Source organism: Neofelis nebulosa, chromosome 5, assembly GCF_028018385.1.
Source record: "Neofelis nebulosa isolate mNeoNeb1 chromosome 5, mNeoNeb1.pri, whole genome shotgun sequence".
Lineage (NCBI taxonomy): Eukaryota > Metazoa > Chordata > Mammalia > Carnivora > Felidae > Neofelis > Neofelis nebulosa.
The window spans coordinates 46,995,754-47,284,111 of record NC_080786.1 but is presented as its reverse complement, the minus strand read 5'-3'; the positions used below and the strand labels follow the sequence as shown (position 1 = coordinate 47,284,111).

Below are 288,358 nucleotides of genomic sequence, written 5' to 3'. Positions count from 1 at the left end.
TTAACTCAGGACAAGAATAAAAAGGATGACCAAAGATGCAATTTTCCCACGTGGCAGAAAGTAATGTTTTATTTACAACAGCCCAAAGATAAGGGTCAGAACCTAAGACTCACTGCTACCTCTTGACGGATACAGAAATGATTATCTCTGGTTTACCCTGTCAGACATCTTCTTGGATTCTAAATTGAGGAATCGGTGAGTACTGATCACTCATTAGGATTGTAGGACTCAAGGTCACGATTGCTCCTTTATTCCTTCATTTATTCAACAAATGTGGGAATAAATATTTGTTGGGCATCTACCATACGGTAGTTCTAAATTAGCTAAACAATATATACAAGCCTTATATAATTCTCAGAGTAATTCTATGGCATGGAAAATGGGGGCCCAATGAAATTAAGCAATTTATCCAAAGCCATACACAGAAGAGCCAGGACAGACAGTCCCTGCAGACCATAAGGATATTTGTTTTCTACTTTGCTGATTTCTTTAAAGACATTCTTTTAATCACAACATAGCTTATATATTTAAAAATAAAAATAACTTGGCATCCAACAACCAGATTTAAGAGAAGTTAACACTTCATGCTTTCGCTTCAGATTTTGTGTGTATGTGTGTGTGTGTGTGTGTGTGTGTGTGTGTGTGTGTGTGAGACAGATCCAGGCATAACTCTAACTCCATTCCTTCCCTTCCTGATTGCCTAGGAATATCCACTACCCTAAAGATGCTTTATGTCACTGCTATGCATGTTATGGTATCTAGTGTCTATGTATTTACATGCAGTAATGCTTTATAGATTTAAACTTAAATAAATGCTATTATTCTACGCATCTGCAAGTTCCTTTGTCATTTGGTAGTGTATCTATTAGACTATTTTGATATATGAATATTTATTCTTTAACCAATACATTAATATGCATTTTTAAATTTCCAAATGCCTATACTCTGTGGATATCTCATTGTACCACCACTACTTATGCCTAATTTTGTTGACAGTTTGTGGTCCATGCATTTTCATTTTTAAAAGTATTGCATGCGCTTGAAAAAAATGTGTTCTCTAATTTTTTTAATGCACATTCCATGTACAGCTATTATGTCAAGCTTATAAACTGTACTGTTCAAATCCTCTATATTGGTACTAAGTTTTTGTTAGCTCAAGCAACTCACTTTTTAAAAATTATATTAAGTAAAATTATAAATCTTTAAAATTGCCTATTTGTAAGTTTCTATTTCTAATTTTTCCTTCATGTATATTAAAGACATGTTAAATACATTATCAAAATCACAGTAACTTCTTATGATGTAATGCCCTATTTTTCATTATAATGTATTTAACTCAAAATCTATTTTGTTTGATAATCATCTTTCTGGAACACTTATTAGTGTGTTTCTTATAAACAAGGTATTGCTCAATGTTGGAGTTTGTGTAGAAAAGAGAAAATTTCTATCTTTAACCCTGTGATTTCTGTGTGTGTATTGTGGTTCCTTATGTTAGATGTATTACCTTAAGGTACATGTATTCCTATCATATTATTATGTGCTGTTAACATTTTTCCTTTCCTTATCATTTTCCTTTTTTCCTTGATTCTATTAAATGGATGAATATCCTTATTTCTATTTTTTTAAGTTTTAAAAAAATATGCATACTTGACCAAGCTCTAAATTAATAATTGCACACATCTACTGAATAATAAGGACTTCTGATTGCTTTAATTCTGATTATACTCTTTTCCCATTGCTCAGATTGACCACAAACCATCATTTGGACTCTAAGTCAATACTCTAAGTGAAAAGAAATGTAAAATAGTTCTGCAAAGATCCAATGAAGACAGAATCCAGACGGTGTTCTAGTCTACAGTTCTATTAATTCCTGAGTTCCTCAGATGCAATGAATTCTCTTCTTTGACTCCATAAAAATTACTATCTTATGATAAATTCTGCTCCTTGACTAGATAGAGCAGGATATGGGTCACCTGGAACTAAAGGAGGTTTCTTTCAACTTGAAAACTAAAACAGAGTAAAACAAAACCAAGAAATACAAAATTAAAACTTTGATGCCACGCACAATTCCTGAAGATCTTCCAAAATTTAGCTCTATTGTTTCTTGGTGCTGGAATAAAGAAGAAAGCTAGATCATTTTAAATATGTATTAAGGCCTACAACATAAAACATAGTAGTTACTCGGGAAAAAGAATGCAGGTTCTCTTGTTACTAAGCCCTGGAAGAAAATTTTCTGTAGATCACAAACCAAGTGCCATGTGATGTGGTGAACTTTATAAACAACAACCTCTCTACAAATACCTCTGAGTTGTTACTTTGATCATTTGTGTGAAGTTAATGTGGTAATGTCTTAATGTGATCTGCATCAAGTGAAGTTAAGACTTAGAGGAAGCCGTCAACTGTTCTCATACTGGAGTCTGCTACCTTTGAAAAGACATTTGAGGTTATAATCGTAAAAAATATAAAGGCATATTTATGAGGTTGATGAACAAACAACATTGGAAAGTTTGAGTTCTGTCAGTAAAAAGTGAAATGCTTCATCAGGACACACTGCTTAATAAAAGAAAGCTAATTTTTATTTTCTTTTTTTTTTTTAGAAACAATTTTTTGGTCATACTAATACGCAGACAAAATGTGTGATTAGGGTTCCTAGCTTCTATTCCAATGAGCGAGTTCTCACAGGATTTAAAAACATGGAAATCTCTAACAAATCTGTCACCGGGGTGCCTGGGTGGCTCAGTTGGTTGAGCGTCTGACTTCGGCTCAGGTCATGATCTCGCGGTCTATGAGTTCAAGCCCCACGTCTGACAGCTCAGAGCCTGGAGCCTGTTTCGGATTCTGTGTCTCCTTCTCTTTCTGACCCTCCCCTATTCATGCTCTGTCTCTCTGTCTCAAAAATAAACAAACGTTAAAAAAATTAAAAAACACACACACAAATCTGTCACCTATCTACCTACCTATCATCAATCTGTATACGGCACAAGACCGTGTAGAGAAAAAAACAGAGGGGAAATAATTTTAAAGTTTAAACACAAGTACTCATTTAAGATTCTAAGAAAAATATTAGAATCTGTGTGAAAAGGCTAAAACAATGTTATGAGGAGAATCCATAGCCTTAAATGATACTAATACATATTAGGAAAGAATGAGATTAGTTATGACTTCAACATTATTAAAACTGCTTCCAGGCACAGAAAAGGAATGAAAAAATTTAGATTCTTTACTAAAAGCTAGTGGAACATTTATTTCAAACTCCAATAAAAATAGTACTTAAATAGGAAAAGTGCAGACCAATCTCAAATATTAAATCAAATAATGCACTAATTTATTAAAAATATATATCACATATATCAAGTTTATTCTATCAGTGTAAAGATGATTAATTTCTAAGAAATCTATTGCTATAACTTTATACTAAATAAAATTTAGAATGACAATATCCAAAAATATTGAAATTTGACAAAATTCTATGTATTTGGAAGTTAATTGTTCAACAGAGGATATGGGGATATAGGTATCCCTTATGCATATATTCATAGGAATATACATTTGTATATAAATGTATATATGGAGAGAAATGAACACATATTCATCACTCTCCCATATGTACACAATTACCAACAGAAAAGCAACTACCTCTCAATCTGAAATGGGAAATTGTGCCATTCAGGTGCCCAAACATAATTAAGAACATTGGCATAAAGAGTGAAAATTCTCAAAGATTACCATAATATAACTGGATCTAAATAGATCATCTGAACCTGGCAGAAAGTGCATTATTGCAGAAACAAATCCAATTTAACTTGTGTTATGGCTAAATGTCTGCCTCCCTCACCCACCCACCCAGCCTCCATCAAATTCATATGCTGAAATCCAAATCCTCAATGTTTTGGCATTAGGAGGTGGAGCCTTTGGAAGGTAATTAGGGTTAGAGGAGTTCAGGAGGATGGAGCCCCATGATGGCATTAGTGTCCTTCTGTAAAGAGGCCAGAGAACTAGCACTTTGCCATGTGTGGATGCAGTGAGAAAATAGCAGTCGGTAAACCAGGAAGAGGTCCCTTACCAAGAAACTAGTCTGCCAATATGTTGATCTTGGACTTCCCAGCCTCCAGAACTGTGAGAAATGCTGTTGAAGGCACCAAGTCTATGGTAATTTACTATAGCAACCTGGGCAGACCAAATCAGAAATGAAGTAAAAGATTCTAACCATAGATTCCAGGGAACTCAAAGTTTTTGTCATCAATAACTTTTTTGTGTCCCTTTCCCTCAGTAACTCAGACACTTAACCCAGACCAGCTGGTAGAATTCTGGATGGCCAGCCCACCAGCCCACCCTTATATTTGCCAAAATGTTTCCTTTTAGACCTGGAGAAGAGAATAGTTATAAAATTACAAAGAAGTCAGTGTTTAAGCCCTGATGTCTTCTTTCGCCATGGGAAGCCCATTACTTTGATCACTAGTGTCACTGGGTTTTCATTTTCTCTAATCAAGGATGAGATCTCCCCTATCCACTTATTTATTCTAATAAAAGTTTTCTTTCCCTTTTTTAATAGATCTTCCATCCATGATGGAACAGACAAGAAATTGTGAAATATTTGCTAAATACTTTGTTCTGACCCTAAAATACTGCACTAGTCAGAGTAATTAACACTAACTGCCAAAGCAAACAAACAAAAATCAACACCTCGAGGACTTAAAGATTTATTTCTCTCCTGTGTCACAGTCATGGTCCAATGTCTATCAGGTAGTCTTTCTCGTTAGATAATTTATATAAAAATATAATAGCCATACTATCTGTATTCATTATGATTATAAATTATATAAAAGGTATCAACTATATAAAATATAAGTACATATTATATGCATTATATATTGTTATGTATAATATATTTATATTAATTATATTACATTATATTTATATTAGCCTTATTATACCACTGGGAATACAAAGTCCCTATGACAAGGGAGGAGAAAAATGTTGGAATCACACTGGCTCTTAATTTCCTTTGTCTGGAAGAATACATGTCACTTACAGATCCATCACTGAAGAGCCAGTCATGTGGACACACCCCAACTGAACGTTGGGGGGTAGCTATTGAGGATATAATGGGTGTTTGGTGAACACTACTAAAGTCTCAGTCTCCTACAGATCTACTCTTGGTTTAAAAGATGAAACTCTGACTTTGAGTGCCTTTCCAGCTTGTTATTTATCAGCTAAGTTGTCCTCAGAAGTCAGTGTTGACTTCTGTGGAGTAAATGGCAGTGTCCTCCTCTCGTCAGTAGTCTTCTCAACATTTAAACGTGAAAGTTTCTACCTTAAAAAAAATTAAACTCTCTCTCTCCAACCACTTAATTCTCCAGTTATTGTCCCACCAACACCAGCGGGATATAATTAGCTAAGACATTTAATCTCATTATCAACTAAGGGGAAGGATTGCCTATTATGTGAGTTTTCAATTGTGCGTTCAAATATTTTTATATCCATTTTATAAATAAAGGCTTAGAATTTTAATCAATAACCCAGATGGACTACAGAACCAACACATGGAGGTCTTTTGACTTCAATTCCTAGCCTTCTACCATCAACATAGCATAGTAGGTAAATGGTCTATGCTATTTTATTTTTAACATTTATTTATTTTTGACAGAGAGCGCAATCAAGCGAGGGGCAGAGAGAGGGAGACAGAATCCAAAGCAGGCTCCAGGCTCTGAGCTGTCAGCACAGAGCCCAACACAGGGCTCAAACTCATGAACTGTGAGATCATGACTCGAGCCGAAGTCACCTGGCCACCCAGGTGTCCCCATCTCTCTATGCTCTTAATGCGTTCAAATTTTCCCCTTTCACCTGGGTTCCTCTAGGGGTTCAATACTAGAGAAAGAGGTGCCTCACACTGGGCACTTCCTTTCATACCTGCCCTACCCTATAGTGCCCCATGGTCAGGAATAGCTATCTACTCTGACTAATCAAAATTTTCTGTCCATGTTCCTCTTCTAAAGAGCACTGATGTGAATAAGATACAACAAATACAAGTGCACTAACAAAAGCGTAATACAGTCAGTCATTTTCAAGAGCAAATTTCACTTTAAGAAACACTGACTCGACATTCTTACAGAGTAGAATTTGGCCTTATAACAGTGTGATAATTTGAGCAACCTACAAATCCTACTAGGTAAGCAGTTATCGGTGCTCTCTCTTTAGAGGGCATACCCTGAATATTAATGATTATCATATTCCCATTAAATAATTATACTACCTAACCCTCATATTACAGTAATTATTCTTAGATTATATAATGAACATGAGTATTAACATTTTAAATATTTTTCCTATGAGGAAATTAAATTCGTGAAACATTTAAATGTACAAAAATTAATTACAAAGCTATCAAATATTTAGATTTTTAATTCATGGTAAACTCAAATTAACTAACCTGTGTATTTAGATTTTTCCAACGTAATTTAAAAACATGGTTGAAGTTATAAAAAATAATTTTCTCATGTTAATAATTTTTTCAAGTTTATTTATTTATTTTGAGTGAGAGAGAGAGAAGTGCACACCTGCTGAAGGAGCAGAGAGAGAGAGAGGATCCCAAGCAGGCTCTGCACTGATGCGGGACTCAAACTCACAAACCATTAGATCATTACCTGAGCACAAATCAAGAGTCGGTGGCTTAATCGACTGAGCCACCCAGGTGCCCCAATTTTATGTTAAATTATGCTTTTATTATAACAGAAGTAGCATCACGAAAAATTCATTAGAACTGTTATTAACGGCAGGTATTAACGTGAGGTATAAAATTTTTCCAAGTCCTGTAATTATATAATAATGCATTCCTGATGTTAATACATGTTTCCATATTTATCACTGACAAATTTTTAAATTTGTCATATTAAACTGATTTAATTTGCATATTAAACAGATACTATTTTTACATAGTCTAATGGGCTGCCAAAGTCCAGATGCAGGAAATAAAAACCCACTGCAGTTTGCATTGCCACCATTAGATGGCAATAGTTGTTTCTCCATTATCCACAAAAGAGTTTGTTTACTTGGAATACTTTCGCTTCTGTAGTGTGGAAAGGATATGCACCAATTCCCTTCAAAAGTCATTCTGTTTTAATGGCAGCTTGCAAAAAGAAAAGCAAAGGTGTTAAGTAGTTGATTCCAACCAAGATCGACTGGATTAGGGTTTTTAGAAACCCCAAGTCACTGAAAACATTGTGGTGCGCTCAGTTTTCTGCCCATACAAAATACAAAGTCACAACAGTTAAATAAGACTTAGATGCACAGAGATAGTAAAACTTTCTTAGATTGTGTTTTCCAAATTCTGGTAAATTCTCTGATGCTAAATCAATCTCAATCTCTCCTATTAATCTATTTATTTGTGTCCCCCCCCTCCCAAGTTTTAAATTCCAGCAAATTATCATACAATGCAACATTAGTTTCAGAATTTAGTGACTCATCACTTATCAAACACTCGGTGCTCATCACAAGTGTCTGCTTTAGTCCCTATCACCCATTTAACCCATCCCCCTGCCTACCTCTCCTCTCATAACCATCAGTTTGTTCTCTCTAGTTAAGAGTCTGTTTCTTGGGATTTGTTTATATCTTAGTGTTCCCTCTTTGTTCATGCCCAGAGCACATACTCAATCTGACAACTGGGTAACTCTGTTCCAACCTAAAGAGACACACTATGGAAGGATAAGACAACTTAGTAATTCAAGGCTTACTCGTTTTTAATTCTTTCGTGGTTAATGTTACTCTTTAACCAAAGACATTTTTTTTTCTCAACGCTAAGCATGTGCATCACACACACAATTTCTTATTCCTTTTTAAATAGTAACTGCAAATAAAAATGTCATAGTACTTGATTATAGTTAGCAAAAAATTATTTTGATTCACTGACTACATCCCAAAACACATCATATGCAATGTAGAACAGTATTACTAATGTTACTAACTAGTATTGATCACACTAATAACATAGATAAGAACTTTATTTGATAGAAGAAAAAAAAACATACGATCTCAGACTCTGGCAGAAACTTGAGCTCTTATTCTGAAGGGTAGAGATGATGTCCGCCTTGTTCACCATTATATCCCCTATGGTTAACACTGTGCCTGGCACACAGTAGGCCCCCAATATGGGACTATCTGAATGGGAATCTATCAGGCTCTTGGTTTCTAGAACAGTGTGGAATTTAGTGAATATAGTCTCCGAACTCAAATGGAATTAGATTTGAAACCCTAGCTTGAGACTAGCTGTATTAAACAATAAACTGACAACAGTTAGTATTTACATTTTAAAATTTATTCCTATTAGCATTAATTTAACTTAAATTTCCTCGTAGGGAAAACTGGAAAAGGGTGTGTATAGAGCCCCTGATATAAAGGGCATTCAACAGGTGACTATTATTATTTCTTACCTACACCATAATTTTTTTCTGAATCCTGATAAAAAGAATTCATTTAGACAACTTTTTTTTCCCCCTTGAAAGGCAGCATACTAGGACCCTTCAGCATTATTTTAACCCCCAGGTAAATTCACTGTATCCCTCAATTCTGATTCTACAAATCCAAGTTTAAAGTCCTGTTTTAACCACCACGAAGGCCCAAATTGCGGTAGGAAAACCTTGGGGATAATAGCAGCTGGACACATCAGAATCTGGGCTGATATTATACTTCAGTGCATTCACAGCTCAAGTTAAATACACCTTCTGCAACCCCTACTCTCATAATAGCCAGTAAATGGCGTGGCAGGCAGAATTCTAAAATGGCACCAACACTCCCACATCAGTGTGTACAGCCCTGTATAATCCTTATCCTTCGAGTGTGGGCAGGACCTATGAATGTGAAGGGTAGCCAGGCCTTTGTTTAGATTAAGTTACACAAGACTCTGTTGTGACAGACGGGAGAGAGCTATTCCAAGCAGCAGCAGATGCTGCTTGAAGAAACAAAGTACCATCTTGTGGAAAGAGCCACATGGCAGGGAATGGTAGGCAGGCTTTAGGAGCCCGGGCCTTGGTCCTACATGCCTAAGGGACCAGACTCTGCAACAACCAGTGAGCTATGAAGAGGATCCCCTAAGCTTCCGAGGAGACACCTTGATTTCAACATAGTGATCTGAGCCTAAGTCCTTACTCCACCATACCTGGCTTCCGGCAAAACAGAGACTGCAAGATGGTAAATTTGGGCTGTTTTAACCACTTCAGTTGTTATGCAGTAATAGTCAACTAGCACAGATACATAAACAAAAAGTAGTTATCCATCTAGAAATTCAGGGTAATGGTAGAAAATACATGACAGCATTAACAAGTTTAACCTGGACAAAGTATCATTAACATGCAAAAGAAACCATGTTTAGCTAAGACCAAATGGTAAAACAACAATAAAAACCCTACACTTAAACTTGATGCGTTGGCTTCCAATGCTGATGAATAGTTAAGAAAAGTCTTGGTATATTCTCTACCGCGGACAAGGAAGGTAGTGACGTGGCTGAACATCACCCAACTTACTGGGTTCAGAAGAAGTACTTTGCAAACTGAACACTCTGTTAGAATTTGGCTTCAGTATACATCAGTGTTCTGGGAAGAAATTATGGTCAAGTCTGGTATTTTGGTCTATTTGATAATTAGTCATATTTTTCATTATAAAAGAATAAATTAGAATTCTCTGAAAGCCAAGCCTTCTCTCTGCAGTTATTACCAAAGGATTTCATTCAGTTGCAATTTTAAATAAAGTCACAATGTGGTTTAAGAAACAAAGCACACATTTTATTTTCTTGTCCAGGATATGCACTTCCCCAATACTAATATACAATATTTGGCAAACTGTGCAATGTAATTTTTCTAAGCAGGTTTTTATCAGGTGATATGTAGGCCAAGGGCCAAACACTTCCATAAGGCAACAATATTGATCTTTTTGTTCTGATATTTCAGCATAGTTTGAGCAAAGTATGCCTGACAAGCCAATGTTTTGCAAGTCAATGTGTAATAATTGTCAAACAGTAGTATCTTCTGGCAATATATTAGAACCTTCTGTCCTCTTGGTGATTAGGTTTTGGGCTTTAAGTCCATAAATGGACTTAAGTGTTTGAAATATAAGAACTGAAAAATGATCAGCAAGATTAAAATCTCAACCTAAGATAACACGGACTGATTTTTCCATGTGTCAGGTGCTATGGAAAGCATTTTCTATGGAATTGTTTGCTTACTCCCCCAAACAACTTTATGATCTTAGCCATTAAATGGAAGAGGAAACCAAGGAATAGAGAGATTCACTACCTGCCCAAATTTGTAGAGTTAAAAAACCATGGAGCCAGGAGTCAAATCTAAGCAAATATATCCCAGCTACCAGTAACACACCAGACATGCTAGATATTGTATTGATTAAATGTATGATACATAATGTATAATCAATAAGTAAGGTGGTATCTATTGTCTAATGAAGGAATTTGACTATTTTTTTAAGTTTATTTTGATAGAGAGAGAGAGAGCAAGAGAGAGAGAACACAAGCAGGGGAGGGGCAAAGAGGAGAGAGAAAATCCCAAGAAGGCTCTGCACGGTCAGCATGGAGCCTGATGTGGGGCTCGATCTCACAAACCCTTGAAATCATGACCAAGAGTTGGATGCTCAACTGACTGAGCCACCCAGGTGCCCCAGGAATTAGCCTATTTTTTAATGAACCAGGTTTATAAAATTGAACTAACATATTCACATGACTGAAAATAGCAGGCTGTACTCCAGCTCCCCCAAATTCATTGCTTCCTCCCTATCATGTGTATTCCCACATGAATATTCTGTGCACATATAAACAAGGATGTGTTATATATATTCCTTTACACAATGGGGCATTTACACACTGTCTGCATCTTGAGTTTTCTTACTTACCAGTGTGTCTGAAAGAGTGCTTCATATCAGCACAATAGATCGAGGTTTATCTGTCTTTACTTACAAACTTATTAACTTATCACCATGAGAACCAGCAGAATTCTTAGAAGTAGCAGCCCCTTCTTTTCAGACTGCCAAAGAAAATAAGAGGAGGAAAAAATTTTCTCCCTTTCCCACAGTATGAGTTTTAAATTTTCATTTTTCAGAGAGAATGATGAGGCCAGGAAACCCATGAGACTAGGTAGAAGTCTGCTATTTCTTACACTGAAATTATTTCTGAGGGATAATATTCCAATTTTTAAAGACTTCCATTTGTTTTATGAACATGTTGCTTTTTTATCCTTCACTTATGACATTAAAAAGGCACATTCCAATCAGTCACCAGAAGGGTAAATACCAAATATTCCCTTTATCCTGTCGGCAACAAATCAAAAAGTGGAGGGGACCTGGATTGCTCAGTCTGTTAACTTTCTGACTTTGGCTCAGGTCATGATCTTGCAGTTCATGAGTTTGAGCCCCTGGTCGGGCTCTGGGCTGACAGCTCAGAGCCGAGAGCCTGCTTCGGATTCTGTGTCTCCCCCTCTCTCTTCCCCTCCCCTGTTCATGCTCCCTTTCTCTCAAAAATAAATAAATGCTAAAAAATTTTTTGAAAATTGGAATGCCAAGCTCAGCACCAATCTTCCGGAAATCTTAAACACAATGTATTATTTTGTATCCAATAAGTGTGTGTGTGTGTGTGTGTGTGTGTGTGTGTGTGTGTGTGTGTGAGAGAGAGAGAGAGAGAGAGAGAGAGAGAGAGAGAGAGAGATAGAGAGAGAGAGAGAGGCAGGCAGAGAGAGAGAGAGAGATTGATTCTATACCCCAAAATTTAAATAACTAAGGCCATGTGGGAACAAATTAGACTGTTTCTTGGTTTCACTGGCTCTTGCTTGTTAGAAACTATTTCTCATACATTTTGTAATTTTTGGATCATGGACTCATGTTGAATGACCAGGCTTTATAAGTGTAATTCATTGAGACCTCTGATAACTGGGCATCTCTCCACAGGATTTGCTTTTGCTACCAATCTGGAACTACCTAACAGTTACTTGCATAATTTGGAGTTCCCTAGACCATGCAGGCAAGTGAAAAACAAATCCCAATCCCCCAATTACTTCTACCTAGAGCCTGCAATAAGACAGATGAATTTCCTTAGTTTTTTCTCTTAGCTGATAAGTGGATTTTACAAATCTATCATTCCCTGGGAATGCGGACTTTCTTGGCTTTCAGGTTTATATGGAGTTTCAATTCAATATCTGTTTTGAGTGCCCTCAGAGCTAATTTCTTGTCCCATGCATAGCTGTAAAAAGCTAAGGCTTCGGGAAACAGACATCAGACAAATTTGACAGGGATGATTTCAGCTGTTAGAGTCTTTTGCTTTCTTTTCCATTCCCTAGACTTGCACTTCTCCATCTCCTGAGCCAAGCTTTGCATTTAAAAAGAAGCATGTTATATTTTGCACCACATATGTAAGGGATTTTAGAGTGGGGAAAAATTTTAAAGTAATACAGTTATATAACATGCCTAGAAATATAAGATTCAAAAAGTCTCCAGTCTGCTTTTTGCATGAATCTGTTGAGTTCTGGGTATCAGATGAAGCTTTGAACATACCATCTTACTGTGCTCCTTGCAAGGAAGAATGATAAATAATCAATACTGTATACTAAACAATGGGCGGTAGGGAATATGAGAGTGTTCAGCAACTGAAGAAGAATTTCATGTATGGTATTGAGGAAGAATTAGAATTTGAAGTCAGAAGGCTGCCCAAGTTTGCATTCTCACTTCACCATGGCCTTCAGACCATTTAACCTTCGAATGGGGACAACAGATCTTAATCCATAACATTAAGAACTAAATGGAATATATTTTAATATTTATTTATCTTGGGGGGGGGGAGGGGCAGAGAGAGCGGGAGATGGAATCTGAAGCAGGCTCCAGGCTCTGAGCTGTCAGCACAGAGCCCAACCCAGGGCTCGAACTTACAAACTACAAGATCATGACCTGAGCCAAAGTTGGATGCTTAACTGACTGAGCCATCCAGTCACCCCTAAATTGAGTAACTTATGAAAAATTATCTGAATACAAGCTACTCACTTATATGAAACTGAGCTAATAGTTCTTCATGTGTGAGCACACTGTGATGAATCAGAGGGCTAATAGAGGGGGGAAAAACACAACCATGAGATGGCAGTGATACAGAAGTAGCTTTAGTGGGTGGTGTTTGACAGGGTGCATAAGAGGCAAAGTCTTTCACAGAAGCTGACTGTCCAAAGGACGGAGTCATCACCCAGAGGGAAGAAGGCAACGAAATCCCTGGGGAAAGGAATCACGGGGGCAGGATGGGGGGTGCTCACATGTCCAGGTGATGCCGTTCAGCCCCAAGGTGGGTGACCTCTTGGTGAGAAAGTTGCAAGGGGCAGCCAGCGCTTGCAGTCTCCTACAGCCCCAAAGTCTGTCCGTCTATGGCTAGCAGATGATGGGTGCATTTTCCCAAGGCATACAAAGCAGGCAGTCACTGAACAGCTAAAATTATCCTCCCTTGGTCTATACTGAGAACAACTGTATGTGTAAACACTGGAGTCTGATGCTGGCAGGATTTGAGCTAATGATCCTGGCTTGCCATAAAGAAATCAACAACCCAGGGGCCAATATCCAGGGGCCATTTTTAACTCATTTATGTAACACATGGGAGTGGACCTACACACATGGCCAAGAGGCGAATGGTCATCCTGATATCCCATACAGGTTATTTTTCATTTGTTACCTAGATTCGTTTTTCTCCCTTCCCAGCCTTCCTTTGTCTTCCAAGAAGTTGACCGCACACTCCCCTAGGCTTCCTGGTTCGAGCTTCTGTTTGGTACTATCAGGAGAGTAGGGTGGACAACCAGGAAGGTTGGGATATGGATTCTTCTAGTTCCTCATGGCCCCACTGTTTTTGGTAGTAGCTGCTTTGCGTGACAGCTCTTGCCCCTGCTAGGCCTTCATGACAACTTTGCCCTATCTGCCCTTCTCTTGTGACCTAGCAGTGGTTCTGTCATCCTGTGTTTGCTAGTCCCTGAGTACCTCACTCTCCTACACTGATTCCCTGAAATCAACACATCTCTACATATGCTCCCTCACTGAACTCTCCTCCCCTAAACCTTTGAGTGAGCCATCTCAAAGCTAGAACTCGGTCTCAATATCGGGTTAAATAATGTCTCTGCTGACAAAGGGCAAGCTTCTGATTCTTTAAGCACTGTATGCTGCATATACAGTTGAGTCGATTTTTTAAAAAATTTAAATAGATAGTATGTTCACATGGCTCAAAAAATGAGTAACTGTAAACATTAAAAAGTAAAGAAGTTCTTTTCCTTCCAACACTGTCCCTCATCTAGCCAGAACCTCCCTCCCTTCCACATATACATGTTTATTCTTAGATTCTATGGATCTTTCCAGAGTCATGCATATTCAAGATCTAAATTTAGATTTTTATTTTCACGTATTTTACACCAAAGGTATATTACATACACTGCTCAGATACATTTTCCCCACTATGTAATTCCTAGGAGTATTTTGTAACAGACACATAGAACACCACTATAAAAATAAGTCATAATTTATTCAGCCACTCTTTATCGGACTTTGAGTTGATTCTAACCATTTGCTAGGATATGAAAATGTTACAATGAATAAATTTGAACCTACAGCACTTAACATATGTACAAGTGTATCTGTAGAATATATTCCGGGAAGTAAAATTGCTGGGTCAAAGGCTATATGCATTTTCAAATTTGCTAAGTATTGCCAAATTGTCCTTCATAAATGTCATATTAACTCACACTCCCCTCAGCAATAAAGAGTGTCCCTACAGAACCGCCCAAGAAGTAGGGTGTGAACTGCTTTCCCCTATAGATCTCTCCGGTACCATCTCAAACTCCGGACAGTGGGGCGGGTGGTTTGCACCCAATTGTAGAGAGCAAAAGTAAAAGCACCCAAGGTGAAAATGCAAAATTAGCTTTAATAGGCCTAACTTAAATGCCAGGTGTAGAAAAGGAGTCATAAATCACCCTTTTTAATGGTCCCCACATCATCTCTTGAATTTTCTGCTCAGTGCTGCATCTTTATTCCCCCCAAAATGTCTAACTTTTTATTCCCTCCAAAGAGTGACAATCAGTGAGGCAGAATTTTTTTTTAAGTGCCTTTTTCTTTTCTGATGAGCGTTCCAGGCTCAAAGGGACATAAACAAAATTATTAGTCCTTGCAGAAACATCGAACCATTCCTTTCCTTGCTTATCTCTCCAAGAGACTGGTCACTAAAGCTTCATTTTTCTAGCTCAGAGCTGAAGTTCCTGGCTGGAGTACAGGTGGTCCCCTGACAGTTGTCACAAGGCAAGAACAGAGAAAGAGCAATTCCTTCCTTCTTCTAATGTGTTCACTAGTTAACCTTCTGGATGTGATTAAAACCTTACCAAGGCATACTGAATTTGTCCCTATCCTGATTTCTTTGCTGGCCAGCATTAATATAGCTAACTCTCAAAAATATTTTAGTTACTAAAAGGCAGAAGTGTGCTCCTAAATGTTGACAACCTACTCTCCAGACAAAAGGGCCCACATTTTAGTATTTGTCAATTACCCTCCACAACTAGTTGTAAGCCACCAATGTGACGTCACTAAATGGGAACTGAGAAGAATGTACACCAGGAACTCAATATACAAGTTTCCATCAGATGATATTTTTATCATATGGATACATTAGATGTACATAACATCAAGGGTGAGAATAATAGCAAATTATAGCAAATTAAGGACTTATCGGTTTTCATTATTTACTATTTGTTTCTAATACAATTTATTCAATTCTGTTTACATTATTTAATTTTTAGGTGTGTATATTGAATTACCAGCTTGTGAAATTCTTGAAAACTTACCAGTTGGCTCTTTGTAAACTGGTATAAGCTGCCTTCACCACATTGCTGAATGGAAACATTACAGACACACAGAGAAGCAAACTACTGGAAAAGGACTCATTTATTCGTGGACCTGCCAATAATTATGATCATCATAAGAGTGTGAAAGACAGTCGCCTATCCTAGCTTTTCCTTCCTTTCTTAAGGACAGAATTTTGATTCTATTAGGTTTGGCAATGTATCCGGTAAAAATACATTATACATCTTCCCTGAAGGAAAAGAGCAGGCATGTGACTGGGTTCAGGACGATGACATCTGAGCAAAAGTTGTTGGCTGGGACTCTGGAAAGATTTCATTGAAATGGCAGATATTTCAACTGGCCTTCACCATTCTGCAAATTCTATTTTTCTTTTCTACCTGTATGTGACAGGTAGGATTATGGCAGCCATATTGTAAGCATTAGGTGTTCTGAGGATGTAAGCTTCTGCTAAGGATAGCAAAGCAGAAAAGAAAAGTATGCTATGATACTGGTAATACGAAAGAGCCAATATGCCAGCCCCTAACAGCCTATCTCTGGACTCCATTGTACATGAGACAAAAGTTCATGTATTTTTAAGCCATTAATTTTTTTGGTCTTTGAAACTCACAATCATATACCACTTCTAAATAATATAGTTAAGATGTATTGAGTGTCTGTCACGTGTTAGATACCATTCTACGTAATAAATGTTACTCCCAAAAAGATTAACACCTTTCTGTGCATTCAACATACCTAGTTTGTGATTTTTATAGCTTTGTTTGTCCTAGGAAGGATTAAATTTATAAATATCCATACCTTCCCTTCAGCAGAAAATAGTTCTAAGAGTTAGGGTTATCTTTTCATGCAATAAGGGGTACTAACTCCATTTCTGCTCAAAGAAGTATCAACAATATAATTAGGAGTGGTATATTTGAATTTTACATGCTAAATACCCAATTCCCTATTTGCAACAGTAAATATCTATTCACAATGACAAGAAGTAAAGTGAATATAGAAGCGCCTGTGTGGCACTCGGTTGAGCATCTGATTTCAGCTCAATTCTTGATCTCACAGTTGGAGGGTTCGAGCCCCTCATCTGGCTCTCTGCTGTCAGGATGGAGCCCGCTTCGGATCTTCAGTCCCCATCTCTCTCTGCCCCTCCCCCACTCGTGACGGGCACGCTTTCTCTCTCTCTCAAAAATGAATATTTACTTAAAAACTTTTTAGTATTTATTTTGAGGCAGACAGAGGCAGACAGAGGCAGACAGAGGCAGACAGAGGCAGACAGAGGCAGACAGAGGCAGACAGAGGCAGACAGAGGCAGAGAGAGGCAGAGAGAGGCAGAGAGAGGCAGAGAGAGGCAGAGAGAGGCAGAGAGAGGCAGAGAGAGGCAGAGAGAGGCAGAGAGAGGCAGAGAGAGGCAGAGAGAGGCAGAGAGAGGCAGAGAGAGGCAGAGAGAGGCAGAGAGAGGCAGAGAGAGGCAGAGAGAGGCAGAGAGAGGCAGAGAGAGGCCAGAAAATCTGAGGCAGGCTTCTGGTTGTTAGCACAGAGCCCAACATGGGCCTCAAACTCACAAACTGTGAGATCATGACCTGAGCCGATGTCGGAGGCTTAAACGACTGATCCACCCAGGTGCCCCCAAAATAAACATTAAGAAAAAAGAGAAGTGAATTTACAAAGTACTGCTTTGATGTTTTATAGTTTCCCATGAAGATTTAGCTGAGGTGACTGTTCCATTTTTCCAGTTTCACAAACTTCTAAAAATTTTATTATTAAATTAGACATAATATTCCAACATGGAATCCCTGAAAATGTAGACATAAGAAACTTACATTTCTAGTTCTAGTTCCTTCCTAGGAGTCTATGACAGCACCTCAAAATATAACAACTCATTGAAACTGGCTCCTGGGAAGAACATTCGATAATCAGAAGAATGAAGCCCTTGGCATGCCTGTCAATCATTTCTATTGTTGCATCCTGTGAAGGAGGGTAATCAGTTCTGAATAGTACCTCCTAAGAAGAAAACCTGCTTTTATTATAATAAGGCTTTCCCCTAAATAGAAATTGTGAAAAACATCTTAATTGTTCTTTTCTGAAATACTAAGAGCGCCCTTTTTGGATTGTTCAGGCTATAGTCCATCTCTTATTTTTTTAACTCTAAAATGAAAATGGAAGGATTTTGGGGTTTGCTCAGTCTGGGTTTTTAAGTCCTCAGAATGGAGCCAATGATCGTTATTGGCACCCATCAGCCTTCCCCAAATTATTCCTGACCTCTTCACCTTCATTCAGCACCATCTCTCGATTTTATAGCGGTGATCAAAGTATCCTGAACCAAGCCAGAATTTCTACAGAAGATGTTAGGGACATGTTCCAAGACTCACACCCCACCCCACCCTTTTGTGAGGGACTACCACGAAATGTATTTTGAAGATAATCTCTCCTAAATAACATCCATTTATTCCTCAGTGTATTATAATTAAAGGGGGAAAAATCTGTGAGTTTATTGCACATTTTTCTCCTCTGTATTTCCCCCCCCTCACTGAACTGTTAGAACTTTAAGGAAATAATACCCATGTACACACAAGGATTTAGGCGATGAGGTTTTGTTGGTGGTGATAAAAATTTCCAAGTTCTAGATATGTGGGAGTTAACTACTTTTGAAACGAACTGATATTATACACAATGGAATACTATTCAGCCACTCAAAAGAATGAAATCTTGCCTTTGGAACAACACGGATGGAGCTACAGAGTATTATGCTAAGCAAATCAGTCGGATAAAGACAAACACGAGAGGAATATATGTGTACTGAAGAAACAAAACAAAGGGAAAAAAGAAATCAAAAAACAGACTCACCTATGGAGTACAAACTTATGGTTACCAGAGAGCAGGTGTGGGGAATGGATGAAATTGGTTAAGGGGATTAAGAGTGCATTTACCAAGATGAGCACTGAGTGATGCAGAGCATTGCTCAATCACTATATTGTACACCTGAAACTAACGTAATGCTATTAATCTCACTGAGCTTAAGAAAACACAAATAAAGTGAACGGCTCCATTTCTGCAATCAATGACAGATAAGGTGTATTGAGTCTTGATTCCAGGCGCTGTGCTGAGCAGTTGAACGGATGTGACTTCACGCAGACCTCACAATAAACCTAAGGGCTGGTCATCGTCATTATCCTTGTTCCGCGGGTGAAGCAACAAAATGGCAAAACCTGAGGATCAGCTTTGTCTGCCTCCAGGGTCTGTGAACTTTCACCTCGGTGCCACCATGTGAACCTCAGCAGATGCTCAGTGCAGGCATGAAGATTTCATAGTGGAGCTAACAGCCTGCCATGCACACGTCCCTTTCTAAGTACTCTGGCTCAAAATTATTTTCCCTGCTTAGTCCATTAATTGCAGCTGAACTGAATTCATCAAACCTCACGTAGCACTGCTTGAGACCTTTACCCTGAGAGTGAATTACTTTCATCTGTTGGTTTCCTACCTGCAAAAGATAAGCACTTCAAGGTCCTAGCTGTGTTGATCTTAGGGAAAAGAAGAAAGTGAGTGAAGAATGGAAGAATTTAGAGTAGCATCGGCTCTGCAATGGCAGGCCTACACGAGCTGTGAGATAGCCCAGAGGCACTGAGGGATTCAGAAGAGAAAGCCAGAAGGCATTGAAAGGATATTTATTTTACTTTGTAAACGTGCCTGAGGCCCTTTTGGCTGAAACAGACCCACAGGCCACTGTTTGTCACATCTGGCTTTTCAGCAAACACATTACTAATATTTGTTCCGGGCCTGGATGCAAAGGATTAGTTAAAATAATTAAAATGCAGTGATAACCCTGTATATGCTCAACAAGACGCAGTGCTGAAGATCCTATTTTGAAGTCGATTCAAAAAGCCCTTTCAGATATTGCTTGGAAACCAAAGTCACCATTCCAGAAATCCAGAAAGTCATTCTCGTTGCATATGCTTTTGGTTGTGTGCAGAGCCTCAAAACTGCACAACAGAAGGACAGGGAAGCAATCCCACTGCACATCTTCTGCAGGACAATGCTACTCTAGACACTGACATTTGTACATAGTGACACAAGAGCCCTTCTCGTGGGCCTCTTTCTGGCAGAGGCAAAGTCAACAGCTCCACGGATGCTGTACTGCTTTCCTGTTGCCCCCATAACACACGACCGCAAACGCAGGGGTTTAAAATGACACAAATTTATAACCAGCTCTGTAAGTCAGAAGCCTGACACGGGTTTCAGTGAGCTAAAGTCAAAATATCGGCAGGGCTGCTTTCTTTCCTAGGAGCTCTAGATGGAAACCCATTTCCTTACCTTTCCCAGCTTCTAGAGGTCCCCACATTTCTTGGCTCATGGCCCCCTTCCACTTTCTTCAAAGACTATCACGCTGCATCCCTCCAGCCTGTCTTCTGTCCCGACATTCTCTGACTGTAGTGGAGAAATGTGCTCGGCTTTTAATGACACTTGATTAGATTGGACCCACCTGGATAACCTCCCCATCTTAAGGCAGTTAACATCACACCTGAAAAGTCTCTTTTTGCCGAGTAAGGGGACATACTCGTAGATTCCATATATTAGGGCATTGGCATCTTTGGGGGCCATTATTCTTTCATAGATGGCCGAACTGGAACTATTTTGAGTAGCATTGCAATGGCCATTCCCCTTGGGGCAACCAAGGAAGGTCATCGCAGAGACAACCTGGCAGGGCCTCACCTCAGAGTGACTCAAAGATTAATCCTCTCATAACAGCCTCAGTGATATCAAGTTCAAAAACAATTAAAACTTGCCAGTAGACTCTAGCTGGGAGCAATTTTTCTAGCACTGAGAGGGATAAAATTGGACAAGGTGGCTTTGATTCAACAGGAATATCTTCCAATATAAATTTAAAACAGTCCTGACTCGAGGGGAGGGGTATATACAAATAAGCCATCAATTCCATTCCAGAATGAGAATGAGACATCACCTTTATTGTCCAATGCCGTAGTCGTCTCTGCAAAGCTTCTGACCAATGAATGATATCTAAGCATAGCAGAGGAGGGTAATTCACTGCTCATTTGAATTTTGCACAGTTGTAGTGGTTTGAAAGTTCTTCCCACCACTATGCTGAGATAAGCCCATCTGTCATGTTCACATATGGCTCTCCGTTCTCCTTTTTGGAACCACACAAGCAAAAATTTAATTCAGCTCCTACTTGCTGAATGGCTTTTGAGGGAGGCATTTAGAGCTATTCTAGACCACCATATAGAAGAGTTAAAGGAACCAATAAAATTTTCCTATTTTAAAATTAGAATCAAGAAAATGAAAAAAAACCAAAAAACAATTGAGCTGATGCAATAAGGAATCATTTGTAAGAACAGTTAGGAGAGATATGACATCATAGGTGCATTAAGTTGCTTTTAATCTATTATAATCTCCTTAGTCAGATTTGTTACAAGGGAAAATAATTCCACAGGAGACTTTCAGCCAGGGAGATTAAACTTGAAATTTATCTCCAAAATATTAAAAATCACCTCAATTGCTCACTTTCTTTATGAAATATAATTTAAAATTACAATATTTTGCCTTAGTTTTTAACTCACCTTAAAATCATCTAAATAACATTGCCTTTATTTTCTCTTAAGATATAATTTTACTCTATCAGCAAAAAGAACTTTAAGGTTGAAATTCTAAAGGACAGAAGAGATACGGTCGGCGATTCCAAGGTGGCTGTTAAACAGATGCTTCTGAATTCATAGATATGATTCTTGAAAAGCCATTAAGTAATGAGTTTTCTAGTATATCTCTCATTTTTCATCATGCTTTCCTCCTGTATTTCAAAACTTTTTTAAATCAATAAATATACACTAAAAGCTAAAAAATTTTCCTCAACAAATAGAAGTATTAAACTGGCTTTTCTGCTTCAAGATTTAAAAAGAAACATTCTTTCTGATTCTTACAGTTTACTGGTTTAAAGCAAATAAATAAAAGAGACCGTTTATTAGTGTTTAAAATAAATAATACTGAAAAACACAGGAAGTTAGAGGGAGAGATTTTTAAGTGAGGGGATGATCTTAATCACAGAAATGTCAACTTTTTGACATGATGAAAAGCAATGTGTTCAAGCATTTGATTGACAGATGATAATCTGCACAAAAGCTTTGAGAGTTAGATCCCGGTCTTTTGTGAAGTTTTTGAATTACAAAAATAATGAACATACCATGTTGTTCTGAGGTATTTTTGCAATTTAAGTCTTATTCAGTTCCATTTTTTTCCTGTTTTTGTTAAATATAATTGCTATTAGAATGTCCTAAAACATGCTCTATGGTTTAATCTAAAATTTAACTTTAAAATGGAATGCAAGGCAAATGAAATACGTATTTGCCATTAGACTCTGATTCTACCTAGATGAACAGTAGCTGAAAAAATTCTAATTAATTGAATTAATTAATTGAATGCTCTTCTTTAGTGTTGTTGGAGAGTTACATTAAGTTATGTAAATAACACCAAATTCCATTGGATCATAGTAGGTCTATTACTTTAAAAAAAATTAAATCTTTATTCATGAATATTCACTTTGGTGAGACACTTGTGGCTTAAGGTGGACTTCATAAAAAATAGATTCTGAGATGGATTTTTGGGTGTCAGGTTTATTAGGGAATGCCCTCAGGAATACTGCTAGGGAGTAATGTGATGCACATGTGCAAATTTTCTCAGATTGAGGCAAAGGATCCAGGCCTTATTACCCTTCCTTCACTGACCAGCCCACCGGATGTGAGCTGCCCACAGGGGAGAGGATGTGCAAGGCAGCCTCCTTCAAAGGAAGAGCAGTTCCCCAAGTATGATGCAACTGTGAGCTCTAACCACCCAGTGCTCCGAAGCAGTGCAGAAATGACTACCTCCCTCCTGAAGGTGGTGGGTACACAACAGTAAGTGCTACAAATTTCAAAAAAAAAAAAAAGTCTTCCAGTATACCATTGGCATTCTGACCATGATATCATTAATACTGAAATTGAGACCTGAAAAGAATATAGGTCATCATCAAGCACCAACCCTCTCGGAGCATTAAGGGGGAAACCACACAGATACACTCTACAAATCAAACAACTTTGAAAGACACTGGACTAATGCTGTTCAGCTCAATTTCAACTCCTGTTTATCCATATTCTATATATTCCTCCTCAGGTTCCTCACTTGGATGCCTAAATGGCATATTAAAATAAAAATCAACCATTTGACTTTCCCTGCATAAGTGTGCTTCTCTCCCAAGACACCTCGCTTCAGCAAGCAGTACAGTCATTCTTCCAGGTGCTCAAATTAAAATCATCTGACTCAGTATACCTCACTCCCTGTTGTGCATCCAATGCGTTAGTACATCATGTAGGCTCTTCCTACAAACACAAGTAGAATCCGAGCACGAACACAGTCACTCCTTTAGCATAAGCCTCTATCTCTGCTTGACTATTACAGCAGCTTCCTAAGAGGTCTCTCCACCTCTCCCTTGCCTTGTAATCTATTTTCCACATATCAGAGTGATTCTTTCACAACTGAGAAAGACCATGTCACTCCTTTGCGTAAAATATTCCAAACACTTCGTAATTCCCACACAGCCCCACTTACTATCTATCTTAACCACCTGCCAAATTCCCCTCATTCCCTTTGCCCTGCCTACACTAGTCGTGCTCTTCCTAGAACACACCCACCAAACTCATGTCCAACCCCAACGGCCTTTTTCACTTGGCTTGCTCTGCCTTGAACTCTGGGCAGAGAGTTAGATATCTGCATGGATGTTTCCCTCACTTCTGTGGTTCACTGGTGATCTTTTCACAGCTTTTGTGATCTTGAAATTCAACTTTGTTCTAATATGGCTGTTAGTATTGATGGTAGCTTACTTTGTTGAAATACCTAGCACATAAGCAACGAGCACAGTAGAAAAATAGAAAAGGTAAAGATGATGATGGAGAAAGTAATTTTGCAGTTTTGCTCAAAAAAAGAATGTTCTAACAACTACTGCCATATGGAGGGGACTGACACAAAGGTGGTCTCCAATGTCCAAAGGGGGTCCACAAGGTGCTAGAGAATCACCTGCTGGTGATTATATTCATGGGCTTGGATTACGGATTGGCCAAATGAATCTCAGGTTATCTTACACATCTGAGTTCATATGATTTTATTAGAATTTTAAAGACCTTTTTTTTTGTTTTTTTACTATTTTTTGAACCCCAGGATATTTTAATTCATGGTCAGATTTCACTAGACAATCTATCTCAACATGCTCATGGTTTGCCATTAAGATGACTCTTTTGTAAATAAGGTAAAAAGCAGCAGACTTTTTTGAAGCATTCATTATGCATATGAGTACTTGATTAGAAATATGGCAACGGGAAATAAATAATCTCTTGAAAGTTCATTACTGAATGATGCTATCATGTTCTAAATAAGCACAGTGTGAATTTCAGACTGGCTCATTAATCATTAGAAGACAACTCTAATCAGTGGAATGTGACTCTAACTTTACTTTGGGGCAATTGTACTTGATTGAAAATAACAGCCAATTAAGAAAAAAAAGTACAAATGATTGGCAAGAAGGAAAGAGAGAACTTTAAAATCTTAGACATAATGACTCCATTGATTGCTAAAAATTGAGTTGTTTAAAACTTTCAGTTTGTTATAGTTGCCCTGAATTGATCCTGCACTATGGAGACTAAGAGAGTAATTTCTAAATATACTATACAGCATTCATTCTCTCCTTCCTTAGTTTATAACCCCAATTATATCTGACACTACAATGCACACATGGAATGGGCCACATTTCTAGCGATCTGCCTTTATGGTTAGGTGACAAAATTCTGGAGAATGGGTTGTAACTTAAAGTGATGGGGAACTTCTGAGGAGAAGGGGCTATATTTTCTGTTTTTCAAGAATTGACTCAGCAGAGAGATATGTTGTTTTGCCTTCTCCCTTCCTCCTGCCTGAAGATCAAATTTGATGGATGATGCTACAGAAGTCATCTTAAATGTGATTCTAAAGAGGGTAGCCAGTTAATGGTGGAATGGCCCTGGACAACTACCTCTCTTATGTGAGAAGGAAATAAACTTCAATCTTGCCATTGTTTTGACTTTTCAGAAACAGACAGCCAAACTGAAGAGGATAATGCTCTGATGCATGACATTATACTGAGTCCAGTGGACTTACTCTCTAGAGCACAACAAAGAAAAAATGCAGTGAGTACCAGTTATCTGTCATAATCTTTTGCCCAGCATTGCTTCCTCTGCTATAACAGTATCTCAGCTTTTGTAGAGCCATCTCTCCATCATTGGAAATTATTCTGCTGAGACCATAGAACAAGATATCCTCTCTCCTGAGCAGGAGGTAGATCCATTAGCCAACCTTGAATGATTGGATTCCATATGCCCTAATCTTGAACCTTGAGTGACATAGAAGATGGACTTGGGAGCAGATTCTTCCACCATCATCCCAAAGGGGCAACTCTTGGTTTCTAGCCAACTAGACACTGTCCTTTATTAACTGTCCTAATATTAACTGTCCTTTATTAGTGTCCTAATCACTGTCCTTTATTAACTCTAGTTATATGTCTTTTTCTTCAATACAGTAGTCCTCCCTTATCCAAGGAGGATATATTCTAAGACCTTCAGTTGATGCCTGAAATCATGGATAGTACCAAACCCTGCATAGTATGGTTTTTTTCTATGTATACCTATGATAAAGTTTAATTTATAAATTAGGTACAGTAAGAGATTAAAAATAACTAAGAAAATAATTATAATAATGTATTATCATTAAAGTTATGTGAATGTGGTCTCTCTCAAAATATCATATTGTACTGTACTCACCCTTCTTGTCATGATGTGAGATGATAAAGTGCCTATGTGATAAAATGGAGTGAGGCCAATGACACAGGCATTGTCATAGCAGCATTAGGCTACTATTAACATTCTGACAATACATCTGAGGGAGGATCATCCTCTTCTGGACCACCATTGACACAGGTAACTGAAACTGCACATAAAGCAGGGAGAGTACTGTAAATTATGAGCTACTAATACCATTTCAACATTCTTATTTCATCTTTGCTTTCTTTCAGGGAAGGGGCTATATTTTCTTTTCTTTTTGCTTATGTAAACAAAAATGGGTTTTTTTATTCCAAATTGTACCTAACATATGACTAAAGTTGGCCCAATACTTGGTATTAATTAAACTCAGAGCTCATGCCCATTGAAGTTGTCATATTTTATACAATTTTTAGACAGTGCTGACATCAGCTAACTCCTAGGACTTCTGAGATTCAGCATTGGTTCTACACCTGAATGGGATCTTAGGTCACTACTACTTAATGCAACTGGTTACAGTAGATGTTTAATAAGATCAATATAATAAGGCCACTTACCTTTCTCTAGTTTATGACTCTGGAATGTACCGTTAGTCAAGCTAGCCATATTATAGATAATGCCACTGACCACCAGCAACATTTGGAGTGCATAAATTAATCTTCACTCCTGGAATAGCAAATCAAGGATAACATGTATGCTAACTTAGTAGAATTTGAACACATTTAGTACAACCCCAGTTGAGTACCATAGAACATGATCAACGTATACTGTACGTATTACTGTAGCAGAGACTGGTCTAGAATACTAAGCAGACTGACTCTTGTTTCTATGCTCTTTCCCCATGCATAATTGTGAGGTACAAGCTTTAGCTCTGGATTCAGGGAACTGGATTAGTGTCTACATTTTCTAATTTGATCAGCATAATTTATATAAACTAAGACTCTGTTTTCTCACTTCTCATCTGTAAAATGAAAATGATTGAATTAATGAATACATTGAGCTTGGAACAATACCTTGTACTTGGAAATGATATAATACTATAAATGTTGGGTATAATTATTAAGATTAGCAATAATTATTTTAATAATACAAAAGAATTTTATATGTTACTCATTTTATTTTCCACTGATCAATGCAGGATTTAGCATCAAAATTTATAAAGGAAAATAAACACAAAAACAAAACATAGTAGAAAGGTTTTGACTTACCTCCTTTAACTATGAAATATCAAGTGGATAAAAAAAATTGAATTTTTTTTCATCTCTCAAGTTCTTAGAATATCAAACTTTTTCTTAGAAATCAAACTTTTTTTTTTTTTTTTTTTTTTTTAATGTTTATTTATTTTTGGGACAGAGAGAGACAGAGCATGAACGGGGGAGGGGCAGAGAGAGAGGGAGACACAGAATCGGAAACAGGCTCCAGCCTCCGAGCCATCAGCCCAGAGCCTGACGCGGGGCTCGAACTCACGGACCGTGAGATCGTGACCTGGCTGAAGTCGGACGCTTAACCGACTGCGCCACCCAGGCGCCCCTGAATATCAAACTTTTAATCAAATATTTGGTTGAGAAAAGGTCACTTATTACTATGGTATACTGTCTAAAGCTGCACTCAGAGGAAGTTTCATAGTTTTAAATACGTACATAGGCCAAGATGAAAAAATAAAAATAAACTTATAGAAATGCAAGAAACTGGAAAGTTGCCAAATTCAATATAAGTAAAAAAAAATAAGAGAATTTAATAAAGACAGAAATTAATGAAGTAAGAAAATGAAAAAGTACTTGAAGTAATAACTAAGTTAAATAGCTGTTTAATTGAAAAAGTTATAACTTTTATTTAATCCAAAGGGAAGAAGAAAAAGAATGAGAAAATGAAAAATAAATATGGGGAAATAATCACAGATATTGGAAAAAATTAAAATCATCAAAATGTACCACTTGATCAAACTCCATGAAAATATAGTAATTAATTTCCTAGAAAGATATGTATTACTCAAAGTGACCTCTACAGTGGGAAGTTGTTTTTAATTGAATAACCATAGAAGTAATTTGTCAAAGAGCTATTTCCTTAAAATAATTTAGTAAGCAGAGTGGGTTTGTGTAAGTAAAACCATTCTGTTACATGGACCCTCCAGGAGAGGAAATGCTGACCAGTCACATTAGGCAACCCAGGGTGGGGGTGGGGTCCAGCAGACTGACTTGCTGTGTCATTCTTCTTCCTGACTCAGTCCTGGCCAAATGACACAGTGACACCTGCTGGGAGTTGAGCTTTCCTCTGAGACTTTCCTCAATTTCTTTACCGTGGGTCTTCAGTTTTTCACAGGGATAAAGCTCACTCTGGACCTCAGGGTTTCATTGTCCAGTTAGCTTCTGCTCTCTGTGATTTCCCATCGTCTTTCTGATGTGCAGAAACAAAGTGAAATTTCTCATAAATGATGACTTCTCCCGACCCTAATCTCCACAATTCTTTTTTTTCTTCTCTCTTTCTCTTTTAGGGAGAGAGAGTGAGCGCACAAGTGGGGGAGGGGAAGAGAGAGAGAGAATCCCAAGCACGCTCCAGGCTCAGGCTGGAGCCCCAGGTAGGGCTAAATCCCGAGACCCTGGGATCATGATCTGAGCTGAAATGCAGAGTCGGACGTTCAACTGACTGAGCTACCCAGGCACCCTCACAATTCTTTTTTCTATTATGAGTTTATGTTTATTCACACATCTTTCTTCCTTTCTTCCTTTCTTTCAGCAAAATCTTAAGGGGCAGAGGGGCAAACGCACACACCTGTTCTGTCACCTTTAACAGAAAGAATTTGTATCATTGCTCAGAAGAGGTCAGAATGTAAGTATTGAAAGTACAGCATATATTTTTGAAAAAAACAATTCCACGAAAGCATTTTACTGAGATATTTATACTTACAGAGGCAGTGAAATAGCCTCAAGCTGTAACAATATAGTCATCAGATCTATTTAATGTCAACATAGTGGGTATCAATATACTTTAGCACACTACTTGTTATTGGTAAGAGTAAAGATCAAAAATATAAAAGGTGACTTGGCTGAAATATATACACTATGTAAGTGTAGACTACATATCAGTTATATGTTTTAAAAAACAGCTACACTTTGTCACTAAAAAAATACATCTCTTTTCCTCATTTCCCACTTTATTCTGCTGTATTGAAATTCTTATCTCTTCTTTTTATCCCCACCATTAGGGGGAAAAAAAAGGATTGGATGATAGGAACTTTGAAAGACAGTCTTGGATTCTGCTTAGCTTTCAGCCTGATACTCATAACTATCAAATAGGTAAGCCATCCTTTAACAAAATTCTAACATTCTTGGGGTACCTCGATGGCTCAGTCGGTTAAGTGTCTGACTTTGGCTCAGGGAATGGTCTCACAGTTAGTGAGTTCAAGCCCACATCAGGCTCTCTACTGTCAACACAGAGCCTGCTTCAGATCCTCTGTCTGCCTCTCTCTCTGCCCCTCCGCAGATCACTCTCTCTCTCTCTCTCTGTCTCGCAATAAACAAATAAACATAAATAAATAAACTCCAACATTCTCATATTTCGTATTAAATCGAACTACAATACCTACTTATAATATCTGAGGATTTAAGTAATTTCTATAAAATTTTGTATGTGAGACTTAGCATTTATTTTGTTTTTAAATCTAGCTTCAGAAATATGGCATCTCCAAAAATCAAAGTGTTCTAGAACAAGTGCTAACAGGAAACCAACTTGTAAGATTTTTTCCAACAAGCTAATTTGAAAGACATCATTTACTTTATGAGACAGAGTAATCTGTCTAAATAAATGTTCTCAATTCTTTAATGAGTTGATCACAGATTCACACACAATGTAACTGTATATGTGAAAACTTCATGTGTATTAATTTCAATGTCTATAACAAATAAACTCAGGTGAGCAAGTTTTAAGAGACTCGGTATATCAATTTTATATTAATTGGATTAATATATTGTGGTTGTGTACTTCATAAATGACAAGAAAATGCATTATGGTGTTGACTTCCTGATAACACATTAAAACAATTAGTTTTTAACATAAGGGTGAAAGGTGACCTCAGACTTAACTCTTGTTTGAACCGTCACACTGAGAAGTATTTCTTTCATAATGTAATAGGCTTATAACAATTTCATTAGAAATAATTTGGTTAATTCAGTGGGAAAAATAGAAAAACAAATTATTTGACATTCTCTGATCTTTCCTTTCCTGCTTCATCTCCCATACTGTCACCTTTAAAAGATGCTGACACTTGAATTACCTAGTTCTGCTCTCTGCACGGTAGCTTACCGAGACTCTGAATGTGATGGCCACTGTCAACTCCAAGTACAGCTTTTCATCATCCTTCGGCTTTGGGTGGCAACAATGAACAGGGGAGACTGTTTTGTTCCCTGCTCAATGGCATATGGTAGTAATTTTAAAAATATTTGATAAATAAGTAACTGAATGAAAATATAATGAATGCAGTAAGCACAGCAGACTTAACAAGATAAACAAAAATAAAAGATAAATAAAGGTAACTAAAACTACTATTTGTAGGAGACTTTGGGGGAAGAACTCTTCCTATCCTTTGTTCACCTTGTTATTTGCAATCTCTTGCTAACATCTGACATCTTATTGACATGTTTCTTATTTTGTTGACTTTGTCATTCAGAAGAGAAAATACAGCTCAGCATCCCTCTTTTTTTTTTTTTTTTTTTTTTAATTTTTTTTTTCAACGTTTTTTATTTATTTTTGGGACAGAGAGAGAGACAGAGCATGAATGGGGGAGGGGCAGAGAGAGAGGGAGACACAGAATCGGAAACAGGCTCCAAGCCATCAGCCCAGAGCCTGACGCGGGGCTCGAACTCACGGACCGCGAGATCGTGACCTGGCTGAAGTCGGACGCTTAACCGACTGCGCCACCCAGGCGCCCCAACAGCATCCCTCTTTTGAATTGCAGAGAGTGAAAACACTCTGGGCCAAGACAACCAGGCAACTGGATATAAAAATCCTGAAAAGGAATTGGAAGTTAGACTTGAGTGACAGCAGATATACTAAGAAAGGGGGAAAAGTGACAGCAAATAGGAAGAAGAGAACAAAAGACCACTCTGGTAGGGAAATTAGAAAATGTTGCAAAATTCACCTTGAGAGTAATGTCTGTGGACTATTTTGGTATTGAAATTGAAACAGGATTTAGAAAGCCACAGAGACAATAGATAAAATGTTTCATTTAACTATCAAGAACATTCCATTTGACCAGTGGCTTATTTTCTGGGAAAATGTAAACAGAAGGAAAATAGTTTACACAATCACTATGCCTATAAATTAGTAGAGGTCTTATTTACTTTTTGACCACAGAGGGGAAACAACTTTACTGGCAGAAGTACTGTGCATCTCATTCAATTCCTTAAGTGTCCAAGGAAAAAGTGACAATGCACAGCAGAGTCAAGCCACCTGCCCAAGGTAAGTGAAACTAAAACCTGTACCTACTGACTTCTAGAGAGATGGTCTTTTCAAGGTTTATTTGATGGTGGGTTTTTTGTTTTTTTTTTTTAAAATAATTGGACTTCCAGCTTCAATACCATTATGGTAGAGAAAGGCAAGGGCGGCCAGGGAAACCTGCCCACACAGGAAGTGCAGATCAATGGACTGGGATGGGCATGGACAGATTTCTGAAATGGTGGCAAATGATGTCATATGAATCTTCCCAAAGATTCATTAAACAAACAAACAAACAAACAAACAAACATTTGAGGCACCTGAGTGACTCAGTGAGTTAAGTGTCCGGCTTCAGCTCCAGTCATGATCTCACAGTTCACGAGTTTGAGCCCCATGTCAGGCTCTGTGCTGACAGCTCAGAGCCTGGAGCCTGCTTTGGATTCTCTGTCTCCCTCTCTCTCTCTGCCCCTCCCCACTAGTGTGCATTTGCTCTTTCTGAAAATTAAATTAACATTAAAATAAAACCACAGGGGCGCCTGGGTGGCGCAGTCGGTTAAGCGTCCGACTTCAGCCAGGTCACGATCTCGTGGTCCATGAGTTCGAGCCCCGCGTCAGGCTCTGGGCTGATGGCTCGGAGCCTGGAGCCTGTTTCCGCTTCTGTGTCTCCCTCTCTCTCTGCCCCTCCCCCGTTCATGCTCTGTCTCTCTCTGTCCCAAAAATAAATAAAAAATGTTGAAAAAAAAAATTTAAAAAAAAAAATAAAATAAATAAATAAATAAAATAAAATAAAACCACAACTGTTTCTTTTAATGTCTATCTATTTTTGAGAGAGAGAGAGAGAGAGAGAGAGCGTGCAACGGGGGTTGGGCAGACAGAAAGTGAGACACAGAAACTGAAGCAGGCTCCAGGCTCTGAGTTGTCAGCAAAGAACCTGATGAGGGGCTTGAACCCAAGACCAGGAGATCATGACCTGAGCTGAAGTCAGATGCTTAACTGACTGAGCCACCAGGTGCCCCCCAAACCACAATTATTTAAAGGTACTAAGGAACTATGTAAGTGCAAACAAAAGACAAGGGAAATTGTCATCTCAAAAACTTGTCATTCCGGTTAAGAAATGCCTGAATATGCTCCAAAGAGCATCTATAGAGTAAACATTCAGCCTATCCAGCTCAGAAATGCAGAGAAAAGTGCTCAGCATTAGAGTCACAGCTAAGAATGTAAAAGGCAAATCTGTGAGAGAACTGCAGAAGTGCGAAGACCCAATATTTGCACATTAAATTGTGCAGAGGTCCCTCACCGCCCACTAAACTATAAATGTGCAAAGCAGAGCCCTGGGTATCTGGCAAAGAAAGCAGGGAGAGGCCAAATAGAAATAAAGTGCGAAAGATAGATTTATCAGGTGAGATCTGTGAGTTTGCTGCTTTCTTAACCAACTGCATTCCCCGACTCACCTGCCAATCAGGCTTACTGATTTGAAACATCAAAGAAAAGAGTCTGATGCTGGCAAAATATCAGAGTCTTCAGAAGCAGAGTAGCCATGATAGGTGAGTCTAAAAATGTGAAATATGTTTTGCCTGAGTCGGCAGCTTATCACTATGCCATCCCAGTGAAAACCTTCAGGGAATTAGGCTTTAAAAAAAAAAAAAAAAAAAAAAAGCAGCAGCTGTTTGCTGTGAGGAATAAGAAGGATTATCAGCTGCTTCATTTCCAACGTAAAGAACGAAGTTACAGTTTGAATCCAAGAAAATTAACCGACTGCTGTGAAAACAAATTCCCAGAAGAAGACAACAGAGTCCAGAGTTGCTACAACTTATTATCTACAATGTCCACTTTTCACCAAACATTATTAAATACACAAAGAAAGAGGAAAGTGTCATCGATAATCTGAAAAAAATACATAACACAAGGCAAGTGGGACCTTACTTTCAGTTGGCCAGATGATGGCTCTGTTAGACAGCTACTTCAGAGCAGCTATTATGTGTTCAAAAATTAAGAAAAAATATTTTAAAAGAATTAAAGGGAAAAAAAGGTCTAAAAGAGTGAATGGAAAAGATATCTCAACAGAGAAGTGGAAAATATATAAAAATAGAAATTCTAGACTATAAACATTGAAACGAAAAATTCACTAGATGGGACTGGGGAGCCTGAGTGGGTCAGTCTGTTGACTCTTGATTTTGGATCAGGTCATGATCTCACAGTTTGTAGGTTCGAGCTCCACATTGGGCTCTGCACTGACAACAGAGCCTGTTTTGGATTCTCTCTCTCTCTCTCTCTCCCTCTCCCCTTACCCCCTCTTTCTCTTTCTCAAAATAAATAAATAAACATTAAAAAAATTCACTAGATGGATCAACATCAGATTGAAAGTGGCAGAAGAAATAACTGGTGAGATGTATAAGAAGACGAATAGAAATTGCTCAGTCCCAAGAACAGAGAGAGAGAGAGAGAGGGAGGGAGAGAAAGTACTAAAAAAAAATAAATAGAAAAATAATAGTAAAATAACCCCTGGGATAATACCAAGCAGCCTAACACACAAGTAAGTAGAGTTCCAGAAGGAGAGGGGAGAGAGAGACAGGTATAGAAAAATATTTTAAGAAATTATGCCTAAGCACTTCACAGACTGGTAGACAATCTTAACTTTCAGATCAACAAATCAAAACAAAGACTACACATATACATAAAGGATAAATATAAAGAAAACCACACTGAGTCAAACTGCTGAAAAAATAAAGAAAAAAAAAATCTTGAAAGCACCTGGAGAGAAAGAACACAAAACATATACAAGAAAAATGATACAATTAGTAGCTGGCTTTTTACCGTAGTAAAAGGAGTCCAGAAACATATTCAAAGTGCTGAAGAATTTTTTTCCAGAAAAATTTCCTTAAAAAATAAACGGTGGATATTTTCAGATAAACCCACCATGAGGAAATTCATCTCCAGCTGATCTCCTCTATAAAAGAAAAAAAAAAAAGTGTTAAAGGAAGTTCTATAGGCTAAGGGAATTGTTCTCTGACTGCAAGATAATGAAATTACAAATGAATACAATACATCTAGAAAAGCCCCAAAGATACATAAATTAAACAAGTCAGCTCTACACAAGCTAGGGGTCAAAGAAGAAATCACAAAAGAAGTTAGAAATTCATTTGAACCAAATGATACCGAAAACTTTACAGGAGAGTGGGGTTCTTGGGCCCCACACCATGAAAGGAGTGCCAAAGGTCAAAGGCACAGGCAAAGTGTTAGATCTAGACTACAGGTCTAGCTGAAGGCAGACACAGTGTTAACAGAGTAGTTACTCAAACCCTCAAAAGAGAGCTCTGCTTGTGTGGAGAAAGCTCCAGCCCGGGTTCCCACTCTGGTCTAATATGTTAATGAGGGAAAGGGAGGACAAAAAATACTCCATCCTGATTGGTTGGAAGGGCCTCATGCTGACTGACCAATATTGGCAGGTAATTCAGGCAGCTCTTTGACACTTTTTGGAGCATGAGGCCTCTGTTTTAAGTCCTGTTTGTCTATGGGGCCACATTCTGGTTCCGCTTTGTAAGAGAAATCAGTTTAGGGGCGCCTTGGTGGCTCGGTCAGTTAAGCGTCCCACTTCGGCTCAGGTCATGATCTCACGGTTTATGAGTTCGAGCCCCGCGGGGGGCTCTGTGCTGACAGCTCAGAACCTGAAGCCTGCTTCAGATTCTGTTGTCTCCTTTTCTCTCTCTGCCCCTCCCCCACTTGTGCTCCGTGTCTCTCTCTCTCTCTTTAAAAAAAATAATAATAAATGTAAATAAAGGGGGGAAAAGGCAGTGTAATGATAACATCCAACAGAAAGTGCCCCCTTGCATAATGTTTTTTCACTTTGGGCTTGTTCCCTGTCTCAAAAACAGCAAATCAGGGGTGCCTGGGTGGCTTGGTCGGTTGAGCGTCCGACTTCAGCTCAGGTCACGATCTCACGGTCCGTGAGTTCGAGCCCCGCGTCGGGCCCTGTGCTGACAGCTCAGAGCCTGGAGCCTGTTTCGGATTCTGTGTCTCCCTCTCTCTCTGCTCCTCCCCTGTTCATGCTCTGTCTCTCTCTGTCTCAAAAATAAATAACATTAAAAAAAAATTAAAAAAAAAAAACAGCAAATCAACTATGTGGAATTCAACGGAAATAGGGAAAACAATATATGTTTCTATTACAAAAGAAAAAGGTCTAAAACCAAAAATCTAAGTGTCCACCTCAGGAGGATAGTAAATGTAGAACAGAATTAAGCAGAGGAAAGGAAAGAAGGAAGAAAGGGTGGAGGGGAAGAAGAAAGGAAGGAAGGTTGGTTATAATCGCTTTCAAGTCCAACCTCTGGTTCATCTCAGAGTTTCCATCTGTTGATCTTTTGATTATTTTCCCTTGAGGATTTCTCATGGTGTCCTGTCTCTTTGCATAGTGAATATTTGGGGATTGTATCATGGATATTTTGAAAATTACATTGTGAGACATGAGACATGGAGTCCTGTAACAATCCACTAGAGAATATTGATCGGTGGTGGTGGTGGTTTCAGAAGGCCGTTTACCTAGTTGAGTTCAAACCTGAAGTTCTAGCTTCTCTTCCATGGATAGAGTTCCAATGTCAGCTGAACTTTCAAAGCCTTTGCCATGTTGCTTTTAGTGTTTCCTACAGATGCACAGCTCCAGCGAAGCCAGGACTTGTGTCAACTGATAGGCACACTTGGAGCCTCCCCCACCTTCCCTTCTCTCCTCTCTGCAACTTGCCACATATTCTCTGACTCCCAGGCTTCCCTTTTCCTATTCCTCTGGCTTGAATGTTGTCTTGTTTGGTTTTATGTTTTGGTTTTGGTTTTGTTTTGCTTTGCTTTTGGAGTTTTAGCTACTTGCACCGGGCAGTTGTGGGCAAATGGAGCCGCCCTTGGAGCAAACAAGGGCTCCTTTTCCTGTTCCTCCGACTAGGGTTTCTCTCTGAAATTTTCTCCCTGCACCAACTGCACAGTTTCACAGTGAAGCTGCCTTTGATCAGGGCCCAAAGGTAAAAGAGGGGGAAATAATCAGGAAACTCAACGTTGTAAGGGTCATTTCTCCAGTTTGGTCTTTCTCCCCCGATTTATTTGCCATTGTTAATTTTCCGAGTTCTCAGGTAGTTGTTTGGTTTTGGCATTTTGTCCAAAGTATTTCGCTGTAATCGCTGAGAAAGATAAAGAATAGTGGGCTAACTTCATGCTGATTAGCCCCAGAAATCTAGGGGTGATCTTGTTCATCTGCCCCTTTTTCCAAATTTTCTGTGATAAGCACAAGCATTACTTATATATTTAGGAACAAACATAAAACAATACAAAAAGTCTATGCATTAAGTTTTCTACAGCTGCTTGTAATAGGAGTTGTTTTACAGAATTTCAGCCCAGCATAATTGAAAGAAATGGAATATTGCCACTTCTGTAGGATTCTGTTGTTTATATGTATTTGCCTTCTTACTAGAACATATGCCTGTTGTTAGAAACTGTCTCTTACCCATCTTTGTTTCTGTCCGCCGTGCTCAGCACTGCATATAACCCACAGTAGATTTAAATTGCTCTGGATTAGATTATCTGATATCATAGCTCAGAACTTCCTCTGTTTATGTGAAGTGAAGTCCTCTCTGGCTATCTGCTGTAAATAGCTGACGATGTGCTTTGTTTCTCCCTTCTTCCACCCGCACCCTTCACTATTTAATTCAAAATCCTATAGTGACTTACAGAGGAGCTGAGTTGAAAACAAAAGACTCTAAATATTTAATAAAAACAGCTTTAAGAAGAAAAATTACTTCTGTCAATGGTATGTCAAATGGACTTAAAAATTATTTTTGCAAGAAAATAGCAAGATTCCTATTGTTACTGACCCTTCTAAAGGACCTTTCAAAAACAAGAGATTATGTCTAGACCTTGAGAAAACAAATGACCAATGTCCATAGATATATGAAATTAAAGATATTGATCATTTGGGATAAATTTTAACATATCAAAAGACTGATACAATGATACCTTGCATATAATTAGTCCTAGATCACATATCTGACTCATTTTCAGAAAGTACTTATTTGATCAAAAATTTTTCTAAAAATAATGAGCAAAAATCAATGAAGAGATGAATTTTATTTTTTTTGTTTGTTTTATTAGTATGAAAACAGTAATAAATCAGGTTCTGAACTCAGATAATTGAATTAGAATTGCTAATATTACGTAATAATGAGAACAGTCACCATTCTACTGCATCACTCACACTGGTTTAATAAAATTATTTTTTCTAATATGCAATTAATATTGAAATTATAATTTTTTTAAATGTTTATTTTTGAGAGAGAGAGAGAGAGAGAGGCAGAGTGCAAACCAGGGAGGGGCAGAGAGAGAGGAAGACACAGAAACTGAAGCAGGCTCCAAGCTCTGAGTGATCAGCACAGACCCGGACATGGGGTTCGAACCCACGAGCTGTGAGATCATGACCTGAGCCAAAGTTGGCTGCTTAACCAACTGAACCATCCCAGGGCCCCTGAAATTATAATTCTTAAAAAGAGTATCATGATCTCAAATTCTGCCATCTTAACACAACTATGAACATTTTCAATTTTCTTGAAATCATTTTTTTTTTTTCTGGGCATCTGTTTCTCATTTAGCTTTAACGAGTCTACACAATTTATACCACACTTTCCCTTTTTCTAAGCCTTACTATGATGCCGTATTGTCTTCATCACCTTAATTTTCACTGGTACTTAATATGCTAAAAAGAGATGGCACCATGGCTGTTGCAAACAGTTTTTTGGTAGGTAATTAAGCCCATCCCACTTTTTACTTAATTAAATAATACTGTTAGAGGGGCACCTGGGTGGCTCAGTCGGGTAAGCGTCCAACTCTTGATTTTGCCTCAGGTCGTGATCTCTAAGTTTGTGAGCTCCAGCTCCAGCCCAGGGTTGGGCTCTATTAGCATGGAGCCCAACAGAGCCTGCTGGGATTCCCTCCCTCCCTCTCTCTCTGCCCCTTCCCCACATGTGCACGTGCACATGCTCTCCCTCTCTCTCAAAATAAATAAACTTTAAAAAATAATACTGTTTTAAAATTGTATCCAATGTGATTTTCTATTTTTTGATGTTTTTCTTAGTGGGAATTCTCAGAAGTAGAATTGATGTTTTAAAATTAAAATTATTTTTTTATATTTCTGAAAATTGTTATTTAATTGGTGTTCCAAAATGTTTTCTTTTATCAGCAATATATAAATTTACTTTCTTTTTACTTTAATTTTTTTAATGTTTATTTGTTTTTGAGAGAGAGAGAGAGAGACAGAGTGCAAGTGGGGAAGGGGCAGAGAGAGGGAGACACAGAATCTGAAGCAGGCTCCAGGCTCTGAGCTGTCAGCACAGAGCCCAACGCGGGGCTCAAACTCACGAACTATGAAATCATGACCTGAGCTGAAATTGGACGCTTAATGGACTGAGCCACCCAGGTATCCCTAAAATTACTCTTTTTACTGTACTTTTTAAATCATTTAGTGGTATCTTTCCTTTTATTTTTTTTTAAGTTTATTCATTTTGAGAGAGAGAGAGAGGGAGCATGAGCAGGGGAAGGACAGAGAGAGGGAGAGAGAGAATCTCAAGCAGATTCTGCACTGTCAGCCTACAGCTCAATGCAGGGCTGAAACTCACAAACCGTGAGATCAGGACCTGAGTGGAAACCAAGAGTCAGACACTTAACTGACTGAGCCACCCAGGCGCCCCAAGTGGTATCTTTTTGAGGGTGATTGACTCAACAAATAATGGCATGCTGGTGTTATTATGCACTTCTTTGATTACTAATTAGGCTTAAATGTTTTCATGTTTTTATTGTATTATCTTTTGAAGATTGTTTTTATGCCCTTTGTTTTTAGGAACGAGCTTCTTATAGATCGCTCTGATGCTAAGCAACAAGGAAATGTTTGTAATCATTTTTTAATAATCAAGGGAACAACGATTTAAAGCCTTTGTGATCTCATTTTCACCAATGCTACTTTTGGCTCATGGAAACCAGTTTTTTTTTAAATTTTTTTTAATGTTTATTTATTATCGAGAGACGGAGAGACAGAGAGTGTGAGCAGGGGAGGGGTAGAGAAAGGGGTAAACACAGAATCTGAAGTAGGCTCCAGGCTCTGAGCTGTCAGCACAGAGTCCGACGCGGGGCTCGAACTCACAAACTGCGAGATCATGACCTGAGCTGAAGTTGGTCACTTAACCAACTGAGCCACCCAGGCGCCCCTGGAAACCAGTTTTTAATACGTCTAGTTGCTGAACATGAACTGAGCATATAATAGAGACTAGACTCTTTACACTTGCTATCTCATTTAAATATTTTTTTCCATCCAGTGAGGTGGGTACTATTATTTACTGTCAGTTTAGAAGTGACTGGAGAGATTTTTAGAGAGGGTAAATTACCAACTATCACACAGCTGGCTACTGCTGAAGTCAAAACTAGACCCATACCCCACATACTTTAACCACCACAAGCCACCAAATAGAGGATGTGTTTTTGACACATCCTGTCACACAGACGCTGTCAGAGAATGATCTGATGCGTACTGTGGCATTTCTGAGCTTTCGCCTTAGCCTTGTAACCAGAAAATATGCAAGTAATGGTATATAGTTTACCCCTCAGCATGACCAAAGAGCTGGAATTGTAGAGATATTTTCATCATTATCTGTGTGAGTTGAGCAGACCAGGATGGAATAAAACCTTGGCCTTCCACTAATCCTCAGTCTTCCATTAGCCCATTGAGTGACCCCAGGAGGTTATTTAAGTTCTTGAGTCACAATGGTCTCATCTTTAAAAACATCATTCACAAAGATTTCCTTGGATTAAATGAGATTATATATGTAATGGACCTGACAGGATGCTTGGTACATGATAGGTGCTCAGTAGACAGGTTTTTGTTTTTGTTTTTGTTTTTGTTTTTTTGTGTGTGTGTGCTTAGTTTGCAAGACTTGACTTGGGTGTGCAGTGTGTCAAATGACTCCAAATGATTTTCTCAGACTCTATCTTTCCTGAGAGTTACTAAACTACTTAATTCTTGCCGAGACTTTAATCGGAAGAAACTGATCCATTTTAGAACTTCTAACAAGTACTTACGCATTGGAAACTTTCCAGCGTAGACTAACTTAGCGCATTGCTGGACAATTTCATGTCCTCCAGAATCTCTGTACCTTGACTATTCATCATGTAAATTCCTGAAATAGGTTTAAATAATTGATTGAGGGAAAGAATAAAGAACCTCATACCGTTAACAAGATTTAATTCTGACTCCCACAAGCCTAATTACCTCCCTGAAAAGTACTCTTCTGTACTCTGGCTCCTGTCTCTTAAAACAATTAGCCACAGTCTTGATTTTTGTTTCTGCTCATTACCTATAGTCTTTATCTTCAAAGTAGGTGTGGATAGTGGATCACTACTTTTTTTTGTTGTTAATATTTATTTATTTTGAGACAGAAAGAGAGAGCATGAGCAGGGGAGGGGCAGAGAGAGAGGGAGACACAGAATCCGGAGCAGGCTCCAGGCTCTGAGCTGTCAGCAGGGCTTGAACCCACCAGCCGTGAGATCATGACCTGAGCTGAAGTCGGACGCTCAACTGACTGAGCCACCCAGGCGCCCCATGATCACTACTTTTTAATCCAACACTGATATAGGCACCACTCTAAGATATCAGTACTTCTTTGGAAGCAATTTATTTTGTAGAGCCTTTTATAATATAATTGTTCCTGATTCATGATTTAGTTTAAGGAGATTCTCAGTGAAACATGCTCTATTCTTCTGTTTGCTCATATCATATTGCTTTCTGCAGGGGGATGGTAAGCTATTTGGCCTTTCTCACACGATCACAGTCTTTCTCTTGGAATAACTAGGGTTATTGGCTTTATTAAATTCAAGAGAAGTACAATTTCCAAAGTATGTCTCACTTAGGAGCTGGGGCCACTGTATCTAATTTCCTTCACTCAGTAAAGACGGTGGAAAGAATATTTGGAGTATGCAGAGAATAAATAGGTTAGCTAGATATTTAAGTCTGACTGTGAATGACACAAAGGTTTCATTGTTTTAAACTGCTTTGCAGTACCTCCTATATTATAATTATTGTCTGTTTGGGCTTTAACAATCCAGTGCTCACCTAATTAAAATGACACTGTTAACTCTTATTCAGGCTGCGTGGTATTTCTATTCCTACTATGATGGATAAATCATTTGGAGGACATAACCCTTCACAACCTTTATCAAGACCTCACACTGTAATCTGTCAGAACTAGTCCCTGAATACAGTTCTTCTTTCTTCTGCTGCTGAACATTTATATAGCAATGAAATGTTAATAACTCCTAAGAGAGTTGGCTGGATTGTACTATATTTTAAAAGGAACAATTATTTCTCAGAGGCCCCAAGATTTAAATTGGATAGTCTATCCAGGGTCTTCAACCTCAGAGACTTCTCTAGAAGTAGAATGATCCAGAAAAGCCATTTTGGATAGGCTTTGAAAATTTCTTTTCTAAAGAAATTGTATTGAGGCCAATAACATAAATATGGTTGGAATATTCCTTTCTTGACTGCCATATATTAAACGTTTGACTTCCCTGAATTTCCTCACTTACCACTTCACAAAATACATGACTCTTCTCTTGGCCATGGTATGATTAAATGCCATTCAGCACATCTGATCATAATATTTTGCACATAAAAACCTAGCTACTATGCACCAGAGTTGACAGGGGTAATCCTTACAATTTCTATGTAATAATGCCAAGTTCCCTTTCTGTGTATAGTTCACATTTGGTTTATCTATTTCTGTTCTTGATTTGATTCTGGCCAGAGCCATGCAAGTGTAAGAACTTATATTAATCTACATCTCTGCCTGCCACAGTCATCTAAGTTTCCACTTTATCCTCTGTAACTGTGGGTACGGTTTTAAAATCTCACTGACATTTAGAAGAAATTTTAGAAGAAAAATGTGTGTGCTGGGTGGTGCTTTAATAGTGATTCTCTCTCTTTTCAGAAGCTCCTTAATTCCTAAAATGACTTTTTAGTGGCTTGACTATTTACCGTTCACTCAGCATATGTTTTGAACATGGATGTTGGACAAATATTTGCATGGCTCAGTTTTATTCTTTCCTTCCGTGAGTTTTGACATTTCTTTCTGATAGTAAGTTTACAAGAAATTCAATCTCAATCTAAAATCTAATTATATGTATATCAAATGTACGTGCATATTTGTTTTGGTCACTCCACAGAAGGAGATGAACCTATACCCAGCATTTGGTTTAAATGTTAAGACTGCTGGGCCGCCTGGGTGGCTCAGTCAGTAGAGCGTCCGACCCTTGATTTCAGCTCAGGTCATGATGTCACAGTTTATGAGATCAAGCCCCACACCAGGCTCTGCACTGACAGCTCAGAGACTGCTTAGGATTCTCTCTCTCCCTCTCTCTCTGCCCCTCCCCACTTGCATGCGAACATGCTTTCTCTCCCTCAATCTCAAAATAAAGAAATAAACATTAAAAAAAAATGTTAAGACTCCTGAAGCCACACACACCAAGAGAGTAGGAAAAGGTTTGTTATATAATGAGGCTTTTGGAGAGAGCAGGCTGCCTCCTCAGCAGGTCCAAAAGTGATTTGGGAGAGCAGGGAAAGGAGACTAGCTCAGGGTTGGGGCTTTTTATTCTATTCAGGGCTGGGCTGCAGTGAGGCTCCTGCATGTGGCTTGAACTTCCTGCTTGAGCCCAAGGAGGAAGTACCAGCCTTTCTTATCAGCTTGCCCAGATGTGGGGAAAAGAAGCAGAGAGGTTTAAAACTATCAGTAAACAAGTATCAAAAACCAGAGTCAGACTCTCAATACAATACCACACCTGAATACACCCACCTACCCATGCTGCCTCCTTTATCAAATCTTCCAATAAGACTTCTGTGCAAGGACTTAGGTTCCTTGTCACCCCGGCTCCTAATTCCTGCTCCTTTGTGACTCTCACTTGCGTTTCATCTCCCTAGGGGGCTTGTGTCTTTGCACTTGGGTTGATCAACATGCAGAATTCAGTCCTGGTACGTGACTGAAAAATCAACTAAAACAAAAATATCTCACTTACACAAGACACTTGTATTTGTGGCAGGCTACTCTAAATGTTTGATCACTCAAGGGGAGAGCGCAATAGGGAGATTATTATCCCCAACGACAGGAATTTGCCACATCTCTTAGAAGGCAGAAGTGCCTACTTAAGTTTGAACTTTAAATAATTAGAAGTGGTTTTTTTTATTTATGACATAAATAAAGCCATTCCCCTGTGATTACATAAGATTTTAAATCTAAGTAATCTAGGGGCGCCTGGGTGGCGCAGTCGGTTAAGCGTCCGACTTCAGCCAGGTCATGATCTCGCGGTCTGTGAGTTCGAGCCCCGCGTCAGGCTCTGGGCTGATGGCTCGGAGCCTGGAGCCTGTTTCCGATTCTGTGTCTCCCTCTCTCTCTGCCCCTCCCCCGTTCATGCTCTGTCTCTCTCTGTCCCAAAAATAAATAAAAAACGTTGAAAAAAAAAATTAAAAAAAAAAAAATAAATAAATCTAAGTAATCTAGCAAGTGTGCATGTGTGAGCACTGACACACACACACACACACACACACACACACATACACACACCCCTATCCAATGCAAAAGAATGCTGATATGTGGTTTGTTGATCTCGGTGACTCCCTTGATACTGAATGAGGAAACTTCACACAAACTTGTCCTAGGCTCAGGAGACTCAGAAATTCTGATATTCCCTCTGGAAAATGAAACTGAAGATCACAAAAGAGCTTTTAAATCAAATTGTATCATTTGTATAAAATTCATAAAGTGGAGTTCTTACAGAAAGTATCCAAATTCATTTTTCCTCTTTTTCTTCCACTGAAAATATTCCTCAGAAAAAAAAAAGGACTAGAACCACTTCTGTTTCTTCCTAAGATATATATTCACACCTCACCTCCCCTAATTAAATGTGGGACTAGAGGTGAATTACTTTGAGGGTCAACTTGGCATCATGAGTTGAATTTGTGTGTGAACGTCAAGGCTCTTTTGCTCGCTTGTAATGACGTCACGGTATTTCCTGAGAGAGTTGGGTCTGCAAGCTACCATGGGCTGCTTCCTTCCCAATCGAACCCCCAGCAAGATTCCTCCTCGAGAGGACAATCTGACTAATGTACTGGCTTGATCTTTGTATTAGAATACGAATAATTTGGATGATTCAAATATAAATTTCAAGGTGTATTTTTCCCCAGTTCTGGGACATATAGTTTTAGAAACAGTTTATCCATCTTTTATGGAAGCAAATCAATATTTTGCATAATGAAGAGTTCCATAGGGCTACCCAATACTAGAAAATATTCAAGATTAAGAGACGCTTGCCTCACCCAAATTTGCTAAAATATTAGGAGGTGATATTATAGGGGAAAAATTACACATGTTCAGTTCTACATATGTCAAATATAAAAATCAAAACTATTATGTTAAGCTTATGATATTAGATACCTACAATTAATAATGTATCTATTTTCTCATTCAATTAATTTTTTTTGCAAGTAATTTTCTTGATTGATATAATTCAAATGACTCAAAGTGGTTTCTTATAAAATGTTCTCAAGGATCCAAATGAATCAATGAATCTTTATACTTAAACATTTCACTTGCTTTCTCTCTAAAACAGAGAAATTGGTTTTAAAACAGGTGATACATCCTGATATAGCCTTTGGCCCAAACTAATGCTGACTGAGGAAATCAGCTGTGTAATTTCTATAACCTATTTTTGGATTTAAATCTTTGTGAACAAATTTATATTAATAATCAAACAGTTTTAAATCAGGCTAATTAGAATATGAAAGTGATCAAGACCAGTGATATTTCTCTTGAAAATACCAAGGTTTTACCAAGCTCTCTGGAGCCAGAAAGGCCTCATTTGAGTTCTCAGTTAACTAATCATGTTGTTTTTGGCAAGGCACTTGTCCTCTTTGTGCCTCAGTTTCTGCATCTTCCAAATGGAGATAAAACTACCTGCCTCAATAGGCTAGTTGTGAGAACTGATGTAAATGAAATGCTTTTCAGAAAAAAAGCAGAGCCTGGGGACTTGTTCAGAGTGGCACCTAGGATTAGAGTAACTAATTTCATACTGCATATTCTGAATATTTTTTCTTCCCTTCTGAAAATATATATTCCTCTGAACTAGTATGTCAGCTCCACAGCAAGGTGACTTTTAAGTCTGTTTGGCCTGTGCATGTCTCAAGTGTATCATTTATACTTGCTCAGGTGCACATGATACAAAGAAACTGTCATACACACACACACACACAGACACACACACACACACACACACACGGAAAATTATCTCTCTTCTTCCTGTTCTGAAAATGTTTATACTGCAGGAAATACAATATTGTATGAAGACTTTCTTTTATGTATAAAATACAAAGCTTTTATCCCAAGCTTTATGCCAAATACAATTGAGCTGAAGAAAGCTTCCTTCTTACAAAAGCACCTGCAAATGTTTAACTGGCTAATGTGACAGAGGTTATTCTTACAACTTCACCAGTTTCTAGGCCCATTTTTTTTTAAAAAAAATAATGTGATGGGATAATAATTTGAGATGCTCTTTTGGGCTAAGAGATATGAGCTATCTTGCTCAGCAAAGAGGCGTCAGAGAAAGAGGAGAGATAAAAAATGGAAACTTCCTAGATTTTTTTTAAGTTTATTTATTTGTTTGAGACAGCCAGACAAAGCTTGAGTGGGGAGAGAGGCAGGGAGAGAGTGAGAGAGAGAATCCCAAGCAGGCTCCTCACTGCAAACACAGAGTCCGATGCAAGCCTCGAACCCACAAACGAGGAGATCATGACCTGAGCTAAAACCAAGAGTCAGATGCTTAACTGACTGAGCCACCCAGGTGCCCCAGAAACTTCTTAGCTTTTTGATTCAACCCACCATCGAGGTTTTAGACAGGGTAATTTAGGAGTGATCAGTTAGCCAGAACTAATTTTTCCTACTTCCACTCAGCTCCGAACCAGGTAAACCTCCTATAAATTCAGGGAGCAAACTGAGAGTATCTCGGCATTGGTTGTTCTCTGTCCTGTATCTTACCTTCACCCCACAGTGCATCTGGGTGGACTTCGGAGTAACAGTAGAACTCCTCAGAACAATTTTGAGGATGGTTCAGGAACGGAGAAGACCACCAGCCCCTCTGTATTCCAGTGATTACCAGCCTTGCTGAGGTCCTCCCACCAAATGGTGTGAAAGCTAGCCTCAAAAAGCCTGTAGGGGGTGTTAGAAACATGAATTGTAGCTTCTAGGCACCATAGAGGGCTGTGCAAGGGCAGCCAAGACTTCTCACTGTCCTAAAGAAAGGGTACAGAATTTGGATGAGAGAGGGGATGGTTAGGGCAAGCCTGGAGTTGGTTCCTTCAGCTGAGACGAGCAACAGATGTAGCAACAGATGTGCTGCTCTGTCCTTGCCCGGGGCTGGCTGTGAATGCAGTTCCTTGGTGAGACAAAATTTCTCTTTGGTAAAAACTTGGATTTCTTTGAGAGACTGATATGTTTCTCTCTCTCTCTCTCTCTCTCTAAGTTTATTTATTTTTGAGAGACAGAGAGAGTGAGCAGGGGGAGAAGCATAGAGGGAGAGAATCTCCAGCAGGCTCTACGCTGTCAGCATGGAGCCCGATGTGGGGCTTGAACCCACAAACCATGAGATCATGATCTGAGCTGAAACCAAGAGTCAGAAGCCTAACCAAGTGAGCCACCCAGGTGGCTTGATGTTTCTCTCGCTTTTTAAGACTTGAATTCTTTAGCGCAGTTGGAGGTTCACAACAAAATTGAGAGAAAGGTACAGAGATTCCCCATATGCCCTCTACCCCACACATGCCTAGCCTTCCCATTATCAACCTTATTTACCAGAGGGTGTTACATTTGTTACTATAGATTAACCCACAATGACACGTCACAATCACCAAAGTCCAGAGTTTATTTGAGGGCTCATTCTTGATGTTATATATTCTTTGGGTTTGGACAAATGTATAATGGCATGTATCCATCATTAAATGTTATGCAGAGTATTTTCGCTGCTCTAAAGAAATCTTCTGTGTTCTGCTTATCCATCCTTCCCCACAGTCCATCCCTGGAAATCACTGAACTTTTTATTATCTTCGTACTTTTGCCTTTTCCATAATGTCATGTATTGGAATAATATAGTATGTAGCCTTTTCAGATTGGCTTCTTTTACTAGTAATGGCTTCTTTGACTTTTCGTGGCTCGATAGCTCATTTATTTTTCATGTTGAATAATATTCTAATGTATGGATGTACCACAGTTTATTTACCCCTTCACCTCCTGAAGGACACCTTGGTTGCTTTGGAGTTTTGGCAATTTTGAGCAAAGCCACATACATCTGTGTGCAGGTCTTTGTGTGGATATAAGTTTTTCATTTCATTTTGGATAAATACCAAGAGACATGATCACTGGATCATATAGTAAGGGTATAGTTAGTTTTGTAAGAAACCTCCAAACCATCTTCCAAAATGTACAGATGTACCATTTTGCAGTCCCATCAGCAGTGTATGGGAGTTGCTGTTGTTCCATAGCCTCACTAGGATTTGGTGTTGTCACCGTTCTGGACTTTGGGCACTTTTTTTTTTTTTAACTTTTTAATGTTTATTTACTTTTGAGAGAGGGAGAGAGAGAGAAAGAGAGAGAGAGAGAATCCAAAATCCAAAGCAGGCTCCAGGCATCACAGAGCCTGACATGGGGTTCGAACCCACAAACTGTGAGATCATGACCTGAGCCAAAGTTAGATGCTCAACCAACTGAGCCACCCAGGTGCCCTATTTCTAGGTATTTTATGGTTTCATATCTTATATTTAGGTTTATGATCCATCTTTAGTTAATTTTTGTGGAGGGTATAAGCTCTGTGCCTAGATTCTTTTTTTTTTTTTTTTTTTGGATGTAGATGTCCAGTTTCAGTGCCACTTATTGGCGAAATTATCTTTGCTCCATTGTATTACTAAGGGCCACTTGGCTATATTTATGTGGGCCTATGTCTGGGCTCTCTATCCTCTTCCATTGGTCTATTTCTCTGTGTTGACTGTAGCTTCATGGTAAGTCTTGAAGTTGGGCAGCACCAGTCTTCCACCTTGCTCTTCTCCTCCAATCTCATGCTGGCAATTCTGGGATGTTTGTTTCTCCATAAAACTTTAAATCAGGTTGTCAATATATATTTTTCTTTTCATGTGAGAAGTTCAACTCAGTCAATGTTTTCTCACTTTGGCTCCCTGCAAAATCAGTGTGAGATGTATCTGCCCAGGCACTGGAATGCTGTTCGTGCTTATAGTTGGAAATTTTTATTTTCTTTCTCTTTTTTAAGTATTTCTTTATTTTGAGAGAGAGAAAGAGAGACAGCAAGTGAGGGAGAAGTGGAAAGAGAGGGAGAGAGAGAATCCCAGGCAGGCTCTGCCCTGTCAGGGCTCAAATTCATGAACCATGACATCATGACCTAAGCCAAAGTCAGTTGGTTAAACAACTGAGCAACCCAGGTGCCCCAAATTTGATTCTCTTTTTTAAGTCTTGTTTTCTCCACTTTTCTTTAATTTCATCTTCTGAATCATATCCCTTGGATAAAGTAAATCTAAACATGAACCATTCATAAACAGTCAATCCAAACTGAATGAGCCCACCATTCACGTGCCTCACAGAGATGGAGATCTCGTCAATAAACCTGGAAGATAAGGATATGATTCCCATTCTCTCTTCCAACTAATGCATTTCATTCTTAGTTGTGACTAATGAAACAAGTCATGATTCTTCACAGGACAAGAGGGAAAGCAGACTGCTGGGTGATCAGACTTTCACGTAGAATGTTGGCTTCCAAGATCCTATTGACAAAGTCCTCAATAACCCTGATTTTCTCTGCTTGAGCACAGTTGTTGCATTGAAGAGATTTCTCATATTCTGCTCTTTAAGCCTGTCTTTTTCTGGGTGAGCTCTTGAACCTGAGTAGGTCCTTCACTGACAGCATGTGAATATGATCCAAAACCACACAGCAAGACGTGCAGAACAGACAAATGCTTAAAGTGCCTGTCTTGATGTGATCTCTTTCTTAAAGAACAGAGCAAATTCGGCATAAATATCAAACACTGGTGAACTATTGGCTAAAAAAATGGTTGGTTCACGTATTTTCCTCATTAAAATCTGAGTACCTCTACTCAGTGTCAACTTTCATGAATGTTTCTTCATGATTCCTAATGAGATAAAATAGCTATAAATAATAGCTATCATTTTGAGTACTTACTATGCACCACACACTGTACTAAGCACTTTATATTTATTTCACTTAGTCTTCTTAACAATCTTATAAAGTCTTGATGTCGTTTCCATCTCCTTTTCAGATAACGAAACTGATGCACAAGAAAATTACTTTTTTCCCCCCATATCAGGATCTAATAATTGGAAAGCAAGAATTTGAATCTAGGTAGAATCTAAACTCTGTGTTTTTAACTACTTTGTAAATGGCCTCCAGTCTCAAACTATTAAATACTTGAATATACTTCAAGTAGCCTCCAAAGAATCAGGACTATGATCTAAAATAACTTGTATGGAAGTTATCGGCATGAACAGCATTCGTCAGGATTTTGCACATTTCATTTCTTCATTTCTGAAGCACATATTCATCCTTCAAGGCTCCAGATCCCTTCTTCAATGAAGTCTACCTCTCTCCTCTAGGCAGTATTTGTTACCCTGTCTTCTGTCCTCTCTTAATAACTTGTTCATATCTTGTGATAGAACTTACTGCCATAATTAAAAGTCTTCCTTCAAGCCAGCTAGAATGTTCTATCTCCTGGGTACCTGGTAGGTGCTAAATATATTTTTCTGAGACAAACACATTGAAATTCCTCAAGCCAAAAAATCATCATTCTGGGAAGAAATTCAGAAAGAGAAATAGATAGCAAATATCCTCTTTGGAGCAAGAGGAAGAATAAATTCATACAATTTATGTACAACTAGAACAAGCTAAGTCTGAAAGAGATGGACAAATCTGTCGAAGCTCTATTTCCCAACTCACAGCAATAGACTTCTGAAGAAAATATCCTGCAAAAGAACAGAATTCTCTATCTTTCCACACTTCACAAGAAGTGAGGATCTGCACAGAACCCTGTTCATCCTCAAGGTAGGGCCCCCGGTTTGAGGCCTTCCTAGATCACATCAAACGCCAACACTGACATCTGCTGGAAATGCACACTGGCCACATTTTCTGCACTTGGTTAAAAAGGGGAAAAAAAAAGTGCAAGATGATAAGAAACTACCTAAAAACTATTTCTGAGCCCAAACCAAGAACTAATATATCAAGGGAATGTGAGCTTGAGCAATCCGGGGCATTTCTTTCATTGAGAATATAATCTTGGCAAACAATATCATGTTTTTGGTGATAAGCATGGCCATAGATTTAGGATTCTGAATCACTAATTCTTTTGTAAGTAACCCTTAGCATGGCCCCCAAAACATATTTGATGTTTTTTAAAAGCAAAATAAGATACGTATCTCTGTATATGAGGGATTCAGTTAATCTCTACCATACATTTCATAAATAGCATGGGTTGTGCTCTCTGGTTTTTAGAAACCACTAACTCATTTTTGGGCTGCAGTTTTTACGGGTATGAAGAACAGAGTCTTGACAAATGAAATGGTGTGTTTCTGTGACTTGTATTCTCCCATTGTCCTATGTTTACCTTCTGCTGTCTCACTTGTGATACTACTTAGGTATTTGGGAAATAGTCAAACTGAAGAATATACTTTCCTCCATTTGTGTATTTATAAATGTTAAGGATAATCAGATGTAAAATATATTTTCTACATTTATTTCTCCTAGTTACTGAAACTTTTGGTAAAAGAGAAAAATTCTGTGACTCACGGAAACTATTTTATTTTTTAAAACAAATCTACCAAACTTGTATATTTAAAATTGTTATTTTTAGGGGTACTGAGTCACTTGGGTGACTCAGTCTGCTGAGCGTCTGACTTCAGCTCAGGTCATGATCTCACAGTGAGTTCCAGCCCCGCATCAGGCTCTGCACTGACAGTGAATGGCCTGCTTCAGATCCTTTGTCTCCCTCTCTCTGCTCCTCCCCTGCTTGCACTCTGTCTCTCTCTCTCAAAAATAAATAAACATTAAAAAATTAAAAATAAAATAATAGTAAAATAAAATTTTTACCTGTAAACATCAGCTCCTACCTTCCTATCGTAAGTCTTCATTTGTTAAGAGATGTTCATATTTTCTTCTACCTCATAAGTTTTCTTTCTTGAAAAAATAAGGTATTTATGGTTTTCTCTTTTTGCTTTTCAGTTTTTTATCTTTATTGGTAAACACAACAAGTAAGCAGAAAAAGTAGACATATACCTCGGAGGTTTTGTAGGTTTTGTTCGAGAACACTGAAATAAAGCATATATCACAATAAAGTGAGTCAAATGAATTCTTTGCTTTCCCAGTGCATATAAAAATTATGTTTATACAATACTGTAGGTCATGGAGTATGCAATAGCATTATATCTAAAAACACAATGTGTATATCTTAATTTTAAAGTGTTGCTAAAAAATACTCACCATCACCTGAGTTTTCAATGAGTCATAATCGCTGACCATAGATGACTGTTAACAAATGCGATAATCATGAAGAAGTTTGACATATTATGAAAATTACCCAAAAGGTGACATAAAGACACAAAGTGAGCAGATACTTTTGGAAAAATGGCATTGATTGATAAATCTGTTTCATGCAGTCTTATTACAAAAGGTCAGTTTGTTAAAAAAAATAAAAAATAAAAAGTATCCGTGAAGTACGATAAAATGTGGCATGCCTATATCTCAAACACAAATGGACAGCTTAATGTATTTTAATAACATGAGCACCATGTTACAACCGCCACTCCGTAACCATCACTCAGATCGAGAAAGAAAACATGGCAGGCGTGCTCACAAAAGCCCTCGTTGCTCATTCTCAGTGACAATCCACACCCTTGCTTTCCTTGCATTTTAACCTGTAAGTATACATATCGAAACACTATAGTGTTGTGGAATTTTAATTTTAGATCGATGGGATCATAGTGCATGTTTTCTTTTAGATTTGGCTTCATTCAGTAACCATTCTGTACGTTTTGTCTGTGTTGTTACTTGTAGCTGTGACTTATCTTCACTGATCAATATTACTCCATTTTATGAATATATCACCATTTGTTCATCTGATCTATCACTGATGGCTATTCAGGTCACTTCCAGTCTTGTGCTGTTTATAGTTCTAATGCTTCTACAAGCATTCTGTGCACGTCTTCTGGCACATTTACAGGCATTTCTGTTAGATATAAGCTCACGCTGGGCCATCGGTTATATGGGGTTTCAAGGTCACCAATCTTGTCATGACGTGGTTGTACCAATTGTACTCTCTCCAGTCCTATGTGAGTGTTTCATTTACTTCACATCCTTGCCAATATCTGGTATGGTCACACTTTTTCATTTCAGCAAATGGGGTGGATTTGTGGTAATATCTCATTGTGTTTTTAATCTTGTATTGAATATCCTCTTTTATAAGGTACCCAAGAAAGTCACTTGCTCATTTTCCTAATGGGTTGTCAGTCTTTTTCTTATTAATTTCTAAAATTTAAAAAAAATCCACGTATTTGACTTTTTTGAGCTTGCCTATTCAGTTTCTTAATATTATCTTTTGTTGAACACAATTGCTTTAATACAGTTTTATAAAGTTGCATTACATAAATGACTTCAGACTGAAAGGTTTTTTTTATTAAAAAAAATTTTTTTTAATTTTAAGAGAGAGGAGAGAGCACACAAACAGGGGAAAGGGGCAGAGGGAGAGAGAAAGAATCCCAGCAGGAGAGAGAGAGAGATTCCCAGGCAGGTTCCACGCTCAGCACAGATCCAGATGCAGCACTGGGTCCCATGACCCCAGCCAGAATCATGACCTGAGCTGAAATCAAGAGTTGGCCACTCAACAACCACCTGAGCCACTCAGACACCCCAGACTGAATGCTTGTTAAATCTGATATTCTGGGAAGCAAATAGCTTCATCTTTATGGGCATCTGTATATATAATATATACATATATATATATATATATACATGTATACATATATATGTATATGTACACACACACACACACACATATATATATATATATATATACATATATATACATAAATAGAGACAGAGACAGAGTTGAGGATGAGAATAAACATAAGGCCCATTGGGAACCCATGTGTCTTCAGATATATTTTCCCAGTTGTGTCCACATAGATATTCCATAAACACTTAAGATTCAATCTGATAAAAAAGGCGTTTATCTCCATCCCTATTAAATATCCCATTCTTTTGCCATGAATTGTATTGTTTTGCACTAGGTCGCACGGAAACTTCAGAGCCACCCTGAGTCCTTCCTCTTTTTCTTTTCCTTCCATATCCAATCACAAACCACACTTCTCCAGACTTCTATACTTTATATGTTCTGTCCTATCCCTGTAGCAGCCATGAATATGTACCTCTTAGATCTCCAGCTGTGCAGGTATCACAGTTGCCTGACAATCCTAGTTTCTTCCCCTCTCAATCCCCTGCCGCATTCATGCCAAGGCTATGTTTCCTCTGAGCTTCTTCACTTTTTTTGGGAACCAGAGACTAATGGGAAAATAAAGATCTTTTAATTTTTATTCTTTTTATCACTGTTTTTAATGGAGATATAATTGACATATAACATTAGTTTCAGATGAACAACATAATGATTCAACATTTGCATACAATGTAAAGTGATCACCATAACAAATCTAGTTACCATCCATCACCACACAGAATTATATTTTTTTCGTGTTATAAGAACTTTTAAGATCTACTCTTTAACTTTCAAAAATATGCATTAGAACTATAAACAGCACAAGACTAGAAGTGACCTCAATAGCCATCAGTGATAGATCAGATGAACAAATGGTGATATATTCATAAAACGGAATAATATTGATCAGTGAAGATAAGTCACAGCCACAAGTAACAACACGGGCAAAACTTACAGAATGGTTACTATTAACCATAGTCACTGTGTTGTACATTGTCTCCCCAGGATTTATTTTTTTTTATAAGTGGAAGTTTCTATCTTTTGACCACCTTCACTCATTTTGCTATATTGTGTGGTAGTTCTATTTTCAATTTTTTCAGGAAACTCCATACTGTTTTCTGCAGGGGTTGTGCCAATTTGTACCCTCAGCAGCAGGGCACAACGATTCCCTTTCCTCCACATCCTCACAACGTTTGTTATTCCTTCTCTTTTTGATAATAGCCATCGTAACACCTGTGTGATGTTATCTCCCCGTGGTCTTGATTTGCATTTCCCTGATGACTAGTGATGTTGGGCACCTTTTCATGTACCTGTTGGCCATCTGTGCTTTCTTTGGAAGCATGCCTATTCAGATCCTCTGCTCACTTTTTAGCTGGATTTTTTTCTGTCAAGTTGTATGGGTTCTTTATGTATTTCTGGATATGAATTAACCCCTTATCTAACGGCATCTTGACACTTGAGGACTTCAAGATGCTGAGGAGGGTGGAAGATGCAAAGTGACAGAGGGGAAGGAGGAGGAGGAAGAGAGGGATGGGAGGGGGAGGGGAAGGGGGGCACAAAGACCAGTAGGATAAGAAGACCTGAGCAAATTACCACCATTCCGGTTCCTGGGCAGCCCCCTCTGGAGGAGGCTTATCAGACCCTGGCCCCAACTGGAGAGTTCCTGGTCACCCTGGAGCCTGAGCCCAAGCCCAACTTGGCCTGGAGGAATGCCTGGACATCCTGGGGAATCTGCTATTGAGGAAGCAGACATTGGTCCCAGGCCCACCCTGCTGGAGCCACCCAGCCAAGGGCCCAGTCACTGCAACTGCAGCCCTCACTGGAGAACAGCAGGCAGGTTCAGGAGGAGCCAGAGCTGGTGTTAACCTGAGCTCTTATGATGTCATCGAGGCCCTCGACCACAGTGTACAAGTCATGGATGTGGGAGAGATGGTTATGGTCATTGCGGACTCCAAGTGGTCACTGGGACTCCAAGGCCTCAGACACCATCCTCCGCAACCGTTCCCCCCTAAGTGGCCCTGTGCCTAGAGATAATCCTGAGGATTCCATTGTCAAGCCTGACCCGGAGATGCTTACGGAGCAGCGCGTCGCCCTGGCAAACTGGAAGAAGAGGAGCGATGTCAACTACCTACAGGCCAACTTGGTGCTGGCAGCCAACTCTTATGACCCCACCATCAAGGCCATCACCTCCAGTGCCAAAGTAGATGTGACATTTGAGGAGGAAGAACAGCTCTTGCAGCTTGGGGTGAAGCATAAGAACAAACTGGCAGCTTGGCATCTGAGGGTGGTCTCAAAGCCGGAACGTTCCAACAGGACAGTGAACAGAGAGTCCTCCAGGCTGAGGAAGAAGCACATGGACCAGCAGAGCTCGGAGACTGCCCTGTGCTGGAAAATGCTGCCCCCTCCCCAGCCCAATGCCCAGTGAATGCCTTGCAGGGGTGCCCAGCCCGTCTGCTGGAAGTGGCCGTTTGGGGCCCTGCGGGTGCCCTGGGAGGTGTGGCTCTGTCTGTGGTCTTCGCTTCCAGAAACCAACTGCCCAGGTGGCTGCCACCTTCTCCACACCTTGGGTCCTACCCTGTGCTCCCTAACTTCCCTAGGCTCCCTGTCCACTGCCTTCACATGCCTAGCCCTCTCCTCTGCAACAGGGCACGAAGGTTTGGAGTCCATAAGGCCCAGGGAGCAGGCAGGATTGAGGTCCTGTAAGGGGAAAATGAGGCAGGGCCAGGGCCTCATGTCCAGCATGGAGACAGGGTGGCCCTTCATTCCTCCAGGCCCAATTCCCATCCTCACCTCTCTAGGTAGGTCTCAGTAGGGGCTGGCCTCAGTTTCTCTTCCCAACAGGCCCTGAGGCAGCCCTTCCCCTGCCCAGTCCCAGTATAAATGCCAATCCCTCCTGGGTCTCCTTCTACCTTCTGACCAGGTTCTCCTACCCGACACCACCCCCACCAAATAGTAAAATAAAGCCTCTCTCTCCCACACTCCCTGCCCCCCACACAAAATGCAGATGCATAATAGCAAAATACGGGGCTTCTTTAATAGGTCCCTTTGGTTTGGAGTCTCTTGGTTAACCTGGCTGAAACTTTCCAGTAACTGTGCTGTAGTCTGAAACTCTTCTTACCCTCTCCTCCTTCCCTCCCCTTTTTCTCCACAGGTGTCAGATAACAGAACAATCTGCGGGCCTACCCACCTTCTTTAGCTTTCTCCCCACACGTTTTTTTGCAGGTTTCATCCATCATGGCATCTGCTTTTGCAGGTTTCGTCTATCATGGCATCTGCTTCCTGGAAGGCCCTAACTGCTCTTTACCCTAATTCTGATCATCACGTTTTATAACTAAGAACTGGGTTTCCTGCTTCTAGTTTTACCTTCACAAATCCTCTGCCAGTGGCAACCAGAATATTCCATCTGTCTAGAGCTGGCCTCTGAATGTATACTGAGACCCATGAGGTCTCTATGTTCCCATTCCAGCCTATCCAGTTTTCCCATTTACTGCTCATCCAGTTGGCACTCCTCCAGGAGAGGTTCCTGAATCACCCCAAGTGAGATTTAGTGTCCGACCCCACCAATCATCCTGTCGCCTAGATGCTTCTAGGTCCTATATGTTATACCTTTGTACCTTTCTTCCCAACAGAACTATGATCTCCATCAGGGCAGGATCAGTGCCTATTTGTCTCAGCTCCATATCATTCAACAAATATTTGTTTTTAAGTTGAAAGTGTTAGATTCTAGTACTTCATTAATTTACTATTTTTAAAAACTCTCAGAGTACAAAATAATTGATTAGTTTGTTCAAGTGTTTTTGCAATTATGAGAGGACAGGCTTGTAATTCGGGAATTAACAAGGCAAAGAAGCAACTTTCCAGACTTTCCTTCATTTCAGGATTCCGAGAACCTCCATCCAGAGGGTAGACAAGAGAAGAAAAATAAGACCAACTTAGAATCAATCCATTTTCTATTGATAACAGCGTTTGAGGAAACATCAAAATGTTAATACTAGTGACTAAATTGAGGTCTAAATTTTGTGGTGATCTAGTTTACTCATTCAACCTTTAATATTCATATTTGAAATAAGACTGATAAAGAAGTCCGGTCTTTTGGGGTTTTTGTAAAAAATGCAATGAGGTAAGCATTTTAATAATTTCTTTTATTTCTATTTAAAAATATTGTGGGGCGCCTGGGTGGCGCAGTCGGTTAAGCGTCCGACTTCAGCCAGGTCACGATCTCGCGGTCCGTGAGTTTGAGCCCCGCGTCAGGCTCTGGGCTGATGGCTCGGAGCCTGGAGCCTGTTTCCGATTCTGTGTCTCCCTCTCTCTCTGCCCCTCCCCCGTTCATGCTCTGTCTCTCTCTGTCCCAAAAATAAATAAAAAATGTTGAAAAAAAAATTAAAAAAAAAAATATATTGTAACCATTTACCCGTACAGGTGGTGGGGATGTACTTCCTTTTGGCAAATCAGAGAATTTAAATAGATATCCACATGAGGCCAACACACCAATCAATTCAAGTTAAAGAAACAGTATCATCGGATTTTGTGGGGCCCAAACTCAGGTGATTGTCACATCTTTGACTTAACAAACGTAAGGCTTGGATATTGTGCAACTACAGAAGGCAAATAATACTTTCTTTATCATAGGAGCATGATAAAGATTTTAGAAAGTTGCATGACACTGAAAACCACTGGGAAACCTGTAAAGTTGAGGACGTTTGCATTGCACAGACTCATCTTCTGGCTCTTTCTTCTTCATTGCTCCCTAGGAATCAGGGATCTTTCTCTTTCTTTTCCATAGCAGTTTGCATGGTCTTCTAGGATTTCAGTTATTCATTTGAATTGCAGCTATTTGTTGACATCTATCTTTCCAACTTTTCTTTTTGTCCTTTGAGAATAAAAACTGATTCAGATTAATGATATTGTCCTCAGTGTCTATCACAGTGCATGGCACAGATTAGAATTCTCTAAATTCTTGGAAGAGAGAACAGGAAAAAGAAAAAAAAAAGAGTCAAGAAACAGTGGGAGAGAAGGATGTAGAGAGAGGAAGAAAGAAAGAAAGAAAGAGAAAAGCAAAAAGAAAGAAGGAAGGAAGGAAGAAGAAAGAAAAAGGAAGGAATGAAGGAGGGAAGGAAGGAAGGAAAGAGAAGGAAATGAATTTAAGTCATTTTCCCATGAAGTCTCCTAAAGTATTTAAATCTCATTAAGTATAAAATGAAAAATTTCATCTCTTATTCAGAGGTTGTTAATTAGCAGTGAACAGGTGGGAAAATTGTTTGTAGGGGAATGTAGTGGCGTTCCAGACCCTTTCAAGTCACATCAGATGAAATAATATTTCAATACACCTTTTCATAGGAGAGTTCTGCTGGAAGCCGAGGAGCCAAAAATAATGATCAGAGCTCAGAGCCTTGTGAAATAATATAAAGGGAACAGGATGGAAGAAAAATAAACCAACTAATTAAAACAAGATAAAGATATTAAAAGCATTCAGACTGTAGGTGTATTTTCTGCACAGATCAATTTCTGCTGCAATTCTTATAATTTGTTCACAAATAAGTGACTTATGTTCCTCTGATGCTCCGCTACTGATGCTAATTAACACAGGCTTGAGGAGCCTGGGAAAAGGAATACATAAATAAAAACAGTTCAGCAGATGATAGGGAAAGACATTTGCATGCAAGGAAACAGACTCTCACTCTCAGACTTAGAACTGTAAAGGCTTGTTCTCTCACCACAGACTCCTTATGAGAATATGTTCATGAGGTACACCACACATACTAGAATATCCCTTCCTACATTCTCCTCTCCATAGATAATGAGTTTGACAATCACGGTTTTTATTCAAGAAGGGAGGGAAGTTTTAATTAAGCACATTCTAAATTACTCTATTTAGTGATACAGTTAAAGAGGTTCAGAGTGGGTTGCGGGTTGAATACCAGTTCTTTCCTCCAGACTATTTTTCAAAACAATGGAAGACACTGAGATTCTGTCAATCTTTCTAGATTCTCAGTGGTTGCATTGTTTTCACGGCCCAAAAAGCTGAGGTGATAGAATGCTCCTGCTCTCCATTTTCGATTGAAGCTACGAGATAGACTTAATTAAAATGCAAGCAAATGAACACACTCAATCAGTGCCTCCTAAGTACAAAACGTGGTGCAATGCACTGAGTGCCCCAGTGGTAAGATTGGCTTTTCCCTCCTGGTAGAAAAGTACCCTTCTTTGGGGAGATGCAGATTTGTAAATAATAAACCTGTGATACCAGGAAGAAGGAAAGAAAGTGTTAAAATAGAGGGAAAAGCAATAAGCCCTGAGGAAATAGAGCAAGAAATAACGAATGTCCCCTTCATCGTGTCAGGAGGGGAGAAAAGAATGTTTCTGGATGCAGCGGCATTTACTGGAGCAGAAAGGATGGGTCAGCATTCACCAGGAAAGACTTCCGGGAAAGGTACGCCACCAAGGTAATGTCATGCCTCCTTAAGTCACTCAGGTCTTCTCAAATGCCACATCCTTGGAGAGCAGTACGTTGCCCTCATCTCCCCGGTTAATGTAGTTACCCTGCTAGCAGATTTCCCTAAGTAGAAGGATCCTTAAGACACTTAGCTGTCTTTTTTCAAAAAAATAATATATGTTAACCAATTTTGATGAATTAGGGTGTCTTTTGGAGAACAGAAGAGTGAGGAGGTAACTACCCAGATAGACAAATCGACTGATTTGAAACAGAAATTTGTGTTATACATAAAATGGAAATCGGGGATGATAGAATCACGGAGACTAGTTGGAGTTTTAGAGCATTGTGACCCAAGATTGTACTAACAGGGGTTTTATTAGTATTCTTTTACTACTCTTCCCTAAAACAGCATACATATTTTACTCACTTGGCAAGATATTTTATATAATTTTCAACTAACAGTGATAGGTAAAGTGCGTGTTTTGTAAGACACGTTAATATTCTGGATTTGGCAAATTGAATCACTTAAATGGGTGGATGGTTTAAAAAACAATGTAAGTGATTCAAAGTAAAAACTAAAGGAAAAATATAGGAGGTAATTTAAGTAAAAAACAAATGTTTACTAAAACAGAGATTTTTAAACCCAATTTAAAAAGCCTCCTATAATCCTCCCACTAAAATTACTTTCCCATATAATTAAATCATTTTTGAAAAATGCTTTTCATTTTATTTTTTTAAATAGACTCCAGCCCAGCACGGAGCCCAATGTGGGGCTTGAACTCACGACCCTGAGATCAAGTTCTGAGGGGAGATCAAGAGTCAGATGCTTAACCCACTGAGCCATGCAGGTGCTCTGAAAAATGCTTTTTAACTATCTAACACTCCATTATACTTCACTTAGTCATTTTCTAACTACTGAAACAAAGACTGTTCTTTGGTTTTGCCATTATAAAAAAATGCTATAATTAGCATAATCAACCATACATAATTTTTCAATATTCAGATTACTTCTTAGGGATAAAAAGAATTGGGTAATGAGGAGAGCAGTCATATTATTCAAAAAGAGTAATTTTCATTTAATTTTATTCTAAATTACTTTGTGTTACAGTTAAAGGGCTCAGGACAGTTGTGGGAGGAGAGAATAGATCAGGGTGTATTCAGTATCCTATATATCGTATTTTAGTTATTACACTGTGAACTTGTTGCCAATCAATCTAGTATCTCAGAGCCTCGCACAGTGCCTTGGCACATAGTTAGATTCTAACTATAGTGTGTGTTCACAGAGCTGAGCCAGTGCTAATGTAAGCATCTAAAATAAACCTGCAATGAAAAATGATATGGAAATACATTAGGGTCACTCAGATGTAATTGGAAATACTATTTTGATAAATATAACAAAATATTTTAAATGCATTGTTTAAAGGCACACTTTTTATGACAATTAATGCATCCATTCTGTTATTTGCTCTTGAGCACAATTTTAATACAGGGAAAATTCAAATAGTTAAGCTTAGATATGTCTAAACTGTCACTTTCAAATTGACACGATTTAGGTACAATCTATGGTCATATCATGCTGGAAAATGACATACGAATTTTCAGAATGAGTCAGAACGTACTTGATTCTAGTTTTGAAATATCCGCTGTATGTGCAGCAACAAGCAGGAGCTGTGGTGAATTAAAGGAAGATAAAGTTTCACTAAACAGGGAAGACAGAACTGTAGATAACACAAATACATACGGTGTGTGCATGGTTCCTTGAAAAAAGGGCTGTGTGACCTAAGAACTAGGACAGAAAGTGAAAGATCATGTGTAGCAATTTGCAAAATGGATACTAATAAAATAGTGATCATAGTTAACATGTATCAAGTGCTTGCTATATGTTCAGGTGCTGTTCTATGCACTTTTTGTATATTAACCCAATAATTGCCTTCACGGCAATTAAATCAGAAGGTCTAGAGGTAGGAACCAAGCCTGAATACCTTTTAAAGATCCCCCAGGAAATTCCAAACTGCAGAAAAGTCTGGGAACAACTCCATGACCCTGCAAGGTAAATATTCTTTTTATGACTTCTGTCTTATTAAGGTGATTTCTGTCTTATTATGATTTCTCTCTTATTAAGGAGTCACAGAGAGGTAAAGGAACTCGAAGGGTTAGAAAGTTGAGAGATGGATCCCTGTGGTCTTGTACCAGAGCCCTTGACCACGGCAGAGCCATCCCAGTGCTCACTGCCATTTCCAATACATAGCTTTGACTTTTATGAATTTAAGGAAATTTTCAATGCATGTCCTAAAAATAGTCATTTTAGGCGATTATAACCTATTCCTACGTGCTATGTTTCCTACTAGCATCTGTGATGCTCTTCTCCCTGGCTAGGACCTATCTTTACCATGCACAAGGATGTGCCCCAATTCCTTAAACTCCTCCCACCCTCAGATGTGACACTTCAGAGCCCACTGAAGTCCGCAGGTGGGAACTGGTTGCATGTATGAAAAGAAAGGGGCCCAGGAGTAAAACAAAGCAGGGCATACACTAAAGTTCTGCTTGTTACTAAGACCCTTTTCAGGGCCCAGATTTTGACTGTTAATTTGTTAGATGCTAATTCCTAAGGCTTCTTTTGTTCAGCCTCCGCTGCAGCCTTGAAGTTCCTCTTTCATCCTAAACCTAAAGTCATGTTATATTATGGGACTTCGGGGGTGGGGATGGGATCGAAGTTTTCTGCTTAACTTTGCTACTCTCACTATATGACTTTACGCAAGAGGCTTATGTCTTCCAGACCAGTGCACTGTGTGCCATTCTAAATGGACTTTGGAGATCCGCTTGGCTAAATTTTTGGTTCTCTGGCACTTCATGGCTCTAAATTTAAGTTCAAGTATGCTCGTCTGCGGACTGCTCACTGATTTCCAGACCTTCAGAGTCACCATGACCACTGGTTTCTATCACGAACTTGGGGTTCTCCTGTGAATAGATCCTGTCTACCCGGGCAATCTTGGTGGTAGCTATCCTGGTCCAAGCAAGTGCCTTTCAGTTACAACATGGGTGGTATAATTCAGTATTTAATACTCTCATAGTTGTGTATCTAGGGCCAGAACAGATTTAATAAACCAGGCACTTGGGCCTAAGGACTCACACCGATGTGGAACCCTCCTCCTACATTTTCTTCCATGGCTGCTTTTCTATGTCCTAGGAGATCTATTCATGACTGTGGCCCAGGCAATGGTTGCAAGAGCTAAAATCTTCCTCTAGGGAAAATGCACCCATCTCGGTGGAGTCACAGAAGCCCACCTGAAGCTGTTTGGCCCCCTTCATGGAGCTCTTCTAAGTTCCAAGGTCAGGGATTCCACCTAGAGGCAAATGGGACGGAGAGTAGTGGTTAGAATTCACACAACGACCTGGTGGCTCCCAACCACCACGAATAAACCTCCTGGATTATTCCCTGTTAAAAAATAAATTCTACACTTTGTCCTTATGAAACCCAATCAGAGAGAAAGGAACTGGTCGCTCTTGCTTCGTTTGGTAAGTCGTTTTCTGAAAGACTGTTATCAGGTCACTAATAGTAATAGGTTTTATCTGTGTTCTACACTGCCACTGTTATTTGTTCCTAAAAAGGTGAATTCCAGGGGAGGCTATATTTTGTTCTATTTCCCAACATTTCATTAGCAAAAAAATCCCCAAAAAACAAAAACAAAAATGAAACTACATGAGCACACTAAAAGCTCATGCAGCAAAAAGAAAATTGGGGGTCAGATTCCTTAAAATACACAAAGGGGTAGGCTCTGCCTTTGTTTGCCTGGGACCCTTGGCAGGGATGGGGGAAGGATGGGGTAGCTGAAGATGACAGGCATCCAGCGCAAGGGTTGACAACTCTGAGGAAGCGTGCCAGGAGGCCTTGGAAGAAGGAGAGTTCCAGAGCCCCAAGCCCAGGTCAAGCACAGCACACATCTGGATCTTGCTTTTCTGAAGGTCCTGGGAAAACCTAGAGTCTAACTCCCAAGAGGTTTGGAAGGGTAGCTGTGGCCCAGCGTGGCCTCCCACAGCCACAGTCTGAAGGAAGCTTCAGATTTACCACCCGTTCCAAGTGCTGGTGGGGCCAAGGCCCCTTCTAGGGATGGCTGGGCCCAATGCTGGCAATGGCCGAGGGTTTCTTTAAAGTCATTTCAATGAGGCCCGATGTTGTTTTGATAGATCAAGAGACAAATGTCAAAAACAAATCACTTGACATTTAAATCTCTCTGTTGCACATTTGTGGACCTCCATGATGTTAATACAGTTCAAGCAGGTATCTTCTAGGCTTTTGAAAGTTTACAAATTCTTTAATAATATCACAACACACTATTTTCTCCAGAACACAGAGGACCTCAAGTATTTTTTTTATGAAATTTATTGCCAAATTAGTTTCCATACAAGTATGAAATTGACTGCCTCAAACTCATTAGGGAGTGGAGTGAAAATAAGTTAAAAAATAACAAAATTTTGTTGCCGAGTGTCCTACAGGTTTGCTTACAATGTTAAGTGACTATTTCTTATATGAAGGAAACTACTGGTCTGAGTGTGCCTCAGTGACATTATAGATTGCTACGCATCACTTACCTCCAGAGTAATTCCCAAGTGTAAACTCTGTGAGTGTCAAGGCTCTGTAATGAAAGAATGGCTCTAGCAAATGATTTTGTTCCCCAAAAAAGAAAGAAGTAACTAATGATTTCTAAGCCAGGGTCCCATCCTGTGAGCTGAGGACCCCTAGTGGTCCTTGTCGTCAAAGATCCTTCTGAATAATAAGTTGGAAAATAACAAATATCTCAAAAACGATTTTTCTATTGTGATTAATAAAATACAGCATCACTTAAAGGGCTGAATACTGTTGTGATTAATAAAATACAGCATCACTTAAAGGGCTGAATACTGTTGTGATTAATAAAACACAGCATCACTTAAAGTACTGAAAACTTACAATGGCTGTTCATTATTGAAATTCTTTTTCAATTAAAAGATACCCAAAATACCAACACTAATTGCAGAGAGTTGGATGTTTTCACGTTACTCAAAAATATTATAAACTCCTGCTTTATATAATCATCTCCGGGACAGCTACTCTAATTTTGATTAAGTGGCACCTCGAATAGTTGGATCCACTGAGAATAACAGGAATGTTCTATAGAACTCAACCAGTGGCAGAACTGTATTAATTATAAATAATGCACTTACTTTCGTTGTAGTAAGTTCTAGAGAAAAAAGCACCGATGCACAAAGAAAAATTTGCAGGCTTTGACCCAATATGGAGTGTGGCACCGTCACATAAAGCAGCACTAAAGGAACAAATGAGTTAATTTCTTCACTTTGGAACTTTGGCTTTCACTGGCTATTTGTGGAAACTGCAAAATGGGAAGCTGTATGGGATGCCAGACCTCACTGTAGCCAAATTTTTAACTTCTCATTTACAAAATTCACACACACACACACACACACACACACACACACACACACACACACACACGAGTTATGGCATGGCCTGGCTCAGCTGTCTATGTGTAACCTCTTTTATCCCGCTGAATCAAATGTCATCATTATTTCATTACTGAAATATTCACTTAGAATGCCTGATTTCCAGGTCTAGCCTCCCGAAGAAGCCAAAGAGAATTTCTTTAATAGACAGCGCTCTAGAACTGATAAGAGATTTTTTTTTTCCTCCCTTATGGTTTTCCTCCTCTATACTCAAAATAGTATCCAACAGCAAGCACTCGAAGTGTCAAGGTAAGAGAGGGCAAGATGTTTCAGAAAATACAGGGCGATGCATCACAATTGAGATTCTCAAGCTTGGTATCAAAGGACAGTTGGTGAGAAGAACAGTGAGTGCCTTCCTTGCAATCAGTTAAAACCAGATAATGAATTTTCATATCAGTACGTTCCTTAAGACAGACAGGCATGAATACTCGAAACGCGCACAAATAATTTACTCTTCAGTCTCAGATACACAAATATACTTAAGAAAGAGAAGTTTTATTAGGGCAATTTCACTTTATTTTTCCATACAGCAAAGTCAACTACTGCAGTAATAATAAAATAAGCATAAAACAAATTGCAGCCCAAGACAAAATACATAATTTTAAGCAACTACAAGCAGAAAGTAAGTTGTGATTACATAATAGTAAAACCAAGCACATCTGTCCTTTCAGCAGATGAAAGCTGTAGGGTTGCTGATAAGTGCAGCCAGCGGGAGTGAAGGCTGGATACACGAATTCATTAAACAAGTGCCCATGATCACCTTTGCTTTTTTGAGTGCTTCTGAGTTGAAAATTAAAACCGTGAAATTTGAACTGCGTTTTATTTTTTCACCTGCTGAAAGAACAGGATCCTACGGCAATTAAAAAACAATCACATAACAACTATAGCTACGGTGTGCTGTTTGGTTTGCCTGTTTATGGTTTAAATTTTGTGAGAGTCAATACTTGTTTTGAAGATTTTTTTTGTGTGTGAACAATAAACCACTGAAATTGGCAGAAACTGATTTGTATAATATATGTCCTTAGTATAGTTCTTTCTCTTTTTTTTTTCGTTGAAGTTTTAAACATGCAGTAGTTTTGAAAAATGTAAGGAATATTTGATCCATGATTTCACCTTAATGGTTGAAGTACCTGCTATTTTTGGTAATGATCTTCAGGCAGATTTGGCCCAATGGAGTTTTTGTCAGTCATGAGATCTCGGAAGGATGGCATATCTTTCCAGCTGAAAAAATCCTGGCAAACTACAAGCTGTCCACAATAAAGCAAAGCAACATGTTTGAAGGGGTATGGAGTGCTAACTCTGTGCCACTTTTGCAAGCAATTTTGCTCAGTCTGTCATTTTATTAGCCTTAACAAAACTCCTTGTAATTATAGACGTTTTTATTCAAAATAAGATCTTACTATTATACAGGTTTCTCTCTTTTGACTATATACAGAAGTGCAAAAAGTCAACCTTCTCTCTAGACGTTCCAACATGCTAAATTGCAGCATAATCAACCCTCAAGAGTTTGCACACACGCTATAATTCTCATTACGTAAACTTTGAGTATTTGGATTATCAACAAAAAAGTCCCTTGTTCTATTTATTGATTATGCAGCTTATTTATAACAAGGCCTGATATTCAGGGATTTCAAAAATATTAAACAATACTTTAACATTTGAAATGGATACAGTAGAAAATAAATTTTATTCTAATATCTAGGATCTAGATCTTCTTATAATAACTAATTACAAACAAAATAAATCATCAAAATATTACTCAATTGTCTGCCAGGATTGTTGCGATAGCAACAACTTAACTTCTTACTTAGCAATGATTATATATTTATAAGATATCCATATAAAAGATCTTTGTTCTTTTAATGAAAACTAGACAAGAACTAACAATGACTGACATTCTTACACTTTAATATTAAATCAGTAAAATATAAATCATTTAGTTAACAATACGAATATTCGTATGACACTACATGTAATTCAAAACTGAGTATGTTATGAAGGAAAAACTACTTTAATTTTTTTTTTTGTATTTTGAAAAATTCATCGGTAAAATCTAATAAAACAAGAGTCTATAAACTGAAATGGTATTCAATTGTTAATAGAAAATGAAATCTAATAAATGTAGGAAATGAAAAACTACATTTTAACAAGAAAAATAAGTAATATTCTATAATGTAACTAACTACAATAACATGTGAAGTCACCATTACTCTCTTAACATGATTGAAATTACATTGGTATGGGTTCCAACCCGTAATGTAATAATCTAAGGCTTTAATAGATGTACAGTACAATCAGTAAAATCAACACATCAGTCTTATATTAGAAAGCATCTCTCTCAAGCATAAAAACTTGCAGTAAACTTGGAAGTATGGAAAGTTCTATAACTGAACTTTCGCTTCTCCCATTCCACACTATAACTACCAGTGACCTGGCCCCGACGTCAGCAATTTTTAGAACTGCCAATCAGAGCAAAAATATCCTTTACTAGCTGCAACATCCAAACCACAAAAAAGGAATTCCTTTGGATGAATCCATTCTTAAAAACTGAATGCACATCTATTTTTTTTTAATTTTGTAAAAGGCTTTCTAAGGCTATAAGCAGTTAATCTGAACAAAACAAAACAAAACAAATCACATATAAAATTCACCCATGTACTTAACCCACCCAATTACTAGGTTAATTAAACATTTCCCATTTTCATGTTTTGGTTTATCATGCATCTGATGACAGTGCTGCTTTCTTCTTTGTTTAGAGTCACTATTTTAAACGTGACTGTGGTGAAGCATTTAAGCAAATGTGAAACCATTTTTGCAAAGCATTTATAGTCGTTTGACTTTTGACAGAGCTATAAATAGAAGCAAAATAATTTCCTCAAACATTTTTTTTTGTTATCGTGTCTCAGAAATGGCATATCCCTTTTGAATAACATGTTACACAGTATAGTATGCATAAATATTACACTACAATGCATTAAAATAATTTTATATATATATCTATTATATATATCTCCAGTATGTGTGAGTTTATCGGTATTGAGAGAGTTTGTGTTGTGCTGTCTATTGTTACTGTAGAGTTAAATTGGCCATTTCTGAGACAGCTTTGGTTTCCAAAAAAAAAAAAAAAAAGGAAAAAAGAATGGTGCCCTTTGACTGATTAGTACTAGCAAATAAGCAACAAAATGTGGCTCTGAAAACAATAACACTGAAGAAATAATACTCTAATTTGATGTACAGTCTATGGCACTTCATGAGAATCCTTAACAACATGGTACTTAAAGCCATGATGTGCTTTAAAAGATACACAGTTGTGGTTTTGCTTGGCACATTCATCTCTGTCAGATCCCTCCCTCACCACATCTTAAAATCTATTACATTAAAAATATTACTCTTAAACAAAAATGACTGTGCATGCACGCTCTCGTCTATAATGGCGATTTTAAATACAAGGTGCACCTTTGTTATTTGTAAACCTTGAAAGAAATAAACTTATTTTTAAAAAATTATACCTTGGTCTACAGACGTACCAATACATAATAGAATCATGGTTACACCATAGTCTGTCTTTTCAAGATGGCATGAATATATAGGAAACTAATTAGGTATGCATCTTTTAATGCAGAACTCTGTGCTAGAAAAGAAAGACAATGTTGTTCTTCTTTCAGACAGGAATATCACCTCAGCACAAATATCAATTAAATGTACAAAGTGTATAGGCAACAGTGTGCAGTGGATTTCCATGTTGTCTCTTCTTCTGGTTAACATGCAATATGTGGATGTCTTGTGGCTGAGGGGTTTTTGTGTGTGTTGCTTGACGGTATTTACAATATGGCTAATGACCTCGTCCTTTACGCTAACCAAGCACACTGTCCTTTCCTCTTTAGTATGATCTACAAGGGAAAAAGAGACAATCTCGGTTAAAACAGAGAGAAAGTCTAAAAAGAGAAGATGTTGGTTAAAACAAGGCAATTTCCAATAACTACTTCATCTGAAAACCGTATTGCTTGGTTTAAAGAGTAAAATACATGTATATTGTTACATCTTCATATAGAAACAAAAATCACTCCCCAAGTACAAGTGGACCTAAATTTACAACTCTATGAGAATAAAATGACATGCACAGCCTAATAAAATTATGGGCTCTGCTGAAATATTACCCAATACTCAGCTAAAAGTATAAAATATGTTTGCAGAATCAAGGGGCATAATATAGTAGAGCTCTTTTTTAGCACTATCATTGTGGGGCAGCATTTAAGCTCACTTTAATTCCTCTCTCCTGTAGTTTAATGGGTTGCAAGAATACTGGTTTGGCCCTACAAAATTAAAATCCACGCAACAGTAAGTCCTATTAAACATGACTCACCATATATGGGTGCTTGATTAGCATAGCATATGTTTGGAAAAAATTTATACTTTAAATAACTGTTTTGGTTAATTTAAAGTTTGGGGTTTTTTTTCCCCCTAAAGCCAAGGGAAAGAAAAATCCCTTATGCTCCTGACAAATTAAGGTGGAACAGATATTACAATGTACTTGTGAATTAATAGTTTCAGTTTTTACATGAACTTTGTTCTCATCAGAGAATCTTTACATATTAAACGTATGCTTTACAGTACAACCTCGAGCATGAAAGAAGTCACCATTTTGCTCCACTCAAAAAGCAGTTTAATTATTGCAACTACGCATGAAAATGGGCAATCAGTTGTTAAACAGAACATTAAGAGCCTAAGATTCAATACACATAAGTCCACTGGTTTGCTAATTGATGAACTTACAGCCGTTTGGTATTATTTGTTTTCAACCTGGATTATCGCTCAGAAATAGAACATAGTTATATACACACCAAACATACCCAATTGACTACAAAAGCTTGAAGCAGGGTTTTAGAATCTGTCAAAAGGAGAACTTTTCATCCAAACCTACATATTAAAAGGAATGTGCTTATTAAACAATGTGACTTCTGTTCAGGAGAATTTATTACCAGATTATTGAGAAAGCTTATGAAATAGACAAAAATCACTTTCAAGAATTTAATCCGTGATTGTAGCATGTCTTTGGTACTACTTCCTGGACTGCTCTCAAATTTTGTCTATCCTCTTGTCCTGCATGGGCTCAGCCTTTGTCCAGCTCTTGCTATAGATTATTATCGCAAGGGTCTCAGAACTGGTTCTCTGCCACCGTCTCCTCACTTGACACACTCACAGTCCCTTCTGAAAGGCCCTTACTCCTCCCTTCTTTTGAGTGCAGCCCTCACTGCCCCAAGTCACTATTTTCTGACTCTGTTGGAAAAAGTTGTTCCTTCATCTTTGCTCCAAGAGGAATTTGTTCAAACCTCTCATTTTATTAGAGTGTGCTGAAATTAACATCTTTATCTCATCTGTTCATCTTTTATCTCATTGGCACAGTAACACACGGTAACACATAGCACCAAAAAATCATTTGCAAATGTGTTATTGAAAGGAAGCAGCAAGAAGGATCACCCATCTTATTTACGAGAGTCAGTTTCAAATACAGAGGCTCGTTTTAAATATAAAACTATAAACATGAAACAAATATCCTGAGCATATATGATAGCTTGAATGTGTACATACTGAATAAAGCATAGCCTCTGAGGATGAAAAATGGCCAGCTTTCCCAAGTGTCTAAGTCAAGGTGTTTGAAGGAAAATCACAAGACTTTCAAATTATTTTTCAACAATGACATTTTCAGAATTATGCAATCTTCTAAGGTTGACTACTTTGAAGTACCTAAAGTTGGATATGTGGATATATGCATATGTATGTATGTGAGTGTGTGTATACATTGATTTAAAGCGTGTGTATACATTGATTCTTTATATCTGAATAACCCTGTGTGTGGTGAATCATGAGGTGAAGGGGGTACGTGTTCTCACATATAGGATTTAGCAAAACATTAAAAAATAAAACAAATGATGACCTACACTGGAGCTCAGCAAACTACTAGCTGTGAGCCAATCAGACCTGCCACCTAATTTAAACATATATTATAAATTTTTATAATAATATTCCTTACAACCCACCTAAGATAAAAACGGGAGACCTTTCTTACCTCCTCTCAAAACCTTCAGCACTGAAGCATACTCTCGGTTATAAATGTACTCATTCGTCTAAGCTTTAATTTGCTTGTACATTCTACTTCTAGAACTGTGCCAGTCACAAGGCAGGTGTTCAATAAATATTTGATGACGTTCAATTTAAAAATAATAAAAATAAAAGTAAATATATAAATATTTTCTCTGAAATTCTGCAAAACTTCCTGAAGTACATCACACAAATGGTAGCTCAAAAAAACACTACAAGTACACACTATATATTACAGAAGGAACTTACTGTTTAGTGATGAAAATTCTACATCTGGGTAACATACTTGTGGCTAGTCAGATGTTCGGCAGATATTATGGGTATCTAGCAAATAAAAAATTATTTAATGAATGATCCATGCAAGCAAGCCAACAACCAAGAGATGAAAACATTTTAATATTAATTTTTTTTTTTTTTTAAGAAAAGTGAAATTCAGCTGTGAGGTGACAGTCCTTATCTGGCCAACATAACAGTAAGTTAATGTAAACTTAATGTCAAAGGAGCAACTCATTTTTAAAAATCTTTGTGTTAAATACTAGTCTATAAATGTTATCAGTTTTTAGGAAGTAAGAGAAGTAAAACTATCCAAAATTCATGCACAGCAGTAATTGAAAGAAGCCCTTTTTGTTGGCCTACACACACACACACACCTGTGGTTTCAGTTATTTACTAACCCATAAATCAAAGTAGAAAATGCCTATTTTTGTGCAACCAATTTCGAACATTTTCGTTCAACTTATGGTTTCTCACTTTTTTTTTCCCCCAAATTAAACGTACCAGTTAAGAATTTTAAGAGAGTATTTCAAAAGAACAAGATAAGAGCTTAAGTTTATTTCGGAACATAGTCCTGAACCCTGATTGCACATTTGACTGTATTATAAATGGGCAAGAGCTTTAAAAAACTTGAGAGACAATACAATAAGAAATCAATATCGAGGTGACTTATTTCAATGGTCCCCAAAGCTATGAACTTCCAATTTGTAGCCTGACTCTCCTCCATGCCAGAATTTTTGCTGCTAACCTGGGAGAGGCAGTGCGGTAGACTGAGCCAGTCCAAGGACTGCAAGCACAGGTTCTCACGCTAGTGCATCCATTTCCTGGTGGCGCAAATTTGAGCCAAGCACTTAATTACTCCATGGCTAAGTTTCTTCATCTATAAAATGGCACTAGTCCCACCTCAGCAAGGTTGATGGGAGAAGAGTGAAATCACATACATGAAGGCATTTTGTTGTTCTTTCAATTTAGATGTCCTAGACTAATGCAACATATTACAATCCACAGTCTGGAGTGTAAATGAATATGTCTCTATTTTATTTCCATTTCTCAGCTGACATCTTTACACAATTTTACAGCATTGGCAAATGGCACGAAAATGTGCTCCAAGCATAATGAAGCTTCTCATACCATTTTTCCTGCTGCTGCAGGACAGGATGTTGCACCCAACAGTGTAGAAGCATCAAGGATGGGGCTGTCGAAACATACCAAGGACCTTCAACACCAATCGATGCAGATGAAGGGCCAGCTATAAACTTCTGCATGCATGCAGGCTGCATTTTGTGGCATCAGCTATTTCCAGCATTGCTAATATACTGTAGGCATATACATATGTATGTATATGTAGATATAATATATGTGTGTATATATATATCCATTTCCCTTTTCTTTCTTTTGGTTGTAAAACAGTATGAAGACCCAAGATTATGCATGAAATGGTCACAGCACAATGCAAAAAGTAAAGTGTCCCCTACAACCCAGGTGGCCCAGGGCATGTTGGAATTTGCTTTGCTATAGTTCTGCTTACACCAGCAATTCTGTCATCATACATGGTACACAGAGAGCTCAGCATCATTGATTTGCCTCATAAATGGATTACGGTGAATCCATTAAGAAATTTCTGCCATAGATTACTTACTAACATGCCACATATGCACAATCTAGTATTCTTGTAAATGAGTCTGATGTGTTAGCATAAATCTGGGGCTATTTTGACAAGCTTCAGAAAAACTAATGGTTCTTTGCCAAGAAATGTTTAAAGCTTGTCTGAAACTTTAAAATACATCCATTTTGGCATGCTGCTTATGAAAGTTTTTAATGGCTACACTAATAGCTTGCAGTTCTTCAACAGTACATGATGTACTGTGGAGACAAGGGTGGTTACTTCTCACAGCAGTATCTACAAAGTCAGATGGCGCTTAACTGGCCTTCTCTTCCCAAGGGGCAATACGCTGATTCTCATCTCATAGTGATTCTTTCACTTCATTTGGCTACATTTAACCTCAGTCTGTGGGTTATCTGAACTTTGATTTGGCTCCAAATGTTTTCACATGCTATTAACCTTACTGAACTTTGCTTTCATAACAAACATACTTATACATTAAGGCCAAAACCCACTTTACATAAATTTGACTTTGATTCAACCATTATTTTCCAGAATATAATTTAAAATAGGATCAGAGAATGTTGGCTGAATCAATGTCGATTTTTAAATTTTAAATATTTTAATAATCATTTTCTTTTAAATAGTCATTCTTGCATATCATAAAATTTCAAATTTCTGAAACAGATCGCATTTACTTAAGAGTAATCTGTGAAATTGTTACTCCATAAACTTCTATGGAACCCAGAATGACTCAATTTACCATATTTGCTGTCTTTTTTCCCTTCATACCTCTCTAAAATCTATGTTGGGTAACTATAGAAATATGAGCACTTAGGGTTTTTGTTTCTGTGTTTGCTTTTCATTTAAAGCAGTGAGAATCAAACCTTGGACACCAATTTATTTTTAATGTACAATCTGCTTATCAAACAAAACTATAATGAATTTATAAAAACTCTATTTACAAGAGTGGTCATTTGTGGCATCTATAACATATTTAAACATCTCGCTTTTTATTAAGAATTTAGGAAAGAACTAAGAAATTGTACATACCAAATGTTTATCATAAAAACCTTAAAATCGCCTGCAGTTTTGATTGGTCAAAACACCTGAATGATTGAGACCAAATGAGAATTGCTTGTGTAAATATCATTTTAGTAGCTTTAGAAATGGAGCCGCGACAACTTTGGAGCACTTATAAATGGCATAAAAGCATTCTGCTGCTCATCATAGAGAGAATGTGTAGGCCAACAAGAGGTATCTTTGAAACCCCATGCTATTAAAGCACCCTCTACAGCCCTCACGTACACACGATTCCCACTGACCTCAATGGGAAAGCCACGTGCGTAAGGGCTGTTGGATTGAGCCCTATTAGAGTTGGTTTTTAAGAAACAAAGCTGTAAATTAGCAAACCTGGTTGGCTGTGGCTGTTGCAGCGAAGGGAACACTTGTGGCAGATGTTGTTGCTGCGGACACAGTGGCTGGCGTAGCACCGTGCACCATGGGAACTTTCGGAGGGAAAATCATATAAGCAAACATACAGAAGAGTGTAGCAATATGGAAACCATGGCAACATGGAGGAGATAATTGGGCATGGTATTTATCACAGCAATAAGCCATGTGACGGGACATCATCACCAGCGAGTGACATGCAATCACAGCGCAAAGCAGGACAACATTCCAAGGAGAGAAGGGGAAGGGAGATGAAAGAGAAAAAAAAGGGGAAAAAAAGCTTGTTACCATCAAATCAAGAAAATTGACACAAACAGGCTTAATTTGCTACGTCAAAAACAAGAATTTTATATAGTGTTCACAGTCAGACATTCAAAATCTAAGTCAAAATACAGGTATTTACTTCATATATACAGTTATTTGTTTGAATGAAAGTATTTTTCTCTTATTTATTATTATAAAAATATACAATATATTACTTTTATGACATAGTTTTTTTTTTTTTTACACACCAGAACTCATAGTCCAATCAAAATCCACCAAAGGTGACTAAAGGAAACTTGTGTGTAAAGAAAACATTTATGTGAGTCCATGTCAATTAAATAGAAAATGGCATTTAATTGACAGGTGTTAGTAAAAGGGAAATGGACTTGCCCAATAGATACAAGTTAAACTTAGCAGTGGATTTTGAGGGGCTGTGAGGTGCACCATAGGTTTAAGATAATCAAGAAACAAAGCTGGCACCTACCAACACTTGTAGCGGGTGTCATGCACAATATTGAGCCTGCCCATCATGCATTGCAACAGGAAGGTGGATTTGAAAAGGGAAAAGAATTAAAACATCCCATCACACGTGTAATTAGGAAATTCATTTGAACAAAGAAGAAAAATTGTTATTATGGGAACAGTGGCATGTAACTGTCAGCACAATCAAATCATACAATAGCACAGTGATCAATTAGAACTAGTCTCAAGTGAAGAATAAAAGCCAGTTTAACTGTGTGCTGGTACACTTTGTTTCTCCTGATTGCTGCCTATAAGTAAAAGTATTTTGGGAAAAGTTTAAACTCGCCTAATTCTTTTAAAAATAATATTGTAATTTGTTTTGTTTTAATCTGGTTACTAGCCATCTGGCGGCTTTGCTATTTCTGACTTTAACATATGAATGTATTAACATTTTCCTTATATTGAGCACATGTTAAATAATTAGAGAAATTACTTATTATTAAAATGGTAGGTAATCCAACGCACAAAACTGGCTTAACAATGTAATAAAACCAAAACATTCATTTTCATTCCCTTGGTTTTTATTTCTCTGTTCACTGTAGCAGCAACCACACAGACATGGAAGGGGTTGTGATCATCCATCCATACAGGAATTTTATTTGGAAGGATACCAAGAAATAAATTATGCATAAAGAGAAAGTGAAACTTCTGCATTGCCTTTGTTTGGAATTTAAATGTAGGCAAACATTTAGAGACGATATACTTTTAAGTCCTGAATTGGTTTAATTAACAGGGATCTGGGGAAACAGACTGGTTTTCACTGCTGGTTTAGACCTTCAGGACTTCTTGGAATAGCAAATGTTCTCAAATATTTCACATAGAAAAAAAAAGTTAATTATACATATATGTATGTATATATTACACATGGGGTGTTGGCATTGATGTTTTCAATGTTCAACCATGATGCTAAAATATTATGTATGTAGTACCTGTTCTCTTTTACATATAAACATTGCAACATACAATTTTATGTTTTTTTCTTTTTACCGAGTACAGGGCACTTTCCCACATAAAGAACTACTGTTCTTTCTATGAGATTATTTTAGATTTCTAGGTTTTAAAATATCAAATGATTTTATATTTCTATCTAAATCTTGGCACATCCTATTTAAACACTAGCAGCATCTGGGATGAACATTTGTTAGACAAATATCTGCCAATTGAGTCTTGTCAGAGATGGCCCTACAAAACAAAGCTGCCATTGAGAAACAAGGATTACTGAACTGGCGTCCCTGGAACAGCTGCAATTAGTCTGTTATCACAATTACACTGTGGGCACAATGATCAGTGATTAAACTTGGTAATGGAGCTAGGGAGGCATCTGCCCAGGTGGCATAATATTACCCTGACAGTCATTTGTTAAGATGCTTGAAGATCTCTATCATTTGCTACTACTACAGAGTCAGACTTGAGAAAGAGAAGAACAAAAACAGACCACTAATAACAAAGACGTTAATGTGAGACAGTAGAGCAAGCGAAATTTAATCCTGGGTCTAGATCCTGTGAAATCGTTATCCTCTCAAGGTGGGGCAAGAGGACTGACTGGGAAAGAGAGGATGAAAAGATGAAGGAAAAGCAATAATGTGGTATTCAAGGAATAGGAAAGCCGGTTTAAATACTGTATGGGTAGTAGGTTTTCAATTTACCATTCATTATTATGCTGTAATTTGCCTATTATATTTCATCCCATACATAATTTAGCCTGCACATGCGGAAAATGAATTAACCATCCTATCTGTCTAAAAGCCTAAAGCTTCTATGATTGGAATTTTAGTTTGAATTATCTTCCTCATTACCATTATAACCAGTGCACACAGTTTTGAGAGGGATTTGCAGCAAATAAACATAAGGCAGCAATGAAAATACTAGCCAGGTGCAATAATTCACAAAAACAAAGACATTATGCTGTAGGACCCACTTACCGAGACCAAAAATCACTTTGAAATGACCATAATATCCATCTTTACAACAATGGGTTGATTTACTAATAATGATGCACAAATAGCCAATTGAAATTTTTTTCCTTAATTTTCAACACAAAGAAATGTTTCAGTGAATGCATTTGTCAATTTCAAATTTCCCCTATGAAGATATTTGCATAGCAGAATGAAGTGTTTCTGAGGAATGCGTTCCTATTTGAAGATGCAGGAAAAACAAGTAGGAAGGTAATTTGCAAATGCGTTGTATGCACAGTTAAAACTACTTTAAGGAGAAGGGAAAGAAGTAGAAGAGAGAGAAAGTGATAATGGATATTTGGTTGGAGGTCTGAACTTGGATGTGGTAATTCAAGCCTACTGATTAGCAGTATTAAGCTGATTTAAGATCTTCTAAAATTTGTATCACTTGGGACTAAAAGTTCACAATCAATCGAAATTATTTTTGAAATTGATATCTGAAACAGCAACAGCTTCAGTTTATTTCTATCTGATGTTTTGAATTCTATTCCATTGCACTACTGAATTTAAGAAATGACAAATAAAACCTAGTGCCTACTACATTCCAGGCTTTATCCTAAACGCTTAGACCTGCCTATGATAGTGCTTTAAGAGAATGTTTTATGAAACTATGTTTAAAACTCATTTAAATGTAACCTTATGAAATAATCACATTATCTACATTTTATAGGTGAAAAATAAAAGGGATACAGAGATTATAACTTGTGGTGGATCTGGATTTAAACTTCCAAGCCTGATTTATAATCCTATGCTAAGATGAAAGTAAACTGCATTAATTTCATTAATTATAATAAAAGTGACAAGCTGGGAATTTTTGTTTTTGTTTTTCTCTGTAAAAACACCCCCATCCCCTTGCCACCTCCCTTCTCACTCCTCCCCCTCCAGGAAAATTTCCTGGCCTTCTGTTTCTTTATGTCTGGTAAGTTGCAACACAAGCCAAAGCCAAAGTTGCTTAAAGCAAACTTATTTTTAGGTTTTTAAAAAAATCATCAGCCCACACTGAGGGCAATATGCTAGGAAGAGGGAAGAGAGGTGTGCTTCTGAGGGTAGAAAGCAGGCAAAAATGGTGAGGGAGAAGGGAGAGGAAAGAGGCAGGGAGTCTGCAGGGTCCGTGAGTAGTTGGGTATGTAGTCTATTCTTCCACCATAGCTCCATGGGCACAGGCTGCCAAGGGAGCGTATGCTGCTTATGAGGCTAAGGAGCTCAGGCAAGCATGCCTGGACCCGAGGCAGTCACAGGAACCCTGGAGGGTGTAGCTTGCTGAGACCTTGTAAGCATGGACCATGATCATACCAGCAGTGACCAGTGCTGACTGAAGAATGGAGAATGGGCATCTTATCTACCCTCCTGGACGGCACAGGCCCTCACCTTGGGTGGGGGTGGGGGGGATGGGAGGGAAGAGAAGATGTGAGTAGGGGGTCCTGAATCCCGGTAATTAGACCCCAGTAAGGGAGCCTAATCTCCCAGTGAGATTAGAGTTTAGAGTTGGACTTCATTTGAATTCAAGAAAATAAAGTGATGTAAATAAAAGTGGTACTTCTTATTCCAATGTCAAGGGTGAACTCCATACCTACAATGTAAGTAGACCCTAGATTATACATAAACTGTACGAATAATTAATTGAGTTTTAAAGGGCGAAGATTTTTTAAAAAGTAGTATATCTCTAAAATTAAAAAAAAGAAGCTTGGATATGAATTTACGCCAGTAATTGTATTTATTTTTAAACAAGATGGAGGGTACAAAAGCACCAATCATGGAGTCAGGGTATCAGTAAGGCCTAGTTCATTTTTTGGGCCAAATCATTTTTAAGGACTTGATATAAAGAGCTCACAGATTTTGAGAGACTGAGTCAAACCCACCTGACCTGATTTTAAGTTCTATCTAAACCTTACATACAAGCCATGCAACTTGGAGCAAATCATTGGACCTGACTAGGCCCCAAATTACTCATTAGTAAAATGGGACTATTAATGCCAACCTTTTGGGGTTGTTGTGAGAAAATATGAGATAATGTATATAAAGTATCCAGTGCAGTATGGCACAGAGCAAATATTCAATAAAGGCAGCTGTTTTGAACACAATGTGTGAAACAACTGGGCCTGAAACCATTAGGGAGTTGTGGGGCTTGGATTGGACAGAATGCACACCTTGTAAAGGATTTACATTTTGATTTTATTTAAACATTCTTAGACACTTCTGGATTCTAGATTTAAGCCTTGGGTCATAAATTTGCAATCTCCAATATGAATACTGGCATACCATGTGGCATACAATAGATGTGTGCTGATTCAATGAATGGATGGACATGGGTGGATGGGTGGATAGATGGATGGATGGGGAGACAGGTGGATGGATGGATCAATGAATGGGTGGATAGGTAGATGGATGGAGAGAAAACTGGGAAGGACAGAGGAAGGAAAAGAAGGAAGGGAAGGAAGATAAGAGGGAAGAAGAGATAGGTGGTTGGAAGGACAGATGGATAAATGATTGGATGAGTGCACAGATAGACGGGTGGATGCCACAGAAGCCTAATTTTGTTATTAAAAGTTATATATATATAATAATATATATAATATATATATATATATATATATATATATATATATATATATATATATAATCGTTTTTAGCTAGTTACCTGGCTTGCCACTGAACCTTGATCTTTTGCCAGCAACCCAGTCTATATACATAGTTACCTCCTCAAATGACTTAACTATGCTTCACTGTAACTTCAATGTAATAGACCCACATACATACCCCTTAAGTTATTACTGAAGCAAGAGACTACAGAGCTCTAAAACTCTAAGTTGCAAAAAATAAATAACTTCTATTTTCTTTTGAGTTCCAAAAGAGCCTTCAGAATATGCCTTCCAAACCATTATATTGTGGGCAGATGGGAGGTTCTAATCAAATAAGTCATCTGCAGAATAACACAGTCTTTAGAAAATGAACTTCCTTTTTCCCAGGTATTATATATGAGATTACACAGATGTGTGGTAGGATGGATTTCCTGTAGTTCTCAAAGGGCATTTAAAAAATTGAATTAGCTGTAAATTGTTTTTTAAATAGAGAAATTTCACATGCAACCATCCAAATGAGGTAAATATCTGGGAAAAAATCAAAAACACCTGCAATACTGGACATCAGGGCCATTACATTAGATTGTGCAGGTCTGCACAACTAACCACGGGAAGCAGAGACACAACTACCCTATAATGTAAATGGAGCCACAAAGGATGTGCAGTTTACGACAGGTACAACATGCCAGGCAGATATTTCTCTGAGGCAATAGAAGCCTAAGTCAAAACACTCACCATCCTCTTTAGATTGGGCCTGTGCTCCCCAGTGCCTTCCAGACCTCACAGCTCCTAATTTATTTCTTGCTCCATTTGTTTATATATCCTTCCTGGCCCCTAAGGCATTTTAGTTTACATTCTTTGCATCAGATTTCTTTCTTTTCTGGCTGTCTGACAAAGTGGTTTGGCAGAAGTAAAGACGGACTATCCATTTTAACCTTTTAATGTCATAGAGCCAAATTTCTGGACACAGGCACATATGACAAATAACGACAATATTTTAAAAGAATGATGAAGGTATTATCTACTTCTGATTATGTGACTCACAAAGGTTAAGCCCTTTAAAAGTGGCTTACAAATAAATGTAATTTTATATTATTGTAATAATTTCATATCATATTGACTAGAAATATCAAGAATAGAATATAGACTATCTCCGATGCAAAATTCACCATAAAAACGCAACTATTTCTTAACATTTTTAGTACATTGCAATATACTGTGACACATTTTATTTACATTAAGAACACTTCGTTTCTAGAAGAGAGAAGTATGATTTTGAATTGCAAATGTGTTTGTTTTTCCCACACTTGATCCTTACCTAGCATCTTTTGCTCTGTCTTATCCACAGACTAAAAGCCTTTCTAGGGAGAGATTACTGTCAGAAATATCAAGCAATTAATGGTTATGTTTATTTAGAAACGGCCTTAGTCATCTGAATATTGTTGGAGAAACTAACGTAAATCCCATTTAATAAGACTGAACTGTTAGGTTTTCCTAAATAATATATGGAGAGAGTTAGATGTTTTTATTTTTAGATTTTAAATAATGAAATTCACTTCTAATGACACTGTTTTACTGAATGAAATAAGCTGACAAAAATAATCTTTGGTTTCTTCAAAGAGACTATGGTAGTTACCCACAATCTCTTAAAACTTTGTTTAGTGATCTGACTATAGAAAACTTGATATATTTGCTGAAGACGGCATAAATCTAGGGGCATGGCAATTTATATAAAAGCATAAAGATTACATTCTGGAAATCTCTGAAAACCTGTATGTGTTGAGAAAAAAGTTTCAACCTTATAAAGTGTAAGAGAAATGTGATTTGCCTCAGAATGCAATAAATATGCTACAGATCAAAATGATGTAATTTGTATTCTAAAATGGACAAACTGCAAATGCACAGATACTATTTTGTAAGTACAAATACTTTATCCATGGTGCCTAAGGCGTATGCATTGTAAGTCATGTAATATTCCACATACTCCAGTCCACCGAATCTTGTTACATATTCTACATACGGATGGCCAGCTTTCAGAGATGCACTGTATAGAAGTTGTGCTTGGCATTAAAAACTAATGTGAATCTAACTTATTCTTTTGTTCGCTATTCAAAAATAAATTCTCACATTCTCTCGTGGCATTACGAACCTAACGCATTTAAGTACTGTCAATATAGCATAATATACTAATGGTGCTGGACCTCTGACATACATACCTCATCATTAATTAATTTAATTAGTGATAAAATTATTTTATTAAATAAATCTCTGAACCCATGGTAATTATCTTAGAAAGGTTAAGAGGTAAAGAGGAAAATAGGATTAGAGTCTCTGGTTAGTTGAATTCCAGACTATACGAAGTTTAACATGGATTTCCTGAAGTCAATGAAGGGTGCATAAAAATAATAAATTTTCAGGTAATAAAATGACTGATTAATGTTTCTAAATTTTATACCCTTGCAGATAGTTCTACAGTATGTTTATGTGACTAAGTTGAAATCCACTGAAACGACAAATGTATAACTCAACAGTAGATGTAAACTTGTACTTCTATTAGCTCACGAGAAAATAATGATTTTAAGCAATGTACTGATTGGCACACTTTTTAAGTGCTCTGGAACACAGAGTCAGCGTTTGTTTTTTTGTGTTTTTTTTTTTTGTTTTGTTTTTTTATTCTCCACCTCAAAAACAAAAAGGCTGAAAAATAAAAATCAAAACTGAAAGTGTCATTTCATAGAATTCAAATTTACTCTGGAATCATGAAGGCAAAGGGGTCTTACAGCAGAAGAGTGTCATAAAATAGCTTGACAGACATAAAACAGTGTTGAGGAAAGAGAAAAAAAAAAAGAGAACTACATTTCAATCCCGAATTACACACACCAAAATAAATCTATAAAATACCACAATGATCTTTGATCCATTTCTCATTACACTAAGATTCTTAGTTTTTAAGGAGAACCACATGAGATACCTCAGTTCATCTGCTACTGCTGACCACCTTACCTTCCAACTATCTATGGCTAACGGCAAACTGGGGGCCTGGCTTATCTGCTCTACCAGCGTATCTATCTGCGGCTCCCCAGATTCGTTCATGAATAAGCTCAGACCCCTTACCTGGTGGGAGAAATGCCGTATGTTGTTGCAACTGCATGTTGGCTAGAGCCTGTTGGTATTGGAAAATACCAGTGTTAAAGACTGCGGTGGCACCGTTGGTTTTTTCAAGAGCAGGCCTCTTTGGTAATGGGGGAAGTACAGCTTGAGGAATTCCCTGTTTAGTGAATGAGTATAAAAAACAAATACCAGTAAAAAGAGAAAAAGAAAAAAGAAAAATCAGTTGAAGGCTAAAATTGTTAGGAAGCATGAGCAAGCAAGCAGCAGAGCACTGAACTACCCGGGGGGTGGGGTGGGATTCCAATCAACAAAAATTAAAGGGGATCAAAAAAAAAAAAAAAAAAAAAGCAAGATAAAAGCTTTAAAGGAAGCATTATTTTTGTCCAAAACAAAACAAAACAAAACAAAACAAAAAAACAACCCACTAGGACAAGAGCACATGTTATAATGTGTTAAAGTGTTTTAAGTCCCATAATGCTTCAGGCTTTCTGTGAGAAGCCACTGATTTGGGGCAAGAAGAAAAGCTGCACTGCGAGCTCCATGAGGACTGACAAGTATAAGCAATGTTAATAGTTAATCGTACAGAGTGACCAGAACAGGTAAAATAAAAACTCATCCCACTCATCTCCTCCCCACCAGACCTACCTACACATGCAAATGTCCCAGAGCATGCAAGTTTTTTTTTTCTTAAACACTGAACTATAAATATTAAAAAAAATAAATAAATAATTCTATCACTAAAGCCATGCTAACCAAACAGGTACATAAATATACAGTCAAAAATACATTTTTAATGTCCTTAAAGTATTTCACTAGAACATTCTACAATGTAGTTAAACTGAATGTGGGCTGCTGGGCTTTCGGAATCTTTCATTGTATGATATCCGTCCAGGTACTCACAGTAGAGTCTTTCCACTAATTTTGTCAGGAAACCACACTCAGTTTTTCATTGTACTTTACAATTTTATAACAGAAAAAGGAATATATATTTTTAAATTGATAAAAAAAAAAAACTTGTATCTACAATAAAGCTACATGCCAAGCTAAAAGGTGAAAGGTCATAGTACCAGGTCAAAGGTTGCCTCGAGGGGTCGCTTCAGTGATTTGACAGCCGACTGAGTCTTAATTAGCAGGCAGCGAGCACATGATGGCAATGGGCCAGTGGGGTTCAAGCGCATTAACATAAACAGCAAGCAGAGGTGCATCATGGGGGCAGCAGTGCATTTTTGGGTAGGTGAGAAAAAACAAATAAAAAAACAAATCATCGGAATGCCATATACAACGAATAACAAGACTAAGCATGCACAATAAAGGCACTACTGAGTTGTTATTGGGAGGATAACTCCTCTTTGTAGTTAATTACAAACAAGATACTCTAACAGAAAAAAAAAAAAAAGAGTGAAAGGTAGAGAGGAGGAGAGAGTCTGCCTTCTGTATTTTTGCTCAAGTATCCATAAACAAACACAGAAAAGACCTCTCTCGTGATTATTTTACTGTGCTGTGAAAACCACACAGTGTTTTTTATGACTATTTTCATGATTAAGTCTTTTATATATTTATGTAAAAAAAAGGACAACATTAAAACAGCTAAGCAAAGAACAAAGAATGGACTCATTAAAATCAGCTATTAGATCACATTAAAATTTACCTTCAGAATATAGGTGTTTCTGTTCTAAATGATCCAATTTCTTCCTTGAGTACTGCTGTCTTTCTCCTTTCTATGTAATGGCATAGTCAAGGTTCTCTAGCGTTACAATTATATTTATGCCACAATATTATTTAAGATGATCTAGATAGCACACTGTTCAAAATCTGGTAGCTAATCCTAAAAACAATTTTGTTTCAGCAACTTTCCTAAACAGTTCTAGATTATGTTATTGTTAAAAGCAAAATATATGTAGAGAAGAGCCTTGATGTGCAAAAGAACACACCGAAGGAGAACAATGGCTGATTAGATGGCACACAGAAAAATAAGAGGACTGAAAATGGCAGTATCGTTAAATTGGAGAGGAGACAGGTGTTCTTTACAAAGCAGAAATTTTAGAAACCCTATATCCAGAATAAGACAGAGTATTAAGAGTTAGGCCAAGGGTAGGAGCAATCTGAACCATTTGAGGAGTTACCCTCACTTCTGTGAACGGTAACCTCATTATGTATTGTCTGGGATACCTGAACAAACATATCTTCAGCAAAAAAATAAAAATAAAAATAAAAAAATTTAAGGTTAATAAATGAATAGCTTGTAGTCAGATCTAGTCATTCAGTTTGCTGTACTGACTGCTAACAAAGAGAGAGCTGATGTCTCTACTCACCATGGCAGCTGCGGTGGCTGCTGCCTGAGCGGCTGCAGCCTGGTTGACCTGGTATTGGGCAGCCTTGATCTTGGCTTGCAGATGTGCAGGAGGATGAAAGTATTTGCACTTTTCCCGTGAGCATCTCCCTTTGATGTAATCCATACACACGGTCACTGTGTTGTCATTGGTGTCAATCATTGTGCTGTCAGCGGGATGAGCAAACCGGCAATCGTTTTCTCCTCTGTTGCAGTTGCCACGCTGGTACTCTCGACATACCTAGGAGGTCATTAAGTGCATGGGACTTGGTCAACAACGTGGGCAAATGCGATCTTTCTGGAGAGTTTAACTTAAAGGTGGTAGAGGGCTACACGCGAAAGGGGAAAAGACCATTTGCAAAAAAAAAAAAAAAAGCACAAAATAACTTGAAGAGTTCCTCCTTCGGTGCACAAGTTATAGCCCCATTTCAGTAAAATTTATGTGAGAAAAAAAATACTAATACTAATTTAATACTAATTATGGTAAAGCATCTAATTTATACTAGGTTGATGTATTTATTAATTACCGAGGGAAAAAGAGTAACTTTACAGTGAAGCCACCACTTTAAGCAAGTGATCAACATGAAGATCACCAGTAAGAAGACATAATGGCATTGTGTATCTACTGATTGGTAGGACACACTGGAAAAAAAGGTCACCACATCACTTTCATTGTATCGTGGCCGAGAATGCATAACCGGCATTTAATCACATATGTTTTCACTCTTATGTGGATCCTGAGAAACTTAACAGAAGACCATGGGGGAGGGGAAGGAAAAAAAAAAAAAAGTTAGAGAGGGAGGGAGCCAAACCATAAGAGACTCTTAAAAACTGAGAACAAACTGAGGGTTGATGGGGGGTTGGAGGGAGAGGAGGGTGGATGATGGGCATTGAGCACTGCTGGGATGAGCTCTGGGTGTTGTATGGAAACCAATTTGACAATCAATTTCATCTTAAGACAAAAATCATGAGGAAATATTGGACAAACTGAAATGGAAGAATGTTTTACAAAAGAACTGATCAGTCCTCTTCCGAAGTGTCAAGGCCATGAAAGGCAAATAACGATGATAAACTGTCAGAGACTGAACGATCCCGGGGTCAGAGAGAGGAGGTTTGTAGGACAACTGGTGAAATTTGATGGCGGTCTCTAAATTGGTTAAGAGCAGAATATCAGTACTAATTTGTTTTGTAAGCGAGAACATGGCCATGCAAGTTGTTAATATTTGGGTAAGAAGGATAGGCAGGAACTCATGGTTCTGTTTTTGCAACTGCTGTGAGAATCTGAAATTATTTACAAGTATAAAAAGTAAAATCTTATAGCTTTGTAGTCAAATGTTTCCAAGAATTTTTTTTTTAACCCTTAGAGATCCTTGGTAGCTATATAAAGCAGATGGAAAAAGATTCCTGTTTATTTGCTTTATACCTATTAATTTTGGATGGAGTCCCTGGGGAAAGGATGCAAATGGATTATTTCTCATGTGTTTGCTCCATTTTGACTCTTATTATTAAAGTTTGTCATGAGGGCTGCTCCAAGCAGGAGTCTGCCAGCACTGTCTTCATCTGGGATAGTGTGACCTTTTTACCACAAGAGGGCCATCTAAAACACAGAATGTCCTTTTTTTACTATTTTCATGTTCCTACTTCTTGTTTCACACAAACAGATTTTATTTTTCATGTTATCTCCTCACAAACAGAAAATACACAGATCCCAAGCATTTTATTTTGCAGTACAGCAAGGAAGTGAAACGGGAACCGTGTTATGATTTAAAAGGCACAGGTTTTCTTGGATATGTGTACATAAAATGATCCCATTTAATTCTAGGTAATTTTCTCTATTATATTCATATCCCATTACTGAGCAAAGAGCTTCTTTTAAAAAATACCACTATAATTTGTATCATGCCACATCTTAAAACAGCATTATAAATGACATCTTGCACTATTTTTAGACCTCAAGCTAGCTGAAGCTTTGTATTCCACATACACAGCAATGAGCCAACTTTATTCATCATCTCATTCACTTTCTTCAATTAAAAAAAATTACTGAATAAATGCTATAGGCCGGACACTCTGAGAGAAATTAAGACTACAAAAATGACTTAGGAGGTTACAGAAGAGCCTTTTTCTTCTTCTTTTTTTTTTTCTCATTGCATTTGTCTTCTTAAACATAAGAAAACAAGGATAACCAGGAGTTGATAATTTGAAAGTGATTAAGCCGTTATCCAGAACTATTGTCCTCCACGCTGGCTGGGCACCAGTGTCAGTGGCAAAGCTTTCTACACCACAAATCCCCAGTCCCTAACCAACACTTACTGAATTAGGCTCATCAAAATAGACTGGAATAGTGACACACTTAAATGAGGATAAAAACTTTTCACGTATGTATATGAAATTGATGCTAAATTTAGACTATCGCATGAACAAAAAGGCTGTTTTTCCACATAAGCAAATCTACGTCAGTGTAGTCTCATGCAATAGAAAACTGTATGTGACTGCACACTTCTGGGGTGAGTTCTCCGGTAATTCCTGCTTTCTCGAACGTACTTACAAAGAACCTGGCAGCAGGTGAACTAACACCTTGTCTTTCAATTTATCTTACTCTGTGCCACACCGACAAGAAAGATCCAAAGGTGAGCTTTTTCAGAACTATTAAAATCTAAGATTTGTTATTTTCCCAAAACAAGTAGGCTTAGGCATGCCTGTGCCAGAAATTTGAGCGTCATTCTCCCAAAATAACAACCTGGGTGCTGGGCTGATTTTGACTTTTTATTTCTCTTTCTGTCTCAACATTATTTTTATTTTCAGTGATATAAACTTACATTCAGATTTCATACAAATGGTCTTCATTTAATGTTTTTATTTATTTAGGAGAGAGAGAGAGAAAGAGAGAGCACAAGGTGGGGAGGGGCAGAGAAAGAACGAGACACAGAATCCGAAGCAGGCTCCAGGCTCCAAGCTGTCAGCACAGAGCCCGATGCAGGGCTCAAACTCATGAACTGAGAGATTATGACCTGAGCTGAAGTTGGAGGTCTAACCGACTGAGCCACCCACGTGCTTCTACAAATGGTCTTTCTAATACACCTTCTCATTCCTGTCCATCTGCTTTATACGTGTGTGTGGTTCCTACAGGTTAAGGAGTGGTTTCTTATCATTTTCTACTCTTTGTATCTTGCAAGATGCAATTCAGGAGAACTTTAAGTCTATCTAAGAAGAATTGATAGTTAGCATTCCACTTAGAATTTGTCCTAAAACTAACCTTTTCAAAGTTTCAAAGAATGTAGTCAACTGCTTTTGTACGATACACATTTTTTTTACTTGTTTTTATTTTTTTCTCACTTAAAGTGCTCCTGACATGAGAAACGGAACAGAAGAAATATACTGAGATAGCTGTTCTCCCATTATTTTTGCCCTTGAAAAAATAAAGAAAAAAGATGGAAAATCTCCTGTGAAAACTTGTACTGCTGAGAGCTGTATACCAGAGGGGCCAGAGGGGTTTGCCAAGTGCTGGATGTGTGTCTATATCATTGGTACCTACCTGAACAGAACAAACTTCCCAGCGCTTTGAAAACACCTTTTTCTCTAATAATCATCACCAATAAAACAGGATCCATCCCTGGACTGCTGAATTTGAGTTTGGCCTGGTTTCTCTGAGGAACTCAAGAAAACTTTAGACTATATTGATCTTCAAAAGAAATATCTTAGGTGTGGTTTCATATTAGCATATTATAACTGGCGGACAAGCTTCAATAAACTTAATCTCAGAATTCAAATCAGGATAAGAAATTGTAGGATTTACCATATGGAGAATTTAAAACACAACAGGTAAAATTAAGTTTGAAAATCCTTAACAACATTGTGGTTCTTTTTGCTTTTCCAATCCAGTCTTCTGCATGCACACATTTTTCGAATAGTTATAATTATGGTATAGCTACTACTTGGTGACCTGTTTTTGTTCAACAGTGCATGTAAGCATTTTTTTAATTTTACTAAAATATAGTGTCTAGAGTGATCATTTTTGATGGCTGCATTGAATTCCATCAAACAGATGTGCAGAATATAGGTAACTCTAGCAGAGATCATCTAGATTATTTCCAATATTCTCATATTACAGATAACATTGCAAGGGATATATTTATGAACATAGGCATTTAAAAATCATCTTCTAAAGTTACATCTGCAGAAATGGCATTAGCGAGTCAAAAAATATAAGCACTTTTTATAGTTTGGTAAATGGTTTTCAAACAGATTAAAATAATTCCAGCTATTTAGCTAAACACATAATGTGTTTCAATCAAAAAAATGTTGAATCTTTTACTCTACAAACATTAAGGCAGGATTTGTCTTATAAATCAGATAAGTTTTATACATTTTCATACGAAATAGATGAGGTTGTGTTTACATTAAAAGCCATCATTTTAATGAAGATATTCACTGAACACTTTTATTTTTTTAATTATTTTTTTAACATTTATTCATTTTTGAAACACACAGACAGAGAGAGTGTAAGTGGAGGAGGCCAGAGAAAGAGAGGGAGACACAGAATCTGAAGCAGGTTCCAGGATCTCAGCTGTCAACACAGAGCCCGACGCAGGGTTCAAACTCATGGACCGCGAGACCATGACCTGAGCTGAAGTCAGACACTTAATCAACTGAGCCACCCACGTACCCCTCACTGAATACTTATAAATATTAAAATCCATTTCCAGAACCATCTATTCCATAATTATGGAAAATTAAAAGTACTTAGAAAATCAAAAAAATCAAAAGTACTTAGAAAAATTCCCAAAGGAATATGACTTAATTCTATGTTAACTTTTTTTTTTTGTTTTGTTAATTAAACAGCAGTGGTATAATGAAAAGAAAATAGAGTTTAGAATCAGAAATTGTGGGTTCTACTTAGTTCCTACATTTACCAGCTATGGAATCATGAATACCAAGAAAGATAATGTATAGATTAGCTGAAAACACACAATACAAATCTGGTTAAAATAAATAGTTCTGTTATTTGACCTCTAAGTTTTTTTATGAATGTGACAAACCTATTTCAAAATGGTCAAAATAATAACAGGTTTTATAACTATTATTAAATTCAGCAATGTTCTGCAAGTTAAGGCATTGAGCTTCTAAAGACATTAATCCCAATGTCTGAACTTATTCAAGGTGGGACAGTCATTTGCATGTTCGTTAAAGAAAGATCTGTTTGAAGTAGTATGTTTTGTGCTCGCCATATTTAAGGCAGTCATTTTTGGAAAACAACTTTCAAAAGCAGGAACAGAGAGCTTATTACAATAGGGAACAGGGACTATTTTAATATTTTGGGAAGTCAATTTAAAACGTAATGACAAATATGAAGGAGCTTATACATATAATATCATATAACATACAACACTGTATATAAATATATATTAATACTTAAGGAGCTTCCATATATATGTACCTATTGTTCAACAATAAGCATCACAGACTTTATTTTTTACGAAGCTTGAGCTATATGAAACTTTAAAAAAGGAGGGGTGCCTTGGTGGCTCAGTCGGTTAAGCAGCTGACTTCGGCTCAGGTCATGATCTCGCAGTCCGTGAGTTCGAGCCCCGCGTCGGGCTCTGTGCTGACAGCTCAGAGCCTAGAGCCTGTTTCAGATTCTGTGTCTCCCTCTCTCTGACCCTCCCCTGTTCATACTCTGTCTCTTCCTGTCTCAAAAATAAATAAAAAACGTTAAAAAAATTTAAAAAAGGAATACTGGATAAACAATGATTTTATCAAAGTACCACAGCATTAATGGTCATGAGTATATAACCTAATGCCAAAAAATTATCCGTATTTTTACCTCAAAAAGGATTATAATCTTCACATTTTAAAATTCTGGTGATTATGGACAATGATCTCAGTAGATTGTATAATTAAATTCCCAAGAAAGAAATCTGATCATGTGATACCTACTTTCAATGTTATCTAATAATTGTACAAAGTTGGCCCATCTGAACTTCATTTTCCTCCTTCTAAAAAAAATGAAAAAAAAAAAAAAAAAAAAAAGACACCCACGTCAGCTACCTCAGAGGATTTCTGTTAAGATCAAATGGGAGATGTCTTTGAAATCTAAAGGGCAGAATCCCTCGTTATACCATTAGGGCAGAGAACACAAGCATATTTCTACAGATAATACAGCTCAGAATTTATCACTTTACCCCATGTAATTAAAAAAAAAAATCAAACTGACCAAGTAAAAAAATCCTTCCATTTTCAGGTTTTCATTTATTCATTCCTATGAGAAACACGTAAACCAACAGGACAGGAAAATACAACTCTGAAACAAGGTCATCAATATGTCAAAATGCCCAAGTCAACAGTTACTTTTACCACTGTTGCTAAATAAATGAAACCAGAGAAATGCTAGATTTAATTTGGAGGAAGCAATTAGTAGACGAACAGCAAAAGTGAGTGGTTAAGCTTAGGAGTTAACAGTATTTTAAACAACTTACAACTTCTTCATCTCCCAAACAAAACTCAAACTAGTCACAGAGAGTAACTGACAGACTAGATGTTTTAAATGGGGATATGACTACATTGTAAGGAGCCATTCTACAGCCTTAGTACAGATTAAAAAAACAAAAAAACCCAAAAAACTCCTTAGACCTGTGTGCCCAAAACTCTCAATATTTCTTAGTAATTTTCTAGAGAAGTTAAAAAGTCATACAAGCAGCAGCCAAACACCCTCCACAAAAATACAAAATTAAAAGAATCCTACCAATAAGCTTCTCTTATTAAAAAAGTATCTGCTTTTCTAATCTTATTTTGAATCGAAGGTCTTCTATATGCAATGGATCATGCCAAATCCATTAAACACCTATAAAAATCTCAATCAAGGCATCACTTCCACTAATACTTGACCTTCATGTAGCTCTAAATGCTCTTTTTTTTTTTTTTTTTTTTTACATTTTTTATTTATTTTTGGGACAGAGAGAGACAGAGCATGAACGGGGGAGGGGCAGAGAGAGAGGGAGACACAGAATCGGAAACAGGCTCCAGGCTCCGAGCCATCAGCCCAGAGCCTGACGCGGGGCTCGAACTCACGGACCGCGAGATCGTGACCTGGCTGAAGTCGGACGCTTAACCGACTGCGCCACCCAGGCGCCCCTAAATGCTCTTTTTTTATATGTAGTCAATAGGTACCATATTGTCTTATGCCTGTATGAAAAAAGTCACTGGACTCTTCTGGGTCAATAAGTAGTAGAAGCTTTCAGCATCCAGTGGCCTGAATTAGATACTCACGTCATGATTCTGTCAGTAGAATAAAACTTTCAGCACAAGAATAATCTATTTGAAAATACTTTTTGTAATGTTTATTTATTTATTTTAATTTTTTTTAACATTTATTTATTTTTGAGACAGAGAGAGACAGAGCATGAACAGGGGAGGGGCAGAGAGAGAGGGAGACACAGAATCCGAAGCAGGCTCCAGGCTCTGAGCCATCAGCCCAGAGCCTGACGTGGGGCTTGAACTCACGGACCGCGAGATCATGACCTGAGCTGAAGTCGGACGCTCAACCAACTGAGCCACCCAGGCGCCCTGTAATGTTTATTTTTGAGAGACAGAGAGAGAGAGAGAGAGAGAGAGAGAGAGAGAGAGAGAGAGAGAGAGGAAGCACGCACGTGAGCGAGCGAGCATGAATGGGGGGAGGGCAAGGGGCAGAAAGAGAGGGAGACACAGAACCTGAGGCTCCAAGCTGTCAGCAACAGAGCCTGACGCGGGGCTTTAACTCACAGACTGCAAGATCAGCTAAAGTTGGACACCCAAGCGAATGAACCACCCAGGCACCCCAAGAATAATCTATTCTAGAACAAACAAATTCCAGCTGAAAAATATCAGAAGCCAAGGGGTGTGCCCATCTTTCCTGGAATATAGACTGTTGATATAGAACTGATGCCATAACCAAATAGCAATCTAATATCTTTGTCAGCCTCTGAAATGTAAGGTCAGTGGATTAGTTTTTTGTTTGATTAATACTAGTAGGTGGTATAAACAACCTTAATCATTATCAGTTTACTTGAACTATTTCATTATGTGCACTGCGTTCTTAGCAACCTAACAAAATGTAGAATGTTAAGTGTTTTGGAGGAGGAAGGTTTTTAATTCTGAGTCACAAATAACTGTACATAAGGTAAATGATGAAAAGCTAAGCCTTAAATAACAGGTGCTGGCATCCTGTTGAGTAAGTATTTTACAGACTATTTGTGTTTAAGATCACCTGGCTGATTTGTGAAAAAGACTCCCCCAGTGAAGGAAGACCTACGGAATCAGTCTATGGGGATGAGGCCCTGCATTTTTAGCGATCATCCCATGTGACTCTAATCCCATTAAAACTTGGAAACCACGGCTCTAGGACTAAGGGCAAGAACAAGATGCCATGTTTTGTAGCTGGAATGCTCAAAATGTAAACATGTTCCCAAGGAGAATGTTAACAAATGTTAAAAATTTATCCTGTGTTATCTTCTCTGTTGGATTACATTAAACTCTGAATAAGGGCATGTATCTTTTTGTGATTAATTAATTAACTGGTTGACTGGCTCATTTATTTATTTAACAAGTTATTGGGTATCATTTGTGAGTATGGCAATATTCTGATGTGGATCTTTTCTTGCTATTGGTAGCCGTTGAAAGGTTTCAAAGGTATTCCTCACAAGTATTTTTTACTTGAAAGATGTTCAGTAGTTCTTTGGATATTGTTGAATAAACGAGGGAATGAATGCATTCATGGATCCTTTTTGTACCATAAAAACTACTGTGTTATCATGAAAATAAGTCGAACAATAATTTCTTAATTACCAACTCTTCATAATAAAGTAAGAATATGACTGAAAACCTCAGTCCTGTCTAGTAGCTATAAATTTTAACAATTTCTTTTTTTTTTAATTTTTGTTTATTTTTGAGAGAGAAAGAGAGCACGTGGAGGATGGGCAGAGAGAGAGGGAGACAGAATCCAAAGCAAGCTCCAGGCTCTGAGCTGTCAGCACAGAGTCCAACGTGGGACCTGAACCCACGAACAGTGAGATCATGACCTGAGCCAAAGTTGGATGCTTAACCAACTGAGCCACTCAGGCGTCCCAACAATTTCTTAAAACAAGCATTGAAAATAAACTGCTGCTTGCAAATTACAAAAAAGTATCCCAAAGTTAAAAATGTAATTTTAAAAGCCTCATTTCAGTGACCAATATTTAAGAGATTTGCTCCTCTTTAGAGAAAACCATGAATACCGAATTTTACAGTATAGAAAGTATACCGCTACAAAGTCTCTTAAAAGGTATCCAACAAAGATGGATAATATGGATATTGATATAAAGTTGATGTGTGTTTTACATCTATATATTTAATAAAACATGTAATATACATTTGTATATTTAAACTAATTTAATGTATTTAAATATGCTTATTTGAATGTTATATTTAAATAAAATTTTCAGTAACTTGTGGCTGGCATTAAAAACAAAAAGACAACTTAAATGTCTTCTAGAATATTCTAACTGGAGGTGATCTTACAGATTATCTGGTACAATCCCCTAATTTTATATGTGTGGAATATGAAGTTCAGAAAAGATCAGAAACTTGACCCAAGCTTACTCATCTAATTAGCAAAACTGCTAACACTAATTCTTGGATTCCTGTTGTTCGACTTAACATTTTTTGTAGTATCACAGTGAGTGTTGTAAATATGTGTCAGTTCTCCCAAACAGAAGAACCAGAAGGCTGATAATCTATGGTATTTTTAATTTCCTTATGGTCTAACAATTTGGAGCAGAAAGAGAGAAAGAAGTGGCAAGAACAGTTGGCCAATATTTAAACTGATTTAAACTTTTTTCACCTTAAAAGGAACTCAAAATTCAAACATGCACTTCAGAGTTCCAAGAGGCAAAAATAAGAGCATATAGATTTAAACCGAAATAACTACACATGTGGCAAACTGGTACATTCGCCAGTTTTGGATTGTGATATGTTGTGCAGTTAGCGTGAGAGGAAATAACCCGAAGACAGGAGTGTCTAAAATCACAGCGCCAAGCAGAACGACATGCCCCTTAGCTTCACAGTGCAATATGCTAACAGACTGTAACTGTGACAGGGCAGCAGCTCCTGTTAACCAGAATAAGACAGGACGCTGCCCTACCACTATCAAGCACTGAGATAAGAGGAATTCGGGTTAAAAGGAAATGACAGTCATGTCACAGCAGCCAACTGCTGTCACTGTAGCAGAAGACAGACAAAATACACAAAGTAGCTCCTCACAAGAAAACTCCAGAACTAATAATAAAAGTACTTATTTTATTGTTTAAAAGTGTTTATTTTTGAGACAGAGCGAGCAAGCACAAGTGGGGGAGGGGCAGAGAGAGAGGGAGACACAGAATCCGAAGCAGGCTCCAGGCTCTGAGCTATCAGCACAGAGCCCGACCATGGGGCTTGAACCCATGAACTGTGAGATCATGACCTGACCTGAAGTCAGATGCTTAACTGACTGAGCCACCCAGGTGCCCCAAAAGTACTTATTTTAAATTAAATACTAATCAAAATATAACCAATTACAGACTACCTAAAACTATGGTCGGATTAGTTTATAAGAGTTCGGACCACACAGCTCAGCCTTTAAGGAGATTTAAAGAGAGATTTTTAAGCTTCTTAAATATCATCTCCTATCAATAACTAATTCATTAAAGGTCATCCCAGACTGCCTATTTGGTTCCCATCAGTCAACAATTATGCATTATGAACCGAGGGTTTGCTTGAGAAAGATCAGGGGAGGGGGAAGGTGACTCACACGTTAAGCATCGAGTGATTTTTTAAATATTTAAAATTCCTAAATTGCCTCCTAAGTTACCTGAAAACAGCATTAGTTAAATAATGAGCAAGTGCAACTGCACAACGACCAAGCACCCACAAGTCAAAGTGTGTCTCTAGCACACAGCCGTCCTTGGTCCACAGAGGGCACGCAACTAGGTCTCCACGTCCTTTTGGAGTTGTCCTTACGGGACCGGCTTCATCAGTAGCTTTTCCCAAAATTTTCGTGAAAGGTAAACGTGCAAACAAACAATACACTCTAAAGAACATACGGGCGCCAAAATGTCTTGCTTCCTCTCTGTACTATCACTTGTATGGAATGAGAGATTTAAACAGTGTTTAAAAATGGAGCTCTGAGGGGCGCCTGGGTGGCGCAGTCGGTTAAGCGTCCGACTTCAGCCAGGTCACGATCTCGCGGTCCGTGAGTTCGAGCCCCGCGTCAGGCTCTGGGCTGATGGCTCGGAGCCTGGAGCCTGTTTCCGATTCTGTGTCTCCCTCTCTCTCTGCCCCTCCCCCGTTCATGCTCTGTCTCTCTCTGTCCCAAAAATAAATAAAAAAACGTTGAAAAAAAAATTTAAAAAAAAAAAAAAAAAAAAAATGGAGCTCTGAGCTCACACCCAACTGGAGCATCCTTTCCATGACCTTGAGGAAGTTTTGCCACAGCTTTCCCCTAAATCTCTTGCCCTATAAGATGGAGTTAACAGCATCTTCCTCAGCAGATTGTTTTGAAGGTTAACGATGCAATGCATGTGATGGGTTGATGCTGTGTTTGGTAGAGTAAATCCCCAGTAAATACCAACTACTGTTACCACCATCAAAAAAGGTGGTGGCGGTTCCCACTACCTTGAAATCTGAGATCTTTTGCAATGAATGCAGTAAAGCTCTACCAACGAGAAACTGGTGTTTATTAATAAATAAATTCCTGCTAAACTGATTTAGGGTCAATTAGGGTCACACAACAGCCTTATTTTGCCTCTTTCTTAGTAACTAGTAACACCAAAACTTCTGCCTCTTTCTTAGTAACTAGTAACTTCTTCTAGTAACCAAAACTTCTCGGCCCCAACTACCTACTGCCTCATCCTAACCAGAGGAAAAAGAAAAAGTCACTTTGTTCCTTAGTTGGACATGAATGCCAGGTTTTAGAGCTTCAATGTACAATAATGTTGCCATTTTGTTTTCTTCATCTGAAGTTTACCAAATCCATTAATTTATAGCCATGCTCCAATTCTGAAACAACCACTTCAATGTAAGATTTACTTCTTTAATTTCTTTTTCATGCAGCAACAGCAAAGCATATAGATCTGATCATCCTCGACTCTGAGACTTGGAGCATCATACGCTTTCCAATTTAAACCATTTTTATAAGAGCACATTTCACAAGCAAAGCTGCCTTGCTATTATTCCAACCAAAATACTGTGAGGCCTATGAGGAAATTCCCAATAATAAATTCTAAAATGCTTTATAGATAGTAGCTGAGCAAATCGTTATGAGAACAAAGTGTCAGGGGATGAACAGAATTGGTTGTTCTTTTTTTTCTTTAAAGATTTTTTTTAACATTTATTTATTTTTGAGACACAGAGAGAGACCAAGCACGAGCAGGAGAGAGGCAGAAAGAGGGAGACACAGAATCTAAAGCAGGCTCCAGGCTCTGAGCCATCAGCACAGAGCCTGACGTGGGGCTCCAACCTAGGAACCATGAGATCATGACCTGAGCCAAAGTCTGATGCTTAACGGACTGAGCCAGCCAGGCGCCCCTTGGTGGTTCTAACTAGCAACAACAACAACCAACATTTAGCAGGCATTTCCCGTGTGTCAGACACTCCTGGAGGTAAGGGCCATTACTATCTCCATGTTAAGGATGAGGAAACTGAGGTCCAATGAAGTAACGAGTGGTGTAACCCCAGAGTCCAAGTTCCTATCCGCTATTATACATACAGATGCTGTGGCTCTAGTAATCATTTCACTGGTCAAATATGGCATACCTAAATTCTCGCAAAATGCTCCAAACACCAAACCAAGATCTCTGCTTCAAATATTGTTTAACCTTTACGGCCGTGGAAGAAGTAAACAAGCAGCACACTTTGAAAATCAGAACGGAGTACATAAAGGAACCAGTGAAGCATTCCTACCTCAAGTCTGTCTGTCCGCATTAATTTCTGTGCAGCAGCCGCAGCAGCTGCAGGCACGGGGACCCCAGGATTCCCTGTGACCAACATTGGTGCGGTCGGCAAGATCTCTGCTGGAACCAGGCTTGGGGAAACAGGTCCCAGGTAGGGATTAAAGGCTGCTGATGCATTGGTGGCTAAGCTTGGTGCAACTGAAAACATTGGCTGAAAAATAAAATAAAAAGCAAAATTTAATATACAGGTCTTGGCTCAAATTTGATATTCTACATTATATAATCTATCCCTCATCCATCCATCCATCCATCCATCCATCCATCCATAATCCATCCTTCCTTTCCGCCCTCCCTCTTTTCATTTAATTCTATGTTTATTTACTCTCATTCAGGATAAGAATGTTTCTTGAATAAGCATTCCTCAAATCAATGCTTTTCTAGAATACAATAGGTAATTTACCCATTAAATTTTCTGCTGGGATTTTGAAACTTGGTGTCCATAATGCTTGTAATTTCTTTTTGAATAATAGATCAATTATTCAATACAGAAACTTCCTGGGGTCACCTAATCTCCATTTTTATCCTGATTAAATCCTAGAAACTTGTCTAAGAAATACATTTCATAATTGCTATGTCAGATGAACTTGAGAGATCTGTTTACAACTGTTAATGGGTTGCAAGTGTCCTATTATCTGGAATAAATAAAGCAGAACTCCCAGCGGATAACAGAGTTTCACAGTCAATATAAACTGGAAATAAATCTCATGGGACATGTGAAAGATGATGATGACACCATTTCTCTTGAACACACGAGGTAAACTATTTGGCATATTCACTTGTTGCGGGTTCTTCCAAAGAAACTGTAAATATTCCAACAGTTTATCATACTCCTGTGAAACATTTAACGAAGAATTTACCTTACTAGGAAGAAGCCATTCTGAATGTCTGAAAGTCTGAAACAGAAAACGTCTAAAGAAATGCTACACGGTTTAAAAAAAATACACATGGTATTTTGTGACAAGATAGAATTTCTGCCAGAAATGCTTTAATGGATATAGGAGGATGTGATATGAAGATATGCATATCAGAAAATATATCTGTTCTTAAGTAGAATTAAATAATTTACTTGAAATCTACTTTAGTGATTTGCTTTTCCAGTTTTTAGAGCATAATCTAGCTCAACAATTTTCTGCCCGTGGGTGGTATCTTTTAGCTTCCTAATTCAATAGATTTTCAATTCTTGAAGTTTGATACTTTGTGTAATAATAACATTTGTCTCCAAAATACAAAAACTCATGGACAAAATGGATCCTGTTTTTTAAGGGACTTTTTTTTTAACAATTAATTTTCTTTACCCTGTGGTATAAGGAACAGAATCGTGGACAAATTATTTAGAATGAAGGGGACATTAGAATGTAGCTAATTCTTCCCTCCTATAGAAATAAGAAGTTAGATGAACCCTGAGTTTACATAGTATTCAAGAGAGTTTTGGAATAAAGTCTTATATAATTAAGATGTAAGGGTAATCCCCACAGCTCAAAAGAAATGTTTAAAATACACACACACACACACACACACACACACACACACACACACCCTTATTTAGGCTGGCCCTGACTTGCCCCATATTTAGAAGGGTAAAATAGAATTCAAGAATTCTCTTTTTCTTAGGGCAGTGGTTCTCAATTACGTAGGTGATTTTGCCTTGTAGGGCACATTTGGCAATGTCTGGAGACATTTTTGATTGTCACAGCTTGGGGGCGCTGTTGCGTCTCATGCGTGGAAACGAGGGATGCTGCTAAGTGGCCTGCAACACACAGGACAGCCCTCACAACACAGAAGGATCCAGCCCCAATGTCAGTAGTGTTTAGGTTGAAAATCCCTGTCCTACGGGATGCACTTTTTTCTCGACTTCACAAATTGTTTTAGGACAGAATTTTTGCAGCTACTGTACACGTTCTTATTAAGACCATGGAAAACAGAATATATCATACATAATTTGATTCACTAGGAAGAAGAAACAATATACCATACATTCCACTCATATTTTCAAGTTGTAATTATGCTTCCAAACGTGTTGGTTTGAATGCCATGGTTAGCTGCCCTGCCAGGTCGCTGCCTCCTGCCTAATGAAGTGGCCTAAAGTAATACCTCTGATCCTCAGCCCCGTCCCTGCCCAAAGCACTGACAACAGGAAACCACCTGAGCATTCCAGATATAAACAATCAATAATCTGTCAGAAACTGGGGCCCAGAGCAATCTCTCTCCATCAACAGTTACTTGAATAGCAGCTGATTTTATACTGCTCCACTGTCTACTGGCTGCTAAGGCAGTGCCAGGACAAGGGTTGACCTGTACAGTGAGTATGTGTTGAACTTGGACTTCTACTCAGAAATATCCAGGTTAAACATACACTGTTACATATACACTGATTGTAATTTCAATGAGACCGACACTCTAATTTCTTATTAGGTATTTAAGAATTATAAGCAACCAAGCACAGAAGACCAGAAGACCTGTTTAAAGTACGGATAACAGTCTGTATCATTCCTCTTTGTATTCTATTGCTATGAATTAACGTGTATTTTTCAGCTAGAACCTTCTTAATGAATGCATACTTTGGAAAGTTACTGAGATGTTTATGTCCCTGTACACAATCTACCAGAATTATTTAGAAGCAGAGGTCAAATTTACAAAGCTATTTGGAGGCAAGAAAAATCATTTATTTTTAAGAAAAGCAGTCTTACTTGAAGAGAATAAGACCAGGGACGAATAAAATTCAGCTCTGTTAAATCTCACTGAATAAATTTATAATCCACAATGCATATAATGCAACAGTTACATATTACAGATGAAAGAATACTTCTAACTAAAAATATTGATCTTATTAACTGGCAACAATTTTCCTGCTGGATTGTTTCTATTGAGTTGTCATGTGAATGGATTTTCTGACTGAATTCGGCAGAGCAAATTCAAATCTGAAGAATTTTAGGGCACTGTCCCCTTGTGAAATCTAGGAGCTTTAAAAATCTGAAACAGGGGCGCCTGGGTGGCTCAGTTGGTTAAGCAACCGACTTCGGCTCAGGTCATGATCTCACAGCTCGTGGGTTCGAGCCCTGCGTTGGGCTCTGTGCTGACAGCTCAGAGCCTGGAGCCTGCTTTGGATTCTGTGTCTCCCTCTCTTTCTGCCCCTCCCCTGCTCATGCTCTGTCTCTGTATCAAAAATAAATATTCAAAAAATTCTTTTTAAAATTCTGAAATATCAACTATTCAGCAAGCGCTCTAATTGTTCTCTCTCCAGATAAGTAGAGCTATTTGCTAAACAGGTAGCCGATTGATGATAATAATAGCTCTATACTGTGAAACTTGATTCCAAAGGCTGCTCCCAAAAAGTGCAACATTCCTTCCGTTATTTTGAGGTTTTACACATTTGTTACATTCCTTTTTCAAAGAGCACCTTGCTGGAGGTAGGTCACTGCTTGGCCTTATCAGTGCCCTAATCAGATTAGTCAAGCTGGGGAACTGCTTCACTGCCAATTCTCCATTCCCAAAGCCATCCTGCAGACAGTTCAGCAGAGTCGAAGGGATGGATATTAATGCTATGGTATTATCAAGTGCACCCTATTTTCTCTTAAATCTCCACAGGATAACATATAACTATGTAATTGGTGTATCTGATACTGACTACATTCTTGTAATAATGATTTACAGGTATCTTTGTTCCTGGAAGGCATAAGGAAGGTTGACTTATGATTGCCTTTTGCCAGTGAACACCCTCAGCAGAGAAAAAACCAACTGCAATCTTATAACGTCGGTGCATTTATGGGCTAATCACTTGTTTGTTTTAAATGAGACATTTTGATTCCATTAAAGTAATCAGGCTTTATTATAAATTAAAATGTTATTCAATTTCACATTATGACCCTAGTTAAATGTGAGCAAACATGATTATTACTAGACTTCCCTCTATTTATTGTGTGCCAGGCATTGTGCTAAGTGCTTTACCTATGTTATTATATTTAATTCTCATAAGAGTAAAATATAAACGCCATAGGGCAAAGGAAAAAAAAAAACCTCCATTGTTTCTGTTTGGAGTTGGGGGAGGGGGGGCGCGTGGCGCAGATATCTGTAGAGTTCACTGCCAAATCCCCAGAATCTAGCTAGCTGCCTAGAACATAGTAAGTACTCAGTAAATATACACTGAATGAATGAGTGAATGAATGAATATGTGGATGAATTAAATTATAGTCTTGTCGGGGGGGGGGGGTTTCATTACTCCCTCCCATTCTGCAGACAAGGAAAAGCGCTCACACAGATTATGTGTCCATAATCATAAATGAGTGTATGTAAGACAGGATTTGGACACAGGTGTGTCTGATTTCAGGTGATTCTGAAACCTGAGGTTCTCAGTGCTGGCTGGCCATTAGAATCCTCTGGAGAGCTTCAACCCCCGAATGCCCTGGCACTCCCCACTCATCACATTCTATGCAGTACTTTTCAAATCTCTTGGGTAATTTCAATTCCATACATTATGTGGTCTTCTACCATTTAAACACAGAAATAGATTCAGATTTCTGATTCTGCCTAAGGTCTCTAGGGAGACACGTTCTCTTACGGCTTCCTTCTTAACAGGGTTTTTCCCTCTACATTGAAGGTTGCTCCTGCCCAGTCCACTTGTTTAATTCCTAATCATGCTTCAAGAATCACGACTCTTTCTCTTGAAGCTTCCCCTGATCCACCCACATCTCCAACTCTGACGAGGTTTCTCCTACCCTCTGTTACCACAGAACTCCTCGGCACTCGAATTTGGCAATGATCACCACATGTGTTTACTTAACCATCTCTTCTACCCTGCAGGCACTCAGACTGCTGCCTTATGCAATGCGCTGCCTTCATTCTGCATCCAGCCTGTGACTGCGATCTACACAGGTCCCCTACACACATTTGACTACACACAATGACTGTATTAATGGGTTTACTAACTGGTTTCTCCAGCACACAAACTAATCAGCAAATGCATTAAATGTTTTCTAGTATAGATGTTTGAACATTAAAAAAAAAGAGATTTCATGTTACTTCCTCCGCACCTGAAAATTTAATCATTAATTTATCTCATATGCTTGTCTGAAAAGTATGATTTATTTTTTTATGCTGAGCTAAGTTTTTTTCAGTAATATATTATTACCATGCTGTAATGTTGCAAATAGCATAGGGGCCCTAACTTATTTTAATACATGATGACAATCACTGTTTATTTTGCATATAATGTTTGTGACTTTTAACAAAAAGTTAGTGGAGTGCATATAATAGATAATATCTAATCAGTGTCTGTTGCAATTTACAGAAGACAAATTTTGTCAGATTTTTCTCAATTTTACTTGTGCGTGCGTGTGTGTGTGTGTGTGTCTTTGTAAAGGTTGATCCTGCAAGCAGTAAAAGAATAAACCTTTATTTTTACTCGACAGCACACAAGGTGTATGAAACCATGTTTCTGGGTATACACAATCCTATACAGGAGCTACAGAAGTCTCTGTAAACAATTGTTTTGCATATAAATGGCCAAAAGCTAATGGAAATTCTCAACAAATTCACATTGCGATGTCTTTTTTTTTTTTTTTTTTTATAAGAAGGCAACATATGACTGGAATTAAAATAACAAATACCATGTAAAGTCCGCTTCTAGACTGGCTCGCTGACTGGGCAAATCACAATGACCACCTAGCTTTACTTTTAATTTTACCTTACCCTTCAATCAGTTTTAATGAAGTAATAACACTTAAAGAAGACTGACGTCTGGCCCATCAAGTAAAAAGGTATCACCACATACTGCCTGGTCCCTAAGATTTGGGCCAATGTCAAGATGCTCCAGGAAGCACAGACTCCTTGACCGAAACAGGCACTGGAAGTGCAGGTGGAGGGAGCACGACTCAGGATGACGGCCGTGGAAAACATTTTACCAGAAACACTTGGTCATGAAGTGGCCTTATCTCAATCACTAGCTGAATACACTGGAAGGTAAAGCACTAAGAGCCAATTTAAGAACTCTAGGTGTTCCTGGACATGTAATAAATGATGACTTCAAAGCTTTCAGCACTCAACTGCCAGCTGCTGTGACAAAGAAACACCATGACAGCAAAGGTGAGGCGACGGGAACTGCAAGGAAGCTTCCAAGATTTTGGCTAAGTGCAGTAACTCTGAATTTCTTTATCCCTAGGCTACTTCAAATTCATGAAATGCACAGTAATTCAACTTGAGTTATGTACCTCAAGGCGGCTAGGTGTGTGTACCTGAAGGGAAGCTGCCATTGGAAATTATGGATGGCCAACGTTATCCCTGGAGAGCACAGAGAAAGGCAGATGAGGTCACTGCTGGTGGGACTCCAGAGCTCAGATACAGCTCTCCATAACCACTACTTATGCAGAGTTCTTCAAGGGCAATGACAGCTGGAATCAACAGAATTTCTGAAGACACCTTTCTGGGATGGACCAAAGAAATATACCAGATGCTTCCGAGTTGTGAGCCACAAGATACAGTCTATATTTGGTTAGGTTGTTTGGTTTACTTGTTGGATTATCTTTACATCAGACAGTGCATGGCAATGCAATCATTTTTTAAAGTAGTAGTTAGAAAAAAATACAAATACTTAATTTTTAAAATTTGGGTAATCAAGTACTACAGGTCTTCCATTTATCTTCAAATATCAATATAATAAGGAGAAATGTGATCTTTTGACATTTTTATTAGGGGCTTAGAAATGATAATAGAATTAATGGCAGTTATTTAATCATTTATTATGCAAATTTTAGGGAGGAGACAGAGATAAATTCAATTTGTTATTTTCAACTACTTATTTTCTCATCTTACAAAATGGGAACAATTGTGTTAGAAGATTGTTAGGAACTTGCAGAAAATATATTTTAAACGTTCACTGTATGTTGAAGAAGGCCAGAGATTTCCAATGAGTCAACCACGGACTCAGAGCTGTGGTTGGTGGATGTCTCCCACTAGTGTTTCTACAGCATGGATGCCAGAACCTGAACAGCTTGGGATAAAATCCTTGTCCTGCTACACACGAGCCATGTACCTTATGCAAATTATTTAACCTTTCAGAACCTCTGTATCTTTATTGCTGAAGTTGAGATAATAATATCTACTTTATAGGACGGTTGTGAGGATTTTTGACACAAAAAGTAGTGAGTGCAGTAAATGCCCTTAGAGTGTTGTCTTTGCTCCCAAAATGTTAAGCCCTCTTTCTGGTTCTTGGCTTGGTGCATTTCATAACAACATCATAAAGTCCACAAAAACAGGAAACTCTCCTATAAATCCCTGAATTCCCCAAGTCAGCCCAAGGTCATATTCTGAAGATCTTAAATTGAGAGACCCGGTCTCTGAAAATTTATGAAAAGAGGAAAACCCAATTGAGGGACATAGTAGCTATTGCCTGGTCTCAGTGGTACTCTCACCAAGCCCCTGGCTGCCTCTGCTAACACATATCCGACCATATGCCCCATTCCATGCCACAGTCTCCATAATTGGGCTTGTACTCTGGCTCCTGCTCATGATTCCTTTGGAATCACAGGGTCAGGTAAACTAACACAAACCTCTGCTCTCTTCCTTGTATTTGGGGAAGGAAACTCCTTACTTCATTCTTTCACTCATCAAGAAATTTTTGATCTCTGTTATATGCCAGGCATGATAGGAGATGCTTCTGGATTTGATTAGAGCTTCCCAGCTCCTTCTCTTCGTGGTCCTTCAGGCTATGGTTTGGGGGCCAAACTGGTTAGCCCTAGAAAACTAAGATGCTTCACCTACTTGACTACAAATCCTGAAACTACTCAGACATTCCTACTCCTCCTGCTATTAAGGATGTGCTCACAGTATCATCTTTGATAGAACCACTACCTGGGTTGGATCCACATTTGTGCTCTGTCTTCAAACACTAACATCTGTCCTAGCAGCCATCCTGGCTGCTTCCAACCCTGTTATAATCCCTATTTGTAGACCCAGCATTAAAGTTCCAGTAAGCAGCTGGTTATGACCATCTCGTTTATTTCTGAATCTCTGTATCATGACCCTCATCAAAACAGGGCTGACTACACAAAGAATCGCAAAGTCTCAGGTGAGGTTTTGAAGGCAAATTTCCTGGATTAAAGCCTTCTCCACAGCCATTAAAGCCCCAAATACTTTAAAATTGAATAATTAAAACGACTTCTATATTTATTACCAAAAAAGTCACCCTGAACAGAGTCTATTTTTAGACTGTGATCTCAGGATGCCTGTAGCAGAAGGGTAATTCCACATTCAAATCTAGTCATATCAGGGAAAACTAACACAAAGCCTGAATGTGCTCACAACTAATATAAATAAATGTTTTGTTGAAGTAGAGAACTTTCCACCAAAACCACCAGAAAATGTGATTTTTCTGATGGTTTCAGAAACTGTGATTTCGTGATTTCATAAACACCACGTTTGTTACTGTATTTCACAGACATGAGCATAAACATTGTTTACGGTTCGTCCCAGGATTACCCACGTGATGACCCTGGAATGGCCTTGAGGGCAGAGCTCAAGGACTAACTCAGAAGATGGGCCAAGGCTTCACAGTGAGCTGCTCACTGCCATGGCCAGCACTGGTTTCCACAGCGTGGGAATTACACTTGTTGACCTCGAGGTGCTCCCGGTCACAGAGAGGATAGAGACTGGCGCTAAGCAGGCTTTAAATGTTTAAGTGGAACAAAGTGTCTCACATCAATGAGAGATCTTCTATCAGCTAAAGTAGTAGCCACCCCAAGGATTTATCAGATCTTTGAAACTGTGCGAGAGAGCCAGTTGCAAAAGAGAGCTCTTATCCTATATTTTATGCTACCAAGAATGATCATAACTAAACTTCTTTAACCAAATCTTCATGCTATCCCAGTACAGATATAATATTAGCAGATATCACAAAAATAAATTTAAGATATCATATTTTTAACTGAGTTCCCAATAACGGAAAAAAAAATCAGGTTAAAACAGACATAGAATTATAATATTCTCTCACCTCAACTACATAGTACTGATAATTGGTATCACTGCCGATGTGATATGGAGATCCCTCCCACCTCGAAATGCAATCCCCCCCTCTTTTTTGGAATGATTGGTGCATTAAGTTCTAAGAGAGAATAATAATTACATTGAGTTCAGGTGTTAAAATGTATTTGGAAAAAAATTAGCACACATGCTTACAATTAGCATATCAGAAAACCATGGGTCTTCACATTTCCATAACCCTCTAATACTGCATAGAAGTTAGTGACATAAATTACTGACAGATATATTCTCATCATTTCAGATTTTAACATGCATTTAAATACAGAATTACTAGATCACAATTAATATCAGGACACCTTTTGCAATCTAAAATTACTTAGGATACTAACCTTACATTTTTATGAGTAAATGTGGGTAAAGGTTATTAAAGTCATTTATCATATATATATACTCCCCCGAGCCCCAAGTAAATAAATATGTGCTCAGAATCAAAAGTTATTCACATATCCTGCTCAGAAAACATTAAATCTCTATGATCACCTACAGTTTAGAATATTTAGCTCTTTGCTTAAAAGCCCTGGGAGTTTCTTTCTCTCCCGATTAGTTCTCTTTTAATGAGACTTGCAAGTGTATGATATTGTTGCACCACTATTAGAATTCTGCTAGCATTTGTAACTACAAAATAATTGCAATCTGAGTTTAAAAGAATCACAAGCTATGCAACAGATACTCTTCAAGGAAAGAAGGAAAGGAAGATTCTTCTCAAAATTAAAGATGATCTATACCAAATTTTAAAATCATTATTGCCGTTATAGTCTGCAAACGCATAGACTATATTGGTGAGTCTGATGACCATTTTAATACCTGCCAATCATAAGATTTAACGTAAAGAGAGTTTTAGGGGGAAAGCATGCTCTAATGTAAATTTCCACATGACTTGGCCACAAGATGAGTAACTTCACAGTGTGAAAACTGGTTCCGGGTTTGCTTGATAATTTTGCTAGAAAATGCTGGAGAACTGACACTGTTACCTATGTTCCCTTGATGAAGTGCAGTCTTACTTTATACTGAAATTGAACACTTGGAATTACAAACCTAATGAATGAGAACTGAAAACATGCTTACCACAGGTTGTAATGGGGCACCAGGCATCATGGCATTGGCTAGTTGCATTTGCTGGGCCAACATGGCCATGTTCTTCTGCTGAATCAAGTTATTGCGCCCATTTATCTCCAATTGCGTTTTTAAGTGTGGGGGTGGATGAAGATATTTGCAGTTCTCCCTGGAGCAACGACCCTAAAAAACAAAAGCGGAAAATACCATCTTAAAAAAAAAAGATTACAATGACACATCTTAAAAAATAAAAATTATGCAAACCTACCACTTGGATCTACCATGGGTTTCTAACACACTGCACTGTCCATATCAATTTATAGTACATCTGGAATAAGTAATGAATTCACCCAAATGTATTATCAAAATGAGGTGTTAGGACACTTGAAAAAGTTTTGAAGCTTACAGGAAATTATTTTAATATTAGCCCTGATATTTCTAGATTGGAGTTTAAAAATCTACAAACTGCCAGGGTAATATTAAAATAAAGAATATCAAATAAAGAATATTAGCTCTTTGCAAATCTTCTGGTTAACTTTAACGGACCCAAAAGAATCATGAAGTTTGAACATCTATTTTTACTCGTATTGAGTTCCAAAGAAATGAACTGGGAGGATTCAAGGCACACTGACTCTTCAGTTAAATACCTTTACAAGTATCTCATAACCAAATTAAATTACTACTAAGCTTTACAAGCCCATATATTAAGAAACTTACAGGTGAAAATAAAAAAATTCCCACATATTCTCACTGTATATACAGATGGCTAAGTACAATGAAACACTGGTGAAAATATAGCCTGTTTAACCTTTCAAAGTCTTGTCTCCACTGCCCAAGAACTAAACAACAGTAAGAAATAGACATATTTACCCTCCAAAAGATTTACAAAGTAAAATGGAGAAACAAAATAAGTTGCTATAAAGTAAGAAATGTGAAAAAACCCTTCCTTTGGGGATGATTCTTCTCATTGGAAATACGTATTAAATTGGGGCGCCTGGTTGGCTCAGTTGGTTAAGCATCTGACTTTGACTCAGGTCATGGTCTCATGGTTCATGGGTTTGAGCCCCACATCGGGCTCTCCGCTGACAGCTCAGAGCCTGGAACCTCTTCAGATTCTGTGTCTCCCTCCCTTTCTGCCCCTCTGCTGCTCCCACTCTGTCGCTTGTCTCACTCTCAAAAATAAATAGGCATTACAAAAAATTTTTAAAAAAGAAAACATATATTAAAGTCTATAATATGCAATACTGTGAGGGATTTGTTTCATATCATTTCAATACTATCCTCATTTCACTCTTTCCGTATTATTTCAATACGTTGTCAAGTCTTTATAGTAACAGGTCTCATCAATTATTACCTTGACAACTTCTCTCACCAATAAATCTAATTGGAACTGTTTGTGAGTGTCAAAGCATTATTTAACTGCAGCCATCAACCACCTTGCTGAGCCTTCTTTGATTTTTCTAAGGAAAATCCATTTACCATAATTTGATCTTCAACTATACACTGACTCAGCATGCTTATGTTTGTGATAAAAATCTGTTACAACCCTAATTTGAATGACCTATTTCTGGCTTGTTTTGATTCAGGTTTTTAGGAGTAAGTTTCTGCACAGGGCTAATGTCATAGGATACTGCTTCATGTTTTAACAAGCTTTATGGAATAAAGCATCACTAATAATACTTTTTAAACCAGAAGGCAGTAGAGGACAGTAATTGATACCAAGGAACGTACAGTTCTCAAGACTTGGGGTAGAGGCCGAGGTCTCTTACACATCAGCAGTACGAATTGCACAAAAAACTTTCTTTAAGTCTCAGGCTTTTCATCCATTTCAAAATTGCTACATAACCTACACCATGGGTTTATTATGAAGACCAGAGAAGATAACGCATACGTCATGCCCTTGGTACTGCATGGCACTCTGTGAGCTAGGTAAAGGTCAGGAGGTGCTATTGCCATCCGCACCCCCACATTTTTAACTGTATATCCAACAAAAGAAAAACAACATATTGACATGAAGGTCATTTTTATAATATCTCTTCGTTATGCACATTGATATGTTCACAAAGGAACATTTATAGATCTATGACTTATTCTGTATGAAATCATGCTTGATTGAGATCACAAGTATATTATCAGCTTGAAAGCATTTACGCAAAAAATAACTTTTACAAAAAAAAGACAAAACAAACAAAAAACTACCCAAAAACACACTGAGTCACAAGACCGACCACAGAGAATGACTGGCCAACATAAATCAGTTCATGGATAACAAACACTTAATTGATTTCGGGGCTCTCCAGGTGAGGTGTTCTAGAGAAAACCTGCTTTTTCAGGACAAAGAACAGCTTGGCTCGAGGGGAAATTCTGGTTCTCAGTATCTCCAAGTCATATTTCTTACTAATATTGGATCTTTACAAGTGAAAATAAGCAGAGTTATCTTCACCCTGAGGATTTAGTTATTGTCAATTCACTCAGATCAGTTTCTATAGCTCCATAAAAAGCACAGAGGGAGCCCTGGGCCTTGAATCAGGCCTTGCCAATACTAACACTAATCTTCATAAACTCTTCATTTTGAGCGCCTCCCTTAACACAAACCACCCAGCCCCTTCTACCTCTAAACACAGCACAGATTGAAATAATGAAGGAGAGAAATCGTATGGGCTTTATATATATTCCATGTCAGTAGAGGTCAAACCTTTTAAAAGAAGCTCAGACCTGTGGTTTGCATTTTGTTATTTACTACATTCAGGAAAAATGTCATTCTATTGCATTTCTTACATATGCTACCTTTCTATGCACAGCTTGATTCGATTGCACTAAAACCTCACTTTCAAAAAGCTATGTTCCTAAGAGTCAACTGAGGATATTTTGTGAAAAAGTATGCAGACAAGCAAGCCTCTTCCAGAGTCTGTGGCAACAGACCTGGGGGGCCTAGGGATCTGCATTTTAATAGTATTCCAAGTTATTCTGATGTAGCAAAAACAGAAACACCAAACAACAACAACAACAACAACAAAAACCACTACAAAACACAATTCTGCAAAGCCACATGAATTTTTCATTGACATGTGTGGAAAAAAAACAGAGTAGTCTCTGCAATTGACATTAGATAAACTCAGCTTCCTAGAGAGTTCAAAATGTGTTTAATGCTGACTGGGCTGCTGCATAATTGTGGTTTGACAAATAAAAAGGTCAAGAAAAAGTTAGAATAAACATCCTCTTCTAGAGGATTGCCTAAAACTCTGGAGAACATCACCAGCATTTCTGGTGAAATGAATTTTTGGAGAAAGAAATCTTTCGTTAAGATTTAAGACAGGGAAAAAAATGGGGGGGGGGTACCTGGGTGCCTCAGTCGGTTAAGTGACCAACTCTTGGTTTTGGCTCAGGTCGTGATCTTGTGGTTTGAGTTTGAGCCCTGCATCAGTCACTGTCAGCCGTCAGCACAGAGCTCACTTGGGATTCTCTTTCTCTCCCTCTCTCTCTGCCCCTCCCCTGCTTGTGCTCGCTCGCTCGCTCTCTCTCTCTCTCTCTCTCAAAATAAATAAAATAGACCTTAAAAAAATCTTTAATAAAGAGTTAAGGTAGGGGCACCTGAATGGCACAGTTGGTTAAGCATCTGACTCTTGACCTCAACTGGGGTCATGATGTCACAGTTGAAGAATTAGAGCCTCGCCTCAGGCTCTGTGCTGATAATACAAAGCCTACTTGGGATTCTGTCTCCTTCTCTCTGCCCCTCCTCAGCTTGTGCTCGCTCTCTCTCTCTCTCTCTCTCTCCCCCTAAATAAATAAACTTTAAAATATTTTTAAAAAAGAATTAAGGTAAGTACACCATGGGTACCTCTCCAGATTCATCTATCTCTGAGTTCCCAGCAACAGACCTCAATAAGCATTTACAAAAGAATGAATGAACACTTCTTAATAAATCCTTAAAGGTGAATTCTACTCTAACTCGATTCTGGGACAATGAAAATAACAGAATGAAAACTAACTCTAACACCAAACTGATTCTTAGCTGCACTAATTTAATGATGCTTTTATTCAGAGGCCAGTAATTTCAACACCCCATAAAGCTTGCCACAATAAAGGGACAAAGGTAATAGAAGGTTTATAAGTTTCACCAGAGATGAAACAAGATTTGTGTAGAGATTCCATGTATTTAGTGTCTAAAATCTATACAGTGACAATACATTCTAAAAATCTAAGAACAGAAATTTAATCCGCATCTAGCCCTCACACATGCAAATTTTTATAAAGGAACTATATTCTAAGTCATCAAGAGATTTCACCTCAAGATACATTAAATTGGGCTGCTAGGATTAATGCCAACATATAAATATAAAGTAGATTTTAGGGGCGCCTGGGTGGCGCAGTCGGTTAAGCGTCCGACTTCAGCCAGGTCACGATCTCGCGGTCCGTGAGTTCGAGCCCCGCGTCAGGCTCTGGGCTGATGGCTCGGAGCCTGGAGCCTGTTTCCGGTTCTGTGTCTCCCTCTCTCTCTGCCCCTCCCCCGTTCATGCTATGTCTCTCTCTGTCCCAAAAATAAATAAAAAAAAAAAAAAAAAAAACGTTGAAAAAAAAAAAATAAAGTAGATTTTATTCCATTTTGATTGCTCTATGCAGTTTCACCTATTGCCATATAATTGTGCATTTTATCCAACGTAGCTTGGTTCAAAGAGCAGAAGACCCGCTTTGTTAATTACGTGCTGTGTGACCCTGTGGGAGTTAAATTCTCTGAGTGGCCATACCTTTCCGGTGGAATTGCAACAATACCATTGATTTCATTGGTGATACATAAGGATCGAGCAAGACGGTGGGCCGACTTCATACGTGGTTCCTGATTTAACAGGCTGTCAATAAATGTTAATTATTTTTCTCTCTTTTTTAAAGTTCTCAAGCTAATAACAAACAGCAGTTGCTTAATTTCGCACTGTCTCCATTAAAAGTACTAAAAAATAATGCAAATAGCACAACCCAGTGACAATGCCTGTCAATCATCAATAATACAATATTAGCCTGGCCCTTAATGATCATTCTGTATTTGCCACATCCAGTACGGAAAAAAAGCCATTCTAATACATTTCTTACACTGTTACGTCCCCGTGGTTTGCTTTTGTTGACTACACGGACATTTTATTTTCAGTAAGCTGTCCAGCTGGCTAGCAGGCCACTTTATAGAGTCCATGCCATAAATACCTTAGACGCCGTTCAAAGAGGCTTTTTATAGGTTAACTAAACACAAATTTCAAAGACATCATTGTAATGCATATATGGTATATTTTAAGGGAACAGAGGAAGTTCAGTAAAATATCGATTCAGATTGAGTCCATTTTTCTCCAATAATTTTTCTACATCTTTAAATTAAAAGTAATCTTTCCAAAAAAGTTAAAAATTTCTCCTTGTAATCTTAAAAGCCTGTATGATGAGATCGATAATGATCATTCAAGAGATCAATTCCTCAAGTCTTTAATATCTGAAGTTATAAACTGTTCAATTGTGAATTTAAGGATTTTCTCACTAGCTTTTGAAATAGGCACAATTTTGTGATTAATAACAAAGAAAGCCTATGTTTAGATTAACTGTGTGAGCTTCAAAATAAGTGCCTGATTAAACATTAGAGTTTAATAATATGTGCACTTTTAAATAATTAATAGTATGAGCATATATGGTACATACCTAAAATGATATGAATGTATATATACTATATGCTGCATATAGTGAGATATAAAAATAGAATGGAAGAATAAATATAAAATTGAATGAAACTACAGATGGCAATTCAAATATGAGAAAACTATCAGCTATTTTTAATATTTAAGAAGTAGCTAACAACAAAAAAATGAAACATCTTACTTAAAAGCTGGCTAAACTTAAAACAAAAAAATCAAAATTCTATTTGAAAACTAGAACTAATTTTCTATTTTTAACTATACTTCTTCAATCTAAAATAAAAGGAATACTGTGATTTATGAGGTCAGAATGTAAAAAGACATCTTTTAAGCTGCCAAATGGTAACTATGTGGTAGAATTAAAATTATTGGGTCATATTTGGGTAGACTCTGGAAATAAAGGGGCAATGAAAAAATTATAGGAGTACCAGCTAATACACATAAGTCTTTTTCCAAATTTCACTGGAAATACTATTGGTTTCCAGGAAAAACTGTTCAAACTGTAACCATTTATTTCAATTGTTAAAACAAAATCAGTATTTCCTTTGGACAAACGATTTTTACCAATGTATCTGAAGCACTTTCCAGAGATATTCATTGTTCAGATATTGGCCAGAAACTCTGGCAAAGGAATTTGGTAGCTTCCTATTGAAAATTTTTACTGTTTTTTTTTTTCAGTTAAGATGATACAAATATCTCACAAAAATTTTGCCAAAGGAGAAAAAATTGGCAGTCAAGAAATATCATTTCATGCATTTCCAAAAATGTTTCTTATGATTCTACCATGCTAATTTGTAATTATCAATCCTAATGCAAGGTGAATAAATTTACATATATAATATTTATTTTAAAATTACAAGCCTTTGATGGTAGGAAATTTATGGCAGTTTATTTATTTTCAATGTTTATTTATTTTGGAACGAGAGAGAGAACACGCACAAGCAGGGGAGAGGCAGAGAGAGGGGGAGAATCCCAAGCAGGCTCCATGCTGTTAGCACAGAGCCCCATGTGGGGGCCTTGATCCCGCAACCATGAGATCATGACCTGATCTGAAATCAAGAGTCAGATACTTAACCAACTGAGCCACCCAAGCGCCTGTACGTCAGTTTACAACATGATTAAGTTTTGAGAGAAAATTATACGCACACACACATGCATGTACACCCATATACACTGTTTTGTTTTCATTTAGGTGAATATGCGTTTAACTCTAGAAATGAATTTACTGGCTTGAAAATATTGAAAATAAGATAACTGTACTTAACACATAGGTATGTTGTGTTGGTCTTGGATATATGTTTCCTTACAATCTACTTGCCTCCATAAAGGACTTGCTCTAGCTTACAGGAACAAATACAGAAACAAATACATCCTAAAAGGAATCTCCAGGTCTCCAAATCTCAGCGCTATTGACATTTTGGATCATATAGGCTTTGTTGTGGAGCTGTTCTGTACATTGTAGGATGCTTAGCAGCATGCCTGGCTTGCTAGATGCCTGTCACATGCCCGTCCTCAGTTATGACAATGAAAATGGTCTCTAAATACTGCCAATGTTCCTGGGGGGTGAGGGAAAGGCAAAATCATCTCCAGTAAAAAGTCAACCACTGTTTTGTACCTAATGGAATTTAATGGGGGCTATATTAGTCTGCTTTGGCTGTAACAACAAAATACCACAGATCAACTGATTTAAACAAGAGGAATTTATTTTCTCACAGTTTCTTGTAAGAGTGCTTTCTGGCTTGCAGACAGCTATCATCTTGCTATTCTAATCGTACAGCCTTTCCTTGATGCATGCACAAGAAGAGAAAGTTTGTTCCCTGGCATCTCTTACAAGGACATTAATCCTATCAGATCAGAGTCCCACTCTTCTGACTTTAACCCTAATTATTTCCTTAGAAGCCCCATCTTCAAATATAGCCACAGGGGAAATAGAGCTTCAACATAAGAATTTTAAGGGGGCACAAACATTCAGTCCAGAAAAGGAACACACATAATTAAAACTGCCAACCCAAAGCTATTTGTAATTAGCTTTAAATATCTTCATACTTACATGTAAGTGTCTGGAAGCTTTCTCAAACATAAGATAATAGATTTTTACTATAAAACTGGACTCAAAAAGAGTGGGTGGCTGACCAGTTATTCCTTCTAATTTTGCCAAATTCTAATAGCTGCAGCTTCTAAAAATTCTCAAGGTATGAATATGTGAATTTCAGTGTTTATTTGTCTTTTATTTGAAATGGAAGCAAATACAGACTGTGGTACACACAAAAAAAAGTAAATAATTATATTCCAAAATCATACTAATAGTGTCATTCACCTGTTAACTACAATACCAGATATGCTGACGTATATTTTTTAAAGTTTTACTTCCCTACAGAAAGTCCTTTCAGGATAAATGAAAGTGAGACATATACCCCTTACTTTGAAAAAGAAGCTACTGAGGAAGATAAATTAAGTAGCCAGATAACTCAGAAAAATAATTAACAATTTCTGGCCACCACCTGAATTCTGGTGGACCCAGTGCATAATGTTTTTAGTCCTATGCAAATGTATACACATGTATGTAAATCATTATATATATACACACACATATATACTCACTGCAATTATGTACCTATTTCTAAGAGCAGCATATGTATTACAAACTGGCAATTCTGCTCTTGTTGCAAATTTAAGAAACATAGAATATTAGATTTAAAATTTGTATTTCATGTTTTACTTGGAAAAACACATAAGGACTTTTAAATTTTTTTTTAAAGTTTATTTATTTTTGAGACAGGGAGAGACAGAGCATGAACAGGGGAGGGTCAGAGAGAAGGAGACACAGAATCTGAAACAGGTTCCAGGTTCTGAGCTGTCAGCACAGAGCCCGACGCGGGGCTAGAACTCAGGGACCGCGAGATCATGACCTGAGCCGAAGTCGGCCACTTAACCGACTGAGCCACCCAGGCGCCCCCACATAAGGACTTTTAGAAAGTGACAGAATAAAACCTAAAGGGACACTTAACTATCATTTGTATAAATTCCTAATGTAGTCGAAAGGATATTTTCATTGTTTTTCTTAGAATGTCTCCATGAAGATTTTTACTGATTTTATGTTATTGTTTTATTGTGTTGTATTTCATAAAGAGTATACTATACTATATTATAAACACACATAGTATATATACTCTTAATAAACCAATATTATGTTTTACTATATTTAAGTAGTATATTTTAAATAGCAAATATATAATATTCACATATTAACAGTAATTTTCCCATTCACTTTTTATTCTCAAATATTATCATGCTTTAATCCAGAAAACAAAATGGGATTTTTTTTTCACCCTGTATCTATTTCAGATTTTATCATGTGGAAAGGCAAGAAAATATTCTTAAGCCAAACACTATTTCTCCTGTTTGAATTTCCTCACTGGACTTTCAAGTAACACCAGGAACAAATGCTTAGAATTCTCAGAGAACATGAAGAAAGGAGTCAATTCTCCCTTTATTTTCCTAGGTATTTAATCAGTAGTCTTCTAAACTTAACATGAAGTAAACAGCACAACACTAATCAATATTTGAAGCTTAACTTTCTACATTCATCCAATCAACATAAGGCCAAATGCTTTGAGCTCAGGTCAACACAAGAGCTGGGAAAAATTTCTCTAATCAGTGAGAGAGAAAAGCAGAAATTTATGCATGTATTTTTACTGAAATATTCTCAATTTCTTTTAAGTTATTTTACCCCATATACAACATATTTTCAAATGAAACACAACAGAAAGCCAACTTAAATTTTTCCCTTTTTTTTTAAAATTTTTTTTTTAACATTTTATTTATTTTTGAGACAGGGAGAGACAGAGCATGAACAGTGGAGGGTCAGAGAGAGGGAGACACAGAATCTGAAACAGACTCCAGGCTCTGAGCCGTCAGCACAGAGCCCGACGCGGGGCTAGAACTCACGGACCGCGAGATCATGACCTGGGCCGAAGTCGGCCGCTTAACCGACTGAGCCACCCAGGCGCCCCAAATTTTTCCCTTTCTTGATCCCAATGAAAGCTCATGTTCACATACACACTGACTGTGGCTTAACAACGTTTGAGACTGCCAGAACAAGAAAGAAAGAAAAATACAAACACAGGTACATACACAATCTATTGAGTTTAAATCTGTCATTTTGCCATGGCCTCAAAGAACGTGAAAGAATGTTAACAGACTGTTTCACTTGTGTTAAACACCTTTTCATCAAAGTCTAATGTGAACTCAAAGCAGCAATTTTAGGTTAGACACTTCTAGCTCATGTTCATAGGGTGTGCTAGGCACTACTTCATAGAACATTCCTAAGTGTGATGCTGAAGATGCCTGGACATTAAAACCAATAGTGACATTTACAATATCCCAAAATATCCTGAATGCTGACGCAAACTCCGTGCACTCTAACTCAAACATCGGGATACTATGACTTTTTTCCCAGAGAACTTACGAGCTTTAATTGCACAACTCCCATTAATCATCTTGAAAACGGCCTAACTGAAACTCTACACATCTAGAGAAGTATTACGTAATGCCTAGGAGCCAGAGGAGGCAGAAAAGGGGAAAAAGGAAACAAAATCACACACATTCTTGTTACAGAAACACCACTCCTTTCTCCAAGCAGCTTTTGTCAGTGAGAGATCACGTATACGTACAACAGTGACAGCAACAGTATGACGAGCACACAGTGTTAGCAGATAGTCCTCTGGAGAAACTTCAGCCTCTCCAGTGAGGGCCCACAAAGATCTCATGTGAAGAAATGCTTACGACAGCATGCCAGAAGAAGAAATGGGCTCACTTCTTCATTCTACTCGGGGCCTCCTCCACCTCACAGACTCCCACAAAAGTGTGTAACTTAACTGCATGAAGTGCTATGAAGGGTTTAATTGGCACCTACTGTCTCCACCTATTCCACAGTCTTCCTGCGTTCCCAACATGGGTCTGGCCAACCTCCCTGAGTCAAACCAGAGTCTCCATGACCTTGTGAAAGCCCAGTGACATTTGGTAGGTGCCAGCATCATTAAACAGTCCAACATATCTTGGCTGCTTTTTTATGGCATCATAAAATTGGAAATGCCAGATCACTATGTTTCTATTATTTTTTCAATTGCTTCATTATTTTCTCCGTGCAGCAACTGTCAGACTTCTAAACTATTTGTAGCAGAAACACTTCTGAAGTTTTACAGCCTCCAAATCAGACACTCTCCAATCTTGGCTGATAATTAAAAACTCTAGCATTTACATAATAAAATTTAGTGCTCTATTTGTAGTGCATGCCTTTCAATTGAGAAACATAAAATGTTTTACAAATAGTACCCAATTCATCATACCATTGTTATGTGGATTACAACATGACAGTATGTATTTATTATATTTCTACGGATTTCCTGAGGGTTAAAAAAAAAGGTAAATTTCTTAGGTCAAATGCCTAGACTTTTTCCTTAACAATCTGTTGGAAAACTTGTCTGAGCAGTCCTTTATAGACCTATTCCAGTTCCTGGTACACTGGCAAAGCAGAAGTTCCCATCTTTAAATACCCCTCCAAAGGTGTGTGTGTTGGGGGGACGGTTCCTTGTCCAAGGGCACATAACTAGATGGAGGCAGTCTAACCACAGAGTTGGCACTCTTCACCACTATGCTGGAAGTATGCTTTCATACTGATGACCACTTTGACACGCTCAAGTACGTATGTATGTGCGTATGTATGTTTTTCGAATCACGCTGACACTAAAACATAGATGACTCTAACCAGAATAAGTCAGAATTGAAGGAATGCTTCAAACCCCTTTGAGTTCTACAAAGGAAAAGTTGTTTCACAGTATAAACCACTAATTTCTGAGAAGACGAATCCATGCAGTATTTCCAACGTGTAATGGAAACCAGGAGATTCCCTTATAAATTTCAGTTCATCTGTCATTCATTTTTTTTTTTTTCTCCCTCAGCAGGACTTACAGAATCAATAGTAGTAAACAACTGAACACCAAACAAGTTAAAATTTTACTTCATGCTATCCACTTCATTTAGACACCTAGAGAGGCAAGAGATTCTTGGATTATCTATGGAGTCCCCTGATGGGTCTCTGTGATTTGGATACATCGCAAATGGATATTTGGGTATATCAATGGATATACCAATGGATATCGGATATATCACAAATAAAGAAAAGGTGATTTCAATAAATTTTTAGTGTTTATTTTTTTGAGAGGAGAGAGAGAGAGAGAGAGCACATGCGAGAGCAGGGGAGGGGCAGAGAGAGAGGGAGACACAGAATCCAAAGCAGGCTCCAGGCTCTGAGCTGTCAGCACACAGCCTGACATGGGGCTCGAATTCACAGACTGCAAGATCATGACCTGAGCCAAAGTCAGACACTTTACCAACCGAGCCACCCAGGTGACCCGAAAAGGTGATTTTAAATTTATTTTTTAACCTTTATTTATTTTTGAGACAGACAGAGACAGAGCATGAACGGGGGAGGGTCAGAGAGAGGGAGACACAGAATCTGAAACAGGCTCCAGGCTCTGAGCTATCAGCACAGAGCCTGACGCGGGGCTGGAACCCACAGACCGCGAGATCACGACCTGAGCTGAAGTCGGACACTTAACCGACTGAGCCACCCAGGCGCCCCAACGAAAAGGTGATTTTATATATAGAAAAAAGGTATATATTCTTTATATACATATAAACATGTATAAATACATATTAATATAAATGCATAAATGTATATTTCTACAAACATAAATGTATAAACATGTAAATACATATTTACATAATATGCATAAATATATATGTTTATATATACACATATATACATAAATATATATTTACATATACACACATATAAATGTATATTTATATAAATATACCTTTAAATATATAAATGTATATTGAAACATATATAGCTGTACACATATATTTTTATATATATAAATTATTTACATATATCTAAAATGAAAAACATAAGTGATATTGAAAGGATGGCAGGTTTTAAGGGGCAAGTCTTCTTATTCAGCAGTATAACAGAAACTAAAGGAAAATCAAAGAGGCAAAACATTTTGGTGAAGTCAGCTCAAGAATAATAATAACAACACTACCTTGTATTTATGAGGCATTTGCTGTATTTGTACTTTCTAGATATACGTGCCTACAAATATATTTTTACATATCTAAAATAAGCTATGTAAAAATATGTAAATATATTTTTACATATCTAAAATATTTATTAGCTATGATAAACTTTAAAGAATAATATCATGCGATATTTTCAAAGTCCCATTTCAACATTTCCTTTGCAAATCTTTCATCCGTGTCCACTAGTTGGGAGAGTATATACTACGCATATGAGGAGTGCTTAGATAATTTTCTCAACTGTAACAGATGTCCAAAATTTTGTTTGTCAATTACATGCAGAAATTATTGCACTATACTGTTTTCTAATCTTTCAGAGATGTCATTGTCTTTGCCAAATATCAGACACCTTTTCTCTCCCCAGTTTTTCATTCAGACTCCTCTGTAACCTCTGGGATTCCCTAACTGAAAATAAATGCTGTCGTTTGCTGACCTCACAGATTTGGTTTCAAGTCCAGCGATTAAATGCTATTTCTTCACATAAACAACAATGACAGAGCAACGAAGAAAAGGTGAGGCGACAAAGGTCCTTACCACTGCTGACCACTGTCTCCTTCAGACAGATCAACTTTGTACTTGAACAAAATGTGCTCAATGACACTGGCTCTGTTCCTGTGGGTGAAGCACACCCCTCCCCCCACATCCCCATGACAATTTGCTAAAATTGTGCACAGCCATCAGCCCTCTCTCAGACTTCAGGCTGCAGCGAGGAGAAAGACAATTGGCTCACGAGCCCAAAACACATCTCTATTGGATGCTGACTGCAGCAGCATAGGCAGGAAGGGCGAAAAAAAATCTTGAATAAAAAAAGCAGTATCACCACACAGGTGATCTGAGCCTGTCTTCTTCTATCACCCTACTTCTACCCCCACCGAATTCCACTGGCTTTCTAAGGCAGGTCCCCAAATATCTATAAAGAAACGACACTCAACAAAAGTTCCTTAAAAATTGCCACTGGGGATAAAATGGGAGAGAATTATGAGAAAGAATTTTGAGAGGGAATTCATGTTCTAGTATCCTTCGGTAGCTTTGTGAGAACGGATCCATGTTACCAATAAACAAACAAGTGAAAAGAGATGTCTGGGAACTATGGAACTCTTACAAACGTCTATAAGATGACTCTTTAAGACAGAAGGGTACTGAAGTCATCACTTAAACGCAGGCCCTTGAAAAAGCTTAATCATCACAAGGTTGCTCTGTTTTAAAAGGCGATCGGAGGCTGCAAAGCGTATTCTTAAGTGTTTATTTAAGATGCAAAGTATGGAGATGTTGGGCCTCCCAGGAATGTCAGCCATGGCAACACTGGTTTTTAATAAGCCAGAATGTGAACCTAAGAGGGAAAAGCACAGGCTGCTGTCACATGATGTTTTTCTCTTGCTATCATATCAACAACATTTAGGCCGAAAGCCCAGATCTGCTAAACTCCAGGCTTGGGTGCAGTGGAGTGGGTAAAGCAACGAATGCACGGATTTTATGCGCTACCCCTGGCTAAAGCAAGTGGTGGTTGGTAGCAATGGCTGTTTACCTTCCTTGGCACTTCGTACATGCCTCTCTCCTAACAGTATCACACGGCTTTACTGTGCATTTTTACGCACCTTCTTCCCATGCCCACTGCCTCCAGAAGGCAATGTCCTGACTCAACCTTGTGCTCACCAGCTAGGCCAGGCCAATAAGCCCAACAACTGTTTGCCAAGTGAATGAGTCCTGCCTATATTTCAGAATAGATGATAATCTGTCCAATAACATTCTCAAAGATTTCTTCTGCATCTTCTCCAGGACCTCTCTCAACTCACAAACTACAGTCCCATTTTCTCTTCATCAATTTATATTTCCCTTTTTCCCTAGTCTCCTCCCATCTGTTCCTTTTTCAGGTAACTTCTTACTACCATTACCAAACCACATTTTTGTACTCTGCTCCCACCCAGATAAGATATTGCACTTGTTGGATTTATCTTTGTCCTTAGCTCGTTAGGCATAAGCTTCTCATCTACAGGCCTTAGAGATCTGCACACAGGAAATGTCCCAGGACTTGACATAAAAAAAGCAATTGAGCCCCGGCTCAATGGTTAACATCACATGAGCTGGAAATCACAGAGTTGTTTGTTCAAATGTCAACTTTGATATTTATTAGCAGTGAGATTTTGCATTAACTATTCAACCTCACTAAACCTCAACTTCCTCTTCTATAAAAATGAAGATAAGAATACCATCCTAGGCATGTTGTAAGTATTAAAGGAGAGAATGTACACAAGGGCCTCGACTATGTTCTGGTACTCAGGAAATAGAAGTTACTTTCTCACTCTCCTAGCACGTTCTTTACAACCTTGCAGCCCCTACTTCCTGTCATTCAGCCCATATCTCTGGACACGCTCGAAAACATCCTTTCTCTTCCCTCAACCTCCTCTTTTCCATACTCCTTCAGCTCACCATCAAGACAGAATCTCTTCTAAAGAACTCACACTAAGCCTCTCATGGCTGAAGATGGCAAATGTATAGTCCAGCCCAAAAACATCCAGGGGAGCCAGGGAGACCTGGATTCACTGGACCTCCCCACCCACTAGCTATGTGACCTCATGCAGGTACTCAACTTCCCACCCAAACAGCGCCTTCATGTGTGAAACTGTATCCAACTAACATAACTCCTGGGTGGTTATGAGAAAGCTTTCCCAATGCCCAAGGTTAAGATTCAACTACTGCTCATTTCTCTCACCATTAGGAGACTGGGCATCTGCATTTTAAAAGGAGTAGATAATAACAGCGAATCATTTTCCTAAGTTAAATTTAATTATGAGAGGTGACCCTTTCAAATGTCACTTCCTGGGGACATTTTCTCTCTCACTGTCCCTTCCTTCCTCCTCTTTACTTTCCTGCCAGATAGAATAAACTCACTGTAGTGAATTCAGCACCTGTCAAATTGTATTACAGGTAATTTCTACAAGTCTGTCTACCCTTTTAGATTAAGAACTTGTTAAAGACAGGGCTAAATCTAACTTAGCAACCTAAGCATTTTTAGTAAATGTTTGTAGAATGAATAAGCAATTTAAGACACGGGAGGGCATTTTCGATGTCCCAGCTATCATCTCACTGCGACAATACTGTAAGGCCTAGGCCATTGGTCCTCAATCATGGCTGCACGTTATAAATAATAAATTTCTATACCCAGCATCCACCCCCAGAAATTCTGACTTAATTGATCTTGGCTGGATCCCAGGCAAGCTCTCAGATGATTCTAATGATTGCTACTCTCAGGACCATTGGTTAGTCTATATATACCAATCTGCATTCTCATATACACATCAATTACAACCTTTTCCATAGTTCTTGTAAAACCGGTATTGGCCAATAACTCCAGGACAACTGCTAATGTTATCTGACTATTCCTTAATTGACATTTCTGTCTCTAGACTGTTTTCTTCACAGCTCCTTTCCTATTCAGTGGTAGAAAGGACAAGGGACTGCACCAAAGGAGCTGCTGTCTTTTGTTCCCTTGGGCATAGAGTCGTAGGACGATGCCTCAAACCAGCACCACCTGTTTCTGAACACCTTGTTCACAGGAAGCAAAGAGCTCATAAGAAAAAGAGGCTCAAAGGGATCCACATCATCAATGTATCCATGAGAGCAGCCCTTAAGTATTATTCTCAACATTGATGGTACACTAAGGAAAGAGTGTACCAAAGATATTGATTGCATGGTCCTAGACATTTCCTTTCATTCTCATCCATTGGAGGCTAGAGGTCTTAGGCGGCTCCTATGTTATCTTGACAGTATCGCTTTTGTGACTCAATTATAAGTCGCCTATGCTAAAGTTAAAGTTTTTATAGCTGCAGTAAAGGTTTATGAAGGTAAACTAGTATGTCATAAATTTTCAAATAAGAAGATAAGAGGTCTCCACAGGATTACTGCATTTTGCTTTGGAAGACCATTACAATGGATAGAATCCTTTCTCTAAGGGTGACCTCCTCTGTGTCCTATTCAGGGGTAATTCAGGGGTCTGTTGTTAACTTTCATAATAATACCCATCATTTACCCTCAAGGCAATCCCAAAAGTGATTCTTCTTAGCCTCCTATGACAAATGAGGAAACGGAAGCTCTCAGAGGTTAAACATCCCATGTAAGGCCCCACCAATGTGAAGTGGTGAAGTTAGGAAGTACTAGACACGTCAGAGTTAGCATGCATCCGCCCAATGGGTAGGCGGGATGTAGACAATCTAGGGCCTGGGGGCAACTTTAATTTGTTGTTGCTGTTTGCCTGCAGATACAACACATGATTTTACTATAATCCAGGGATAGAAACTGGAAATTAATATGTGCTGCCCCCATTAGAAATTATCAAAAGTTAAACAGAAGGGTTTATTTGTGTTTCTTGCAAACATAACAGGGCATAGAAGGTCTATGAAATTGTTCTAAAAGAACTAGATTTATATCTTGATAAGAAATATAGTTCATGTTCACAGACACACATATGTGGACACAAATGAAAGGGAAAGCAGAAAAGAAGAACTGATCATTGTCACCTAATCAAACTGAAGAGTAAGCTAGAAGATAGGAAATGAATGGAGGAAGGAAGGAAGGAAGGAAGGAAGGAAGGAAGGAAGGAAGGAAGGAAGGAAGGAAGGAAGGGCAAGCTGTTGCCTTGTCAAGTGTTATCAAAGTGTTACTTTGAATATACTTCATATTAAATCTTAATATCTTCTAGAATAACTCATTTAAACATTTATTCACCATCTATTTGCTGACAGCTCTCATATGTTCCATGCTATGGGCCAGCGGAGACAATAAATGAATCAGACATATTCCATGAAGGGACATAAGACATGTATGTAAATAACTAGGTAAGGATAGAAGGCAGAAAGGGTGATAAGGAACATGCAGATAAAGAGTTCTCATAACTTGAGGGAAAAAAAAGACAATGCTTCCATTTAGAAGAATCAGATAACAGCTTTGAAGAACAGGTGGAATTTAAACATGAAGCATTAGAAAAGATATCCAGGTAGAGGAAATAGTCTGAAGCATCAATGACAAATAATACATGCATTATTAAGTGAGAAATAAGTATGAAAAGTAGTCTGACTCTACTTTGAGGACAGTTTTTAAAACTGAGTTACAGATTGTCTACTTCCTTTTACGGGCCAAGCAGAGCCACTGATGGGCCAGGGGTATCATCAGCGCATCAGCAAAGCTGTACTTCATGAATCCATCAGACAGGAGTCCAAGGGCTCCTGAAGTGGCCGAGGAGGGGACACCAATTAAGTAATTATTTTGACAGTCCAGGCAAGACTTGACACAGAACTGACCATTCTCCAGATAATCTCCCAGACTCATTTTTTTTTCACAATCTCCCACCCCACTCCCATTCTAATGCGTGCCAACTACCCCCCCCCCCCCCCCCCGGCCACAGTAAACTGAACTGAGTTCAGTGACTGTCACAGGACATCACTTTGGCCATGCAGATTCAGCTATTAAAATACTCTGCCCTTCCAGGTTTTTTTTGGACTGGCTAACTTCTAGTTATAGAGTTAAGAGTCTCCAGTTAATGTCACTTCCTTCAGGAAGTGTTTCTTTTTTCTTTCTTTTTTTTTCTTTTTTTTTTTTTCTTTTTGCTTTTTTGTTTTTTAACTTCATCTTTGTTTAATGTTCTGGCTGATTCCACAGCATTCATTACACTTTATCACAATTAAATGTCAGCTGCCTGTTTCCTTCACCAGACCAGTCTCAATGAAGGTAAAACCAAGACTTTATCTTCCAAGTTGCATTCCCAAAATAAGAATACCTAGAATAGTGTCAGGCTCATAATAGGTGTTAAGTCAGATAGGAGTCTTACAAAGCAAAATATATATTACATAATATACATACAATACATGCTTAATAGACATAATATAAATACATGTAACATACCTTATCTATATGTCTAACTTCCAAACACAGCTAGAACAGTGCTTTTTTCAACATCTGGTAATGTTTTGAAAATTGCTTATTGACCAACTGCCAAATCAAGCTTTCTTATTTTACAATTTCTTGCAGCTTAACAGCAAATTTCTGGTTCAATCATTAGCCCATCATTCTGTTTCACTGTTTTGTTGTACCAAGATAAAAACTGGACTCCACACTACAATCACATCAGGAAAGAGTAAATAGTAATTACTCAGATTGGAAAGGTCACTTAGAAGTGTCAATTTGGTAGGTAGCTTGACAAAAATTCTGAAGCACTGCTCAAGAGATACACCAATAAAATGAAACTACATTTTTTTTCCTGTTATAGTATTTCTTGTTGGAATAACCATTTTACATTTTTCCTGATTTTGTAAAAAACAAAGCAACAAAAAACAAAGTTCACGTTTGCCTCATTTTATTCTCCCAGTAGCTGATATTGATAATTTTAATGTAGGTTTTCTGAATGTGCCATATTCATCTTTAATATTTTAAAATAACAATCATGCTACCCACCCTAAGAGAATTTTACAATATCACAAAACCAAATATGAAAGCCTTTTGAAAATTAGAAGGAATTTTTCTAAATCGGTGTAGTAAACGCACTAACATAAAAAGAATAATCAGTATATATGCCTACCTTCTACACAATTTTTCTTTTTTAATTTTTTTTTAATGTTTATTTATTTTTGAGACAGAGAGAGACAGAGCATGAACGGGGGAGGGGCAGAGAGAGAGGGAGACACAGCATCGGAAGCAGGCTCCAGGCTCTGAGCCATCAGCCCAGAGCCTGACGCGGGGCTCGAACTCACGGACCGTGAGATAGTGACCTGAGCTGAAGTCGGATGCTCAACTGACTGAGCCACCCAGGCGCCCCTTACAATTTTTCTGAAACTATTCCAGTGAGTCATAATCATGTGATTAAGTTTCAAATTATCCAAAACAAGTTTAAGTCTCTACATGCAACTATTTTTAGTTCTTTCTGAGATTATGTTTTATTTCATTTCATTGTTAGCACTTACCTAAAAGTCAAAATAATTTCAGATTTCACTTAAAAAGTTGTGGTTCCCAATTTATAATAAATTTCTCTTGTACTGTAATTAGGGCAACTGTTTTTGGTTTGTTTTGATTATATTTTAAATAAATTGTGCTCTGACAAAGACCATTTAGCAAGGGAGGTTTTGTTTTTTTTTTTTAATATTACTCTCTGGAAGAGAGTAAAATTGATAATCAAGTGGACTGATTATACAAACAAAAACTAATTCTATTTGCAATCCATATTCTACATTATAAACTGCCAGGGTTTTGCTGAAGTATACTAGCTTACATGGGGCAGGGGGTAGGTTCCCCTGCCCCCACGACCATGAGGGAGTGATGAAATTACTGGAGCCCACGCAGCACACAGCAGGAAAAGATTGATAATGTATCCGTCAATGGAGTTATTTTAAGGAAAGATTAAACAGAGCACCATGAAAGGACCAAAAAATACCTTAAAACAATTCAAGTAAAATTTTACAAATTATCAACAGTCTTATTTATGTTTACAACATTTTATCAATCATTTGAGATTGAACAGCTCTCAGAATGACAATGTTCTTTGGGCACCTGGGTGGCTCAGGAAGTTAAGCATCCGACTCTTGATTTTGGTTCAGGTCATAATCTCACGGTTAGTGAGTTTGAGCCATATGGCCATACGTCGCGCTCCATGCTGACACCACAGATCCCGCTTGGGATTCTCTCTCTCCCTTCTTCTCTGACCCTCCCCCCTCGTACTTGCTCTCCAGGTCTCTCTCTCTCTCAAAATAAATAAATTAAAAATAAATAAAAATAAAAACGAATGGCAATGTTCTTATCTGCCGGATTTTCTAAAGTTGGGGAAACTTTCAGATGAGATCATCCATTTTTAACAGTACATCACATACTATATTACATGGGCTTAACAGCACTATCTGACTGTATTTCCTCCTTGTATAGTCCTGCCAGCTCACTATTTATTGTGGGAAACTTTCTGTCATTTCTCCTTTTGTTGTCTTTCCAATGATACATTTATTAACATGTTATACCCCTCCCCATTCTCCACGCTTTTCTTCAATATATTTCTGTGTCCACTAACGCAAAAACATCTGTCAATTTACCATAATTCATTTCTTATACCTCAGTTTTCATAAATAAAACACTGCTCACACGAATGAACAGATGGTTCATTTAAATAAACAGGTAATCCCCAAACTTTCTTTCTGAGAATTTTAATCCACTTCTCTCTCTTTTACCTGACGGCCTACCCAAAAACCCAAAAATCAAATGTGAAATTCGTATGGTGAGAAAAGGTGGGGTGGGCCAGACCATAAAGCCTAACACAAGGTAAACATCAGAGAACAGATGATCAATACTATGAAGTGTCCTTCATACTGTGAAGTGAACTGAAGTGGACAACGTGCAGAGGAAAACACTCTGGGAATCATTTTCACATGCTTTTTCAATTAACTTCACAATGATCAAACGAGTAGCTAAGTACTTAAGGCTCCCAAAGAGAGGTGAAATGACTTGCCCAAGATCACAGAAGTAGCAAAAAAAGTTTAAGTCTCAAATTCAGGTCTGATACCAAGTTGGAGGATTATTTCCTCTGTAACACAGGCGGCTTCCCAGTAATCCAAACAGCCAGAGGGTCTAAGTGGTAAAATAGCACACGGGTGGGATTTCAGGCCATTCAGCAGCCAGTGGCTAAACAGCCACTCTCTCACTGGCCTAAGAGAGATGAATGCTTTATTCAGGGGAGGTATATTCACAGAGAGTTCAGGCTGTGAAAGTGAGAAAAGGAAACCTCATTTAAAATGGAGTCGGGAAGCCATTAAGGGGGAGCTCTCCTGCACTGTCACCTGGCCAGCCTGCATATTTCAGGAGGCAGAAGGAAGATTTCCTCTCAGCCTGGCAACAGTAAGCTGCCCTCACCTGCTGCCAATGAGAAGCCGTCATCATTAGGAACTCTGATTTTCCTCCAATAAACTTTTGTTCAAAACAACGCCTCCCAACTTCCTCCTTCCCTCTATAAAGGGATGCTCTCCTCCTTTTGTTCTCCAGACTTGCCAACGGTTTGCCAGAGTTTGCCTATTTTGAATTGAAATTCCTTTGCTATTTCCAAATAAACTAATTTGCTGCTCAGTAACCTTCATTGTTTAATTTTTAAGGTTGACAAAGCGAAGTAAGTGGAAGTAATCTAAACGCCTAGTTTGGAAATCTACTTTATAAGCAAGGTTAATCCATTCACTGGATGTCTTTGCTGAGGACTAGTTGAATTTCAGGAAGACACTCATGGTAAAGATGACCTAAGTCATAAGGGTATAGAAAGATCTGCACTCATTAAACAAATTCAAGAGTAATGGCGGTTCCTGTGGTTTTATGGTACCTAACAATCCAAGACAAAACAGTAGCACTAATCTGTTCAAGCGGGTTAAAGGTAAACTAGCACACCAATGTGCTCCGTGAAATGCATTATATACCAAAAGGGCAGAGAAGAAAAACAGACTTCAACAACAATCAGGACTGCCATATGATACCTGAGTTTACAATAATTCATATTACCCTGTGAAGAGATGAAAATGTACCTACTCACTCTTATTAACCCTGGAGCATTAAATATCTGCTTGGAAATCTTAGATTTATAAAACAAAATAAAAGCTACCCATCCATAGTTTTTGTTTTATAAATTACGAACACAATGGTTACAAAGAAAGTAAGAAATAAACTGTGGATGATAAAGGGAAAAGACAGTATCATTCATTATCTATGTGCTTCCAGACTGAGAAGTAGATAGAATCCACTCAGCTAAAGTCCTCCCAGAACCAGACTCCATCAGACTACTGCTCCTGTGTATTTCCCTCAGAGCACTGGTCATCCTGTTGTTATGGTGCTTATTTATATGTTTTCTTACTGACTGACTGATTCCACTAGGGATATAAGATCCATTAGGGTAAAGCCTGGTTTCCCCCAACACTGAGCCAAAAGTGTTAAATAAATACTGTTACCCTCTTCTCCCATTTGCTGACAAGAATTCTGAGAGCCTGTGAAATTAAGTAATTTGTACAAAGTCACAGAATAATTAAAACAATGGAGACTCATCAGCCTGATTTCTACGTACTGTATAAACAAACTTGGCAGGCTGTATTTAGAACAAAGATAATATCAAGTTGAAATTCAAATAGCCAGTAGTGTTTAAAATGCATCAGTTAAAAAAATAATCTCTGAGGACCCTTTTCACTATATATAAACACAGTCAGACTTCTCATAGCTGTCGCCACAATACACATTAAGTTACACTATGGATTTCACATGAATTCACTATGTCAGTTGTTGTTAATTGTATATCAATATGTCATAGTCAATTCGTGTGAAATCCATAAACAAAGTTGTCTTTGTTACCCTTTGGGAAAAAAAAAAAAACAACTCAATTTTGCCCCAAGGTATTAGTGTTGCCACTATAAAAATAAGAGCAGATGTCAATGGTTCTCGCTTTGGATGATGTTGTGAAGAAAATCTATCTGATACTCTTGATTTTAAAAGCTATATGTTCATCTTAGAAAACCATGTAGGATGAACTGGATGTTAGTAATAAAAACAGATTCATACTAAACTGGTTACTCTCAGTAACTGTTAAAGCTCTATAAATTAGGCACCATTTTTCAGAGAGGTTCTTAGGTAAAGCAATATTTGAAATCATTTTATGCCTCCTACTACGAGTGGTATTTATAAGAATTGAGGCCAAAAAAAAAAAAAAAACAAAAACAAACGATTCTTTTGAGAAAACAATTTCTACAAGTAACTGACGTTTCTTTGCAAGTAACATTCAAATTTACTGCACCAACTGTTGTACATACATAGAAAAAAGGAAACTAGACCTACAATTTTGCTAATACCTTGTTTTTGCATCTATTAATGAATATATATTCGTTGCCTATTAGCTTATCACTATGCTGGGTGACAGAAGATAGAAAAAGAAACACAAAATGCAGTTTCCACTGGTAAAGAGATCAGATGTGGGAGGCATCAGTGGCATCTCACTTCATGAGAAACTTCCTCAAAAAGAGGAAGGGATAGGGGCACATGGGTGGCTCAGTCAGTGAGCATCTGACTCTTGACTTTGACTCAGGTCACGATCCCAGGGTCATGGGATTGAGCCCCGCATCAGGCTCCACATGTGGAGCCTACTTGGGATTCTCTCTCTCCCTCTGCCCCTCTCCCTAGTCGTTCTCTCTAAATAAATAAATAAATAAATAAATAAATAAATAGGAATGGTTAAAAAATTTAAAAAAAAAGGGGGGGGGTGATGAATAAAGTTGGACTCAAATAGTTAAAGGAAATTTCTTCAGATCTGGAGAGGATTTTGTATTCCACCCAACCATTCATTCTCTTGAAAAAGGAAATAAGTCGGTGGCTTTCTTACCTAGTAGTCCAGTATGGTTCTCGAGACTTCTAGCTATTTGTTGCCATTCTGTGGTAGGTTCAACCCTAAGAAAATGAAAGGACTAGAATAATCATGCCCCTTAAAAATGTTCTGGAACCTGGGATCAGCCTTGGATCAAACAAGTCCAGCTGCAAGATAACGTGCGTTTGTGATCTATGTCACTGATTTACAAGTCATTCAATGTCCAGGAGCCCCTTCTATACCTACTTTACTGGGAATATGATGTCACTGCTTGGTAGGATCTCAGAGCTATCAAGAAAACAGGCTCACATGAAGCGGATTTGAGGAAGGAATGACACAGGACAGGGAGACAGCCCAGTAAGAGCTGGGTTGGAAGGACAGCCTCATTTATTACATACAGGACTTTGGTCACCCTCCTCTGACATCTAGGCAAGGCATCCTGGACTTCTTTTAGGAGGTACCTCAAAGAGACAAGATAACAGCACTCTAGAAACTTAGAATCTCAGGCAACAAATTGTATATCACAGTAAAATGCTGGAAAATTCAACAGGCCATCTGCACAGGCATGTTTCCTGGTAAAAGCAGACAAAGGGCCTTGGGATTTTCTACTCGGATGAATTATCAGGCATACTTTTGCCTCTTATATGAAGTTTCCTTTACGTTACTGCAAAGAGCGGGAGCAGCTAACCTTTCAGAAGAATGTGACAGTATTGGTGGAACGTTGAAATATTCTGAAAGGCTACTTTGGTAATATATGTTCCTTCTTGCTGTGTATCTTATGTAATTTTGCCAAAAACAGAAAGGGACTGGGTAAGAATAAATGTTCAAGCAAACATACATTAGTCACAAATTAAAGATTAACACTTTGAATGCTTTGTATTTCTTGCTGCTGCTTAACAAAAGCAGAAATTCTAGGGTGGTTGTTTATTCAAAGAGGCAAAGTAGGTGTAAGTCTGGTTGGTTTTCAAAAGCATTCCATTCGTTTTCTGAGTTTTGAAATAGCACAAAATGTAAATATGTACAATGGACTCAATGAGTTCAACTCTGCCCCCATTAACACCACTGCACTAGATCTATATCAAGTACGGCTCTCAATTTTTGTCTCAGAAAGAAGCTCTGAAAGGTTTAATAGAAACATTCTGCAGCAGTAAGAAGGGAACTACTTGTTAATATGGATACAGCATTACCTAAGGAGGGAACCATATCCTAAAAAATAAGGCCCATCTTTAAAGACCTCTTGTTGATATTTTTATCACACAGTGTCCCTACTTGCTATTTACAATGTAAACATACTTTCTTTTTAACCAAATGAAGGGACTTACTGATGCTCCCTATATTTGTAACCCATGCTCAGTGAAAGAAACTCTGAAGAACCATTTGCAATTCATTCAGATGATAAAAGCTAAGAGAATGCCAATCCTTTATTACCAATTCCCTGCAAATTTAGCCTTTCTACCCAAAATAGAATCAGAATTCATCAGAATTTTAAAAATATGCTTCCCTGTGAGTTGGGGATGGAAAAGGGATAGACAAACTGATTCAGCACGCCTGAGGCAATTGTATGCTACTTCTCACTGCTTCCAATTAGGATGTCAGCACTTGGCCGATCAAATCCGATTTTTCTTCCCTCAGATATACCCTGTTTTTCATCGTGAATTATGCCAAGGTGTTTTATATAGGAACACCACTGAAATAATGCCTGGTGTATGTTTAGCAGAATGCTAAACCAAACTATGTCAGGCAGGAGCTAAATGCCCGGGGAATAAAAAACATGCAAAATTACGCCCCCAAATACTATCAACTTTCCTCTCAAAAGTCTTCTAGAGCTGTAAGAAGCATTGCCAGTTCATGTGTGATTTTTGGGAAAGTTGTATGAACCAAGTTTTCAAATGCAGATGATAGATAAGGTCAGAAGGATGAAGGTTTACAGGTATGAGGATCTGGAAGGAAAAAATGGGGATGTGGCAAGGAGGTCAGGAGTTTGAAGGGTAATGTCAGAAACCTGTGAACAGAAGCTTACACCGTTACGTAACACATTTGCTCCTAGAAGTGACAACTTCGTGTTTCAAATTTGGGACCATCATTATCCATTCTAGGAAATTCTTTAATTTCTCCAAGAAAGATTTCCTGTATGTGTAAAACGCTGCAAAATTCCTCCACAGTACTTAGATAGTGGGTGCTCAAAAAGCAGAAAGATACATTCGGGTTCAAATCCCACTCTGTCACTTACCAACCCTGTGACCTCGTGAATACCTCATAAACCTCAGGGCCTCACTTTCCTCATCAATCAAATGGGAATAACTATACTATCTACCTGCTATGTGATTTATGAGGAGTTAAATGTAAGTTTGTATAAAGCCAATTCCTAGCACCTAGAAAACACCAGTAGAATATAATTGTTCTTATTATAAGTTTATCTGGATGTGTTAGGTGAAAGTTTTCCAGTCTCTCTCTTACATAAGTGCATTTTGACGGCCTTGGTTTATTGTTCTGGTAAGTGGCAGTGGGGGAGGGGGGGTGGTGGCGGGAAGGTGGTTTTCCACAGTCACAGCTCATGCACTGCTGTTCCACAGCACCAATACAAGAAAGAAGGCAAAATGCCTAATTTCCACTCAGACCAAGTTACCAGAGGACTATCACCCATTTACATCCATTTATACGTATGTGTCTGTGTGAGTGTGTCTGTGTGTGTGCAGAGAGCGAGACGTGGATGTTTGTGTACGTATGTGTACACAAAGAGATCAATTCACAGAGATAAATAAAGGGCGGAAATTAATCCCCACTCAAGGTCTATAAAATATTTCATGTGAACTCGGAAGGATAAATGAAAGTGAATTAGGCTCTAAACCACAAAAGGTTTATTATTAATCTTTATTAAGGTCTACGTTCATATTTTCCAGTAACTCAGAAACGACTCCATTATCACCAAATTTTCCTCCCTTCCCTCATTTTAGAGCATGATTCACGAAGTAAAGATACTGTTTCCATTAGTTCATTTACCTATATACCTATGTGAGTAATATACATGTAGACTGTGAGATGTGCTAAAGTGAATACCTCCCAAACACTGTCAGTGAAACGTTTCCAGATTTCCGGCTTTAACTTTTAACTGCTAGGTCTCTGAACCAGAATCACTGGCCATTTCCCACAAAATCCTACGCCCCCTTCAGCCCTACCTTTTTCTCATAGGGTGTCTAGTCATACATCTTCAAAGACATAAACTGCGGACTGGATGCAGGTGGGTAGACGTAAGACCTGAACTGGGAATCGGAAGCACCCATGACCTAGACGGATGCTCTCAGTATAGGAACTGGGGGTAGAAAGTAGATAGAAGGAACGTGGTTCCACTCAATTACAAGACTGGGACTTCTAGGATTATGAAAGCTGAATCTAAAAGCCTTAACTAATCTTTGCTAATTTTTTTTTTCATTTTTCAAATCCTGTTTGTACAGTACTGGTATGAAAAGATCCTTGATATTTTAAAATTTTATGTCCCCCAGGCCTTTGGAAGTGCCTCCTTCATCAGACTTGCTGTTTATGTGAACAGTCAACAAGCATGTACTGAGGTGGGTGGCCAATTAGGTGCCCTCCCTAGCTGAGTCACCAAGCCTACTCAGAGCACAGGGCTTTAGTTTCCTCCCAAGCAGCAACACAATCAAATACAGGGATTGTTCCTGAATATCCAAAAACTACATGAATGTATAGAGTCTAGGGAAATCCTGTTAGCCTATAAAACAATATTGAATGCCAACATCTCAGAGAATGGAGCTCAGAGAATTAGGCAGCTATAGGCCACCTAATCTCTATTCTTACTGTTAACTTCTCTCATGCATTTCGGGAATGGCCCTGGTAAGTTGATTTACCAGTCTTTAAATAGATTAATAGTAACCTTTAATCAGCTTTCTGAGGCTACGGGAGACAAATGAGCAGGTATATGCATATACCTATTACACACACAGGTAGCAAGTATTCATCATTTGTTTCCTATATATATTTAATTTTACTATTAGGAGAATCAGAATTGCACAGGAAACATATGTGGATTAGAAGGGTACAGTGGTACTTTACCAAGGTGAGGCTGAACTATTCAGACATAAATTCTTTCTGTGACTTCTGATGAAACAACACAGTCATTTGTTAATGAAAAATGCAATGAGAACACTTTCAGGAGACAAAGAGCACGTACGAGAAAGGAACACTTTTACTGAAAATCTGCAACAAGAGAATAATTAAAAGGGGGTGACTAAACATATCATAGTGCCTGACTATATGAAATCACGACTTTTGAAGGAGGAAACATACACTGTCATTTACTCTTTTCATATTTTAATTTTTTGAAGACAAATTTAATTTTAATATTGCGAGTCTTCAATGTAGACAATTCCCTTCTTTCCAAGGATCTGCTTTCTTAGCTTTCGTTTAATAACAGTTTTACATTCGACACCAACTGCAATGCTGTCTTGTGCTTGGTGCAGGGTTATGCTACTGCAGTGATATAAAAATAGCAAAGGCAAAAAAAAAAAAAAAAAAAAAAAACACACAGCAGACCGGAATAGTAGACCAGAATAGCTTAAAAATTGAAGCTTTCAGATAAAGCTCTCTGAAAGAATTATAATAGTTACAACACCTGATTCCATGCTGTAAAAATCATTCTTCTTTCATTATATAATATTAAAATTACATTGGGGATTCATATTTCTTTCTCCCCAGACCGATACACTATTAAAGTTATACTGGGTCTCAGAAGAGTTCAAAATCCAAGCTGCACTGGCCTGCTGTGTCTGTTTACTTAATCTATTTTTATAACACTGCGGTAGCTGAAACCAACATACCAAATACCTGCTTCGACATTCTGCACCGCATTGATTCAAGAGATAAAATTTATGAGAAACAGGCAGCAAACTATGTTTGTTTTTAATAAATCAATCTACTCTATAGTATTAAAGTCAGGGCCATAAGGAACCACAGCTGTACTGTTTTAAACGTCTGAAATACAGCCCGAAAAGATTTTAATTTTTTTTTTCCAACTCTGTTCCTTCTGCCAGGTGAGACAGTTGCCTACTTCACCTCTGAGAAATAACACAAGTTGCAAGTCGAGTGTCTGTATCAATCCTCCCCAGGTTTCTTGATACACAACAGGCTGTCCGGATAGATGTATCATCTCTACAGCAACCTAGCACAAGAACATACTATAACTAAATTATTAAACAAAATACACCCTTGACTGTGAACACCTTTCTTGCCAAAGAACAATGCCAAATCTAACTTGTACTTTGTGAAGCATTTCTAACAATTCAGTGTACCCAAGAAAAATAAGCTTGAGAGTAGTGACAGAATGGGATTTGCCAATTAAAAGTTGTTGCCATAGAAACAGGCTTTAATATGTTCTATGAAAAATATGAACATGTCATGCTTTCTCTTTAGTCATTTACATTTGAACATAAAATGTGAAAAACACAATTATAGAGAGGAGTGTAGCTCCCTAAGGGAGCATCAAACACATTCTCTTGTTCGTAAAAAAAGAAAAGTTCCTTTTCTCAACCAAAAATGAACACATACGCTGTTTTCTCAAAATTTTTTATAGATTATTTGAGTAATATATCACTTCAGTGTATGGTGTGATTTTTTTTTCCTAAAACTCAGCTTTTTCTCCCCCCCCAAAGTACTCTCCTAGATTTATATTTTCTGAAAGTCTTCAAACACTGTGCTCTTTGAAAAATAACTTTAAAAATAGCTTTTGAATTACTCAAGGGGAAGATCATTACAAAGGATCCTTTGACATTCTAAACACTCTAAATACCACATGTTAAAAAGTATTTTAAGTACATCATTGAATGTTCCTGACTGTTGACTCAAGGGATTAATATGGGTTAGACTCTAGCCAGATGACCATAACCAGCCACAGGATATAAAATAGTGAACTACTTTATCACTTTTATTACTGTTTTACTAACATAGCCCATGACAAGAATTCTGGACATAGTGCTATCAGTCTTCAGGTGGTGACCCAGAAGATAAATATTAATGTTTTGTAGAAATTCTATCATGCAGTTCCCAGATTGTACTCATTTCAATATCACTGCACAAAAAGCAAGTGACATATTGAAAATTTGTCTTTTGAAAGGCTCAATCTATTATGATGTGACTTGATTCATTATGTATAAAATGAAGTCATCCTATGACTGATGAAAATTAAAAATTATTTATTCCTTCATCAGTTGAGCACAGAATTACCCATTCATGGGGGAAAGGAGCTGATAGAATACTTAATTAATACATTAATATTGTATGCCATTGATTATTCAGCAATGGTATGATTATTTATAACAGATTTTAATTGAGTTTTAGATGAAAGAGAGTAGTTAGGAAAGAGGAGCTTAAGTTTTTTAATCATAGAAGATCACCTGAATTAAAATATTACAAGGTATGTGAGAGTTCCAGGCCTATAAATTCTTCTCTGTCTTCCCTTTGTGAGTATTTTCTCCCGCACCAAAGAGGGCTAGAGACGACTTTATTTCCTTAAGGCAACAACGGCTCTTGGAAGATTTAACCTAAGAAAAACCTAAATACAAGAAGAAATATTCTTGGGAAAAAAAGGCATTTATTTTAAAATACCTTACAAATTCATTTTTTAAAAAGCCTTAAGCTATTTACCTTTCCAATTAGAGTAAAGATGCAAATCACATCTTGAAACTAAGTACGCCTGCTGCGAACCAGGAAGAGTTCTCTTTCTGAGATTCTCCTAGAGATGTATAACCTCTCTTGCGTTACTTTAAAAAAGTATTAAGTAATTCTTAAAACTACACGATCGCTCTTTGGTCTTCCTTTCAGGCCTAAAGAGTAGATAACAACTAACTAAATAAGCTGTATGAGAACATGCCCACCAAAGAATCAAATCTGCAAGCGATACTCAGATAAACAATTGGGCAACTCCGGAAACAGCCTATCTACTGGTACAAAGTTCAGAATTATGAACACCGGACAGTATGGGCTTATACAATTAGACATTTCCCAAGCAACACAAAAGAATGTCTGTTTTATCGCGCAAGAAGGTCCTCCCTCTACAGATTTAGATTTCAAGTTTTAAAATGAAAAGTTGGAAAGCAAACATCATATAAAGTCTGCACCTGCCCGTGAGCGTTGAAAACAACCTGCTTCAGTGCCTGCCTGATGTGGTTCAACAACCAGCACCATGCCAGGCTGCCTGAAAGGATGTTAAACACTCAGGCTGTAATCTACTGGTTATTTAGTTTCTTTTTTCTAAGATGTGTTGCTTGTAGAGTACCGTCATTACTGTCATTCAGTTTAATGGGTTTTAAATTGACAATGAAAGGTAATTTTAAAAAAGGTAACTTCTAAAACTCATTTGAACTTAGTTCGTATGCTTTTCAAATCATATACATTTTGTCTTCGATTATTTTTCTATAACTCTCTAGCCAGGCAAAACAACAACAACAACAAACAAACAAACAAACAAACAAAAAAACCTGGGAGCAATGCTCTTTGGGGATAAAGGGTTATTTTACATATGAAAGGTAATTTTTTAAAGTTTTTACTATACCCTGATATATGGACAAAATGTACCATGACTGGTAGCTACCCCACTAAGAAGCATTTTCTCTGGACAGAGTTTGCTAGCGCGGACCTCCATCCACCGCCCCCTCTCAAGTGTAACTGTTCCTAAAATAAAACATTATAAACTTCTCTTGCACACTAAGCATATGGAGTCTATAGTAATTCAAATATAAATGACGTACGTTTTACATTTTTAAAAGTGATATGAAAATGTTTGTCACTTTGTTTCCCAAATAACTAACACAGGCTGCAAAGTCCAATTCTCATTTAATCTAACGAAATGATAAATCTTAATAAATAATAAATCTAAACCGCCCTTTAATGGCCTGGATTTACTCAGGTGCTATGAGTGCAATACACATGTGCTCGACGGCCGTCACATAAAAAGGGAATCTGAAGGAAGTGAAGGTAAAATCGCTTTCTCTTAGTCACCAATTAAAGGTACACTCTCTAAATCATTTTCGTTCATGTGACTTTTCCCAACGTGACAGCAAGAGTCTTCAAGGTAAAAGAACCCCGATGTATATCATACCACATCTGCAAACTAAAAATTTAGCATTCATCTTCCAGCCTCCGCATGAGTACAGTGCAAAACCGCCCAGAGGATTCCTCCAAAAACAACTCGGGAGTGGTCACTCGGGAATTAGTCCCGTGGCAGCTATTCCACAGGGATAACAAACCTTTGTTGATCTCGTTACAATGGATCCTTTACACCAGCTCATCTAATTTCATCTAATGTATTCTCTATTCATGAAACAGTATTCCTCTATAACCAAAAGTTTTCAGATCTATGCTATTTTCAGAATACTCTCTGGCTCTATACAGAACATGTAAACAGCTCTTAAGCTGTGGAGGGTCACAGACACCTCTCTGTGCCATGCACTCAATGTCCAGAAAACTGTGCATGTGCAATTAAAATAAAACATTGGGGCCTTTCGATATGTGCACCGAAATCAAGAACTTCTTTAGGAGTTCTGTGAACTCCAAAAGAATCCCCAGGTTAAGGAGGAATGCCACGCTGTACCCCGTTGCAGTGGGTGTTGCAGAAAGTGGGGCTTGTCTAAGCAGCCAAAAGCAAGTTGGTTTGTACAGAATCATTATTTGTGTTGTTTTGAGAAAGAGAGAGAGAGAGAGAGAGAGAGAGAGAGAGAATATGAATGAGCATGGGGGAGGGGAGAGAGAGAGGAACAGGAGATGAAAGGGAGAGACAGACAGAGACAGAATCCCAAGCAGGCTCCACACTGTCAGCGCAGAGCCCGATGCAGGACTCAGTCCCACAAACCAGGAGATCATGACCTGAACTGAAATCAGGAGTTGGACGCTCAACCTACTGAGCCACCCAGGTGCCCTACAAAATTATTATGTATAAGTAGTCTGAGGGAGAGGCTTTTAGTGGATAACAGGAAGAGATTTTAGAGAAATTTGGTAGAAACTTGCACTGAAACAGAACACTGATACCACCTGACAGGAAAGCCTTGTTACACGGGCTTCTAGAATCCAGAGGTGGCATCATGCAGGTCTTCCTTTCTGAGTGTGATCGGAAGGGTGGCCCGACTGTCTCTCAGGTGAGAACCACTCCTTGAAGGAGAGGTTACTGGGAGACTCAACACCGTGTAGAAATCGAAGAGACATAACTCACTCTGCATAACTGCCTGGGATACATATCCAGTAACGTTCACGGACAAAAGAAGTGGTATAAAAATAAAAATGAGCCTCCAGAAAAACAGTTTTCCTGTTATTTTTGGATTTTTAAAGTTCCAATTCCTCTTTCACATTTCAAATTACTTGAAGCTTCAAAGAAGGTACAGTAAAGTCTTACTTCCATCATCTCTCTAGAGATCCTCTAACACAATTTACTTTCTCCAGCTTTTGTCATCCCTGTTTTAAAATTGTATGGCAAGGGGCAAGGATTCTATCATAGATTCATAATGTGCTCTTACATTCATAAGTTCACATTATGATTTTAGGAAAGAAAAATGTTTCCTTGCCCTTAATAAATCATTGTCTTGAGTGGCATTCAGCTTAACTACTGCGTAAGACAAGCAGGGGAAGAATGGTCAGCTAGTTTTCCATTTGGCTCTTTCTACTGCCAAGTGGGTTTAAAGGCAAACTGTGTCATACTTATATTGCTTACTTGATTAAACATTACCACCTCTGCTTACTAAACAAGTCTAAATATACCTTCCTTGGGGTAACTAGGGAGTATGTTATGACTACTTCGTTACACTAAAGTGGTTTCTAAATCAACTGACAAATACACCAAATGCTTAATGTGTCCCTAGCCTCAAAAAAATATGATCCCCGTCCTGAAGCAGGTTAGGGTATCAAAGAGCAGTTGAAAACTAAAGTAGTAATAAGTCAATCAAACAATTATTTGACATCAAATAACTCAACCCTTCAAACTCTGACTGGGTTGATCACTTTGAAATAAAGTTAAGCATTTTAGAGAAACACGGATATGAGTCTTTTCTCATTCTACTAAGTTACAAAGCGAAACTAGATCACACTTTAAATCAAAGAGATGGAAACACACCTCTCACAGAAACACATGTGGAAATTATCATCTGTGAAAGGAAAAAAAAATATCACTTGCCCATTGAATTAAGACACATTTTCATTAAAATATGAATGTAGAAAAATGAAATGAAATAAAATTTTGCTAACTACTGAATATGCTAAATCAACAACACCAAAATGAATTTTCTGATAAGTGATTTTCCAGTAAATAGCCCATCATGTCTTCCCCTCTTCTGCTATAAAATTCCAATAAGTAACCAATCAAAATGTATCCATAGTTTTACATAGTATCAAAATTTTAAATATCCCAACTATCAGCAGGAATTTTTCTTAAAGCAATAGTGTGCATGTACAGGCAGGGTTTTTTATTTTTATTTTCTGGCAGGTAAGGATACATACTAATTCAACATGCCCTGGGATTTTTCTACACCCTGCCTAAAATATGTCAATGTAGTTGAACAAGGAAACCTATAAACTTCTGCCACCTTCCCATATACCCGTATTTGTATATATTTCCACAAATGTAGATGTGTTCATCTTTCAGTCCAGGCTTTGTAACAAATAATTTTGGGGGTGCTTGGGTGGCTCAGTGGGTTAAGCGTCCAACTTTGGCTTAGATCATGATCTTGCAGTTTGTGAGTTCGAGCCCCGCGTCAGGCTCTGTGCTGACAGCTCGGGGCCTGGAGCCTGCTTCGGATTCTGTCTCTCTCTCTCTGTCCCTGCCCTGCTTGCACTCTGTCTCTCTCAAAAATAAACAATAAAAAAATAATTTTGAATGTGGGCAGAGTTTAGAGCTGTAAAACCTGTTACGATGAAAACATCTATTATGAAATCTTAGTTTGGGAAAAGATGTATGATTTCTGCCATTTGGATATGTCTAAAAGCAGGGAAACATTTTCTGATACAAAGCCACTTTAGTCTATCTCACCTCTACCCCTGTTTTATTTACTGTGTACTTCTCAAGTGCTATGGCATCAGAACTTGCTATAATATCTATATCTATCTATATATCTCTCTATATTTTTAAAAACTTGAAATTGGTTTATAAATATTTGACTATTCAAAGAATCTTCCTGTGTAATGCCAAACAAAAACATATCAATGTTCAAAGGGAAAAACAGTGGTACCTCAATGCTGGGAGCAAATGAGCAGGAGAATACATACACATCTGAAAGGCATAAACACTCATAAATGACTTAAAAAAAAAAAACCTCAAAACAGGAAAATGTGTAAAAGCCATATGAAAATACAGCATATGAAAATGTAGTAACTCCCATATGAAGAAGGGCTTAATATAATATTAGTAAGGTATTAGAAACAGTGCTTATTGTGCATACATTTAGCCAAGCCTTTGGGGCAAGGATGATGAGACAAAGCTATAAAACCTCTTTCAAAACCTCTTTAGAGGCTTACACCTAGTAATCAATTAATAATCTGAAACGTCCCCCATCTACACTCTTGTTTTCCTGTTCATTCCCCTTATCTTCTTTCTCTCATCTGTTCTATCTGGCTCAGTGTCACTTAGACCTCAAGATAAACTTTGAATTTAGATGCAAGGAAAAAGTCCAATTTGAGCAATTTGCAAGATAAGGAGAGTGTCAAATTCTCAAATTATCCTACTTCCTTTCTTCCTCTGATCATTTCAGGCACTGTATTTTAGGTATTCAAGGACCAATATGTTCTACAACTGTTAATGCTGGATTTTGTGGGCACTTCCTATTTTTATACTTTATGACACATCTTTTAAACTTCAAGTGTGTAACAAAAGGAATCTTCTCAAACACAGAGAACATAGTAAGCGATGGATAGTGAAGGAATCTCTTCATCTCAAAGTTACACAACATATGTGCCACTGACCAATAGTATAAAAAATCTTCACACTTAGAAATCTTTAAGACGAGTTCATTGTTGTTTAGAATTAATATTAACTCACTCTGTCTGGGAATAAAAACCAGTCTGTGGTTTTTACGCTGTTTCCTTTTAGAAATGACACCTATTTAGAAGGTCTTTAATTCCCTTATAACGTAAGCATCCTATGTCATTAGCTTCAGTCTATCTCAAGGAAATTAGGGACCTTTACCAATTCAAATGGAGCAGAGGCAAGATACTTAGCCATCTTCGTCTGAATCTTTGACCAAAACAATTAACAACAACAACAAAAAGCCAAAATAAAACAAATTTTAAAACCTCAAAACAATAAAAAATAAAGAAAGAAAGAAAGAAAGAAACAAAAGCCCTAACAACCTTATTACAACCTCCTGGTTCTCTGTCACTTATTTGCAGCAATTATTAAAATGTCATTTAGAAAAATCTGTGTTCCGGTAAATTTAATGAAGACAACTCTGAGCAATTTGGAATGGGCCCAGGAAAGGAAAAGGCATCTTGCCAAAAAATATAAAGTACAATCAAAACAATAGTTTGAAGGAAAAGCTGAAATGATTAAATACTTAAGCTTCTAAGAAAAGCCACGATGCATCCACAGGTGGTTGGTTTGGGAAGGGAAAATGATGTAATTACTCGATATTAATGATCGCTTTTTGGCCAAGATGACACATTTTGATAAAATATTTCAGAAATAACCATATCCTACATGTATAGGAATTCCTGCTTCAGTGTATATTCTGCACATTTCCTAGTGTCTTTGATCAAAAAGTAACCCTCAAAGTTAATTATCAGAAATGTCAGCAGTACCCACTTACACAAGTCTTTACATTTAACTATCATTGTTTTCAACCCACATTAAGATGTTCAGTATATGTTACACATGACAAATAATCACATTATAAACCAAAATATAGTTGATACAGTAGTCAGTCTACTACAAGCATACATTTTTAAAACTCCTAATAATGATGTAACATAGTATAGGGTCTGATTTCTTGGTATTATCAGAATTATAAAAAGCTTTGAACATCCTTAAAGAGGAAATCTTTCATAAGCACATTTAACAACACTTTTCCAAAAAAACTCTCGTTATTATCTAAATATCAGGTGGGAATACATTTAAACAAATTCAGAGACGCTACAGCATTGAAAACACGTTTACATTATTTTATACCTAGTATATATCTTATGTCTATGTCATAGTAATAAAATATGAGCTTAGCTCAACTAAAGTACAATAAAATATTTTATAATACATAATATACTATAAAACATATTATTTATAATATATAATTTTATGATAGTAAATAAATATTATAGGAACATGTCCACTACCACCTCATTTAAAAAGCAAGAACAGATGAAATATTCTTAATACTCTGTTCTTGTGCCCCTGCACTTAAAAACTGTGCATTTTATTGAACAATAAATTAACTAATGTATAGTTCTCTTAAAATTTGTGACAATTTTGATTATAAAAGAAATGTAGGATACTATAGAAGATAGTTTACTCAATGTTAAAGATTTCTAAACAAGTAACTGCCAAAGATTCTGAATCATGAATGTGAAATCCAAATATTTGGGGTGTCATAGCACCATAGGTCTTTTGTTTGTTTTTAAGTTTATTTATTGAGGGGAGTGGGTAGGAGGGGCAAGGAGAGGGAGAGAGAGAATCCCAAGCAGGCTTTGCTCTGCTCAGCCCAGAGTCCAATGCAGGGTTCAAACCCACACACCGTGAGATCAGGACTTGAGCCAAAATCAAGAGTTGGACACTTAACTGACTGGGCCACCCATGCGTCCTAAGCGTAGGTTTTAATTCTATCAATCATTTGTCTTTGGGCACATGACAACTAACATTTATTGTTATATAATGTGCGCTGAGCACTGTTTTATGGGCTGCATACATGTTCACTCATTTAAGCCTTTACAATCCTACTTGGTAGGTACTGTTATCACCCTCAAACACAGGCTGATGAAACTGAAACGCAGTCATATGGCTGACAAGGGGAGGAGTCAGGGTTTGAACTTCTCAACTTGGGCTCTATAACCACTCTACCATTCCTAGCTACAGTGTCTCTTCTACACTATGCACAGGTGATGGTCTAGCAGAGGAACAGCAAGTAGGTACAAACCAACCAGACTGAAAGAATCCACATACAAAGACTCGGCCAATCTAACAGAGCCTCATACCAGCATAATTCTATTAAAAATAGTAAATGTCATATTATCAAAAAGGAAGACACTTCTGAAGACAGGAATGACTATCACCATTATTAATGGCTTCTTACAATGAATATCTTCCAACTACTTGGAACAGCCTCACTGTGAGCGCTGTTTTCCTCACTGCCATGATTTTGGGGGTTTGTATTAAAGCAACAGGAAGTCAGCATGTGAAACACCAACCACAACCTCTACTTCGTATCACATTCTGAGTCTAGGCAAAGAGAGGAAAAGGGAAGACCAGGAAAAAAAGAGGTAGTGAGGAAAAGAGAAACACAACCGGGAGAAGATGGGGAACCGAACGCAGACCCTGAGGTGGAGCAGCAGTTTCCCTGGGAGGCAGAGAGTGCCATATCCTCAGATCGTACCCCTCAGACCGTACCCCTCAGATCATACTCCTCAGACCGTACCCCTCAGACCACACCCCTCACACTACACCCCTCAGACCGTACCCCTCAGATCATACTCCTCAGACCGTACCCCTCAGACCATACCCCTCAGTCCGCACCCCTCATACTGTACCCCTCAGACCGCACCCCTCACACTACACCCCTCAGACTGTACCCCTCAGACCGTACCCCTCAGATCCTCTGCTAAGAGATGGAGCTGGGACAAAAGGTGTAATGCTTCTGCCTTTTTCACAAAAAACTCTTGTTCGTAAAAACACACCGTTTCCCAATAAAATGTTACTTTAGATTCCTTGGGCTTTGACACTCCTCTCAGCTAGATCTAATATACGATCATCTGCATAACAATTTGACAAATGGAAAGTTTCCAACAACTATTAGTCAGCAAGTCGTACCCACCATAAACATTTCTTTCTGCTCCTAAAACAGCTTCATATTTCAGGTATAAACCACAAATAACAAATGACACTCTCAAAGAATCTCTAATTTAAGAGATCCCAACTAGAAAGAGCTGTATCGGGGCATTAAACAAAAGATTGAAACAGTTGATGTAAACAGTTTAGGTACAGTTCAGTTTATATCCTTTCAAGACAATATCCTTTCAAGACAATATCCTTTCAAGACAATATGTGAGAACATTTGAGTCAAATATCTGTATACAGTCTTAAAAAAGGGCCTACATTTTTACTTTTACATTTTCAGTCATGAATTTAAACAGTGTTGCTGAAATAAATATAAAAAAACCCTTCTTTTGTAAACTGTAATTCCAAATTATACTTAAAACTATTAATTTATGGGGCCTCCTGGATGGTTCAGTCGGTAAAGTGTCTGACTTCAGCTCAGGTCATGATCTCGCGGTTGTGAGTTCGAGCTTCGCATTGGGCTTTGTGCTGACAGCGCGGAGCCTGGAGCCTGCTTCGAAAGTGTCTCCCTCTCTCTCTGCCCCTCCCTCTCTCCCTCTCTCTCTCTCTCTCTCAAAAACAATAAACTTAAAAAAATTTTACTATTAATTTATGAATATATTGATGTGTCCTATAGCAAGAATATAAAAATATGGAGAAATTTCTCCAGGAAACAAAGGGTTAATATCTAAACTTGGATTTTTATCTAAAGCGAAGTAAATGTGGCTAACATTGCATTTCAAAATACTTCTTAACCCTTGTTAAATTATATAATAGCATTAACTAGTTGGAAATTCCTCTAAGGATTTGAGAAATATATGGGAACTTAAGTACAAGGTCTCTATTATTATAATTATTATTTATTTTTATGAATTCATTACCCAAAATGTTGTAAATATTTGTATGCATAATTCAACAGTAATCAGTGGTGTTTATCTTGACTAACTGATAATCTACAGACTGCAATGCATTTATGATTTCAATGGAATTAATCTTCAATTCTCTACACTTCATTGTGAAAAGAGCTATAAACAGTTTGCCAAGAGGAGCCTTTTAGCACCGAGGCTTTATTTGCAGGAGGAAAAAAAAAAAAAAGTCCTCTTGGGCAAACCCATCTTTATTCACTGCAATATATAACTATTCTCAAAAGGAGCTAATAGTCTTAACTCTTTGTAATGTACATGTTTCAAAGATATCTTCTTTGCCATATAAGATATAAGAATAACAGACGTATTTCAAGAAGCAACACACGATGAAGTCAGTTTTTCCTTGTCCATGGGAAAAATAATGACAAGTCCTTTTCTGACCTATGAGAGTGCAGAGGATCTGTGGGCTGGAGGCAGGAGAGGACAGGGTGGCAATCTGCCTTGTTAACAATTCCAGCATCCCTAAAGTCCTCCTCTGTTTTTTCAACTATCTTTCCATGTTCAGATATACACTGAACACTTCATTCTTGCTTGGCAAATTTTATTTAGATTATTCCACAAGTAATACATCAATTTCACTTTCCTGGCAATCACATCCTGCCCATTTTCAGTTGGCTTCCTTCGACGCCCAGTTGACACCCTTGCTTGAATGGTCACGGCATGTCAGGGAAATGCCAGGGCCGATCTGTCAGCTCTATGGGTTTCAGCTACTGTAGTGGGGCTACTTAACGATTTATAATAGAGCTGGGAAGTGACCACTGGCAGTGCTGCTGGGAGACACTGGTGGCTGACACCGATTACAGAAAGCAGTACAGATGTTTTCCCAGCGAAGATGCCCCGAGCATCTCATTTCATCGCGTCATTGCATGTGCCTGCTATGCAAAAAATGAAGATGGATATTCAACCCCCTCTGCTTGCAAAAACAAAAACAAACAAACAAACAAACAAACAAACAAAAGCTAACAACAAAACTAACCATGTCTTCGGTCGGGCTTTTAAAAATCGGAGAATTTTCAAACAATAAAGGAAAGAACGTGGCTTATAATAAGAGGTGACTTTTATAAGTGCTCCTTCTATAGTCGGGCTACTCTTTTCTCCTAATTCGTAGTTATCTTTCTTTTTTTCTTTTAATTTTTTTAACGTTTATTTATTTTTGAGACAGAGAGAGATAGAGCATGAACGGGGGAGGGGCAGAGAGAGAGGGAGACACAGAATCTGAAACAGGGTCCAGGCTGTGAACTGTCAGCACAGAGCCCGACGCGGGGCTGGAACTCACGGACCATGAGATTGAGATCATGACCTGAGCCGAAGTCGGACGCTCAACCGACTGAGCCACCCAGGCGCCCCCATAGTTATCTTTCAACTTAAATGTTTCTAAAGAAGAAAAGATAAAGGAGATCCTTATTTTTTAAAAAAAATTCTTTATATGTAGAAGAGACATATTAAATAATTTACACGAGATATGCCATTTAGGATTTGCTTTAAAATACTTGAGCCTATAGTGCCCCACACCCCAAAAAGTGGGATGATAGAAGCAACTAGATTAACAAATACCAAAAACTGTCAACACTGGATCGTGGTACATTATGGCATTCACTCCACTTGTTTGAAAATCCTCATTTAAAAAACTTAGGAACCTATAAACATGGAGTTTCGCATTAAGTCACTACTTTCCCTAAATTAACCAAACCAATTGAGAGTCAAATATAAATTATGTCTAATGTTTTTTTCCCTGAGAATAAAGGCTTTAATTAATTTAAATAAATACACAATACATTCTCAATTTCATTATAAAATTAGGGACACTATTACTCAGGCTATCTTTGCTACATCCAACTCTTAATGTCTAATATTCTGCGAAGTATTTCTTGACTGTTAATTAAGGGCAAATGAGATGGTACCTTAAGAAGATGTGTGTTAATTCACCATCTAAACTGACATTAGTAAGCAATTATTTTGATGTCCCTCATTTTCATAATGAATAGTAAAACAACAAAGAATGACAATGACATTCAATTGCTTCCTCACTTTCCTAGTTGGCTCCCATGTTTGTCTTTTCATTATGCCTACATATTTAAATTTCAGCCCTGCAACTTGTCACAGTCTACCCTCCCAAAGCATCAGACTGCCGCATGTCTAAAATATAACAATAAACTGTTACAATTCTTTCATTAATCTTCCAACATGGACCACTTAAAAGTAAGTGAGGCATTATAGCCTAATTCAGTTACATTTTCCATAGCATCTACATTCAAATGGAAATGTATCTGCCAGCTTATTAGGTGCTGAGGATATTACATTATACTCTGTAAAGTTCAGCGAGATGACTCACACAGCAAAATAAAAAGAAAAATGGATTGATATGGAATAAAATTAAGTGCTATAAAAATCAACTGGTAAAAATTACATGTGATAAAGATTTGTACTTTCCCTGAAAATTACATCTTGAAATCAGAGGTATATTGGTCTTTCAGACCAGAATAAGACACTTCTGATGGTAATGAAATTCAAGTTTGGAAAGTTGTTACTCAATATTCAAACAACAACAAACCCTCCGGCTAGGATTACAGACCCAGTTAACAGCCTTTTAGCTCTACTGTGATCACTGAGACTACTGGTTTCTTCCCCCCACCCTCCCCAATTTTAATTTGGCAGTTAATAAATTATGGAATCTTAAGAGTTGAAAGAGAATTTGTTTTTTAAAGTGTTTTAAAAGTTTGTATTTATTTATTTTGAGAGAGAGAGAGCGAGCATGAGCAGGGGAGGGCAGAGAGAGGGAGAATCCCAAGCAGGCTCCACAACTGTCAGTGCAGAACCCCGATGCTGGGCTCGAACTCACAAACTGTGAAATCATGACCTGAGCTGAAACCAAGAACCAACGCTTAACCTTCTGAGCCACCCAGGCACCTGAGATGGAAGAGAGTTTAGAAACAGTGTTTGGCCAACCACCTAATTTTGTAGATCAAGAATGAAGGCTCATGGAAGGTCATTCTTGCTGTCCTCCTAGGTTATAGCAAACTTAGCATTCCTCGACATGTCGGTCTTGACACAGGCTGCCTTGTTTGAGCTTTTGAAAGATTCCTTTATATCTCCGAGTCTAAAAATTTATCTTCCCTCTCCCTACCCACTACTATATATATACACACATACACAAAGATTTATATGTGTATGTGTATATATAAGAGAGGTATCTCTTAAGCTGACAGAATATCTCTGAAGAGAGAAAGTCCCTTGAAACTATCTTGGAACTTTCAGGGGGAAAAATAAAACACATAGACTTTCAGCCTTGTAAAAGGTGTTTAACAGAATTGCATAATTAAAATAATTTAGTCCTGTTGCCCTGTTACACCAAACTCAAGGCTATATCAATTGTTAAGAAACTGCTATTAAGACAAAGTAAAATTAAGCAAAAGCTTCTTAATTTTATTTTCAGAAGCTGTATTTAAAAGAAAAAAATTACCTAACATCGCCAACATAAACTCTAATACATCTTTTTGGCAATCTCCATATTAGGGAAGATAAACTGAGCTGAAAGGTTCAGTTACATCCATCCGATTTGAGATCTCAAAATTTGAAAAAGGCTTTACGACTTCACACAGAGAACAAAAGATGACAATATTAATGTGCGAGCTATCTTGCCTCGTAGTGAAGCAAGGTGGGAACCGCGAACATTCAACCATTTTATCTCTTTGTTTGCTGGGACCTGAAGAGTTAAGTCATGTGCTACTTTCGCTTAGCTAATCAAGTAACAAAAGAGACTTCAGAACTATAAAAAGTAACAGAAAATTATTTAGGCTACATATACATTTCCATTTCAAAACTTACACCCTGCTAAACAACACACTTTTGGGATTACTCTTTAGAAAATTTATTTCAACACATATTTGATAGGTTTTAAGATCACTGGTGATATGACACCCAGGTATTCCAAATTTCGAACATACTTAAGTGCTTGCTACCTAAGCCACCTGCCACCATCCTATGTGTGGCGGTGCATACGGTAAGTGACTGCTATCCTCTGAAGAACTTCCCAAAAGAATCACCAGTTATAAAAGGCTAACCTCAGTGTGACAGAAAACACTGCAGCATTCAGGCAAAGCAGTCCACTCCCGAGGAGCTTCTAGTACATTTGTAACCAAGGTCCTATCCTGGACCTTTCTTTAAACCTCAAAAGTGGTTACGCCTAGCCAAAGGCAGGACAAGTCAAAAAATAACAAATTGGATTCATTGCACCTTTGTAATAACAGGTCTACTGTCTACTCGTCTGCAATCTCTCACGAGGCCTGACTTCTTTTTTTTTTTTTTTCCAGGTTGGAGGTTTCCGTCAAAACCTGAATACTTTAAAATATTTTATGAGAAGCTAAATCATGTTGGCAGGATCGGGTTTGGAAAAGAGTCTGAAGTTATAAATATGTTCCAAATAAAATGTTTAAGATATTTAGATTTTTACTTTCAAATTAAATCTGGTCGCTAAGTGGTCAATTTAGGCCATAAATATATACTGCAGTTAAAGCTTCCGTTTTACAGTTCAGGGGACTTATCTGATTACTACATCATCTGGGATGTCAGACGGGTTTCAGCTTCCACATCAACTCTGACGCGAGGTGGATTTCTGGAGGGATGGCTGGCATGTAATGAATTTATCCTTCCTGACCTCCGCCATGCTGTACATATGCTGGACATGTAAAAACAGTGTTTTACTAGAAATCACAAAGAATGCATTGTCCCCCGGCAAGTGATCTCTTGCTGAGATAACAAAAACACAAAGTTATTGTAAGTCACACTATAGTTACATTGTACACAGATGTCTCTTGTCTTAAGGCATTTTAAATATAAAAGATGCAGGCACTACTAAACAAGGATGGTATTATTGTCTCTATCAATTACATAACTTTGATCAAACCACAGAAAGAAGCAACTCTATTCCAGAAGTTCTGTGTGAAGAATAGGGGCATCTTGAATTTATAATGTACTGTGGGAGCAAAAAATTCACCTGACAGATATTTTCTTTACAGAACGATTTTGATGGAACATGGCTACTGTATCAACACAGGTTATGTTCCCTGGGGCTATCAGCTGCGTGAATGATGGATCTCATTCTCGATTATGGGAGAAAAAAAGCATGAAAAAGAATGAAGTGTGAGAGTGATCTGCTGAGGACTATTATCCACAAAAGGGCAAGACTTGACGTATGTGTTCTGCATTACAAACTACCAGCTACCTTGCAGGTGGCTTGGTGAATAGATACAGTGAAGAAAGGATGGTAACATTTAGGCCCAATCTCTGGTGCTGAAATTAACCAATTACATGACATGTACTTAAGCATGTAACGTTTAGTGTTCTGGAAAGCTGAACTATCAATACCTGCCTCAGTGGGCTGTTTACAGAACAAATAAAATCGCGTAAGTGGAAGCACATGGCCGGTCACCACAATGTCTGACGTATAGTCAACGTTTGGTAAAACCTTATTGAAAAAAAAATGCTAGTTTAATACTGGGCTAAGACAGAAATTAATTTCATTGGGCTTATTCCTTTATCTACCACCGTTATCCTACTCCTCTTTGAAACTTATTGATCTATGAATTTAGCTGGAAGAGTTCTAACACTTCTATTTAACTTAATGATACTATTATATCCCAACTAATTCCTTACTGCAACACCCTTTATCCTGGTATCTTGTGCCTCAATCTATAAAATTAACAATTGAGTTGTTAACATTTTTGAATAAAGATTGGGCTCTTTGGTGTGTAAGGTATGTATAAGTTACAGTTACTATTTAAATCTGTAGCTCTCAATGCTACCTTCAGATGCTAGTAATAACATATCAGAAGTAAAAAAGACATTAAATTTTTAGATGCAAATGAAATTCTAAATCAAATGCATAGTTCCACTATTAGAAACACGGCTGAAAAGGACTATCTTTTATCATGTTCTTACAAAGTTAGTCCTAATTCTGCTATTAATATGCAAAAATTGGAATTTTTCATGGAACTTTACCTACTTTATTCGATATACATTTCTGTGATGCAGTTTCCTTTCCACCAAAAATATGAAAACTTCACAAATATTTAGACAATTCCACAGGTATTTCATACCTGTTCCTTCTGTAAAATAGTTTGTAAATCCGAGCATTCAGCAAAGTACCAGAAACATTATCTACATCTTTTCTATATCTATATAAATACATAGATTTTTTTTTTTGAGGAATGAATACATGCAATTAGCTCATGGAAAGGTTAACTGAACTACTATTTTTGTTTGATTTTAACCCGTAAAAGTCTAACCCATAGTTCTGAGGAAGGGGTAATTTTGCTCACCAGGGGACATTTGACAACATCTGGAGACAAGTTTGGTTGTAAGAACTAAAGGCTGAGAAAAAAAGTGCTCCTGGCATCTAGTGGGTAGAGGTCAGGGATGCTGCTGAGCGTCCTATACTATACAGGACAGCCCCCAACAACAAATAACTATGAGGTCCAAAATGTCAATAGTGCTGAGGCTGAGCAACCCTAATCCACATCAAAGTCAATTTAATAGCATGCCCTTCAGAAACTGACATATGCTTTTGTGGCATTAACCTTAAAGTAAGAACTATGCTATCTGTAGGAGTGGAAGACAAACACAAGGTGATATTTTAAAGTAATATGGCTAAGAAAGTTTTTTGAATCTACATCACAGACTTTACACATCTGCATCAGTGACCCCTCTCATTGCCATCTCTGACACAATCCTGCCAGTGGATCTCACTGCACTGGGAACAGAGAATTGGAATGTGGGCAGTGGGTGCTTTGTTAGAGCTGTTGCAATCTGCAAGTCAATCAGGCTTAATTGGCCCAATAAACAAAAACATTACATCAATTATAAAATCTCCAAAACCACTGTCATGTTTTCATTGATTAATTCCTACTCATTTACTCAACAGAAAGAGTTTTGCAGCAAAAAATAAAATGCTTTAAATCACATCCAGTACACTGCAAAGCCAGGTGTCTAATTAGAGCAACCCCTCCTCTCTTTCTCCTTCTGCTTCTCTGTCTCTCTCACTTCTTCTTGGGAGCAGTATTAGCTGCAGAGACTACTAACTCCTTATTGTGAGCTACATTTAAAAATTTTACTTGTCAGTTATCTTAGGAGAAAATGTCTGAACGAAAATAAAGTCGGTTCTTGGGTAAGAGGCATTGGTGGAGGTATCAGTAATTTGGTTAATGTATCAAATGCATAATAATTAGCCAACCCTGCCATTAGATCACTTTTATTCTTTGAGTTAATTCTTCTGTTACAGCAATATTTGGCTTCCCCAACTTAAAAATACAAATATTTATCCATTTCCCTATTGTTTTCAGGCCGGGCTTACTAAAACACAAATCTAGTAGCTATCACTACCCCACCTGAACAATTCAATGGTTTCCCATAGCTTTTAGGTAAACATTCAACTCTTCAGTTGAACTCACAAAGACCCTCACAATGTGGGCCTTAGCTTCCAGCCCTGTGCCTTCCCTTTTTTTCGTAACTGCCCGCTAACAAATGCCATTCCAGTCACACGAAACTGCTAGCAGTTCCTTGGCCATTCCATACTTTTGCAATGCTTAACTTGAAAGGTACTAATGCTTCATCTCAAATGTGCTTTTATCTCTTTTTGTCTGCCTGGTTTACGCCGTCATCCTTGGGCTTGCTATCCAAATATCACTGGAACTACTCAGGGGGCCTGCCCTGCCTTCTCTCTCCTCTGTTTCCATAGTATCCTGGGGACCTCCATCAATGAACATATTCCAAAACGTGCTCTGATGACCTTCTGTGTCTCGTATGTGAGACTGAATCTTTAAAGCTAAGAAGCCTCAACTGTGAAGTCTCAGAGCCCCTGGAAGTACCTGGTATCGAACAGATTCTAAACGTTGGTGACTGAATGACCAAATCATAAATCAACGAATGATGGTACTTTCATAGGTCTGGGTATATGGGTTATTTTCTCCCTTTACAGTGGTAACATTTTATCCTCTCCTTATGATCTAACCATCCTCAATTACATACATATTCTATAGTCAAGCTATCTACTCCCTGAAGCCTTCAAGGTTCAGCCTCAGTGTCTGTTACATAGTGGCTATTTAATAAATATGTGGGGAATGAACAAATCAAGAAATAAATCCTTAAAAAGTTATTGAGTATAATTAATCCAAGGACAGAAGCATCTCAGTCAGGGCTGACTAGCAAAAGGAGTGGATACGTGCAACTTATTTCCCTCTGGATTCAGGAAAAAAAAATGTACATTAACACATAAATATACTTGGCAAATCCACTTGAATGGTATATGCATATTTATAATACCAGTGTTGCAATTTTGCTGTGTTTGAAAGTTTCCAGAATAAAATTTGGGGAGGAAAATACCATATCAGTTGTAATAAATGCAGAGGTACTTACAGAAGGGTCAACAGAGTGGTATGGGATCCCTGAGAAGAAGAATGAGAGGAATCCCTACTCAGGTCTGGGAGCAGAGGAGGCCAATTTGGGAAGATGTCATAGCAAGGGTGATTCCTGAGATGAATCTTGAAGGAGAGGGGTAAGGAAAAGGAGAAGGGAAGGAGATTTGGGGATGAGTGAATGCTTTAAATGGCAAAAGCAGGGAAGAAGTGTTTTATCATTGTGCTCTATCAATTAAAAAAACTGACTGTGAGTTAATATTACTACAGATGATTACTGAATGGTTGTACAATTTTTAGGTACCACTGACCTTAACCAACAGGGTTTGGGATATGGGCGTGGGGCTTAGAGTTTTATTATGTGACAGTATAATACGGGGGCTGTCTTTGCTTCAAACAAATATGAAAAATCAATTGGAGGAGGGGAGAAGTAGTAGAATACTAATCTGACTATAAGCACAAGCCAAGGATCTATTCGAGAAGTGTCAGGGTGAAGATACTTTAAAAAATGACAGGAGAAGCATATCAGAAACTAGAGATAATTAAACATTTGGAAATTATTAGGGCCCTGGGCCAAGACACTTGGTTGCCATGACAAAGCCAAAAGAAGCTACTGAAAACTTGACAAGCAGGTATCCTGGGAGAAGTTGAACAAAGAGAGAAAAGGCCAACGTTTTCAAGAGGCAATAAGATTATAATTTTCTAACTCTCTCTTGGGAATATGCTGTGGGTACTACTCTGTCTTGAGTTTTACAACATGAGTCCAGTCTGACTGCAAGTGATGCAAAGGTAGGTACCGTACAACAAGGGTATTTTACTTAATGTCTGAACCTTCTTCTGGCTTTTTTAATTTGCCATGAATCACTAAAGAATTTGCTCTTTGGATCTCAGAGCTCTGCTCATAGAGAGCACTCATAGTCACCATCTGGTAGAGGTCTCTAGAAGCATTGTTTATCTTGTACTCCATGCCTCTCTCAAACCCTAGAATGGAAATTTAGGGATTTGGAAATGCTGACCCCTTCAGGGAGGGCTAGAGCTAGAGCATGAGCTGATTATGGGAATCTGGTCTCAACCCCACTTTCAGTGACCTCATATTGATAGCTTGAAATTAGTCATGATACTGCAAAAATCAGCAAACATGACAGACCAAGATGGTTCTTTCTTTCTCCTCCAAGAGCAGCTTGTTAAACAGTTACCAGCATACCACTAGATCCATCCCATGTAGACAGAGACCAACTACATGATAAATGATAGTTAACTAAAAATACTCAGCAACCTGTTAGTAAGCCAATCAGTTTGGGTCCCTCTTGTAAATCAGACGATTTGAAGTTTGCATTGTCATTTGTCCTGCTCAAGTGTCTAGATCAAAAAATATAGGTCCTGCTAATGTCAACCAAGAAGGAAGCAAAAACCATTTCTCACTGATCCATGTAGTTGAAGCCAAATGACAAAACGGGTAGACAAATTTAAACTGTGTTATTCTTGGGATAGAAGACTGTGATCTCCAGGAGAATGACCCAGCTTTGTTCGTAAGTTCCAATTGTTAATTTTTGAGATTCAAAGTGTTTTCCCTCTTTTGAGCGACTGATCTCTTTCTATACCGTATGTATGTGTTCGTTTAAAAAGCCAGATGATACCGGAACGCCACAGTGGCTTGCTCGGGTGAGCGTCCGACTTCGGCTCAGGTCATGATCTCACGGTTTGTGAGTTCGAGCCCCGCGTTGGGCTATGTGTTGACAGCTCAGAGCCTGGAGCCTGCTTCAGATTCTGTGTCTCCCTCTCTGCCCAACCCTGCTTGTGCTCTGTCTCTCTGTCTTTCAAAAATGAATAAACATAAAAAAATTTTTTTTAAAGCAGATGATACCTTTTATAATTTGGAGACTAACCAGTGTGGATCGCTCAATTCTTTTGACGGAAAGGACAGTCAAACGAGTTCAGTCTTAGGCAATCCATAGTCAGGAAAAACAGTAAAATATGCTCTATCAGTGTCAATAAAAGGAAAAATGAAAGAACAAAAATGCCATCACTTGGATATCTCAGTTCATTCTCTTCATCCCTAAGAGCAAAGGAAAGACACCTATTTACTAAGGAGGAAACTAACAGAACATGGATATTTAAAAGTGAATGAGACACATATTTTTTTCAAATAGCTTTTAAGGTCTTTTCTATCCTTTATTCTAATGAGTCACTTAAATCCCAAAAGGTAATTTTCCACCCTACTTTTCTCCTCAATCATTTGTCTCTCCCCCCACTTTACATCAGGCATACAATTTTCAACATTATGCTTACAATCTTCATCAACACGTGTTTAAATGTGAATAAATGACAAGTATCTTTAATCAAACATATTGGTAATCAGAGACAAGGACATATTTATAAGTAGTGAATAAACTTGTATACGACTTTTTAGGTTTTTATTTAAATTCTAGTTAGTTAATGTATATTAGTTTCAGTAGAATTCAGTGATTCATCACTTCCATACAACATCCAACCCTCATCACAATATAAACTTGTATAGGACTCTGAAGCTCCTTGAATCACAATCTTTTTTAGAGTTTTATAATTCTTCCTTGAGGCACATTTTAACTTTTCACGGGATGTCAGAAGCCATCCTCACTGATGTGGCAGATGAAGTTGAATATTCTAAGCTAACAAATCCTTTTTTTTAAGTCCAGCCTACCAAAATTCTCCTTCCTTAATTTACACACATACAAACACACCTCTTTAAGAAGAAAGCTAATTGAACATGGACAACTTCTTATTTTTAACTTCTCAGGTGTTTTCATGGACCCTCCCTGCATCTCCATATTTCTAATTCCAACAGAAGCTCTCTTAGCTCCTCAGCCACCATCCCTACATGTCCTGCCATGGGCCAAGCTTATTTCTAACTCTTTGCATCTCATTGCTTTGATCACTTTTTGTTATCTAAATGAAGCTCAGCTTTCCCTGATCAGTAATGTCACTCTCGTTCAAACGTCAGCCTATAATCAGGATCCTATGGGAACAGTAACATAAAGAAGCAGGAATGAGAAGGTTAAATGAAAGACACCACTGAGATTCAATTTCTCTGACACTGTTTTCCACATATCCTTTCTCCTGTTCCACACCCCGCCCCCTGCAAATAGAGCACCACACAGCCTCCCAGAACCCTAATTATCACATTACTGAAACAAAAGTCGTCTTTAAGCATTCCTCCCACATGCGAGCAGGGTGACTCCCCTCCTCCTCTGAGACTCCCTCTCAGGGGTGGGAACTTAGCACCAGACAGAGCGTGTGAAAACTACCACTGTTTACGCTTACCTAACACATTATTATTTTCTATAACCCTCACAACAGTCATTTGAAGTCATCCAAGCAGATGCTGTGCTCTATTTCAGAGGTAAGGAAACCAGCTTTGAGATGTGAAATGGCTCCCCAGGAGCAAAGGTCTTAACCATAACCAGGTCTGCTGACCCCTTCCGGTGTTGCTTGTAAGGATAGTAAATGATGTAACTAATCCCAGATACCACTCCTGAGAGCCTCTGTGGGCAAAGCACTGTCCTGGGCTCTCTACAATCCCATTCTCCCAGCAGCCTAGACAGACAGACAAGGCATACTTTGTAATTCAGGACTGTATTATCTCCGCTTAGAAAATGTGGAAAGTAAAAGCCAGAAGCACATCAATAGTACGTGGTAAATTTGGGGCCAGACCAGGTCTTCTCTTTTCCTGGCTGTCTCCCTACCACACGACTTTTCTATTTGGGACTATAAGCATAGTAATATCAAAGGGGAAATGTAGGAGTTTGTGTTAAAATGTATTTGGGGAACTGTAAGAACAAACACTTATATGCACACACACACAACACACACACACACACACACACACACACACACACACCCCTCCTTTGGGATAAACAAAAAAATAACTGTATTTTTATAATTTTAAAAACTAAAAAGAAAATCGTTTCTATAATAAATCCCGTGTTCTGAAAAATACAGTAACATTATTTTATTCCATATAATAATTTCATTTTTCCAGGTAGCCATGCTGGAGGGCTCCACTTCTCCTAGACCAGATACCATGATCAGTTGAACTTCTAATCCTTAAAAATTATAGAACAAAAGGGGAGAGGTATCTGTAGAATATCTAAAACTAGGACATCTTCTAAAGGTGTCTGGCAAACCTTTGGGTTACTAAAATTTTCTTGCCCCGATGCACATTCTAGGATTCAGCTGTTTCTTTTAAGGAGCAGATATACCAGTCAAGATATTTTATAAAGGGGCAACAGGCTTAACGCACAACAGCTTAATGTGGCAGTGGCACAAGAGTAAGAAGGGCACTAACTGACCTCAGAGAAGAGCAGAGTAATAAATTCTTCAGGGAGTATGTATACATAAAAAGTATTCTGGAATATCTGTTTTAGTATGAGACTATAAAAATTGTATCTGTGCATAATAAAACATAATTCTCGGAGACTGTTGTCTTTCTTAGCACACGTTTTAATGAATCAGAAAGAAGGTTCCATCAAACTGTGAAAACAGGTGCTTGCCTCATGGTGATCAACCCATGCCGTTCTGCCCCACCAGATTACAAGGTGCATAACAAACGGAAGCAGAGCCTTTCCACTTCATACCATTCTGGAATTCTTGCTTCTTCCCATGAGAAACAACGTGATATGAAATTGAGGCCCCAAAGCAGTTCTGTGTATACTTAGGGGAAAAAACAAATGAGACCCAGGCAGGCTCTGCTCTTTGAGCTTTGGTGAGCTGCATAACCATCATGGCTAGTCCTATCATTGCTGTTAATCAATTCACTTTGACAAGTGTTAGGCTAAAGGGACAACCTCCATGGTGACTCCCTCATGCTCTGGAATGGCTCAAGCCAACACACGGCAAAAATACATGACGCCTTGTGAGGTTTCTTCCCTCTGTGCCTTTAATGAAGTGTATGTGAATACTGGACCCGACCAGAAAGGGATTAAAGAATTCTTGGAAAAGAAGTCACATTTGGTGGATAATTTTCTTTTTTAATGTTTGTTTATTTTGAGAGAGAGGGTGGGGAGGGGCAGAGAGGGAGGGAGAGAGAATCCCAAGCAAGCTCCAGGCTGTGAGCACAGAGTCCCAGGCGGGGCTTAATCTCGCAAACCATGCCATCACAACCTGAGCTGAAATCAAGAGTCAGAGGCTTAACTGACTGAGCTACCCAGGCACCCCTAGTGGGGTAATTTTCATGTTAAATTGGTTTTGAAATACACAGTCTTTAATGGAACAATAGGGGAATACTCATTTTCAGTATAACAGTCTAAATTTTGGCCTATATCTAATAACACAGCTCACCTAGCAGGACCACAACCTCTGTGATAATCACTAATAAATTATTTTTCTGACTGAATGCTCATCTAACAATGGAAGAAAATAAAATTTGGAAGAAAAGGTTAATTCTATCATCTCATAAAGTTTAAATGTTTTAAAACTTCATACTATCTTGAATAATGCACACTTAAATATTTCATGCTAAAGCTAAAATGTAAATTTAGTTTGAATTTCCAGGACTATCAAATGCATAGTAATAAGCCACATTTAAAAATATTTTGCTTCCTCTTATTCAGTCAATGTCAAATTATACTCACTCCGATTTCTTGTATTAATCAAAAATTTTAAATATTAATGCGCTAATTACATAATCTTTGGGGACTTGAATTTAACTTTGTAAAGCACAATTAAGATGGACAGGCATGGACTCATTTAATGCTCACATAAACATTATAAAATAGGAAATGTCATTGTCAAGTTCCTTGATGCAGGAGATGGAGCTGGTAGGTGAACCAAGAAAGCTGGGCTCTGATATCCTCACTCCAACCCTGATGCTGTCTGGTCTCTCAACAGTTGGCCCAGGGTGCCATTCTTTGTTTTGTTGACGTACATACTTTCAGTTAGTTATCTGCTCACTCCTCCACTCAACAAGCATATACTGAGTACCCCAGTAAGTGCCAGGGTCTGGGGGGAATAATGATAAGTAAGAGAGAAGTTATGCTTTTTAGCATGTTCCAAGTCTGGCGGCAGCAGAGAATTTGATGAAATAATTAAATCCTAGTGACAAAACTGCTGAAATGACGGGCAATAATTCCTATAGATGCAAAGGCTTGGGGATCGTCATTTAAAAACTCTGAATCTCGGGGCGCCTGGGTGGCGCAGTCGGTTAAGCGTCCGACTTCAGCCAGGTCACGATCTCGCGGTCCGTGAGTTCGAGCCCCGCGTCAGGCTCTGGGCTGATGGCTCGGAGCCTGGAGCCTGTTTCCGATTCTGTGTCTCCCTCTCTCTCTGCCCCTCCCCCGTTCATGCTCTGTCTCTCTCTGTCCCAAAAATAAATAAAAAATGTTGAAAAAAAAAAATTAAAAACTCTGAATCTCAACGACCTCAACTGTAAAACAGGCACAAACAACGAGTATTAATTCTGAAGAGAAATAATTCTAAAACCATGATTAAATTACATGTCAACTTAGTATCAACGTCTTTTATACGTATAAAATATGCCCTGTTTCACTCCATCAATGAAGGGCTATGGGCAGATACTTATTTTTCATATGGTAAAAAATGTAAAATTAGAGTGAAGTCATTAAGAATATGAAACTCCAATCTAAGAGCTATGCTTTATAATTTTAAAGAATAAAGGGAACTTGAGTACAGAAATGACTTATGGAGGTATCTTATAGTCTTTTCATTAATCTGTATGATCTTCCAACTGAATACATACCTGAAGTATATGCTTTCATAGCAAAGCAATGGCTTCTTCTGCGGTGCAACAATTTAAACAATGAAAACTTTAATTCACTTACCATTAAAGCTTCCTACTGTACAGACTGGCAAAGATACTATGAATAAAAGCTATTGTGCATCCCTCAAGCAGCTGCCTCTCAATTATGCTTTTCATCAACAATTTTGTCTATTGTTTACATCTCTCATCAAATGACTCTATATCTAGGTAGCAACCAAATCACTTCTTTCACTCAAATTGGGGACTGACGGTTTAATTTTAAAAGATCCCTAGTGTTCACCCAGAGGTGGCTAAAATTTATTCCTTGCTGAGGTCTCATCTTCTCCAATACTTCCTATCTATATAGCATAGGCCAGGTACTCTTAATACTGACAGGGCTATGATGGGTGGGCTGCAGAGATTTTGTAAACCCCTGAATTTGCCTGCCAGATTTCAGGGTTAGTGCTCATATGCACTGTATTTCGGAAATTCTATCAGATTTTCAACATGAACCATAAGCTAAAAAAGATTAGAATGTATTTGGATAGAATCTTCTTCAGGAATTAATACACAGAAGATATAACAAGGACTCAGTAAAGAGCTATGGAATTAATATTTTCCACTTGAATTCACCTAGAGGCATCTACCTCTCACCCATCTACCTGTCTCGTCGCGCCCCCCCGCCAAAAAAAAACAAAAAAAACAAGAACATAAAAGGCAAAGCAAAGTACACAATGGTTTGGTCAATTTCTGTGCACTGTTCTGTGTAAATACCCTGGAAGCTTCCTTTTCTAGCCTCTGTTGTGATTAAGTTGGCCCTAATAATTAAGTTGATGCTAAGAATAATAACTAATTCCAGCCTAGGGACCCTGAGTCGTTTAGCTCCTGAGAAAAAAATTACGGGAAGTCAATGTCCCCTCCCTCCCCATCTCTCTCTGTCATAGCTTCAACTACCTCAGAAGTCACATGTTGGAAGAAAATGGAGAAACCTTAAATTCCTGAGTCACTCAATAAAGGAGTGTACCACTGAATTTGCAAGAACGAGGTGTAAATCTTTACTGGAATAAGCTGCCAAAATTGAGGGATAAGAGGACTGTTAGTAATACTGGCCTATCCTGGTATCCTCAAATTGAAAATTAAAAAATATATATCTATATACCCATAGATATCTATCTATATATATGTAATAATATCTAATAATAAGCTATATATATATATATATATATATATATTTCTCAAAGTTGAAATCTGCGCTAATTAAAAGGGGGGCTGCTTACTACAAGTACTATTTTTATATTTTTGTACACTATTCATTACAAATTAAGCTAGTTGAGGGGCGCCTGGGTTGCTCAGTCAGTTAAGCGCCCGACTTCAGCTCAGGTCACGATCTCGCGGTCCGTGAGTTCGAGCCCCGCGTCGGGCTCTGGACTGATGGCTCAGAGCCTGGAGCCTGCTTCCGATTCTGTGTCTCCTTCTCTCTCTGCCCCTCCCCCGTTCATGCTCTGTCTCTCTCTGTCTCAAAAATAAATAAAACGTTAAATTTTTTTAAAAATAAAAAAACCCAACAAATTGATTTAGTGACATACTACATAATGCAAGAATTGTATGTCCACGCACCTCCCTAATAAATAAAGATAAAACCTAGATTAACATCCAAAACAGGACAGATATGTGTGCATGCAGTCATGCAAGCCACACTAAAGAGCATTTTCATGATGATGCCAGCCACTGTGGATACAGAGCCAAGGGTCATGGTCCTGCTGCCTCCCTGAGGACTCAAATCAGTAAACAATTATAGTAGCAGCCAGCGTGGGGTGCTATGGTGACATCTCCCACAGCCTGGGGGACAAAAGGACCAAAGGAGGCTCCCCAGAGGAGCTATACCTGGTATTGAGCCTAAAAGGACAGGCAGTGGTTAATTAAGAAAAGAAGGGTGGCACAGTTTTTTTTTTTTTTGTTTTGTTTTTTATGAGAAGATAGAATGATGGGAAGGCACAAATGTGAGGCCGTTGAGATGTGTGTGAAAAACTCCAGGGACGCTGGAAAGGAGAGTCTAAACTGAAGAGTGAGTGGTTCAAGGTGGCCCTAGCGAGGTGGGCTAGGGCAAAACGGTGCTTCGACTTAGAAGTCCAATGTAACGGAAGGACCTTCTCATGCTTTCCTGGGTGCTTCTAGAAGACAGTAAGATGTCTGTGCAACTGCATGATAGTCATGATCAATCAGTGTGTTACAAAGTTTGGGACAATAATAAAAACACGAAAAGATGAATACATGAAATTTGCCATTCGCTACATTTTACTCACTTAGATCTATTTTCTCACCCTTCAATTTTTCCTTCTTCATTTATCTTGAAGAGATATAAAATGAAATATTTCCAGGAGGAATTAAAATCAAGTGGCTTACATTATAAACTTTACAGCTTTACATAATTTGAAAATTTAAATAGAAATAATATTTTACTTTCAGGCTAATATGGAGTCTAAAACCATGAAAATCGTAAATCATAAACCAGTTCATAATCTTTCTGTATCTCTGGAGCTCTACTGTAAAAAATAAGTGGATCACTGATTATTTATGTAAAAGGTAAAGAAAGTTGATTAGTAGTTACTATAAAACAAATAGTAACGTACCATAAGCAAACAAAAACATGTACTCTGTTTTTTAAACGAGAGGCAAAGACAATCTTTCATTTTTTTGCTTCTGCTTAGAATTATTTTTGTTAAGAAAGAATCAAAAACATAATTTGACTATTATAATTAAGGGATCTGTGCCTAGAGTGTGGATCAGAACAAAGTTAAAGACATAAACCTAATCTTACTTGGTTGATACAAACAGCTGTATAAACCATAGCACTTAGCAAACATTTGCTTTGCAAATTTTTGTCTTTTCAAATTGTTTATCTGTCAAACGTTTCCACTTTCTATAATAAAGCATGGTTAAAAATGTTGTCTGCCTTTATAAAGTATCCACTTTTGAGCTCTAAGCTACATTTTGTTACACTGTAACTTTCCCAACCAGGAAAAAAGAAAGCCTGATATAATAACCCGTCCCCTTCATTTAAAATTAAGAATTTGTTTTAGAAACCGTTTTTGAGGTTCACAAAGATAGCTAATTATAGCCTTCAGCCTTGTACTTTGATGGAAGGCCAGGCTGCAAGACCTTTCCTGATAGCACGGGTTGGTGGGGTTACTGAAACACATTAGGGGATCACATGGAATGGGGTCACATTAAGTAAGCAACGTATATGATTACTTATACATGAATAAAACATGTTCCCACCCTCACTTAACATACAGTCAAGGTGGGACTATAGGGGAAGTAAAGTTAAACTAATGAATTTAAAAAGCAATATACAAAAGAGTGCAGACACAAGGCAGTGAGTCACCCACACAGCAAACAAGATGGACTGAAGGCACAGGGGAGGACCTTCTTCAATGTGACCAAAGGAAGTGTTTGGTTCATCTTCCTCAAGTCAGCAACTCTACCCACTTTTTTGACCCCTTCTCAACGTCTCTGACATAGGGTACCCTCCATTATCCCTACTTTAAGGAACCTTCATTCCTTTCCTCTCCAATGACTCCTGCACCTTCCTTTAGTGGAACAAAACATGGTTCCATTGGAAGAACACCTCTAGTCTTCTATAACAACCCTCTCTTCTCTGCTCATTTCCCTGACACCAACTTCTCTTCTTTGTGTTACTGAATTTCTTTATAGAGTTGTCTAAACTTGTTGAGTCCTCATGCGTGTCTTCCAACTTACGAGTGACTCATCTTCTTGGAATCTGGTTTGCACTGAGGACTCTACCTTCTCCCTTCCAATTCTACTCAAATTGCTTTCTCAAAGGTTACTGCTGTCCTCTTCACTGCCAGTCAGCGTATCATTTCTGGTTTCTTGTCCCCTCTGTAGCATCTGCAGCATTAACTATTTCCTTCTTTTCTCTTTTGCCCTTCTTGTGCCCTGTCACTTTCTTTGACTTGTCTCTTTTCTGCCTGCTGATTATAGAGAGATGCACTAGAATTTATCATTGCATCCTTTCTTCTCTGTCCATTGTCTCTCTGAATATAACACAGCACTATCTTACAACACAGCACTAACAGTGCTGAGGGAATGGCTTTCAGATGCTTTTTTGTAAATTCAACTACCCAACCAAATCCGTTATCTGCTCCCTGCTTATTCCTTCTCCAAAGAGAGAGAACACATCAAACGTTAGCAAATGGCAATGCCCCCTCCCTGATCATCCAAACTATGAACCTCAAAGTCATTTTCAGCAAACTTCTCTAGCTTTCCTGTTGATAAATGAGGGATAAAACAGCACAGTACAAAACATTTACAGTGCACACATCTTCTTTTTTTTTAATTTTTAATGTTTATTTATTTCTGAGAGAGAGAGAGAGAGAGAGAGAGAGCGAGTGCATGAGTGGGGGAGGGGCAGAGAGAGAAGGAGACACAGACCTGAAGCACACTCCAGGCTCTGAGCTGTAAGCATCGAGCCCAACACGGGGCTCGAACCCATGAGCCATGAGATCATGACCTGAGCCGAAGTCGGACCCTTAATTGACTGAGCCACCCAGGCGCCCCATACGGTGCACACTTTTTAAGTACTATTTTTTTTCAAAGCATCACAGCAATTTTCCTGAAATATCTTTGAGTGGGCTATATGATTTTATTGTTCAAGATGGGCTACTATGAAATAGGAACTGAATAATTTCCTATTATTAGGCTGACTAACAGATTAGTCAGAAACGATATTCAGCTTTTCTAGTTCAGTAATTGCCTCTAGGCTTTGTAGCAATAGTAAAAACCTTCTAGAGGCAAGCTCAGATAAAAATCAAAAGCCAGTGTTTTGATAAGCTGTTCATTCAGACGTGCAAGTGTCCATTCTTTTTCTTTTCATTTCTTAACATGCCATAGATATAACATTACATTCAGCGGTTCACTTACAAAATAATAAGAAACAAGTTGCCAGTTGTTTGACTCACTTAACAAAGCCACTGATGTTTGCATTTTTCTTAAAGAGTGCTTGTGTACTTTTCCAAATTATGAAACAAGACACTGTAGGTAACTCAAGTCAAAAACTAGCTCTATAAATTAGTACCAAGACAAGTAAATGCAACAGCTAGCAATAATTAGATAGCAAGCCCTGAAGAACTGTTATTGGAGTATTTTCAAAAGCCTACAGTGTCTGTTTACATAAGTACTCTATTTAGCACAAGGGATACATTCCTGGGGAATGAGCCCCACGAGAGGGCATGATGGCCAGTACTTGGGCTGATGTGAGCTTGCTTCTCTGTCAGCAAAGGTTCTTCCTTTTCTTCAAATTCCCACCCCTTTATTTCTGTAACCCCTCCTTCTGTTACCAGGCTGTAGTAAGGTGTATTATGTTCTCCATAATGTCCCAAGATTTCCAAAAAGCCTCATTTCCATGCTGATATTTAATCTGTTCCCTTAAACTTTTTCTTCAGCAGTTAAAAATCTGCCACAACAATGTCAAGTGCAGAGCTTTTTTAATACAGCAAAGACACCCAATATACTTCTGGGTGTTGCTGCTGCTGGCTGAAGGTTTCAAAATATGTAGTGTGTGCTCCTTTAAGAACAATTGCCATAAAATCCAAATGAAAATAGGGATAGAAAACACACTAAATTCTTCGAAGCCACTATAATTTTCTTAATCCATTTCTATTTATTTTATTTAGAATGCGATTACACGGATCAATGTTTATTTTTAGAAGAGTACTAACTGCCCTTTTGCTTATGATTTGTGTTTTCTCATCTACTGATTCCCCAAAGCTCTATAAATGTAGGGTAATTCAAACTACAAAAACAGTATCTTATAACCTAGAAAGTTCTCATGCTCCTGTAACAACTGGCTGTTACCACAAAAGAAAATGAGGAATTTCACCCAGTTGCTGTCAATGGATTCTTTGTAGTATTTCAAAAAAGTATTTTTCCCTAAAAATAATAAATAGGAAGAATGTGTTACCAATAAGCCTATGCATTCATTCATCCACTCGCTCTTTGATTTTCACCAACACTCATTTATTCAATAAATACACATTGGCTTATCCAGCTGTTTGGTGAAATACTATACTTTGTTGATACAGCAAATTCTATATTCTCTAGTGTTGAAAATACATTTTCTCCTCAGGGGAAGGTGCTTGTTTTCTGTACCTTTCCTTTCTTCCCATTACATGTGCTTTCTCTCTTGGAAAATTATTTGGGGCAACTGAAAGCAGTCTCAAAATTATAGAATAAATTTTAAATAGGACCTTGACTTTTATAATTTATGATTATCTGGAAGGAAAAGTAGTGTTTGGACTCTTCCCCACCCCTACCCTCAACCCCACTATTCTTTTAGGTAGATTAAAATTTATACAATTGTTATACTATAGAAACAACAATTTTACTTTAGTGTTCATGAAAGCCCTACAGAAGTGTGTGATCAGTGGGCAGGATTCTGGAAAACACCTACTTTTCACAGTTAAGTTTTAAACTTGGATTTATAGTACTTTCTGGATAAATGAATTACTTCAGAAACAAGAAGAAGCAGAGTTTACAAACCATGCTGTGCTGTGCATTATCTCCATTAGATATCATTCAGTCCAGGGGGGCAGAATGGTGGGCATGGTCTGGAGGACAGAGGACACACAGAGTACGAAGGGCCCTCCATGCTGACCTGTTCCAGGACACTAAACCAAGTCAAAGTCCAGCACCTTGTCCACAGCCTTCTTACGTCATCTTTACTCTTGTAAAGCTCCTGACTCCCATCCAAAGTGCCCAGAACATTACAAACCTTAAGTAGAAACTGACCTGATTCCCTAAGAATTGGTGGATTTGAGTGATAGGTAGAAAAATGGCCCAGTTGGAGGCCTTAAAAATGAAATCTAACTTTAAAATATCTCTGAAATGGAACGTTATTACTTAAAATTAAATGATAATTTTAACTCCATTTGAGGTTCTGTTACTGAAGTATCAATTCAATCAGTATTTTTTAAATAATTTACTTTCAATCTGTTACTTTTCAATCCACTGAAGGTACTTAAAAACAATTCTGGTTCTTTAATGAACCTAAAATCAAAGTTTCCTCTGAGTTGAGATGTCCTTTTTAAAGGGCTCTACTTCCTTGCAGCAACCTTATTTTTTTTTAACTTTTTTTTTTAATTTTTTAACTTTTATTTATTTTTGAGACAGAGAGAGACAGAGCATGAACAGGGGAGGGGCAGAGAGAGAGGGAGACACAGAATCTGAAACAGGCTCCAGGCTCTGAGCTGTCAGCACAGAGCCTGATGCGGGGCTCGAACTCACAGACCGTGAGATCGTGACCTGAGCCGAAGTCAGACGCTTAACCGACCAAGCCACCCAGGCGCCCCATTTTTAACTTTTTTTAATGTTTATTATTTGAGAGAGAGAGAGAGAGAGAGAGAGAGAGAGAGAGAGAGAGAGAAAGCAGGGGAGGGGCAGAGAGAGATGTAAACAGAGGATCTGAAGCAGGCTCCGTGCTGACAGCACACAGCCCGATGTGGGGCTCAAACTCCTGAACCGTTGAGACCATGGCCTGAGCTGAAATTGGACCCTGAACCAACACAGTCACCCAGGCGCCCCATGCAGCAATCTTAATATGGTACAATTAGGTAGGTACTCCTTTGTCATCTGAGAGTTTATTAAATTTTTGTTTGCAAATTTATCAACACAGTTTCAAAATTAAAATTACCATAAAAGAAAGTATAAGTGCAATTCCTCAATCCTGGACTCTAAAATTAAAATTTGGATTACTTACAGTCTTAAAGTCATTTTATTTAAATATTTGGTGTGAGGTCTAAAACAGAGTTTACCTTAACTATTGTGATAATTGCTAGATGCGAGGTTTCCAGACAGTTAATCAAGAATGGTGACAATGATTAAACACCACTCACTTTATTTAGAACATTTTCTCTCTTATTAGCGCTGACACTGTTATTTCAAATGACAAAATTCTCCTCAGGGAGAGATTGCACGGGTTTTATTTGTACCACTGCCTTTTATGTTTTTAAAAGGGTAAAACAGAACAGATTAAAACTGCCAAGAGCATATCCGGGGCAAGGCTGAGGAGAAGAAAAACTGGTATTCAAGTATCTAAGTTATTTCATGTGTACAGCACTTTATGGGGAGTTGAATTTTTGCTGGTTAATACATACTGCTTCAATAATGTCTCTAGCTTATTACCTAATCAAAACTCACATGATCAATTGCCGAAATAAACTAAAATCAGGCATCAGGAAATACCAGGAAAAGAAAATAAAAGCACCTGCCACAGTTTTTCACACACAAAAAGTATGTTAGACCCACCATATAACTCAGGGACACAAAGCCATAAAAGCAACTGGTTAGAAAGGATTATAGGGAGTTAATATCACCCAATTCCTGGTTCTGGGGTAAATCCTTTATGGTAAAAGCAAAAGCCTGTGTGTGTGCATTTCCATCTCTACACGTGTGTGTGTGTGTGTGTGTGTGTGTGTGTGCGCGCGCGCGCACACACACGAGAGTGGGAAGGGAGGGAGAACAAGAGGGAGAGGGCAAGTTTACAGACACACTGGAAAAGAAACACACAGAAAGACCCCGCTTTCTATAAAATACACGATGTATGTCAGTGTGATTTTGCCATTGTGTACTCCATTTTTTGTTCAGCTTCATATCAATGAGTACTTTGCCAAGCAAAAATGTTTTAATATGTAATGACTTAGCACTCGATTTAAGAGTCCGTTCTTGAGATACCAGGGACGGCTCCCCACTATCTTAATATTAGAGAAGCACGACTGTAGCATATGGTCTTTTTCAAATTAAGGAGACACAAATGCTCATGGAAACATGTGGTGTGATGTTAACTCCCACTTAGGAGTTTTGTCACTTTGTTTTGTTTTATTTTGTTTTGTTTTAGGCTTCACACCAGCAAGGAGCCCAACATGGGGCTTGAACTCACAACCCTGAGATCAAGACCTGAGCTGAGATCAAGAGTCTGACACAACCTACTGAGCCACCTGGGCACCCTGCTCACTTGAGGTTTACCAAACAGCTATCTTTCAGGTGCCAGCACACAATATCCTTGTCCTTAAAGACAAGGAGCTAATGTATCTGGCCATACACTCTGCAAAGTAATTGGAATTCTTATTTGGATTATCTAAAAAAACCTTTATGGCAACTTAAATTTTAACAAAAATGGTTAGGTGTAACAATAAGCATAGCTAGTTTTTTTAGTAAGTTTTGTGTTTTTAATATAGACTTTGATTGAAAGATATGTTCATCTTATTATTTTAGGGAATACGCATCAAAAGAGTAGCAAAAATTTGCAACGAAAAGGCCTCAAAGTTTTACCCATCGTCCCCCACAAATATTCAGCTTTTAGAATGACACTGACTTCCCACATCATCTGCATAAACTCTTCGTTTTCTGACCATGTACTACAAATTACAACTTTACAATATGACATATTGAAAACCATATTTTGATAATTTCCTAATATAAGGTTTTATATATATCAACGATGTTATTTACAGATACATTTTTCCTCAAATCTCTGGCACCAAAGTTGAATTTTTAAAGCCAGAAACATCATTTTTAACTGCATGAGAAACCAATGTAAATGGATTCTAATAGATTTTGATTCTTTAAACTCTAGGTCCTCTGCCTGAAAAGTTTTAAAAACTTGGAATACTTTATGCCTACATCAATTAATCAGACTACACTGACAGTTTCAATTCCGCCATGTCCCTAAACCAGTCATTACAAAGACTATGTACCTTCAGCTCCCTGGCCCACCCCTAGATCTGCCTCAACTCTTCCCTCTGTCCCAGAGGGAGCCCCAAGGCATCCTGTTCTTCCTGCACTGTAGCCCTGCTTTCCAATCCCTTGGTTGGCCATGATACCCTTAAATGAGTTCTTCCTTTTTTCATTATCAAGCATGTATCAAGTGCCGTTTCCTACACCCTATGTGAGGCACTGCCAACAACTAAGATGAACATCTCTGACTTCAAGAAGTTTGAGAATTTAGGAAGGAAAGTCCCTGGTCTTACTAGCATTCAAGGCTAACCCGTGATACTCAGCTTAGCCCAGGTTAACTCACTCTCCCCAGAATTGAGTCCCAGCTGCTGGTCTGGGTTCTGCTTCAAAAAAGAAAGAAAACAATCCCACCACATCTGCTTAACCAGTACTGTTGTCATCACCTGGTTACTCTGATGCCACTCACTGACATCAACCCAGATTGAGAGTTCACCCACCTTCTGGATGGTACAACCACTCTATATTTGGGTCAATTCTGACCTTTGATGCCTTCTCCCCCTTTCTGCACTGGTCTGCCACTGGGAAAATGGCTTTGACAAGGAAAGCATATGGATTCTTGGAGAATGGAAAGTCATCTAATCACCGAGATCCTATCCATTTTTAACATTTTATGGGGTTCTGATTTTCATAAACCATGCATTTCATATTGTGGACATGCTATTGTTTTTAAAGAAACATTTACATCTCTATCAATTATAATAAAAGTCACTTATTGGAGGTGCTCTTTAATTTCTATCACTTACTGTCTCCAATAATGTGATATAATAGACACTATTATGTGATTCATACACAAAGAACCCTAGAGAGGTATGCAATTTACTTAATACCACACAGTTCCTATGAGGCAGGGCTGAAATTCTAATCCTTGGAAGCCTTATTCCTAGAGTTCTCTCTAAACCACTGAACTATGCAACTTTCCCCATCAGCATACATGACATCATGATTTATGAATCATAAAAGGTATGAGTAGGTCATATGAGTAGGTATGAGAAGCAGTGTCAGAGTTCAGAGATAAGCATGAGTTTTTGCTTTGTGGTTCTTGATGCTATTGCTTATGGAAAGAGTGTATGTACTCCTGTTTCATTTGGTTTTCCCATCAGACAGACTTGGGTCTGAATCACTTTCTAGTTATAAAATCTTGGGAAAATTAACAACAACAATTTATTGGTTGTTTTCTACATGCTAGCCACTGTGCTAAGTGCTTGGCATATACTTTCTCATTAAATTAAATTAAATCTTCATAAAAATCCTGACAAAGGGATTATATTCTTCATATTTTAGAGTGGGTAAGACTACAACTGACAAAGTAAGTAGCCTTTCCAAGGTCCAACAGCCAAGGAGTAAACAGACTGCAGTGGAAGGAGGCTTAGGCAGACCCATCTTGATGGCACTATGCCATGAAAAGGTTAGGACTGAATTTGGGAACTAGCACTTACAGCCAGGTGTTACAACTAGTAAGGACCTGTGCTCATTGTCCACCAGTCCAGATGGTTCTCATTCTCTCCAAGGAAGGATAAAGAATACACAGGAAAGAGCGAACAGTGGAAATTGAGAGGTACCAGTCTTATGAGTTGAGTGATGGCAGAAATACTCAGGGATCATTATGACTGGGGTTAAGAACCTTATTTTGAGAACTGGCCTAAGACTTCAAGACTAAACTTTCAGTGAGTAAGTACTTCACATCTTTTCCAAAATAAGTGTTATAAATCTCTATTCCAAAAGTACTCCAGCTAGTTTTCAAACTGAACTTCCTAAAAAGAGCATTCAGAGTTTTCATTCTTAGTTTTGCACACATTTTACTCTCAGGTCCATCCATATTGGGCCTTAAGTCCATCTTGGGCATCATTCAAGGGGAATGGATTATAGTTACACCTCCCAAAAAATCGCATAAAGGGAGCCTGGGCATGGCCCCATTAAATAATGATAGATATTCAGTAAAGTCAGGGAGAATTTGGATTTTGAGGTAATAATTCTAAGTCAGGCAACCAGAAAGCATTTAAATTAACAAACATGTCAAATAATTTCACTTACATATAATTATTATAGCACAGAGAATGTGCACCCATTCACTTTTATGATATCACACATAAACAGATACCTTTAAAGATGCAAGCTGAGGAATTTTTCAACTTTGGAAATAGTGGAAGTCAGTTAAAAATTTTCTGCTTAGAAACAGAAAATGAACTGCCACATACATACACACACACACACACAGGTGTAATCTTTTCAATTTTAAGAACTTAAATTTTCAGAAAACTGCCAAATTTATAGGATCACACACTGAAATAAATGGCATGCCAGAAGTTTAATAGTCCATCCGAACAAAAATATTTTAATGATTCTTGCACTGTACTTTTGAAAATCCTAATATAAGTAAGGTAAGCCACATTACACGAGGCAGAAATAAAAAGGAAATTCGAAAGGCCACAATCAGGCTACACTGCAGAAGTGAGCTCACATTTATCAGCTGTGATCAGACACACGTGATACTGAGGAAAATCACTTTAACTCCTAGACTCCATTCTTTGCTCTGCAAACACTGGCAGGCTGAAATGTAAGGCAACTTCAGTAAATAGCATTGCCTAGAGTCAAGTGCCCTGGGTTAGAATTCAGTGATTTATATTCTGGTCTTGGCTCTAGGCTTAAAAATTGTGAATTATCAACCCTCTGTTCCCTTATCTGCAAAAGGGTCATCCTATTATTTATTCAATAGATTTTTTTCTATTCAGGTAGTTGCTAAGATCTTTATGGCACCAATACTTTATATGATGTACCTTTTCTGTACATCCTAAAAAAGAAATCACTTAGGTCTTACTGTACTGAGTTCAGCTTATGTGAAGTTACTTTGTCCATTAAACATTAAATGCAGTGAATACCACTAACTCATTATGTTCCATTCAAAATATTGTATTTTTAAAGTTTTAAAGTAATTTTATAAATGTCTACAATAATTTCACTCACTCTATCCTAATGTTTAATATTTAATGATAATATTTTACTTATTATTAAATATTATAAATACTATTTTATTTATTAAACATTATAAATAACATTTTATGTATTAATAATTTAATATTTAATATAATCTATAATACAATTTATAACATAATATATAATGATAATTAAGTACATACATTGTTTCAATTCTTGTCCTAGAAGATTATAAGAATTCTAAATAAATAGAAAAAGGAAAATGTACTTCAGAAGCCAACCTGAGAATAATGCAACCTCCCAGCTTGAGACTGTGCCTTATATTTTCAAAAACTATAAACTCATTATAAATGTTAAGAATTAAAGCATTACAATTGTCCACTTCTGTTTTTACACATGAAATCAATTACCCGATTTAACGCACTAGAAAGACTTCCAGCATTCCATTCACTTATACTTTTGAGGTCTCGAGGAAATAAAACTGGGTTATTTTCAAGTGTAAATAAAATACTTTGTTGAACATCTTTTAGTTTTAAAAAAACAAGCATTCTAAATAGGCACTATCAAAGAGAAACCTTGCTTCATTTTGTATGGCTATTAGTAAATACTCTTTTTCATTTTTAAAACCTCAGTTACACATTCAGTTATTGAGATGAAGGAGTTTCAATGTGACAGCTAATAGCCTTGATTCCAACTACAGGGCATCAATTAACAGATTGAGTCCACATTGAAAAGAAAACAAAGGACAAAAAAGAGATGAATGAAAAGTAAGGCCACTGAGGATCTCATACTAGAAGAGCTGTCTTAATATCACTTCACAGATTACTGCTTATGAATGGAGGCAGGGCAAAGAATAAAAGTTGTAAATAATGCTGAAGAGATAGGTGACTGTGCTGTTCACGCCAAGATGCTGCTGATCTCTCTCTCCCTCTCCCCCTCGCCCCCCCTTCATCCAAGTTATTTACACCCATATGGAGTGATTTTTTTTCCCAAAAATTAGGGGCGGGGAATGATTCCCCTTTAAAAAACTGAAAATCAAGCCCTAAAAGAAGAGGAAATGCTACATTTAGAATGCTAAGCAGTAATGTTTGACAAAGGACAATATTGTACCCTTGAAGTACCACGATCTGAACACCTCTTCCCATTCCTTTTGAATTAATTACGGCTTTAGAAATTTGAGTGTAAATAAATTAAGAAAATAGTAATTTAATATTTCTAGTTTTAAACATTAACAGAAGTAAACAAATATAGGCATTTGGAAACAAATAACTTCTACTTTATTTTTTACTGTTTTAACTGTTTTAATTCTCAAGATTTCTCTTACTGAATACACAATGTAGATTGTGAAAGAGAAAAGAGTGCTTCATAGATTCCAATTCAAAGAATGGAAAAAACATTTTTTAATCTATTCAATGCCAAGTTTAATATAAATAAAATAGATTAGAAATGCTATCATACCAAATTCCCAAAAGAGGCATTTTAATACGTAGTTACCCAACCGAAGACTCATATTCTGGCTCTATCATCAAGCACAGAGTTCCCCAAGGATATTCTTTAGCTATTTAGTCTACATTAAATCCATGGCTGTAGGTTTTCAGCTTCTAGAACAGCTTCCTAGAGAAATCAGAATCTTACCTTTACATATCTTCTGCAGACGTTTCTTGGTGCTTTGAAAAGTCCTGAGGTCTATGTCAAACGGCCATTCTCTTGCTCCCAGGGTCTTAGGGGCTTGGAGAAATCCCAACACCTGCTGCTACCACTGAGTGTCGATGCTAGAAAAGCTTCAGGGTTTTGACAGCAGGATCACTGAGCCACAGCCAAAGCTTGGGAAGCCTTAACAACTGAAAGCAAGTGTAGAAGGCAATGTGGTACCCAGCACGGGCTCAATTGTAGCAGCAGGGGAAGGAATACTCCCGCCCTCACAAGGGTATAGAGGCAGCCATCAGGGAACCCAGGCTCTGTCAATGGACAGGGCGGAGGAAGTGGAGACATGACCACACAGCACAAGACCCTGGGGGAACGGAACAACTAGCACAGAGCTCAGGTAGCGCTTGAAAAGAATCACCAAAATTCCCCGACAGAACACAAGAAGCAATGGCGAAATGCAACAAAATACATGGAGACAGGCCATTCTAGCATCCCATAAGAGAGCCAAAAACACAGTTGAGGGGGAGATATGGAGCTCTAGTCTAGAAAGAAAAGTAAGGAAGACATATTACAGTATGCCTACTGTGTTTGAGCTTAACAATCTAGTAAGTGACATAAAATTCCTAAATCCTATCATTCTAACATTCATATTAAGAAAACTCACAAATACAAAAAATCACAGGGTGCTAATCCACAAGGCAGCAGAAATTAAAAGGCAAAGCTGTCCATTATCAGAGGACAAAATGTAACCGAAGTTTAAACTGAACTTGATTTTAACTTGAGAAATAAAATTACTTTTTAAATAAGAACAACAAATGTTTTATCAAATATACCACCTCCTATCCTGATGAGATGAAGAAGGCTGAAGGAGGAATTCAATGAGATGAGAGAAAAAGAATATGAAGAAAAAGAAGTGGACACAGAGTGTTCAGAAATTAAAAGAAGAAGGCACAGAAGAAGAGGGAGGAAGAAAAGAGGAGGAAGACAGGAAAGTGTGATTAATGTGCTAGGTGTTAATGCATGGTCACATAAACCGCTCGCTAAGACTCTCCAGAAGCTGGACTTGATAATGTTCTGTTTTCCAGAGAGCTCCTTCTAGCTTGTTAACCACTTTTCACAGCTCTTCAATGATTCGCAAGCCCTCAGGAGCTCATGCAAAGGAGCCCGCTGAATATTAAATATCAAAAAGGTACAAGAGACAGACCCTAAGACAATTCTGCTTCGAGGAGCTGGATAAAATCAAGTAAGGAATGAAATATAAACTCTGACAGGACTTTAATAATTACTAATATGTGTCAAAATAAAAATAATCGGGTTAATTTAGGAACTATCATCTTTTCAAGACTAGAAACAAATTAACCATGGGTGCCGTTTTATGCTTGTTTCAGAATTAAATAAGAAGAAAATCTGCTGCTTGATGGCGGTTACATGTATGCAATTCTTGACTTCACATATTGACTTACATATGTTTTTAAATTCAAGTTAGCCAAAATATTAATAATAATCTTTTACCTGGGTATCAAGTAGCTGAAATCATGCTGTTTTAGGAAAGGTTGATTTCCATGCCTCACCATATAGATATAGACATACAGTTAATAACACACACAATAAAAGCAGCTCTTGTTGGGCAAATTTACTTACATCCCCTACATCACTAAGGGTCCACCACTTTTATAAAATGAAATAATCCTTAGGCTACATAATACTAAGTACTGCCCAGGCAGCTAGTACTTTAGATTTGAGAGAATTGAGAATTTATGAGGGAAAAGGATGGAGAATCTGAATTTCCCCTTAAAAATATTTTTTATTGTATAAACAGTGCCTCTAAGTTCAGATGTTGGTGTGAACTAAAACTTAATATTTTAAAACATAATATTTTCAGTATGATAGCTTTGGATAAGGAAAGACTGAGCCATAATGGTGGAAACCAAAGGGAAGTGGACTTTAAAAAAATGTATAGTCTGACTTTGAATAAATATAAAACATCAATTACAGTTTGTTTTTCTGACCTATGTTGTCAACCCCACTCATGAAAATCAGTTTCAACAATCTAGCCAACAATAACTAAAACAAAAAAATGTGAACGAGTAAATGTTGCCAAATGCAAAATGGCAACATGGATTCATTTGCAAAACTCTTTAAATTACATGGTATGTCAGGATTATTTTCAGTGGAAATAGAAAAATCAGTACTAGCCATTTAAAAATATACATTCTACTGCTACTGAAGTATCTTACTAAAGTAATAAGATCAAATCATCTAAACCTGTGTTTTCCCTGCTGTTAAGCATCACAAGGTGAGAAATTTTTGACAAATGTGCTCACAATTGTATCCCTGTACCTAGTTAGCCTGGAAACACAGCAGGTGCTCAATAACGATTCATTGGCTGAATGGTGGTACCACATGTGAAAAGGTACTAATCAAAAATGTGGCAGGAGGAGGGCACTTAGGAGGACTGTGATCAAGAAATTTCTTAATAAACAGTTATCTTCCTACATGGCTTGTCAGAGCCTTTATAATGCTACTATAAATTCCTAAACTTAACTGTCTACTTTTTTTTTAATGGAAAACCTATTAAACATAGATTAACTATTCTAGGAAAATTTGGCCTTCACCTTTGGAAAACTTCTTTCTATATCTTCCAATTGTTTAATGAAAGACATAGGTAAACTATTAATTGGCATATATTCATGTGTGTTCTAAATTATAAGATGGAAGAGAAATATATGTATTTTAAGTCATGTAGTAGCTTTAGGCAAAATGGGAAAAGAAAATTTTAGAGTGAGAAAAAGTGAGATACCTCACTCAAATTATTCACTTTACTAACAGAGAAACTTACTCAAAGAAACTACCTTGTATTGGTACATGGATACATTAGCAATGTTAAAGACTAATCTTGTGCAACTATCTGACTAATATAGCCAATATCTTACTAATTTGCTTACATAATTATCTTGAGTTGAAAAGAATATTCCTGGCAAGAATTATGCATACTAATTTCTTAAGTTAAAATTCTATAGTCTACTGCTGTTAAAAAAGGAAGTGCTCCTTTAGAATTGAAAGGAGGAAAACTTGCTTTCACATACTAAAAAGTCATTTTTTTTAAGTCACTGTGGGTCAAGAGAAAAACAAGAGCAAAAATAAAATAGTGGAAATTACACTGGAAACCATGTTCCATGTACAGAGGTATCTAACAAACCTCAGGATTAGTATCTTCAAGTAGTAAAGCTGGGAACAAATAAGAACTTCATTTATGGAATGGATATAAGGTCACAGATCAGGTCACCAGTGGTAGAACTATGATTCCCCTCTAAAACAACATTCTGGTGTTCAGATTATCCGAGGCCACTTTCCAATGGGCGCCATGTCAGTCCTCGAGAGATCAGCCCTTCCCAAAAGAGATCTTTGCGAACTGGCTCCCCATTTGCCTTATTCACTCACCAGCATCCATTAGCCAACTCCATGCTTTATCTTCAATAGATAAGATACGGCTTCTTCTCGCCATGGTGCCATGAAAAGGATCCAGAAGGTTCCCCTTAAACAACATTTCCTGAGTGACTGCTGCAGCACCAAGAGTAAAGGATATGCCAGGTCAGCCACTTTTCCTTCCCAGCAGTATTAGCAGCAGCAGCAGCAGCAGAAGCAGGAGCAGACCATTTAGACCCAGCTCCTTGCAGGATGCTAGCCAAAGCACTCTTGTTTACTCTACACCTAGACAGAGTTTGCCCGTATGTTTGCACCTTTCCCAGAGTGTCAAAACAGGTGTTTTCCTGTGATCATGCTTAAAAATCTGCTCCCCAAACAAGGTGATAAATACACTGTTACTATGAAATTCTAAGTTTCTAATTCTATGGAAAACATGTTCTTAAAGGTTTACTTTATTATGAGGAAGCCTTGATGAGTCCTTTTAAGAATTCATTCACCCTCCTCGCTCCTAATAAGCAAGTGGATTGCCCTAAAATTTCCTGTTAATGAAAGAAAGGATGTTACTATATAAAATAAATGCCATCGTGCAATTTTGGTCATTTCTTTCCTAATGTTCTATCTGCCTTCCTGGCATAGAATCGCTTTTTGCAAACGCTATGTTTTCATAATCTTTACAACCCTCCCAACAGATGGGGAAATATCGGGTCTTATGCTCATTATTTTACAGAAGGAACAATGACTTCTCTTTGCTTCTATATTTCATTCCCATTTGGATGTTACTGATGAGTTGTTTTTCCTTCCAGTACTGTTCAACTTAACGAGTGGCTAGAATACGGCTGCACAACAGAGTCAAGCAGATAACATCATTAACAAAGCATTTACTTTACTAAACTGATTTATCCAGAGCCAAAATCCTATAGATAGAAAAAGCACCTAGAGATCTTTAAAAAATTTAAATACCTCAACCAAGGATAAGTGTAAAACAGATGATTATTTTCTTAGTAAGTAAATGCTATTTACTTACTAAGTAAATAATACTTATAAAGTATTATCATAAAGTATAAAAGTAAAGTAAAAATACTTTACTTACTAAGTAAATGCTATTTACGTATTAAGAAGATAATCATCAATTAAAGAGTCATAAATACAAGAATACAGAAGCATTGTTCTCTGCACAGTATAGAGTACAAATTCTCAGTGGCAAAAGTGAAACCCTACATTCACAGGATCTTAGTATATGTTTCTTGTCATATTACTACTTCACGTGTTCACCTCATCCTCAAAGCAATAGCAGGAACAATCACTAACACTTACTGAATGCTCCAGGAGTGCCGGGCACTGTTCTTAGTGCTTTACAAGAGTTATCCCATTTAACCTTCCAAACCACTACAGATCAGATGTAATCACCACCCCATTTTGCAAATGAGGAAAGGGAGGCTTAGCCAGGTGCCATCACATGTTCGAAGTCACAGAGCTCACAACTGACTTGAACCCAGGGTCGCCCAGTTCCAGAAGTGGGGCCCTTAAACAGTTTGCTAAAATCCAACATTCATTTTTGTTTTCACAGTTTTTTCTGTACTGCAAATGTACCTTTAATATGATAGACACTAGAACATGTTTACATAAAATTATGATTTGATAATAGTTAACATGCATGATGGTAGATATTATGGGCCATGAAAATTCCATTAAGTCCTTGACCTGTATTATTAGGCTCACAACACCCCAAAGAGGCAGATATGCTCCCATTTAGCAGGGTACTCTGGAAGATTTAGGGGCATAGAGTGCTAAGGAAGTTGCCAAACTCATATGACTACTATGGAACAAATGTCAACTCTGGATCCAGGGAAGGCAGCTCCCGAAGTTGTGGTTTCCCCCTTATACCTACCCTCCACTGCCTCTCAAAAGCTGATGTCACGTTATCCTTAAAGAAAGGGAGTAAGAAACGTCAGGGCTGGCCAGAACCCTGGTGGGAGGACGTTTGGCTATTTCTGTCTCTTCTGAAAAACTTAATAATGCATCAAGTACGTCAGCTCATATGATACACAAGTCCACATTCACTTCTCTTAATGGTGTTTACTAACTTAAGGAATTAAATGCAACCTGCGATTCTCACATTTTAATAAAAGTCAAGGACAGGGACACTTGGGTAGCTCAGTTAGTCGGGTGTCCAACTTCAGCTCAGGTCATGATCTCACAGTTCATGAGTTCGAGCCCCGGGTCAGGCTCTGGGCTGACAGCTCGGAGCCTGGAGCCTGCTTAAGATTCTGTGTCTCCCTCTCTCTCTCTGCCCCTCTCCCACTTTCTCTCTCTCTCTCTCTCTCTCTCTCTCTCTCTCTCTCTCTCTCTCTCTATCAAAAATGAACAAACATCTAAATTTTTTTTAAAAAAAAAGGAGAGGACAAATTCAGTTTTCACATTTTTTCCCAAGTATATCTTATCTTCAGAAGCACTAACAGGGCAGTAACATTATCATCATCACAGTACTGGTCATCGTGTTTGGGGGATTACCATTGCTGGCAGCCATACTTCTATTTTATTCGCATCATTTAATTATACATTTAATTGTATGCAGGACCAAGACAATAATTGTGAGATCAGAGGAAGCTGCAGAAATCTGAGGATCATCCCTTGAGATATGGGCTGAACCAACCTTGGACCAAGGTACTTCCTTGAATATTCAGCAGCTGAAATGACCGTCTTTGAATGAGCTCTTGAGGACACAAAGCCATCTGGATAATCGCAGACAGCTCAAATCGAGCACCTACAGTCGCAAATATAAGACTGCGAAACCAATGGAGAATATGGAAACCAATCTCTCTCTTTAATTTGGCAGCAGGCCCAACCCTCTGGACAAAGTTTGGCTAGCTTCAGCTTTTTCAGCTTTAACCTAATATAAATTAGCACAAGAAACTATGAAAACTTCAGAGAGAAAATACAGTTATGCTGAAGTCATATACCCTCTGTCAGAATTTAGCCATAAGCTGTAAGAAATACAGCCATTTGGTGGCATTTAGCAAGAAGAAATTTAGGTGCCCATGTGGCACAGCCTGAGGTGATGCATTAGAGTCTATTTACTCTCGATTATTTTTGAAATCAAAAGTTTCCAAAGAAGGAAGGTAACAATTCTTTACCCAATTTCTAGACAATTATCTTCTCTGCAGAGTTCCTTGAGTGGTGGCATTATACATCGTACCCACATAAGCTTGATTCACTCTTTGGCTGACAACAAGATTTAAATTTATCTGTCTTCAATGTTAACACTAAATTAACACAAAAGTTATTCAAAAATTCTAAAAAAAAACACAACACATTCTGACATCTTTTGGATGAGGAAAACAAAGTAACCTCATAGGCTTTTACATAAGACAGATCATAACAAATGATTTCTATGACCTTGGCACTACTAAGTGATAGACTAGAAAGATCATGACTCATTTATGCAGTCATCCAGATATCTATATATCTTCCAAATATCTATACATCTCTATCTAAAAATATATATTCAAATATCTATATATAGATATTTCTAGATATCTAGATATAGAAAAAATACAGATATATCTACATATAGAGATATACAGATATTTAATATTAAATATTTAGATATTTAATAGATTAGATATTTAATATTAAATATCTGTATATCTCTATCTCTAGATACATAGATACAGATACATAGATATTTGAATATATATATTTTTTGACTGTTCCAAGTTATCTACTGCAGCAACAATTATTATTTCTTGCTGATGTTAATGACAGTGCAATTAAAAACAGAGACATATAAGTTTGGGTCATTTTAAGACTTTACTTTAGAAAGATATCAAACAACAGAAGTCATATCTGTAGATGAATACATTAGCAGCTTTTTATTCATCAGCTTTTACTGGGTATACTCTCTTTTATTTAATTCCTTGAACTTGGCTTTATCTGGAAAGAAAGGGATTGATAAGCACCAACTCTAGGCCACACTTTGACCAAAACAGGTAAGGCTGCAGTGAGCTCCCCAGGTTGTCCTGAAAGTAAACAACACACTATTACCAATTCTTAACTAACACGAAGTCAGCCAAATATAAAATGGTGACCTAAAAGTGAAAAGCTCTAATTGTGCATTACAAACCCCTGAGTCATTCTGTCCTCACAACTTTATGCTTTAAATAAACCTAAATGCTAGCTAAAGAAAATCTACAAGCAACTCAGTGTGACTTAGTGTTTCCAAACCAGGAAAAGGAAGGACTTTCAGTGTTCGAGATAACATTTGTTTCCTTTAGTCTGGAAAATAAACATTTCCTATGCAGGTTATGCCCAGGGACTGTGTGTGTGTGTGTGTGTGTGTGTGTGTGTGTGTGTGTGTGTGTGTGTATCAGTATGTGTGGGTAAAGACAGAAAGGGGAGAGAAAGAGAGGACGAGGAGAGAGAAACAGGAAGATTTTTTAGTAGTTGGTGTTCAGACAATACCAAATTTTGTCCTGGAGTTAGAATTTATCTCAGCAAGTTATGTGCACATGAGCTATGAAAGAACTGGAATTTGTCATAAAATCAACAGGAAATGCTTTCCTGATTATATATCACATTTCTATTAATTCAATAACACAGGATGACATATTACATATAGTTACATAAAATAACAGAAGTCTTGGGTCTCCAAATTTGTTTAACTTATCTTTATTTCAATATACATTAAGCCATTTTCTACATTTCAATAATACTAGTGTATCTTTCCTAATAGAGGAATAAGCAGATTTTGTCCTGATATCGTGCTTATATAACACTAGAGAGATCTACTTTAATACATTTATGCAGTTCATTGTTTACTGGAGTTAGTAAGCAATGGCCAAGAGAAATAATTCATTTACATTTGTCAAGTATGGATACATATGTAACCTATCAAATAACAGCTTAAGTTGTCAAGGGCATGAGTAAGAGCCTCTCCTGCACCGGTCCAACTTCTCATGTGTTAGCTGGAAATGCATCATACAAGCCTGTGTTCCATGCCTTGGGGACAAGATTATAAATTAAAAGAACAAAACGCCACCTCCGTGTTAGGTATATGAGTATGTCTACTAGTTCGGTTAATCCTCATTGCACAACTTTAAGGCAGACATATTATTGTTCCCATCTGACAGATGAGAACACTCAGAGCAGTTGGAAAATGTGCCCAGCCAAATCTGTTCCACAAATGCCCCTGCTACCTGGGTAGAAACTAGGGACTAATGGGATTACACACACACACACACACACACACACACACACACACACACACACACACACACACGTGAAGTTTACTTTCTTGTTTTCTGTTATAAGGATTGTTATATATTTTTTAAGATACATAGTGAGTTGCAATTTTATTTTTTGAGGATTTCCAGAAATAATTCTTAAAATATTCGGAAGACTGCTACTCCTTCAGTAGTCAGATAAGGAAATGTGTAAGTGAGAATTATGTCAAGCCAAATAGCACACGTATTTTGAAATGTCCAGGATGCTTTCATTTTATCCAACCCCTGAAAAGAGTAGGACATGAAGTGTGTTTTCAAAGAAATACATTTTCTTTATGCGCATTTGGCATTGCTGGCTGACCTCAGCCAAGGCAAATAGGCTAAGAAGTAAACATCATTCTTTTACTACTTTTACAGGGTTCTCTCAGTTACCAAGAGAAAATGGTCCCCGTTTTTATTTTTATTTGTTCGTATAAACTTTATATTGCATGATGAAATGTGACCAGTATTTTTCCTTTTTTAGGCTCCGTTTCACTCCTAAATTAGCTCCTATCTGTCTCTTCGCACTAGCACTTCCAGTTCTGCATTCCTGTTTAAAATATTTCTTCCCCCCCTCTCCACCTTTTTTTTTCCCTTCCAGAAATGACTAATCTTCCTGTTATTCTACTCTTGTCAGTTTTTCCCCTGGTATTCTTTTCATGTTGCGTAACATTTACTTTTCAACAACTCCTTTTAGAATTTTACTACTGTATCCTTGATGCTAGCCTTCCGTTTTCAACAGATTAAAACAGTCAATATTTAGATATTAGCCTACTTTTTCGGGTCAGTTTTTGTGCTATACAGATTAAGTTATCTCCTCACGCCAAAAATGCAACTCTTCTTTCAATCGACATAATATAAATGCCCATTTGTTGATCTTCAAAGCTAAATTCAGTCTAATCCTCAGTTACCAGACATCACAATTAAAGGGCTTAGCTTTTTGTCTCCTTTCAAATTTCCTGATAAGTGCTAGCAAAGCAAACGTAATGCCACTTCTCTTAAAATTCTCTTGCTTCCCAGCACTTCTCCATAACATCATAAAACATGTTAGCATAGACTTACAAGCAGAATGTAAAGTTTTCCCAGCTACTGATTTTCATTTGCAAAAATTATTTTAATTACATGCCCAGAATTTGACTTCTACCCTAATTTTAAACAATCATAACAACTATATAGCTATATACTATCTGAACAGAAGTAGAGTTTTTATCTCAGAGAAAACCTCTGAGAAGCGTTTTAAAATTACAATGATTATTTAAGTAATATACCCAAAGTTGATAAGCTAATATGACCTAACAAAATATTAATCATAACCTCAGATTTACATAATCCACTTTTTGGTGAACCCAATATTATATTATCTCATAGTCATAGGATCCCATAGAGAGAGCAGTACCTTACTACTCCTATTTACACTGGCTATTCATACAAGAAAATGTTCACAAGGGTCTTCAGAATTGTACATTCCCTAAAATCCAAAAACATCTTTAAAAATCTGACAAAACAGACTTCAATTAAAGGAGATAAATACATCCCTAAAATGTCACCTTCACTTTCTTAAAATAAAAGTCGAATAAAGTTCAAGTATATTTGCTTAAGTTAAAATAGCAGAAGAGCTTCCCATTTACTTTCAGTTGTTTTTTTTTTTTTGGGGGGGGGAATCCCCATCATTCCCTCTTCTTACTTTTTCAAATAACAAAAATTAAAATTTCCTGGCTTGTCGCATACAATGCCCTATATGGAGACATGTCATTTTTCTTTGGGTCAGCACCAACAACTTAACTTTAAACCTCTTTATTATCCCTATTTTGGACTCTACGCCCAGGAACTCTAAAGTCAGTTAAAGCATTCTTGGTTCATATTTATAATATAGGACATCAAATATTATAGTAACCAAAACCAGATTCATATACATATTTTTCTTAATCACATCACATTATACATAGAAAATAAATCCAAACTATATAACTCTATGAAAAAGGCAGGGCTTGTGTCCATATGCCCAGTGACTCGCACAGTGCTTACCTGTCTTCCCCCCAAAAAAACATGCTCAATAAGTATCTTCTAAGTGGATAAATTCAATCATATAGAGGTATATTATGGTAAACACAAAAGGAAGGAGAAGAGACTTCCTGTCACCACAAGGGAAGGAATATTCTCAAAATGTAATAATCAACAAAAGAGGATTAAGAGAAATAACTCAAAGAATATCCCCAAGGGAAATTTTATCAAAATTTGTTAGAATACTTTGAATGTATCTATATTTGGGTCATGTATTAAGAAATTATATTCTGGAATAGATAAATAAAACTCATGCATTTTTCTCCACCTTTCTAATATAAACTGTATGATGAAGGTGCCAATTAGTTACCAAAAAAAGTTCTCTATAGAAAAATTACAGGTAATGAATGCAGCAGGAATGATAGAATGAAAGGTCATCATTTGGCAATCCCTAAAAGAAATCATGAAGCTATGCAATAAGGAACAATGAGATGAAACACTAACCCAAGTCTGATAAAGAACTTTATAGGATTGGCCTAGGCTGGCCTGAACTTATCGACAGATTTTAGCATCATTAAATGTGAGTACAACAGAAATTATGCCCCTTTGGTGAGATGCAACTGAAAGTACACAGCACCATCCAGGAGGCATTCACACCAAATAATAAATAGCATTACAACTGAACTCAATGATAGCTTTAATTTCTAGTCTCCAGAAAACCAGGGAGATGGAAGAACATGGTCAACAATACACAGGGAAACAACTAGCTACATTCAGAATCTCAAATCTTCTTCAGGACAGTGACTCAAGTCTTCAACAGATAAAGGCATGGGAAGAAAAAAGGAGCAGAAACTATCACAGACTAAAAGAATCTCAAAAGACCTCACTTCCAAATGGAATGTGTAAATCTTGTTTAGATGCTCACCTGATCACTCCACCTGTAAAAAGAGATCTTGCTCTGACAACAGGGGGAAATTAAACATAACGTGGGTACTAAGTAATACAATGAAATTATTGTCAGTTTTGATAGATTTGGAAACAGCATTATATTTAAAAGAAGTTCTAATCTGTCACAGACAGATGCATACTAAAGAATTTATAGGTAAACTAATAGGATGTCCGAATTTGTTTTAAAATACATCAGGGATAAAAGGTATGTGTGAGGTAAGAAACAAAACAAAATGGGCAAAATGTTGACTGATGCACATATGGATACATGCATACAAAATGCTGATTCATACATACATAGAGGTTGCTACAATATTTTCTCTAATTTTTGTATATGTTTGAAAATTGCCATAATAATTTTTAAAAGCTAAACAAAACAAAACTAAAACAAAACAAAACCACACCACAAACAGAAAGCAAAAGAGAAACAGTTACTACCTGGAAGAATAACTGAACTTCGTATTATATTTTTGAACCAAAGTCACAAAACCTACTTGACAAGCTAGACTTTGCTTCTAACCATCTGATCTGGCTGACCTAACAATTCATTTATATCTGTGAACATAAATATCTATATCTGTAACAGAAACACAACTGACTTAAACCTACTTACAAAAATCATCTATATCTGAAAATAAATTATAAACTTAAAAAACCTAAAAACATAGATACCATTATTAAAATGCTTTCTTGTTCACCTTCATTCCCCATGTATATGTATTACCTCTTCAACCAAGTAATAAGGTCTTTATGAGCAAAGTCCGTCTTATTTCTTCAGTCAACAATGAGTGAACATGTGTTTCTAGTTGGTGTACTACATATCCAGTATTTCACTAAACGGTAAGAACACAAAGTGGTAAGTCACAAGCCATGTGCTCAAATTGAGAGAGGGAGAGAGGTACATAATTACAATTCTTCTGCCGAAGACAGACAGAGATGAATGGGGCATACCACAGACACAAGGAGACAGGACAATAACATGGCCAGGGCTGGGGTGAGGATAAGGTTATATGGAAAAAGTACACAAAACTATTTTAGGGGAGGAAAAAAATTCTAAGCCAAAAGACAGAAAGGACAAAAGACATTAGGTTGGAATAGCAAAAGAAGAAGTGTTTTGCAATAGGGCACTATCACTAATACTCACTGTTACAGGCATTGGGCCTCAATCAATAACCCAGTGGACTCAACAAAATGCTAAGTATTTAGTATGGGATCAATAAATATCTATTAGTTAAGGTACAGAGAGACAAGTTCAGGTAGTATTATTGGAGTGCTCATATCATGGAGTGCCTGTGCATCAGGCATTTTGCTAGTATACTGAGATAAATGTATTTCTCATTCAACCTCACATCAATCCCGAGGTAGGTACTATTATTATCCCTAACATAGACATCAGGACACTGGGACACGGAAGGCCTAAGTAACTTGCTCAGTCACTCAGTTAGCAAGTGGTATGCTGAGAAATGTTCTGAGTGTCGCAAAAAATGTGGGGGAAAATATTTGGAAATAAAATTCTACATGGTCAAATGATTTAAAGAAGAAGAGATGACACTAAAACAGCGGGTGCTGCTAAGTGCCTAAGTGGCTCTCTGGAGAGGGAAGGACCCTGAGTTGTCAATTTCCATGGTGTAAATACTCCTACCGTGGCCAATTTCAAGATGCCAACATGACATCACTTAATCTGGAGTTGGAAAGAAGTCTTATGTGAGCCAGTTCCTGCATACCACTGGCCATAGCCTTCAATAAGCTATTCAGATAGAGAAATAACAGCCTGATTATATGGTCAAGAAGATAACAGGAAAATCAAAGAAAAGGTACACCTGCTATCTCTGATTACAAGACTCTGTACTTGAGTAATAGCCAATTTGTATGTGCAATTCATGAACACCTAAGGAATATAATATAATGTATGAAAGGCAATGAGGACAAACTAATTCATCGAGATTCCACAAGGAAACATACGTTTTCTAGGAGTGAAGAGTTGACATTTAAAAAAGTATTCTTTCTATGTGATTAATGAACTGTGATTAGTAAGTGATTTCCTGCTAAACTATTCCTCCCTCAGGTAACACATAAGAGGATTTATTTCAAACTGGAAAAGTTAAAAATGAAAATACAGTTGAAGGAAATTACTTGATGTGGGTCAGCAACAGACACTGCGACTAAAAAAAGGGAGATTACTTTTGCGTACCCTGTGTTTTATAGACTTCCTGCCATATACAAGGTGTTGAATGATACTGATCAGAAGGAAGGAGAGGAAAAAAAAGCCAATAATAAAACTGGATTTATATATATGTATATCTTATTTATATTTAAAGAATATGCAGGGTTGCCTGGGAGGCTCAGTTGGTTCAGCATCTGACTTTGGCTCAGGTCATGATCTTGTGGTTCATGAGTTCAAGTCCAGCGTCGGGCTCTGTGTTGACAGCTCAGAGCCTGGAGTCTGCTTTGGATTCTGCTGCCCCTCCCCACTTGTGCGCTCTCTCTCTCTCTCTCTCTCTCTCTCTCTCTGTCACACACACACACACACAAACATTAAAAAAAATTAAAGAATATGCAGATATATGTATATAAAATGGAGTTCAAATGATTAATATGTGTATATTTACACCATTGCTTTAAAAAAATTCCTTTGAGTTACTCATTTAACAATAGCATGGAATGAATAAGCATAGTTAGATGAATTTTATATGTGCATAAAAGAGAGTTAGAATTATTAATATTACCATATTGATCCTATCTCCTTATGAAGTCCCTTTACCATTTAACAACAGTGTCTGATAAATAAATATATCTAGATAAAATCTTAATGAAATATTAAATCTATTTTTCACATAGAATGCAAATATAATGCTGAGGAGAAGCAAGTAGTGATCAGCAAAGCAAAAAAAGCCAAATTATATACAAATTTCTTTAGAGGTCTAGCAACCTTAAACCAGATGCCTCCATTTTTGGCATGTGGGAAGTCTGTTGCTGACCTGTTACTGACTCTGGCTCTAAGGAACCTGCAGCCTATCCATTAGTTAACAGAATCCTGGCTTAAACAGACTCCAAAGAAAAAAAAATACAATTCATTAGCACCGTGGATGCTATTTAATACATATGCAAAACAAATGCAAAAGATGCTTCTGAGCCTTGTTAGAGTCTGTATACTTTGTCTTCTGATGTTCTTGTCTCAACAGTAAGTCCCAGACATCTTTTATTGGGTCAATTTAACTATTGATTTTTTACTCATAATGCTTACCAATGGCAGAAAAATACCACTTTTTCAGTCTAGTGCCATAGGGGAGAAAAATTCACAGAATACATATTCAAAAATGAAAAAAATCAATCAACAACACTGTTTTCTAGTACATAAAATATTTCAACCAACCAATATTGTTACTTAACTAAACTGACATTTTTTCCAGTCCAGTTATCAGACTTACATGAGAGTCCAGAGGTATATTTTTATCTTTTTGATATCACAATTGGTTGAGAAGTGAAAATCCAAGTAAAATAATTCTAGTGTTCTGTACACAATGCTATTTTTCATTTCCTTGAATGAAAGAGGACTTTTAAAGAGGTGACTGTGTCAACTTGTGATGAAATGTATGGTCTAATTTATAACTGTAACATCTGTTAATTAGTTTAATAGTTTCTTTGTAAAGTTTGAAAGTAAGGTTAAGAAGGTTATGGCATAAATTAGGAGCTAAGATTTCAACTGGTATTCCACATTTTGTTCCATTTTCATAATAGTAAAGCAATATAATATTTATTGGAAGTCTACCACATGTTAGACCTATGGGCAGGCACCAAAGATTCATAGATGACCAAGGCACAACCTCTGCTTTTTAAAAGCTTCCAGACAGGGAACACAGCAGTTAAAACTAACTACAATGGTCTATGCCAGGAGTATGGTAGAATTCTAATGTGCGTCTACGGTCACTGCATTTTCATGCAGTAAAATAACCTTGTAACTAATGTATGAGTTTTCATATTTCTATATAATAGTAATATTACCTAACTTATTAGAAGCATATGAGTGACTAGGCTTTGGGTTAGTGATTAAAAGACTGCCTTAGGTGAAAAGTAATCTGTCCAGATTAAACAAACAACAAAGCAAAACAAAAAAGTCAAGAGAAAACAAATATCACTATCTCTTCCAGTTAGTTTCCAAGTGGATCTGAAAATAACATTTTGAAATTAACATGTTTTGAAGTTAACATGTTACTGACTAGCTATACAAATAGGAAGCCTAACCTGAAAAAATAGATACGCAGTTACTGGTGTAATACTCCTTGCAATTTGCACGATGAAGAATGGCATACCCGGCTCAATTTGCTATTTCCGGAACATTTTAATTATTTCCCAACTTGCAAGATTAGAAAATCAGACTAGCCTCATAATCATCAGCAAACAAAATAAATGCTGCACGAAGGTCTTCTCTAAATTCCTCTCTTTTGAGCAACGTATGAAGAGGCTCCCTGTTCCAGACAGTAAGTACTGCTTCATGCCAAGGGGAGAAACTCTATACAGCCCATATCTCTTTAAGATTATTTTCAAGACCTTACCTTTTCTGAAAACACTCTGCAGAAAAGCATGCCAAATCTAAAATAATGGATCAGCAGAATTTATTCTCAAAGTAGATGACATTTACAAAATTGTGAAGCTCCTTGAAGAGGGCCAGTAAGTCTCAAGGAGTAATATATCTTAATGTTCAAGTGGAGATTGAAGCATTTGTTAACAGCTACATAATTACTCCACTCTAACCCTTAATGAGCCTAAAGTACTAAATTTTTAATCCCCCCTGATGACCCTCTTCGCAGTGGATAAATATAGGTTTCTTCTCAAACATTTAATTGCTAGGACTATTGATATCAACACATAATCCAAATCATTTTTGACCCTCTAGAACTTTTCATTTCTTTCTAAAACAGCTTATATCATACAGCTCCTAAAATAACTACTGGAGGGGAAAAGTAATGAGCAGGTTAACAAGAGGCAGGGCATAGGCATCGATACTTTTCAGAAGCAAAGATGGTCTTTTCTGCTTCAGATTGAAGATCTACAACACTGTAAAGTTTTCAACACCCGGAAGACAAAACTTTTTTTTTCTTCTAAAATTAGTGTCGAAATTTAAGTGCAACAGAGATATAGAGATCTCCCTATAAAAATCTTTGCTACTATTAGTTCCATAATATAACAACTATTATAGTTGCTACAGTTGCAGTCTGGTTCCCAGGATATTCCTCTCACAATAAGCACGAACACTAATCAAGATTCCTCTCAATATTCTCAATAGAGTTAAAAAAAAGAAGGAAGGAAGGAAGGAAGGAAGGAAGGAAGGAAGGAAGGAAGGAAAGAAAGAAAGAAAGAAAGAAAGAAAGAAAGAAAGAAAGAAAGAAAGAAAGAGAAAGAAAGAAAGAAAGAAAGAAAGAAAGAAAGAAAGAAAGAAAGAAAGAAAGAAAGAAAGAAAGAAAGAAAGAAAAAGGAAGGAAGGAAGAAGGAAGGAAGGGAAGGAAGGAAGGAAAGGAAGGAAGGAAGGAAGAAAAGGAAGGAAGGAAGGAAGGAAGGAAGGAAGGAAGGAAGGAAGGAAGGAAGGGAAAGAAAGAAAGAAAGAAAGAAAGAAAGAAAGAAAGAAAGAAAGAAAGAAAGAAAGAAAGAAAGAGAAAGAAAAGAAAAGAAAAAAGAAAGAAAGAAAGAAAAGACTGATAATGTTGCTATCCTGGTAATACCACTTCTCCTGTGCAACTTTTGAAGGGTAAATATTCTACATAAACTTGACACTTTCCTAACAAAGCACTTTACTAACAGAGAGCTAATATTGTTAGAAAAATAACTCTAGGGGCGCCTGGGTGGCGCAGTCGGTTAAGCGTCCGACTTCAGCCAGGTCACGATCTCGCGGTCTGTGAGTTCGAGCCCCGCGTCAGGCTCTGGGCTGATGGCTCGGAGCCTGGAGCCTGTTTCCGATTCTGTGTCTCCCTCTCTCTCTGCCCCTCCCCCGTTCATGCTCTGTCTCTCTCGTCGCAAAAATAAAAAAATAAAAAAATAAAAAAACGTTGGAAAAAAAAAAAAAGAAAAATAACTGTATTGTGCCACTGCACCAACCAATTATCATTCTCCATTAGGGACATGGGCTGTATATACAGCCATGTTTCAGGAAGCCTGAGCAGTTCCCTATGTTCTGCATGTACAAGATAACATACAAAACATGGCATGAGGGCAAATAAAGGCCTGTTTCAGAAATTTACAAGAGAACACAAACAATCCACTATAATGCCAGAGCAACTTAACTGTTTGAGTCCCACCATAAATGAAGGATTCCTTACAGAAACAGTGTATATGTTGCTATCCAACAAACGTCCCATTCCAAGAAAAAAAAATTCTCTAAAGTTGAATTTAAAAGCACATAAAGTCTGCTCAAAATTATTGGTCATGGTCAGGAAGAAACATTGCTTTCAATTCATGAAACCCTTAACAAATGCCAAGGCTATACCGAACACCATAGATACAGAGGTGATTAATGTAAGCTTCCCATGCCTAAGGAGCTTATAAGCTAGTGGGGAAAAAAAGAAACATGAACAAATGAACTGTAAAATCAGGTACAATGTGATTCATTCTATGATATGTAGAATCCTAGGGAAAAGTAGAGAAGAAGAGTTAGTCGTTTCATAGAATATGTCTCTTTTGATAATTACTGTACAATGAGAGCCTCTTAGAAGTAAGAGCACAGAGGAAGAATTAAATTCACCTGTCAACTGCAACCACAGGTTGGGTACAGATGCAAGAGGTTAGCAAACAAATAAAAAGCGTCTGGAAGAATCCACTGGCTATTGTAGAATTTAAAACATAGAGTATTATATATGTTACTATAATTTTAAACCGTGTCCTGTATATCCTTTTATTAGTTTTAGAACAAACTTGGGTATATACATACATACTTTTTTTTTTTCAAGATCCTGCTATTAAACAGCAAACACGGTAAACCTTTAATGACACCAGTCATCAAGGCATCAGAATAGTCAAGAAAGTAATCCACCTTAATAGCTAAAAAGCAGTGACCTGACCTGAATAGCAGTTTTCATCAATCAGGTGTGTCAGTAAGGCCATTTGAGAGAAATGGAAGACAAGATATTCCAGTTTTTGCTCTGACCTATTGACTAGTCATATTTAAAAGTTTCTGATGATCTTAGGATCTTTATGACTATAATTGAGCCCTAACCTCACTGATGGCTCCTCAGTTTCCAAATCAGTAAAAAAAAAAAAAAAAAAAAAAAAAGAATTGTATGACATTGTTTCTAAAGACTCTTCTAACTGCAATCCTAAGAATCTAGGCATCACTGGAGTTCAATAGCGAAAATGACAAAGGAAAAAAAAAGCTTACCTCTAAATATCAAGCAAAACCCTTCAACATTATTACATAAACAGTCCTTTAAAATGAAAAAAAAATCTTAAATTTAGGCAACAAAAATGTCAGGTTTTCCATGGAAAAACTTAGCACCTGAGGTTTTCATTCTTAAAATTTTTATAAAGCTTCACTTGCAGTGGAGTCTTGACTACAGAGTGATTTGCCTTCACATAGCTTCTCTGGTCAAAACTTACTCTATGTGGAACTAAGGCTAAATCTCAATTTTATTTCAAGTTACTTCAAAAATACTAGAAACACTTCCAACAGTACACGTAAAAATGAGATTAGTAGGTTAAAGGCCAAATTTTAAACATTAACCTCGTATTGAAAAATGACAATAATCAAGGGTACTTAACTAGCCAGGATATTATAATTTGCAAGCTGGCTGCAGTCTGTGAATGACTGCAGAGTGTCTTTTATTTTTTTAATCTGTATTGATTTTATTTCTATTCTTCAAATTGACATAAGAGCTAGTCATGGCTTAGAAACCAGATTTGCAGCCTGTCCTTTCAAAGATCTATGCAGTAATGATAAACCCCGTGGTTGGAATCCATTCAAGCTCACACTGAGCCCTGTCACCGGGTGAAGACTTGCTGTTGGACAATGCATCTTTTCAAACCACCTAGAAGAGTGATTTTCCATAGATCAAGCCCTATTTTCATTCAAATATAGTTTAAAACCACATGGTGGAATAAATTTGCAGTAATTTTATTAACCTAAAACATTTGATCTTTAAGTTTATGATGATGCAGTGTTATTTGTGTTACTAGAATGAAAAAAAAACCGTTCAAGAAATAGAATGGCCAATGTTCTGCCACGATGGTTGAGCTAAAATGTACAATGATGTCGCATCATTTCTTGTTGACTTTCAAGATAATATTCATTAAATAATTGGAAATGTATGAAGCAGTATCCTTTTAAGGAGTTTTGTCATAAGAGAAACACATTTTAGTGATCAAATCACTTTCAGAATGTTGATAACTTGAGATTTCATTTTTCTTCCAACGATGACCTGTTTTTCTCTAGAACAGTTACTCAGAAAAATATTTTCAGTCAGTCATAAGAATAACTTCCTTAGAAGCCCTTTCCTTTGTACTATTAAACAGTCTGGAAAATTGCTTGCTTGACTCATTCATGCTGTCAAAATATACTACAGGCTAAGGCTGACCATCCATTTTCCATTTCCTACAACAACACATGCAATTTATGTATGAAGTTCCAAAGCTACAGCATTTGGGGTCTCAGTGCCATTTTCATGCATTGTTAATTTGTAAAACTACATCCACACAGAACATATTTGCTATGTCTGAGGACTACCACTTATGCAAGAAAAGTTTCAGACATTTAAATCCATTTTACTCAAAGGTAAAAGGTCAAATGAACAAAAGAAGGTCCCTAAGTGATAACAGACTATCATCGCTTTTAACTTCAGTGCTATAAATAATTATCAATCAGAAATTCGAAGAGAACACAGAAGAGTTATTTGGAGATTACTCTGTTTGGAGTTATTTGCAGATAATAAATAAAATACGTAAGAAATACAAAATTCTGTACCAAAAAAAGGTTATGAAGTCAACCATGTGATCACTGAAACTCCACATTTGTGGACAAACATTACAAGGCTTAAAAGTAACACTTTTTTTTTTTTAACCAAGTGGTTATTATAAAAGACATAGCAACATGAAAAACACACAACATATGGAAACCTGCTAATTGTAATCAACATACATCAAATAGCATTTTTTTTAGGGAACAGAGATCATAGGGAATGTCATTTAGAGAGAAAAACTATTCTTGAATCTGAAACCTAATGGGGACATCAATGAAATGAAGCGACTCCATTTTCTAACTATGAATAAGAAATTACTCAGTAGGTGGGATTATTTTGTTTTTACCAATCATGTTTTAAAATTTATCTATGGTGCTAATCAGAAAGTAAAAGCCAGCTGTGTGTGAGAGAGTCTGGAGCACGCAAAGGTTTCCAGATGGTTCTATCCTTAGGAAAAAGAACACACATCTTCTATGTAGATTGAGAAGTCATGGCAAAACTACGACGTTCCCTGAATCTCTCAGCAATGTTAAAAGAGTGTTTGTTAACCAGGAACATAGAGCTGTTTAAAAATATATCTGGCTCTGTTTCTTGGTTTAGAGATTTCAACTGAGTAAGTCTAGGTGGTAGCGCAAGTGGTGGGGGGAGGAGGTGAGGAAGGGGGAATATACTTTTCCAAGTCTTTTTTGCTTTGTGCCGGAAGCCTGGAAAAGTACCCGAGATGCTGTTTGGCACACAGTGGGCATGCCACGTAAGCTGTTGACTCACATGCAATTAAGAGAATCCTACTGTTAGTATGGTCGATCACTAGGCAGGGGAAAGGTTTGGGTCTAGTAGGTATTTGAAGGGTAAGTGGTCCAACTGGCACCATCTTCTATACACTCTCTACATTCAATGCTGAGCTTTTCACATTTCTACTGTTAACAAGTTGTGAACTCACAGGTCGTTTGAGGCCGGTATTTTAATAGGCATTTAAAAAAATCATAATTGTTTATGTTTCCTCATTCTTCAAAAATCAAATGCTAGCCAAATAAACCAGAGGTAAGAAAAGGTTGTAGATCAAAAGCCCTGGAAGATATTAACATAGGGACAGAGTGGTCCTTCTTCAATCGTTCTGAAGTAAATATATTCTGAAAATGTAAGCAAACAAACTTTGAGGTCATAATGCGACTAGGAAGGATTAATAAGGAGCACCTTTATTGACACGAAAGTCACTTTCATTATCAGTATCTCAGTATTGTTTCCTGACCTAATATTTCTGTAAAAGAAAGAGAGAAAAAGAGAGAGACAGAGACAGAGAGAGAACGCACAAGTGCATGCTCTTCGACTGTTGGTATTATCTGTAGAGACTTGTCTGCTGGAAAATGTTTCTTTAACTTTGGTTTGGCTCCTACCTTGGAAGCTGATGGGAAAGAAAAACTTTTCCATGGATTAGAGCCAACTGAGCTGCTAAAACAAAAGGTAACATTCATCAGAGAACCATGGTACTATGATCTCATTCTGAGGGTTAATTTTTTTTACATTAAGTGTGGGCTGTCTAAAGTTTAGAAAAGTCAAACAATTTATGTTAAAGAAACTAAGTAAATATCAGCCTTATCTTACATGCTGTTATATACACCGAAAAATATTTTTAACTATGAAACATGAAACAGTAGATTAAAAAAACTCATTTGATTCCAAAAAAAAAAAAAAAAAAAACTCATTGGTTCCTAGCTTGATTATTTCACTTAACTTTCTGTCTTCACAATCCTCCCAAAATGTGAGTACCCCAGACAGGTATACATCCTACTTATTACTTCTACTTATATTCAATAATATGTAGTTTCTTCATGAAACCATTCTTAAAGAGAAGTAAATTTTTACCAATAAAACTTGAACATCTGAGGGTGCTACCCCCCCTTAATTTTTAAAAGAAAACCCCAGGTTTTACACATCTGCTCACTAAATATTAGATGACCATTTAATTCCAGGAAGGCCTCAGTGCATACATAATTTTTGGCATCTTCTAAAATGCTGAAAACAAATTTTATTTTCCTGTCCTTCTGTACTTTTTCCTGATTGTTTCACATGTTAAAAGCCTAAATAGCCAACTCAATTAAATAGACTGGAAGCATCTCCTTTGAACATATATTTGATCCTTTTTCAACATCAAGTAATACAACTAACTCATTGCCACGTACTAAATCAATGCACAGAATGGAATGGGTAATAATCGAGATCCTTAACAAGAAGGCAGTGGCACGGCTTAGTAAATCAAACTGTAAATGCACAATTCACATTCTGAATTATATATAACAAAAATGCACACACTACTGCAAAGGAAAAGCTGAAGCTAGCTTGTAGGAAACTAATAGGCTATATTATTCCTGAAGAACCAGTAAAATCAGGAGGCTGGGTTTTTCTCTTCTTCCTGCAAAAAGTGTATACTCTCCTATTTCAAACCAAAGTCAAAAGTCCCAGGCTTGTGAATTAGGCCAGCACCTTTAAAACTTACAGAGAAAGAGACCATTTTACAGGGCTTGATTTGGATCCCTATCAATTCTGAGTCGCAGTGAAAGGGGGAAAACGAGGATGCGGTAACTAGAACATCATGGACTTGGCTACTTGTTTAAGCCTTTGAGGAAGTAAGTGGTAGATATTTTACCAAGTAAGCAACTCTATATGGGCATAGAACGAATAAAGTAGGGATAGTGCAAATCATGAAAAAAATGGGACTTTAATATTTAATCTGCTACTCTGTGCTGGTACGTTACTGAATAAACATCAATTTTATTTTTGAAAAAAAGTCTTAGGTGAGTCTTTTAAGAAGAAATTTACATAAATAATATAGTGTCTGAAATATCAAATGTGAATTATTTATTTTAGACCAGCATAGAGCTAAAGAGGCATTAGTTTTAAATGACATTAAATTTGGAACAGCTGGTTACAACCACTTTTTCATTCATGGATAACTGCATTTAGAAATGGGTTTATATGCACAGACAATGATACAAACACTGTATTTCACTAATATTACCCCACTGAGTTCAACGTCAAGTGATACACATGTTGAGAGGTTAAGGGGTATTTTCTCTTGGTAACAGGTAAGTGAAAAACCTAGTATGTGATAATGCACATTTATACATCAAGATAAACATTGATTTTTAATTTTTTTAAGCAAATAATGGATAGATACCTTTGGTACAATATGCAAAATGGGTGACATTTTATTCTGACCACAGGCACAGTTCCTCTTAATAGGGGCGGAAGGTAACGTAGACTGAATTTCAGCACGAGATCAGAACAACACTAGCTGCTACCACTTATAGAGAATTTACACAGAGCGAGACACTGCATGAAGTGACCTGCATTATATAACCAATCTCACTGAATCCACACGAACCTTCAAAGCAGGTATTCTTAGCCTCATTTTACAGAGGAGGCGCAAAATGACTGACACAAAGTCAGTAGGAAGTAACTGGTGAAACCAAACCCAGATCCAGCTGAATTCACACTCTGAGCACTTAACCACCTCTTACTCTTTGCCATAAATGTTTTTGTGTACAGCTTTTACAATTATCCCAAAGATCCCACTTTGATTCAAATTCCAATGTAATGTTGGGACTAAGTGAAAACCACCAATGGCCATATTCTCATTATTGCTGGCACAAGTATTTATTTGCTATAAAGTAATATTCATTATAAATTTCACCCCAAGGAAAAGAACACAGAGGCCAATCTCAACATTCAGAAAACACCAATCAAACAATCAATCAAGCCAACACTAAAGTCAACTCATGAAGAAAATGCCTAGAGAAATAAAATCAAAGGACAAAAAATACTGCTTTTTCCTGTGATCAATTTTGTTCTAGACACAAAATAAGTTTGACTTTTACGCCAAGTTTGAATTTATATAGCAAAGACAATTTTGTCAAAAATCTTTCTAATTGGCTGTCTGACTAAATTCATACATTCAAGAGAACAGCCCAAAGGCTTGGAGTTTCTCTAAGGAAAAGATCCTTATAACACTAGGTATTGATGTTAAAGGTTGTCTTTTTGTGGGCACCTAGATGGTTCAGTCAGTTTAGCTTCTAACTTCTGCTCCAGTCAAGATCTCAGGGCTCCTGACAGGCCACAGCCTGCTTAGGATTCTAGCTCTCTTTTTCCCCTCTGCCACTCCCCCACTTGCACCTTCTCTCTCTCTCAAAATAAATAAACTTAAAAAAAGAAAGTTGTCTTCTTTCTTTTCCCCATGCTATCATTCATCCAATTGAACTGCTCTGTGAGGATATGTATTTCCCACAGAGCCTTTTAAACCATGTAATGAACACTAGTATTTGAGATGCATCTCTTAGAGGCACCTGGGTGGCTCAGTTGGTTAAGCATCCGACTTCGGGTCAGGTCATGATCTCACAGTTCATGGGTTTGAGCCCCGCATCAGGCTCTGTGCCGACAGCTCAGAGCCTGGAGCCTGCTTCAGATTCTGTGTCTCCCTCTCTCTCTGACCCTCCCCTGCTCATCTCTGTCTCTCTCTGTCTCAAAAATAAATAAACATTAAAAAGAAAGATACATACATCTATTAACAGTCCAGGATTACAATTTAAACTGATATATACTAAATGCCCAGTAAGCCCAGGTATTTTACATTCTTAAATCCATGTTTTCCTGAGAGCAAGCATGCTTTCTGCAATATCACAAACAAAATGCAATCAGTGGTCCTAATATTCACAAAGTCATTTTTATTTCAATTACACAGAATGCAAAAATCTTAAAAAGAATACTGTGAAATATTTTACAATTAAGGTATACAGGGGCGCCTGGGTGGCACAAGCATCCAACTTCAGCTCAGGTCATGATCTCACAGTTCATGGGTTCAAGCCCCGCATCGGGCTCTGTGCTGACAGCTCAGTCTGGAGCCTGCTTCATATTCTGTCTCCCTCTCTCTACCCCTCCCCTGCTTGTGCTCTCTCTCAAAATAAAGAAACATTAAAAAAACTAAAAATAATTAAGGTATTCATATGAAAACATTTCCTCTCATTGGATCTAAATATTTCAGCAATATTAACATGGCAGGTATTAGGCAAATATACAAAAAACTAAAAGGGACTACTAAAATTTCATTCCTAGCTAATTTTTAAAATATGATTGTTTTAAAAAAAGTTATTATAAATACCTTAAGTGACACATCAAACATACAGACATTACAACACAACCCATTGCAGAAGAGGCAGGTGAATGGTTTCCTCTAGATTTTAATTTTATAGAGCATAACTTATAAAGACTCATGAAGGCTTTTAAGCGTATTTTTTGCACGTTTCCAATATTATCATAAATGCACAGTAAAACTCTTAGGAATGAAATCTCAGCCTCTCACAAAACAATGTCTCATATATTAGAAAACTATGACTTCTACTATTATTTTAAATAAGAAAGCATATTCTATTTTATGCAAAAAGAAAGGAGAGTTATGAAATGAAAACCTTATAAGCTTTGTCCTAGAATCCGGAAATTCTCATTTGTTTTTTTCCCAAAGCATCCTATTATTCTGGTATCAGTCTGGCAGGGCTTACAAAATTCTACCTGATCTAAGGCTTATGTTCTCTATATTATCAGACTTCTAGTTAAAATTCTAATACAAATTTCCCATCTTAGGTGAAAAAATATTATTAGTGATTATTCAGGGATGGTTTTCTGAATTACGAAAAAGTGTGAGTGATCATGATTTAAAAAACAGAGGTGTCTTAAATGCAAGCAATTACAGTGACTCAACAAATACTTGCCCAATTATGTCCATCACTCTAACATGTGGACTCACAAATAACAAACGCTGTATTTCATACACATGAGATCACGGTGCCGTGCTTCATACTACTGCCAGCATAAACAAGTTGAAGTTAGAGTGAAGGCTCAAAGCTCAGCCTCTGAAGACAGGCTACCTGTGCGGAATCCCAGCTCAACTGCTTCCAGACTGTGCAACTCTGGACAGATTATTTAATCATTCTGAGGTCTCCGCATGTTATCGAATCAATACATAATGGTCAAATCAGGAAGTAAAATTCACCATGTCTATATGTGTTCCCTAAAAATCAATCTAACTCTAGTTGATCTTGGTAAATGATAGATCCTGATGATGGATCCATGTAAAAATCAGTGGTAAACCCATTCTGCTTAATACAAACACACGGTTCCTCTTGCACACACATAACCATAGTTGAAACTTATCTGCTCTTCCTACGCAGACTATGTAAGAGTTTCCAATGTTTTTCTTAACAAACCTCCTCAGACACACATGAAGACATTTACTGTCTACTTATGTTTTACATGGGCAAATTTGTGGTCTACTGGGAAATTTTAAAGAACAGAAGAGTTAAAAGAATGTTTTATTATTCTATGATAATTTTAATCTTCATTGTACTTCTCTGAAGCTCAAAAGCTATCAACACCCAAAAAGGCAGGGGGGGGGCTTATGAGTCATTCACCCATGCAGCAGGATTGCCCGTCATAATGTCTGCTACAGAGCAGGCTATAAATGACGAAATGAGGAGGAAGAATGGATTGTTTCCCTTTGGTTGATATGCAGAAGTGGCAAAACCTGTGGTCTGCAATTTCTTTAAATTCGTAAACTTTCAGTATAAAAATATGTTTCTGAAAAAACATTTCTCCTCCAGCATTATTTATCTTTAGTGAAAAATACAGAAGCCAAGAGTAGCTCAGAAAGATTTTTTAAAATAACAATTTTGCATTTCTCACTACACATACTTAATCCATCGTATGTTACATGTTAAGCTACTATACGTTAATTATAGTTTAAACGCTTTGTGGGAGCTACCTAAATAAATTCCACCAGGCAAAAACCTGCAATGTAGATAACTCTTCTTCAGTGTAGGCAATGACTCGTTAGTTCATCTGAATGTAAGCTGACCTGTGTGTGTGTGTGTGTGTGTGTGTGTGTGTGTGTTTAAATATACTGGATTTTCTTATGTGGACATTTGTTTTCAATTTACTACTCTGCTGTGATTCATGGAAGGCAATGTCTTGCAGTAAAAGTTCATAATAGCAAAGAAAAGTTCAACAAATAAAATCAGGATGATAATCTTTTCTCATAGCTAGATTTAGATTTCATGAGTTTCCACTTAACCATGAAGAGATATGAGATAACGTGAAGAAAGATAGTTCATTCAGAATACAGATCTTTCTCAACAGGATTCTTTATATAAATAATGAATTCTTTAGTTACTTCTTTCTTCATGGTTCATTTCTGTGTTGTCTCCCTTAAAGGAGAAAAGGAGAATTGTTTTATGAAAAGCAATGTCATCTACCAAAGAGGAATCTTATTTCTGGCACAATAAATTCGGCTATGTTTTCTCAACCCCTTCCCCTCTTCTTTTTTTTTTTTTTTTTTTTTTTTAATTTGGCCCATTTGGTAAGCCAACACTCTTTAGTTTTAAAAGCTTCCTGGGATTGGGAAATGTAACTAGACTTATTTTCAGTCTATGAACGATTTTAGAATATTAGATGAGCAAAGATATCTGAAAGCAAATTATCGTCTGAATGCAGTAACATGGAAAAGAATGAATTACAGATGTAATTTATCCGTCACAAGCAGATCCTAAACACTGATTATGTCCGTGCTTGTGCAGAAAATTGAAAATGATAGAAAAGCTCCCCAGCTTTTCTAACTTTAATTTTCCATGTTTTACTTTGTGTAATTTACTGTCAACTATTAACAGCAGATGCTTCTTGCCTTATTTGAGAACAGCCTGGACATAAGTATAAGTGATTCTGAAACCCAGAAGCCTTACACAACAAGCCTGAATTTTATGCAGAGAGATCAATTCTAACTTAACTAAGGGCTGCTGGAAAGGAGGTGGGTGAGGGGTGGGCTAAAAGGGTGATGGTAATAAGGAGGGTACTTGTTGGGGTAAGCAGTGGGTGTTATAGGATTTTAAGTGATGAATCACTAAATTCTACTCCTGAAACCATTACTACACTATATGTTAACTAACTTGGATTTAAATAAAATTTAAAAAATAAACAGAAAATAAAAATAAGTAAAATTTAAAAAAAAAATCAGCATTACTTCAATAATGTTAGAGTCTAAAAAAAAAAAGAAAAGAAATTCTAACTTAAGGCACCTGGAGTCCCATGGGGTCTTAAGAAAACACAGTACTGGATCTCAACAAACAGTGAATCTCAACCTAACGCAAACAGAAATTAAAAAGCAAATATGGTTGAGGCACCTGGGTGGCCCTGCCAGTGAAGCGTCCAACTTCAGCTCAGGTCATGATCTCGCAGCTCATGAGTTCAAGCCCTGTGTCTGGCTGTGTGCTGACAGCTCAGAGCCTGGAGCCTGCTTTGGATTCTGTGTCTCCCTCTCTCTCTGCCCCTCCCCACCCCTCTCTCTCTAAAATAAATAAACACTAAAAAAAATTTTTTTTAAGTAATGTGGGGCTAAAATACAGGTGGTTCCCAACTGGCCAATGATGATCCAGGAACAGCAGTCCCAGTTTGGTAGCCCATGGCTGGGGGAATGCTCTTAATAGAGATTCTTCTATTCATCTCTTCCCACTTGAGGTCTGAGGGTTAGTAGTTGTGAGAGGGAAGGGAGGGGTAAAAGGAAAGATAAATCACCAGAGACATTTCTGTCTCCTTCCCCTTAGTTCCTTTTTCACAGACCCTCCAGTTGCTGTGGAGAAGTTCCCCCTCCAAATTCCATCATCACTAACATCACTGGTTTCCTTGTTAGCAATTAGCCCCTTAAAGACTTTTTTATATCTCTCCCAAAGTTTGACATAGAAGTGTTTCAATTATACTCCTTCTGGAATACTCGTCCCCTGCTATATGCCTTTCTTCTCATATCTGGGTCTTTATTGCTGATCCTTTCACTACACTCTGTGATAAAACAGCTAGAAAACAAAATATAATACATGTATTTTTTTTAGTTTTGATATTTCCACGATCCACCAATGCTACTAGTAATTATAAAGCAACAGTATCAAAACAACGGCTACACTTTAGAAAACTTCAGGAAAGAAAGAGAAAGGGAAGTAGCTGGTCACTAACATTAAGTTCCACAGTGGGCCAGACTCACAACCAACAAGCTGGGCATTTGAAAAGAAAACAAGTTGAGCTTTTAGGGTGGGCAGGGGGCAGGGGGAGGATTAGTTGGAAGACACTGACAAAGAAGTCTTCCCACCCTGAGTAAACTTTGGACTATAGTTCCGCATCCCACACCATCTTTAGTCCCTATTGATTGTGAGCCACTGCCCTGCTGAAAGCCAGTCCTGGGGAACAGGAGCAGCCCAAATATGGAGCTGGGGAGCCTCCTGCACTGCCTTGCAGAAAGTGTCCCAGGAGTTTGGGGAAAACCATCTCTCCTGCATGAGGCCCACATGAATTTCTGGAGTACCAAACTGAAACGTGAAATGTATCTTTCCCATTCAAACAGTTTGACAAGGCAGCTGAGGTCTTTGATACTGGTAGTACTTATGATGTCTGATAAGATGGCCCTCATAATGCTTCTGTGGAGCTTCCTGGGTTTTCTTATAACCGTATTTTCCAGGCTATTCTTTGCACTGGACTATCACTGGAGCATCCTCTGGGTTACCTGGCTTCTCAGAGCTGGCCTAATCACTTAACCACATTGCTTCTATGGGGAAATGCTTTCTAAACAATGAAAACTTGGAATATGGCTTTTTTTTTAATTTTTTGTATACATTGGGCGATGGCTATATAGTTTCTACAATGACGACTTATTTAAGATGATTAATTTAAAACCTTTTTCCTACATGACCACGTATTTGGAACATGTAATACTTGAAAGGTGGGGGCATCTGCTATCTTGTGCTATCTTATACTCACTCATTGATCTGTTTTTTGACCTAAAATATAATTATTTTTGAGTATTTGCCATTTTGGGGTATATATTGTAAATCTGCCTTAAACATTAATTTTTATTCTTATGCACTCCTTTGTTGGATCCTTAGGGATATGGATATGTAAATTGAGAAGCAAAGCTTTACAGGAAAGTCGTCAAAAGTACAGGCTGTGAAATCAGGTTACCATGCTTGGAGTTCACATTTTACTAGCTGAGTGACCTTGTGCACATCACCTAACTTCTCTGTACCTTAGTGTGGTCACATGTAAAATCGTAGGAATATCAGTAACTGTCTCAAATGAGTTTTCTGTGAGGACTAAATACTATGAAAAGATAAAAAGCACTGAAAATACTGACCAGCATATAGTAATTTTCAATATTACTTCATTTAATTTCATAGAGGAAGTAAAAATAAAATATATTTGTGGAAGAAACAGAATTAGATATTAGAGTAACTACAGATTCTTATGTCAAATAAAATCACTTGAGACCTGTTCTTATGATATGCATTCCTGTTATAGTTCAGTTATAAATAACAATATATAAAAATATGTCTTGGCAAAGAAAAAATAAAAAATAATTTTCTTTTTCTATATAAGTAAAAATCAATCCATGTGTAATATGCCAGGTTTTATTGACTAAAAATATCATGACTTCAAAGGCGGGGTGGGGGAAGACAACTCTGGTTACCCAGGACAGTAGACTGATGATAGGTTTGCCAATATATGAATATATAAGTTTCTCTTCAGAGGTGGCCTCCCTCAGCACCCCACCCTCCATACCTAGGTATTTTTCAGTGTGAGTTACTTGACTACAGATTTTTTCTGGAAAAAAAAATTCTGTAACTCTTCCATCCCAGGGACTGCCCTCCTGAACGTCCATTCTCCCCTTCTACCTTATCCACCCAGAGGCACAATTTTAATCAGGACAACAGTAAAAGACTATAGTTCCCACAAAGGAGCAAAGGAAGAAAAAAAGAGAGGAGAGGCAACCAAGAAACAGACTCTTAACTATAGAGAACAAACTGATGGCTACCCGATGGGGGAAGGGTGAGGGGACAGGTAAAATAGGTAAATGGGATTAAGAGTACAGTTATTATGATGAGCATATAGAATTGTTGAATCACCATATTATACACCTGAAACAAATGTAACACAGTATGTTACCTGTACTTCAATTAAAATTTAAAATTTTAATTAAAACAAACAAACAAACAAAAACAACTATAGCTCCCAGCTATCCTTGCTACCAAAATCAGCCACTGAGAGACAAGAATAAATCACTGGGAGAAGCTTAGAGGGCCACTGTGCAAAGAAACCTCAGGAGCCTAAGCTGTGGTTTCCTTTGCCCTCACCTCTTTCTGCTTCCTGGAATGAAGATATGATGGCTGGTACTGTGTCGGACATCTTACAATTTTGAAATAATCCTAAGATTGGAACCCATGTGCTCCTCACAACTTAAGGGTGAAGACACCCCAGTTCTAGTGACTGGGGAGTCATCACATAGACTTGCACAACCGACTAAAAAATAAACCCTTTATCTGTTTATGTCACACGCCGGGGAGGGAAAGGTGCCTCTATTACTCAATGCTGGACACAATTCCTTAAAGACAAAATATCCAAGTAACTTCTCCATAACTCCGTAGAGAAATATAAAGAAGGATCAGACCCAACAGTTCCGAAGCTGGACCATTAGGAAGCTGGAAAGAACCAGAGATAACACAAGGAGAATAAAAGCCAGAGACTGCCAAGGCCCAAAGGTATCCAAGAGACAGCCTTTCAATCAAATTATAATCCAGGAGGACTTGTAACTATCAGTATTGTTCAAAACCCAAGTTCTTATAATATAGAAAGTTTTATCTCAAACAACAAATCAGACTTTACTTCAAAGTGATAATCTTTCAACATGTGCCAAAAGAGAATGAATCATGCTGTAGGTGATGTGCATTTCAGGTTATTTGCATGAGAAATATATATTAGATAAAAACTCTGTAGTTGTTTATTATAAGTGACTATTAGAATAAGATATCCTCACCAGAATTACTCGTTTATAGTGCAATTCACAAGGAAATCACTATTCTAATAATTGATTATACTTTCAAACAGCTAAGTAATTCTAAGGAGCCTTTGCTTTTAGTTGCTTTTACCAAAGTTTCTGCATATTAACAACCATCATTAGTGCTAAATCAAAAACCATCTCTTTAGTTAATCCACTTCCACTGACTTAAAATTTTTGACCTGTTAATATAGAAAATTGGTCCCTTATCTAAAAGCATGGAATGTGTGTTTGCCAAAGTTAAAAAAAAACAAACTCAAAATTTCCTCAATGCTATGTCTTTGTAAGAAAATAAACTTTGCCTAAGACTGTGGGAAGGCAGATACATTGCTCAGCATGAAAGGTAACAGATTAGTGATGTTGATAGCTGAAATCCTCTACTTATCCTTGGCAAGGAAAATGACAGGATAAGCTTCCCAAACGAGGTCCCTAGGTGTCTGTGCTGGAACTGAGAAACATTCAATTTCTCACCTCTCGCGTGAACTGTGAGTATGTCACACACATCCTGGATGGAAGATTTGCCCATGCCACATGGACTGTTTTAAGTCCATCACAGCCTTATACATGGAATTGTTTTGAGGTTATTTGTGAAGACTCAAAATTCTGCATTAGTTCAGAAATCTAAATTACAATCAAAGATTGAACTCAATTCTTAGTGCCACATTGCTTTAGGTTTAAATTGTTTGTCACACCTAGGAAATGAAGGAAGGTTTAACGAGAAAAAGAGAAATAGAAGCAGCGTACCAAAATCTTATGAAAGGAAAAAAATAACTAGTTTTAGAATTAGTGCCTTAAAGTAGCATGACTCAAAACATGACTTGAAACTTGTCCAAGTTTAAAAATCTTAACTCATTTAAAAAATGTTTTTCTAAAAAAAATTCTAACTATAAGAATATAAATAGGTAAGTGAATAAAATTGTAAGCACTATCAAAGCAGCTATAGCTATTGAGAATTTCATTTAAAAAAAGATGCTTATCACCGTGCATTCACAGGGTATTCTTTACAAAGCTGTGAAGATTCTGCTCAGGGAATATAATTTGAACTCGTACATGATACGCATGGCTTCACACGTGATGCCTTATAGTTAGTTCATCTCCTAAGTTATAAGGGGAAACAAGATAGTCCTGTGTCAACCTGTCACTGAAAGACACACTGAATATGTACCTACAGAGTTACATGTATACATAATCATCCATCCAAGTTTTTCATATCACATGGGAGATGCCATTAACAGAACAACAAACAGTAACAACAACAAAACGCTTAGTAAAAGTTACTCCAATTAGGAGCCTACTAAATCAAAGTTTTGATTCAAAATTTGCAAATATCTGAAATTTGTCTGAACTTCGCAAAAATCACTTTGGCAGGATTATCAAGTAAGCCAGTTTAAAAGATATGATGAAAAGACTATGCCAGAACTTAGAGCAGCAGCAACACAGACAGTTGGCACGCTGAAAATACACTGTGCTCACAATGGAGGACCTTCTAAAATATAACTATAAAAACCTTCAGGACCACTTTATAATGTCCAGTTATGCCACCCTGTCCCTGTGTGACCAACTAGACACTTGATTTGCCTTACTGGCTCTAAATTTTCTAGTTGCTCATTTACCTGGATGTTTACGTATTTGTGTATCTCCTAATAGCTGAATTCAATTATTCTGCTAGGTCGTTAGAGGCTCTTTAAATGTGTTCACTCAGGATCCTTGATTCCATGCTGCTCTGCAATGGAATCTGACCCCTGATGTGTCTACAACAAATCTGATTGGCTGTGCCTCCTGTATACACAAACGTATAATAGTGAAATGAATCCTTAATTATCTTAAACTGCGTAATTTGATAAGAAAACAAGTGACTAAAGTTTTCAAAGGTAAAAAAAAAAATTGCTAGATTTTCAGAAAATAGACAGTAAATATAAAGGTTACATAGCCCTTCCTCCAACACCTGAAAAATGGACGGACATTTGAAAAAGAATAATTCAGTAAGCAATAGTCATTTTGAGTTGATCACATGGTGAAAACATATTTTTGTGTTAGCATAAATTACTTGACATCACAATAAAATACATTCTGTAGAGTTTCTTTAAATCAACTACCTATGTTTTAGTTGAGCCATTATTACTGAAGAAAATAGGTAACTTGCCAGTTTACTGTTATTTGAATCATTTCTTAAATACAATATTCTAATGGCAGCTTTCAGGGTTGACATTTTTCTTTCAGTTTTTTTCTCTTTGGTATCCCTTTCACAAGTCATAAGGAAAAAAAATCCTTTACAGCATAAAATAATCTCTTTTCAAATGTTCAGGGTGTCTGAAACAGCCAAAACACTCAAATCTACAGTGTGTAAGCAATCTAATTCTCAATCTGAATATATTCTTAGACTGTTGTAAATTGTTATTGCGAGTATAAAACCAAAATTAAGTTAGAACGATCAAGCGCTTAAAATATTGTTTAATTTATAAACTAACACACATTATTACAGCTTCTCCTCTCTTATTGTTACCATTCTACTCCCAACATACTTAATATATACATATATTCCTAATTATCATGTATTCTGACTTTACTTAGCAACACATCTATTATGACAAAGAATTCTGTTTTCATGTAGTAAATTTAATCTAATTACTTAAACTTTGAAATCAACAATACGCCACTGAAATACCATCAGCTAATTTTCTTCCTATTACCTTTAGTAATATGCCAACTTATTTCTTTTGCATAAATACTGTCTTGAACTGTTCAACTTCTGTTTTTAATGAAACAAATTCTCCTCTTCTAAGTAGAAGTCTGCTATGGACGTAAGTCACCTGGGAGCCTGGCCAAAGTCTGAAACAGCACAGCTGAAGGGTACAGCCATTTCACAGGGTCCTCTCAGAGAGTATTTGGTTTGCTTTCCTAACTTGCTAAAAATAGTAGATTACACAGGCTACCTCCATCTCACGGCTCAAGAAGTCACAAAAGGCTGGACTATGGATTGTAGACATACATACAATACATTTTATTAAAAAAGTGAGAATATTACATGTTTTCTAAATTCCTTCCATTTACTCTCCGAGACAACACAAATGATCTAGTGGTTATTGGCATGGAATTATGCTCCTAAGGCTTCCAAATTTCAGAACTTCAAGCACGAGTCATGGAGTTACCTTAACTGTTTTAAAATATGTTTTTGATCTATTTTAGTCACCAAATTGAATACAGCAAGACAGCTATCTAAAACCCAGGACTCTAAATACTGTATTAAGAATCACAGAATGTGTTAGTTATAAATACGTGTCTACCAAAGGTGGGTTTGGAAACATGAATGCTTAATTACATATTCAAAATGTGTTAAATGAATTCTTAATATAGTCATTTCACTAACATTTCAGGAGCTATTGTTCCTGCTATGAACCTCCACACAAAGTTATGTTTATGTTTTTCCTCTTGTTCAAATCAAAATATTTTACCAAGTTTTAGACACTATAAATTAAATTTTAGTTTCTCATAGAAACAAAGAATGAGGACAAAGTTTGCATTGATTAGCTGCTATAATGCGTTCATTTCATAAGTAAATTTAAATCTTAAAATTACTTGCTATTAAAAAAAAAAGTCCTTGATGTGGCAGTTGAATCTTGTTAACCACACAGCAATGCTGCCGTTTTACTCAAAGGGAGCCTGTTCTGTGTCCACAAGTGAGCAGCCACTAAAAAAATATTTTGAGATGGAAAAATAGCAACTGAATTTTAATGTTTCACAATGTTTCCAAATGCTGGGGAGGCAGGTCTTCTGTGAAACCACTCAATGTCACAGCCAAGTTTAATGTCCTTCATTTTGTAGCTACGGGTGCACCATCAACTGTCTGTAGGATTAAAAATTGGATTTACTAGTAATTGGGTCAAAACAGGGTTACTTATGGACACAGCTGGTTACCGACAAGGGTAATTAGCCCTTTGCCCCTCATTTTACGGGTCCCCGTCTCTAATTACACCTAAATTCAGTCAGCAGGAATTTAGGAATACATAGTCACAAAGGTACAAACCACTGTGCCCTTCATTGATGCCTTTCAAAGGAAAGAAAAAGGCCTCATGGTAATCTATAACTTCTGGCTTATTGATCTTTAGGACTATAACATTAACAATAATATAACACTACAAGATATCTTTGTTGTTGTGAATGCCTCCTTTGATATCCCACTCTGAAGATAATATCCTTGAGTCTTTGGTGAAAACTTTAGCAAAGTAAGCAGCCCAACTGAGCCAAGAAGCAATTAACTGCAATAGACAACTCATAAGCTAACCCATATAACAAACACATCAGGGTGAGTTATGAGTTAACGTTTGGGTTGACTATATCAGTTAATTCACCCCATGTTATTAAAGAAAGCATTTTTATTACAATAGGAGGTTTTGTTTTGTTTTGTTTTGTTTGCAAAAGACAAGATGGATGTATGAAAGTTTTACTTCTCTACAGATGCAGAAATGATAGTGACTCCTCTCTCACAGGTTCAAAGAGTGAATTATACTGACACATTAAGTATTCAAAGCCAATTCAATTAAACCAAGTAAGTAGAAAGTACCCAGGGATCTTCACATTTCTAGTCTTGACCTTGCATGTCAGAATAAGGATACAATATCATGCTACCTTTTAAAAAGCCCATTTTCAAACTTGACACCTGAACTACGAAGCAATGACATTTTTGAATGTCAAGATACACTAAAGTGGATCTCTCAGTACCATGGTGCCCACAAAAGCTTAACTTTTAACACTTCTAGCTGAGACAGTTACAAATTTTAAAATAATCAGGATCCAAAAAAAATGAACTAAGTTATTTTACATTAGAATTTTACAAACTAAAACAAAACAAAACAAAACAAAAAAAGCCTCCAAATAATAGTACTTAAAAGTTTCCACTCATTTATAAAACTCAACATTCAACAAAGTTTATGCCTCAGATAGGGTACTATAGCAACAGCAGCAGAACCTTACTTCTATATTTTCCACAAAATGCATTGATTCTGGCTTTAAAATAATATGCTTATACAATAAAAAGGAGACCCATAATATTAAAATGTTAATATAAAAAGTCTATCCAAGTTTTACTGCCAGGAAATCTGTTCTTTTACAAAGGTAACAGCAACTTTACAAACAAGGAAAAACAAATCATCTTCATTCAGCTATTGCCATGGCCTTGTATAGACCATGCATATGCTAACACACATATTTATCTATATTTACTATTCCTATAGAAATCGACATTGCTATGACTAAGTTAAAAGTATGCGGACACTTTCTGTTTTAGAAAAACATCATTACATCAAAGGACTGATAAAGTTATTCATAACAAACAAAGTTTGGCCAGAGTTGGTGCCATTGCTTCTCAATAAAGTCCCCCACCCCAAAAGCATCCATAAGAAGACACCATAGAACTAAACTATTAACAAAGCAATCCATAATTCCAAACTCAGTGGACTATGTGTCCATATCCCCTTGATTCAATCATTGTGTATCCTTAAAATAATATAATATTTACTCACTTTCAATGAATCAAAGCAGGCGATTACTCGTCCATTTTCAACTTGGCAGCTTTTCGAAGGATGTGCAAATTTACATTCCGTGTCTGGCCGTGAGCAAGTCCCCCTTTGGAACTCTCTACATACTTCCAGTGTTAGCCATTTTGTGTCCCGAATTGGTGTGACACTAACAGCCATGTTTAGATTTTACAGGTAGTTAAATTTTGCAGTGAAACCAACAGACCCAGCCCCCCCACAAAAAAATAAAAATAAAAATAAACCCAGCAACCAAAAAAAAAAAAAAACCAAAAAAAAAAAAAAAAACCTCAAAAAGCTGAACTGATAAGACTGTAAAAGGCTGATGAAAATGTCCCCTCCAAAATACTTTTTTCCCCACTCCCTGCTTTAAAAGTACATGGAAAACTGTGTTGTCAATATCAAGGAAAAGATCTCCCACTAGAAATTCACAGCATGAAACTGTTAATTCAAGAGGTTTTGGTTTACAGAGAAATACTAGAATCGTAAGTAGATGAACGTTTAAAAGTAGGGCCTCGGATCAGCCTTGTGCTCTCAGTAACCCCTTCCCAGTGCCAATTTGGAGCCCAAAATGCAAGCATGAAAACGTGGCAGACCCTTTGACACCGAATTTCCAAGCTGCTTTCAGCAAAGTTGTCTGAAAGGGAATCTCCTCACAGCTGAATTTGCAATGGAGTTTGGTGGTGCAATCGGTATTGATTAGTTTGGCATAGACAGATGCAGCAGTTTAGAGCAAATCGAGAAACTGATTTTTTTTTTCCTCCTTGATTTCCTGGCAGAAGAGATCTGACTTTTTCAGCAAACTTTTCTTTTAAAACTAAAGCAGCCTAGGGCAATGCCAGATACTTAGAGCTTTTGTCTTGATTATAAGTAGAAATGGGGGTGTCTGGGCTAGAAGTGGAGGGTGGATGTGCTGTCGTCACAGTCTAGCTGGCAGCAAGCAAGGCAAAAGCAGAGACTGCTCTAGAAGCGGGTCCAAGCAGCAGAGACGTCAGGAAAGGCACTTCTTAGTACCAACCTGTAGAAAAAAGAGATAGGTTAAGATTTACTAAGTAGCACTTCACTGATGTCCTACAGTATCACAACCTTGCCATGTGCTACCAGACTAAGTAATATTCAAGTCAGCTTCTCTCTGTCTCTCTCTCTCTGTCTCTCTGTCTCTGTCTCTCTTTCTCTCTCTCTCTCTCTCTCTCTCTCTCTCTCTCTCTCTCTCTCACACACACACACACACACACACACACACACACAATACTTACAGTGAGGCATATTGCAGCCAGCCATCGTAGATTTATTAAAAAAAGGGGCCGTTTCCCCTTGTGAAGCAATGCATGATAGAGAGATAACCAATCACAGATAGTGTTGCAGCAATATTCTGGGCAGAAAGCCAATAGTGTGGGTTGTCTTATGAAAGGTCGCGCCTGTCAGACGTTCATTACTATGCTATAAGCACAGAAAATGTCCATCAGATGTGACTTATTCCACTGCAAGAGGACGAGCATGTGGGTTTTGAATTTACCCAACATGCAGTTAGTGGACTAAACCATGTTAGTTTCAAAACAGCTTCCAAGACAAGTCCAAGCACTTGAAGATCATCGCCGGGGAATAAAAAGCAAGGTTTAAAAATTGCAGCTGACTTCCAAGCTGCTTTTCCCTCCGGCTCTGCGCAGGGACGGGCACTGAACAGCCTGCTCCTGCTGTCCTGACACGTGAATAAAAAAGGAAAGGGGTGTTTACAAATGGTACATTCTCCTGACCTATCCAATTCACTTCCTTCTAAAGCCCAAGTCCTGCCCCTCCACTGAAAGCAGCACTCATACTGTAAAACTATTCCATTCAGCCGGCAGACACTTTGTCAATATATCACAGGCGGGCGAGATAGGAACAAAAGCATCCTTTATTTGAACATTTTTTAAGCAGAAGCTGAGGTCATGTGGGGAAAAAAAGGAGTGTAGTGTTGTCAGTGTGTCTGGCAAATGTGAAGTCAACCTCAGGGGGGAGAGTGATTCCATCGCAGAAACATTAAATATTAAGTGAGCAATTTGATTTGGGCAGCGTGATGTACTTCAGAGGTACGGAGGAAGCCAGAGGTTGGGGGCTGGGGGATCCCCTGTTGCCTAATGATCTATGAACTGGGAAGTACAAGACTGCTCGTTATAGCAGGGTATTTTTGCTTTTAACAACTTACTTTCTTTTTCAGTCAGGATGGAAAAACTTTCAGAAAATGCTTAGTAGTTATAGAAACAAAACTACACGTTTCTTTTCCTTTTGAGTGTTACCAACAAAGGAAACAAAGCTTCAATAACTCCAAAAGTTTCACACTCCAAAGAGGCAATGGCACAATATAATAAATAGTGTTTGATCACACTTGCTTCTTCAAAGGCCAAATACGGTCAATTGGAAACTGGAATATAGAATATGAATGTAGGAACGTAGAACATATATATAGACAGATAGATATCTAGCAGAATTTTTAAAAATTTATTTTAGGATTAATACAGCCACTCTTAATACTAATTAAAAAAACAAAAACAAAAAAACAACAGATACCAGGTAGGTGAAATACTGTAGTAAGACTACAACTTTTGAGAAAAGTTCTAAAGAACCAACTCATACCAATGCTCAAGAAGTACTTTTGTTTTCAAAAAACTTTCTGGTTCTAATTTCTGGTTGTAGAAAAACAAAGTTGAGTCAGTCGTAAACTCAAAGATTCACCCACCCTTCTGGATCTTTGCTCCACATTCAGAATTTCTCAACTATTTTGGACCTTCAGCATGTACCCATCTGTGGTCAACAACCCCTGTTGTCTTTCCTGCTAAAATTTTCAAGCACTTCACCTGCAACCATACACCTCCTTTGGAAGCCAGCTAAGAGATTACTTCCTCCAAGAAACTTCCAAAATGTCGCTTTATCCATCCCTGCCCACTCATCATTAACATGTCTTTTCTGAATTACTTTGGCATCCCTATACAGTGTGTTGTTTGCTTATATGTATGACCCACGAAACTATATGTTTCCCCAAACAGAAATAAACCCACTCACCTCATAACCCCAATGACCAGCACAGGCATGGAAAATGTATGGAGCTCCATAACTTGGGTAATTAAAGGACTGATTACTATATCTGTACTGGAATGACCTCTAGGGCACAAAAATATGCAAACACATGCATGAACAACCATATAAACACATGTGTAACACCACACATGAACACAAACACACACCTGAAAACACACACACACACCCATCAGTGTCTCTATCAATTACTATATGGCAGGGTCACTTAGACCCTCCTGCTGTGTAGGAATCCTCCCCCAGCCCTGGACAGCTCCCTCTGACATTCCACAGGACAGCTTTTTGAAAACTTCAACACTTTCAAGCCCCTTCTCTTCCATATTCTACTCACTAACAGCAGACAATGATCTTCCGTGAAACAAATATTTCATAGTCAAAACAGGAGCCCTTAGGCATGAACTCCCTGTCACCTTCCTGCCACCCATTTTTACACTATCTTTCTGCATCTTTCTTTTGGTCTCCCAGTTGTCCCTCCCCTTGCACACGGTCAGGCTTCCACCTTCACTCGTTCCTTCTCAAAACATCTTTCTCTTCACATTCCTTCTTCTACCTTCGAATGACCTGCCTTACCTCAACTCTTTCTCTCGGTCCTCAACATGCTGAAGTAGCTCCAAAATAGAGGAGGCGGCAGGGAAGGAGAAAGGGACCCCGCCTAGCTATGCATCCTCCCCTCCCTAATACTCTTAATCAGCTGTTCCCAGACCAAGGGCTAAAGAGCCATCTACACATGCCGTTCTTCTGCTTCTTCCGTTTTGAATCTGTATCACTGTGACCTCCACACTCATTACTTCACTGTTAAGCAATGGCCGACAAAACTCCAAGTGAAGCCAAATCCAAAGACTATGCTAGTCTTTATCTTTACTTGACCTCCACCAGCTCCCTGTTAAAGGTTTCCTCTCGTCTTGAACTGACACATTCTGTCCTTTTGGTTTCTCTCACTGCTGCCCCTCTAGTATCTTCCCACATAGAAAGGAGCTGCCAGGAGCTGGGGAAGGTTCTTGGCACATGCCATGCTGTTGTGGGCTCCTGGGACTTGTTACGTGCTAGCTCTTTGTTTGGTTTGACAGGTACGTCCTCACCCCTTCAACCTGGTAAATCTCTTCTCCTTGTTTAAGCTGCTATTCAAATATCACCTTCTCTCTAAGGCTGGGCCAACTATGCCAAACATTGTTCCATCTCAGGATATTCTCAGTACTTTTTATCTCCTGGTGCTTTTACCCCCAAAGTTATAAATTCCCTGACAACAGGATCTATTGCCATTTTTTTTTTATCCCAGTTCCTGGAATATAATAGTTGTGTTTAAAATATTTGATAAATGAATATTTTATTCAAATTGACAGAATAGACATGTATATAAAGGACATGTCCCTAACAGCAAGGAAATATTTCGTCATAATCTATGGGGACCAAACAACATGAGAAAGGATAATGGTACCCTCAGAAATACCTTCGCTGGTTGGTGGTTATGTCTAAAGACAACCACAGAATCAATTTCTAAAGCTGATTATTTTTCCTTTTTGATATGTTACAGGCTTAATCTCACTCACGCATAAAATATCCTTTAATTAAAATGCTTGCAAATGGGTATTCTGGATATTTTTATTTTCTGTAGCAGAGATACTCTAGTCACTTCAAAAAGGGTTATCAACAGAATTACAGATATATACGTATTGGTAAACTGAAAATACTACTTACTTGTAAAATATATAGGCAAATGTGATAATCAAAGTGTTTACAGTTATCTAGGCACAGAGCCCGAGCAATCAAAATGGACACCAACCTTTATGCATTATTAGTGTAGCTGCACCTGCCAATGTGGGTTCCAGTCCTTGATACAGACCACCAGGGGGTAATGACCTGAGATTATACCTAAATTGCTGATATCAGATTATGGTCTTGTACTCTTTCTCTTTATTCAAACAGAAGGGTTTCAGGGAAGACTGGAAATCTTCATAACTGAAGGTTTTGGTAAATTAAGATGGTATAGGATTTGGATCAATACTAAATTTCCAAAACACTGTTTCAACTAATGGATTTTTATTCTATAGAGAGAGACAATGTTTAAAAGTATGTGGGTGATGTCCAGATTGTGAGAATTATTACAAACATGTTTGCTCTAAAAATGTGTTGTTTGTAAATAATTACTGAAGAAAATATTTCTCCGGTAAAGATATTTACTAACAGATAAATTGCTTCTGAGGTAAATTTCTGACCTATACTTCGACATATTATAATAAACTTCCCTGAACAAAAAAAAAAAAAAAAAGATTGGAGAATAGTTTTACTGTAAGAATCAAACTTTTTTAAAACCTACATAATAAGCCCTCTTTTACCAAATGATCAAATCCCTAACACTAAAGAGCTCCTCATTATGCAACATGTCCTACAAATAAGTATATTCTGCCATAAGAACCAAGAACAGTGCACTCTCCTTGAGTGATTATCAGAAATCACATATACTTTCTACTTTAAGTTATGAAGGGGGAAATAGAATAGAAAGGAAAAGAAGAAAATATAAAGATAGAGGAAAGGAAGCTAAGAAAAGGACCAAGGATAAAGTAAAAAAGTGTGGGAAATTAGTAATAATGAATCTCACAGCAACTGATGCATATTAGCATGAAAACTGACAGCGGATGGCTTCATATAAATATCTATTTAAGGGTTGCATACATACTGCAATAGAGGATAAGCAGACACAAGGCATGAGTATGAAATTCTGTTTTGGAGAACTGGATGGCCTCTATGAGCATGGTTAAATTTCTTAGTCATATATGTATAATAATCATTTCAGTTCTTCTGAACCAAATATAGGCACTTCGGTCCTACTGCATCCCAGAGTAGTTAGCTGGGAATTTGGGGGACTTTTTTCATAAGCTTTTGATTTTGAAACAGCTTACATATTGAGGAAGTTAACAGAGTAATTACTTGAGGGTTTGTTTGTTTTTTTTAATTTATTAAGACAGCTTTAATCTAACTGGAAAAGATAACCAACTTCATCATCTAATGTTCGAAGGTGACAAGAAGCGGCCCCTTGCCCCAAACCATAACTCCCCACTGCCCCCCCCCACCCCAGGATCACTGATGTCAACAAGTCCATAATTAGCAATGCATTACTTCAGGGAATTAACTCCTGGTACAATTTTGCCCAGGGCTTGCCCCAAATATTAACAGAGATTTCAGTATACAAACCAACTAATCATTTCAGGAAGCTGTACAGCCATTTCTCTACTCATTAAGGTACTAAATAGAGTAACAAGGCCATTAAGTTATTACATGGGGAAAACTATGGTCCGAATGGGTTAATGCAGTCTTCAGCAGTATTCAACTCCATATAACAAAAAGCTGAGATCAGTGTTTCTCAGCAAGGGGTAAGCACAGTACTGGTAGCACCCATGGCAATTTTAAGTGATGCAGAAACAACATAATTTTAATAGATGCATCAGAATGCAAAAACTAGTTCATGAGCCTGAGATTACATGCATATCATAACTTAGAAAGAAGCTAACATTTAATATAGTAATTTACGAGACTATTATAAAAAAAGCTTAAGTAAATATATTGACAACATCATGAAAGAGACACGCAAATAACTGAAGTTTTAGAAACACTGCCGAGAAAAAAGGTAACTTTCAACCACACATCCTCTGGAATGGCATGCCTACTGTCAAGATGGTCTGCCGGTCTGACATTGCACGGGCTTAGGGTCACAAAGAAAGGGAAGTTTACTAACTCAAATAAGTCATCTACTGTCTGTCAAAGCATTCCTTTAAAATTCTAGTGGGCTCAGGGCACCTGGGTGGCTCAGGCAGCTGAGCGTGGAACTTTTGACTTCAGTCAAGTCATGATCCCAGGGTCATGGGATCAAGCCCCGTGTCAAGCTCTATGCTGAGCATAGTGCCTAAGATTCTTTCCCTGTCTCCCCTCTGCCCCCTCCCTGCTAGTGCACAGGTGTGCCTTCCCTCTCTCTCCCTCCCTCCCTCCCTCTCTCTCTCTCTCTCTCTCTTCCCCTCCCAAAAATAAATAAATAAAATTCCGATAGGCTCAATTCCCTAATCATCAAGTGGTCCCTTACCAGAAAGATAATGAAGGAGTGCTGGTTAGGAAACACACTATTGCCAAAGATTAGAATTTCAAAAGCAACTCGCTAAACTGCCTCAAATTAGGAAACGATTATTGTCCCTTCTGCATTTTATATATAAGACCACCAAATAAAACAGGAAGCCTCTGTGCAATTAAAAAGCAAACTTTGATTCGATTCCCGTTTCAGGCAAAATTTTTAAAAAAATAAAAAGGCTTAAGATCATCAGAAGATAAATATTACAACAGTGGGCTGTACTTTGTGTACATGGTCACTAGCTTCATACCTAATTAGATCCTCATCCAGTCCTTACTACAAAGTTATCTTCCTGGAAGCTTTTGCAGCCACTATCAATTTAAGTCACTATCAAAACTTCCCTGCTTCTCAACACAAGCCCAGACTTGCCAGATCTTTGCCTTGCTTTATTTTTCTTCATAGCACTTGTCAGTATTTGGTGTAATATTACGTGCCTATCTTTCTATTTGCTTATCTTCTACCTTTGCATTAAAATCTAAGCTCCACAAGAGCAGGCAGTTGTCAAGCCAGTCCTCCCCTAAATAGCCGGCACCAAAACAGTGCCTGGCTCAGAAGCCAGCAACCTACCGGGACACTAGTTTACAACTATGATCTACAAAGTTACAATGCCCATTTGATACATTGGCAATGTCACCTTTATAACTGAATGAAACCAGCCTCAAACTCCACTCACTGGAAAGAAAACATCAGGCAGTGAAGTTAACACAAAACTGTATTCATATACCTCCTCAATTATGAACTTGATGGAAGATATTCTTACCCACAGAATAATCTGAAACAGTTACATGTGGCTTTGCAAATTTAAAACACGTAAATAATTTATCTGTGAATTTCTTTTTTTTTTTTAATTTTTTTTTCAACTTTTATTTATTTTTGGGACAGAGAGAGACAGAGCATGAACGGGGGAGGGGCAGAGAGAGAGGGAGACACAGAATCGGAAACAGGCTCCAGGCTCCGAGCCATCAGCCCAGAGCCTGACGCGGGGCTCGAACTCACGGACCGTGAGATCGTGACCTGGCTGAAGTCGGACGCTTAACCGACTGCGCCACCCAGGTGCCCCTATCTGTGAATTTCTGACAGAATCAGTTTTCAGTTCTGGCAAAAGAAGAGAAAATCTGCATTTTGTTCCTGATGATATTCAAACAGGCAGTCTTTTAACATTTCCCTCTATTCTACAAGAAAGTGTAATGACATAACACTACAAATGCCTCTCCACCACAGTTCTTCAGGAAAAAACACTAAGCCTATTTAGTGTTTTGCTTACTCTACATATCACACAAAGAAGTCATCTTGTTAGCCTTAGGTAGTCATTTCTGATCTGTCCCTATCATTTAATATCTCAAAATAATAAACAGGAAATCAGAACACAAACTACAAGAAAATTAATAATGCTGGTATGTGCTCAGGAGCTAAACAGTAGAAAAAACAAATCTTACCATCCTGGCAATTTTCAGGAAGAATGGTACATTGACTCAACTGGAATCTATCAATGTGAAATTAACCTGACAAAACTGGGAATGCCAAAAACTGATATTGTTATTCCCCCTGCAATGCCGTAATTACAAACTTTAATTCTAAAGTTTATTCAGATGAGTTATATTTATCTGACATAGTAACTGCGGGCCAAAATCTTAGTTTTAAATTTTTAACATCTTTTGAGTAACATCACCTAGTTTCTTAAAAGACTGGTGGTACCTCTGCCTAAGACATTTTTAAATGTGACCTTCGCTGCATGAGAAATGGTAGCCAATTCATCTATAGGGTACCCTAACAGTGTTACTGCACACCTCAAAACTAACTATGAAGGTGATTAAGGAGAAAGCTGAGGAAATACCTCCCATGGCTCCCTGTACATCAGTGACAACTGCTGCGTGTGCACCTCCTCGTCCTACTGTCCCAACCTTCCTTGCAGGGCAAAACTCATTCTTACAACTGGTGGCCATTAAGGTCTTCTCTATAATTAACCTGCGCCTGTTTTCCATTTGAGCAAGCTCAATTATTTGAGCTAAATTATAAAATCAACATGAGAAGAAATGATAAATTGCATACACACACACACACACACACACACACACACACACACACACACACATATATATATATATGGTATATAAGGAGTGTTGGTTAGGATAGACACTATTGCCCAAGATTAGGATTCCAAAAGCAATTCGCTACACTATACCCTAATTAGGAAAAAAAAGATTGTACACACACACACACACAGAGGGAGAGAGGGGGAGAGAGAGAGAATATATATACATAGAGAGAGAGAGAGAGACAGAGAGAGAGAGTGTGTGTGTGTATATATGTGTGTGTGTGTATGTATATATATGTATATGTGTATATGTATATATATGTATATGTGTATATGTATACACACACACACACACACACACATATATATGGTATATAAGGAGTGTTGGTTAGGATAGACACTATTGCCCAAGATTAGGATTCCAAAAGCAATTCGCTACACTACACCCTAATTAGGAAAAAAAAGATTGTGCACACACACAGAGGGAGAGAGGGGGAGAGAGAGAATATATATACATAGAGAGAGAGAGAGAGACAGAGAGAGAGAGTGTGTGTGTGTATATGTGTGTGTGTATGTATATATATGTATATGTGTATATGTATATATATGTATATGTGTATATGTATATATATGTATATGTGTATATGTATACACACACACACACACACATATATATATGGAGAGACAGAGATAAAGAGAGAACCAAAAATAAACTATACCTATTAGAACCCTTAATCATAGTTGTCACACTTTCCAGAATTTTTAAAATCTTAATGTGGCAATAGCTCTCAATACTATCAAGTATATCTGAGTAAAAAGCTTCACCTTAGCAGATAAATCTTGAATTTCCAGGTAAGTCTGATTTAAAACCTAACATAGTGGCCTCAATCCGGGAAATTTCACCGACTTATTTCTACTGAAGACTACCCAAAATACATTGCTTAATTATTAATCATTCTGAGAAAATTAAATAAAATGTATGTTTATAGAGACATCTAAAATAATTATTCTTCAGACAATAATGAATGAAACCAATTATAAATATAGTCTGGTATTACATGAGTGTATCCAATTAAATGAATTACTGGACTTCTCATGACACAACACAATACATAAATATCTCCTTTCTATTTCATCAGCAAAACTCCCTATCATTTTATGAATGTATCTCTTATTGCAAAGTTTGCAAATACTCAAGCCATAAAGGTTTAATATTATCATCCTATGGATATTTCTATTGATTTCTATTGACCTTAAAAATTGCCTTGTATACAAATAATCTCAAGTTTACTCTTAATAATATACCAATGTTAAATGCATTTATTCTGAGTAACAATAAAATATTAGAATCTGTTTAACTTGAGCTTTTTTAAAAAAATCACAAATTCACACAAACATACAGATAAGAATTGTATTTGCCTTAATTAATAGGGAGTCAAGATCCAGTTGTTTTTCCCTGATTTAAAGGAGGAAGACATGTGACAAAACGAGTTTATGCACTGACAACTCATATTTTCACTGCAATGTAGCTTAAGTATCATTTGAGAAAGGTTCCATATAACTTACAACCTTGACTAGGTCTGAGATAAGCATAACCACAAATTATGCTCATATTACTGTGATGGCTATGTAATAATCCAGAGCTTCATACTGTATTTTGTAGAAGCCTAGAATTCCAAAGGCAGCTCCCAGCTCCATAGTTCTTTAAAAGAGACAGGTAATAGGCAGGCATATTTTGTTCATGCCTATCTCAACATTTTTCATAAGGCTTCATTTACAAAATTTTTTATTTGAATGTAGGTGACACACAACATTACATGAGTTTCAAATGTACAACATAGTGATTCGACAAGTTTATACATTATACTATGTTCACCAAAGCATAGCTACCATCTGTCACCATACAATGCTATCATATCACTGACTGTATTCCCTATACTTTTATTCCCATGAATTACTCATTCCTTAACTGGTGGCCTGTGTCTCCCACTCCCATTTACTCATTTGGCCCATCTTCCTACTCCCTCCCCTTGGGCAACCATCAGTTTGTTCTCTGTATTTATAGGTCTGACACTGCTTTTTGTTTGTTTATTCATTTGTTTTCTTAGATTCCACATGTGAGTGAAATCATATGGTATTTGTCTTTCTCAGTCTGACTTACTTCACATAGGATAGTAACATCCCTCTAAGGTCCATCCATGTTGCTGCAAATGGCAAAGCCTCATCCTTTTTATGTCCTTGTAATATTCCAGTGTGTGTGTGTGTGTGTGTACGTGTACGCACCCATGTGCACAAACATATTATATATGTGTATAAATACACCAACTTTTGTAAAAAAGAGAAACACACTGAGAATCTAGAAATCTGAAAACATAAGGTTAGCTGGATAAGAAGGTAATTTGTTTCCATGATATCTGCTTTTACATCTATATATACATTGCTTACCACACCTCTGTGCACTCAATGTCCTTGAATTTGTAACATATTTAAGAACTTAAATCTCATTAAATATGCATCAAATGATAACGCAGACCTAGAATCTCTTGAGTCACTCACTCACAGGAACTTTTGCAGACATACATGAAAATGTCATGTCCTCGTGGAATTGATATTCAGAAAGAGATGTCCAATAAAGTAAAAACGTATCGTGTGCTGTGATTAGGACTATGAAAATCAAGGATTGTCATTTTAGAACTGTAAAGACTGAGGAGCAAATTAAAATTTGAACCAGATACTGTTTAAATTTTGAGCCTCTTTTCTCCCTCCATACTTAGACTTCCGTACATCTAGTGACTACAATAATCTAAATTATTTCAAAGTCATGTAACAATTTGCACTCATAACTATGGTTCTGCTTTTTTTGACATCCTGAGACGTATGGTATAAATTATAAGGCTATTCTCCATATAGAGATAGATGTTACTAAATAATGGAAGAGATAGTAAAATGCAAATTAAAATGGTGTACAAAAATCTCTAGCAAGTAATTTACATGAATCATATACATCAAGTCTGTCTTCCCTCCCTCCCTCCCTTCCTTCCATTGATTTTAGACATTGCTAAATGAATGCATTTTCAATTGTAATAAATTTAAACCATACAGAAGGGTTTTATTGAAAGTCCAACTGAATTCCCCCCCACCTTGCTCCGTTGCCAAATCAGACCCCCTATTATCCCAAAGGTAACCACTATTATTGGTATGGTATACCTAGTCCTTCATGCATTCACATACAGACATACACATCTACACACACACACACACACACACACACACACACACACACACAGTTTATCGTTTTTACAGAAGTAACACATACTAAGCATATTGTTCTGAGGCTTGCTTTCCATGATATACGATAATGACTTTTCTTTGTCAACACACACGTCGATGTAAGTACTTTTTAACAACTATGTACTGCTCCACTCTACGTCCATTCTTTAATAGCAGCCACCTAAGTTAATGCTCATTTTTCACAAGCAATGCTGCAATGTATGTATAAAGCTATTCTTAGGTTTTGAGTGGCTTTAATAACATACTTAGAACATAATGTATATGCATACATTAACTCTGAAAAACAAATTCCGTCCAAGAAAACGTTTCCCAGTATGTACTTATACCAACAACGAACATTGCTTTTCTATATTGCTTACTCCCTAAATCTAGTCCTTAAAAAGATACAATCCCTAAATCTAGATTGTAAATTTCTATAGTGGGAATAGGGCAAAGGTATGACTGGTCTTTTCTCCTACAAATAGAACTTAAAGCCTTGTCTTTTTATTTTGCAAAATATTTCCAACTGTTAGCCCTTCGATGGCAGCTAATCAATGAGACATTTGTAAAATCAGTTTTTCAACTCCCATTATTTCAAAATAAACCATTTCATTGCTAAAACAATTATAACATTTATATTTTGCAATTATTTGCTAAAGAACAAGGACTGGGAGTCTGAATGTTTGGGTTGACAGGAGTATCGAAACGGACAATATATAGTTTACCACTCTTTTCTTATTAATAGAAACAAACATGTAGTTAGAAGAGTCTGCAAGTCATGTTATATTTGGACAATCACTGACAGCACAATGTCATGTGATTAAGGGAATGCTTTTTGGTTCTTTTACACATTATTTCTACAAATGTCAGAAATATCCTGCTCCCCCCTCTCCTTTTTTAGACACGAACTGACTAAAGGAAATGGTTTCTGACAACTTCTATAAATAAGGCAAGGCATTATCCAACTAGCTAAGGCACAATAGAACTCTGGTGAACTCATGTAGGCCTAAACACAGTTTCCCGTGTGGTCATTTCCCCAGAGGTTGGCATGCCTCATGTAGTAATTTCTGACCCTGGATCAGACTGTTCTCCTGAAGTGCCACGACCATGCAATTAAAACGAACAAGGTAAGTATATACTCCTGCATGATTTTGCCAATGGACAAAGGTCCTGTTAGATAATCAAACATTCTCCCCTCACTTTGCCTTCCTCAAACTCTTCCCCAGTTGTTAAATAACAGCTTCCAGGATAAAGAAGATGTAAGATGGCTCGCTGGCAAAATGTAGGCATTTCCAGTGCTTTTATTCTTTTGACAATGTGATTTTACCACGGTGTCAGAGTATACATAATTGTCACACTTCTCATATGAGATCAAAGAATTTAATGTTAGGATTTTGTACTTTCAAAAAGAGCATATGTACTGAACACACTATCAACAAGCTAATGTGGCAGCTGAGGTTTGGTTCCTTTGCTAAATAGAAAAAGGACACCCGTTTCTTAGGTACTTTAATTGCCCATAAGGTTCTATACATCCCCAAAAAAGCTGTAACACATGAGGAAATCTGAAGAGCCGACTACACCCTTCTAATAAGACCGTGATTAAAGTTGCATGTGTTTCTGTCAGCAGCCTGTGCACTTAAAAAGCAATGACCACCTTTCCATGGGAAAGCACAACGCACTGACAGCTGCTAATAAACTCAGAACTGCCAACATTTGTTACCAGCAACACCTTCTTTTCCTGGGATTCTATGCTCCAGAAAGATTCACTATCTGAATCAGTCACCTGGGGGTAACTGCTATAAATATATATTCCTAGGACCTACCCTAGACGTACTAAGGAGAGAGACCAGGAATCTACCTTTAACTTTACTTTATTTATTTATTAACTTAATTAATTAATGTATTTATTTTTGAGAGAGCGAGTGAGCAGAGGGGCAGAGGGAGAGAGAAAGAGAATCCCAAGCAGTCTTGTGCTGTCAGCGCACAGCCCGATATGGGGCTCCATCTCATGACAGTGAGATCATGAACTGAGCTGAAATCATGAGTCAGACACTAAACTGACTGAACACCCAAGAACTCCAGTAATCTACATTCTAACTGAACTCCTTCAGGTTATTCTTAATGTCATTAAATTTTGGCAATTATAATCAACTGAAGCTAAAATATTACTTCCACCAAAGACTGTTTACTACCTTTGTACTAAATAATTTCCTTAAAGCTCAGAGTATCTGCCTGGAAAAAGATAGATTGAGATTTGATAACATGCTTTTTGAATATATTCTGTCAACTACTTCAGAAAGCTGACCTACCTGCAAAATGTTATACCAAAAAAAAAAAAAATCCTGTTGTATTCATTTTTTAAAATACTATTTTAAATCAGGCACCATACATGCTCCTCAACATCATTCTAAGATACTATTCACCATATCCTACCACTCGTCATGTCTCAAAGCACTTACGTTTTTTAATCCTGTTTCAATAGTTCACTCCGAGTACGCAAAAGCTACTTGGCTTATAAAAAATTCTCCCCAGTATATCTGAAGGAATACATTGGATACATTTAAAGAGGAATCATGTAGCAATCTTAAAACTTCGTATGGTTCCATCATTTAGATGTCAAACCATTACATATAAACACACACATGCTAAATTCTTTAAAGATAGTAATATTTAGATTCCTTATTTTTTATCTATAATAAGAATAATTTAGAATAGCAAAATTATTTTGCAAAAAGATTTTTAAAAATTAAGCACCTATTCTATCACTGCAGTATAAGATTAACTGTTAATAGTATATAGATAAATGTGAAATGAGGATTAATATATGAATAGGTTTGTGTGTGTGTGTGTGTGTGTGTGTGTCTGTGTGTGTGTGCGTGTGTGTGTGTATCCAAAGAGTATGGAAATTTTTTTATCCGGGAATCAGTCAAATCATTTTCTTTGTATGTAACGAAACACTAGCTCTTAATTTAAAGTGAGGGAAAAACGTGGTACTAAAGTTAATAGGAGGAAAAAGAAATTCTTTAATCTTCTTGCAATAAGAACCACTTTACTTTGGATAAAACTACAAGCTGTGCTCCTTTGGTAAGTAATAACCCTTGAAGAGATGAACTTTTGAGAAGTTGGCTTATGCTACATTTCTTTTTGATTTACATATAAAATCTGCAAGGTATTCATCTGATTCTTTAAGCAAGTTTCTGCTGGAAGAGCCATGTAGAAAAATTTACTACCCCCACCCCAGAATTCGTAACATTCTCTTATTGTACAAGAGAGCAAATATTTTATATATTGGTATACAATTTATTTTTGTCTGGCTTTTGCCATTTGATCAACACAACTCTAAGAAATGGTGATATTACCTTGCCCGTTTGTGAACAAATAGATTGAAGCTTGTATGGTTAAGTGACTGACTCACCAAAGTCCCCTAAGCCAATTAAATGGAAGAATCGGGACCCCAAATCACGTCTTTTGATTCCAGATTTAAAACTGCATTCACAACACATGCTAGCAATTTAAAATCAAGCTTTGTGGAAATGATAATGACTGAATATAACAGGAACAGAGAGAGACCGGGACTGGAGAGGGATATGGCAGAGCAGTCACGACTGCATCACCTGTGGTTTGTGCTAGTATTTAGGTGGAGAAAGCCTTGCATACAGATTTTGAAGGAGATAACATGGTCCCTTACAGAGTGGAGACATGGATGCTATTGTCCTTGCATGTGCATGGGGTATGCACCAAACACTAATAATGCACACTTAGGGACGTGAAAATTATAAACCACGTCTATCATCTTCTTAAGTCTGTTAATCAATTTTAATCTAGTAATTAATACATTACAGGGTTGTAAATGCTCAGTAACTGATTTGAAGTTAATTGTTGAGGAAGAGGTCTTTGAGCATGATTTTATTCTTATTTGTCTGCCCTCTGAGCAAGAAGAGCCTACATTTTCTTCAGAGCTTTCATTAGAAGAACTTAAAACATATTAGCAGAAACCTTCCATGTAAGTAAAATGAAATGCTGCTCTAAGTATAAAACTGAGTATGTGCTAAGCAAGTATGCATATAGTCAGGCTGATCTATATCAACTACTAAAACAGTGTTTGAAAACCAGTGAAGAGGATAGAGTAACTGTCTAAAACACTTCTAAGCCATGTAGAGTCAGATAGATTTTTTTGACAGCTGTTGAAATCATAGAAAAGTATACTAGAGAAAAAGTGCTGAGGGTTTGAAATGGCATTAATGATATGTTTCTTTCACATGTAACAAACCTGTTCTGTATTATATTAGTTATCTTACAGCACAGAGAAATGGTAATTATTAAGTTGCTTTCTAATCTGAAAGCACCAAGTCAAAGAAATTAAGAAGTTGCTTATTTATTTTTTTAAACATTTATTCATTTATTTATTTTTAGTTCTCTTTTTTTTCTTCTCTACTATCCTGGAAACAGAAATGTTTTCCCTAAAGAAATCCAAATACATCTGACACGTATTGTAATCTTATTAAATGAATAAATATATTCATCAAAAATAAACAATACCTAGATAAAATTATATCTATGTATTGATTATATGAACAGTTTATCGACGACCTTTTATATGTAACCTAGACACAGAGGTAATACATGGACCCAGCTATGAAGAGTTTACTGCTTAATGGGGAACATGAAACAAACACACAAATAACTATACATTAAAAAAAAAAAAAGAAAGTGAGAAGTACACAGCAGAGATAACAATAAAGCCTGGTGAGTTAAAGGAGAGAGGGGTCAGGGGTGGTTTGGTGATAAGAGAAGACATCTGTGATGGAAAGACAGGAGGAGGAGTCTCATTGGGTTAGAGACAAAAAGGAAGGGCAATCCAGACTGCAGGAACAGACAGAGCAAAGACAGGGCCATGGGAAGGCCCAGAACACCAACACTGGGGGAAGTGGTCTATATGCAGCGCCCACGTGCAACGGGCCTGGCAGGAGATAAAGCTGCATTTGGGGACTGGAACCAAATCAGTGAGGGGCCTTGAAGGCCAGGCTGCAGAATTTGGCCTTCGCTTCTTAGTTACTTGGAATTCATCCATTCCAAGATTTCACCCAAGGATAGAGTCGGAATATTTAACTAACTACTCTGAGGGCTAAGAATAAGGCTGCACACCGGGACACGGCGAGATCTTATTAAATAAACTCGGGATTCTTCTACTTCCTGAAGCTTCTGCTTCGGTTGCCAGCAAGCTGAGAGATAAATTTAGTGCTCAATTTCATCTCAAGCACTTGGTTCATCTCTTTTCCTTCTAATTGATTTGTTATGTCTCTCTTTTACAGTCCTATTTTATGCGCACTTTACTGTTGTAAGCCGACTCACATCCCTTTTTGATGGAGCATGCGTCACACATAAATACAATTAAAGTAACGTTTGTCCTGCTACCAGGTAAGGTTGTAGATGTACTTTTAAGGTTAAAAGTTTCAGAAGAGAAAGGAGAAGTTAAAACTCGCCATCAAGCATAGCTCACGCTTCTAAAAATATTTCAGTGAAAGATGGCCACACCTTGGATTAGGATACCCAATGTCTGCAGTTGACAACTGCTCTAAAATCTACAACTGTTGGGGTCAACAACCTATTTTTTTTTTTTTTTTTTTGCCTGGCTGTCCAGTTTGACCTTCCCTGTGAATCAGTGTTCGCACCAGATGCCTCAATGACCTTCTGAAACTTACAAGGCTTCCAAGGCTACAGATATTTTCAGCTGTATCAGCCCTGGCTGTCACAGCATTCTGCATGATATTGAGTGGCAAAACTGGAGCCTCCTGTACGAGCCTGACCTTTTAAACTCACAATATTGTGCTGCCACTCAAAATTGAGTTTTCTCTTTCTGCATTACTTTGTGATACCATTTCCCTTGCGTAATTGTAAAATAGCATTCTAAGCATAAAACGGTACTTTTCTTTACGTGAAAATACTTCACTTCTACACAGGAAACCTAACACGGATAGAGGCTTTAAAATAAATATTTATTGACATCTATAGATAATTTTTTTTTAATTTCTAAAAAGATTAGTTAAATTTTGTGGCAATAAGAACTATAATGTCATTATTTCTGCAATGGCCAATTTGAAATTTGAGAGATGTCTAAATTTTATAATTACACTTTCATAATTACATCTGCTTGTGTTAACCATTATGTATTCAATGCCTAGCACAGTGCCTAGAATATAAAGGAACCCAAATTAATATTTAAGTGAATGTTGCAGAATCTTTCACGTTTAATTATTCTTCATTTATCATAGAACTATTGGGCTGAAATACAGGTGCTTAATTTCCTTGCCAAAAAAATTAGTACATCAGCATGGGGTATTTCTCTTTAAAAATATGTCTGAGAATGCTTGGTACACAAAGGGAAAATATTTTTTGAATACATGAATGTCAGGTCACTTATAAACAGAAAACTGTTGCTGTGGGACTAGGTTAAAGTTTAACAGCAGTGGATGAAAAGAGCAGTGGAAATCAATTCATTAAGACACAGATTAAGGTTCTTAATAATAGTATCTATCAACTATTTAATCTCAAGCCTTCAAAACTACTGGAGTGATAATGTATTCAAAATGATACATGTATATTAGAGTATCTTTTATTTCCATTTCCTGCTATGTTTTCACAAGTCTTCCTTGTAGCCAGGGCAGAGAACCACAAAATGATATTAAATAAATATTTCAGAGCCAAATTCATAAACTAACATTGGTTGGTGAATGTATCCCTTAGCCTCATACATTTATTCTATTCCATTTTTAGCTATAACGTCTGTGCTACTTTGTAATCCTTTATGGAATATACATGTACATATGGATTAACACACATAGATGCACACAAGACACACACATGCACACACTCTAATTACCCTGATAGGGATTTGAGGGAACATGAGAAGATTTAATCAGAAGATTAATCAGTCTTCAAATGACTGTCAATTTTCAATAACATTTGTGATTATTTTAAGGTTGGCAACAGATTTCTGTATTTTAGTGATGAGAGAAATGAAGTGAATTCCCTAATGCTTTCAATAATGCAGCTGAATAAATTGGGAGAGTGTCTGCAATACTGTCTTTGGGCTCAAGACACTTCTTAAAATGGGCCACTTAAAGCCATCCAACTGAGCCACGGCAGTGTGCTATGTCATTCAGAAGTGACATCAGAAACTTCACAGGTGCTAATGATTTTGAGTCTAAAAGTAGATTTCGCTGATCTTGGTGAGTGCTGGGGCAAAGGGTATTAGGTGTGAGTAGAACTAATACTATGCAAACCACACTTGATGTAGCTCTTTTTCCCAAGCCAGCAAAACTCCAAAAGTCCACTTCCTGGTCTCTGCTGTTTTGTCTGACCGTATTGCTTCAAAACCCGTCTTTCACATCTTCCCTTCTTCGTTAGGTCTTTCCAGAACAAACTTGGGTTAGGCCTCAAATCTCTACTGCTGTCAGTATTTGTGTACTTCATTCACAGCATACTGAGGGAAACAAACAAGCAGACAAGAAGCCAAGCTGCTGGGTTAAGATCTCAGCACTCACAGTACCTTCCTACGTGACCCCTGAGCAAATTACCTGACCTCAGCCTCACCAAGCCTCCATTTTCTCACCTGTGAACCAGAGAGAGGGAAGGCACCGCATAAATCTCACAGTGCCGGGAAAGAACCATACATGGTCACATATGTAAAAGAATAAGTGCCTACCAAGTAAGTGGCTATTTTTGTAATTATGACGATCGCTAATGGTCTGGCCCTGTTGTGATTTTGGTTGTTTTTCTTATTTCACTAAAAATGGACTTTTCTCTCTAGGCTATCAACTTCAAAAAAGCAGAAACCATATCCTTCATTTCTCTTGAAAATGTCAGTCAAAATCTCACGGTGGAGTTTTTTATGCAGAGGGCTCTAAATAAATGTTTATGATTAAAAATGAATAGTAGTAAGCCATGAAATAAAAATTCTGAGTCTTCTAACCCAGCCTGCAGATTAAATCCTGGAAACAAGGGATGAACACTTCACAGCTGAATGGGGTCGTACAAAAGACGCACAGTTGCACTTTCACCATTTCAAAGTTTGGAAGCTAGCCTACAAAATACAGCTTTATTTCCTGCACACAAAGAAAAAGCTGGAGGAAAAAGAGCATCGTGTGCATATCCAAAACCCTTTGTCATTAAAGTAAAATACAACACACCTCTCTCTTACAGATTTTTCCTTTCTGTTAACATAAAAGTCGCAGGCTCTGAAACTTGACTGTCAATACTGAGTGATTTAACCTCCTACTCAAGGAGTTAGCATTAAGAAGCTTCGGATGAACTATGTGCCCCCATCTTTCTCCCAAAGTGCCAACATCCGAAATCAAGCCATCGTTTCTGTCTCATCTAGGATGCCACTACATTTGGGTCATGCTGATGTATCCAATCCTCACACAGAAAAACAAGCACCTTAAGCGTTGAATCACATAACTAAAAGGAACTGTGAGTCGATTTTGTCTTTCCTCCAACATACAGAGCACGTAAAGAGTTAACGTGTCTACTGGACGGTTTTAGGCAAATTCCACACTCTGCCCACAAGCAGCCTATTCTTGGCTCCCGTGCCCACTTTGTTTTGCCCGTACATTACTTGTGAATATTTCAATCACTACACTGGAAACTACTTTGAGAACAGAGCATGTCTTACCTCTGCCCGGGACAGGATAAAGGGGTACGACAAGCAGCACGTGGACACTGCGCTCAATCGGTATTTGCTACGTGAGAGGGTTTTCCTTTGAGGCCCAAAACAATGGCATGAGCCTTCCATTTTCCTTCCCTAGACATTATATAATTTCATTTGCTGTGTGTTCTAAACAGCTCTGTAAGAGAGGAATTTGTTAGCAAAGTGACATGTCTCCAACAGAACACATCTTCAGTTAATAGCTTCTCTCTTGAAATCCTAAGCTGTGCCACACAGTGGCTGAGGGCACACAGACTGCTGTGTGAACATGATACAACACGAAAGCATGAAATAACCACATCAGGAAGATAAATGAATTTAGCGTGTGCTCTGGAGCTACCCCTATCATTTCTCAGTGAAAATTTTATAGCATCACATTATTGGTGTGAAAGTAAATTATCTCCTGAAACTTCACAAAGCTTCCTTGGAGAGCCTCCCGAAACGCAATGTTGTAACAGGTCACACCATTGCAAGCCCTTTTCATATCTGCTGAAGACAGGAGGCCTAGGGTGTTTTGTTTTGTTTATAAATCTAAGAAAGAGATTATAAGCATTTGTCAAACTATAAGCCAAAGTCAAAGCAGAAAGACAAAAGTTTATTTGGCAGCCTTTTAAGTTAAATTTACGCCTTCCTGACTTGTGTCATTTGTGGTATGGGTGAAGTTTTAAAATTACTGTATCGTAACTATACCCCTTGCATCCCCAGCAGAATCATCAAGAGGTAACAAAAAATTCTGTTCTGAAATAAGAAAAGACAGGGGTTCAGTTCAGTTTGGCTGCTCACCAGCTGTGTGACTTCAGGCAAGCAGGTTAACCTCTCTGCGTCTCTGTTTCCTCACCTCTATCAAGAGAATGATGGCTCCTGCCACGAAGGCCTGTTCCCTGTTTAACACCATTACCAGGTGATTCTTTCAAAAAAGAATATAAGCTGGCAATGTCTCACAGAGAAGACACTCGGATATGGTAGCTGGCCTCCTTACTTTCCCCCTGTTCATCCCATTTCCTTACAAACGCTGAACAGATAGACAAATTTCTCCTCCACACAGCACACCTTGACTACTAAGTTCCACTAAGACTTCCTTTCTTTGGATTTTCTTCTTTCCTTGACTTTCCTCCTTTGGTACTCAATAGTATAGCACCAATACTCAACTGTACTATTCACTTTTCATGTCTTTCTCTTCAGCTCAATTACATGCCAACAAAGAGAAACTAAGTAATTCTCCTTTGGATCCTCTTCTGCCCTACTATATAATCCCTTGACTCTAATAGGTACTCAAAGTATGTTTGTTAATTGGTTATTTAGCATAACACAAAGGATGAACTGATTTCCCTGTATGGCCTTATGGTTAACATAGCAGAATAGCTTTTTACGTGAAAAGACCTCAGCACTTAGCAAACTTTGATCCATTACTGAGAAACAGACACAATATTTTCTCCCAACACAGTATTAATTGCTCCGAAAATAATATTTACTTTTAAAAACCCATCCTCAAAACTCTGTTTCTCTGAGTCATTTCCCACATGCAATTTTCAGCAAATGTAGGTCCCCCAGAAAGCGTCGTGCACAATTCTGCTTGAAGGATAGATTTTTCAACAGTCTCAATTCTTCTGGATATTTCAAATTAGTTTTTGAAAAGGTCATGCAATACCTCAGAGAGACTCTATACCTGGGTCAAAGATCTGCTTGTATTCCCTGTTGTTCACTTTTGCTATGCTCGTCGTATCTCTCAAAGTCTTCTGGATGGGGCATTTAAAACCAAATATTATCTAATGCCACTAAATTGACAATGCAGCTTTCCCTGAAATGTCTGAGCAATGAAATTCAAATAATGGCTCAAAATAATTTGGAGTAAATTTGTCTAGTTAAAATTAGCCCAATGAACAGAGAAAGCAAAGAAGAATTTCTAATTTTAACACCATTTAATCTTACTTAAAAAAAATGAACATTTTGTGAACATTATCTTAACAGTGCAACCGAACAGATTTTTATCTTATCTTTATAAGCACAAGGCAAAAATCAGATAAACTAATAATAGAAAAAGACATCCTAAGTGTGGCTCTGACATAATACTAAGAGGCATAAAAACAAAAGCTGAAATAAAGCACTGTTAACATTATTTTCTCTAGCTCTCTGTAAACATGCTATAAAGACATAAACAGAGCAATTTTTATTATTTCTCATGGAAATACCCATCTAAAGAAATAATAAGTGGTAAATAGGTATAAATAGAATCTCCTTCTTGAAAACTGTCCTGATTTCATGGGAATCTGTCTATGCATGTTAAATACAACATAATCTATCATTGCTCTGACATTTTCTGCTTAAACTATGTTAAGCCATTTACTTGTAAAAAGCATGTAAGGACCTTAAGCAAAATGGCCAGTGAGAATGCCTCTAAAGCTTTCTATTCCATTCAAAACATAACTATCCTCACAACACCAAGAAACTGTTAACTCAGTGTAACTGCTTACTTATTCCCATATGTACATCATTCTGTTTGTAACAGTGTCTGATTATTAAGGAGTTTTATTTCCAGGAAAGAGAATCTCACAGTTATACTGATACGTTCCCTAAAATAGCAAGGTCTGAGAAGCAGAAATGTCAGTGGCATTGAGCACATTGCAAACTTACTTTATCATGTATCTGTGTGACACCTGCTTTATCACAGAGGCCAGGTTACACCGGTGTTCCTTTAATGAGGGACCAGAAGTACCTGGCCAACATTGCAACACTTCCTAGCAAATAACAACATACGCCTAAAGAGGAAATTATGCTTACTTCAGAATTACCAATTTGGGATGAAGAATTTGGCGACCTTCTACAGCTCCTCAGATCCTGTGCTTTATTTAAAAGAGGTGGACACAGAAATGGCATGGTTTAAGAAGTTAACACGCAGCATCCACTAAATCGAGTTATAGAGTTCCTGATAGAACGCAATTTCAAGTGTTTTTATCTTTCTGATATTTAGAATAAAGTTCCTGATCATAAAAGAGCTCGCAAGTAGCAACATAATGAACAGAATTAACATTAAAGATTGAAATTTTTATGTAAAACTTTTCTGATGAAAAGTTTAAACGATTCTTACTATATTTTAAGAATCATTTTTAACACCTCCCATTCCCTTTCATGTCCACATCTAGTCAGTTGCTACATCCTATGGACCCTATGCCTGTCACTTCTCCCCCAGTGAACATGTCCTCCTTGTCACTTCCCATCATTTCCCTCAGTCCTTCATCTCTTTCCCACAAACTCTACTGCATCCTGTGCATCCTATCCTTCCTCTAAATTGTCACTAAAATAGGTGCCTGTCGGGTTACACGCCTGGCCGAATGTCTCACGTTCCCAGCCGGGTGTCAAACTCGTACCACCTGTTTCTCAATGCCCCCCCAACGCATAGTGCCAACCTCCTTTCCCACCTAATTCCTCCCTTCTCCCTACTCTATATGCTGCCCACCTCCCCCTATGCCTTTTCTCTCTATCCTCTTTCTATTCATTCTTTTCGAGCCTCCCCAAACACTGGAGCAAGTGCGACTCTGCTAAAGTATTCCAAATGTCTGCGGTCTTGATCTCCCATGCACACTAACACAAGCATTCTTTAAATCTACTTTCATTCTTTCACGTACAAACATGGCTTCTAGAACTGGGCCACCCTGGTTCAACTCCTTGCTGTGCTACTTATTAGCGACGCCACTTGGGACTATTAACTTGTCAGTGCCTCGGTTTCCCCATCTGCGAAGCTGAGATATCAACAGTAACCATCGCACAGGGTTGTTCTGAGGAATACATGAATTGATTCATAAATCTTACCCTGGCACATAGGAAGCAGTCCAAAATGTAAGTAATCACCATGACAGTTCTTACCCTCATTACTATTCTTTATAGACCATTTCCAATTGGTTAAAAACATGGACATTTGAATAAAGACAGAAAACAAGCCTCATAATTCTACAAATGACAAAAAGAGCTGTCTAGCCATGCTACTTAATCCTAAAGATAAAGGTCATAAGGCCTAGTTTACAGCTGCAGAAAAAGATTAAATGAGCTATTTTATAAAGAAATGGACAGCAAAGTACAACTTCTACTAATTATTATTTATATGTTTAGAACTTCACAGATACAGAACTTAAGGACTAGAAGGAGTCAATGGTTGTTCCCAGATCACATATCCAGTCAGATCTGGTATAAAATAAAGTCTATACATTGTGAAGCTTCTCTATGCCTACCCACCCCCCCCCCCGCAACCAACAAAGTCATTTGTTCCTTTCAAAACACAGACAAAAATGCAGTAAGTATATCCAGAACCGGAAATTTTAAAATGATAATAGTAACACTGATATCACCTCCTACATTTGCAGAGTGTGTTCCACTTTTCAAAAGTTCTCCCCCAGTGAGGTCTGTTTTTGTTGTTCTCCTTGCACTGCAACAAACACTGGGGCTTTCTAAAGGAACTTAGAGGCTGTTTATAAGAACTGATGTATCTTTTCGTATACTACTTCCTGAAACTAAAATTTGGTAAAGAGAAATATCAATGAGGGGGCCTTTGGCTGAGGAATGCTGAGTCACAAGTCCAGCCAATGGTTCAGAGCTTTTCCCAACAACTTTTGCCGGACAGCAGGCCTCTATGCCTTCCTTTCTTTGTATCTGTCACCTATCCGGACTACCACCACCAGCCCCAGACTATCTTTCTGCTAGGATAAGAGCTACCCATCCACATGGAGTGCTAAAAGGTCATTGCAAAAGTAATTCTTTTCTTGCAATCAGAGAAGGGCAGAAACAAATAAAATGTGAATGTCTCATTACTACTACCATCAACAATGCTGGCAAACAGATTGCTAGACACAGGATTACAAATTGTAGATACTATAAGCTCTGACTGGTCTTGTAAGTTCTAACTCTAAATCAAGTTCAAAAAATGCCTTTAACGATGTTCTAAATATGAACTGCATAATGCCTTATTTTGGCATTCTTGCTATTTAACATGCTTGTGATGTGTTTTGACTATTAAACTATAAAGTCTCTGTTTATATTTCCTCACACTCCCACTGCACATATTATTGTTACCACACTTTTTAGCATTTTCTGGAAGAGTCTGTTCAGTCACAATCACTGTAGACAGATGTTAGTTTGCTGCAAACTCAAATAAGAAGGTATAGATGATGTTGCCACACGTTCCACAGACTATCTACTTAAAGCATTTATTATTTTTCAAAACCCACAAAACTGTACTCCTAATTGGGACAATTATACCTGTGTCTGAAACCATCAGTTAGAACCTTCTGCTTTTATTTCTTCATTTCTCTTTCATTCAATGTCACATTAGACTGGATACTCAGGCTGTTTCTGATTAAAATCTCCTGGCTAATATATACTTCTCTCAATGCTGCTCATCACGCTTTATGCATCTCTTTTCCCAAAAGGAAATCACTGCTTTTTCAATACATTTTAGCATTATTTCCACTTCTTAACTTTAATATATAGATTTTTAGAAAACAACCTCATTGTAAACAACCTCACTGTCACTGTCAGTTTACTTTCAACCTAGTCTTTGGCAATTTCTCTCCATCCACTGTTCAAATTCATTACCCATGCTGGTCTCCTGACACATAGTAACTATTTGGTGCTTCAACAGTAAAACTGATGGCAAAAGCTATCAATTATTCTCATATAGGACATTTGGAAATCCATATATTTCTACTAGAAAAATGAACTAAATAAATGGACTAGAACACATACAAAAATCCCGTATCGGGATGCTAAATATAAATGCATGAGAAATATGGAAATATCACTGAATATATATAATTAAAACTGGCTTAATAGAATATTTTTCTATGGTTGGAAAATAAAGAATAGCTTTTTTCCCCATTATTTATGCGTTAGGACTGTTTCCTTTATTATATGTATTGGTCAGAGCTACATTAAGACTTAGTTTTCCTTATCTGAACTTCCAAAACCATGTTACCAAGCCACTGTTTATGAAATCTCACTTTCTACTTACAGTTATTTTCAAAACTCCTAACTTCTGCTACCAGACTGCTACTTCTTTGAACAAGCGTACTTTGGCTAAGTTTGGTAGATTTCACTGAGCCTAGCTTGCTATTTTTGCCACAACACATATTCACTTATAAATCAACAATACAAAATAAAATCTCTCAAATCGACTGTGATGTTTATTTCATATGATTAAACTTGTTCCCATGATCCTCGAATCTTGTTAGCTCTTTAAAACAAGTTCATTCTTACTTAATAGCTCCCAAGCTGTTTTAAAAATGAAAATATACTATTAAATGTTAAGTTCCTTTTAAAAATTCTTTGGAGGAAGAAGTATTAGTTAAAGAGGGACAGGAGTTGATATCTGCACTGACTTTAGGTTATATGCTATTTAGCACAATCCTTTTTAATACTTTGATGTTATTTAACATCCAGATTATTTGAATAAATTATTATCATTGTCTAGGGCACACCTAGCTGTCACACAAACACTCACATAAAAATTGTGTCCACATGCATGAGTATGTACCTTATCAACTGTTATTCACCTCTTTGGATATATAAAAGATATACTTGTCAATTTTTATTTAAAAATTTTTTTTTAATCTTTATTTATTTTTGAGAGAGAGACAGAGTGTGAGCAGGGGAGGAGCAGAGAGAGAGGGAGACACAGAATCCGAAGCAGGCTCCAGGCCCTGAGCTGTCAGCACAGAGCCTGACGTGGGGTTCGAACTCACGGACTGCGAGATCATGACCTGAGCCGAAGTCGGACACTCAACCAACTGAGCCACCCAGGCACCCCTATACTTCTCAATTTTTAAAACAACGCCCATGGAGATGACAGTTTTTCTTTTGCAGTATACATACCACTGGAAGCATAACAGTTATTTCAGAAACATCTCCTTTTTAAAAGGGTTGATCTCAGTGGAAAAGGAATTCTTCACTCCATGCAAGATGGCTACCTTTCATCATGAGATCATTACATCCTGAACTGTTTTAGCAAAGGGTAATCACAGAAACCTGAATAAGACCTCAAAAACAGTGGGAAAAGTGTCAACTATATAATGCCTAATACTATAACATAAATGCTTTCAAGATTCTTCATTTTTATGGATGTCACGGGCACCCATGTTAAGATGTCTCTTGGAAAACGTAAATAATTGTCTATAAAAGAGGTACTAGAGTCATTAAAAACCAATAATAATATGTAAAAACCTATAAACATGTATTTACTAAGTGTTTTTTTCCAGGATATAGCTGTAATGTTTATATAAATATATATTTGTATAATATGAAAAACACTACATAAAAATCAATTTCCCTATCTCAAACCTAAAAATATAAAATATGTCTAGAGACACTTAATGCCACATGTCAATAGCTGTTCTTGAATTCTCTGCTTTGCAGTCAATATCTCTCCAGCCTTTAGTGACTATGCTCCATGACTCATCAGAAATGATATGCAAAGTTAATGGGGATCGTTGTTCCCCCCACACTCCCTACATGCATCAACACTAATGGCAGTTATGCCTCATACAGTGGGAGACAGATTCAAGATGGCACCAAGCCAGGAGGCAACTCTTCTGAGGTTCTCTAAAACCTGCCCTGCCCGTAGAAAGAACCCACTACATCCATCCTGTCCTATATCTTTGGCATCCTTCAAGGAAATAAAAGTAAGCATGCTTTATATGGATAAAAAAGAAGCGCATTTTTTCAGCTTAACACTCACTGTGTATGGCAAAATGGACTTCAGTTATGAAAATATCTGAGGGGAATGTTTCCAGGACCTATGCCATTGTGCTTTGTTTGCTAGTCAGATGCTTTCTCAAGAATGTGTTCAAATTATAAAGACAATGTCTCCGTGTATAGAAATTCCTGAAAGCCCGTATTACCACAGAAACATATTTTTACGTTTCCTAATATTCAAAACAATGCCTTATACCATACAAGTGAAAATCTCATTCTTGTGAATTTATTAATTAACAATTCGGTCAGGAGTTTGTTTGGATTTACTTAATGTTTTTATTTTCTAAGGAAGGAAAGTCATAGGAAAGGAAAATACATATTAAGCATTTGAGGATAATGGCTATTTACCAAAAACTCTATTTTAAAATAAGTTTTAGTGACTCGTTTATGTTTGGTAACTTCAGGACAATGATAGCTATAGTGTCTCTAAAATGTTCCTAAGTAGCAATCATACTCTATTCTGGCCTTTGAGAGGTGTTAGGACTCATCCACTAATTATAAGCCTTTTCTCTGTTATTACTACCTCACCATTAAATCTCTAAACTAAATAGTAGTTTTGAGGAAATAAAAATAGATGTTAGGTAGTGTGTTTTCTTAGATTTTGGTTACAATGGATAAGAAAGACAAGGTATTTGTGTGTATAATATACTTTTTTAGCTTGTGAAAATAAAAGTCAATTTTATTATTTTAACCAGCAAACTCACGAGGCTTTCTCTCAGAATTCTGCTCCCCTGATCTATTTGAGAACAGCACTGTCCAATAGAAATGTAATACAAGCCACATTTGTTATTTTAGGTTTTCTAGTAGTCGTATTTTAAAAAAGTAAAAAGAAACAGGTGAAATTAATCTAAATGAATATTCTACTGAAACCAATCTATCCAAAATATTATCACTGCAACACATAATCAGTATTAAAAATACGAATCAGATGCTTTACATTCTTCCCTTCGTTCAAAGTTTTCCAAATCCAGAAGGTATTTTACACTTAGAGCAAATCTCAGTCCCAACTAGCCACATTTCAAATGCTCGACAGCCACATGTGGCTAGTGGCTACCGCATTGGGTGGCAATTCTGGATTTCCAAAAATACGAAGCTCTTGAGCCTAAAAGGCCATCACTTCAAAATCTTCCTATGTAACATCTTCTATAATCAGCACTGCTGCTAGGATTTTATTTTGAGCCAAACATTTAAGTGAATACATTTTGCTTCCTTCCTTCACTCCCCTCACCCTGCCTTTCTATTGCGCACCCTGATGACTTTCTCTTAAGGGCGTAAGAAACCCCAGCGACCTATTCTCTTTAGCTTCTTCTAAGCAAGATCTGAGATGTTCTCGAACCTGTGCATCTTCAGTCACCAAGCAGAAAACCTGAAGGTGCAGCAAAAGGCTATTCTCTGTTTTCATAAATAGAGATATCAAACACAGGTCTAAAGAACGACAACACTGATAAATGCCAAGGGCAACCTTTTTGCTTACAATAAAAATAGGAGATTTTATATAATAAAGTAACACGCCCTGGTTCAATGAGAAATAGGACTTGACTCTTCCCCTCACCCCAGGAGAAACCTTGGGATACTCTGTTCTTGGTCTGGAACAGAACCCAGTGCTTCATTTCATAGGAATTCTGTGCCCAGAGGAAGAACAGAATGCTGGAAACAGAATTTAATGAATTCAACTTGGAGTCTTAAGTTTGCCTCAAATGTGGAAATGTAAACACAAGCAATAATATTTTAAACCATGAAACACTTTGGATTCTCCACTGGCATGGCTGCGTTGAGTACCACACTCGATGTGTATCTGCATACAAATTTGTTCTTAGTAACATGAGAAAAAAAAAATTAAACTAGGCACATGCGAGTTTTCTGAGTCTCTTAGTAATAATAAAACCTGATTATTATGTCTTAAGTGACACTGTAATTATAGACGGATGGATGAACAGGTTTTCTGGTGCTGACCTAACCTGTTCCCTCAAACACAAAAGGCAAACTTTTGTAGTGCTCGGTGAGGGAAACCCCCCATTAAACAAATAAAACTAAAAACTATGTCTACATCTTGAAAAAAAGCCCTACCAACACAATAATCCAAAAGAATTTCACCGCCATGCAAATACACCACATGGATGAGAATCAGAACACTGTCAGGTTCCTAAAAAAAACAGTTTCTAGCTATAGCTGTCACCCACCGACTTTAAGAAAGCAAAGATACAAGTGTCAACAGTGTGCTTTCTCAGGCTACAAAGTAACTTTATTCAGTGTCTCTGGCTATAACTCTACATCTAAGGCATTCTAAGTATTGAACTAAATATTCTCAAGATGAGTTTTACAGTCCTTGAACTTCCGTTTTAACCGCCTCAGTGATTTTTTTTTTTTTTCCTATCTCAACAGCAAGACAAGGAGAGACACCAACGCTCTCAGGAACCCACACAGACAACATGGAGTGGATTACTTATGCGGGTATAGACTAGTTATGTACTAAATACCCTCTGTGTATAAACAGACACTGTGTTCAAACCCAGGAGGGAGGAACACGGCGTCCACGGGTGTAGGATTTCAAAGCGCCTTGCAGAGGGCCTGCAAATCCAAAGGGCATTAATTATGACTTCTCTCTTGGTGTATTAATTTGTTTAAGAAACGCCTCAGAGGACGGCAGAGTTTTACCATCCATCTGCTATCGCTTGTGCCTGTGCTGGTGGGCACACAAAGTAAAGACAGTGGCAAATAACCTTTCTGGCAGCTTCTTACTCCGTTTTAATCCCAGGGAAGCACACTCCACGGAAACACACCATCAAATCTCAGCAGCAGCCGTCTACTCTCAGGGCCAGGGAGAGACTTAAGAACACAATGACTCTTGTAGCAACACCCCTGTAGTTGTAAAGTGCCGTGAGAGGGGCCAACACAAGCTCCACCATATACCTGCTCGTGTTACAAGCTCTGGAATCAAAGTATTCTCACATGACACATTACTACCAATAACAGATTCCGGCTCCGTTTCAAAAAAAAAAAAAAAAAAGTGTGGGGGTGGGGGGGGACTACATATTTGTCCTGCTTTTGTCTAAAAACCAGAACCCAAGTACTAACTACTTTTCCTCCTCAACCTTTCGTGAAAGCAATTCAACCAACTGCGGCTCCACCCAGAGAGCGTCTATACTTACTTTTCTTACAGTTTTTGAGTGACGCACTACAAAACGATGGGGGGGGGGGGGAGAGGAGCCCTCTCATGCAGGGCGTCTTCCGCCCTGTAAACTTGGCAAAAGGCAAACTGGACTGAAATACAGCACTCTCCATATAAGGAAGCCCAGCTAAACATGTCATGCGTAATTTATGGGTAGCAGGCAGAGAATTAACCTTTGCGTGCACATATTTGGCCCAGATGAAAACCGGGGCTGGATGGCAGCCCCCGGGGACAGGGATGCGGGATCTCTTGGGAGACACCGTGGCTCGCGTCTGATGGGCTCGCGTCTCCTCCTGACGAAGGTCATTAAGTTGTAAGTACACTTCCACGCACCTGTTTCTTTCATCCCCCCCCCCCCCCCGCCGCCCCCCGCCTCTTTCTCTCTTTCTTTCTTGCTCTTTCTGCCTCGGCTGCCAAGCTGGAAGCTGGCTGCGCTCTGACAGTGTCCGCAGAGCCCCGGGAAGGGCGGCTCGGAGCTGGGCTGCAGCTGCAACCTCCCGCTCTCCCTCCAGCTCGAGCTGGTGTGCGAGAGGGAAGCCTCCACCGCGGCGAGCCAGCCGCTGCCGCTACGAGACGCAGCCGGCCGGAGCCTCCTCTCACTTCCTCCTTCAGCCATGTACAGCCCCGAAAGAGTACAAACAATGCAGAGCAGCGGAGCAGCGCGAGGAAACTGTGAACAGGGAAACTTACCTCTCACATTTTTTTTCAGAGGCAGCCCGACTGCCGACCGAGTGCCCAAGGCATTGTGGGAGTCCTGATTCCAAGAGGCCCGCGATTTAAAATTGAACTTGTCAGTTCCCGGTCACGGGAGCATTGTGAGCGCCACAACTCATTCAGCTGCAGTGGAAAGACTGTTGCATGTCGCTGTGCAGCCTCTTATCGCCGAGGTCTGGTTTCCGCTGCTGCTGCGCGGCCCCTCCCCCGCCAGCCCAGCCCCACCAGGAAGCCCGGGGCGGACTCGTCGAGCTCCCGGACGCACGCGGCCGCGAAAAAACGCTCTTCAACTTTCCGCCGCCCTCCCGCCCTTCCCCGGGCCGCCCTGGCGCCCCTCAACCGAACAAAGTCCGCAAGGGGTGGTCGTGGCCGCTCGCGGATCGGCGCACCGAGCAAAAGGAAGCCGCAGCCGGCGCTGGCGAGGTGCATCCCCGCAGCCAACCGGTGGTATGTTCCATCTTACACGTTCAACATTATTGCAGCCGAGCTATAGTGCAAACGGGACGCACTCCTACTACTTTCTGCTCCTTCCGACCAGCCGGGCGGACAAATAGGTTCTTTTTTTTTTTTAAAGAGGCCGGTGGATGGGTCTTTTATAAGGAAGCCGGCAAGGTTAGGTTGAAGGTGAGAATCCGATCGGCATGAAACGGTAAGGATCGGATGGGGCTGCCGCCTTAAAATGCACCACACAGTTTTTGAACCTGGATGGCTCACAGGCGGGAAAAACATCTGCAAGGCTGCCAGTGTGTGTCTGCCTCAAGTAACGGCGTGTGCGCAGTTTTGCAGTTCCTTAGTAAAACTGATTGTCACACAAGCACAAAAACTCCTGTTCCAGCTTCCCGTCTAGCTTGTAAATAATATTTGGAATGTAAAACCCTTTCTTCCCAACTCTGCATTACATGATTTATAGAAAAGCACAGCTCCTTCTTTAAAAATAAAATGCCATTTTCTGAAATACTGGAATATTCTAAGGCACATAAGTCATATTATCGTTGGAGCAAAAGAAACCACAGCCCCGAATCATAATTCATTGGGTGTTGTAAGATGTAACTTGGCTTCCCTTTGAATGGAAAGAATTTGGGGTTAATGTGATGTGATAATGTTTTGGAGATTTGGGGGCAGAATTTCCTTTGGATTTAAGGAATTTTGATAACTTGTTCAATAATGAATCTAATTTAAACCATTGGTTCCATGTTTTGGACACAATCTGGAATGAAATGGTAGGTAAGGTGCAGTGTTCTTCCTACAACTTTATTAAGTTGTGTTAAAGAGGGTGCGGCTGGCTTCTGGAGGAGAAGGAAAAAGATCATGAAAGGTGCTAAGGTTCAGAAATAAGTCCAGAGGCACTAATAACAGACTTGAGTTCTGACCCTTGACTAGATCCACAAAACACTGAGTTAATACTGTGCACTGCTCCCTTCCATACAAATTAATTAATTAATTAATTAACTAGTTAATTAATTAATTAGATGGCCCTACTTATCAGTGTTAATCATTAAAAAGTACCCAAGCACACACACAGTTGAAGTAGATTAAGAGGAGGACACTGACACTTTCTCAGAGGACAGGAATGGGCATTCTCTATCTGCCAATTAGTAGCTATGAGGACTTCCTTCCTTCTAATTCAGCATTCACTGCAACAACTACATCGAATGCCTGCTATGCCAAAGCTATAAGAATGGGTAACACAGTCCCTACACAGTCAAGGATGATACTTCTACTAGGAAAGAGACAAACCAATTAACTCTGCCTGAGGGGTGAATGCTAAGATGGTGTAGGCAAGCCCAAGGGGGCCTGAGGAAGGTTAGGGAAGGCTTCCTGGAGGAGTTATTTTGAACAGGTGCCTTGAAAGGTATATAGGAATTAGCGAGATGGAAAGGGAGTTGGGGCTGGGCAAGTGAAGAAAACAGCATGGTCAATACAACGGGCCTACCAGCCTTCCTGTTAGAAGTGAAGGAAGGGTAAGTGTAGGGGAGTGGCAGGAGATGAGCCAAAAGCAGGTCTGTGTTAAGCCCAGGAGTCTCTACTCTGAAAACCATGATGAAATGGAAGAGTTTATACAGCAAGGGGATAGGTAGGTAGAGTTTGGATTTGTATTTCAGAAAGATCCTGTGGCAGCAGCTTGAGGGTGAATGGGAGTGCGGGGTGGCGGCCCATAGAAGAAGGGTGAATGGGTGTGGACAGACTGGAAAAATGACTCACACAGGGAATGAGGAAGGGAGGAACCTTGGGAGACTCCCAAATCCCTGGCTTAGCCTACTGGATTGTTTGCTACTTGCCTTTTAATGTCTTCAATTTGCCTTTCATTCTCCATGACAACGAACCCATGACTTCTGAGCTGGGCCACCTATGCGTCTGCTAACAGGTTGGTGCCCTAGCTGGCTTCCACACACACCTCAGGATGTCCAGTGGACCGCTAAGGACTAATCCCCATTGTGGGAATTTATTTTCAATTGTTCTCAGACCCTTGTAGACTTCCAAGTTAGCACTTTGGTGCTCTCTTTTCTTGTGGGTTAGAAAATTTGCTGTTTGGAGCAACATGGTGAAAAACAGGACTTTGGACCTGTGTATGGTACAAGAAGGGAAATTATTTTTCCACTTCGGCACTGGAGAAGGGGGGAAGTTCTGGGAACAAAAGAGAAATTGAAACTGAGACAGATTTTCTGCTCCACCGAACAGAATACAAAGAAATACAAGAAAGACCCTTGAATGTTAGAAACGGTAAAATAAACATCCTCGTAAATGACTGAGAAGAGAAAAAAATGTTATTTTACGTTAGATAAAGGAAAAAGGGATGGCTAACAAAACTCATATGAAATAATGGTCAATCTAGGACTCAAAAATGTGTCAAAATAAATTGTGATATAAAACTTCGTTGCCAGTGACTTTGCTTAATATATTATCACAGATGATATTATAACATGAGTAATGATATTGAAAATTTTGAAGCACTGTAACAAGAACCAGATCACATGTTAAAAATATTAAATCATGTTGCTAGCTTTCAACTACCAGTAGCATTCTAACCACATTTTAAATTGTGGAAATTATTAAAAAATCATTAGTAATAAAAAGTAAATAGTTTCCCATTTAGAATACCAATGATAGTCCCTCAGTGCCAGGAGAGCATTAGCAGTATGGTTTCCTATGCTTCTGTGAAGTGTACTGACAGTTCACAGGTTCATGAGTGAGTAGATCCATAAGTATAAAAAGAAGGTCATTTGTGGGTGGAGAGGGAAATTATAGAAAACAAGTTCAGATGAAACAGAACTACCTTTTTAGATAAAGGAAAGAATGTTCACTGCCGGTTTCTGAAATATTTCAAACCATTCAAGTCTTAATTATACCAATGAATCCCAATAGAAATGCAGTTAAGCAATATGGTTTTTAGAGATAATATCAACTACCAGGTTCACCAATAATGCAGATAAAGGAAATGGTAGCATTTATCTTTTTCACTCAGATGGGAGTCTGTGAAGCACCTGTGTAAATGTGTGAGCGTGTGTATGAATTGTATCTTCCTTGTCCTACATACACATTTATAGCTCAGTAAGTTCTCATAGCCTCCCAAATGTAATTTGCCTTTCCTGGCCAAACAAAACAAAACAAAACAAAAACTCAGTGAAAATATCCCAAAAAGGTATGTTTTTTTAAAAAATTGAAATATGAAAAGGTCTTGAATCACTGATCTAGGAATACTGTTTTTATTATACCAGGATAAAAATAATCCATTGCAAGATACTGTCAAAACTGAGACCCAGATGCAGATCTTTGCTTTCTAGCTCATGTTTAAATACATATGGTTGAGAGAAGAAGCTTCTGGAAGGCAGTGAAGAGTTGGAAACATTTTTGTATGGAGAATCCATTTTAAGCAGATACATTAAATGTATCTCTATTAAATTTCACAGTGGAGGAGGGAGGCACTCTTCTATAGCCTGGATTCAAATTTGTTCAAGTATCTGAATAAATATACTGATAGAGTTATATGACTTTAGTTTACCTTCAGGGACCTTTTATATTTTACTTGCCAAGTAAGTTTTATAAATTATACCCAGTATTTAAATATAACATATTCTATTACATGTTATGTATATATAGTATGTTATGTAATACAACACATTGTATATATAATACATATACCACTTAATGTGTAAATCACATAGGTGTGAAAATATTATATAAAATCAACATATTTGTCTTAAAATGTTTATAAAGACTAAAGTTGGGTTTAAAATGTTAATTTGATTTGGACATGTCTCAATTAAGCTATTTTACCTAAAAGTTGAATCTAAATCTTCAATATAATTATTTTGGCATCTGGCAATAGGGCAGTATAAAACAAATACATTTCAGAATTAAAAGTTTAAAGCCACAGAATTTGAGTTGGGAATCGAGCGTTAGAGACGGTCTGGCCCTGTTCCTTTGTTAGACCAGAGAACATTGTAGAAGTAAATTGGCCCCATGACAGAGCAGAACTGGCATCAGTGTCTTCTGACTCTCTCAGACCATTTATTGTCATTGTTTTTCTTAAAAACACTGGGGCCGTAACAGTATCTAATATAGACATCATGTTTCTCCACGTTCAATGGAAAGAAGGGCCACCCTAGATTTCAGTACAATTTTCGACCTCTATTTTTTTTTCCTTTTTTTCTTCTTCCTCCCATTTTTTTCCATTTTGCCTTCCTTTTTTCTATCAGAAAACACTTCTCACATAATCGTTCTGTTCCTTTCACGTATGTTGATTGAGCACCCACCATGCTAAGTCCTGTTCTGGGCAATACAGTTAGAGAAATTAGCACAGCTCAGTTACTATCCTCAAGGAATTTAGAGCCTGCTATGGGGAACCAGGCACTAAACAAGTAAAGAATAAATAGAAAGAAACAGATAAGCATAGGAAGCAATTTCAGATGAAGATAAGTGCTATGAAGTAAGAGAAAGCAGATTAATGGGATGGGGGTGCATGTTAAACAGCGTGGTCAAGGTTTGAGGTGGTCAGAGATGGGCAGAGACCTCAAGGAGGGGCAGAACATCTCGAAAGACCATTCAAAGAGGTGGAAACTGCAGGTCTAGAGTCTTGAATTCCAGGTTCACACAAAGGCTAGAAAACCAACAGTGAATAAAAATGAATGGGGTACCCAACTTCAAGGAACTTACAGTCAAGTGAGAACAATGAATGCCAATCAAATTAATCACACTCAAAATGTATAACTACAGCCATGATGCTTGCGGTCAGTAACGACTATTGAAGTGTTCCGTTGTATTAGAGGTGGGATGATGCATGATCCAAGTTTGCTTTTCACAGAAAGAACTGAAGTACTGTCCTGACTGCTATGTGGAGGCTAATGGTCTAATCCCAGAACAAGGGGCAGGAAGTGTACCACAGGGACAGCGAATGGCTGAGGGCCAGCGGAAGTGAGATACAGTAAACATTAGAATCTTACATCTCAGAGCTAAAAAGAATCTCTAAGATGACCACATCCATGCCCCCAGGGAAGTAAGATTTATAGTGGATGGGTGTGTGTGTGCATGCACGCACATGCTTTTGCTTAAAGTCAACACAGTATAGGGGCACCTGGGTGGCTCAGTCGGTTAAGCCTCTGACTTCAGCTCAGGTCATGATCTCCCAGTTCGTGGGTTCAAGCCCCACATCAGGCTCTGTGCTGACAGCTCGGAGCCTGGAGTCCTCTTAGGATTCTGTGTCTCCCTCTCTCTCTGCCCCTCCTCCCGCCCCCCCCCCCCGCCCCGCTCACACACACACTCTCTCTCTCCCAAAAATAAAATAAAAAAATTAAAAGTCAACACAGTATAGAAAACTCAAAAGTACTGAAAATAGAATATTTTTATAAAAATCAGCAGTGATTCCAATTCCCAGAGAGAGTCACTGTAATACTGCAGTTTATTTCCTTTCAGGCTTCTCTCAACACATTTTTTACATTGATATTATACTATATATGCAACTTTGTGTTCCATTTTCTCTCCCACCTAATCTCATAGTATAACTTTATAAAACAAATGACATCTCTCATGTCATACATTTTAATCTTCATTTATCACATGAGGTAATGGGGACTGGAGAATTGCCCTTGACCAAAACCTCACAGCTAATGAGGGTTAAGACTCCTGCCCCACAGTGTAGTGTCTCACAACCTATAACCCAGATCCTGAATTAATGTGTCTAAAATTAATATATTTCTAAACATTCTAACTGGGACATACACCTGTCTTCTAATGAGAATTGTCACTAAGGAAAAGGAAATATACAACAGTGGTCTTTTAATAAATAAAGCAGTTACAAAATAAATATGAAACAGGTAGCCAGAAAGTCAGAGTGGATGTATTACTCATATATGTTTATAGGATGTAATTACATGTAATATTATGAAATGCTTTCTACCATCTCATAAAATTGTGTGTTGCAGCTTAGCCCAGAGTCCTCTTGTAATCTTTTAAAAATAGTGCCTAATAAGTCTTATAAATGTTCTAATGTAACTATTTTTATACTGCAATCCCAACATTTCTACGTATAATAAAAGCACCTGAAAATATGCCCATTGCTTTATCTATTCCTAAATGCAAACAAATTTCTGAAAATGCCAATAGCAAGGTTGATTTTTCCTTTCCTAAATGTCTATCAATCTATGCATTTTATTTTGGACTCCTTTCTTTGGACTCCTATGAGAGTTCTCTCTGGATCTTATCCACTCCGTTTATTCCTTATTACCTGTCTTTCCTGAAATTACCTTCAGACCATTTCTCAAGAGATGTCCTAAAGGATTTTTGAAAAAGAACAACTTTTGTCACATTAATGAATGATGGGGGATTCATATTCTTTTTCTCCTTTTCCCCTCTTTGCCTTGTCCAGTAGTGTGGAAACAGAGCAGTAGTCTTACATTAATTCTAATATCCTAATGTAGGCATCAGTATGCTGGCTATTGCTCCTTAGTTCATTTAACAAATATTTATTGGGCACTGATCATACGCCAAGAGTTTGCTTGGCACTGGGGATACAGAGATTGTTAAGATTTCTTCAAGGTACTCACAGCCTAGTCTAGCTGGTTGGGGTGGGGTGGGGGGAGGCAGATGTGGGAAAAAACCTCACACTCTTGGAAAAAAGTGTAGCCAATGAAACAGTTCAATTAAATCCAACAAACCCTTCTCACCATGTGCCAGGCAGATGGTAAGGACGACGGGGCTGCACCAGGCCTCGCTCCTCACAGACTCCCAAGCAGCTGGCAAATGGTAAAATTACCTGGCACATGGTAAGTGCTTCATGGCAGAAAGAAAGAAAAGACAGGGGCGCCTGGGTGGCTCAGTCGCTTAAGTGTCCGACTTTGGCTCAGGTCATGATCTCACAGTTTGTGAGTTCAAGCCTTGCATTGGGCTCTGTGCTGACAGCTCAGCCTGGAGCCTGCTTCGGATTCTGTGCCCCCCTCTCTCTCTATCCCTCCCCTGTTCATGCTCTGTCTCTCTCAAAAATAAAAATAACCATAGGGCGCCTGGGTGGCTCTGTCAGTTAAGCATCCGACTTCGGCTCAGATCATGATCTCACGGTTCATGTGTTCAAGCCCCACGTAGGACTCTGTGCTGACAGCTCAGCCTGGAGCCTGCTTCGGATTCTGTGTCTCCCTCTCTCTCTGCCCCTCCGCCACTTGTGGTCTGTCTCTCTCCCTCTCAAAAGTAAATAAACATTAATTAAAAAAAAAAAAAGGCTAGAAAAGACATAAAGGGCCGTAAGACAGACAAGCAACTTGATCGTATAAACGTTCATAACAAATCGTTGCCCTGGCAATGAAAGGTTTTTTTTGTTTGTTTGTTTTTGTTTGTTTGTTTTGTTTTTTTACTGGGCGACTCGGTTGAGTGTCCGACTCTCAATTTTAGCTCAGGTCATGACCTCACAGTTTCTGAGTTCAAGCCCAGCATTGGGCTCTGTGCTGACAATGTAGAGCTTGCTTGGGATTCTCTCTCTCTCCGTCTCTCTCTGCCCCTTCTCTCTCTCTCTCTCTCTCTCTCTCTCTCTCTCTCTCAGTAAATGAATTAATTACAAGTTTTTAAAAAACAAAGTTTGTTTTTCTTCATTTTTTTGCTGCTATTAGCTTACTAAGGTGGAGTCTAGTTCCCAAACAGCAGGCTTGCTCACCTTGCCCTCCGTGAGTCCCAGGCTGGCCTTGCAACTCTCTCCTTGCTTCCCCCCAGGCCTTCAACAGGGGATCCTCAGCTAGGTGATAGGAGATTATCTGATTAAAGTCATTCACACTAAGGTGAGACTGAGGCTTAATCCTTCAAAAGTGATTGCTTTGACAAAAGATAGCCTGTTAACCCTAATGAACCGCTAACTGGCAGAGCTTAGAGGCTCCTTTTCTCACCCTCTAAGCTGCCCACCGCCCACCCCACCATTATATCCTTCCCTCTCTATTTCCCCTCCTGAAATAAAGGAAGAAAGGAAACTAGTAAATTCAGGAACGTTAGGGACTCTAATCACACATAATGTCTCTCTGCCCTCTCCTAAGAGGCAAATGAGGTGGCATTTATAAGCCCGTCCTAGAAACGGGAAGACTGAAAGTAGGGAAGTGGTTCCTGAGTTTGGCTTCACTTTGGATCCACAGAGTACAATCCAGACCAATCAAATCAGAATTTCTGGGAGTGGCACACAAGCATCAGTACTTTTTTTTTTTAAGTTCCTCAGATGACTCCAATGTGCAGCCAAGGTTTCCTCCCACTGAGCTAGAGTTTAGGAAATGAAATTATCCAGAATCAGCGGCAATCCATTGACCTGCTCCATTTTCTTCCTTTGGTGAATAAGGTCTATTTGGCACAAAAGAAACAATGTTCTCTCCAGGAGACTCTGTTTCAGATAGTTAGCTTTGGGCAAACTGGTGCACATAGGCATCTAGATATGTGGGCATCAGGACTGGTTGCCGAGAGCTTGTACAGCTTTGCCATGTACCTGATGGGACACGGAGCTTCTCACGCAAACTAAATACGTTTCACCTTATACCAGGTAAGCATCAGTGGTTGTCCGTGCACTTAAAAACAAACGAGATATAGTCAAGTCCACACAGAACATAACCCTACATGTTCTATAATGCTTAGGTTGCTGTTTGCTTAAAGTTCCATATCCTGTCTCTTCCTAAGAAATTGTGATCATGAGCGCCCCTTGAGAATGACATTAGGGCCACTGAGAGATCAAAAGTGCCCTAGGCCACTTCCTTTCGGATTTATTAATATTAAACTATAGAATGTGTGTGTGTGTGTGTGTGTTTGTGCATATCACATAAAAGTGTGCATATATACATATATGTGTATATAGGTGTATCTGTATGTATAACTTTCTCGAAAATAAAAAGTTTTACAAATTCTTATCTATTTTATGAGTTCATTCAACAAAATAACATGGTTAAATCATAAATACAAATACATTAATAGGACATTTCTCATTTGCAGATAACATTAGAAGTCCTAATTTATGGTGTTTGTGAATGTGCCATTGGTCCCAATGGCCACACCTGGGTGGCTCTGAACGCCCATATTTCTGCCACAGCCTTAGCAATGAGGAACTACTGACAGGACCTGATCCCATTGAGCCTTCCCAGTACTGATGTATTTTTAGACAATGTTGAACGTTCTTTTCCCTTTTCAAACTTTTCTGACCGTAGGTCATCAGCTCACCAGTAACTGCTGCATTTTCACTGTCTTTTTGCTGTCAACTTTCCTACCCAGTTCACAAATAGTCATTGAGCACCTAGCATAATTCCAGCCTTTCCTAGAATCTGAGGCTATAGAAGGAGCAAAACTAGACCTCAAAACCCTTGAAACATGCAGTCCAGCAGGATATAGCTATGCAATAGTAAATAATTATAATCAGTTAAGTAAATAACATAAATGCGCAAAGTGTAGCGTAAGGGAATGAGAGTGTGAACAGGTGAACCTAACTCAAAAGGTAGACAATTATCATTACCTTTATGATCTCTTTCTTTTTTCATGCAATTCAAATGTCTAGAATTACAGCCATGTGAGAACCACCACAGTACTTAAACTGGATGTCTTCAGTGCCTTTTAATTTGCAAGACAGAATTCTATTACTAGTTGCATGAAATAGTGACCCTTTTTCTGTTAAGATGCAGGATGTCTACCACACAGCCCCCCAAGGGCAAGGTTTGGAGCAATCTGTGACTGAGCATTACTACGCCACCCTGGCTGTTCTTTGGTGTTTATTGCCCATTTCCTGGGTTTAATCTGTTAAGGTTATGACATCTCCAAGACAAAGCCAGCTTCTCTCTCATACTTTCAGAGATTAGAGCATGTCAGCTTTGGAATTAATATATGAAAATCCAAATGTATTATCTTTTGTTTTGTCAGAGTTAAAGGATCTTTTTAAATCTTTGTTCCTGGATGCAAAATTATTATTTTTTTCCGTTCCTGAATATAATAGGTAGCATGTGCTTTCACAAAATAACGTATCAAGTGCCTTTAATAGGAGTTTATTAATTCTGTTCGGGAGCCATTGTAAAGATGTTTATGCATGATTATTCTAGACTAGCAATAGAGCAGTAGTCTGTAACTCCTACCCACATGCTACTCCCATGCACAGTGTAACTTCCTTCTATAGCTTCAAGACTCCCACGTTCCTACAAAAGCTCTTTCCTACCTGTCACTTAGTCTTCACAATTAAATAAAGAACAAGTTAACTGTTTAAAGAGGCTGGCCACTCTGGGCCTCTCTTTTCATGAAGTCATTCTTCTCTGAAGATACTCTAAATTATAGACTTAGCCAGAACAGTTTTTTTCCTCTTTGAGGACTTTGAAGTCTGTTTCTTCTTACGATATTCTGGTAGGTCTGTCATAGAAGAAACTGTAAATAGTTGGTCAGGTTCCCTAAATACCACAGGCTCTATGTGAGCCTTGGGAGGTGTTAACTTTGTTAGATTAGACTTGAACTTGTGGAAAAGGGCGCATCTGGCACCAAATATCCAACTTGTTTGAGATAGCCAAAATTAATTATTAAGAAAAAGGAGTGCATGGATGACACTTGGTACAAGTCTGGATAGTTTCCTTACTGTGATGCAAGAAGCCAGCTGAACTAAATCTATTTCATTTATGACTAAATTACCAGGTGACTAGGGGTAAAACACTGTCTCCTTTGGTGTTATTGGCAATAGGTATTCCTGTGCCAAATATGACACATGGGCCAGCTTCCAATGGCAAGAGTCATGCCTGCTACAACCTTGTCCTTCTGCCCATATTGTTGGCTGCTCTTGGAAAAAGCATAGCCACCTCTCCCCCACCCCGACTGGTACAATGGCCTATGTACGCACCTCACTTTTTAGAAGAATTAGGTTAAAAAATAAGGGGGTGTTACTTCAAAGGCTGTTGTTCTGCACATGCATGCCTTGGCTTCTATGAAATAAAGACGGTCTTTGGAGTCTGTCATTAGGCACAAATTTCTAATCAATCTCTTCAACTCTTAGTCTTCCACTAACTTAAATTATCTCCCTCATAGAATTGTGATAATGATTTCATGGGAATTGACCTAACAGAGGTCACAGCATTATTATTATTTTAAATGGGATATTTAATATTAATAATAATATTTTATATTATTTTAAATTGTGTGTGTGGGGGGGGTTGTTTTTTATTTTTGAGAGAAAGAGAGACCATGAACAGGGGAGGGGCAGAGAGAGAGGGAGACACAGAATCCAAAGCAGGCTCCAGGCTCTAAGCTGTCATTACAGAGCCCAATGCGGGGCTCAAACTCACCATGAGATCATGATCTGAACCAAAGTCAGACACTTAATGGACTGAGCCACCCAGGCGCCCCCAAAAAACATAGGCTATTTTAAAAATAAGCTCATGTTAAATGGCAGATTTCTTCAAGATATGAGGATTAAAATCAAATTACAAGTTTGTACAGCTATTGTTTATAAGATAAAAGACAAATCCTCTTAGAGTTTTTTGAATGGACAGGTAGGATGTAATCAAAAGGGAATCCAAGATGTTCCCTGGAGTGATAAACAGGCACTTTTCAAACATCACTTTTAATTGACCAGAGCACAGCTTTCTTTTGTCCAACTTTCTCCACCCACTTTACAAGAAAAAAAAAAAAAAGAAAAAGACAACATGGGAAGGATAAGCCAAGCCAAGTAAAAGGCATCTTCCACTTTAAAAAAGAGTACATAATGCACAGTTGCATGGAAACCACATCCTTTGGAACCATATGTGATTTTTTTTTTATGCAGTCAGAGCTGTTGCCACGGGATAAAAATTTAGTTGTCTACTTGCTTCATTTAAGTAACACAAGTCAAGAGATTGTTCCAAGCATAGCTTCCCTCTTTTTCAGCTTTTATTCTTTCCTCGCTGAAAAAATGTATCTCTCAATTTCGTCAGAACAAACACCCTCAGAACTTTAAGCGGAGAACATAATGATTTTGTGTTGCTAAGTACTATTTAGTAACAAAGGTTTGGGCCACAGGAATGATGACATCACCCACAGAAAGAGGAACATTTACACTTTTGAAAGAGATTCTTTTCCAATGTGATGGGTCACCAACCAGAGGAACAAAGCCAAATAAGGCAGGAGGAGAGGCCTCCTGGTTCTGGAGAAGGCATCTTTAGCATCCAATTCTGGAATGATGCCCCAAACCCACATGCTGTTCTACGCTCCCCTTCTGCATCTAGTGCATGTCAACAAATGTGTACTATTATTATTGTAAAAAGCCTGGTACTCTCATACTTCAATATATTTGCTTCTTAACTAATCTGTCCACCTATGGGCAGCAGGTCAGGAAGCGGCTTCATGTTTCAGGGGTGTTCCCTAAATATTCACACACTGCAGATATTCATGCATTTACACATGCGTGCAGTTGGAAACCACACACCATCTCACACTTTGCAATAATCCAACAATACGGTGAGTCATCATACCCACATATTTACATGATTCAATGGACTGCATGGCTTAAATAGCACACAAGTCACCTGTGCTCCTCCATACTTCCCAATACCACCAACAAAATAGTTTTCTCTTTGGGCATTGACAGGAACACTCATAAGTCAGCTTGTGGCTCCTACAATATCATGTCTGCCTGCCTTGGGGAAACTATGACTGTGTTCCTCTCTACCCCACCCATTGTCATCCTTCTAGCCACACCCAGTCCAATGCCACGGGTAGATTTTTTTCATTGTCATCTCTTTTTTTTTTTTTTTTCAACGTTTTTTTTTTTTTTTTTTTTTTTTTTTTATTTTTGGGACAGAGAGAGACAGAGCATGAACGGGGGAGGGGCAGAGAGAGAGGGAGACACAGAATTGGAAACAGGCTCCAGGCTCCGAGCCATCAGCCCAGAGCCTGACGCAGGGCTCGAACTCACGGACCGCGAGATCGTGACCTGGCTGAAGTCGGACGCTTAACCGACTGCGCCACCCAGGCGCCCTTTCATTGTCATCTCTTAACACAAACAGCCATACTCGTTGTCATTAACTTCTTAAGTATGTGGGGAGGCCATTTGTTCTTGTCCCTAATAAATATTAGGTCTGTTTAAATAATACTAATACTAATACTAATACTAATACTAATACTAATACGAAGAAGGAGAAGGAAAAGGAAGGAGAGGGTGAGAGGGAGGAGGAGGAAGAGGAGGAGGAGAAGTCCTTTTTAGTAAGATATTCTATATTCCTTTCCCAAATCATATTCAACCACCCAACTCCCCCTGCAAAAGTTGTATCCATCTAATTCTGGGATTTAAAAGGTAATAATTGGATGATTTAGATCTCTTGGGATAATAAAAATAAATCAGAGGAAATTTATAATTATTCTGGAAATGCAGAGTAAGTAATCGCTACTTATAATAGGAATTGGTTGATGTTGTAAGGGTCCCTACCATCACTGGTGCTGGGATTTGAGAAGAATAAATAGGAGAACATCTGTTGTCTTCAGAGACTAGAAAACAGCCTTTTCTCTAGTCTTTTCTGCTTCTTATCCATGCAGAAACTAACGTGCCTGGTGACCCCATTACCAGACATCAGGGTACCTGTTTTCAATGGCCATGACGAACGTCAGTTATTCCATAAGAATTTTACTGAAAAATCTGAAATTGACACATTTAAATAATATTTAAGCCCTTTCACTTTCATCAAACCCATACCAATTATAAAAATGAGAAGGCAAGGGGCGGCTGGGTGGCTCAGTCGGTTCAGCGTCCGACTTCGGCTCAGGTCATGATCTCGCTGTTCGTGAGTTCGAGCCCCGTGTCGGGCTCTGTGCTGACAGCTCAGAGCCTGGAGCCTGCTTCCGATTCTCTGTCTCCCTCTCTCTCTGACCCTCCCCCGTTCATGTTCTGTCTCTCTCTGTCTCAAAAATAAATAAGCGTTAAAAAAAATTTTTTTTTAAAAAATGAGAAGGCAAGAAAATGTAGTTAACCTCTGAAGATAAACTCAGCTCATTGAAATTTATCTAAATATAATAATTTACCACCTAAGAAAGCTTTTGCCCTATGTAGTAATCCCTGCTTCTCTTCAAGCCACAGTTTTTCTTGGCCTATGTTAAACACAGAGAGCGAATGGGTCACCCGTTGCACTCATTTCCCAAGTACACACACATGCATGTCTGCAAATATTTGCTCGCAGTGTACAACTCCTTGCCTTAGCCTACAACCTAAGGAACCTGGCCCTTTTTCAGCCCCAGCTTCTTAGTATCATCTCTCACTACCCCCATGGGACCTGGACTCCTCCTTTCTGCTTCTCAGATATGCCAAACTCATTCCTGCCTCCTCTGCACTCGCCCAGCACTCTTCCCAGGGTCCTCTGCATGGCACTCTCAAAGTCCCCATCATTCAGGTCTTAGCTTAAATATGTCCCTTTCGGAGAGGCCACCTGGAAGGCCAGCTAGGTACAGGAACTTTGCTTCTCTGCCTGTCTATCCTTTTACTTTGTTGAATGCTCTTCATGCTGCTATCTAGCATCATCGAAATTCCCTTCGTAAACATTTACTTGTTTACCGGCTTAGTCATTGTCTTGCCTCCCACTGGACTGAACCTCAGTTCCTTCAGGTAGAAATTTGGGCTTGGTCATCACTGTTTTCCTAGCATCTAGATGAGTGCTTCATGCATAATGCTTGATAGATGAATACATGAATAAATGCACTTCAAAATGGAAACAGAGGCCTCTCACAAGAATTAAAATTGTCTCTTCGCATAACCCACTTCTTGAGAAGAACCACAAAGGCAGGGTCACCACATCCCTCCTCTGGGAGGACCATAGAATAGAAAATAAAAAGTGGCTCAGTATAAATACGAGGGGCAGTATGTGAACATGGTAAAGATCCATTGTGGAGACAGACACACCGGGACCAATTTTGTGACCATTATCAAACTCTCTCTGAACCTGTCTTTTTTCCCCCCTTAAATCTGTAAAATAGTACTAGGGGTACTTATTTCACAAAGTCTGTGAGGGTTTTAAATTCGTTAGTTAATCCTGTGAAGCACAATGGTATTAAATACAATGGCATTTTAAAAATGGCACTAAAACCTGGTACTAAAAATGATACGCAATGGTGCTAAAAACGAGTACTAAAAACTATAATAGTAAAGCTATTATTATTAACATTATCATCATCATCACCACCACCGCCATCATCATCATTATTTAGGACCTAATAATCTCATGAACCAAGTCATAGGTTTATAACCTTAAACTTGATATGTTGGATACACACACAAAACAACTCCAAACAATATTCCTAAAATAGCCTTTAAAATCCACTCCAAGATCAAAAAATAGAACCAGCAAATAATTACACAACAGTATGTGAACTATATGCATAGCCATGAGGCCAGAACAGGCAGATGGTGAATCAGGAAAGAATTCTGGAAGGAGATTGGTCTTCCATCTGGCTTGAGGGAAGCGATGAACCCTAGCTGGCAAGGAAGGGCGGGCACATGTGTTCCCTGGGGGTGAGGGCAGAGGCAGAACCAGTGCAAAGGCAGTGGGGCGGCAATGCAGAGTGACTGCCCCCAGGATTCTAAGAGATTAGTGGCACCCACTGTGAACCAGTCTCTTTTTAGCTCCATGGAAGAGAGCCAGTGCACACAAAAAAGAGAACTTCTCGGTCTATTTGTTGTCCCCAGGGACCACTTCTTTTGTGTCAGTTCCTTTCACTCAGTGCTAACAGAAGTATCCCACCTGACAATTGCATGGCAGTTTAGAACACTACCGTAATCATGGCCTCCTCCACATGACCTTGGGAGGTAGCGGTTATTTTTATCATGCTTGTTTTATTTGTATCTAAGGTTCAAAACTGTTGAGGCCTTTTGCTTAATCATCATTTGAAGACCTAATATGTTTCAGGGATTCTTCTAGACACCGAGGATATAATATGAACAAAACAGACCAAACCCTACCCTCATGGAACTTACCTGTCAGTGGGAGGAACAGGGAATAAATAATTAAACAAAGAAACAAAGGTTTTGTGTGGTATTAAGTGCTATCAAGAAAATTAAAAGGGGGTAAAAGGACACAGTGACTGGGTTAGGGACACTATAATAAAATATTTAGTTGGTCATGGAAGACATCCTTTAGGAGGATCATCTGAACATCTAAAGAAGGAAGAGTTGTGCACAGTAATGTGTGGGAAGAACATGCCAAGAGAGGGAAGAGCATGTGCAAAGTCCCTGAGTCAGGAATGAGTTTAGGAAGCTCCAGAAGCAAAATAAGGAGTGGAGCCAGAGCATCGTGAATGATGGGATAAGAGGAAGGATGTGAGGGAGGAGATGTAAGTAGAGGATAATATATATAAGCAATAGTGAGGAATTTGGATTTTTTTTTCATAATTAAAATAGGAATCCATTGAAGAATTTTGAGCAGGGAGTCACAGGATTTGACTTCTATTTTAAAAGGTCATGCTGGTAGGGATGCGAGAGTAGAAAAAGATCTCACAGTTGTGCAATCGAGCCCCGCGTTGGGCTCTACCCTGGGCACGGAGCCTGCTTGAGATTCTCTCTATCTCCCTCTCCCGCTGCCCCTCCACCACTTGTGCAAGTTCTCTGTCTTGACAGAGAGAGTAGAAAAAGAGAGAAACGTCCAGAACAGAGATGATAGTGTCTTTCACTGTGCTCAAAATGGTGGAAGGGGTGAGCCTGGTCAATGTTGGAATATATTTTGGAAACAGAACTGACAAGCTTGCTGATAAGTAGGATGCAGGTGAAGGAAAGAAAGAAACCAGTGACACTTTTGACCTGGATAACTGGGTGTAAGATCATGTCATTTACTAACCAAATAAGACTGGCATGGAGCAGAGAGAAGGGTGGGCAATGAGGGGCTTTATTTTGAACGTGTTAACTTTAAGATGCCTATTAACATCTGAGGTTTAATAATCACTTTGAGGTATGAGTTCATAAGCTGGCAAAATTTAAGGAGGTATAACTTTTTTTTTTAATTTAAAGTTATGGGGTTAGATATCTGGAGAGAGAAGTAACCATCCAAGATTCACAGGCAGTAAGTGACAGAATGGAAATTGAAAATGAGTCTTGGCACTCACCAACTCTCTCTTCCTACCAGAAATATCAGGATGTGTCCATCATTATGAGGAGAATATGGGAGAGTACAAGGGACAGGAATGTTCTAGAATGACTCATAGAAGAGGGTGAGAATTTTTCCAGTGCTTATGGACTATACAAATTCATGGTTGCTTCTTTCCTTGCCTATTTTTCTGTAAGTGTGATGCTATATGCACATTTAATTTTAAAAATCCATTCTGGAATAATAAATTCATAAGGTTGACCAAAGACCACTGGTACTTACTTTCTTTATGGAAATTACCACTTTTTGGAATACGTGACAGATAATTAGCTTCAGACTAAATGTAGATTAAACAGAATTGAAATATAAAGCTAAAAGTTTAACCAATAACTCACACAGGTATTTCTGAGTTGTATCATAACATTTGAAATAGGACCATCAGGTTTGTTTAACAGAAATGGCTTGGGCAAGAGGCACTTAATCTCCATGGCTAGGAAAAACAATTAAAAGTCAATCAAGTAAAAAATAAAATTAAACCAATAAGAATGCAAAGGGAAAAAATTCTAAAACTGGAAACAGAAACAAATCAATCTAATTGTATTTCAGATGAATACTATGATAACCTGAAATGGAAAGAAAGAAAACATGTGAGGGATGGAGGGAAGAGGGAAGGAAGGAAGAAAGGAATTCATCCAAGTAACTAATAAACACAGTGTTTGGTGGGGAATGAGTGTGTGGAGGGAGAAGGTGCACACAAACCCTGAAATCTTTTTGGTGGGTTTATTGTAGTGATTTGGGTAAATTAATTCTTAAATTATTTAACAATTTTCTATTTATTTTTGAAAGAGAGAGAGAGAGAGAGAGAGACAGAGCATGAGCGGGGAAGGGACAGAGAGAGAGGGAGACCCAGAATTCAAAGCAGGTTCCAGTCTCTGAGCTGTCAGCACAGAGCCCAATGTGGGGCTTGAACTCACGAGCCAAGATATCATGATCTGAGCCAAAGTGGGAAGCTTAACCGACTGAGTCACCCAGGTGCCTCTTAGATGCTTTATAGAATTGAGTAAATGAGTAAACACGTTGATGTTCAGATCCAGGGCTCACACTGTGGAAGAAGGGACACACAAACATGGCATAGGTGAGGGCAAAAAAGAACCTTCTGGGAATGGATTGGAATTGGAAATAGCAGGTGAATGCAGGATGTCCAAAACATATGTGTATGGATATAAATTTTTATGAATGCATGCATATGCATTTTTGTATGCATACTTGTATGTTTGTGTCTGTATGTGTGTATTTGCATTAATATATTTTTGCTGGAAGGGTCAAAAAAGAAAAGCACTCCAGTGGCAGTGAGAATACCTAACCCAGATTTGGCCTTTTAGACCATTTTCCATTAAAAGAAATGAGAAATGAATGATTCCAGGGTTGGGATGTGCTAGGTACCAGATTAGCCTAGAACATCTTTTTATGCCAGAAAGTAAGAAAGTGCGTACTAATACGAGGGAAGCTGGCCACAGGGACATAGAAACCAGAATAAAGAGTCTTCATTGGTCAGATGTGGACAATTTGAGCACCATAACAATTAAGGCAGTAAGGAATTATAACCCATTGGAAAGACAAAATTTCCTGAGTTAATATCGGGAACAGATATACAAATTAGTAATTAAATACAGGAGAGAGGGGAGATTTTGCTTACATTAGAATACAAAAGGCTGACTGAAATGTGCCGGGAGTGTTGGAGCTGGAAAATCATGATTTTATAACTGTAATGCATTACAGTCAAGACTGCATCAGATGAGAACATCAATTAATATTAACCCAAGAGGAAATTTTTCATGAGGAGTTGTCATTACAATGTGGAGAAATTAGGCAACACTTTGACATCTCAACCAAAATTAATAATACCATTGGCGGATAGATGAGCATCCTGTGACCCTAGGTATCATCACCTGTGCAGTATTCTAGCAAACACTGCAAAACCACAATCTAATCGTGAGGAAACGTCAGACAAATACAAAATGAGCAACACGGTTAAAAAGAAAAAAAGAGGGGTGCCTGGGTGGCTCAGTCGGTTGAGCGTCCGACTTCCGCTCAGGTTAGGATCTCGCAGTTTGTGAGTTCGAGCCCCGTGTTGGACTCTGTGCTGACAGCTCAGAGCCTGGAGCCTGTTTCAGATTCTGTGTCTCCCTGTCTCTGCCCCTTCCCTGCTCATGCTCTGTCTCAAAAATGAATAAATGTTAAAAAAAGATGGGGCGCCTGGGTGGCGCAGTCGGTTAAGCCTCCGACTTCAGCCAGGTCACGATCTCGCGGTCGGTGAGTTCGAGCCCCGCGTCAGGCTCTGGGCTGATGGCTCGGAGCCTGGAGCCTGTTTCCGATTCTGTGTCTCCCTCTCTCTCTGCCCCTCCCCCGTTCATGCTTTGTCTCTCTCTGTCCCCAAAATAAATAAAAAACGTTGAAAAAAAAATTAAAAAAAAAAAAAAAGAAAAAAAAAGTTGGTGGGTAGACTTTAAGGTTTTAATTTTATAAAAGACAAAGAAATGATGTGGAAATGTTCCAGATTAATGGAGGCTAAAGAGACATTGCAAATAAATGTAACACATGACTCTAAACTGGATGCTTTACTGGCGGGGGAAAATTATAAAGGACATTATTAGATAAATAGCAAATTGTAATATGGGCCAATAATAGATAAAAGTATGGTATCAATGTAAATTTATGAAATGGATATTGCAACCATTACATAAGAGACTACCTCTATATTTAGTAATTACAAGCTGAAGTCAAGGGTCATGTTTTTTATAACTTACCCTCAAGTGGTTCAGGAAAGAAAAAATGGAGACAGAAAGATATGGAGAGAGAAAGAATGAAGCAACTATGCTTCATTCATTCATAAGCAAATTATGAAGCAACTAGAGTAAAATATTAAGATTAGGCAAACCTGGGTAAGGGTATATAGGTGTCCACTATACAATTCTTATTTTTACAATTGTTTTGAGCTTGAAATTATTTCTCAATACAAAAATTAAGTAAACGAAGTATAATAAGCATTTCTAGTGAGCATTTAAAAACTCCAATGGCGTTAGATATATGATTTTTACTCAGAAGGCAGCCTAATTGTCTAGACGATGTTCCTGCCTCTCCTCTAATTCAGATCTGTTCACCAACACAGGAAGAGCATAAAGCATTCTGCTTCAATTTTTTTTCTTATGCAAAGTGAAAACAAATTGAACTGAGGTATGCTTAAAGAAAAACGCTGCTAATTTATTTTTTTTTCCAGAATCAGAACTGTGGTGATTTTTTTCAAGATCATATTACTATTTGTTTGTTTCCAAAGTGAAAAGAATTTTTAGACTGTGATAACCACTAAATGTGGAAAAAACTGAGAACTTACAATTAATTTCTATAAAAATGAGCTGGGACATTTTATACTAGTTCATGGAGTAAGAACAGTAATCTAACTTCATTTCTGCTTCACTGTCCATGGTTCCATTATGAATTAATGGTTTTAATGCTATTTTTCTTTAAATTTGCATTTAAAAATACAAATTTATTGTTTTCCGTAGCAATACTGGAGAATGTAAGCCCATTTTGCACACATGTAGAATGATGAAAAGACAAAGCTGGAAAGTATTTAGAAGACATCAAATCTAAATGCCTATTTCTAGTTCATATAACATCATAAAAATATCACTGATGTTAGGGAAGCATTGGCAATGTAATAGTAATTCTCAAACAACACATAATTTACGCTCTAAAGATTTAAGCATTAAACAGTGTTTTTATTTTCTAGAATGCAGATGTGTAAATTAGACCACATATAATGCTTCTTTTTTAAAGGAAATACTCAGAAATATAAAAGAATTTGCCTTTATTCTTTATATTTGCAGAGATTCTTTCTTGTGTGGAAATGAGATTCATATTCCCTCTTACAATCATATGTACTTCCAAAGCACCTATTTTTGGGAACATAATAATTTTCCCATATAACACATCTTTTCATTAATAGAAGAAATATGAATATGCTACATGTGGCACTTATTTGGAAGTCCCATCCGGTAAAACTAAATAGAAAATCAATGGATGTAAGTGGACACAATTTGCTTTTAAAAAGGCTGAAAAAGCCATAGTATCCAGATTTAGAGGATTTTTGTTTCTGAATCCAAAACACGCCATCCCTCTGAGTCTGCCCTCAAACTATAATCTTTCCAGCAAAAAGCTCTCATCTTTACTTTTGCAAATGAGACAATGGCTAAAAAGCAAAGAAAAAAAAAACAAAAAACAAAAAACAAAAAAAAAAGGAAAACTAACCAAACAAGGGCATCAATGTTTCAAAAGTTCTTTTGGGAGTCCGGTCATCTATGTTAAGAACAAATAGCCTTATTGTTTCAAAGCAAAATTATTATTTGAAAGGTAACATATTAGTGAGGTGGGATAGAGCCCTCTAGAAATAGGTGATTCTCTTGCCCAGGTGGGCGGCTTTAGAAAGTTCCCACTGTGAAGGAGGGGACAGACACCCAACAAAACTGTGAGATTCGTTGGATCAATCCTGGATGGCAGCAGTCTGACAGACACCCGGCAAGAACACGCACACATCATATAGACAACCACGTCTTACTGAGACAGATACAAGATTTTGCAGCGCTATACAGCAGTCATCCAGCTTCAACTTTTATGATTCAGTGAAGATTTATGTCTCAGTGTGTCATATGAATGTAATCTTAACGAAACACAGTACAATTTATGTCTGTAGTTGAAAAGTAAAAATTTATGTAATAAATTACTTACAATATTATATCAGTTTCACTTTAAAAATGTGGATTTGGGGGGGGGACTCTTAATGCTTTTTCTTATGACACCATGTGAAATAAAAAGCCTATGCAATGCATCTTGCTGTTCTCCCAATAATGACAAGACCTTCTCCTTTAACAAACCATATAGCTCATGGAAACTCAGCCAGGTAGCACTCATTTTTTTTTTTTTTTGGTACATATAATTTTGTCATGGAGCAAATTCTAAACTTAATCTCCATAATCTAGAACTAGACGGTTCATTCGGAGACTAAGAGTTCCCAACAAACACAACCACCACAACAGCAACACATCCATCACGCCAGCTAGATAGAATTTTCTCTACTTCTTTGGCCTTCGTTTGCCAGTCTGAATTACAGTGTTGATCAATTTAGATCATAATTTCCTTGACTATGTTTTTGCTTGGTTGGTATCAGCTATTCAGTGTAATACCACACTACGTACAACAAACCCACAACACTTAATAGCTTATGATATCAAAATATCTCATATTTAAAATTCCAGACATTTAAGAATACTTCCATCATTTATTTTTAAAGAGAGGGGCATTAGACGTGGTGTTGTTGCAAAGAACACAACCAAGTTCTGATGGAAATAGTTGTGTGTAACTAGCGTGTGATAGATAAAAACGGACGTGCACAATTTTAATGGATTTCTCACAACTATCAATTTGATGGTAAATTTTTGATCGGGTTAAGAATGTCAAACTTGAGTCAACAGTTCGTTTCCTGAATTTCTAACACTAACAATCTGTTCTTCTTCTCTCTATAATCGAAAGACAGTGACTCCTGTCACAGCACATTGCATGAAAATAATTTAAAAAAAAACAACACCCTATTTTCTAGGTAATGTAATAGAACCAGTGTGACAGCATCGTTTACCCAAATTGATTAAAATTAAATCCATTAATTTATGGAACAATGTGGACTTTCTTTTTCAGAAGCCACCTGATTAATTAAGAAAGCAAACCAAATTAAGTAAGCATTCAAATATATTATTTGCTTAAAAAAGATTTACAAATCGCTGTGTGATAAATGTAATTATATTAAATAGTTAATATGCATATATATTACTCTGGCTTGGCACAAATAAAAAAATTCTGTTGGATTTAGATTACTTTAGAATTTCCTAATGAAATTAGTTTCAGCTTATTTTGATCTGCAATTACGAATTCAAAGGGTTTGACTTTTAGTTTTTACTCCACTTTTAAGCATTATAACTGGGAATTAATCTTTTTTTTTTTTTAACTGGGAATTAATCTTAAGACAAACATAAATTTCTAAAATTTGATTTACTTATTTACTTTTTTAAATACTACTATCTACAGTACGAATTGCTTTTTTCCTAAGTATTTAAATATCATCATAATGTGATGATATGAAAGATAAGACTGAAATGTCACATTTTAAATAATTCTCTATATTTTCACAGTGGGTAGAAAAAAGGCAAAAATATCTTTATCCTGGAAAATGTCCAACTAATACTATGCAAAATTAACAAATGTAACTAGGATAACTTACAAATGTTAGGAATTTACTAGAGCTAAGGGAAGAAAAAGTTCTCAAAATTTACATTAGTATGAAAGTTCTTTTGGCACTAAATTGTGTACAAAATTATGAAAATAAATATTTTTTTTTTTACTTTTCAGTTAAAATAATTTGGAGATCAATAAGAACTTCAAAATCTTCCAGCTTTTTAAAAGGTTGAATGTGCGGTTGAAGCTGTAAATTTACTAAAGTTTTTCATTTAAAATACGGACTATTTCCGTAAGAATTGTCAGATTAAGCTAACCTATTTTATAATGCAGCCAACATTTAAATTGTTATTACATAAACAGCAATCCAAATAATAAAAATAAAAAATAGCAAGTTAACACTTTCTTCTTACCGCTGTGTTATTTTCAGTTGCTTGTTAAGCTCCTTAAATAGTTGAGTTAACCACCATCTGAAAGGGCTCTGACTCTCTGCTTAGCTCTTTTTAGTCATTTTTTTTTTCTCTCTGCAAAAGGACAGTCTACCAAAAGAGGAAGTTGTGAAACACCAGAGTCATTTTGCTTTATACATTCTATGGAGAATGGAGTTATTCACAAACGTCACATTTGGAATCATGGTAACAGACTATAATTTGTGTGTGTATTCATATATAATTAACATATACACAAATGTATATGTGTGAGCAAGTTTTTGAAAAGTTAAGCTATTGAAATCTATACTTGATTATGTAATGCTCATTTACATAAGGAAACATCTCCTCTGTGGCCAAAAGATAATCATAGAAAAACAAAATTCTGCTCTATGCAGACAAAAACTGTCAAGCTGATACATGAGGAATTAACTTGCTTTTATAAGGCTAATTAATTTAAACTCTTCAGAGTATGACCTAAATGCTAATCTGACTGCAGACATATTGTACAAAGAAAGAAAGAAAGAAAGAAAGAAAGAAAGAAAGAAAGAAAGAAAGAAAGAAAGAAAAAAAAAAAAAAAACTTCAGTAAACGGACTTTTTTCCTGGAATCTGGGTAGTGGTTTTTTACCTACAGGCCTTAAACTTCCTTTCTCATGAATAGCTGCCTGTTACATACAGATAAAGAATTGCAAAACTGAAACTGTTGCTTATCCATAAGCTATGGTCTGTCTAAAGTTCGGCCACAAGAATAAAAAACAGGTGCTGGTCCTGCAATGCTGAACATCACTGGTTAAGTTTCTAACAGGTTGGAACGCTAATTGAAAATATTTACAGGGTAGTAGGGACAACGGTAGAAAAAGGACATAAAAACAGTTGATCAAGGCCAATGCTCCCGTCGACTTCAAATAGAACGAAATACTCATACACATTCTTCTCGCAGGTTACTGAATAATGGAAGCAAATGAATAGCTGCAATTTGTATGTGGCAGCCCCTCCCACCCTCCCTTGCTGTTGGGGAAGGGAAGAGGAAGCGGCTGGCGGATTGCAAGAATAACTGTAAATTGTCAAACCTCCACACGCTGCAAGAACCACTTTCTGGACTTTGGAAACTATCATGCTCTCGGGGTATGCTTTTTAATTAACCATAGTTTCGAAAGGGCAGTAAAGAGCAATTAGGGGATGATTAAAAATGGAAACGTTTTTCCATTTCACCTAAACTCCTGATTGATGTGAATTTGCAGGAAGTAAAAATAAAACAACAAACAATATTAACAAAGCTGCCACCACAACAGCAGCAAAACGCCAGAGTGTCATCAATATAAAATTTGATTTGAACTCTTTAGTGAGATAATTATAAGAAAATCCTTGAGGAAAAAGTTACTCATGTGATTAATATTGCTTAGATTCTATGTGTTTTGAAAACTGTTCAATATGATCGTACTTGAGTTCTGTTATAAACCATGAGGCCCATCTGCCCAACAAAGACCCAGGCTCGCTATTGAAGCGTAGTGCTGACGTCCGCAGATGATTTTAATGTCCTTGCCCAGTATTTGTGTTCCTTTTACCTGGATGGTGGATGTGGATTTCTGTTTCTCTAATTATGCTCAAGGGTCCATCTTAAACAGCTCTCCTCTGACTACCCCTCCCTATTACTTTCCCATTTGAAAAAGTTGTCCTTGACTTCCTTGAAGTCCTGGTGTGTGTGTGTGTGTGTGTGTGTGTGTGTGTGTGCGCGCGCGCACATATACTTGTGTATATTGTGTTTGTGTATGCTTATAGAATATACATAAAATAGACAATTTTTATCTTTTTTAAATTTTATTTTAGAGAGAGAGAGAGAGCACAAATGGAAGGGAGGGATAGAGGGAGAGACAGAATCCCAAATAGGCTCTCTGCTTGAGCCCAACAGGGCTCAGCAACACAGGGCTCAATCTCATGACCCTGGGATCATGGCCTGAACCAAAATCAAGCATCGGATGCTCATCTGACCAAGCCACCCAGGAGCCCTGACAATTTTTATCATTTTCATGTGTATCATCCAGAGGCATTAAGTATATGACATTATTGTATGACCATCACCACTATCCATCTCTAGATTTTTTCATCCTCCCAAACTGAAACTCTATACAATAACTCTACTGTTATTAAACAATAACTTCCCATTCCTCTTCTCTCCCAACCCCCAACCAGTCCCTGGAAGCCACCATTCTACTTTCTGTCTCTACGAATTTGACTTCTCTAGATACCTCATATAAGTGGAATCTAGGACATTGGTCCTTGTGGCTGGCTTATCTCACTTAGGTGGACCCAGGTTGTAGCATGTGTGTGAATTTTCTTCCTTCTCAAGGCTGAATAATATTCCATTATATGTATACATCACCTCTTATTTATGTATTCATCCTTCGATGGGCATCTGTGTTTGTAGCCACCTTTTGGCTCTTGTGAATAATCCTGCTATGAACATGGATATACAAATATCTCAGTTCTTCGGGGTTATTCTTTTGGGTATAGACCCCATAAATAGAAATTGCTGGATGCAAGTGTTCTTTATTGCTCGACCATATCATGATTCTATGTGTAAATTTTTGAAGACTTGGCATACTCTGAAATTCTTCTGTCTTCCTCATGCTTCATCTCCCTGCATTCTGGTTTCTGCTTCTATTCACCAAGACTTTCTTGCCAAAGTCATCAAATGACCTTGGTCATTTGGATGTTACCAAATCCAAATGATACTTCATAGCCCCCTTACTTGACTTCCTTGCAGCATATGCCACTGTTGACCACTTCCTTCTTATAGAAGTGCTCTCTGTGCTCGAGTTCCTCACTCTCTCCTTCTGATTGTGTAACAATTTCTCCTTTGACTTTGCTAGAGGGTGCCTCAACTGTGTTCATCCATTAAATATTTCTGCTTCTCAGGATTCTGTTCTGGGCCTGGTCCTCTTCTTATTGACACTCTCTCCAGTATACTTCCATGGCATCAATTGGCAAATACTTATAGCTCCCATATCTGTTTCCAACCTAGGTATCTCCCTAGGAAAGTTTTGACTAGTACAAAATACAAGATCATTTGGGCTTATGATCTAGAGAAAAGCATCTGCATAGAAGGTCTAAGATGAACCTGAATTAATTTTTTATTTCTATTGTTTAGTCTTGGACAAGTCAGCTATTATTTCTTTTATTAAGTTCTTATTTATTTATTTTTGAGAGAGAGAGAGCAAGAGAGAGCGAGAGAGAGAGAGCCAAGTTGGGGAAGAACAGAGAGGGAAGGAGACAGAGAATCCCAAGCAGGCTCCACACTGTCAGCACAGAGCCTGATGCGGGGCTAGAACCCACAAACTGCAAGATCATGAACCTGAGCCAAAACCAAGAGTTAGATGCTTAACCAACTGAGCCACCCAGGTGCCCCAGCTATTATTTCTAAGTCTTGTTTCCTCCTCTGTAAAATGGGGCCATAAACAACCACTTTGGAGGATTATTGAAAAATTATTTACCTAACTTTCAAAAATTATAAAATAAAAATACTTACTTTGTTGTGTTTATAGTGTAAAAATACAGATAAAGCAAAAATTAATCCTATCTCTCCCTATTGTGATTCTCCTTACATATATATGACACATTGAATGAATAATTCTGTGGGTTTTTTAACAATGGTTTTAATTTTTTTTTTATTTTAGAGAGCGAGAAAAAGTGCAAGCAAGGGCAAAGGGGAGAATAAGAGAAAAGAGAGGGAGAGAGAGAGAGAGAGAGAAGAGAGAATCTTAAGTAGGCCCCATGCCCAATTGAGCCACCCACGTACCTCATGGGGTTTTAAATATATATATATATATATATATATATATATATATATATATATATATATAAAACATCACAGTATACTTTCACTGTGATTTTTTTTAACTTACCAGTATAGCTTGAAGATATTGCCAAGTTCTTCTTTTGAATTGATTCACATATATCTAATTCCCCCAAGGATAAAATTTGTGTAACTTCTTCAGAATTAAAACAGTATAGCCAGTCAACAGCATTATAGATGACTCTTTGAAAGTATGTGTAAGTTTGGGGCACCTGGGTGGCTCAGTAGGTTAAGCATTTGACTCTGGCTCAAGTTATGATCTCATGGCTCATGGGTTCGAGCCCTGCATCAGATGATCTGCTGTCCATGCAGATTCTGCCTCATATCCTCTGCCCCTCCTCTGCACTCTCTCTTTCTCTCAGTCTTTCAAAAATAAATAATTTTTTTTAAGTTTGTGCAAGTCTTTCTTTAAGGTAAGTATAGGAAAGTAGTATTGTTGGGCCAGAGGGTGTACACATTTGAAATGTTAATTGTTATGCCAAATTGCCCAGTCAAAAAAAGCTTTACCATTTTGAACTTCCAATACTTCCTGTTTTTCCGCTCTATTGCCACTACTCGACATAATCAAACTTCTAAAGATTTGCCAATCTGATGGGCAAAAAAATAAAATAAATAATGGTATCTTCATAGTTTTAATTTGTTTTTCCCCGATTACTATGGAGATTGAACATATTTTAATGTTTGTATCCCCTTTTATATTTCCTGTTTTGTAAATTGCGTGTTCATTCATTCCAGACATTTGTTTATTGGGTAAATGTCAACTTCTTATTGATTTGTAGGGTTAAATTTACCTTCTGTTTTAATGTATTGTAATCATTGTTCTTTTTTAATGCTCCAGTCATTGCTACTGTAGCTTTTTGAGAGGATCCCAAAGTTCTTTGATAAAATCCTTGCATTCTCTCACAACTAGATGGCCCGGGGCTCCTTTTGTTATATTTCCTATTCCAGACCTGACCTTAGCCCTTTTCTTGAAAAGATCTTGTTTCCTTTTAGTGGGACATGGTTTTTTGAGACCACAATTTAGACATTAGTGGTGCTTCTAGGTTATCATCAGCATTAGGAATAAACTAGGTTATTGTAAGCATTAGCAGTTAATCAACATACTGTTAGCTCTTTCTACATGTGATACGTATATATTTGCAATTTATATTTAAACATGTACTAGTTTATAGCATGCATTAACATTGCATCATATTTTGCATGAAAGTAACTTAAGAATAACATCTCTGATGCAAGAAAATATTTTCTTTTAAGTAAAAACTGAGCACTATTTTATGAAAGGATATCTTGATAAAGAAAGGCAATAACATGGTAATTTTCATGTCTTTCATTTTGACCTTTTAAAATACCCTCCAAAGAAATTTCAAAAATCATGTAGATTGGAAAAATATTACACAGCTTCCATATTTTTCATGTTTTTCATTCACATTTATAATTATGATTCTCAATCTGTTTCCTTTTTTTTTTTTTTTGCTATTATGCGCTTACCACTTCAAAGTAAGCAAGCATCTTTGCATTTGTCCTTGAAAAAAGATTTCAATTAAAATAAATACATTCATGGTTTTAGCCACCATTTTTTCCCAAGACCTATTTCATGGCCACTTTAAAACTACTGAAGTGGCAACCTTTCAGTTGCTATCTGCATAGCTCAGTGGTGAGAGGAGTACTCTCATTCACTGATTTTAGTTTTATTAAATACATGGATTTAATATTTAAGCATGCATATAATTGTTTTGTGCAGTTAGAGAATTGAAGAGGAAAGCACTGTCTGATCATTCTTTTTTTTATGTTTATTTATTAATTTTTGGTGGGGGGACGGGCAGAGAGAGAGAATTCAAGCAGGCTATGCTCTGGCAGCCAGATGCAGAGCTCGAACCCATGAACTGTGAGATCATGACCTGAGCCCAAACCAAGAGCCAGCTGCTGAACCAACTGAGCCACCCAGGTGTCCCAGCACTGTCTGATCATTTTCAAATACCTTTCACCCTTATCTGTGAAAGGGAATGAGAATATCAACTTCACTGGGGTGTTGTGAGCATTAATTGGCTATTACAGGCAAAAGGCCAAGCAGGTTAAGTTTCCTGATAAGTATGATGCTGATAATTCCAAATCTAATTTGAAAACACACAGTTGGACAAAAAAGTTCCTTTCAATTTGTGAACTTATTTATTTATTTGTAAACACTACAAAAGGTTTACAAATTAAATCACATCTAGTTTTACATTTATGGTACATTCATTGTGTTTGTTAAGAAAAGTGAATTAAAGAACCAGGAATATAGGAGATTTGTGGAGAGTCAATTACTCACTCATCCATTCAAAATTTATTATCTGATATATGTAAGGAGTTATACTAGGGGCTGGGGATACAAAAAGAATAATTGGACTTTGCAGATTACTTAGTCGTTGTTGCCCTTTCTTGCCCCACTTCTTTGCCTAGAAGCTCATCTCTACATACCACATACTAGCCTCCTCTGCCCTCTTCCTTCTGGTTACCTTTAGCCAATGGATGCATCAGCACGAGATGGAAAAGAGAACTGGGAGTATGATTTTGTATCCCCTTCATCCTGTCAGGGCATGATTTAGGAAGTGGCCACATTGCTCTCCCCACAGCCATGGCTCCTCACTGGCTGCTTCTCTCTTTTTCTTTTTTTAATATTTTTAATGTTTATTTATTTTGGGGAGACAGAGAGACAGAGTGCAAGCCGGGGAGGGGTAGAGAGAGAGGGAGACATGGAATCTGAAGCAGGCTCCAGCTCTGAGCTGGCAGCACAGAGCCTGATGTGGGGCTCAAACCCACAAAGCTCAGGATCATGACCTGGGCTGAAGTCAGATGCTCAATCGACTGAGCCACCCAGGCGCCCCTGGCTGCTTCTCTTTTGCAGCTATATCTTTGATCTAGTTCCAGTAACATGGCTCTTCTTTGCCTTTGGGTCTATGGGTGGTAACAGCTTTCCACCATTGCTCACCTATGGTGCTTTACCATACCTGGCTGACCCCTAATCATTTCAACACCCCTCAATAATCATTTCGTTAAACGCACTATTTCAGGTAGATCTTACTCTACATTAGTCCTGTCATTAAATCAAATTATACGTGTTACTTTGAAAGTGACATACAGGAAGGTATACAGTTTCTGGGGAAACACAAAAGTGGAAAATTATAAAAGATGTTGATTGGGGGACTCAGTTCAGGGGAAGTAACAATTGCACTGAGACTTGAAGGATAAGTAGGATTTCATGGGTATTGAGCAGGGCTGAGTTTGCGGGGTGGGGTGGAGGGGGTGGGAGGGAATTAGAAAAAGAAACAGAAGTCAGTGAAAGAACATCCTAGTCATGGAACTGCATGTAGTATGCTATTTGGGAAGCATATGTTGGGAGGGTTGGAAAGGTGGGTGGTGAAGGTACATATTAGAATAAGCCAGACAGGAGGCATTAGAAGATGATGGAGAGGGCGCCTGGGTGGCGCAGTCGATTAAGCGTCCGACTTCAGCCAGGTCACGATCTCGCGGTCCGTGAGTTCGAGCCCCGCGTCAGGCTCTGGGCTGATGGCTCGGAGCCTGGAGCCTGTTTCCGATTCTGTGTCTCCCTCTCTCTCTGCCCCTCCCCCGTTCATGCTCTGTCTCTCTCTGTCCCAAAAATAAATAAAAAACGTTGAAAAAAAAATAAAAAAAATAAAAAAAAAAAGAAGATGATGAAGAGCATGGTATTAATGATCCCTGAAGAAACATAAAATACTTTTAGTGTGGGCTGATTCAGGGCTTTTGGCTTATCTGTACTTTTGCTTACTCTTTACTAATTCTCTTTCTTTTGGTAATAAGCCTCATGATTTTTCTCTGAGGAACATCTTTGGTGTCAGCTCACGTAAAAGGAGGCATTGATTTCCCTCACGTTCTAACTTGGTGTTAGCACATGACCAATGTCTGGGAAATAAGTGTAATTCTTTTTCTTTGGGACAATGATTGATTCAAAGATGGGTAGGGGATTCAAACTAGCCAATGAGACTTATTTATGGAAACTTTAGGCTCTGCTTTTGCTGGAATTGGCTAGCTATAAGACCAAGTTCTGATGACACCATCAGAGTCCCTGACTCCAAGTATGCCTGAACTCTTATCACTGTTCTTTTCTTAAAAAGAAAATTATTTTTCAATGTTTATTCGTTTGTGAGAGAGAGGAGGGTAAAGAGCATGAGCCGGGGAGGGTCAGAGGGAGGGAGACACAGAATCCAAAGCAGGCTCCAGGATCTGAGCTGTCAGCATAGAGCCCGATGTGGGGCTCGAACCCACGGACCTCAAGAGCATGACCTGTGCTAAAGCCGGACGCTTAACCGACTGAGCCACCCAGGCACTCTGTCACTGTTGTTTTCATTTACTAAGTCCATAAATTCTTAGATTTCTGTCACTTACAGACACAAAAGTCCTTTACATCAGGAAGAAAACTATGGAGGAAAAGACATGTTTTATTTGAAGTGTAAATGTCAATATCAAGAAAAACAAGCAAGCAATTTTTAGTTACTACATTGAAGAGAAACAGGTGAAATGAATTTTAATGAAGTATTTTATTTAACTCAATATGTAGAAATATTACTGTTTCAATATGTAGTCAAGATAGATAATTTTATCCTGTTTAATTCTTAAATTTGAACTTAAACTAATTAGAATTAAATACCATTAAAAATTCAGTCCCAGCCACATTTCAAGGGCTCAACAGCATCCAACAGCACAGCCCTACTAGGTCCTAACATACAGGAGTTGACAGGAGTCCATTTGAAAGTCAGTCTGTAGTCAAATTTTAGGACTGAAGGATGGGGAGCTATTTAATATTTTTGAGCGGGGAAATGATGTAAGCTAAAGAATGCTTCAATAAAAATAACCTGGCAATTATAGCATCCTCAAAGCTTTCCTGATTTCCCAGTCAAATTAATGATGCCTTTCTCTATAATCCTCTTGCACAGAGTCATAAGGACACATGTCAGACTCTCTAGGGACAGAAACACTTATCCATTTTGAGAAGGCAGCCAGAAAAATAATCTGTTGTTGAGCAAGATTCTCTCAAGACGTTGCCTATGCATTCTTTTGTCCCTAATGAGATGTGGAACATTCCCATCACATTACATAGTGTGCCAGTTTCAGATTCCTGCTTGTACGTAATCAGGTACAGTGGAATGATGAAATCAAATGTTAGGTGCAGAAATGACTAAAAACTCTTTTTTAACGTATGCAAGAATTAAATGACCAATCCTGACTTGAGACCTATTCAAACAGGAAACGACAAAAATCTTAGAATCAAAAAAATACACTGTATACTATCAGCTCCAAAGAGCAAAAATAGGCCTTACTTTGCTGGTGTCCCATCCCAGTTTCTTGCCCGTACGTAGTAGGTTTTTTTTAAACTATATTTGTTTAATGGAACTAGTGAATTGTAAAATAAAAGTAAGAGTCTTTCAATTCTTCTTGGATAACTAATATAAAACCAAACAGAGCCATTTAAAAATAGTTTTTAATTTTTTAATCTACTTAACATATCTGAATAACTCCTTGATTGACTTTTTCTGATCAACATTCCATTTTCTTTCTATTCTTTATAAATGTAAAATGATTTAAAGATACACCTTTCATTCCTGCAACATCATTGCAATTTCAATCAAATGATTATATCAACTCTAAGAATCTCATGTCCTGGCAAATTAATCACGTTACCAGAAACATTTTTTTTTATAAGGAACATCCTTTTTCTGTACGAATGTTTTAAATTCCTGAACACAGGCATTTTATACGATTAGTGAAACATTTTGTCTCAGCCAACTGGGCGAGGGCTATGTTTGTTATTTCTGTGGTGAAACAAAGAAAGGATATGTTCTCCTTCCACAGCTTACAACTGCTACAACGGAGGAGCAAAATGGGGGTCAGGTCAGGAAAAAAGTCCTCAGAGGAAAGTTGCTACAGAGCAGCCACACCCAAACCTAGAGAATGCAACGCAATAGCCATTGGTGGTGGCCACAGCTAACCGTAGCTGCTACGAGTCACATGTGACTGCTTTTAGAACAAGACTTCTAGGAAACAAGGGTGTCCGGTAATGCTGGAAGCTCTCGTAAAATTATGTATTCACTTCATTTATTTGCTTTCTGTTGGTTTGGAGCGATGATGAGATGCATATTTCAGAATGTTGTGGGGATTCAGTTTGTGAGATTGTAAGCATCACAAAAGACAAATGTATGGACAAATGATATTTCTTAGGGGGGATTTAACTTCTGTTCTTTGAAGGCAGCTGTCTTTGTCAATAGACTTAACTAGTTTTGACTTTTGAAGACCAGTCCTGACAAGTGATGGAAAGTATGGATGTCCAGTTGATTACCAATGAGCCCTTTGGTAATCATTACTAAAAAGCTTTACAATGTGCTATTTTGTTGTAAAACATTTGCATGAGCCTTAATGCATTCTGTTCTTCCTGAAAGCCAATTTTACCAGCAGTTACACAGCTTTTAGAAGGCTTCAAATGAAGTCACTTACGTTTCACAGTAACTGAAAATTTACAAAAATATCAAAGCTCAAATCTCTTATTCTGTGTGCTCAACTAAATCAGTGGCTTGCAAGGTTTTCTGAGTGTCAGGACATGATATGCTTTTGTTGCCTGGAAATCCTCTCCCCACCCCCCTTTTTTTGGATACACACACACACACACATAAATGTTACATGTGCACATATATACATACTACATATATAAATGGGGTTTTTTTGGTGGATGGGAGTTGTAGAAGCAATATGTGATCATCATAAATCTATAAGGAGGACAAGAAAGATCACTGTTTATTCAATTAATTGGGGATTATTACTATTTCATTTTTATATACATCCTTCCAGATTCATTTATACGTATATTTTTTTCAAAAATGGATTACATAGAAATAAAGCAGAATCCTATATAATATATAACTGCATTTTCATTTTTATTATTCACAGAGTGGGAAAATATGTAACAAATTTACTATCAATTCAATTATACTTCTTATTCACATCATCACCTACATACATTTGAATGATAGTAGCACATATTCTTACAGAATGTATATATCCAGGGTACTGAAATACATGTGGATGTATGATTTGGAAACTTTTCATAAAAAATATATCTCACACATTTAGAACCACTGGTTGAAATCTTTTAACAAGCCATGCATGTGTGGCTGTTTTTGATTGCTCTACGTTCAAAGCAATTTCAACTGCCAGAGCTTCTGTTGGTATCAACAAACACTCATGGAATATTTGCTACAAATCAGGATAGGCCTCAACTTGCACAAGAAGAGCTTGGGAATCAGTTTGTCTGATTATGTAATTATGTGATTTCAGGAATTAGCTATTAGTGTGGTTCTTATGCGAAAGGTGAATGAGATACATCAATAATTTTTCTCCCCCAAACCTGGGAAGACTTCTAAAAAGAGGTAAGATCTAGAAAGTCTTAAAAGAGGGAACTACAATACTTGAGGAGGTTAGTTAGGCAAATGAAAGCTTCAGGTACATGTGTAGTCAAAATCTAAAAGGAACATCCGGTGAGTATTGTGTTGTGAAAGATCAAGAGGTCAAAATTCACGTAGAAATTTATATTAGAAACAGCAGAAGTGACATTTAGAAAATTAAAGTTTTTTTTTTTTAATTTGGAAACAAAATTCTAAAAAAAGGTAAGTTCAGAAAACAATATGATGAACACGTGTGTACCCACTATCAGAATAAAAAAGTGATCTGGATATCTTTTTGTCATGTGTTTTCTTCTTTATATAGCTCTTATATATTTAAAAACCAAACCTTGGAGCACAAGGAGTAGTTGAGTTGAAGTGTTGGGGATATTGCAAAGAGACTGGAAAAGGGAAAACACCTTCGGGAGAAATAACTCATATGGAATGTAAGTGACACATACTCAAAAATCTTTTAGAAGAATGACTCACTGGAATTATTTAAAATTGCAGGGACTCATCAAAGAGGAGAGGTTAAGGATGACATGACTTAACATGTTCTGAGCAATTTGGTCTCCACAGTCATTTGATGACAACTCTTTCTGATTAAGTTCAGAAATACAGACAGACTTCGAGATTTATAGGAATATGATCTGAAAGTTTCCTGGTATCTTGATTATCTGCATTTGCTTCCCATAGTTATGAGATCGTACTTTGTTGTTAACTTTCCCAACGGGTTCATAAAAGCCTACTTTCATAGCCTGGCAGCCAAGATTACCTGTTCTTTTAAGATCCTTCATGCACAGACATAGTACGTAGTGATTGTTAGATGTGATAATAGGATGGTGGTTATATTTAGGGGAAAAAAAAGATTAGTTTTCTATGGCTACATAACAAATTACCAGAAACCCAGCAGCTTAAAATAATACAAATTTACAATCTCACAGTGTTTGTGGATCAGGAGTCTCACACAGGATGGCTGGGTTCTCTGATCAGGGTGTCAAACTGTGGAAATGAAGGTGACATTCTGGGTTGCTCTTCTCATCTGAGTCATAGGACCCAAGCTCACAGAAGTCATGGGAAGAATTCATTTCCCTGTGGTTTTAGGACTGAAGTCCCATTTTCTCACTTGCTGTTGATCAGAGGTTGATCTCTGCTTCTAGAGACCACATTCTTTGCTGTTGGGCCCCCTCTATCATTAAGCTGATAATGGAGACTGTCTTGCATGTCTAACTACTCTCATAGGGTGAATTTCTGACTTCTTCTGACTCTGACCTCTAGACCTAGACTCATGTGATTAGTCCAGACTCACCTAAATAAATCTTCCTATTTTAAGGTCACTGACTTAGGATCTTAATGACTTGGCAAAACTCGTTACAGTAGTGCTTAGGTTAGTGTTTTATTGCATGACTGAGATAAGAGGTATATAGATACAGGCCCCCAAATCTAGGAGGACCACCTTAGAATTCTACTTACCATAAGCCCTATCAGCTAAAGATACATACTGGCATATGTGAGGACAGAATGACATGATGTGTGGGATTTGTATTGAAATAAGCCAACAACAACAACACAAAAAAGAGTGAGAAATAGCTGCAATAAAATTAACAAAATATTGAGTTATTGAAACAGTGGTGGGTATTTAGGGAATTATTCTACTACTCTTTCTGCTTCTGCTATGTTTAAAATATCCACTAACATTTTTAAAAAATTTTTTTTAACGTTTATTTATTTTTTGAGACAGAGAGAGACAAAGCATGAACGGGGGAGGGTCAGAGAGAGGGAGATACAGAATCTGAAACAGGCTCCAGGCTCTAAGCTGTCAGCACAGAGCCCGACACGGGGCTCGAACTCACGGACTGCGAGATCATGACCTGAGCCGAAGTCGGCCGCTTGACCGACTGAGCCACCCAGGCGCCCCAACATTTTTTTAATAAATAAGTACATAAATACCATGTCCCTCAGCCTTAATCCTGAGACCCACATTTTGATGCCTTTAAACTATCTTGTGACTATACACTAATAGCTTGGATTTTCTTCTGGGTTTTCTTTTCCTTTTGGGCTTCTTGTCCAGTCATTCCTCAGTCCTTTAGAGCCATAAAGGAAATTGAGACTGAGTACATCACAAGGTATATCTGGGATGTCAAGAATGTTAGATGTTAGCACATGGATAAGGACTAGTGCATTTCCCATGGTGAAGATGAGAAGTATGTGTGAGATAGAGATATCTGGCCAAAGGGACAGTTGTGATCAAGTGAGCCCTAACAATGGTTGGAATGAGTAAGGAAATAACAAGGCTTGAAAAAGAGGAATTATATCCCATATATAGGAAAGTTAGCAATAAATGTAGAAAGAATGATAGAATTAGCAAATCACTATTATGTAATCCCCAATGTAACATGAAATTTAGATGAGGATATCAGAGATATGCATCTAACTTAGTGAAAGTTTATTAGAAAACAATATATTCACACAGTTGTAAAATAGCATCACACAGAAAGCCTTTTTTAATTATGGAAGGAAAACAGACCTTTATTATGGAAAGACCTTGTGATTATCACCTTACTCGAACAATCTAAGATCAACATTAGTGACACAATGTAACTTTATGTGACTCCTGATTAATGCAATGAGAGTTTTATGCTATCACCTATCTAATATTTTGCCCCCAAATTTAACTTGAATCTGATCATAAGGAAATAATCACTCAATCCAAAATATGGAGCTGTTTACTAGACACCTGACCTGAACTCAGGCAAAGTTCAGTGTCATCAAAAACAAAAATGAAGAAGCATAGGGATTATCTTTTATTAAAAGACTCCAATGAGACTGAACCAAATAGAATAAATGAACGTTGATTGGATCCTGCTTTGAAAAAAAAAAAATAGTTATAAAAGACATGTAAGAGAAGGAAAATTGAATATAAATGGTACAGGTGATGTTATAATTGAATTACTGTAAATAATCCTGAGGTTAAAAATTGTATTATACTTTTATAGGAGAATGTCCAACTTGGGGTGTGTTCTAAAATAGTTAGACATGATCAGTAGCATACTGATGTATATTTGGCATACATACGTACATACACAAATGTAGGTGTGTGAAGAGAAAGAGAACAGATTTGTCAAATGTTCACAGTTGGTGAAGATAATATTGGTGTTTATTGTTACATTCTTTCAACTTTTCTACAGGTTCAAACTTTCAGATATAAAGAAAAAAATCACAACATGTTTCTTGAATTTAGTTTCTGTTTCTGTAAAATGAGGGGGTTTAGAAAAAACCATCAGGAAATTATTATTCTTTGATTATATGTAAACTGGAACAAAGGAGAAGGCAGCAGTTAAATTATTCAAGAACTTAACAAAACAGATTAGAAGGATAAGAAAGTGCTGTGGTGACATGGGCAGTTAATTTAAAATGATTTTGCACATAATTAGTTTTGGTTTTTGGTTTGTTGATGGAATTATATTAAAACACTTTAATTCTTTCGCCATTTTAAATATAATAGCTCAAGTTACTTCTCTGAGAGAAAAAAAATGAAAATTAACTAAAATTCAGATTTTTTACTATTTTACTATATATAATGTCTAGTTAAGCATAAAAGCAAAATTGACATAGTAGGATACGATATATCCTGGTAAAGTTTTGGATAGAGTATCAATATTGAAATATTTGTTTAGGGTATGGTTTTTTAAAAAGGAATACCATTATGGGGTGCCTGGGTGGCTCAGTCGGTTAAGTGTCCGACTCTTGATTTCTGCTCAGGTCATGATCTCATGGTTTATGAGTTTGAATCTCATGTGGGGTTCTTCGCTGACAACACAGAGTCTGCTTGGGTTTCTCCCTCTACCCCTCTCGCTTCCCCTCCCCCTCCTCTCTATCTCTGAAAATAAAATAAACTTAAAAAAAATACCATTCTTAGAATGAAAATGGCGCCTGCTTATCTTCTTATTTAAACTCTCATAGAGGCTCGATAACTAATCCCAGAATCTTGC

The 288,358-nt window shown here is 37.7% G+C and overlaps 1 protein-coding gene, 1 long non-coding RNA gene and 1 pseudogene across 22 annotated transcripts; 1 reads left to right on the top strand and 2 right to left on the bottom strand.

The window, feature by feature from the left end:
- Positions 1–22,476: 22,476 nt before the first annotated feature.
- LOC131513107 (peptidyl-prolyl cis-trans isomerase FKBP8-like) lies at positions 22,477–55,905 on the top strand (annotated as a pseudogene).
- A 9,700-nt stretch (positions 55,906–65,605) lies between these two features.
- MBNL1 (muscleblind like splicing regulator 1) lies at positions 65,606–273,181 on the bottom strand. 21 transcript variants are annotated; one of them, XR_009261885.1, is made up of 12 exons: positions 248,826–248,962; positions 216,020–217,049; positions 108,412–108,582; positions 98,267–98,467; positions 85,302–85,559; positions 84,057–84,110; positions 82,993–83,146; positions 75,307–75,342; positions 74,520–74,614; positions 72,635–72,698; positions 71,480–71,554; positions 65,606–69,021 (listed from the first exon to the last, which is right to left on the bottom strand). XR_009261885.1 is itself a non-coding variant. In XM_058730260.1 (12 exons), the coding sequence occupies exons 4-11, from the start codon at positions 108,478–108,480 to the stop codon at positions 71,498–71,500; spliced, it is 924 nt and encodes a 307-aa protein (XP_058586243.1). In that variant the 5' UTR covers positions 108,481–108,582; positions 178,003–178,556; positions 181,456–181,575; positions 248,826–248,965; the 3' UTR covers positions 65,606–69,021; positions 71,480–71,497. The 21 variants fall into 21 exon arrangements, 19 of the variants coding, with proteins under 19 accessions (XP_058586243.1, XP_058586245.1, XP_058586246.1 ...); XM_058730260.1 differs by lacking the exons at positions 72,635–72,698; positions 216,020–217,049 and adding exons at positions 178,003–178,556; positions 181,456–181,575 and having other exon boundaries at positions 248,826–248,965; XM_058730262.1 differs by lacking the exons at positions 72,635–72,698; positions 216,020–217,049 and adding exons at positions 178,003–178,208; positions 181,456–181,575 and having other exon boundaries at positions 248,826–248,965.
- Positions 151,222–163,041, bottom strand: LOC131512042 (uncharacterized). Its single transcript, XR_009261887.1, has 2 exons — positions 158,758–163,041; positions 151,222–157,019 (listed from the first exon to the last, which is right to left on the bottom strand). It is a non-coding gene; the product is annotated as an uncharacterized LOC131512042 (long non-coding RNA).
- Positions 273,182–288,358: the final 15,177 nt, after the last annotated feature.

Bases quoted from the DNA above. Each gene is read 5' to 3' on its own strand.
- MBNL1 (XM_058730251.1), bottom strand. From the start codon at position 216,193: ATGGCTGTTAGTGTCACACCAATTCGGGACACAAAATGGCTAACACTG. The intron at 108,583-216,019 runs GTGAGTAAATAT...TTTGTTTTTTAG, and splicing joins CCTGCTTTGATTCATTGAAA to GGTCGTTGCTCCAGGGAGAA. The intron at 85,560-98,266 runs GTAGGAATGCTT...ATGACCTCCTAG, and splicing joins TGCGGACAGACAGACTTGAG to GTATGTCGAGAGTACCAGCG.